Source organism: Hyperoodon ampullatus (assembly GCF_949752795.1).
Source record: "Hyperoodon ampullatus genome assembly, chromosome: 3".
Classification (NCBI taxonomy): Eukaryota; Metazoa; Chordata; class Mammalia; order Artiodactyla; family Ziphiidae; genus Hyperoodon; species Hyperoodon ampullatus.
The window spans coordinates 176528045-176761849 of NC_136916.1; the positions used below are offsets into that span (position 1 = coordinate 176528045).

At 46.2% G+C, this 233805-nt stretch overlaps 1 protein-coding gene across 7 annotated transcripts; it reads left to right on the top strand.

Annotated features, from left to right (window-relative positions):
- Window positions 1–76809: 76809 nt before the first annotated feature.
- On the top strand, window positions 76810–208447 carry PPP2R5C (protein phosphatase 2 regulatory subunit B'gamma; the record flags this gene model as incomplete). Of its 7 annotated transcripts, XM_079701348.1 has the most annotated exons (16): window positions 76810–76945; window positions 77895–77960; window positions 91865–92027; window positions 158039–158238; window positions 178428–178538; window positions 179487–179579; window positions 179668–179798; window positions 184298–184357; window positions 186145–186253; window positions 187652–187705; window positions 192833–193003; window positions 194402–194529; window positions 195239–195340; window positions 197618–197690; window positions 202726–202842; window positions 208316–208447. In XM_079701348.1, the coding sequence occupies exons 1-16, from the start codon at window positions 76919–76921 to the stop codon at window positions 208445–208447; spliced, it is 1737 nt and encodes a 578-aa protein (XP_079557474.1). In that variant the 5' UTR covers window positions 76810–76918. The 7 variants fall into 7 exon arrangements, with proteins under 7 accessions (XP_079557474.1, XP_079557475.1, XP_079557478.1 ...); XM_079701349.1 differs by lacking the exon at window positions 202726–202842; XM_079701350.1 differs by lacking the exons at window positions 76810–76945; window positions 77895–77960; window positions 91865–92027 and adding an exon at window positions 116347–116872.
- Window positions 208448–233805: the final 25358 nt, after the last annotated feature.

Consider the following 233805-nt stretch of genomic DNA (forward strand, 5'->3'; position numbering starts at 1 on the left):
CAAACTGGTACCATCCCTTGGCTACTCACAAAAGATGAAACAAATCATCTCTGGAGGAAATTATCCCCAATTCAGATGGAAGACTCCTCTAGAAGAAGACCAAGCAATGAGTTCATAATCAAAGGTCACCAAGCATGTGAGGAGGCACGTGGGTGAGAATAGAAGGAAAAGCAAGCAGCACATTCAGACTCACAAAAATACTGGTGTTGGCATATCAGCATATAGAAAAATATGTGCAAAATGTTTAAAGGAATTAGGACATCATCACAACTAATCAAGAATAATTGGGGAAATGTCAACATGAAGGATCAAGGAAAGACTACAAGCGATGACACCTCAGTTACAGTGAACACACCAAGCATCCAGATCTTGGTTTCTAAATACCGTTTCCCTCCAAAGGGAACCTCCTTCAAGCAATAACTGATCTGTGGTCTGGCGTAGAGAATGATAAGATGAGGCTGGAATATCTGTGCTAACATCAAGGAAATGTTCAAAGATTATTAGATTCTTGCCAAAAGACACAGAAGCCAGCTTGACACGACACTAAGTTAACATTTTTAGTAAATAAAAGTTTATGTATCCATTTTGACATTCAAACAGAGAGAGAGGGGGAAAAGGGAGGAAGCTACTTACAGAATGGCAGGCAATTCAGCTAGAAGAAGTAATACGTTTAGGAAATCACAACTCTGAAACCACCAATAACTGATTAATAACTGATTCATTAATTGAATTCATGGTAGTAATAACTGATTCAGGTGAGAGTCATCAGTGAGTAACAAAACCACTAGGTGAAAGGTTGTTGAGTGAAGCAAACCTTATCATTGCCCTCAGACATTACATTTCGCCATGCTCCAGGTGACCTCCAAGTGCCATTTCTGCATCTCCACCCCAGGGCTTTCTGCCCACAGACGGAACAGGCCAGAAGCTCTGGTGCATTGAATTAGGCAGAATTCCCCAAAGAAAGAGAACCAATCAGCAACAGAGATAGAGATACAGAAATAGATACAAATACAAATATAAAAGGAGATTCATTACAGGAACTGGATCACAAAATTATGGAGCCTGAGAAGTACCACAACTTGCTGTCTGCAAGCTATAGACCCAGGAATTACTTGGACTATAATGCAGTCTAAGGCCAAAGACCCAAGAACCAGAAGAGCCTATGGTGTAAATGCCAGTTCGAGGACAGGAAAAGATGAGATGTGATGACCCAGCGCAAGCAGTGAGTCACGACAAAAGGGGCAAATTCCTCCTTCCTCTGTGTTTTATTCTATTCAGATCTCAGCAGATTGGATGATGCCCACCCACAATGGGGAGTGTGTTCTGCTTTACTGAGTCCCCAGTTCAAATGCTAATCTAATCCAGAGACACCTTCACAGGTGTACCTGGAAATGTTTAATCTGGGCACCCCATGGCCAGTCAAGCTGACACTAAAATCAACCATCCAATGTATTAACAACTTTTGAAGAGTCCACAGCCAATGACTGATGGAGGGTGATGCACAATACGTCAGCCCCCTTGGTCCCCTCAAGGGAGGCATTCTAAGGCGGTTTCTACCACTTCCCAGGGCTCCCCAGCAGTGCGGGGCTCGAGCTGCCGTTGTGGCGGCTGACTTAACAAGGCAGCTGTTATTGGCTGTATCCCTTCCAGGTGTCACTTCTCCACTCCCTTCCCAAATACATTTCTTACTTCCAAGTCCTCATCTCAGGGTCAACTTCGGATGGAACACACCCTGACATAGTTGGTATCAGCAGTCATCCTAGGAAGCACATCTTCAGGGAGGGTTCTGGAATTGGACCACTAGCCACAGGGATGCTGGTGTGAGTGGGGTCGTCACCACCATGGCACGTGACAGCATCATAATCACTAAGGCTCTCACCTGCGATGAGCTAGGGGGAGAGACAGGTAAAAGGGGAGGTACTGACGTGTGGAATATATCTAGCACCAGGGAGATATAGTGGAAATGGTGATTTTTCAAGAGCAATGGAGTCGTTTGGTCGATGTTAAGTGCCTTTGATGTGTTGCAAGGCAGGGGAGGGGGGAATGACAGGTCTAAGTCAGCTTACCACTAACTCAGGGCATGATGTGGAAGGCAGAAGGCCTCATGACAGCATCTAGAGTGACTGTCATCCCCTGCAGCTGGAAGGTAGGACCTGATGGTGAGGGTGGTGGAATTACAGAGAAGCCTGATAGCACAACCTGGACAAATCTCCTTATGCTACATTCAGGGCTCCCGGAAATCTGGGATATGGATAGCCGAGTGGGTGCTGCAAGTGTCAAGAACTGGATCCTCCCCCAGAGCCTCTGGAGGGAGTGTGGCCCTGCAGACACCTTGATTTAGCTCAGTGATACTGATCTCATATCTCTGTTCTCCAGAACTGTGATAGAATATATTTCTATTGTTTTAAGCTATCATGTTTGTGGTACTTTGTTATAGCAGCCACCAAAATTGGCCTTATGATGAATCATATAAAAACCTGCAACACACTTCTAAGAATTGAAAACATTCATAGTACCTTCTCTAGTCAGAGAAGAATTAAGCAAACCTTTTTGGGGAAAGGGGGAGGTTGTCATTTGTTATTGTATGTAACAAAAAGTTAACTTTAAAAAAATCTTCAACCAGAAAATTGAAGGGAATTCAGAAATATATTTCTTGGGCCTCCCTGGTGGCGCAGTGGTTGAGAGTCCGCCTGCCGATGCAGGGGACACGGGTTTGTGCCCTGGTCCGGGAAGATCCCACATGCCGCGGAGCGGCTAGGCCCGTGAGCCATGGCCGCTGAGCCTGCGCGTCCGGAGCCTGTGCTCTGCAACGGGAGAGGCCACAACAGTGAGAGGCCCGCATACCACACACACACACACACACACAAAAAAAAAGATGGATGACCTGAATGTAATCACGAGGAAACAGACAAACCCACAATGCGGGACATTCTACAAAATGACTGGTTTTAGTTTGTGAAACTATAAAGGTCATGAAATTAAGGGGGCACTGAAGAATTGCTGAAGACTGAAGGAGACCAAAAAGACATGGAAACAAAGTGCAACGTGTGATTTTGGATTGGATCTTTCTGTTCTATTAGTAAAAATGTCCAAACTTGAGTGGGGTGTAAGGATTAGATGGCAATGATGTATCCATGATAATTTCCTGATTTTAATTGTTGCATTGTAGTTATGTAGGAGAATGTCCTGAGTTTGTAGAGAATATGCACTGCAGTACTAGGGGTGATTGAGCATTATGAAAGCAACTGACTCTCAAATAGTGCAGAAAACATTTAGAATGTTCATATTGCACTATCAACCCAGCACTAAACAAATGTCTGTCTACTGAAGGGTGAATAAATCAGCTATGCTCTAATCACACAAGGTGATAACTATGCAGCCACGAGAAAGAAGGAAATGCAACCACACACACAGTATGGATGAATCTCAAACCAGTGAAATTGAGAGAAGAAGTCAGACATAGACGAATAAATAGAAATGGTTCTATTTAAGTAAAGCTCAAACAGACAAAACTAATCTGTAGGGTTCAACGTCTATAGAGAGGACACCCTTGGGGCTGTGGGAGGTATTAATAGCAGAAGATGCGTAGGAAGGCCCTGGAGGGTTTGGTAATGTTATCTTTTTTGATCCATGTGTTGTTCATTTGGTGATAATTGATCAAGCTGTACACTTATGTACAGCTTTATGTATACAAGACTTCAACAAAAACTTTTTTAAGGGGGGTGACCTATATAATCTCTGAGTACTTCTGTTTAATGTGTAATGACTTCAAGAGAGGTGGCCTAATGTGATGGTTAAGGGCACACACTGGAGACATAGCCTCTTAGTTTGAAACCTCATTTCTGCCAATGTCTAGCCATTTGACCAGGAAAGATGTCATGCATGTCTCACTTTTTTCTGCATGTCTCACTTTTTTCATCCTGTGGGCTTTTTTAAACCACTTCAAACATTGTTTCAAAGATTAGGTTAGGTATCCTGAATGATACCTGGCACAGGTTTACTTATTTGCTAAAATTTAGTTATTTCTATGACAAGTTTTGCATATTCTCAATAGGAAGGAAAGTGCCATTCTTCCTGACTGCTCAGCAGCTGATCCAGAAAGGCAATACTCATGAGTTACCAGGCCATTTATTCATTCACAAATATATTTTGATCATCTATTGTTTATCAGACACTGAACTGGGACTGAGAGGTCAACAACTGAACAAGTCAAGCATCGTAAAAATTTTAACATTTCCATTCATCTTTTAAAAACAATTTTAATATACTTCTAAAGAGCTTGTGGTTCCAAGAAATGATAGTGGAAATCTTAAAAATTAATATTGAACTGTAACAAAATGCTATATATCAAGACTTGTGCAAGACAAAAAAAGCAGTACTTAGAAATTTAAAAGCTTAAATGCATATATTAGTAACAAAGAAAGACTGTCCATTAACGAGCTAAGTGTTCACTTTAAGAAGATGAAAAGAAACTACAGAAAAAATCTAAATAAAATAAGGGAAAACAATAAACATAAGAGATTAAATTTAAAAAGAGGGAAAAAGCCAAATTGGTTCTTTGAACAGGTTAATAAATAAGACAAATCTATGATGAAAACAATATGAAATAGAAAATGCACAAATTTTAAAAAGTTTAAAATGTAAAAAGGGCCAGCCAAACTAAGTAAAAATGAAAAGTAGCATACCAAAATGAGTGGGATATAGTTAATGCCATGCTTAAAAGGAAATTTATAGCATTACATTTTTTATTTTTAAAAAAAGCTTTCAAATCAATCATCTAAATCTCTGCCTTAAGAAATAAAAAAAATAAAAGCAAAACTAAAGTCAAAGCAAACAGAAGGCAGGAAATAATAAATATAAGAGCAGAAACCAATTAAGATGAAAACAGAAAAAAAAAAGGAAAAATATCAACGAAACCAAAAGCTGATTCTTTGAAAAGATTAATAAAGTTGATATACCACTAGTCAGACTAACAAAGAATATAGAATATAAAAGATACAAATTACCAGTATCAGAAATGAAAGAGGGGAAATTGCTATGCTCCCCACAGACATGATAAGAATAAAAAGGGAATATAAAAACAACTCTCTGCAAATGAATTCAACAATTTAGGTAAAATAGACCAATTCCTTGAAATGATGCAATCTACCAAAACTCACTCAATGAGAAATGGATAACCGGAACAATCTTATAGATATTAAAGAAGTTGGATTTGCAGTTTAAAATGTTCCAGCAAGGAAAATATCAGGCCCCATGGTTTCACTGGCAAATTCTACTAAATATTTATGGAAGAAATAGCAAGGGTTCTACACAATCTCTTCCATAAATTAGAAAAGGAAGGAACACTTCCACACTCATTTTATGAGGTGAGCCAGTATAAAAAAAGAAAAAGAAAAACAGAGAAGGATGGTACAAGAAAGGAAAACTATAGGGCTTCCTTGGTGGCATGGTGATTAAGAATCCGCCTGCCACTACAGGGGACACGGGTTCAAGCCCCGGTCCAGGAAGGTCCCACATGCCACAGAGCAGCTAAGCCCATGCACCACAACTACTGAGCCTGCATGCCACAACTACTGAAGCCCACAAACCTAGAGCCCATGCTCCTCAACAAGAGAGGCCACCGCAATGAGAAGACCACATACTGCAATGAAGAGTAGCCCCTGCTTGCCACAACTAGAGAAAGCCTGCATGCAGCAACGAAGACCCAATGCAGCCCAAAATAAATTAATTAAATAAATAATTTTTTTTAAAAAGGAAAACAATAAACCAATAGCCCTCATGAATACAGATACAAAAATCTGTAATGAAATATTGGCAAATAGATTACAGCAATATACATTTTTAAAAATCACAACCAAGTCAGTTTTATCCAGAAGTATAAAGCTGGTTCACTATATGAAAATCAATCCACATAACCCACCATATTAATAGACTAAAGAAGAAAAATAACTTGACAAATTTCTATGACTGAAATCATTCAGAGTATGTCCTCCAACCACAATGGATTTAAATTAAAAATAAATTATGTAAAGAGAATTAGAAAATATCCAACTATAAGTTAAACAATACATTTTAAAATAAGTTAATACATTTTAAAATAATCCTTGAGTCAAAGAAGATATCAAAATAGATATTAGAAAATGTATTTGAACTACCTTATAATAAAGATAGTACATCTCCAAATTTGGGGAATACAGTTAAAGCAATACTTAGAAATAAATTTATAGCTTCGTTGCATAAATTACAATTTTTAATTGGCTCAGAAGTAATTATTAAGTTTTAATCTCAAGAAAGCTGGAGAGAAAAACAAATAAACTGAAGGAAAGTAGAAAATATGAGCAGAAATCAATGCAATAGAAAATTCACATACAATCAATAAAACCAAAGTTGATTCTTTAGGGAAAAAATGAATAAAATTTTAAATCCTATCAAGAGTGATAAAAAAGAGGGAAAAAGTCGGGCTTCCCTGGTGGCGCAGTGGTTGAGAGTCCGCCTGCCGATGCAGGGGACACAGGTTCGTGCCCTGGTCCGGGAAGATCCCACATGCCGCAGAGCGGCTGGGCCCGTGAGCTGTGGCCGCTGAGCCTGTGCGTCCGGAGCCTGTGCTCTGCAACGGGAGAGGCCACAACAGTGAAAGGCCCTCGTATTGCAAAAAAAAAAGAGGGAAAAAGTCAAATTGTCAATATCAATAAATAAAAGGGGACAGCTACAGACCCTACAAATGTCAAAAACAAAATGAATATCATGAAGAAGGTACCAATAAATTTGACAATTTTGATTAAATATACAAATTCTTCAAACAATTCACCTTATCAAACTGACAGAAAAGGAAAATTAATAATCTCAATAGTCCAAAAAAGAAATTGAATCCATCTAAACTTCTAACAAAGAAGATCCAGAACCATGTGGCTTCACTTATGAATTCTTCCAAATGTTTAAGGAAAAACTGACACTAATATTACCCAATTTATCCCTAGGAATAGAAAAGGAGGAAACATCTCCCAGCTCTTCAGGAGGCCAGCATAATTTTTATAAAGATGTTACAGGAATTTTTTAAGATATATAGATCAGTTATTTTCATGAACAGAGATGTAAAAAATTTAAGTAAGATTTTAACAAATCAAACTCAGCGATAAATTTTAAAGGGTAATAAATAGCAATCAACCAGTAAGGGGTAATCTATAACAACCAATCAGTGTTTATTCCAAGAGTACAAAAATGTCTCAACATTGGGAAAATAAAAAGAGTAATTCATCACTTATGATAGTTAATTTCATGTATCAATTTGACTGGTGTACAAGGTGCCCAGATATTTGGTGAAACATTTTTGTGGGTTTGCCTGTGAGGGTGTTTCTGGTGAGATTAACATTTGAATCAGTAGACTGAGTAAAGCAGGTTGCCCTCCCTAATGTGGGTGGTCCTCATCCAATCAGCTGAAGAACAAAAAGACTAAGAGAAAATTCCTCCCACCTGTTTCAGCTGTGACATTGGTCATTTCCAGCCTTTAGACTCTGACTGAAACATGAGCCTTTCTTGGGTCTTAAGGCTGCAGACTTTCAGACTGGAACTCATCACTGGCCTTCCTGGTCCTCCAGCCTTCAGACTCAGACTAGAACTAGACGTCATCTCTCCTGGTCCCCAGATTGCAGATGGCAGATCTTGGGACTTCTCAGCCTCCATCATCACGAGAGTCAATTCCTTATAATAAATCTCTTTCTGTATATACATCTTATTGCTTCTGTTTCTCTGGAGAACCTTGACTAATACACCACGTTAACAGAAAAAAAAAAAAAGAGAGAGAGAGAGAGAGAGAAAATTCTATGATAACCTCAACAGATGCAGAAAAAGTACCTAACAAATCTAATGATAAAAACTCTTAGCACACTAAGAATGGAATGAAACTTTCATAACCAGATTTTCTAAAAATCTATAAAAACCATCACACAAGTTGGTAAAACATTGAAAGCTCCCCCTAAATCAAGGACATGGTGAGGCTGTCTACTGCCACCACTTCTATTCAAATTGTACTAAAGGTCCTACTCATTCAGTAAGTCATTCAGTAATTGAAAAGGAAAATATAAAAGTCATTATCTGTGGAGAACATAACTGTGTATTAGAAAACCCAAATGAACCTACAGACAACTGATTTTAAGTATTAAGTAAATCTAGTACAAGGTCAATATCAAAAATCAATTGTAGGGACTTCCCTGGTGGCGCAGTGGTTAAGAATCTGCCTGCCAATGCAGGGGACATGGGTTCGATCCCTGGCCCAGGAAGATCCCACATGCCATGGAGCAACTAAGCCTGTGCGCCACAACTACTGAGCCTGCACTCTAGAGCCCGTGCTCCACAACTAGAGAAGCCACCATAATGAGAAGCCCGTGCACCACAACGAAGAGTAGCCCCTGCTCGCCGCAACTAGAGAAAGCCTGCGCGCAGCAACGAAGATGCAGCCCCCCCCAAAAAAAATCAATTGTATTTCTACCAGCAACAAACAGAACATGCGATGTTAGAAATGATATCATTTTTTTAAAATTTTAAACATAAAACTCCTAAGAATAAATATAGCAAAATGTATTCAAGATTTCTACAATGAAAGCAACAAAGCATTATCAAGAGAAATTGAAAACCTAAATAAATAGAAGAATAAAATTGTTAATCATTAAAGATCAACACGTTCATCTTTTGGAAGTCTCAATTTTTTAATGTCAATTCTCATCAAAATAACCTAAAAGTTTAATACAATCACATCAAAATCCCAGAAGAAACCATTATTGGTGGAAAACGATAAGCTAGTTCTGAAATGTATATATGAAAATGCAAAGAGCCAAGAACAATCCAAGTGATATTGAAGAAGGAAGAGGAGGGCAAGAAGGAGAAAGTGGAGGTAATTAGGACACATGATGCTGGTACAAGGATAGAAAAATAAACCAACAAAGAAGAGTTTAGAAGCTGATTCACAACAAGGTGACCTAGAAGGGCAATGGCACGGTGACACCAGATGGTTCTTAGCAAGGTGACCTAGAAGGGCAGTGGCACAATGACACCAGATGGTTCTTACCAAGGTGACCTAGAAGGGCTGTGGCACGGTGATGCCGGATGGTTCTTAGCAAGGTGACCTAGAAGGGCAGTGGCACAGTGACACCAGATGGTTCTTACCAAGGTGACCTAGAAGGGCAGTGGCACGGTGAAACTGGATGGTTCTTGTCAACAAATGGTGCTGGGTTAACTGGATATTTATCGGGGGAAAATAATTATCTTTACCCCCAACTCCATCCATGCCCAGCAATCAAGCCCAGATGGATCACAGATTTAAATGTTAAAAGTAAAATAATAAAGTTTCTTTTTGTTTTTGTTTTTAATTTAATTGGTTCCTACATTTGTGTCTGTGATTTTCTTCTTTCTGTTTTCTTTGGCTTTATTTTGCTTTTCTTTATCTAGTTTCTTAATGTAGAAGCTTAGATTATTTATTTGAGACCTGACTTTGCTTTTAATACAGGACTTTAAGGCTATACATGCTTAGACGGAAATTTACAGTGGTAAAATGTCACAATGTCTACACATTACTTTCAAATTGTTGGGGGGTGGGGGGAAGCGTGTATATACAAAAAGAGCCAAGAGAGCAGAAATGCAGCAACGTGGAAAAGGTGAATTATGAAGATTATGATGGATATCTAAGCATTCCATTTTTCTGTGGATTTGGAATTTTTTGTCCAGTTCCCAAACATAACCATGTGGCAAGCACACCTGTGCCCTGGGGCCGTGTGGTGTGTGCTCATTCATTCACTCAGGGAGCATCCAGAGCGTCCCGACCCGGGCTGGGCAGAGCAGAGGGGGCGATGTGCCAAACCGGACCAACTCGGAACTGGGAGCGCAGAGGGGCCTCCGACTCCGTCCCCGGTGGAGAGGTGGCTCGTGGCCTCTCGCCTGCAGCTTCAGATGGTTCGTCCGTTAGATCGACCCCATAGGCAAAACATGCCCTCCCAGGGACTGTAGGACCACCTGCAGCCCCAGAAAGCCAGGGAGCAGCCGGGTCCTCATCCCACAGGGCCACCATCGTTCTCACGTCTCCTTTGGAGGTACTGGCCCTGCCCCAGCCCTCGGTCACCCTCCTGTCCCCAGTCTCCCAAGCACCACCGAGCGGGCTCGTCGGAAGCAGCACGGGCGCTGCCGCCCATCCGGTCTGGGATCGGGAAGGCAACAGGAACGGGGCGTCGAGAGAGGGCCCAGCTCCTCATGCTGAGTCAGTGCACTAGGGCAAGGCCTGGCTTCCTGTCCTGTCACCTCCTCTTCCTACGCCCATCCCCCAGCGGGGCTCATCCCTGAGCAGGGCCAGACGGTGCTGAGGCCAGGATTTCTGCTCCTAACCGCCTACAGGAGGAACTGAAGGCTGTCCGAGGTTGAGACAGAAGGTTCCCAGCAAATAGGGTGAGGCAGGAGGGGGCAGTGGGACTAAAAGGTCAGGCCAGGGGCCAGAGGGCAGAGGACAAGAGGGAGTGGCCCCCAACCTCCCCTCCACCCCTGGTACCATAGCCCCCAGGGCCCTGTACTTGCTGCTGCACCACTTTACACGCCCCCCAGACGGCCCTCGCCCTCCCCAGGACTCAGGTCAGCATCTCCAGGCCTCCTCCCCTCCTCCCTCCAACTCATCCCCCGCCCCCGACCTCTGCCCTTCTCACCACCATCACACCTCTAGTCTGAAATCCAAAAGGTTCTGAGAATTAAGAACTGGTTCCTATGTTTGACACCAAAACTCATTTTTCTATAAGGCCGGACCTGGTGTGAATCTGTTCATAGATGTCACTGGTCCCATTTTGTGCAAAGAGTCGCACATTTGCGCTGACACTGGTACTGCCCGGACCTTACTGAGGGCGTCATTACACTGTCCAGACAGGCTCTCTGGGGCCTCAGAATAAACCTGACTGATTGAAAGGAGGGCCCCTTTACATGAGGAACAATCTCATTTCATCCTCCCGGCCCTCTAGGTAGGTGCTACTTTATCCCCATTTCACAGAGGAGGAGACTGAGGCACAGAGTGACTGAGTCACTTGCCCAAGCTCACGGGGCTAGTGTGCAGCCAGGCTGTGACCAGTCTGCCCCATAACCCCCCAGTCCTTTCACTCTCTTTTGTTCTCTGGTGTCGGTGCCACAGGAAGGGTCATGGTCACATTTACCCTACACCTGCTATGGGTGGCCCACTGTTTACACATGTTACACTTTAGGACCAAAAACCCACCCACCCTGTCACATTTGGTCCCTCTCTCCTTCCAGGCCCTCCAGCCCCTTTCCCAGGACACTTATCATGGGCACCACCAGAATACTTCTTAAAAGTAGTAGTGGGTGCTGAGGGTGGTGTAGTCTATTTCCCTTCTGTCTGGTCTGGTTCAAGTTAGACACACACCTACCACCTAACCCAACCATCCCATGTCTAGGCACTTACCAAGAGAAACAACAGTACACGTCCAAAGACTTGGACACATGTGCAAAGCAGCCTTATTCTAATAGCCTAAAGCTGGAAACAGCTCCCAACTGTCCCCCAAAGGGTGGATGAATAAACAAACTGTGATGTGCCTTTGATGTGTATTTGGCAGGGTTCTCCAGAGAAGCAGAACCAATAGGAGATGATAGATAGATGATAGATAATAGGAATTCGCTCACACAATTACAGAGGTGGAAAAGTCCCACAATCTTCTGTATGTAAGTTGGAGGCCAAGAAAGCTAGAATAATTCAATCCGAGTTTGAAGTCCTAAGGACCAGGGGAGCTGATGGTGTAAATCCCAGTTCAAGGGCAGGAGATGAGATGAGAAGTCCCAGCTCATCAGTGAGGCAGAAGAGGTGGGGGTGATTTCCTCCTTCCTCCACCTTTTTTTTTTTTTTTTTTTTTGCGGTACGCGGGCCTCTCACTGTTGTGGCCTCTCCCATTGCGGAGCACAGGCTCCGGATGCGCAGGCTCAGCGGCCATGGCTCACGGGCCCAGCCGCTCCGCGGCATATGGGATCCTCCCAGACCGGGGCACGAACCCGTATCCCCTGCATCGGCAGGCGGACTCTCAACCACTGCACCACCAGGGAGGCCCCCTCCACCTTTTCTTGTATTCAGGTCCTCAGTGGCTTGGATGATGCCTCTCCCTTATTGGGGAAACTGACCTACTTTACTGAGTCCATCTACTCAAATACTAATCTCATCCAGAAACATCCTCACAGACATATGCAGAAATAATGTGTAATCTGGGCACCCATGGTCAGTTAAATGAACCGATAAAATGAATCATCACATCACATGATGGAATACTACTCAGCAATAAAAAAGAAACAAAGGGAAACATAAAACAGATGAATCCCAAAATCAGTATACAGAGTGGAAGAAGCCAGACAAAAATGAGTACACAGTCTAGGAACCGTGACTATAGAATGAAATGCATCTATGTGACAGAAAGCAGATCAGTGGTTGCCTGAGAAATTCAAAAATATCTTGAGACAAATGAAAACACAACCTACTAAAAGTTATGAGATGCAGCAAAAGCAGTCCTAAGAGGAAAGTTTATGGTGATAAATGTCTACATTTACAAGAAGTATCTGTTTGCAGTTGACACAATCTTATATGTAGAAAATCCTAAAGACTCCACAAAAAGAAAAAATACTATTAGAACTAATCTATGAATTCAGTAAAGTTGCAGAATACAAAATCGACAAGGAAAAATCTGTTGTGTCTCTATACACTAACAGTGAACTATCCAAAAAGGAAATTAAGTAAAGAATCCCATTCAGAATAGCATCAAAAAGAAGAAAATATTTAGGAATAAACTTAACCAAGGAGGTGAAAGACTTGTACACTGAAAATTACAAGACATTGATGAAAAACATTAAAGAGGACACAAAAAATAGGAAAGACATCTCATGTTCATGGATTAGAAGATTTAGTATTGTTAAAACATCCATATTACCCAAAGCTATCTACAGACTCAAAGCAATCCCTATCAAAATCCCAATGACATTTTTTACTGAAATAGAAAAAACAATTCTAAAATTTATATGGAACCACAAAAGTCCCTGAATAGCCAAAGCAATGTTCAGGAGAAAACAAAGCTGAAGGCATGACACATCCTGATTTCAAAATATACTACAAAGCTACAGTAATTAAAACAAGATGGTACTGACATAAAACCAGACATAGAGACCAATAGATCAGAATAGAGAGTCCAGAAAAAAATTGACACGTATACAGTCAACTGATCTTCAATAAGGGTGCCAAGGATAAACAATGGGGAAAGAATAGTCTCTTCAACAAATGGTATTGGGAATATTGGATATCCACATGCAAAAGAATGATATTGTGACCCTTATCTTACACCATACACAAAAATCAACTCAAAGTAAAGATTTAAATGTAAGACCTGAAACTGTAAAACTCCTAGAAGGAAACATAGGGGGAAAGCTTCATGACATTGGTCTGGCAATGATCTCGTGGATATGACACCAAAACCACAAGAAACAAAAGCAAAAATAGGACTACATCAAACTAAAAAGCAAAAAGCTTCTGAACAGAAATGGAAACTATCAACAGAGTGAAAAGGCAAACTACAGAATAGGAGAAAATATTTGCAAACTATGTATCTGATAAGGGGTTAATATTCAAAATATATAAGGAACTCCTACAACTCAATAGCAAAGAAACAAATAACCCGATTAAAGAATGGGTAAAAGACTTGAATAGACATTTCTCAAAAGAAGACATACAAATGGGCAACAGGTACATGAAAAGATGCTCGACATCACTAATCATCAGAGAAATGCAAGTCAAAACCACAATGAGATATCACTTCAGACCCATTCGAAAGGCTATTATCAAATTTTTAAAAAAGATAAGTGTTGGTAAGGGGAGAAATTCCAAGCCTTGTACACCATTGGGAATGTAAAATGGTGTAGCTGCTATGGAAAACAAAACTAAAAAAATTAAAAACAGAACTACTATATTATTAAGCAATCTCATTTCTGGGCATATATCTAAAGGAACTGAAATCGTTATCTCAGAGATATCTGCATTTCCAAGTTCATTTGCAGCATTATTCGCAATAGCCAAGATATGGAAACAATCTAAATGACCATTGACAGATGAATGGATAAAGAAAATGTGTTACTAAGGTAGACTTCATGTTAAGTGAAATTTTTTTTTAAAAAGACCCCTCCCCTCCCGCCAGCCGCATGGTGGACCACGGACTGAGAGCACAAGATGGAGTCGGTGAGGTTAGCGACAGGGAAGGTTTTGGGGGTCATAACCAGAGAACTGGAGGGCCCAGGAGCTCCACCTAGTGTCACCCCATCCACCTCTGCCTCCATCCTGGCTCAGCCCCAGTCCCTCCCCTCTGGGAACAGCATCGTTTCTTCAGCCCATCTTCCCCTGTCCAAACCCACCATCCACACCCTCATCAGCCAGCAGAGTTGGCTCCATGTTTGAAAATGTCATGGGACTTCCCTGGTGGCACAGTGGTTAGGAATCCGCCTGCCAATGCAGGGGACACGGATTCGAGCCTTGGTCCGGGAAGATCCCACATGCCACGGAGCAACTACGCCCGTTTGCCACAACTACTGAGCCCACGTGCCACAACTACTGAAGCCCACGCACCTAGGTCCCGCATTCAACAACAAGAGAAGCCACCACAATGAGAAGCCCACGCACCGCAATGAAGAGTAGCTCCCGCTCGCAGCAACTAGAGAAAGCCCGCGTGCAGCAACAAAGACCCAATGCAGCCAAAAATTTTAAAAATTTTAAAAATTAAAAAAAAAAATGTCATGGATCCAGCTCTCTGGCTAACTAGTCTTCCCAATGGCCTGGAAAATAAAGTCTCAAATCACAGGGAGGGTGGACCTCGTGGTGAATAAGGAAAGAGCTACTGGCAGCCGTGTGGCATCTATGGGGCAGTGGGGGAGACTGCCTGCCATGAGAGCCAGAAGGAGAGAAAGAAACCAGGACGCGGACATGCACTTGAATGCTGAATCAAGCCTCACCTGAAGGCAGTGCCTGAACCAGTGGAGTCCTTTTATTGTTTGAGTCCGTTTGAGGTGATTTTCTATCACAACAGAGAGTTCCAACAGATATAACCCCTGCTAAAATACAAACTCCAAGAGGGCAGGACTGTGTCAGTCTTGGTGGTCCTGTAACTCTGGCGCCTAAAACATAGTAGTTGCTAAATAAAAGTTGGTGGCATGGGAAGGTGCCCGGGAGGGAGGAGGGGTGAGGGAGGCCCACGGTGCTGGGCAATGTGTGAGGAACGAGCCTGCCCACGTCCTGACACACCCCAAGGCCTGGCCCATCTCTGGCCACCCTGGAAACACTGCCCAGTGTCCTGATGCTGGCTTGATAACAGGGACATCCAGACATGTTGTCACAGTGGGAGCTTGTTAGGATTCATTTTTAAATTTTATTTTTCCCCAAGCAAGATACACTAGGCTCCTGCTACTCAGAATGGGAAGTACAGACTCTCAGGCCCCTGCCAGAGCGCTTGAATCAGAACTGGCATTTTACCACAACGCCCGGGGCCAGTGGATCCCCGCGTACCTCAGGGTTTGGGGAACCCAGCCACACTGTACAGTTTTGGTTCTCCTTGGCCTGGGGAGTGGGGTGGCAGTTGGGTACCACCTGATCCTGCCCAGGGGCTCTGTGCCCCCATGGGCCCAGGTGTGTGTGGTGGGGCTCGGGGGCAGGTCTCAGGCTCCTTCCCTGACCTCCTGCCCACCTAGCCCCTGGCCCCTGGGCTGTGGGGATCCCCATAAGGATCCCACACGTCAGGCTGAGACATCGGGAAGCCCGTCCCTGAACGGCCTCCCAGGGTGGGGACCCAGCGGCTGGGGGCCAGCTGTGGGCGAGAGCTGTGACCAGCCTGGCCCTGCCTGTGCCCTTCCCCCCTCCACTGCCCCTGCCCAGTTCAGTCCCCCCGAGCCCTGCCTCCCCAGCTCTGAATCCATCAGTGGCTCCCATCGTCCTGGGAGAAGGCCTGGCCGCTCAGCCTGGCAGTCTGCAGCGGGCCGGCCTAGCCCCTGCCCTCGGCCACGGGGCACCCCACCTCCTCTTGGCTGTTCTCTAGGAAGTGGCTGACGGGACTCCTCGGGTCAGTGACCTCACACTGCTTCCCAGCAGCGTGGAGACTTTGGGGCCCACCTGCCACCTACATACAACACAGCACAGCCGGGTGCCTGCTCCAGGTTCAGGGGCACCGTCGGTGGAGTCACCTGTGTGGCAGCCCCATTAGGAAACCACACACACACACACACACACACCACCACAGCCTGCAATTTCTCCCCTTAGACCAGCGGTCCCCAGCCTTTTGGGGGAAGACAATTTTTCCACAGACGCGGCAGTGTGGGTGATGATTCAGGCGGTAACGCAACGATGGGGAGCGAGAGGGAGCAGCAGAGGAAGCTTCTCTCTCGCCCGGCGACCACCTCCTGCTCTGCGACCCGGCTCCTAAGGGGCCGAGGACCAGTACCGGTCCGCGGCCTGATGGTTGGGGACCCCTGCCTTAGACAGTCCTTCCTTTGTGTTAAATTCTCAGCCCCTTTAAAACGCAGCTCTCCTTGGGGGTGGTCACACATTCAGGCTGCCATTTGCAAAGTTGGGGGCAGGAAACAAAGCAGAACACGCCCCCCAGTGGGACTTAGGGAGGTCAGGGCCTCGCTGGGGAGGGTTTCCAGGTGGTCGCTGGTCCCCGGGGAGGAGAAGGCTGGTGGGATTTGGGGCCACGGTCAGGTTTCTAGGCTCTGGAATTTGGGCCCCAAGGGTGGCTTGGGGTTGGGGAAGGTGGACCCCAGTAAGATGGTCCCAGACGCCCCCCCGAGGGAAAGCCAAAAGCATGTGTTGCCCCTGCCCTTACCATGGGTGCCCAGAAGAAAGGCAGTTGGGATCTTGCCCTGGGACTCAAAACAAGCTCTGGACAAGCAGGCAGATGCCTGAGGGGCCCCAGCTGCCCCGGGGGACAGCCACCATCCCAGGGAGCCACCTCTCTCAGCATCGTGGCCGCCAGCCAGCTGGGCAGAAGGGGGCATGTCAACCACTGAGGAATGGGCGCCAGTGAGGGGAGACCTCCAGCCCGCTCGTGGGGTCACAGCCCCGCCCCAGGACTGACTGTCATCCTTGGCCGCTCTCTCTCTGCTCCCCGTCAGTCCTCCAGCCCAGACCCTCCATGCTCTTCTCTGCCCCACCCCAATCCCAGGGTTTTCTCTCTCCTTCCAGACCATTGAAGTGGCCCTTGCCTGACCTCCCTGGGACCCTACAATTCAGCCGAGACCTCCCCTGCTCCAGGGTAGGACCCCTGTCCCACGGGCAGGATCTGGAGGTCAGGAATGGAATCCTGGCCCCCATCAGCCTAGGGGTGTCCTCGTAGGACCAGAGGGACCCTATGGGCCTGGGATCCATGTGGAAGATGTGGCTGCAGCAGACTGGGAGGGATCGCGAGGGAGGGGGGAGGGGCAGGACAGACTAGAGGGGGGGATATCTGGGTACCTGGGGAGAGTGTGAGTCTGGGACCGGTAAGGACCCCACGCACTCAGCAAATGTTCACTGACAACTCCTGGGTGCCAGGCCCTGGGCTGGGTGCTGGGGACACAGGGGTGGAGAGTGCCATCAACGGGGAGGGACAGACCAGAACACAGACTTTCCTTGAGGTCAGAAGGCCCAGAGGAGGGCTGCCCTGTAGGAAGATCAAGGAGGTCGTCCTGGAGGAGGTGGCACCTGGTCAGACCTCGCAGGATGGGAGTGATATAGCCATTACTGTTATTGCTATTGCTGTTGTTTGCCAGGCACCAGGCAAAGGGCTTCCTCTGTGTTGCTGTAACTGGTCCTCCTGATGACACTTAGTGGGTCACTGCCCCGTTTTGCCAAGGAGGACAGTTTGGCCTGTGCAGGACCACAGATCATGGACGTGGGTGATGGACCAGGTCGCCCACCGCTCCAGGGCCCAAAGTGGGTGGGGCTTCAAGAATGATCTGCCCACCTGGCCCCCCTGGGAGCAGTAAGAGGGTATGTGGTCTGTAGAGTTTAAAAACAGTAACCAAACCAACTACAAGTCCTTCCAGAGTCTAAACCTCAGACGTAAATACCCAGCCCCCAGGCCACGCTGGATACAAAAGGTCAGAGCAGAAACACTGTCTCCACCCTCAGTGACCTTCCTGGCGGTGACAGCACAGATTCTCCATTCCATCTCCTCACAAACTTCCCTTGCAAAACACAGGCGCTGAGTCTTCCAAGATCATGAAACAGTTTAAGTGCAGCCCTCGGGGGTGGGGCTGGTCACAAAACAGAAGCCGGAGCCCAGTGGAGGCGCACGCCCGGGTGGACCTGACCTCTCTGGTCCAAGAGCCTCAGCACAGAATCGAGGGACGGTGCCGTCTGTAGGTCCTGAGGCCCCAGGGTCCTCGTGAGACCCGAGGAAGCACCTGTGACGGACGGCACGCGGACAAGAACGGGGAAACGTTGGCTGTTACCACGTGACAGCCACAGGGAATGTGGCACAAGGGTTCAGGCCTCATCGCCAGCCTGGTGGACACGGACAGGATGGTGGAAGGGAGTGGGACCCTGGCACCCACCCTCTGGGGCCCCAACCGAGGGCTCCCGCGCCTGTGCCTGGCACTCCAACCCCCACGGAAGACCCAGTGCAGGGCAGAGACCCAGGCCATCACCGTCCAGAGAGACACATGGATCAGGGCTCTGGCAGCCCCAGGCCCCCCAAGCACCAGCCATCTTCCCTCCAGAAACTAAGACCCACGTCCCCCGCTGTCTCCCCAGCACCCAGCGCAGGGTCTGGCACACAGTAGGACTGTTGCCCAGGACAGGGACGGGGGGTAGGGAACCCACAGGGGTAGCAACAGCTGGGTTTGGAAAAATCTGGAACAAGGGCCATCCCGGAGACCTGAGGCTGGATCTCTCTCTCTCTCTCTCTCTCTCTCTCTCACACACACACACACACACACGGGGTGGGGGGTGGGGGCGAACGGTCTCTAAGGCTCCTTCACCACCTGCAGTCCCAGCCCAGCTGCTACAGGGACCTGCTTTGGTTTTTTCTGGTTTTTTTTTTTTTTTTTTTTTTTTTTTTGCGGTACGCGGGCCTCTCACCATTGTGGCCTCTCCCGTTGTGGAGCACAGGCTCCGGACGTGCAGGCTCAGCAGCCGTGGCCCACGGGCCCAGCCACTCCGCGGGATGTGGGATCTTCCTGGACCGGGGCACGAACCTACATCCCCTGAATCGGCAGGCGGACTTTCAACCACTGCGCCACCAGGGAAGCCCGGGACCTGCTTTGTTAATCAGCCCTGTGAGGACCTCACCAAGGCATCAGGCACAGGAGTTAGTTCTCCAGAGTCCAGGACAGGGTGGGAGAAAAGAGGCCTGTCCAATCAAATCCCTGAGGAGGCTGCCTCTTGCAGGGTCCAAGGGGTCGAAATGGATGAAGGAAGGCCAATGACCAGCAGCTGCTGGTGGGTCCATAGGCCGCAAGTGAAAAATTACCCACCTGTGCATAATCTAGGGTGTAATGATAGACTTTGACCACCAGAGGGCGGGCAATGATCATCTTTGCTTTTAGTATCGCAAAAATTACCACGTACTTATACAGCAGCAGAAGAGAAAAGAAAGGTTTACACTTACTGATCATTCAGCACGTGCAAGGCACTATGCAAGTGCGTTTCTTTATTAACTCAGTCTTCACAACCACCCTATGAAGTATTGTAGCCATTTTACGGATGACACATCCAAGACTCAGAGAGATTGAGTAACCTGCCAGAGGTCACACAGCAGTGACTCACAGAGGTGAGATCAAACCCAGGCCTTGCTTCCAGCGTCTGCACTCTGCACCCACTATACTGTTTCCCATTTGCCCTGTATGATTTCTCATGCATTCAAGTTCACGGTCTAGCAAATTCTCGCCTTAAGATGTCAAATTTTAACTTGAAATGTTAGGGGCAACACAAAGGAAGGTCCACTGTGCCACAGGGCACACAGAACCCTCCCCGCTCCCTCTTCCACAGCAGTCTTGCAGGTTCCTGATTGCAGGAAGGAGAGTTGTGGAGATCGAGGAACAGAGGCGGTGTGAGTCAGACAGAGGGCAGCAGGAACAAACACAGAAAGTCCATTTGGGGACCAACATGTGGTTCCAAGGAGCTGGCCTGGGGCATGGCAAGAGCTGAAGAAGGTCAATCTGTGGCCGGCAAGGGGCCGCAGGGGGAAGCTATGGAGAATTTGAGGTTTTCCCTGCAGCTGTGGAGTGCTTGTCCTGGCTCTTGACAAGAGCTGACTATTGCATTTTCAGGAATTTCTAAGACCGATTGTTACACACACATTGTTAAAAAGTAAATTGTGTAACTTACAACTAAATTGTATTAAAAACAAATATTCAAAACCTCACCTTGTCACTTCTATCTGTTTATCGGTAGAGTGCAGACAGCGTACAACAATTTACTACTGTGAGTCTTTTCCCCAAGCCAGTTGAATAACTTCAGATCAGTGGTTTGAAATTGGCCACGGTGAGTGTATTTACACCAGTGAAATTGGCCAGCGTTACAAATCAGGGCTTTTTACCCAGAGAGTCAGTTGTTACACATTTACACACAGTGAACCCCTGCCTGTAGCAAAGGGCACAGCGTGGTAAGAGCTGCACTTTGCAGAGATCTTGAGGTCAGGAGAACAAGAGACAACGTGCAAACAGGGAGCGCAGCAACAAAAGGATGCGCAGCTCCGCGAGTGGGACCCGGACATATTTGAAGTTCCCAAGTACTTTCTGAGACTCACTGGCTGACGTCCAGACATGGGAGATTAAGCCACCCCAAATCGGGTCCTCTGGCTGGGCTCCAAGGAGATAGTTCAGACAACTGGTTGGAGTTTTGTTGCTGTTTTAAATTTTATTTATGTATTTATTTTTGGCTGCATTGGGTCTTCGTTGCTGCGCGTGGGCTTTTCTCTAGTTGTGACGAGCGGCGGCTTCTCTTGTTGCAGATCACGGGCTCTAGGCGCGCCGGCTTCAGTAGTTGTGGCTCGCGGGCTCAGTACTTGTGGTGCACGGGCTTAGGTGCTCCACGGCATGTGGGATCTTCCCAGACCAGGGGTCGAACCCATGTACCCTGCATTGGCAGGCAGATTCTTAACTACTGCGCCACCAGGGAAGCCCCTGGTTGGAGCTTTAAACCCCCCAGCGGGGAGGGGAAGGTACCGCCCCACCTGCTCCGTGGTCCATCTGCTGCTTCAAATGCGGCCTGGGGAGGGCGCTGTAGGCGCTGCAGGCAGCAGCGCGTTCGTCTGGGGAGAGAGCTCTGAGGGCCGTGACCGCTTCCTTCCCCTGCCCAGATGTGGGCAGCTGTTCTGGTCAGCAGTTACAGGCGGAAGCCAAGGTCTCCGTTGCGCAAGGATACTTGCCAGGTGCCCACACTCGGACTGGGTGAGACCTGGACGGAGTCCCCACCCCCCTGGTCCAGGACAGCCCGGAGGGGAGCTGGAGCAAGGGTGGGGTCACTCCACTCCTCCCCACCCCCACCCCTGTCCCGCATCTCGTGGGGAGGCTGGGCGCTGGGCCTCTAGCTCCACTTCTGCCTCTTGGCTGTGGTGTGACGCCTCTCTCCGCCTCAGTTTCCTACTCTGTAAAATGGGAAGAGTGTCGTTTTTAAGGGGTTTTTTTTTCTTGCCAGAAGACGTTACCAGGATATTTGAGATGCGTCGGGTGGCATTTGGTGGTGTCTGGCTGGGGGACCCCGTTATGCTTGGGTCCTGCTCCCTCAATCACCCTTGCCCTTCCTGGGAAGACACCCTTGGGAACAGTGGACAAACAGGACACAGAGAGCCCTTGGTCAGTGTCCAGCAGGGCCTCTGGGACAGCTGAGCTGGGGAGCACCACTGGCCTGAAATCTGCAGATGGCCATTGCGTGGAGCTGAGGGAATGACCGGTACACTCCGGTGTGTTTCTGGTGTGCAGGCAGGCAGTGAGTCCCCTTGTCCACTGCCCCGTGGAGACTGGCAGCAGCCAGAGAGGGCAGCCACCAGGGCTGGACGTGACCCTCTTAAGGGAAGAGCAGAGATGTGGACAGGGCAGCAACGCCCCAACATTTGCCCTTTTTAAAACATAGACTTTATTTTCTACCTCAGTTTTAGGTTCACAGCAAAATTGAACAGAAGGTACAGAGATTTCCCGTATGCCCCCCACCCCCTCCCCACTCGGCCTCCCCCATTATCAACATCCCCCCCCAGAGTGGCATGTTTGTTACAGTTAACGAACCTAGACCCATACATCATAATCACCCCCAATCTGTAGTTTACATCAGGGCTCACTCTTGGTGTTGTACATTCTATTGGTTTGGAAAGTTTATAATGATATGTACCCACCATTATAATATCATCCGGAGAATCTTCACTGCCCTAAAGATCCTCCGTGCCCCACCTGTGCACCCCTCTCTCCCCACCCCAACCCATGGCAACCACAGATATTTTTACTTTTTCTATAGTTTTTTCTTTTCCAGAATGTCCTATAGTTGGAATCATACAGGAGGCAGCCTTTTCCGATTGGCTTCTTTCACTTAATAAGATAAATTCAAGTTCCTCCGTGTCTTTTCGTGGCTTCATCGATCATTTCTTTTTAGTGCTGAATAATATTCCATTGTCTGGATGGACCACAGTTTATTTGTCCATTCACCTCCTGAAGGTGAACGGACAGACTTGGCTGCTTCCAAGTTTTGGCAATTGTGAATAAAGCTATTGTAAATATCCGTGTGCAGGCTTTTGTGTGGACGTGAGCTTTCAACTCCTTTGGGTAAAAACCAAGGAGCACAACTGCTGCATCATATGATGAGAGTTTGTTTCATTTTGTAAGAAACCACCAAACTCTTCCAAAGCGGCTGCACCATTTTGCAGTCCCGCCAGCAGCGAGCAAGAGTTCCTGTTGCCCAGCACCCTCACCAGCGCTGGGTGTGGTCAGTGTTCTGGATTTTGGCCATTCTACGAGGTGTGTGGTGGTATCTTATTATGTAAATTTGTATTTTCCTGATAACATATGATATAAAGCAACTTTTCATAAGCTTATTTGCCATCTGTATATCTTCTTTGACAAGGTGTCTGTTAAGATCTTTGGCCCATTTTTATTTATTTTTAATATTTATTTAATTTATTTATTTAGTTAGTTAGTTAGTTGCACTGGATCTTAGCTGCGGCTGGCGGGCTCCTTAGTTGTGGCATGCAAACTCTTAGCTGCGGCATGCATGTGGGATCTAGTTCCCTGACCAGGGATTGAACCTGGGCCCCCTGCATTGAGACCGTGGGGTCTTAACCACTGCGCCACCAGGGAAGTCCCTGGCCCATTTTTAATTGGGTTGTTTGTTTTCTTATTTCGAGTTTTAAGAGTTCTTTGTATATTTTGGATAATAGTCCTTTACCATGTATATCTTTTGTAAATCTTTCTACCAGGTCTGTGACTTGTATTTTCATTCTCTTGAAAATGTCTTTTTTTTTTTAAGTATATTTGCTTTGCAATATTGTACTAGTTTCAGGTGTATAGAATTGTGATTCAGTATTTTTACAGATTATATTCCATTAAAAGTTATTACAGAACAATGACTATAATTCCCTGTATTATACAATATATCCTTGTTGCTTATCTATTTTATACATAGTAGTTTGTATCTCTTAATCCCATACCCTTAATTTGCCCTTTCTGCCTTTCCTCTACCCACTAGTAACCACTAGTTTATCTACTATATCTGTGGGTAGGTTTCTGTTTTGCATATACTTCATTTGTATTATTTTTTTGATTCCACATATAAGCAATACCGTACAGTATTTGCCTCTCCATCTGACTTATTTTACTAAGTGTAATACTTTCTAGGTCCATCCACGTTGCTGCAAATGGCAGAATTTCATTCTTTTTTATGGATGAGTAATATTCCATTGTGTGTGTGTGTGTGTGTGTGTCTGTGTGTGTGTATACATATACACATATGACACCTTTATCCATTCGTCTGTTTATAGGCACTTGGGTAGCTTCCAAATCTAGCTATTGTAAATAATGCTGCTATGAACATTCGGGTGCATGTATATTTCTTGATGATGTCTTTTTTAATTTTAATGAAGTCCAACTTATCAATTATTTCTTTTATGGATCAACCCTTCGTGTTATATCTAAAAAGTCATCACCAAACTCAAGTTCATCTAGATTTTCTCATGTGTTATCTTCTAGGATTTTTATAGTTTTGCATTCTACATTTAGGTTCATGATCGATTTTGAGTTAATTTTTGTGAGGAATGTAAGGTCTGTGTCTAGATTCATTTTTTAGCATGTGAATGTCCAGTAGTTCCAGCACCATTTGTCAAAAAGACTATCTTTGCCCCATTGTATTGCCTTTGCTCCTCTGTCAAAGATCAGCTGACTATATTTATATGGGTCTGTTTCTGGGCTCTCTATTCTGTTCTTTGATCTAATTATCTATTCTTTCATTAATACTGCACTGTCTTGATTACTGTAGCTTTATAGAAAGTCTCGAAGTTGGGTAGTGTCAGTCCTCTAACTTATTCTTCTTTTTCAATATTGTGTTGAGTATTCTGGGTTTTGTTTTTTTGTTTGTTTGTTTTTGCCTCTCCATATAAACTTTAAAATTTGTTTTTTAATATCCACAAGATAGCCTGCTGGGATTTTGATTGGGCTTTCACTGAATCCATAAATCAAGTTGGGAAGAATTGACATCTTGCAATATTGAGCCTTCCTATCCATGAACATGGGATATCTCCCCATTTATTTACTTCTTTGATTTCTTTTATCAGAGTTTTGTAGTTTTCCTCATATAGGTCTTGTACATATTTTGTTAATTATAAACCTAAGTATTTCATTTTGGTAGGGTGCTAATGTAAACAGTATTGTGTTTTAAATTTCAAACTTGTTCATTGCTGGTGTATAGGAAAGTGAGTGACTTTTGTATATTAACCTTGTATCCTACAACCTTGTTATAATCATTTATTCCATTTTTGGTCAGTTCTTTCATATATTCTACATAGATAGTCATGTCATCTGCAAAGACATTTTTATTTCTTTCGTCCCAATCTGTATACCCTTCACTTCCTCTTCTTGTCTTATTGCAGCATTAGCTAGGATTTCCAGTACGAATTGAAAAGGAGTGGTGAGAAGAGACATTCTTACTTGTTCCTTATATTAGTGGGAAAGCTTCACGTTTCTCACTATGAAGTATTATATTGGCTCTAGGTTTTTGTAGGTATTCTTTATCAAGTGGAGGAAGTTATCCTCTCTTCCTAGTTACTGAGAGTTTTTATCATGAATGTGTGTTGGATTTTGTCCAATGATTTTTCTGCAAACATTGAAATGGTCATGTGATTTTTCTTCTTAAACCTGTTGATGTGATGGGTTATATTAATTGATTTTCAAATGTTGAACCAGGCTTCCATACCTGTGATAAATCCCACTTGGTTGTGGTCTATAATTCTTTTTGTACATTGTTGGATTCAATTTGCTAATATTTTGTTAAGAATTTTTGCATCTATGTTTATGAGAAATATTGGTCTGTAATTTTCTTTTCTTGTAATGTCTTTGTCTGGTTTGGGTATTAGGGTAATGCTATCCTCATGGAATGGGACAGGAAGTATTCCCTCTGCTTCTAACTTCTGAAAGAGTTGTAGAGAATTGGTGTAATTTTTTCCTTAATATTTGGTAGGAGTCACCAGTGAACCCATCTGAGTTTGGTGTTTTCTGTTTTGGAAGGTTATTAATTATTGATTCAATTACTTTAATAGATATAGTCTTAATCAGAATGTCTATTTTTCTTGTGTGAGTTTTGGCAGACTGTGTCTTTCAAGAAATGTGTCTATTTCATCTAGGTTATCAAATTCATGGTTCATAGTATTCCTTTGTTATCTTCTTAATGTCCATGGGATCTGCAGTGATGTCTCCTCATTCCTTTCTGATATTAGTAACTTGTATCCTCTCTCTTTTTTTCTTAGTTAGCCTGAGTAGAGACTGAGCAATTCCATTGATCTTTTCAATGAACCAGCTTTTGATTTCATTGATTTTCTCTTTTGATTTCCTGTTTTCAATTTCACTGATTTCTGCTCTAATTTTTATTATTTGTTTTCTTCTGCTTACTTTGGATTTAATTTGCTTCTCTTTTTCTAGTTTACTAAGGTGGAAGTTTAGATGACTGATTTTAGAGCTTTCTTATTTTCTAATATATGCATTCAATGCTATATATTTCCCTCCAAGCACTGCTTTCGCTGCATCCTACACATTTTGATAAGTTGTGCTTTCATTTTCATTTAGTTCAAAATATTTTTAATTTACCTTGAGATTCTTTCATTGACCCATGTGTTATTTAGAATTGTGTTGTTTAATCTCCAAGTATTTTGGGATTTTACAGCTATCTTTCTGTTATTTATTTCTAATTCAAAATTCCACTGTGGTCCAAGATCAGACCTTGTATGATTTCTATTATTTTACATTTGTTAAGATGCATTTTATGGCCCAGAATGTGGTCTTTTTTGGTGAATATTCCATGTGAGCTTGAGAAGAATGTGTATTTTTCTGTTGTTGAATGAAGCAGTCTATAGGTGTTCATTATATCCAATCAATTGATTGTGGTTGAATTCAACTATGTCCTTATTGATTTTCTGCCTGCTGCATCTGTCCATTTCTGACGGAAGGGTGTTGAAGTCTCCAACTATAATAGTGTATTCATCTATTTCTCCTTGTAGTCCTATCAGGTTTACCTCACATATTTTGACACTCTGTTGTTAGGCACATACACATTAAGGATTGTTATGTCTTCTTGGAGAATTGATTCCTTTATTGTTATATAATGCCCCTCTTTATCCCTGATAAGTTTCCTTGCTCTGAAGTTTACTCTATCTGAAATTAATATACCTACTCCTGCTTTCTTCTGATTATTTTTACCATGGGATATCTTTCTCCATCCATTTACTTTTAATCCCTATGTGTTTTTATATTTAAAGTGGATTTCTTGTAGACAACACATAGTTGGGTTTTGTTTCTGAAGCCACTCTGACAATCTCTGTCTTTTAATTGTTTCATTTAGACCATTGACATTCAAAGTGATTACAGGTGTGGTTGGGCTGACATCTACCACGTTTGTTACTATTTTCTATTTGTGCCCCTATTCTTTGTTCCTATTTTTGCCTTTCTGCTCTTTTCTGTCTTTTTGTTGTTGTTGTTTATTTGAGCATTTTATGTGATTCTATTTTCTCTCCTCACTTAGTGTATCAGTTGTACTCTTTTAAAACTATTTTCTGTGGTTGTCCTAACATATGCAATATACATTTACAACTAATCCAAGTCCACTTTCAAATAACACTGTACCATTTCACAGGTAGTGCAAGTACCTCTAATAACAAAATCATCGTAATTCCTCCTTCCCATCCCGTGTACCATTACTGTCATTAATTTTTTTAATACATAAGTACACATTATGTATCAAGTAAGATGAATTAAGAATTAGGTTGATTAAGAAAAATAAAAGGTTTTTATATTACCTTCACTATTCCTTCTCCTATGCTCTTCCTTTCTTTATGTAGATCCAAGTTTCTGACCTATATTATTGTCCTTCTCTCTAAAGAACTTCTTTTTACATTTCTTGCAAGGCAGGCCTACTGGCAACAAATTCCCTCAGTTTTGCTTGTCTGAGAAAGCCCTTCCTTCTCCTTCACTTTAGAAGGATAATTTTGGGGAGCCCCTGGTAGCCTAGTGGTTAGGATTCCAGGTTTTCCCTGCCATGGCTGGGGTTCAATCCCTGGTTGGGGAACTAAGATCCCACATGCTGCACCATGTGGCCAAAAAAAAAGGAAAAAAAGAACTCCACCTTCTTATCCATACTTCCCCCCATATTTACCCAAATTCCTTGGTATACTTCTGTAATCAATGAGATGAGCCCACTCCAAAGCCTCTGAAATGGATCAAAATAAGGCAACCATTATCTTACCTCTAAGCCACACCAGAAATCAGTATCCAATCTTAATGCCCCCATTCTATTTCCCATTTGAATGATGCTTAGCCCTGGGGCCAGGCAAGCTGCTGGGAGAGTCAAAGGACAGCCCAACCCATATGGTTCCAGCGCCAAAATTATGCAAGATGAACCCCTGTGAAGCCCCTCCCATTAGTCAGCTACCATAAAGAAGCTGAAAAACAAAAATATCCCACAGAAATTAAAGTCTCAATGGAATGAGAGCACCCCATCCCCAGCCCCACAATCCGGGAGACTCAACTGTCAGGCTCCAAGTGTGGTGAAGCCAGTGGGGGGCTGGGGTGGGTTATCCTTCACTAATCAGGTGGGTCCCCAGCATCACTTCCACAGGAGGAATTAATCCAGCCTCAAGAGTCACACACTCCCCACAGGTCCCCAAAGTGGCCAGGATGATAAGGACAGACCCCCATACCCCAGATCAGCCCCCCAAAAGACAGTCTCCTCTCTGCCCACCTCCCCCCACCCCCAGAGCAGGGGAGGGACTGGGAGCACTTGGGTGGAAACAGGGAGCCAGGAGGAGGGAATTCCTGGGCTCCTCGGCACCAAGATGCTGGTTGTTCTTAGTTTACAGCTTAAGCTTAAACTCAGAAAAAATCTCCCACCAGGATGCAAACTGTGGGACTCTCTCTGCTTCACAGATTGTCAGAGGAGCCTCCTTCATATGGCTGTTTCTCCCAGAAAGCAGAATTCGATACATTCCTCACCACGATGGGGTGGTACCTCATGCCCAGGTTTACCTCAAGTCCTCCGGCTGGGGGTGTCTGCTGCTTTTGTGCCCCAGTGTCCATCCTCCCAGCAGTTGGACCCCACTTTCCCTGGAGGAACGCCCCTCTCAGCCATGTCAGCTGTGAGGCCACCCCCAGAGTACAAGATGGTGATGATGCAGGGATGACAATCCAGAACACTCTGTTGGCTTGGGAAGAGAAGGGGCACAGGACCCTGGGCTTCAGTTTGTAAGAGTCTGAGAATCCCACTGACCTCCTGGAGCTCCAGTCATGTTGCACCTGAAGCCAGATCTAGACTTTTCCTGCTTTTGTGAACTGATAGATTGATTCCCTTTTCAGTTAAGTAAGGCTGAGTCAGATTTTCTGCACATTATACAACTAATGAAGCCTTCTTCCGCTTAGAGTCCTGGGCGTTTAAGAATTCTTTGCTTTTATTTCCCCTTTGACACCCCCTACCCCACACGCAGTGTGCCACATACATATATGCACACAGCGGGAAAGTCTCCAAGGAAGGTTCTAGACCTCATGGTCCCTGAGCCAATACCCTGCTCTGACCCCACTCTGTCCTGGACCTGGAGCTGTTTGTTGCCATCTCCTCTTCTAGAATATTCCTTAGTGGATGAGGCTGTGCCCAGGCAGGGTTCTCCCAGCTCCCCAAGCTCATCCCAGTTGGGAAGCGACCCTCTGTGTACTGGTCAGGCCCCACAGCCTGGCGGGTCCCGTGCTCCTGAACTTCCCTTGAATCTCCCAGGGGCAGCTGAAGCCTCCTCCCTCCAGCCCCCTCTTCTTCCTGCAGCCCTGGGCTTCCCTGATGTTCCTCGCCCTCTGTCCCCAGGCCCCTGGGGTTCACAGCTCACCAGGTCTCCTTCTGTGCTTGCAGGGTGGACAGATGAGGTCTCAGCCCTCTGTTCCCCATCCCTGCTTTGTCTGCAGGACCAACTCCTGTTTTTAAACTTAGACCAGGTCCCCCAAGGTTGATGTCCTACTCCCAGGGACAACCACCTTCTGAGGCCTGTCCCCCTCTTACTTAGCTTCTCCCCCCCATTCTACACCACCACCCCCCGCCTCTTGGTGCACCTGATCCAGAGCCCATGGGTTCCACTCAAACATAGGCCTTTTTAACTCCCTTCTTATCTCCTGAGATGGTCCTCAGGCTCAGCTCAACACGAAGATGAAGGGTCAGAGCTGTCCTTTCCCTTTACCTGGTCATTAAACACACACCACCACTGGTGAGAGTGAGTGCAGAGGGGCAAAGGCAGAGGCCAGGCCCCCAGAGATGTTGCTGCAGGGGCGGCGAGTCGTGGTCAGATTCTGGATCTATTTTGAAGGTGGGTCCAGTGGGTTTCCTGGTGGCTTCCACAAGGGATGTGTAAATAGAGAGGGGTGACTCGGGGTTTGGGCCTGAGCATGTGGAAGGGTGGGGCTGCCATCCAACACCCTTCACTGTCACAGAGGTGGAGGCAGAAGACAGAGCTGAGCCTGGGGCTGAGAAGTTTGCCGCCTCATCAGCTACCCTGAGCAGCAGCTGGGGGTGGGCGGGAGGTGCAAATCCCCGCGGTGTCGGCATGTGGATGAGACCTCCAAGGGGTGAGCATAGATAAAGACAGGAAGAGAGGATGGGGAGAAGAAGCTGAAAGTGCGTGCTGGGGACACAGCTCGATCCCTGGCTGGAGAAGTGCACCAAAGAGAAGGAAGGACTTGACTGGGGGAGGCCAATCTCGTGCCATCTACACTTGGATTCCGAAAGCCCCAAATCTTGGGTGCCGCAGACCACAGTCCTGGCGGAGAAAGGGGTGTGGGAATAAAAATACAAGCGTTCCCACTCACCAAACAGCCCGCACCTGCGTTCTGCCTTTATTCGAATGGGTTCTCCCTGACCCCATGATCTGACATGGGCCCCCACTGACAGTCTTTGCTCGACCACCTGAGGCTGCAGCAGAGGGCTGAGTGGGAGGGAAACGAAGATGTGCCCCAGTTCCCACAGGCGAAGTGGCCCGGCCACCTAGGGCCTGCCAATAGCCCAGACGGAGCTGACACGTGGGAAAGGCCAGGCCAGCTCTCGGGGACCTGCCTCCCTTCCACCTGTCAGCACAGGATCCAGCGGGTGGAGAGGACTTGGGGCCTTTTATACAATGACTGGACTGCTGACCACGCCCACCGCGAACTGCGGCGCCCCCAGCCGCCCACCTCCACCAGTGCGATCCGAATTTGTGCCCCCGTGGGATGCACTGGGTAGGCCGTAGGCTCAGAGCTCCCGCACCCCCTGCTCCAACCCCAACCCAAACAGCTCAGGCAGGACCCACACACAAGAGACAGAAGCAGAGCTGCTCTGGCTGAGAGGGTCGGGGGCTCAGAGCCCACCTGCTTAACCTTTACCTCGCCGGGACCAACAGGGGGGCACGCCCGCGAGAACACCGGGAGACCGCTCAGTCCTTCAAACCACGCTGAGAGGCCAGTGTCATCCCTGTGCAGAAGAGGAGACCGAGGTTGAGAGAGGACACCGGGCTCGGGAGTGGCAGCCCTGCCAGACGCCCACGCGGGGCCGGCTCTTCCCGGGGTTTCCTGCGTGCCCCTCCCCAGGCACAGGCGGTCGGTCCGGGAGGCTTATGCCTGGTTTCCTCTAATTATTTGTCATTTTAAGTTCTAGTTTGTTTAATTTTACATTCTGTTTTATTTCATGTTATGTCTTGTATTGCATTATATTATTTTGAGCACCAAGAACCTGGAGTCACGAACCTGGAGTCACATCCTGGGCCTACCTGTGGTCACTGCCCAGGTTGAGACACCAGGAGTGGGGCTGGGATAATGGGTCATCCAGTCACTGGATGGAACTATCATCAGAACCCGTCCCTGGGCCCCCAGGATGGGTGTAAAATAAAACAAATTTTTTTTTTTTTTTTGCGGTACACGGGCCTCTCACTGTTGTGACCTCTCCCGTTGCGGAGCACAGGCTCCAGACGTGCAGGCTCAGCGGCCATGGCTCACAGGCCCAGCCGCTCTGCGGCACATGGGATCTTCCCGGACCGGGGCACGAACCCGTGTCCCCTGCATCGGCAGGCAGACTCTCAACCACCGCGCCACCAGGGAAGCCCCAAAACAAATTTTTAAAATGTGTATGCAGCCAACCAAAAAGATGCCAGTGACTCAAAGGAAGTCGGACTCTCACATCCCCCAGGAAGCTGCGTTGGAGGCCAGTCGGCCTGGTGCTCCGGATGTCCACTGGCAAAAGGCGGAAACGCAGACTCCCACCGAAATGCCCCACCGGCTCTTGCTGATGTCTTCATGACCTGCCTCAAAGGGATGCCCAGAGGCCCTGACCTCCCCAGCCTCCCTTTTCCAGATTGATAGGCCTGGACTCCCTCAGACCATGTTCCGCAGGACTGCCCGTCCATCCTCTGGCTTCACTGGGAAGACGTAGTGGCCTGGTCCCTGCCTGCCCTGGGAGCCCAGGCTGATCATCTGGTGGGCAGGCAGCCACCCGCCCTGGTCTGTCTGTGATGCAGGGGGAGGGGGAAAGGTCTTTGATTGCAATGCTCCTCCCCATGAGGCTGACCTGGCCAGGCCATGGAGAGTTTTAACACCCCTCCTCCATCCCAGGTTTCACAAGCCCCTCCCCTTCGTGAAATGACATCCCTCGTTTCTCTTGCTGCCGCCATCCCCCTGCATATGCCCTTTTGAGCATTTCCTGCACTGCTGCATCCCCCTGCCTTCGGGAGCTCACTTGACATTTCCAGAAGGAAGAAAGGAAGGGAGGAAGGGGGGAGGAATGAATGGATGAAGCAGAATGAAAGCCACTCTGAGCGTGGTGTCCAGGGTCAGACGGGAGGCACTGCTCGATTTGGTGAGGGGTGACAGCTGGGGGGTTGCACAGGGGAGCAGAAGCGGGGGCTTAGAAGAGACTCAGCGAGTGTTTGCCAGAAGCTTCCATCATGTCTGGGGTGGCCCTTCCTAGAGGGGCAAATGAGCGGGGAGAGGTGCAGGGCTGGGGAGAGGGAACAGCTATCCTCAGCACAGCCTCACCATAGTCTCGCGCCCCGTTTCCTTCGGGCTTCTTTGAACAAGTCCCTGAGAAGATGCTGGGGACCCCCGGGGGCCACTTGTGGGGAGGAGAAGGTTCTGGTTTCGGGTTGGCTGCCTGCCGCCTCCTGGGTAATCTTAGGAAGCCTCTTCCTCTCCCTGATGGTCCAGAACTGCACTGTCCTCGTGCGGCTCCCGAGCCAGTCTGAGCTGAGCTGAGCTGCAAGTGCAAAACACACCCTGGAAAGTAAAGACAGCAGGAAAAAAACAATGCAGAATATCTCGTTAGTAAGTTTTATACTGATCGCATGTTGAAATGATGCTTTGGATGTGTTAGTTAAATCAAATATATATTAAAGTTAGGGTTACCTGTTTCTTTTTACATTTTCAATGTGGCTACTAGAACATTTTAAGTTACATATGTGGCTCTCATTCTGTTTCTACTGAAGGCGCTGCTCTGGAGAATTCTAAGGCCTTTTGGTGTGAGTGCTATGATAACCTCCCATATACACACACAGTAAGGAGGATTTTGACCTTGTTTGCTGGTTGATTGATGACTTAAGTAAGTGTGATATTAAGGTGGGGAGGTCCAGGCAGCCTGGGGAAGCAGGGGCTTCGGGAGGATGTTGCTTAGACAGGATGGGGCTGGGCTACTTGCCTTTCTTCCAGATCTTCCAGTTTCCCTGGGAACTCCAGTGAGGGCTGGAGCAGAGAGAAGGGTTCTGTTCTGGAGAGTTTGCCACCCCCAATAACGCCCACTCTTCTCCTGGGGGGTCAAATGATTTAACCTTCCGGAGGAGGTTCCCAAGAGGGTCACTTCCTTCCTCAAGTTCTAGAGCTGAGATGCTGCCAGCAACTCCAGGACTTGCACCCTGTCTGACCCACGGCCTGGCCGGTGCCAGCTTCACAGGGGCTGGAGGTCACCTCCTGTCAGCCCTGGATTCATCCATCCCAAAGGAGGCTGGTGGCTCAGCTTGACAGATGCACGTCCCCAGGTCACAGTGACCCAAGGGTGGTTGCAGGCAGTGAAGCTCCCCCTGGGAAAAAGCCCAGTGCAGGGGTCAGGGGATCTGGGCTCGTGGAGGACTGGCTAGAGAGAGGACCCCGGCTCTTCCTCGGGTCAGCACAGTCCCCTCTAACCAGGTCACCGGGGCTCCACGCCTCCGCATAGGTGCTGGCTACAGCGTGTGTTCCCACGCAAATTTACTTCCAGGTTGTGGTCCTCTCCACCTTTTGAGCTCTGGAATACAGGCTGGGTGGGACAGGGTGGTAACCCCCTTGCCTCCCTCCACATTCCCTCCCCCACAGGTCCCCCCTGCTGGACCCGTCCCTCCATTCCTCCCACGCCCAAGCCGTCCTCTTTGTTCCCAAGATGCTGTTTCAGCTCAGCTCACGCTGAGCTGTTTGTCCCTCCACCTTCCAGAGCCTCCATCTGCCCCATGCCTCCCAGCCCTCCCACCATCCCTCCTTCCCAAATCCCCTGTGAGCGCTCCAGCCGCCCACCACCACCAGGCAGCCTCCCCAAGATGAGAAGCTACCCAAGACCCAGCCCAGTGGCCACTCCCGGGGAGCCTCCCTCAGCTTCCAGAATGCCCGCCTCCCCCGCCAACCCCTTGGCTGGCCTACAGGGAGTCTCTGTGCCAATTAGGAAAAGGCGCCCCTGGATGGTTGCAAGGGAGGGAGTGTGACCTCCAGCAGCAGTTCCCACACTATCTGCAATCTGGTCTTCACTGGCCCGACTTCCCTTTCCAACCGTGAGCTCTGCCAGGACAGTGACGGGTCTGCTGTGCTCACCACTGGGTCCCCAGGTGATCGATCAGTGCTGCTTCTGTGATGGAAGCACCCGGGCGTGACGCCGCAGAAGCGGGGATGTGTAGGCGCCTGTGTGTGGACCAGCCTGGGAGGGGCTGGTGTGTGGCCGGGGTGAGGAGAGAAGCAGGGAAAGAAGGGGGCCCTTGGCAATGGGGGGATAGGTGGACAGCCACCTTGAGGTCCTGAGATGAGGTCCAGAGAGCACTGTTTGGACTGCGCAGAGCTGGGACCAGTGGCCAGCCATTTAGATACAGATAAGTTAAAGACCGTGTTAGTTTCCTAGGGCTGCCGTGACAAGTACCAGAAACTGAGGGCTATTATGGACTGAACCATGTCCCCTGAAATTCACGTGGTAAGCCCTTACCCCAGGAGCTCAGAAGGCGACTGTATTTGGCGACACAGCCTTTAAAGAGGTGATTAAGGTAAAATGAGGCCACATGGGTGGGCCCTCATCCCTGTGCCTGGTGCCCTTATAAAATGAGGAGATTTGACCCACGAAGGTAAAATGGGTCAAAGAGACACCGGGGATGCTTGAGCATGGAGTGGAGACGATGTAAAGACAGAGAGAGGAGAAGGCGGCCGTCCACAAGCCAAGGAGAGAGCCCTCGGGAGAACCCAACCCTGCCAACACCGTGATCTGGGACTTCTAGCCTCCAGAACTGTGAGAAATAAACACGAGTTGTTTTAAAACCCCCAGGCGATGGCATTTTGTTATGGGAGCCCGAGCAAACTAACACAGGGGCTTAGAATAGTTAGTACTGTCCCACGGTTCCGGAGTTTGGAACTCGGAAATCAAGGTGTCAGCATGGCCATGGTCCAGGCCTCTCTCCCAGCTTCTGGTGGTTCTTTGGCTTCCGGCAGCCAGACTCCCATCTTCCCATGGTGTGTGTCTGTGTTCAGATCTCCTCTTCTTATAAAGACCTCAGTCATGTTGGATCAGGGCCCACCCTAATGTCCTCAACGTAGTCACATCTGCAAAGGCCCTATTTCCAAATAAGCTCACATTCTGAGGTCCCAGGGGTTAAGACTTCAGCACATGAATTTGTGGGGAGACACAATTCAATCTATTGTGGACTGAACTGGGTCCCCCCAAATTCATATGTTGAATCCCTAACCCCCAATGTGACTATATTTGCAGTTAGGCCTTTAGGGAAGTAATTAAGGATAAATGAAGCCAAAGGGTGGGGCCCTAATCCTGTAGGGCTGGAGTCCTTATAAGGAAAGGAAGAGACACCAGAGATTCCTCTCTCCCTCTCTCTCTCCACGCACACACTGAAAAAGGGTACGACGTGAGGACACAGCAAGAAGGCAATGTCTGCAAGCTCGGAAGAGCAGTCTCACCAGAAACCAGCCCTGGAGGCACTTTGACTTTGGACTTCCAGCCCCCAGAACTGTGAGAAAATAAAATGCTGTTGTTTAAGCCGCCCAGCCTGTGGGGTTTTGTTTTGTTTTATGGCAGACCGAGCAGACTACAACACAGCCCATAACAAAGCCTTATCTGTTAAATCATTTTGTTACAAGTGACAGGGACTCAAACTAAACCACTTTATTTTTTTAATATTTATTTTTTATTTAGTTAGTTAGCTAGTTTATTTATAATTACTTTTTTTTTTTTTTTTTTTTTGGCTGCATCAGGTCTTAGCTGCAGCATGCGGGATCTTCGTTGAGGCATGCGAGATCTGTTGTTGCAGCACGTGGGCTTCTCTCTAGTTGTGGCGTACGGGTTTTCTCTCTCTAGTTGTGGCGAGGGCTCCAGAGTGTGTGGTCTCTGTAGTTGTGGCATGTGGGCTCTCTCGTTGAGGCGCATGGGCTCAGTAGTTGTGGCGCACGGGCTTAGTTGCCCCACAGCATGTGAGATCTTAGTTCCCCAACCAGGGATCAAACCCGCGTCCACCGCATTGGAAGGTGGATGCTTTACCACCGGACCACCGGTCAGAAAGAAACCACTTTAAACCACTTTAAACAAAAAGAAAATGTCTTAGGTCGATAACTGAACAGACCAAGACCCGGGTACCACAGGACCCAGGAGTTGTCCGGCTCTTTCTTTCTGTCCCTCTTTCTGCATCTGCCTCTCCTGGCTCCTCTCTCCTCGACGTGGCTCTGTCCTGGGGTAACTTCTCACCAGCATGGGGGCTGCGGCCCCGCCAGGTGAGCTCAGCGTCCCCTTCAGCAACTTCCGTGGAAAGGGAGCACCTCCGGCAGGAGGTCACGGTGCAGAGGGACTCAGATGCCAAGGCCACGCTTGGGGTGGGGAGTGGGCAGCTAAAAAAAGAGAACCCAGAATGAACACAAAGGCACCCAGGAGCCGACTGAAAGAGCTCCCGATGGCCGAAGTTGGAACAAATTGAGCAAGAAAATAAATAACCTAGCGTTGGATTATAACCTGAAATAGAACATAAAGATCCATGAGTCCATATGGATACAAATAAATGAGTGAATAAATAAATGTGGGGAAAGAGACAAATCTCCCATGCAGAAGAATTCCAAATAATTTAAGTAGCTGCTCCACCCTCAAGGAGGCGGGGCACAGCGCCCCACTCCTCAAGTGTCAAGTGTCAGCTGCACAGTGACTTCCTTCCAAAGACCACGGTGGGGGAAGGGGGAAGGTACTTTGTTATTTTTTTTGTCAGGAGAAACCTGACAAACGTTATCTCAGCCGGTTTATCAAGGTCCACGTCAACCAGGATGTTGATAGCATGTACCCTCGATACGACGGGATGGAAGTGAAACTTTACCTCCGTGGTCGTCCTTCCCCAGTCCCATAACCCTTGTGTCATCATGAGAAAAACGTCTTACAGTTGACAGATATCTTACAAAATAGCCAGTCATCCTCAAATGTCAAGGTCATAAAAACAAGGAAAGTCTAAGAAACTGTCACAGTCAAGAGGAACCTAGGTAGCCATGACAACTGAATGGAATGGAATGTCCCGGGAGGGACCCTGGAATGGGAAAAGGACATTAGGGAAAAACTAAGGGGATGTGAATAAAGTATGGAATTTGGTTAGTAACTATGTCAATATAAGCTCAATAATTGTGACAAGTGTACCATGCTGATATAAGATGTCAAGAATAAGAGACACCATGTGCAGTTTACAAGAACTCTCTGGACGATCTTTTTAACAATCCTGTAGCTGTGAAACTATCCTCAAATAAAAGGTTTATTTAAAAGTTTAAATAAGATGGGGACCAGTCGGGTTCTGTGATGATTAATTTTCTGTGTCACCCTGACTGGCCAGGAGGTGTCCTGGTTAAACATTCTTTCCGGTGTGTCTGGGAGGGTGTTTCTGGATGAGATTACCACCAGAATCAGTGGACTCAGTCAAGCAGAGTTCCCTCCGCAATGAGGGCTAGGCATCATCCAATCCGCAAAAATGACCCCTAAGAGTTTCCACATGTGCCCTGAAGGAGACGGTCATCTTCCGGAGCTGCAGGGCTGGAACTGCTGAAAATCAAACAGCAGTTCATCCTATGGTTGGCTGAATTACAAAGCAAATTGAACTCCCAGCCTCACAGGGCATCTCCTTCCTGTTAAAGCAAGGGCGTTATCACTTTGCTGTACACTTGAAACTAACACAACATTGTTAATCAACTATACTCCAATATAAAATTTAAAAGTTTAAAAAAAAAACAGAAAAACCACGAAGGCTTGTTAATATTAACTGTAGAGCTTGATTTACATAATTGTCTTAGACGACAATTGAAAATCATTCTATAATAATGTTAATATATTTGGATATTGCACAGTATTTATTTAAATAAAGATACATTCTTAAAAGCTTTCAAAAAAATAAAGTGAGGGCATTGACTGGGGGAGCATGAGGACGTGTGGAGAGACCCTGATGAACTAGGAACACTGAACCCCCAAATTCTTCCGAGTCTTCTCTACCAGTGGCAGGGTCTGCCCACCTTGTAGGGGTATTGGCCTCTCCAGGCTAGAGGTAGCGGACTTTTCACCTCCATCTGAGGGGATGAAGCCTACATGCCTAGGAAACTACCAGCTGCCTGATTCCCCTCAGGACCCACCCCATCACCCCTCTTTGCTTCTAGACCTATAACTAGACTCTAGTCCCAGCAGGGCCCTAAAGATGGGGTACAAAGCGTGACTCATGAGGGAGTGCACTGCGTTCCAAGAGAACTACGTGAGTTTCCTAATTTATAGACAGAAACCAGGAGCACGTGTGGGAATCGATACTAAGGGTGTGGGGTACGGGGGAAGGAATATAAAGTTGTTCAGGCTGAATTTTTTGACGTGGACTCACTACGCAGATATTCCACATTTATGTAGCAGCTTGGAATGTTAGAAAGGGCTCTAATGGCTCCAACACGGACCAAAAGGTAGCCCAAACCTGAAGGAATTAAACTATTCTTTGCTTGAATGTACAGAAAGGGGTTCAAAGGCCTAGGTAGACTGGGAGGTTAGAGTGGCTTTATCATTTAAGATATACTCACCCACAGTGGGAGGGTCAGAAGACAGCTTTCACCGAGACTGTGAAGAATCAGTGGGTGACAGGAGCCCCACCATCCTTGCAGGGCTCTGTGATTGTCCCTCTCTGTAGACCAGACCTCCCTGGGAACTGGGGTCACTAAGTTGGGAAATCTAAATGCAATGGGGAGTATTGGACCCCAGGTTGCCAGGGGCCAACGGTGGCACTCACTAGCCACTGGCAAGGGGGGCATGGGGACCGCAGTGGACGCAGAGTCAAAGCCACGGTGAGAATGGTGTGACTTGCGAGACCTATAGGCTGGCGCAGAGATGATGGTGTTCCTAGAAGGGAAACAGTCAGGAAGCCCTCGGTTCTTACTTGGTCTCTATCAGCAGAACATTTCTGGGTCAGTACTTCCCTGGTGGTCCAGTGGTTAAGACTCAGCGGTCCCAATGCAGGGGGCACGGGTTCGATCCCTGGTCAGGGAAATAGATCCCACAGGCATGCTGCAACTAAAGATCCCGTGTGCCGCAACAAAGATCCTGTGTGCTGCAACTAAGACCCTGGGCAGCCAATGAATGAATGAATGAATGAATGAATAAATAAAACATTTCCAGGTCAAGTGAACACATGTCTGACCACAATCATAAAAGCAGAGTCATGGCCCCTAAATGGATTCCCAGACTTGAGGCAGTTTACAGACCCAGGACCCCCTGAATGGAGGGGAGGCCAGATCCCCGTGAGGAAGGACCCTGTGCACTACTGAAATGTAGCACGTTAGGCTTTCTCCCAGCCTTCCCCCAGGTAAATACACACTGGCAGAAGGGAATAATCAGACCTTTTGAGGACTACTGGGCACTGGCTCTGGACTGATTCCAGGAGACCCCAAATGTCACACTCCCATCAGACTAGGGGCTTGCAGAGATCCGGTGGTCAGTGGACCTTTAGCTCAAGTCTGTCTCACAGCAGGTCTCCAAGCCCATCCTGTGGTTAACTTCCAAGTCCATGCATAATTGGAAAAGACACACTGAGCAGCAGGCAGAATCCCCACGTAGGTTCCCTGGCCTGTGGAGTGTGGGCTATGAGGGTGGGAAAGGCCAAGCGGAAGACACTAGAACCATGTCTACCCAGGAAAACAGTGAACCCAAACCACCACGCATCCCTGGAGGGACCCGGAGATTGATGCCATCATCAAAGGTTTGAAAGATGCTAGGTGGTGATTCCCACCACACCCCATCCAGCTCATCTATTTGGCCTGTGCGAAGACAGATGGATCTATTTTATATATATATAAATTTATTTCTCTTGGCTACATTGGGTCTTCGTTGCTGCGCACAGGCTTTCTATAGTTGCAGCGAACATGGGCTCCTCTTCGTTGCAGTGCACAGGCTTCTCATTACGGTGGTTTCTCGTGTTGTGGAGCACGGGCCCTAGGCGCAGGCTTCAGTAGTTGTGGCACATGGGCTCAGCAGTTGTGGCGCATGGGCTTAGTTGCTCCGTGGCATGTGGGATCTTCCCGGACCAGGGCTCAAACCCGTGTCCCCTGCATTGGCAGCCAGATTCTTAACCACTGCACCACCAGGGAAGTCCCAAGACAGATGGATCTTGAGAACAACAGTGAATTGTCATTGGCTTAACCAGGTAGTGACTCAATCGCAGCTGCTGCACCAGATGTGGTTTCATTGCTTGAGCAAATTAACACATCCCCGGGCACCTGGTATGCAGCTGTTGACCTGGCAAATGCCTTTTCCTCCATTCCTGTCCCTGAGGTCTAGCAGAAGCCAGATGCTCTCAGCTGGCGAGGGCATGCACACCTGCACTGCCTGACCTCAGGGGTGGATCAGATCTCCCACCTAGGTCATAATTTAGTTCACAGGGACATTGCCTGCTTTTCCTTCCACAGGACATCACACTGGTCCATTATATTGCTGACATTATGCTGATTGGACCTGGTGAGCAAGAAGTAGCAATTTCTCTAGACTTATTGGTAAGATATGTGCATGTCAGAGGGTGGGAAGTAATTCCAAATAAAACTCGGGGACTTCTACCTCAGTGAAATCTCTAGGGGTCCAATGGGATGGGACATGCTGAGATATCCCTTCTAAGGTGAAGGACCAATTGTTGCATCCAACCCCTCCTGCAACCAAGAAAGAGGCACAATGCCTAGTGGGCCACTTTGGATTTTGAAGGCAACATAGCCCTCATCTGGATGTGCTGCTCTGGCTGATTCACCTAGTGACCCGGACTCTAGTTCTGAGTGGGACCCAGGACAAAAGAAGGCTCTGCAGCAGGTCCAGGCTGCCATCTGGGCTGCTCTGCCATTGGGCCACATGATCCAGCAGACACAGGTGTACCTCAAGTGCCAAAAGGTGATGCTGTTTGGTGCCTTTAGCAGGCCCTATAGGTGAATTGCTGTGCAGGCCTTTCGGATTTTGGAGCAAGGTCCTGCCATCCTCCACAGATAACTACTCTCCTTTTGAGAGACAGCTCTTGGCCTGCTGTTGGGTCCTAGTGGATACTGAATGCTTGACCATGGGTCACCAAGTTACCATGTCTTTTGAGCAGCCCATCATGAACTGGGTGACCCACCAAGCCATAAAGCTGGGCATGCATAGCAACACACCATCATCAAAAGGAAAGGATGTATAGGTGATCGGGTCTGAGCAGGCCCCCAAGACACAAGTAAGTTACATGAAGAAGTGGCCCGAATACCCACGGTCCCCACTCCTGCTACACTGCCTTCTATTCCCAGCCCCCACCTGTGGCCTCATGGGGAGTTCTCTACCACCAGTTGACAGAGGGAGAGGAGAATCCAGCCTGGTTTACAGATGGGTCTGCACGAGATGCAGGCACCACCAGAAAGTGGGCAGCTGCAGCCCTGCAGCCCCTCTCTGGGATGCCCCTGAAGGACCGGGCAAAGGGAACTCCTTTCAGTGGGCAGAACTTCCGGCAGAGCACATGGTCGTGCACTTTGCTTGGAAGGAGAGATGTCCGGGTGTGTGATTATACACCAATTCATGGGCTCCGGCCAGTGGCTTGGCTGATGGTCAGAGACTTGGAAGGAATATGATTGGAAAATCGGTGACCAATTCGGGGAGGAGGTATAAGTGTAGTCCTCTTTGAATGGGCAAAAAGCATGAAAATATTTGTGCCTCCTGTGAATCTCACCAAAGGATGACTTCAGCAAAGGAGAATTTTAATAATCAAATGATTCGATTTTTTTTTTTTTTTTTTTTTTTTTGTGGTACGGCGGCCTCTCACCGCTGCAGCCTCTCCCGCCGCGGAGCACAGGCTCCAGACGTGCAGGCCCAGCAGCCATGGCTCACGGGCCCAGCCGCTCCGCGGCATATGGGATCTTCCCGGACCGGGGCACGAACCCGTATCCCCTGCATCGGCAGGCGGACTCTCAACCACTGCGCCACCAGGGAAGCCCCAAGTGATTAGATTTTAATAATCAAATGGTGGTCTCTTTCCCCAGCCACCCTGTCACCACCCAACAGGCTCATGAACAGAGTGACCATGGTGGCAGGAATGGAGGCTCTGTGTGGGCCCAGCAACATGGAGTTCACTCACCACAGCCAATCGGGCTACAGTCTGGCAGAGTGCCCAGTCCGCCAGCAACAGAGACCAACACTGATCCCCTGATGTGGCAGCATTCCCTGGGGCGATCAGCCAGCGACTACCTGTGGCAGGTTGACTACGTTGACTCACTTTCACTGTGGAAGGGGCAGTGTTTTGTTCTTACTTGAATAGACGCTTACTCTGGATATGGATTTGCCTTCTTTGCATGCAATGGTTCTGCCAAAACTACCATCGATGGACTCACAGAAAGCCTCTACACAGCATTGCTTCTGATCAAGGAACTCACTTCACAGCAAAGAAGTGCAGCAGTGGGCCCAAGCTTATAGGATTCACTGCTCTTACCATGTTCCCCGCCATCCTAAAACAGCTGGCTTGATAATGGAGTGGGATGGCCCTTTAAAGACTTAATCACAGTGCAGTTAGGTAGCAGTATTTTACAGGGCTGGAGCAAGGTCTTCCAGAAGGCTGTACATGCTCTGGATCAGCATCTAATATAGAGCTCTCTCTCCGGTAGCCAGGATTCACAAGTCCAGGAATGAAGGTGTGGAAATGGGGATGGCACCTCCCAATATACCCCTAGTGACCCACTAGCAAAAGTTTGCTTCCTGATCCCACAACTTTGTGATCTGCTGGCCTAAAGGTCTTACTTCCAGAGGGAGGAGTGTTTCCACCAGGAGGCACAATAATGATGCCACTGAACTGGAAGCTAAGACTGTCGCCCAGCCTTTTTGGGCCCCTCCTGCCTCTGAACCAACAGGCAAAGAAGGGAGTTATGGTGCTGGCTGGGGGATTCATCTTGACCTCAAGGGGAAATTGGACTCCCACTCCACAATGGATGTGGGCAAGGGTATGTCTGGAACACAGGAGATCCCTTGGGTCTCTGTGATTAGTGTTCACGGAAAACTGCAACAACCCCATCCAGGCAGGACTACCAGTGGCCCAGACCCTTCAGGAATGAAGGTTTGGGTCACCCCACCATATAAAGAACCATGACCAGCTAAGGGTCTTACTGAAGGCAAAGAGAATACAGAACGGGTAACGGAAGTAGGTCATTATAAATACCAGCTGTGATCATGTGACCAGTTACAAAAACAAGGACTGTTATTGTCATGAGTATTTTCTCCTTATTTTGCTATGAATATGTGTGTGGGTTTTCTTTCCTCTCTTATTCCCTTATCATATATTATAAGATGTATTGACTTCGTATCACAGTAGTGAAGTATTGTTCATTTTACATCATAGTATGTAAGTTACAGGATATCAAGGAGAAGAGTAAACATCACTCAAGGACTTTGCCTCCTCTTCTGGGGAAGGAGTTGGTTTTTCTGTTGTATACAGGATAGTTATATTGTGTTAGGCAGAATTATGACCTTGTTATTATTTATTTGGAGATAAAGTATGGTTTTAGGAGGTCGGTATGGTGCCAGGTTGACAAAGAATGAACTTGTGATGGCTAATTCTGTGTCAACTTGACTGGCCCAGATTAAACATTATTTCCAATGGTGTCTGTGAGGGTGTTTCTGGATGAAATTAGTATTTGAATCCGTGGACTTGGTGAAGAAATTTGCCCTCTATAATGTGGATGGGCATCATCCAGTCCATTGAGGGCCTGAATAGAACAAAAGGTGGATGAAGGAGGTATTTCTCCCTTTTTTTTCCCCTGGCTCACTGTTGAGCTGGGACATCCCTTGCCATCTCCTTCTGCCCTCAGACTGGGATTTACACTGTCAGCTCCCTGGTTCTCAGGTGTTTAAACTCAGACTGAATTGCACCACTAGCTCTACAGCAGATCGTGGGATTTCCCAGCCTCCAAAACTGGGTGAGCCAAGTCCTCATAATAAATCCCCTTTTATGTACATAAATATCCTATTGGTACCATTTCTCTGGGGAATGCTAATACAGTTTCTTAAAGAAACGCTGGGCACCCAGGAACTATGTATCTACACACAATCTTAAACCTCACATCAAAATACACTTTGGATTCTGGATGGGTATAAGATTTTAAATGAAACCATAAAGTGCAGCTAATAGGAAATGGTGGTAAATATTTATATAATCTTAAAATAAAGAAGCTTTTCCTGAATATCACTTCAAAGGCAAAACCCATAAAAGATAGCTTTTACTACATAAAATGTGATCTCTGTGTGGCCAAGAAGAAAAAAATAATATAGATACTAATAAAAAAGCACATAATTATCTCTTATACATTGTATTCCAGGCACTGTTATAAGGATGTTATTAACTCATTCAATCCCTAAAAAAAAACTTAAAGAGTATTAATATTGGGCTTCCCTGGTGGCGCAGTGGTTGAGAGTCCACCTGCTGATGCAGGGGACACGGGTTCGTGCCCAGGTCTGGGAAGATTCCACATGCCGCAGAGCATGGGCCCATGAGCCATGGCCGCTGGGCCTGTGCGTCTGGAGCCTGTGCTCCACAATGGGAGAGGCCACAACAGTGAGAGGCCTGCGTACCGCAAAAAAAAAAAAAAAAGAGTATTAATATCATCTCCAATTATAGATGAAAAAACAAAGGCTCTGGTATGTAAAGGAAGGTACCAAAGTTACACAGTTAGGAAGTGGTAGGTCACTGTGACCAAGTCTGTGCTCTTAACCACAAAAGAGGCACACACCACAGACTGGGAATGCTGAGAACATTATGTGAAACACACACAGAAAGCAAAGATGAGTATCTTTATGGCGGTAACACACGTAGGCACTCTCACCCCTAAAAAAGAGACAAACACCTTCATAGAAAAACAGGCAAATGAAGTCATTCAAAAAGGCAATCCACAAAGGAAGTAATTCAGCCAATGCCTTTTTAAAAAGATTCAACCCCCCAGTGATCAAAGTGGCAAATTCATACGAGGCACCTTTCCACCCTATCAAACTGGCTCTTTTGGATTCGTCTCTATGGGGTGAGCATGGCCAGGAGGGTTCTTTGGAAAGCAGAATGTGAGACGGGATGTGTATTAGGGACTGGGCTTGGGATCGATACCTGTGGATGGGAGGGGAGGGAAGCACAGGGCACAGGGAGAGGGAAATTGCAAAGCAGACCCGGTGGCGGCTCCCACAGGGTATGCGTGAGCTGGCATGGTCCCTGGAGAGTCGTCCTGAGGTGGGTGGAGTTGGCTGACATTATAACCCCATGCTGATGTGTCATTGCATAAGGCTGCCCCAAGAAGGGTCAGGACTTTGGGCAAGGTGGCTCTACAGCTGAGCATCCCTGAAGGACTGAGCTGAAGGCATTCCCAGCAGCTGGGGTGAAGGTCCTTCCAGGAAGAGGGATCTGGGTGACTCATCACAAAGATACAGTAAAGCGCATATTAAAAGTCAGTTAGGGCTTCCCTGGTGGCGCAGTGGTTGACAGTCCGCCTGCCGATGCAGGGGACGCGGGTTCATGCCCCGGTCCGGGAGGATCCCACATGCCGCGCAGCGGCTGGGCCCGTGAGCCATGGCCGCTGAGCCTGCACGTCCGGAGCCTGTGCTCTGCAACGGGAGAGGCCACAACGGTGAGAGGCCCGCGTACCGCAAAAAAAAAAAAAAAAAAAAAAAAAAAAAAAAAAAAAACCTTATGGGAGCATCTCTCCTGTGCAAGTTCTCCCCATCTTCGTGGTCTGTGTCCAGACAGACCAGCTCTCGGTCGTGTCCTCCTCGTTCCTCACGTTTACTTTCAGATTATCATCCCTCCCCCCTTCCCCAAACACTCCAGGTCCTGTCTGTGGTTATCTGCAAATCCCTGGCCCCTCTTACTTGTCCGAGAGATTTTCACTCATGGTTCATTTTCACCCACTCTAAGCCTCTCCTGTCCTAATTCTTGGCGATCTGAAATCCACAGAGATGATGTCTCCCTTGCTTGACCTCCGCTCCTCTGACGATCTCATCTCCCACTCCTCCTTGGCCACTCCCGCCCATGGTCATTCTCTCTGTCCAAGGCAGTGGCTGCAGCCGCTTGAAACACTGCTGGTCCAAAATGAGATGTGCTGTCAGTGTGACATACACACCAGATACACATCCAGATACAAAGATTTCAAAGACTTAGTACAGAAAAAAATGAAAAATATCTCACTAATAATTTTTTTAACATCTTTATTGGAGTATAATTACTTTACAATGGTGTGTTAGTTTCTGCTTTATAACAAAGTGAATCAGCTACACATATACATATATCCCCATGTCTCCTCCCTCTTGCGTCTCCCTCCCACCCTCTTTATCCCACCCCTCTAGGTGGTCACAAAGCACCGAGCTGATCTCCCTGTGCTAGATGGCTGCTTCCCACTAGCTATTTTACATTTGGTAGTGTATATATGTCCATGCCACTCTCTCATTTCATCACAGCTTACCCTTCCCCCTCCCTGTGTCCTCAAGTCCATTCTCTATGTCTGCGTATTTATTCCTGTCCTGCCCCTAGGTTTTTCAGAACCTTTTTTTTTTTTAGATTCCATATATATGTGTTAGCATATGGTATTTGGTTTTCTCTTTCTGACTGACTTCACGCTGTATGACAGTCTCTACTTCACACTATATGACCTCATTACAAATAACTCAATCTCTTTTTATGGCTGAGTAATATTCCATTGTATATATGTGCCACATCTTCTTTGTCCATTCATCTATCGATGGACACTTAGGTTGCTTCCGTGTCCTGGCTATTGTAAATAGAGCTGCAATGAACATTTTGGTACATGACTCTTTTTGAATTATGGTTTTCTCAGGGTATATGCCCAGTAGTGGGATTGCTGGGTCGTATGGTAGTTCTCTTTTTAGTTTTTTAAGGAACCTCCATATTGTTCTCCATAGTGGCTGTATCAATTCACATTCCCACCAAGAGTGCAAGAGGGTTCCCTTTTCTCCACACCCTCTCCAGCATTTATTGTTTGTAGATTTTTTGATGATGGCCATTCTGACTGGTGTGAGGTGATACCTCATTGTAGCTTTGATTTTCATTTCTCTAATGATTAGTGATGTTGAGCATCCTTTCATGTGTTTGTTGGCCACCTGTATATCTTCTTTGGAGAAATGTCTACTTAGGTTTTCTGCCCATTTTTGGGTTGGGTTGTTTGTTTTTTTGGACATTGAGCTGCATGAGCTGCTTGAATATTTTGGAGATTAATCCTTTGTCAGTTGCTTCATTTGCAAATATTTTCTCCTATTCTGAGGGTTGTCTTTTTGTCTTGTTTATGTTTTCCTTTGCTGTGCAAAAGCTTTTAAGTTTCATTAGGTCCCATTTGTTTATTTTTGTTTTTATTTTCTCACTAGTAATTTTTTGAAGCCTCAATTAGTCTCAGATTTTAAAATTTTTTTCCACCTTTATTGCAGTATAACTGACAAATAAGAATTAAATATATATATACATACAGTGTACAATGTGATGTTTTGATATATGTACACATTGTGAAATTGTTACTAAAATCAAACTAATTAACACACCACCACTTCACATAAATTTGGGGGGTTTGGGTGTGTGTGTGTGTTTGTGTGTGTGTTTGTGTGATGAGAACATTTAAAATCTACTCTCTTGGCAAATTTCAGGTACACAATATAGTATTATTAACTAAATCAGACTTATTCATCACGTATAACCGAAACTTTGTACCCTTCAACCAACATCCCCCCATTTACCCCATTCCACAGCCCCTGATAACCACCATTTACTCTCTGCTTCTATGAGTTTGACTTTTTTAGATTCCACATATAAGTGATATATTGCAGTATTTGCCTTTCTATGCCTGGCTTATTTCACTTAGCATAATGTATTCCAGGTACATCCATGTTATCACAAGTGACAGGATTTCCTTCTTCATATGGCTGAATTTTATATACATACATATATATATATATATATATATAAACATATGTATATATATATATGTATATCACATTTTCTCTATCCACTTATCCTTTGATGGACACTTACGTTGATTCCACATCTTGGCTATTGTGAATAATGCTGCAATGAACATGGAAATACAGATATCTCTTTGAGATACTGATTTCATTAAATTTAAATATATACCCAGAAGTGAGATTGCTGGATCACATGATAGCTCTATTCTTAATTTTTTGAGGAACCTTCATACCATTTTCTACAGTGGCCATACCAATTTATGTTCCCACCAACAACGCATGCCAACAACTTTCATATCCACCGAGCTCTACAACTCATTAATTGTTCTCCCCACTTGTTAACTTCCCCTCCTCCACCTCATACCCTCACTCCCCTTCTTCCCCAGCTGGGACTCAATGGGCCATCACTGCAGCTCCTGTCTCATGCAGATCTTCAGATCCCTTGCCTCCCTCTCACTTCACTGTATTTGCCTGGGAAAACCTTGAACTTGGTTAAATATGACACCATGGCAGCACCTGTTAAGTTGAACGAGGATGAAGGAAAACTTGCAAACATTGTGACTGGTCTCACTCAAGTACGCCCTCAGAGCAGATTGGCAATCCTACTACATGCCCACTCTGTTCCCCCCAAAACCCCAACACCTCCTTCCCCATTTCAAGACTGCACTCAGCTGATGAACTTAATTCCTATTTCAGTGAGAAAGGGAAGCCATCCAAGGAGAACATCTGGCCAGCTGCCTGTCCTACCATACCCTGGCTGTGCCCTAAGCCCAACCCCCCACTTATGTACCAGCTCCCCACACTTCAGCAACTTTCCACCAGCCCTCATTCCCCTCTCTATTGGATAACTCCCATTATTTCCCATTAAAACAAAACAAAAACACAAAAAAACTCTTGATTTCTGATTCCACTTCCCTCCTCTTTTCAGTAAGACTCTTTGAAAGTATCCATTTTTACTATTTCCAATTCCTTTTCTCCCATTTTCTCTTGAATCCATTTCAATCAGGATTTTATCTCTTACCACCGCAGAGAAACCCTCCAGTGGTGCCTCTATTTCACTTGGGATAAAAGCTAAGGTCCCTACAATGGCCCACAAGACCTACATGATCCCTACGTGAGCTGGTCTCCTATTATCGTGGCCCCTCAGCAGCCACCATTCCATGGAGCAGACAGGCCAACTGTTTTGCAGTCCAAACCAGGGAGAACCTGGAGAATAGGTGTAGACCAGAGGACCCCTTCTTCCTGGCTACCAAGAGGACCCAGAAATCCTACAGCCCTCCCCCCAAACACCAGCTACGATCCCAAGTAGAGGAGTCAAGATTGGTCAAGCACTTCAGCCTAAGAATGATGAATTTCTCAAAGAATTGTTTAAATTATTGTTAGACTAATGTTATTAGAATGGGCTCCTGTTTTCCCCGCTTCTTATTACCCAGCAGGTGGTACCTCTCAAGAAAGCTCAGATTAAATAAGTAGGAAAATAAAGAAGCTCTGTTTTCTTTGCACATCTGATGTATTGTGAGTGGTCTTGTGACCCTGCTACATACACACATATGCACAGAAAAAAGATGACAGAATACAGAACAAAACATTAACAGTGGTTATGGATGAATGATGACATTAGGAGGGATTTTTATTTTCTTCTTCATATTTTTCTTATTTTCTGATTTATTTTTCAATGAGTGTGAACTCATTTTATAACTGGAAGAGTATTTTCAACTTTAAAAGAAGGTGGAAACTTTCACTCCCAAACAAGATTGAGAAATAGAAATGGGATTTACCCTCCTGCTTGAAACAACCAAAATAAACTGGACCAAGTATAAGAAATAAGAGTTCTAAACTCACTGGATTTCAGGCAACAAAACACAATAATCCTTGAGAATGTGAAAACAAATGAAGTGAACCCCACAATTACCCTAGCTTATTTCCTCCAGAGGGTTCCCAGGCCATGGCACAGAAAGGGGTACCCAGGTGGAACTTGGCATTCTCCTTGACTTGAGAAAACAGAGTTGAGAGTCCAGGGAGACTAAGATGGCTAGAATTCTCAGGACAGAGTATGAGAGAAGAGAGAGCTGCATAGAGACGGGAGCCAGAGATCTGCAGAGAGTCTCCCTCAAGCATTCAGCAGGGAATTTTATCAGGACTTGCCTCTGAGAAAACAACCCAAGGCTGGGGGAAAAGCCATCTGAAAGGATTAGTGGTGACAGTGCCAGGCACTCACATAGGGCTAGGAAAATTGTCTGTTCCAACCAGCCAGACTGGAAACTTACAATTCATGGGGCATTGGGTAAAGTACTCAGGAAGGTCTTTCCCTGCTTGGGAAATAATTAGTCCTAAAATAAAAGCTACCATGGACCCCCTTAACATATCATAAAAGCAAGCCCAGAAAGGATCAAACTGTGTCTAAGCAACTTAACTGTATTCCAAAAGAAAGCTCAACAATATTTGTAGCAATACACAATATCTAGCACCCAACAAGATAAAATGGACAATATCTGGCATCCAATCAAAAATTTCCAGACATGCAAAAAAGCCAGAAACCATAAAGAGGAGAATATTGAATTAATCAAAATCAACTCAGAACTGAGAAAGATGTTAGAATTAGCAGACAATTAAAACAGTTATTAAAACTGTATTCCATATGTTATATAGAGACATGAAAGACATTAAAAAGACTCAATCAACTTTTTAGAGATGAAAACTATAATGCATGAAATGAAAAGAACATTGGGTGAAATTAACAGCAGATCGACATTAAAAAAGAAAGATTAATTCGTTCAAAGACATAACAATAGAAACTATCCAAAATAAAACACAGAGAAAAAAGAAAAAAAAATTTTAATGAAAAGAGCATCAGTGACCTATGGGACAACTTCTAGTGACCTAACATACATATAATTAAAGTCCCCAAAAGAGGAGTTCAGAAAAATATTTAAATGGCCCCAAATCTTCCAAATTTCATGATAACTATAACCCACAAATCCAGAAATCTCAACAAATCAAGTCCAAAGAACATGATGAAAACTCTGTCAAGACACATCATAATCAAATTACTGGTCAAGACCAGTAATAAGGAGGAAATCTTAAAAGCAACCAGAGGAAAACAAATACATCATGTACAGAGGAACAAAAGTAAGAATGGCAGCAGACGTCTGGCCAGAAATAATTCATGCAAGAAGACAGTAGAGCAACATCTTTAAAGAACTGAAAGAAAGAACTGCCAATCTAGAAGTCTACACCCAGAAAAAATAGATTTTTAATGAAAGAAAGATAATTTCAGACATACACACAAGCTTAAAGAATTTACTAGCAGATGTGCACTATAGGACATGTTAAAGGATGTCATTTATGCAGAAGGAAAATGATATCAGGTAAAAATATGGATCTACGGAAATGAATGAAGAGCACAAATGTTAACTACATGGGTTCATAGTTAAATTTTTTGTATTATTTAAATTTAAAAAAATATAATGTATTATCTAAACAAAATCAAAATGATGTGTTGTAGGATTTTATAACATATGTACAAATAAAATGTATGACAATGTAAAGGCCATGAGGGGAGATATAGTGATATATTATTATAAGTTTCTTAGAATATACATGAATATACATGATATAACACCACATGAAGGTAAATGGTGATAAGTTAAATATGTACACTGTAAGCCGAAAACAGCCACTAAAATAACAAAACAAAGGCTTGTAGCCAAAAAGTCAACAAAGGAATTAAAATGGAATTATAAAACCAGAAACCAACCCTAATGGCACCTTGATCTTGAGTATCCAGCTTCCAGAACTGTGAGAAAATAAATTTCTGTTTTTAAGCCACCCAATCTGTGGTATCTTGTTATTGCAGCCTGAGTAGATTAGTATACCCTTAAAACAGTACTTCGGGGGAAATGTAAAACATTCAATGCCTAGACTGGAAAAGAAGAACAATTTTAAATTGATGACTTCAGCATCCACTTTAATAACCAAAGAAAGAAGAGCAAATTTAACTTAAAAGAAAGGAAACAATATGGTTAAAATGGAAATCATTGAAATAGAAAATAGAAAAAACCATAAATAAAATCGAAGACACCAAAAGCTGTTCTTTGGGAAGATCAATAAAATGAATAAACCTCTCACCAGACTGATCAGGAAAACGAAAGAAAGAAGACACAAATTACCAAAATCAGGAATGAGAGAGGCGATATCACCAAAGACAAATATTAAAAGGATAAAAAGGGAACGTTATAAACAACTTATACCCATAAATTAGACAATTGAGACTAAATGCACAAATTTCTTGATTGACACAAACTATCAAAGTTGTTTAGGATAGGATTCATTTAATTTAGAATTAACTAGAAATCCCTTTATTTGAATGATGTCTATTGAAAAACTTCGATAATATAAATGCAAATATTTCTTTCTCATAAAGGAATATTTTTTGTTGTTGTTGGATGACTTGGATCAGTCCCTCAATATTTATTTAATACCGTCTACTTAGACACCGGATGGTTCCAAGAAATAAAAGATTAAACATCCTGAAAAGAAAAAGTTGTCTCAAAAAGAAATAGATAACCTGAATAGATTTATCTATTATCTATCTATTATCTCTTCATTACCTTCATCTATTAAAGAAATACATTTATAGTGGCAAACCTTCCCTCGGGGAAAACTCCAGGCCCAGATGTCTTCACTGGTGAATTCTACCAAACATTTAAGAAAGGAATAATATTCATTCTACCAATTCTTCCAGAAAATTGAAAAAGAATATTTCCCAACTTATATGAGACCAGTATTATCTAGATACTTAAACTAAGATTTTTTTTTAAAAAAAGGAAGAAAAGAAGAAAGGAAAGGAGGGAAGAAGGAAGAAGAGGACAGACCATTACTTCTCACGCACGTGAACACAGAAATTCAAACAAAAGTGTAGCAAATGGAACCAACGACATACAAACAAGATGCTGAAAGTTGGATGAATCTCAAAATCATGATGCTGAGTGAAAGAAAGCAGACGTAAAATATGTACACACTGCATGATTCCATTTATATACAATTCTAGGACATGCTATGTAATACATAGTAACAGAAAGCAGATCAGTGGTTGCCTGGGGGTGTGGGCACCAGGGAAGCAGGAGGGAGGGCTCCGAACAGACACAGAAAACTCTGGGGGTACCGGGTCTGTCTTATCTGGATTACGGTGAAGATTTCACAGGTGGGTGTCTATGTCAAAACTTATTGAATTGTACACTTTAATTATGTGCAGTTAATGTAGTCGATTAAACCTCAATAAAGCTGTTGTAAACATAAGATGAAGAATCCCACACATGAGAAGTGGCTCTTCTCTTGTCCAAAACCTGCTTCCTGACTATCTGCTCTTGAACGATGAAGCACTGGACAGGCTGATGCTAAGACACCTGCACCGTGCCTCCCGTCCCCCTCCCACCCCGGGGATGCCTGCCTTCTGAAAAGTTCAGAGTTTCCAGGGGGATGGGGGATGGGGCCGGGGAGCACCCGGGGCCCAGCTGCAATTTGGTTTAAAAAGCCAGAGTTGGGCTTCCCTGGTGGTGCAGTGGTTGAGAGTCCGCCTGCCAATGCAGGGGTCACGGGTTCATGCCCCGGTCCGGGAAGATCCCACATGCCGCGGAGCAGCTGGGCCCGTGAGCCATGGCCGCTGAGCCTCGTGTCCAGAGCCTCTGCTCCGCAACGGGAGAGGCCACAACAGTGAGAGGCCCGCGTACCGCAAAAAAAAAAAAAGCCAGAGTTACTTATTTCTAAGATGCCCCAAGTAGGAGGCTGCCCGTGTATGGGGACACACCCTTTTCTCCTACTCCCTGTGCCTTTTCATTCCGGAGCTCCTGATGGCTTTGCACTTCCTCCCAGACAGTGCTTTTGGTGTCTGTGCAAAAGAGCCCAAGCCTGGTCCTCGATGCTCTGAGCAATGGTTCACATCAGGGGTTCTCACACTTTGGTACACGTCTGCCTTGAAGGTGGGGTGGCGGGGGCAGCTGTTGAATAAAAAGCTCCAGAGCAGACTCAGGAATTTCTGTTTTAACAAGACCCCCCAAAAGATTCTAACACCCACAACTGTTTGCCAACCCCTTGCATAGGGCCTGGGTGACCAAAACAGTGATCACAGTGCTCTCCCTGCGTGCAGTGTGGAAATAGGCTCCACTTCGCTGAATCCTCCCCCAGGGGTGGCACAGTGGAGGAGCCAGAGAAGGGCAATGTCCAACAGGAAAAGAAAGAACTGCTTTCACGGAGGCACTTCAGGCGGGAATCACGGACCAGAGGTGTGGACAGGGGAAGCGTGGGAGGAAGATGGGCTTCCCAGCGCCCGTGGTGCCCAGCGGGGACCAGACAGCCATGACCAGACCAGATGGAGCCTGTTTCTACTTTCAGAAGGAAGAGAAGGCCCCCTGTCAATAACAGAACCTGCCAATAACGTTTTCCCTGCCTTTCTCACTTAAATGCTTTCAAGGGGTAGGAGGAGGGAACTCGAGGCGGGAAGGAATACCCTTTGCCCGCCTGTGAAAGCAAAAGACAGCAGCCTGGGAGGGATATCAGGGGAGTAGGATGGAGCCGTCCCCAAGAGGTAGCGACCTGCCAGAGGATCCCCATGATGGGGCAGGTGCCCTGGAGATACTGCGATGCTGTCAGCAGCCGGCCACCCTGCAGCAGGCACGCTGAGAGCAGAGGCCAGCTCGCTCTGCCCGTCCTGCAGACGCAACTCCTTGGAAAGTGCCGCATCCCTAGTTTAGACTTGGCCTACTGTTCCCCATCATACAGGAAGACTGGCGTGTCACAGAAATACCTTGGACTTTGCATTGGACAGGAGTTCAAATTCCAGTGTTATCATTTACAGGCTCAAAGGTCCATTTAAGGGGAAGCTAAACAGTTTACCTTTGGGGTCCCTGGCTCCCAAGGCCCTGGACCTCACTTTGTATTCTAAAATGTATTCTTGGGCTTCCCTGGTGGCGCAGTGGTTGAGAGTCCGCCTGCCAATGCAGGGGACACGGGTTCGTGCCCCAGTCCGGGAGGATCCCACATGCCATGGAGCGGCTGGGCCTGTGAGCCACGGCCGCTGAGCCTGTGCATCCTGAGCCTGTGCTCTGCAGCGGGAGAGGCCACAACGGTGAGAGGCCTGCATATGGCAAAAAAAAAAAAAGTTTTAGGACTCATAAAACTGGACCCACCCCTGAGAGGTGCCCGGGTCTAGAGCATGGGGATAATCATTACCATCTTGCAGTGTTGTCCTAGGGATTTAATGAGGTTGTGAGCAACGGCTGTGCACCCAGAAGGCACTGGAGCGCTGGTGCCTGGTGTCATTACGGAGCGCATTGCATCACCCCTGACCACAAGGACCTGAGTCATTTGGATTTCTCTCTAAAACTCAGGGCTCTGGAGAGAAAATCATGTTGCCAGTACACCTTAGCAGCTTTTTGAAGCACAGCATTTCAATATTTAGACACTGCAGTTTTCTGATTGGTGTTGGGATCAAAGTAATAAAAACTCAGTCTGCAAAGGGAGAAGGATAGAAATCAGCAGATTTATTATTTCACAGATTGTTCCTCTCAGGTAAACACAACTAATAATATCTGCTTAACTAATTAATGAACACTGCATTGTCTTTGGGGCCTCAGGCTCCGCGGATGTTCTGCATGTCTACAGCACCCCGCCCTGACCCATCCCAGAGCGCTTCGTTAATAATTAAGTGGGCAGATGTAATTATGCCTCTAATAGGCATATTTGTGTGCATGTTTGTGTGCATGTTCAAGCATGTCATGTGCAAACAACAGGGTGAAATCAATTGTGTTCATTCGGTCAGTTGCCTCCCGTAAGCACCGTTTGTATCTCTTCCAGTTACTTATTGCTGCGTAATGAATCACCCCCAGAACTTAGTGGCTTAAGACAACTATAAGCATTTTCAATGAGTATTGTATCATCATCTCCCCCAGTTCTGGTGGCTGACTGGGCTCAGCTAGTGTTCTTGCTGGTAAGTTGCAGTTGGCATCTTGGGGTAGAACCATCTGATGGCTTCCTCATTCACACAGCTGGACTTGGTGCTGCCTGTCAGCTGGGATCTCAGCTGAGGGTGCTGCCAGGACACCCACACACAGCCTCCACATGTGCACTGGGCTTCCTTCTAGCATGGCAGCTGGGTGCTAAGTATAATACAATGTCCTGAGAGAAAGTCTTTTATGACCTAGCCTCGGTGGTCACCCAGCATTACCCCCACCATAGTCACAGACCTACCCAGTTTCAAGGGAATGGAACATAAGTCCCATCTCTGGGTGGGAGGAATGTCACCGTCACATTGTGAAAAAGGGAAACCTTGTTGGGACCACGCTGGAATGTGCAATCTGCCGCACAAGCCTTCCAAGTACAAACAGTAAATCATTACATTTTTCTTCAATTTAGACTCTAGGGAGGCCTGCTAGATGATTCTTTGTGAATCTGGTTGTCATTGCTGTCTATATAAGGAACTTACAACTACAACTAATGAGCATGCATTTCTTTGAATGATAATAATGTATAATTCTGACTTTGCACTGTTCAAATTTATCTTCTTCCCACGTTTCCCAGGGAGAGCAGTTTTGCCATATCTCAGGGCAGGTTCACCACCATCCCCACCCCCCGGCCCTGGGTAGCTGTTGCTGCTCCTGAGGCTTGTAGATCTGTTCCGCATAAGGCTTTTCTCCAATCATACAGGTTAATGCTAGCTGGGGCACATCTCTCTGGAAGCATGGGAAACAGACCACAATTGGGATTCAGCTACAGCAGCCTTGGGCCTTTGCCTATTTGAAAGTCAAATCAGCAGAAGTGTGGGGAATTCCCTGGTGGTCCATTGGTTAGGACTCAGTGCTTTCACTGTCATGGGCCCGGGTTCGATCCTTGGTTGGGGAACTAAGATCCTGCAAGCCACGTGGTGAGGCCAAAAAAAAAAAGTAGGAGGGCCTACAGGTGCTCTGTGGCCCCGAGGCCGTTCTGCTTGGGCTGCAGCAGACGTGGACAAGGAAGGCTGTCTGAGCAGCAGTGGGGAGGAGGCCTCTCCCAAGAGGCCTGGATGCTTCTCTGCACGCTGGGCACCCCCGGCTGGCTGAGCTGAGGCTGCCCTTCCTGGAGGGATGGCTCACAGTTCAGGCCCCCCAGCACTCTCATCACACAGGAAAAGTCCTTTCTGTGCCCCACTTATCACCTCCAGAAAACCTCTCTCAGCAGCCCGGGTCTGTGACTTTGAACTCCTTGAGCCCTGCAGCACTTGGGATTCAGGGAGTGACCCATTCTCTCATAAGCCACACCACCTCCACCTGTGGCCTCCTAGTCAGTCCCTCCCACCTTCTCTCCCCTTATTGTAACAGCCCCGTTCCTCCTGCCCAACCCTCCACGGTCACACATTTTAGAACCTGAGCTTGAGGATTTCGTCCCCGAGCCAGGTCACCCCAACAATCTCGATTTCAGCGTGAGCTTGTCCCAAAGCAAGGCAGGGAATTCCATGTGGACCCCACGGCTGGGCCTCCTCTCCGTGAGGTCATGCTCCCTCCGAGCCCAGCCTTCTCTCTGCTCTGCATTTCCACAGCCCTGACTGTCCCTCTACCTAGTCTGCTTGGAGGGGGCCTTGGGGGACAGTGGGGAAAGCGTGGGGTCCTGAAGCGAAAGGCTCTGATGTGGGCTTGTCCTTGTCATGTGACCTGGGCAAGCTGTTAACTCTCTCTGCGCCCCCCAACCCCACCCCTGCTCATGGGGTAGCTGCTCCTGCTGTTAGAGGTTGAACTGTTTCCCCCCAAGAAAGCCATGTTGGAGTCCTAAGACCCAGGACCTGAGAGCGTGACCTATTTGGAGATCGGGTCTTTGCCGAGGTCCTCAAGTTAAAGTGAGGTGGTCGGGGTGGCCCCTAATTCCACATGACGGGTGTCCTCATAAAAAGGAGAAATTGGGACACACACACACACGCACACACACACGCAGGGAACACAACATACAGACACAGGGAGAAGACAACCATCTACGGGCCAAGGGGAGAGGCCTGGCTTCCTTCCCTCGTAGCCCTCAGAGGAAGCAACCCTGCTGACATCTTTGTTTTTTTTTTTTTAAAGATTTTTTTGATGTGGACCATTTTTAAAGTCTTTACTGAATTTGTTACAATATTGCTTCTGTTTTACGTTTCGGTTGTTTGGCCGCTCCCCCGCCAGCGAATCGAACCCACACACCCTGCATTGGAAGGCGAAGCCTTAACCACTGGACCACCAGGGAAGTCCCTGCTGCTGACATCTTAAGACATCTTTCAGACTTGTAGCCTCCAGACCTGTGAGGCAATAACTCTGTTGCTTCAGCCTCCTGGTGTGTGGTCCTAGGACGGACACGAACACACCTGCCTGGTTGACTTCCCAAAGCGAGGTAACACGTGGAGGTCCTGTGTAAAGTGTCACTGACTCATTGAAGCCATGAGCAATCATTGAGTAACTATGGTGTGCCGGGGGCCATGACTGAGTGCCAGGGGTCTGCGTGACCAACTCTTATCAAGTCTTCGTTTGCTTCTTTACATGAGCAGCCCCCTTTTGAGTGGAATCAGTCTCAGACTCTTACAGTCCTCACAGCTCCTAGTTAACCATTAAGCACATAGTAGGCACCTCATAAATGCCTATCGAATTGATTCAGCTATGGATGTGTAATAGTTGCAAATTATTTTTTTTTAATTTTTTTTTAAAGAAGATGTTGGGGGTAGGAGTTTATTAATTTATTTATTTATTTTTGCTGTGTTGGGACTTCATTTCTGTGCGAGGACTTTCTCTAGTTGTGGCAAGCGGGGGCCGCTCTTCATCGCGGTGTACAGGCCTCTCACTATCACGGCCTCTCTTGTTGCGGAGCACAGGCTCCAGATGCGCAGGCTCGGTAGTTGTGGCCCACAGGCCTAGCTGCTCCGCAGCATGTGGGATCCTCCCAGACCAGGGCTTGAACCTGTGTCCCCTGCATTAGCAGGCAGACTCCCAACCACTGCGCCACCAGGGAAGCCCTGCAAATTATTTAATGTACAAGTCTGTGCATGGGCATGCGGAATAGTTTATCATCTTCAGCGACATCCAGAACAACTAAACATAGTTTAGGTCCAAACTAGCCTCGTTGATCTCTCACCACGACAGGCCTGTCTTGTTCTGTGGGGCGTGGCATCTGAGCCCGAAGTGGCAGCATCTCCTTTGCTTTCATGGCCTTATCCCACCTTGCATGGGTACAGATCATGTCTTTGGAGGATGTTTTGAAACAAGGTTACATTTTCTGGGCATAGCCGACTGTAGGTAAAAGGCATTTCATGAGACGCATCGCACAGAATTTTAATTCTAATAACCCTGTAGGTCATTTAAAACTGGCCGAAGGAAGGAAGGAAGGGAACGGGAAAGGCGAGCAACATATTTGGGGTGAAAGCAGCCTCTGCAGCGTGTGGACATCAAGTGATGCTGGGCAGAAGGGATTTCCGCACGACTAGAAGAATGCCAAGCGCATAAATCAGGATGCCGTCTTTTCCCTGCAAAGAGTGAATAATTATAGATGCCAAGTGTCTCAGGGAAAATCTGCTGGGCATACGGCCCCTTTTGCCTTCACGCCACTTTTCTTTGCTCCTCCAGGGTCCAAAGAAACCAGCATGAATTAACAGCTGGCCACAGCATCCTGACCCGTGAGAAATAAATGAGGACATGTTTTCAAGTTGAATCCAAAACGCATTTACTGATTGCCTAAAATGTGCCAGGTCCCGTGGGAATACGGGAAGGGTTCTTCACAAAAGGAGTGTACAGTCTTGCCTGACAGTCCAGTTCCATGATGGTTTATTGAGTGATTATTGTATACCAGGCACTGTGCTCAGCTGGGGGGGGGGTGGGTGGAGACATCAAGATAGATGTGCCATGATTCCTGCCCCTAAGGAGACTATAGATTTATGGGGGAGAGCAATTCATAAAGAGTCACTATTTTCTCTTTCATTCTCATAGCAATCGATAAAGGAGGCACAATTACTACGTCCATTTTACAGATGCGGCAACTGTGGCATAGAGTTCAGTGTCTTCCCTGCAATGGGGGTTGGAAGTGGAGAAGGAGGAGTGTGGACCTAGCCTTGCTCTCTGCACCAGGCTAAATGGTAATCCCAGCAGAAGAGATACGAGAGATCCTAGGTGAGAGATGAGCGGGTTAGACAGGTAAGCAGCCACCAAGAATGCACGAGAGGGGACTTCCCTGGTGGTCCAGTGGTTAAGACTTTGCCTTCCAATGCAGGGGGTGCGGGTTCGATCCCTGGTCAGGGAGCTAAGATCCCACATGCCTCATGGCCAAAAAACCAAAACATAAAACGGAAGCAATATTGTAACAAATTCAAGAAGGACTTTAAAAATGGTCCACATCAAAAAATCTTTAAAAAAGAAGAGGACAAAGAGGATGTTTCTCTAGGGGCACTGAGACGGCGTCCTTGGAACCCAGAGGAGGGAGTGACTCCAGCAGGGAGACTGGGAGAGGCACCAGGGCTGGGGTGGACTTTGAGCTGAGTCTGCAAATCGAGGAGAATTTTACTGGGGGAGGAGTTGGGGAAGCGCAGAGCAGGCGCAGGCCAGAGCAGAGGCAGGACCGTGTGGAGAAGGGGTGCCAGGAAGGCACGAGGGAGGCAGAGGAAGCAGAGGCAGGGGCATAGCTCAGAGGGCCCTGCTGGCGTGCTGAGCAGTCAGATCTGTCTTGCTGGTGCCGTGGAAACTCTGCAAGGAGGAACGTGACCTGATCCAGCCCGTGTTTGAGGAAGGTCACCAACGGTGGGCAAAATTGATCCAGTCAGAAATAGTTGGACATCTGGGGGCCATTTAAAAGGCTACTGATGCTCCAACACCTTCTTATGGGGAGTAGGTGACTAAACCAGGACACTGACCCAGGGAGGCTGGGGCTAGGCCCCCGGGGCCAGAGAGATGGCAGATGCCCACCCAAGGCAGCCAGTGGTGGAAAGATCCAGAGGAAGGGTCCAAGGCAAGGCTAACAGGGACCGAGAGTGAGTCAAGGAATCCACATCTAACAGTCCAAAGGCAAAAAGGGGAGACCCTGGGCAGAACCAGAAGACAGGCAGAGCTGGGAGGCCACCCTGGACAAGAGTCCCACATGAGGGTGGAAGGCCTCTGCCTTGTGTTTACTTGTCCTCGGCAACAGTGGTGCGGCCAGGAGTCCAGGAGAGAGAGAGAATAGGGACTCAAACGAGGGAGGGGTGTGAAGAGGGTGGCAGTGACTCGGACACCAGGAAGGGAGATTAAACAGAAGGACCAATTTCCTGGGTAGGAACACCCACAGAGCTATGCATAGGAGCAAGTTAAGGTACCAAGAAACTCAGTTATAAAACTGCAGGTCTGGGGCTTCCCTGGTGGCGCAGTGGTTGAGAGTCCGCCTGCCGATGCAGGGGACGTGGGTTCGTGCCCCGGTCCGGGAAGATCCCACGTGCCACGGAGCAGCTGGGCCTGTGAGCCATGGATGCTGAGCCTGTGCGTTCGGAGCCTGTGCTCCGCAACGGGAGAGACCACAACGGTGAGAGGCCCGCGTACCGCAAAAAAAAAAAACCTGCAGGTTTCATTGCTCCCATTTGTGTCAATGAAAAAAAAAAATACATACATATATATATATATAAAATATATGCATATGCATAGAAAAAATGGAAAGATATACACAAAGCATGAACGACTGCCTTTAGAAGATGGGATTATGTTTTAACTCTTCTTTCTCTTATTTACCGGTATCTGCTAAAATCTGTGCAACAAATATTTTACTTTTGGAGTGAGTTAGATTTTCAAAAAATGGAGAAAAGGCAGACACCTGTAACCAGGCCTACCCCACCCTGTCAAAGCTGAGTCAAACAGCAATCTGTGAAACACAGTGTTATCATGCTGGTCGGTGTCGTCTCAGTAGCAGAACAGCCCCAAAATAATGAGAACATGAGATTATCCAGATCAGTACAAGCTGCAATTAATGATGGAGGAAATAGCCCAAGTCAAATTTACATCCAGCCAGGACCACTGTGAAAGCTGCCAACTAGCATTCTGGCTTCCTTTGCCCACCCCCACCCACGCCTCTATCCACCCTCATCCATCGGCTGGAACAATCCTTTCAGGGTCTAAGTCAGATTGCATTGCCAATGTCTACTTATGCCTTAGGGCCTTTGCACCAGGTGGTCCTTAGGCTGCAAAGCTCTATCCCAGTATCTTACGTGGCTGACTGCCTCATCGGGTCTAAGCTCAAATTTTACCTTCTCAGAGAAGCCTTCCGTGATCATTGCAGCGAATGTAGCCACCACCCACCCCTAACCGGGCACTTGATGGAGTCTAACCTAGCTAGCACTGTCCATAGAACTTTCTGGGATGATGGGAATGCTCTGTATCTATGCTGTCCAATGTGGTAGTCACTAGAGATATGTGGCTACTGCACACTTGAAATATGGCTAGTGTGGCTAAATAGTTGAATTTTAAATTTTATTTCATTTTATTTTAAATATAAATGTCCATGTGGCTAGTGGCTACTGTATTGGACCACATAGGCTATAGCATTGCTCACTTTGTTTTGGTTTTGGTTTTTTTCATACCCTATCGATATCCGAAATGACCTCACTCATCTGTTTGCCTACGTATTCATTGTATGTCTTCCCCCATTAGGATGTAGGTTCTATAAGGGAAGGGGTTTATCCTCTTCACTGCTATAATCCCAACTCCAAATACACAGAGTAGGAGTGCAATAAATGATGAAGGAATAATAGGAGAAAAGGTGGACTTTGAAGTTTATTATCTTTACTTTGAGTGTTCGGTTAGACCTTGTATTGTACAGCTATTGCCAAATGTGCTGCATAAGAAAAACATCTCAAAATTCAGTGACATCTTTTCATCTCATAGATCTATGGGTTACCTGAGGGTTACAGGACGGTCAGCTGATCCCTGCTGGGCTTGGTGGAGATCACTCCCACATCTGTGGCTGCTTGGGGTGGATAATGCAGGTGGAGTTTGCAGGGATGGCCCTGCTCCAAGGACCATGCACCTCCAGGAACCAGAAGCTGGCCTGGGCCCATTCTTCCCATGGCAATGGCAGAAACACAGAGGCTAAGGGGAGCATTCAGCCTGGCTGAGGATTAGGCTTGGAACTGAAACACTCCTGCCTCATCCTACCGGCCGATGCAAATCCATGGTTGAACCCAAAGTCACAAGGCAGGGAAGCATGCTCCACCCACAATGGGAGGGCCCTGCAAAAGTCACATGGTAAAGGGTTTGGATACAGGGAGGAGTGAAGAATTCGGACCATCAATGCAATCTACCTGTATTATTTTTGTAGCAGTTTGGGCTGCTGTAACAGAATCCCATAGATTGGGTGGCTTAAGCAACAAATGCTTATTTCTCACGGTTTGGAAGCTGGGAAGTAAGTTCAAGATCAAGGCCCCAGGAGATCTGGTGTCTGGTGAGAGCCTGCTTCCTGGTTTATCGAGCCCTCAGAGACAGGAAGAGACAGAGAGAGAGGAAGCAAGCTTTCTTGCATCTCTTATAAGGGCACCAAGCCCATCATGAGGGCTCCACTCTCAGGACCTAATTACCTCTCAACGACCCCATTTCCAGACACTGTTATGCTGGGAATTAGAGCCTCAGCATATGAATTTGAGGGGGATACAAATATTCAGTCATAGCACTACCATTAGGGCTTTTGGCTGCCAGGACAGAAACTCAGTCAGACTAGCCTGAAGAATAGTCCGTGGCAAGCTACACAGAGGACAGACTCACACGGAAAGCCAAGGACAGAGTCTCTGATGGGGCCTGGCCTCTGAGAACCGGGGCTAGAGGACAGGTGTAGTTCCAGGGTGGCTCTGACCTCTGCAATTCTGACGGCTTCCAGCGTGCCTAGGGTTTTCCACTCCCCTTAGCAGCTGGCTTCCTTGGCCTCTAATCTCTGTATCTTTCCTCTTCCTCTGTCCCTCGTAAGTTGGGCTTAAATGTGGCCAAAACAGCCTCCCCAGCTTCCTGATGCTTCAGCCTCAGTCCCTTTGACTTTTTGCTGCATTCTCTCTGAATTTCTTAGATCAGATGGTCCAGCAAACCTTCTCACATCAAAATACACCTCAAATTGTCGCCCGGACCACAGATTGGCCCCCCTTATCTAAGTCCCCTACATCTGGGTCGATTCGCTGTGGCTACGGGATGATGTGGCACCAAACGTGCCTGAGAACAAGGCAGCCCCACGAAGGGCCCAGCACTCACGGGTCAGCAACACAGAGGCTTTGCTGGTGCCTTCACGAGGAGAGAAGCAACTGGGGTTCAAAAGGCCAAGAAAACGGTGGAGTGTTGGCCAATGGGTATCTGCTGTTCTTCCATTTGTCCTGAATCTTCTCCTTTGGGGAACCCTCCTTCCCTAATTCCATGTAACTCAGGGGACTACGGGCTGCCTGTCCAACACAGTTCCCATTCCCTTCTCCCGCAGCTCTCTAGAGAGTCTGCACCCCAAATAGGAGCACCCCAGTGGAGGAGCCAGAGCTGCGTCCGGCAGAGAGTGATGCTCTGGGTGCTGCATCCGGCACCCAAGAGACTGCCCAGGGCTCCTGCTGTGGGGACCCAGGCCACCCTCGTTTCGTGTTTGTGTCCCCCAGGACCCTGCCAATAAACCTCCATATTTCGCTCAAGTTAGCGTGGAGTGTTTCCTGTTGGTTGAAACCAAGGAATCCTGAGCAATATTGTGAGCGTGCTTGGGACAGAGCTCATCAGGAATGAAAGAGGCAAAGCACACAGAGGGTTTTAAATGGTCTTATTTCTATCTTGGTGTGAATGGTTAGAAAGTCTTCTCATAGATGAGGTTTGCATTAGGGTTATTTAAGTAGGAAAGAAAGGCACAGAGGGAGATTAGGTTCACCCAAAGAAAACTTCCTCTTGCTTCCTCAGTTTGACTCAGACCAGCATCTGGAGTCAGCATTTAAAAGCTGAGGGTACTGGGACTTCCCTGGTGGTCCAGTAGTTAAGACTCTGCACTCCCAATGCAGGGGGCAGGGGTTCTATCCCTGGTCGGGGAACTAAAATGTCGCACAGCGTGGCCAAAAATAAAATAAAATAAAGTAGTATCCTATTAAAAACAAAAAAGTTGATGGTACTGCTGTCTTCCAATGTGTTACTCCAAGAAAGACACGAGAATGCACAACCTCAAGCAAATCAGGCAACAAAAATGAGGAATGTACTATTTTTTAAAGGGAAGGGAGAGTTGTACTCTTTAAAAATGTCAATATCAAAAAAAAAAGAAAGAAAGAAAGAAAGGGCTGTAGAAATATTCTAGATTGAATATTCCAGATTGAAGAAGGCTAAAGAGACATGACAATTTTTTTATTGTTTGTTTTGTTTTAATTTATTTTATTTATTTATTTATTTTTGGCTGCGTTGGGTCTTCATTGCCGCGTGCAGGCTTTCTCTAGTTGCGGCAAGCAGGGGCTACTCTTCATTGTGGTGCGCGGGCTTCTCATTGTGGTAGCTTCTCTTGTTGTGGAGCATGGGCTCTAGGCACGTGGGCTTCAGTAGTTGTGGCTCACAGGCTCAGTAGTTGTGGCTCGCGGGCTTAGCTGCTCCGCAGCATGTGGGATCTTCCCGGATCAGGGCTCGAACCCATGTCCCCTGCATTGGCAGGTGGATTCTTAACCACTGCGCCACCAGGGAAGCCCCGAGACATGACAATTTAATGCAATACCTGACCTTAGGTTGGATCCTATAGTGGAGGGGGAAAAATGCTCTAGAAGGTATAATTAGGTCAACCAACAAAACTGGAATAAGGGAAGTAGATTACAATACTGTATCAATGTAAATTTATGCATTGTGCTTATGTAAGAGAATATCCTTATTTTTAGGAAATATAAACTCTAGTATTAGGGAGAAAGACTGTAATCTAAGCAACTTACTCTCAAATGGCTCAGACAAAAATTATGTCTGTAGATAGGTAGATAGATGATAGATAGATAGAACAAATGGGGTGAAATACTAGCAATAAGTAAATCTGAGTATAGGGCATATGGATGTTCGTTATACCATTTTAATTTTTGCAACTTTTTATAATTTAGAAAATATTTAAAGGAAAAAGCTGATGAAATGGTTATAGAATGGCTTTGATGGATTAAAATATAGCTTGCTTTTAATATTTGTATCTTGCTTCCAATGGAAGACACTGATTCACACACACACACACACACACACACACACACTGCCGTTGGTTAAACGGCAGCTGATCGTATGGTATGGTCGCGTGAGCACCTCCTCACCCCATGCCAGGCATGTTCATATATCATTTAAGCTCCACAACAGTCTGGAGGAATGGCTATGATCGTTTCCATTTTGCGTGTACATAGGAGGCCCAACTTCAGTATAAGCCACTGTCATGCCATGGTTCAGATGTGCTGCCACGGACTCATGCCCATGGCCTAAGGAAAGTAACAGTCAGAAACTTTTCTTCCCTAAAACCTTTATGAGATCCCAGGAGCCCCAGGCAGAGAGGCAGCCCTGCTCTGAAACTGGGAAGCAGAGCGATGAACAGAGAGGGTCTGAGTCCTCACCACCCCAGGCAGGATGAGGGCTCCGAGACCCCACAGGCATCTGACACCTGGTGTGTATATGCTGGCTCGGAGTGCAGGTGCCTCCCAGGAAGCCTCTCAGGACTCAGAGGGCTCCAAGGGTAGGGGTGGGAGAGGACCAGTGGGTACCGGGTGGTACAGAGAGGGCAGGAACGACCACCTCCTCCACCACCACAGCAGCTCCCACCATGCAGCAGACACAGGACCGCAGCATGACTCGTGGAGCCCGGTGCAAAATGAACATGTAGGGCCCCTTGTCCAAAAATATTAATAATTTCAAGAAGATAATGTCTGAGCATCAAACAAAGCCTGCGGCCTTCTACACTTGGGCCCAGCCCAACCACACAGGTCGCAGGCCTGTGAAGCCCTGACCAGACCCTGTCTTGGAACTTTATTTTACAAAGCCCTTTGGGGGGTGGGGCATCTTTATCTCCACTCAGTTGATAAGGAAGCTGAGCCCCGAGGTGATTAAGTGAACAAGACATAGCTGGTGTGGCTCAGTAAAGAGTGAATGGAAAATGAGTGAACTCGCTCAAGATACACAAACAGCAAGTGGCAGAACTGGGATTCATGCAGGACCCTCTGCATGGATTCTCCATCCTGCCCAGGAATTCACAGCTGTAGACACCTCCACCTAGGAGCTAACCATGTGAGGGAACCATCTGTCATGACTCCTAATTGTAATTAATTTACTGTGAGTTAGAACTCATACTTTTATAAGCCTGCAGCACCTTCTATTAGGAGAAATGGTGGCAAATCCTCTTTAGCTTCTGGGTGTGGATTTGGTATCTGGAAAGGCCAAAAGTCATTCTATGTCAAATGTGGTGAAGTTGAGACTAATGTCTGGGTTTGCTTTTTTTTTTTTTTTTTTCCCCCTCTTTAAGAAGAAAACAAACTATGGCAAAACAAAAAAAAAAAGTAAAGTCTCTAGAGTTCATTATTCCAAAAAAGATGTTTTAAAAATCTTCTGAGAAAAGTACATGGCTATAAAAGGTACATACTCCTCCAAAGTGAAGGACTATTCTTCTGAAGGGGAAATTTTTTGGATGTAAAAATTACAGCATTCTTTCTAAAAGGCAGTCGCACTGAATCGGTAACCAAAACCTCTCAACAAAGAAAAGCCTAGGGCCAGATGGCTTCACTGGTAAATTCCAACAAACACTTAAAGAAGAATTAACACCAGTTCTCCTCAAACTCTTCCAAAACATTGAAGAGAACGGAACACTTCCAAACTCATTGTATGAAATCAGCATGATACCAAACTAGACAAATACATTATAATGAAAGAAAGAAATAGACCATTATCTCTGATGAATATTGATGCAACAATCCTCAACCAACTACCAGCAAAAGGAATTCAATAGTACATTAAAAAGACTATATACACCACAACCAACTGGGATTTATTCCTGGAATACAAAGATGGCTCAACATGTGAAAATCAATTGACGTAATACACCACTTAAGAGAATATTGGGGAAAAAACACATGATGATCTCAACTGACAAAGAAAAAGCATTTGACAAAATTTAACACCCCATCATGATAAAAATACTCAACAAGCTAAGAATAGAAGGAAACTACCTCACAATAATAATGGCTATGTATAAAAAGCCAACAGCTGACATTATACTCAATGGTGAAAAACTGAAAGGTTTTCCTCTAAGATCAGGAACAAGACAAGAATGTCTACTATCACCACTTCTATTCAACATAGTACTTGAAGTCCTAGCCAGAGCAAGTAAGTAAGAAAAAAAGGCATCAAAATTGGAAAGGAAGAAGTAAATAACCTTTGTTTGTAGACAACATGATCTTATATGTAGAAAACCCTAACAATTCCCTTAAAAAAAAACTGTTAGAACTAATCAAGGAATTCAGCAGTTGCAGGATACAAAAATCAATAGACTAACAATGAACAATCCAAAAAGGAAATTATGAAAACAATTCCATTTACAATAGCATCAAAAAGAATTAAAATACTTTAGAATAAACTTAATCAAGGAGGTAAAAGACTTATACAGTAGAAACTACAAAACATTGTTGAAAGAAATAAAAGAAGACACAAATATACTGAAAGACATCCTGTGTTCATGAATTGAAATGCATAATAGTGTGAAGATGTCAAAACTACCCAAAGCAATCTGCAGACTTAATGCAATCCCTATCAAAATCCCAAAGGCATATTTTGAAGAAATACAAAAATCCACCTTAAAATTCATATGGAATCTCAAGAAATCCTGAGCAATCCAAAGCAATCTTGAAAAAGGAGAACAAAGTTGGAGGTCTCACATGTCCTAATTTCAAAACATAGTACAAAGCTACAGTAATCAAAACATTATGGTACTGGCATAAAGACAGACATATTGAACAATGGAATAGAATAGAAAACCCAGAAATAACCCCTCACATATATGGTCAAATGATTTTCAATGAGAGTGCCAAGACCATTCATGGGGGAAGGACAATCTCTTCAAGAAATGGCTGTGGGAAAACTGGATATCCACGTGCAAAAGAATGCAGTTGGACACTTACCTTACACTATATACAAAAATTAACTCAAAATGGATCAAAGATCTAAACATAAGAGAGCTAAAACTATAAAGCTCTCAGAATGAAACATACGAGAAAAGCTTCATGACACTGGATTTGTCAATAATCCCTTGAACATGACACTAAAAGCACAGGCAACAACAAAACAAAAAATGGATAAATTGGATTACATCAAAATTTAAAATTTCTGTGCATCAAACGACACAACAGAGTGAAAAGGCAACCTATAGAATGGGAAAAATATTTTCAAATCATATCCATAAGGGGTTCATATCCAGAATATATAAGGAACTCCTACAACTCAAAAACAAGAAAACAAACAACCTGATTGAAAAATGCCCTTGACTAGATATTTTTCCAAAGAGGGCATACAAATAGCCAATAAGCATATGAAAAGGTGCTGAGCATCACTAATAATTAGGGAAATTCAAATCAAAACCACAGTGAGATATCACCTCACACCATTTAGGTTGCCTACTATCAAAAAGGAAAAAAACAAGTGCTGGTGAAGATGTGGAAAAATTGGAGCCCTTGTGCACTGTTGATGGGAATATAAGATGGTGCAGCCTCTATGGTACAAGTATGGCAGTTCCTCAAAAAATTAAAAGTAGAATTACTGTATGATCCAGCGAGTCCACTTCTGGGTATATACCCAAAAGAATTGAAAGCAGGGGGACTTCCCTGGTGGTGCAGTAGTTGAGAGTCCGCCTGCTGATGCAGGGGACACGGGTTCATGCCCCGGTCCGGGAGGATCCCACATGCCGTGGAGTGGCTGGGCCCATAAGCCATGGCCGCTGAGCCTGCGCGTCCGGAGCCTGTGCTCCGCAACGGGAGAGGCCACAACAGTGAGAGGCCCGCGTACCAAAAAAAAAAAAAAAAAAAAAGTTGTAAAGAATTGAAAGCAGGGTCTCAAAGAAATATTTACACACCCATGTTCATAAGAGCCTTATTCACAATAGCCAAGATGTGGAAGCAACCCAAGTGCCCATCAAGGGATAAATGAATAAACAAAATGTGGTATATCCATACAATGAACTATTATTCAGTTTTAAAAAGGAAGGAAGTTCTGGCACATACTACACCATGGATGAACCTTGAGGATGTTATGCATAAAATAAGCCAGTCACGAAAGGACAACTACTGTGTGATTACACTTATATGAGGTAACCACAGTAGCCAAATTCATAGAAACAGAAAGTAGAACGGTGCTTGCCAGGGACTGGGGGGAGGGAAAAATGGGAAGTTGTTTCAGTTTTGCAAGGTGAAAAATCTCTGGATGTGAGTACTGAATGGTAATTTTAAAACGGTTAACACAGTAAATTTTATGTTATGTGTATTTTACAATTAAAAAAATTGTTTTGAAAGTCAGTCTCACTACCTCTCAGTTAAAACTTCGATCACGGTTCATTCAGAAAGGCAGTCTTTTCAGGTCTCCCAAGACGGAGTCATTGCCTGTGAGGGAATTATCACGGTTTGTGCAGAAAGACAGGCTTTCAGGTCTCCCAGGATAGAGTCATTACCTAGAAGGGAATTTTGCTCACTAGGCAAGGTGTTGCTCTCATCTCTCTAAGGCACAGTTGAGGTTTTCTCTTTCTCTATGTAAAGGGTAGAAAGATGGCAACAACGTGTGTGTGTGCGTGTGTGTATAAGTACATTCAGCAAGCTGTAGAGTTCTGTTCAGATGGAGAATTTCTTCTTAAATGAAGTCTGTAGACACAGTTTCAGCCCATTATCTCCTATGGTGCTCACAGTTACCATGGAGGGACAGGGCAGTTTGCATCATATCCATCATACGTGGGTGTAGACCATGGTTTCTCCATCTTGGCACTGTTGACGTTTGGGGCAGGAGGATTCTTTTTTGTGGGGCTGCTCTGCTCACTGTAGGATGTTTAGCAGCATCCCTGACTTCTAACCACTAGATGCCAGTAGCACCCACCCCACACCCAGTTGTGACAACCAAAAGTGTCTACAGACATTGACAGATGTCCCCTGGGGGGCAGAATCACCCCCTTTTGAGAACCATTGGTTTAGAGGGTCTGAGCTAAGATCACATGGAGTCTACACATAAACCTGAGTCTTCTGATTCCAAGTCTCCCATTCCTCTGCAATACAAGGTTATTGTCTACTTAAGGCCCCTCCAGAGCGCCAGCCCCCCAGGCACACACACACACCCTTCTTTGCCCTGCTGCATGCCCTGGAATGGGACATCCAAGGAACACATCACTGGTTCCCTGGCCCTCTCCCGGCCTCCCTCCCTGCACATAGGGCTCTGACAGTGACTCCGGCAGGCTCTGGGGGCACCACGGCCTCCCTCTGCCCAGGCAGGCATAGGAATGGGGGCGGCTCCCAAGCCATCACCCCAGCCGTGCTTTGCTCGCTCTCAGTCCTTTGCTTGGCCCCTGCCTGCCTCAATACATAGATCCTTCATTCATTTACTTCTAGTTAGACCTTCTTGCCAGGGCCATCTCTTTCCTTCCTGTTAAAGCCAGTAACCCCAAACTTAGGACAAGAGCTCAAATTCAGTACTGAGCACGCTGCAGCTACTCACCAACGCCTTGCCTTCCTGCAAGCTTTCTGTGCCCGTCACCCCTCCTCTCTCTGAAACCTCCTAATCCTGGGTCTCTAATGCTCTTACAGTGTTCTCTCTCCACCCCCGGTTATTTCTGTCCTGTCTTATCTCCTCCACCGGACTTAGGGACTTAGGAGGAAAAAAGAAAGGGATTGTATTTACATGAAAATGAAATATTTTGTGTTGTTTGCCCATTTTTCTTCGATACTAGTTATGAAATTTATTAAAATATTTTTAGAACTTTTTATGACTTTCATAGATTGTTTTAGAGCAATCTACAGAACTTTAAGTTTTCAGAATCTTCATAAATATCTCACCTTTTGGCTTCCATGGGGAAAGTACTCCAGGCATGCCCCGCAGAATTGGGTGGTATTTATTCCCAGCTGGTGGGACCAACTGGCCCATGGCTCTTATCAAAGCTCTTCAGGGGCTAAGTAAGAGGCTTTTCTTAGTCTAACAGAATATTCTGGGTGCCCTTGGGCCTTAAGTTGGTGACTTTGGGGGGGTTTCCTTGGATCCTCAGAACTGAATAGCACCTCATATCAAATCATTGTCCCCTTGGTGGCAACTAAACGGAGTGCTTGTTACATGCCAGGCTCTGTGGTCAGCACTCCACACAGATATTTCATTTGAGAGTAATCTGACTGAAATTGATTCCCCACCGCTCAATCCCAAATCTGCAGGCAAATTTGTAGTGCATGAATAAATAGATCCAAATTCAACAAGAAATGAGTGTTTAATGACAATTCTCTGGAAATGAAGTGAGGAAACGGTAAGGGAGTAAATGAGTTGAACTCTTAGGGTGGGGAAGGCCTGAAGGGTAGCCTTGAGTTTACTGTCCAGTCCAGGCCATGGGCAGCCCTTGCCAGGAGAGGGGAGGAGCGTGGGCTGGGAGCCTAGAGGACAGAGTGGAGGGCCTGTAAGCATACCCCAGGCTGAGGGGGAGACAACACGCAAAGAGAGGCAGTGGGAGGTTGTACAACAGTCTGAGACTATGAGCCAAACCACAGAAGCAGGGGAATCAGTCTCTTCAACAAACACCAGACCCTGGGAATCACAGAATGCCTGTGACGTGATCACTCCCCCAGGAAGCTCAGCCGAAAACCCAAGTATGCTAGACCGCCTCAATGCCCAGAGAGCCCAGAGGGGCAAGGACATGAGAAACTCAGGCTGATGTCCAGAGAGCCGACAGAGGGAGCTCTGGGTCAGGGAGGCCAAAGCAGCAGCATGGCAGGCAGGACCAAGGCGGAACCAGCCTCAGAGGAGATGGTGAGGGTGAGGCCCCTGCGTCACAGACGTCTTTGAAGGTGAGAGAGTGGGAAGAACTCCTGAGGGTGGACGCACAAAGGGGCACCACGGCCGATTCCAGGTCGGAGCCATCTTCTCTCTGCCCTGCTTTCCTGCACCAGCCTACCCCCCAGAGTGAGGCAGCAGGACTCTGCGGTCCTATGGCTGATGTCTGCAATGCAGCCAAAGACCTAAGTCCTCTGGGACCTCTCTGAGCCTGAGAGAGACCTCAGGGGCACAAATGAAGCAATCCACTGTACAGAGAAGCCGGATGTGGAAAAAGCATTTCTAGGTTACCAGGGGCCATCTCAGAAAAGTGTTCCAGAAGGGCCGGGGGTGTCTGAAGAAAAGGGGTTCTGTGTAGTATGGGCAGTGTCTTTATGAACGTGGAAGGTGGGGCATCTCAGACGAGGTAACCCTCAGGCACACGTGCACACACTCACAACACACATGCACAAATGTTGAGTAGGAACGTATGCACAGCATCTCTATGTCCCTTTGACAGCCTATTTTGAATCCCTTCTTTTGAGGGCAGGAGCTACATCTACCTTTAGCGTTCCTGTAAATGCCACAGCAGCCAGGACACTGCACGGTACCCAGGGTCCCCTGTGAACATTCTATAACTAACTGTTGGCTAACACTGGCTATGGGATGGCCCTCTCTAATGTGGACAAACAAAAACCATTTCAGTGGCCATTAAGGAACACATGTGCCAGGTGATGGTGTTCATTCCAATTTCTCTGGTAGCTATGGTGTCAAGGTCATTGGGTGGTAACTAGGCAGCTTTTCTGGTATCTTGCCCTGTACTTTCCCTCGAACTCAAACCGACCTGATAAATACATACCCTGACATGCACGGACACTCTGAGTGTCAGATCTGCATCTCCATTTGCCAACTAAGACACCCCTACTGGCATGTTGCAGATGCAACTCAAGCTCAACATGTCCCCAAACTGAAATCACATTCCCTCAAAAGCCTGCTTTCCATTCGTGGCCCTTCCTCATCACGACGTTGCCCAAACTACAAACTCGAGCAGCCGCCTTTTATCTTCGATTCTGGCTCTCCCACCTGAGCAAGTCGGCCTCCAGTGTACTTCTGATCCTTCCTCCTGTTATTGCCATAGAGATGCCTCGCTGGCAGGCATCTGGACCACAATTAGATCCTGGTTGTTCACCTACCCCAACATTCCTGCCACAGTGTCTTCTAAAGCACAATGAGCAAGTCACTCCCCAGCTTAGCATCCTTCAGTGACCCCGAACTACAGTCAAAAAAAAAAGTCCAATTCCTCGCCAAGGAGTACTAGTCTTAATCGGAAGTCTTCGTTCCTTCACTCTCAACTCCGGCCGTAACAGAATACTCCTGTGTTCTTTCACGCCTACGAGCCAGACCACTCTCACTCCAGACCTTGTAGACTTGTCACGTCGCACGTCACATCTTGTGACTGCTGACTTTCTTGTTTCCACCCCAAGGATGTGGAGTGCTTGAGGACAAGGGTCGTGCCTTGCTCGCCACAGAATCCCTTGCACTGGGCTTTGCACATAGTGGGCATCCAACAAATGTTTGTTGAGTGAATGGATACTGGTGGCATAAACTTGTCTCGGGGAAGCCCCCTGAGCCCCCTTAGAGCTCCATGGTCATAAACTAATAGTTTCAGAATTATCCTTTTTGATACAGACTTATACTGGGTTTATTAAATTGTCAGCATATATTTTATTTTAAAAACGAAATGTTGGGCTTCCCTGGTGGCACAGTGGTTGAGAGTCTGCCTGTCGATGCAGGGGACACGGGTTCGTGCCCCGGTCCGGGAAGATCCCACATGCCGCGGAGCGGCTGAGCCCGTGAGCCATGGCCGCTGAGCCTGCGCGTCCAGAGCCTGTGCTCCGCAACGGGAGAGGCCACAGCAGTGAGAGGCTCGCGTACCACAAAATTAAATAAATAAATAAATAAATAAATATACGAAATGTTATTAACTAGAGGCATTGCTCTACTCACCCCGCCCCCCACTTTTTTTCACTATTTGTTTTAGAGAAACTATTAACCCACTTAAAAGACTAATCAAAAACCGTTTCTTCTGCACAAACAGCTGTTTGAGCCTGTGCAGTTTACCTGAGGATATTCTAAAAGCACACATTCAGACACCTGCAGGCACAACTTACTTTCAGGACCTCTCACGACACTACTCACTTTAGATTTTTTTTTCCTTCTTTTAGCTTTCCCATGGCAGAGCCACACAGAATAATCGAACTGCTTTGCCTGGCGCCTTTCAAGAGTGAAAACTGGGGCCTAAGAGAACACAGTGGTTTCTAAGTGCCCCGTTAAGACTCAGCACCTAATCGTCACGGGTGAGACACCAATGCTTCCCGCATGTGAAATCCGCTCACTCTTGGGAGTCTTAACACCTAATGTATTTCTGCACTAGACAGACTGCGGAAGTAGTGTATCCAAAAGTTAGCCTTCTTTCCGTGAAAACTCATCTCCCCAGAGCTATGAGCGAGGCGAAAGAAATCACGTGACTCCTGGTCATGATGCAGAGGTTTCCTCACATGGTTTATGATCAAACCAAATTAAAGACGAAAATAAAATCCCATTGGCTAAGCTGGAGCCTGATCTGCGGGGCGGGGCCAACAAGGCGGAGGCGGGCCTCGGAGGGCGGGCCGGACATCGGGGGCGGGGCAGACGGAGGAGGAGGCGGGGCAGCCTCAGTAGGTGGGGTCTAGCGGGAACCCGTGAAACCGCCGCTCGGGTGGCTGACTGGCCTCTTCAGCCGCTACCGGGCACTTTCGAGCTCGGCGAGCGCCGCGGCGGTGAGAGGACGAGGCCAGAGGTCGCCGTTTGCGCCCCGCCGGCTGCAGAAGTTGTAGCCATCCGTTTCAAACGTGCCTGTTTCACGCCTCACTTGCCCCCTGCTCTCTCCGTCCCGAACCTCCACAGCGGTCCCCGGTCTGTCGCCTCAGTTTGCAGCTCCAGGTTCCCTCCCCTAACTCGGCTCGGCGCACTCGGCGGCCGCCGCCGCCCCCACCGCCCCCACCTGAGACCGCCTCCAGCCGGAGCGCGGCGGGGGAGATCGAGGCCGTGCAGGGGCGGGGATACAGGAGAGCGTTAGGGCACGTGAGGGCGCCTCGGCCAATGGCGGGGCGTCTGGAGGGCGGCGGGGCGGGGCCGGCGCGGGGGCGGTGCAGGCGGTGCAGGGGCGGGACCGCGGGCTAGGGGCGGGGAGGGGCAGAGGGCTTGGGGGGCCAAGGGGGAGGGGGAGAGGAGGGCCGGGCCGGGGGAGGGGCGAAGAGCCGCCGCCGCCGCCGCCGCCGCCGCCGCCGCCGCCGCCGCCGCCGCCGCCGCCGCCGCCGCCGCCGCCGCCGCCGCCGCCGCCGCCGCCGCCGCCGCCGCCGCCGCCGCCGCCAGCCTGGGAAAGGAGAACCGTGAGCAAGCGAACGACTCAGTCCCCGGGCGGCGGCGGCGGCGGCAGCCGGTGGGGCGCGACGGCCGGGGTGGGGGAGCTGCTGCTGCGGGGGGCAGGTGGCGGGAGCGGCGGCGGTGGTCCGCACCAGCCATGCCGAATAAAAACAAGAAGGAGAAAGTGAGTCGGGTCCCGGGCCGCTGGACGGGCCGGGCGGGGAGGGCAAGGGACCGCGCGGAGGGCGGCGGGGAACTGCCCGGGAGCGGGGCCCGGCGGGGCTCAGGGGTCCTGCGAAAGCGGGGGCGCCCTCTGCCCGCTCCCGGGGTGGGGGCGGGGGGCGGCGGGGGACGGCGGGTCGCGCCGGGGCCACGGAGCCCAGGCCGGGACGGGGATCCTGATGGCCCTGGTGGCGGCCGAGGTGGGGGGCGGCGTGGGTGCCCGCCCCGGGGCAGCGCGCGCGGTGGGCGTGAGGGCGCAGGTGGGGCCTCGCAGGTGGTTGACCCAGCCTCGCAGACGCTTGGGCAGGGACTCCAGGGGTGAGGGTGCAGGCGCCTATCAGGGACCCCCGGCCGGGGAGATGGGCAGCGAACGGACCCCGCTTAAGGCTTAGGAAGAATCGTCTGCCTTCCGGAGGGACGCTCTGGGGCTCTGAAATACTATTATTATCCTGGGTGGCGGCGGTGGCGATGCATGAGTGTGCTGCGTTTGCATTGGGGGGGGGGGTGTATGTTTTTGCTTCAGGTGGAGCTCTGTAGCGTTTCAGAATCACCCCAGAAATCCTCGCTCCCAGGGTTTAGGGTGGGAAGGAAAAAAAAGGATGTGGTGTGGATCTTTCAAGATGCTGAGAGCGCTGTATAAATGTGGGTTTACCTGTTTCTGCTTAAAGTTGTCAGTGCCAGGTAATGCAGACGAAGAAAACAAGGAGAATCTGAATTTGGGTGGGTGGGTGTCTCATCACAATATTGTATCTCTAAACCATATGATGTAGAATTTCTTGATAGTATTGATTAAAACTATCAAAAGTCATTGTTAAATTGTATAACTATTTGTAAAACTGCGTTTTGGTTTATCTGATGTTTAGCAGTCTAAAAATTGAGAAGCCTAATTGATTCTGCTTTACGTTTCCCAGGAATCACCAAAAGCAGGGAAAAGTGGAAAAAGTTCAAAAGAAGGACAAGACATAATAGAATCAGAGGTAACTATTCTTAAATATTCACTTTCCATTTTTTCATGAACACCTTTTAACTTAGGGTAGAAAAAATGAGGGTGAGAAAACCTAGGGTCTTCTAAAATGTTTCCCTGTATGAGATTTTTTTCTAGTGTCTTTCATAATCCTCCATTTTAGTTATTTGGGTTTGTATGATTTGCCTTTGGGGAAATATGAATGCTTTAATGACAGTTGTGCGTATCTGTGCTGCTAGTATTTTTAAGTTCATCCCCCACCCCCCAATCTCAAATCTAGCAGCCCTCCTGTGGAGACTGGTTTCAGGGGCTCTCTCACACTGGAGTTGTTCAAGTTCCTATTAGTTTTCCCATCCTCCCTCTTCCTTTACAAGGGGCCGGGTCTCTCAGCAGCTCAACTTCTTTCTCCTGTCACCCTTGCTTTCCTGGATGCAGTCTCTGCTGCTCGTGCCCTGTGCTTTTCTCTGTTGATGTCTGATCCCCTTAGCCTCTTTCCCCAACAATGTTGGTATATTTTGGTTTATTTGGTTTTGCTATTTTTGTGCAATCTTCTATCATCTTTCACATTTTTTTTCTTTGTCTGTAGTGGCCAATTCTGACCACTTTTGCTTCTTGCCTTTGGGCTCACTGAGGAAACAGCTGGGATGCTCCATGGGGATTGTGTCTACCTGGTGGGATTGTGCTTTGATAGCATTTGCAGAGCCAGCACTTGGCTTTGCCTTTTCTTCCTTGTGACTAGTTGTTGAACTGGAGCACCTTGGGCTACGGGTCCAGGAGCTGCATGGACCCAGGCAGAGCTAATAGGCCCTCTTGAATCACTGGTAGCAGAGAAGCTGCTTAATTTGGTGTCATAGTTCTCCAGAGCTGGATTGTTGAAGTCCTTAGTCTTATCACAGATGACAGTAATTTACAAGTGTCAGACCCTTTCCTATAAGCCAAATTAGAATAGCGTTCAATTCTGTCTGGCAAATAAGTTAACGGACCGTTATCTGCAGTAGCCTTTTTTTCTTTTTTTTTTTTTAAGCCCCAGGTTATCTTTTCCTTATCATTTGGTACATTCTAAGCCTCCCTCCTCTTCAGGAGGTGGTTTATTCCAGCAAATCTGTTGCCCTCCCCAAAGCAAAAAACAGAAATCCGAAAGATTCCTTAAATATCAGTATTTTTGTGCCAGTCTTTCCCTGCCCTTTCTTTATAGCAGGCAGTCAAGTTTTACTGTGGCATTCTTGCATTTGACTTGATTACTTCCTTGTCATTCTTTTGACTAAATTGATTTAAATGAAATTTAATTGCTGTGCAAGGGTGTATGCCTTTTCTTTTCCCTTTTTTGGTTTATTGATCTTGCATTAAAACTGCTTAGATTTCCTAGTGCTCCCCCAAACCTTTCTTGCTCACATACCTGTCTCTCACTGTTCGTGTCACACACACAAAAATCAGTGTGTATGTTTCATTTATTCCTGTTTTAGTGGAAAGAACCTGGCTGTAAGGATGGGAAAATGTTAGGTTTGAATCTGAAGAAAACCTCTCAGTAACTCAAAGATACCAAAGCCAATGATAAGTAAAATGTGTGTTTAAGGTGGATTGGGTTCTTAGATGGTCAGTTGCTTAAGATTCTTGAGGTGTGGCCTGCAGTGTCTTGAGTGTGATGCCCCACTTGTCTTTTTGTATTTTTTCTAGTGCTACTGTCTAAGAGCTGGAGCTACAGAGCTTGAAATTACCACTGAAAAATACTGAAATGTTGGGCCCTTCACTACTTCCTCCTAAGGATCCCAGAGGCAACATGGCATATTAACATGACAGTTGGCAGATCACTGTGTATATTTTTCAGGCGCACAAATTGAGGCACTTCCGTTCCTCTGAACTTGGAGTTGACCATTGCTTTTCCATTGTCTCTCTCACCTCAGTGTTCCTCTCTGTTCTTCATTTCTAGTCCCACCCCCTTACCAAGTGTGATGGACTCACGCAGGTGAATTAGACCATTACACACACTCTCTTCCTCTCCTGTCTGCTGATACAACTCTGAACTCGAATATTTTAACCTGAACCGTTCACATAGGTCTGCAGTTCCTACGCTGCTTTTCAGACCTTTCTGATGTCACGTCACCTTCACAGTCAGCGTTGATTCAGGTTACCCTGTGGACACCCCTCTGTTAGGACAGTTAGAACATCCAGGGCTGGCCAGCCAGAGAGGTGCAGAGCAGGTGCTCGTCCGGGGCAGAGAAGTAATCCCAACAGAGAAAACGTTAAAGAACCTGGCCTGCCGTTGACTTAAATAATACACCACTTCAAGTGTGGGGAAGGTCCTTATACAGAAGTCCTGGCCGGTGGTCATCTGGCCTCAAGGAAAACAAAGGAGCAGGTGGCTAACATTGCAGACCACTTTGTGGTTAGAACAGGGGGACATTTGATGGCGTGGGTTTTTAGCAAGAATTCCTGCAGTAAAGGATAGAGTGCTTCAGCCAGGGGTTTAGTAAATAAAATGCTGATGGCCATAAATGATGGCACCTAACTTCTGTGGCCCTATTTCCTCATCCCTAAAACGACTTGGTGAGTTTCAGGTTTGGCCATTTTTAAGTATATGGGATAGATTAGGTGTGACCTCTCTTGAAAGTTTTCCCTGCAAGGTATCTGGCAGGATATGTCTTCCCATGTAACAGAATGCCATTAAAAGTCGTAACTGCTGCTGCGCAACTTTTGTCTTTTGGTAGAAACTCCTATTCCTTGAACGATGTGTATTGGAACATCTTTCTTTGCTTTTTTCTCTTTCACATAGAATGTTTAATGTTTGATTTGCTTATCTATACGTGTCCTGGGAATCTGTTTCCGCCCAGTACATCTTGCTGGTTTATTTCATAGCACACTTTTAAGGAGTGAGGATGCAGATGGGCTCACAGGTAACTTGACCTTGGAAAACTGTGGAGATTGACAGAGGGAACTCATCTATGAGCAGCTGTTCTCAGTGCAACATTCAAATCTGTAGAAACATAGCTAGGCTCATTGGATGAACATTTAGAATCCTAGTAAATTGCTCAGAGATTCCTAAAGTCCATTTTAGAGGATCAGACCATGCAACCGTGGTTTTTGATACCGTTATTTTAATTTGTGTACTGTGTCCAAAGTTACGTCTTAAAAAGTGTTCGTGCTTTTTGTAAAGTGATTCGTTGTAAGCACATTAAAGGTCGTTGGAGTGTTGTTCTCCAGTTGTGTATCTTACTTATCCTGCTTCAGCTTAGTTTTGTTTGAAAGTCTCTACAGCAACTCTTACATAATATCTGTTGCTGAAAGGAAAGCTGAACAATCCTCCCTCCAACTTGTTAGCTTATCTTGACCCCTTCCACCTTTAGTAATCACTTTTCTTTCTCTTGATGACCTATCCGTTTACATTCCCCTGCCCCTTACCCCCAGGGTTCCGGAGACGGAGCCAGGTTAGCTGGGGTCTCATCGGTGCCGGTGGTGGAGTTGTGTCTTAGAAATTTAAACTGAAATTTTAGAAATATTTAGTAATTCATCTAGTAATAACAGTAACACACGTTACATGTCAGTGGGAGTAACGTTATTATGAAAGACACCTTTCCATGAAACGTTTTTGTCTCCAGTCACGTGACTCTGTAGCAGGCGTTTTAAGCCGAGTGAGTAGGAGGAGGACGAGGAAGTGGCTGTGTTGCTTGTGGGTTTTCTGGGGAGGCGGCCGTGACTGTCCCCTCCTGAGAAGAGAGTCCCCGACTCCTGTCCCCAGACACCAAAAGCTTCTGTCTGGAGGCTGAATTCTGTGCTCAGGCTCTCGCTGGGGGCCTCCCGGGCCACTTTTCCCATCGTTCTCTTCCCGACTTTTTCCAGTACAGCCCTAAACTGGACTCCGGTGAAACGCAGAGAGGACTCAAAGGAATAGTACTCTAAAAACTTTTGTGATGGGACTTCCCTGGCGGTCCAGTGGTTCACTCTGCGCTTCCACTGCGGGGGGTACAGGTTCGATCCCTGGTCGGGGAACTAATATCCCACATGCCACGCAGCCAAAAAAACAAAAAAACTTTTTTGAAATTCTTACGTAATTATTTTATAGGAAATGGGAGTTCCCGGCTTTTAATTGCCATTCTTCCAGTCAGTCCGCATCATCTTTGCTTAGAGCCGCGGTGTTCAGGAAGGGTGGCTCTGCGGAGAGGGCAGTCAGCTGCTGACTGGGAGGACTTGGGGTCCGGAGGTGCCGTGAGCTCGCTGTCCTCAGGGGAGTGAGGCTTCCCTGAGCCGCCCCCTCTTTGGCGCCCACTCCTGCCCTGCGCTACAAGCTGGACGCTTGGTAGGCCCTGAGTGTCTCCCACGGGTGACACCGCTGCCCTGGAGCGGCAGCCCACCCTCGGCACCATGGCCAGGTGTTCCCTGTGGGGCTGCCCTGTGGTCCTGTGCATGTTCCCCAGCATCCTTGGTCAGCCCCAGTAGATGCCAGTAGCTCCCCGTCCCCTCCAGTGGTGACAACCAGAAGTGCCTCTCGACGTTGCCCAGTGTCTCCTGGAGGGCAAAATGGCCCCATGGTGCAACCACTGCTCTAGAAAGGTCCCTCCACAGAGCATGTACATTTGCTTGCGACTCACGCCTGGCACGTGTTCGTGAGAAGAGAAGTGCTGCTCAAACAAAAGGGACATCAAAATTCATGAGGGTCCCAAAGAGCTCTCTCATCTAGGTGGGCTGTAGCTTTCAGGTGTTTTTCATATCAGAAACTAAAATTGAAAATTTTAAAATATGCATTAATTCATCTAATAACAACACCCATTACACGTTAACATAAATAGAGTCTTTTTATGAGAAAACTATAAAAGTTCACTGAAAAAATGGCATTGCTCTATATTTTTGCAAATCTCTTTAATGTCTGGCTTAATAAAAGATAGCTGGCCTCTCAAGTCTGCGCCTGCATTCGGTCTGTTTTGATACCACATGTCTGGTAGCCTGCGAAAAATCAACATAACGATGGTTATAAAGGCAAAGCGTGTCTTAGTGTTATCATAAAAAGAGTAGATCCCAGAAGGGGCCTAAGGGACCCCACTTTGAGAACTGTTGAAGAATACTTTTTCCCATCCTCTTTCTTGCTTATCTGAATCCTTTCATCTTTTTAGCTCCAACTCAAGTTCATTTTTTCTAAAATTTAAAGGAAGGTTTTTCTCACCATCTTGGAGAGTATTTTTTCCATATTTTCAGTTTGAATAGCAATTATTTGCTGCACCAATTATTTATTATGTATAGTGCCTTGGACAACTTTTATTTACCTGTGATTTGCCTCCCTAACTAGACAGAGACCTTGAGGACAGCACTTTAACTTGATTCGTCTTTGCACTAATATGCCGTACATATTAGGGCCTGGTGTCAAGAGGTGTTTGTTGGTGCTTTTGAAAGTGCTCAGGAAGAAGGAGAGCTTCAAATCACTCAGCTTGCTGGTTTTTTTCTGATACTGTAAATCTGAAAAAAAAAAAAGTCTCTCGTTAAGAGGCTTATTGCTTTGTCACCTCTTTGATCCTCTAAGGGAATTTTAATGCAGAATTTTCATTCAGTGTAATTTGTTTCAAATAAATAGCATTATACCAAAGCAGAAGATTATAGTATTAGGTCTTTTCCTAATGTTTCTAATATTTTTTGTAAAATTTTAAGAAGAGTACAGTTGACCCTTGGATAACATGGGGGTTGGGGTGCCAACCGTTTGCACAGTCAAAAATCCCAGTATAACTTACAGTTGGTCCTTCATATCCATGATTCCTCCGTATCTGTGGTTCTACATCCAGGGATTCAACTAACCTCGGACCATGTAGTACTCTACTACGTATTTACTGAAAAAAAGCCATATCTCAGTGGACCCGTGCAGTTCAAACCTATGCTGGTTAAGGGTCAACTGTATTTTATTTTTGTTTTTCATTTGCTTTTACGTACCACCAGAGGTCAGTGGTAAAAAGCATAGTGTCATGAGACCTTATTCTAATTAAAGCATTTCAAAATAGGGTTTCCATGTAAATACAAGGTTTCCATATGATCTTTGGTACTTTATCTTTTTTTAAAATATTTATTTATTATTTGGCTGCATCGGGTCTTAGTTGTGGCCTGCGGGCTCTCTAGTTGTGGCCCGTGGGTCCAGAGTGCACGGGCTTAGTTGCTCCGCGGCATGAGGGATGTCAGTTTCCCAACCAGGGATCAAACCTGCATCTCCTGCATTGGAAGGTGGATTCTTAATGACTGGACCACCAGGGAAGTCCCTGTCTTTCTTATTTTAATTTTATTTTGGGAGTATTTCTCAGCAGAACATAATACATGTTTATAAGTTGTGTGTGTATGTACACACACAGAAATATGTGTGTGTGTGTGTGTGTGTGTATACACACATACATAGAGAGAGAGGGAGAGAGAGAGAGAGAGAGGTTCGTTTTGAGCATCTCTCCTGTGCAAGCACTGGTAAGATAAAGAGTGTGCTATTGTCCTTACTCGTGAAGCAATGTTTTCTGTTACTTGTGACGTGTCACATCTGTTGAGCTTGGACATTCAGGAGACTTGGGAGTAACTTGGCCCCCCCAGTCAGTCACACTTGCAGCTGCTGAATAGATGCGACAAGATGGAGCACATTCTTGTAAAGAGCCACCTGGAGCTTTGAGTGAGGAAATCAGATGTTTGAAAGCATCTGAGCAAACACAGGATCGCCATTAAATTGTGGAGTTCCTGAGTGCGTGTTGGATGTGGCGTGTGTGTAGCAGGTAAAGCTGGCAGGTAAGATCAGTCAGCATCCCTGTCCCTCTTAAATAAAAGCTCCGTTACGTGATGTGTAATTCTAGAAAGAGTCCTTCCAGCGACTAATGTGAAATCATGTAAAGTGTTCCGGTTCGTGGAAGCAGCTCTGAGCGAATGCAAGCCTTGAGCCCTGCCCCACAGTGGTGGCGAGGTTTCCCCCTGTGTGTGGGGAGCTGGGAGAGTCAGTCTGCACCTGCATGTCATGGGGACATTTTCCTAAGTCACAGGGAAAATTCCTCTGACAGATCGCAGCTCGAGAAAGTCTTCAGTGTTTCCTTGAATGTTGGGCACCTGCCCAGGTCAGGGAGTGATGCCATCTGGTTTGGCCCAGCATTTTCGTAACAGCCTTGCGTCTTGCTGTCAGTCTGTCGTGTGGAGCGGAGACTCCCTGGGCCCTGCTTCTCCCTCAGGTTTGAGAGCAGCCGATGCTGGGAAGGGCTGCTTCCCAAACGCCGGCGACAGTGTCATCTTCTTCTTCTCCACCTGGGGGAGTGAGAGAACCGGCCTAGAAATTTAACTCTCCAAGGAGGGGAGGAAGAAAAGCTTTGTTAGTTGGAAGACTTTGCGTTTTCCTTTATCATAAGTGTTTTTTAAAGATGAACTTGAGCATGGCTCTAAAGGGGCGTTAGCTCCGACCTAAAGCTGGTTTTGCGCAGTGGGTACCTGGTGGCTCTGAGGTGCTGGACCTGCGCCATTGAAGAGGTTAGTTAGCCTTTAGCCACACGCGGCTGTCTAAGTTAATGAAAAAATACATTAGATTGAGAAATTCAGTTCCTTGGTCACGCTAGCCACATTTCAAGTGCCCAGTGGCCACACGTGGCCAATGGCTCCCCTGCTGGACAGCAGATAGGGAGCATTTCCCACTTCGCAGAAAGTTCTACTGGACAGAGCTGCCTTAGACCCTAGCAGTAGCTTCCAAAATAACTCTAATGTGAGCGCACTGAACTGAACTTTGTTAGCTATCACTCTTCTTAATATGAAATATCAAATTTAAGATTAAATTTAAGAGAAAAGAAGACATATAAATTGGCAAAAGAGAAGGAAATGGGCAAAATAGGGTAAAGAGGCAGGTGAGAAGGGGCTTTGGTGGTGAGGTGGGAAGGAGGCCCTGCTTACCACTTGGTCCAGGACCCGCCTACGTTCTAAAGACCCACACCGGAAACACAGAGGAGGCCACGCCAGTCCCCACAGGAGTGGACCCAGAGAGGCCCCAGGGAGACAGCCACCTTGTCTGTCTGCTTCTCGTCTTTCTTTTTCGACATCTATCTTTACGAAATAGTGCGAAGTCTGTACTTTCCCGTTTCACTTGATCCACTCTGGGCCCTGCATCACAGAGCAAACCTCTCTGGACTGTTCTGGTTTGCTCCAGATCGCACCGGACGCGGTACGGTGTGGTCAGAGGGAGAGGATGGGCTCCGTAGTGGGAGGGAACCTTCCCTCTCCCAGAGTCATCTTCCTCCCTTCATCTGGCCTTTCTCCTCCCTCCCTCCCTTCCTTCCTTTCTTTCCTCCCTCCCTCCCTCCCTGACTTCATTCCCTCCTTCCTTCCTTCCTTCATTCCTTTTTTTTTTTTGACACATTGCCTTATTTTATTCAAAAACCAGTCTGCTCATACATGGTCCAAGAACACCGAAATAATAAAGCAAATATAATCACATGTGAAAGATTGGTCTTCAAACATCATAGCCAATGATGCCACGCTTGCCTGCGATCTCGCCGGCATGAAACCATGTCCACACCTCAGTGGCCACCAAACCATTCAGCAGAGCTTCCTTAACTGTGAGCTGTTTGAAGCTACCGGTTTGAGCACCACTGACAATTTTTTTCAAGCTCTGAATAGCTGTAGGGATCTCAGCAGGGGTTGGAGGGACCAGCTCAACCTTGGCATAGTGCCAAAGTATGGCCAATCAAGGCTTCAAGTAAGTCACAGCAATGTCGACCAGCGCTGAGGCCTTTTCCGCGAGGTTACGGACAAACTGGGCTGTGGTTCTAGGACAGAAAGTCCGTCGCCCCGACTGGCCGGCTGAATGGTCATTCTCTTTCACGTTGCAGGCTTCCCTTCAGTAGATTCACTCACTCATAGTCATCCAGCAGGTAGGTTCTGAGGTCCTACTATGTGCGAGCGCCATCGCAGGTGCTGGGGATTCAGCACGGGACACAGCAGGGCCCCTGCCCTCAAGCAGTTGGTGTGCTGTGTGCACTCGTGTTTCCAATTTCTCCACATCCTCCCTAACACTTGTTTTCCTTTTTTTCTTAAATTATAGCCACCCTAGTGGGTGTGAAGTGTTATGTCATCGTTTGCCTAACGGCTAAAGGTCTTGAGCATCTTTTCATGTGCTTATTAGCCATTTGTATATCTTCAGAGAAACGTCTGTTCAAGTTCTTTGCCAGGTTTTTTTTCCCCCGGATGCACTGGGTCTTTGGTGCTGCACGCGGGCTTTCTCTAGTTGTGGCAAGCGGGGGCTACACTTCGTTGCGGTGCACGGGCTTCTCATTGTGGTGGCTTCTCTTGTTGTGGAGCATGGGCTCTAGAGCGCAGGCTCAGTAGTTGTGGCGCACGGGCTTAGTTGCTCCACGGCATGTGGGATCTTCCCGGACCAGGGCTCGAACCCGTGTCCCCTGCATTGGCAGGCGGATTCTTAACTACTGCGCCACCAGGGAAGCCCCCTTTGCTAGTTTTTTAAATGGGTGTTTGTCTTTCTGTTGTTGGAGTTCTTAATGCAGGCATACCTTGTTTTACTGCGCTTCACTTTGTTGTACTTTGCAGATACTGTTTTTTTTTTTAATAAACTGAAGGTTTGTGACAACCCTGTGCTGTCAGATGATGGTTGGCATTTTTTAGCAATAAGGTATTTTTTAATTAAGGTATGTACATTTTTTTAGACGTAATGCTATTGCACACTTAATAGACTACAGTATAGTGTAAACATAACTTTTATATGCCCTAGGAAACCAAACACTTCCTTTATTGTGATGTTTGCTTTATTGCAGTGGTCTGGAGCAGGACCTGGAATTTCTCCAGTATCTCTGATATTGCCTGTATATTCTGGGTACTAGACCCTTATTACAAAACTTGCAGATATTTTCTCCCATTCCATGGATTGTCTTTTCACTTTCTTAATAAAAAGTGTCTTTTGTGTCTTTTTGATGCACAAAAGTTTTAAATTTTTATTAAGTCCAATTTATGATTTTTCTTTTGTTGCTTGTGCTTCTGGTGTTATATCTAAGAAACCACTGTCAAATCCAAGGTCATGAAGATTTACCTCTGTATTCTCTTAAGAGTTTTATGGTTTTAGCTCTTATATTTAGGTCGTGGATATGACTGGTCATTGATCCGTTTTGAGTTAATTTTTGTTTATGTGTGAGGTAGGGATTCCCCCCCCATTTCATTCTTTTGCACGTGGTTATCCAGCTGTCCCAGCGTCATTGGTTGAGGAGACTGTTCTTTTCCCATTGAGTGGTCTTGGCTCTTAATTCTGTTCCATTGATCTATCTGCATGTCTGTCCTCATGCCAGTACCACACTGCTTTGATGGAAAGGCATGCCGCTACGGGGTTTCAGCTACCTGGTTAGTGTGATACAGACAAAGCAGCCGTGGAGGGGGCGGGAGATGCGTGAGTTCCGACTCCTCGCCTCGTTCGTGTGGAATCGCCACCCGGCTGCCGCAGCCGCAGCCCCTTCACAATTGGGCTTATTTCTACCCGTTTCCCCTGCCACATTGGTGACTTGTCCCACCATCCGCCATCTGCGGGAGCCCGGGTTCCCAGAGACACCTCCCCATCCACGCGCCTCCGCTTCCGCGTCTTGACCTCCTGTCTAGACAACCAGAAAAGCCTTCTTGTGGGCCCTTCGGCTTCCACACCTGAGCCTGAAAGCCTTTTAAAAAGGGAAAGCTTTTTGTGTCATCGCCCCGCCCGAACGCTCTCCATGGCTTCCAGCTCTTTCAGATAGAGTGCGGCTCCTTAGCCTGGGCGCCTGGGGCCGCGCCGGCCTCAGCCTCGCCTCGCCTGAACGCGGGCTCTCAGTGCCGCGCGCGTCCACGTACGCACACGCACGCACACGCACATGCGCACGTGCGCGCGCGCGCACCCACACGTAGAGCTCCTCCCTTGCGGGTCTTCGCGCGTCCTCAGAGCAGCCCTCCGACCGTGAGGTGTGTCAGCGTGCTGTCGGGGCCCAGGCAGCGCCGTGTCCCTCAGGGAACCGGCCCGCATGGTGTCACAGCCGGACAGCCCCGCCCCCACCCCAGGTAAGGGTCCCTGTGTGGGGGCGTCCCCTCGGGGTGGGCAGAGGGACGGAGTTACAGCTGAGGGGGCCAGGAGCGACGCCTGGGCGGCGGGGAGGGCCTCGCCAGGACCAGAGTGTGGAGAGCGGGCCGCCAGGCCCAGCCCGAGCAGGGAGGTGGTGACGTTGGTTGCGGGAGTTTGGAGACAGCCCTTAAGCTGGAGGGGGTGATGGAGCCAGGTTTTCTTTGCTAGACGCTTACTCTGCCCGTCCCGTCCCGTCCCGAGGAGAGCGCTCTGGAGGGAGGCCAGAGGGAGAGGCGGCAGGTGTTTGGGTAACTGTGTGTTGTTGTCCCGGGCGTTGGAAGCCTTACCTCAGCGTGTGCCCTGTGGTGGCTGTCGATACCCCTGGACTCGGTCTGCTCTGTGTATTGGCCAGATCCCCCAGTCCTAGTGCAAAAAGCTTTGTTCGGTAAGACGCACAGTCGGGCTTCCCTGGTGGCGCAGTGGTTGAGAGTCCGCCTGCCGATGCAGGGGACACGGGTTTGGGCCCCGGTCCGGGAAGATCCCACATGCCGCGGAGCGGCTGGGCCCGTGAGCCATGGCCGCTGAGTCTGTGCGTCCGGAGCCTGTGCTCCACAACCGGATGAGGCCACAACAGTGAGAGGCCCGCGTACCACAAAAAAAGAAAAAAAAAAGACGCACAGTCCATTCTCCTGTCTGGGTAGGAGCAGCGGTGGAGCTGTTTTTGCTCATGTTTGTACCCAGCTGTTTGTCACGGTCATTATGTGTATAGCCCTGGATTCGGCATTACAGGAGAATAAAAAGGAAACAGACTTTAATGTGCAGGACGTGTGTGTATGTAACAACGTTGGAAACGAGTATGTCTCCTAGGAGGGGCTGTTTGAGACTGTGGAGTAACCGCTAGGGCTTTCTGGGGGCGTCTAGAGAAAGCTGTGCAGGATGGTTTTTAACGTGGGGAATTCCGTGGAGAAGGAGAGTTATGGACGGTGTTTGTAAGGAAGAAAGGCCCGTGCTTTCATGATTAGGTGGAAAGAAGGACAGACATCGTGGTCAGAGCCCGAGAAAGCGCATTTCGAGGAAGGGACTGTTGGCTGCAGGAGAAAAGGGAGCCAGGCCCTGGCTCGCGGTTCGGAGTCCTGTCTGTGCGGGTCAGTAATGGCACTTTGGAAAACTCTTTCCAGATATTCTTAAGCACCTTATTAAAAAACAAAGCAGCTCTCACTTCTTAGTAAAAATCCCTTTCAAGGATGAGAGCCTATAGTTGGGGGCTCAAGTCAGTGTGTCTCTTTGGCGCTGTGTCATCGGAAGGGGCTTGGCAGGTTCGTGTTTCTAGGCCGAGTTTGATGGGCTTTTTAAAAGAGCCTGTGTGCACATACAGAGTCCATCCTTGGGCAGACAGGAGGGTGTGGGAGGAGGGAGTGTGTTGCACAAAGTATCTTGACAGCGGACACTCACCTTGGTGGCTGTCAGCCGTCACTCCTGGGGCCGAGCACAGCCAAGCTCCACAGGGCTCCTGGGCAGGCTCGACCCGTGAGCCTGCACGGATGACAGGGGCCCCCCTGGCTCTGCTGCATGTGCCCTCACACTCATCCACCGCCTCTGCTTGAGTGTTGGCAATGTTCCTCACCTTGCGTGTCAACTGCATGTCGTGGGACAGCCTAGTTGTCACGGAGCAGTCTGGAGATGAGCGCACTGAATCTGGAGCCTGGAGACGAATGCAAGGAAAGAGGCTAGAAACAAGAGCATTTCCTATTGCTCAAGAGGAAAGCGCCTTTCTGTAGCTTTTACTGGTTTTTGAGGGCTGAATGTGAGCAAACAGGGAAAGCTGTCATTTATAAGGTATTCAACTATACTAGTTGTTTGTTGGTGCTGTACAAATGACCACAAACTTAATGGCTTAAAAGAACACAAGCTCATTATCTTACAGTTCTGGAGGTCAGAGGTCTGAAATGGGCTGAAATTAAGGTGTCAGCCTGGCCAGTCCTTTCTGGAGGCTCTAGAGGAGAATCGTTTCCTAGCCTTTTCCAACTTCTAGAGGCCACCTGCACTCCTCAGGGCCCCTTCCTCTGTCATCAAAGCCAGCAGCATAGCATCTTCCATCCTCTGACCTCTGCTTTGTTGCCTCCTTGCCTTCTCTTGTCTCGCAAAGACCTGTGTGAATACGTGGGGCCCTTCCTGATAACCCAGGATCATCTGCCATCCCAGGATCCTTAACCTCATCACACCTGCCAAGTCCCTTTTGCCAAGTGAGGAAACATATTCATAGGATCCAGGAATTAGGATGTGAACATCTTTGGAGGGTCACTATCATCAACCTATAAGTAAGAAGTTTGAAAGAAGATACGGGAAATTAGGTATATCTGTGAAGTCTCTTGAAATGTAGCATTGGTAGGGTGGGATGTAGCCTCAGACTCCAGCAACTATAAAGGGTTAAGTTGTTTACAGTAGCGTGAAGGAGACTATCCCAGAGCAAAACTTGCATTTAAAAAATTTTTTATTTTATTTATTTATTTATTTATTTATTTATTTATGGCTGCGTTGGGTCTTCGTTGCTGCACGCCAGCTTTCTTTAGTTGCGGCGAGCGGGGGCTGCTCTTCGTTGCGGTGCTTGGGCTTCTCATTGCGGTGGCTCCTCTTGTTGCGGAGCACAGGCTCTAGGCACGCGGGCTTTCAGTGGTTGTGGCATGTGGGCTCCGTAGTTGTGGCTCTTGGGCTTTGTTGCTCTGCGACATATGGGATCCTCCCGGACCAGGGCTCAAATCCGTGTACCTTGCATTGGCAGGCGGATTCTTAACCACTGTGCCACCAGGGAAGTCCAAAACTTGCATTTTTATGTGTATTTTTTGCCTATGCTAATTGTGCTATAAAATACAACCATTTGACGTAATCATTTGTTCTTGTTTTCATTTTGGAAACAGATTCCCAGCAGGAAAAACAACCTTGTTGCTGCCCCGTCTGCAGTATCTAGTAAAATAAAAGTGCCAGCCCCTCAGCCCGTAGTGAAGAAAGACAAACGGCAAAATTCTTCCAGGTGTAGCGCCAGCAATAATAGAGAACTTCAAAAACTACCATCTTTAAAAGGTAATTTTTATTATTCATCTTTCAAAAGTTAAAAGTTTCCCCATTTAGGGGGAAAGAGTAACCTTTTGATAGTTTGCTAGTTTCTTGTACCTTTGCTGTGTTTAAATTCTGTAGGGTTATTTTTTCTTCTTTATTCAGTTTTTTTAGATTGAATGTCACTAACTTAACCAACTAATATTTCAAATTCCAGAGCTATTTAAGATAGAAATGTAATCATGGGTACATTACAGGTACAAAACACTTCAAAAAAACACACACGCAGAGCAAAGACTTTAAATCATTTCCTGTTAATTGTAATTAAGCTAGCCAATTTTCTTTTAAGTAATTCTCCTCTTTCATTTGTCTTAGAACTCCAGAAATTCAGAAAGGAGTCACTACAAGTAGAGTAATTGTAAAAGCTGTGGTAGAAGCTCTTCATTATTCTGGTGTTGGGGAAGTGAGGGCTCTAACGATAGTCCTCTATGGACTTTCTCCTTGTGAGTCATTGGGGGAGTACCTCTACCCAGGGTTTCCTACTTGAGACTAGTCAGGGGACAGTGCTCTTTGCTTCAAACTTCCCCCCAAACCGCACAGCCACCTCTTTCCGTCTGAGGGTGTTCAACCCCTAAAAGTGCTCCTCTAGGAGATCTTGAAGTACATAAAACCTTATTGGGGAAATAGGGTAAGGACCCCAAAATCAAATGTGAACCTCTGAACACTTTTTTTTTTTTTTTTTTTTGGTGGTACGCGGGCCTCTCACTGTTGTGGCCTCTCCCGTTGCGGAGCACAGGCTCCGGACGCGCAGGCTCAGTGGCCATGGCTCACGGGCCCAGCCGCTCTGCGGCATGTGGGATCTTCCCGGACCGGGGCAAGAACCCGTGTCCCCTGCATCGGCAGGCGGACTCTCAACCACTGTACCACCAGGGAAGCCCTGAACACTTCTATGTTTACTAAAATATAAGACTAGTGTAATGAAACATCAGACAATTTTCATACCTTAAATTCATAGCAGTGGGTCTTCTACAGTTAATTTTCATCACGTATGAACTTGGAGCAGGAAGCTTGTCATCTCTACAGGTGTATTCCAGCGCCTTCCGCACTGCAGGGCAGAGAGCCAGAGCTCAGTGCGGGTGTCCGGGATTGCTGGACGGGGAGGGGTAGATGGAGAGAGGGAGGGGTGGAGGGCTGGAGTAGTGGAGAGAGGGAGGGACTTGTGGATTCACGGATGCATTTCTGGCCCCTCACTTGCTAGGAATCCAGGCTCTCCTCTTGCTGCATTTTGCAGAGCTTGTATCTGGCTTATATTTGGTTTAGCTTTGTAGTAGATGACATGCATGCTAGGTCATTTTTGAGGAGTCTCCCCCTCCCAGATAGTCCATACCTTTCTGATGCTATTCATTCATTCATCAGATATTGTGTGGAACACCTGGAAACCGGCCCTGCTCTAGGTTCGGGGGGACCACATCAAACAAAACCAAGAGCCTGCTCTGCCGGGGCCGGCACCCTCCCCCACCGGCCTGCTCTCACTCCTCCCCAGTGCCCCGAGGAGGCCCAGCCGGAACACTCAAATGTCTGGGGTGGAAAAGGCTTCCCGTAGCTATTGCTGAGCCTTCAGGGTCCAGGCCCTGTCCCTAGTGCCCATCAGGGATGTGCTTTGCCAGGCAGAGCCTGTACTTACACTGTGCCCGGAAGGAGCACACCCACATATCCAGAATTTCACACTGGTCAAGGCGTGCCCCTCACCGGCCTTGTTTGGTGCATGTTTCTTGGCTGTTCCAAAATACTAGCGCCTCTTTATGCATGTTAAAGTAATTTTGTCTGGTTCAGAAAAAAAAAGGAATTGATTGGAATCGCATTAACTGGGGGAAGATTCATGTTTTTATGATACTCTTTTTCCATCTAGGAACCTGGTGCATCACCTCCATTTTTCGGGTCTTGTTTTCTGACTTTTTATAAGGTTTTATGATTTTCTTGGGATTCTTTACCTTTGCAGTAAATTTATTCCTAAGTGCTTTATAGTTTTTGTCACTCTTGTGATGGGGTTATATTTTTTTCATTTCTACTTCTAGTTAGTTCTTACCAATCTAATGAAATGCTGTTGGTTTTTTCAATATTTTCTTATTCTGTCACCTTATCAAATTTTCTCACTGATCTTAGTAATTTTTTACTAGCATCTGCATATATAGTCCTGTCATTTCTAACTAGATACTTTTATCTCTCTTCCAATATTTGTACCAACACACACTGGTGGTTTTAATTTTATTATGCCGTTAGGTAGGACCAGTAACACAGAGATAACAGAGGTGAGAGCAGGTCTCCCTGTTACCTCCCATTTTGGTGAAAGGCTTCAGCATTTCCTCATTTCATGTGAAAATGGCCCTTGGTTTCTGGTACATCACCTTCACCCAGCCTGCTACTGCTCCATGGTTCACATTTGCATGGCTCTTACCAGTACCACCCTGGCTGGTTGGTCTTGTGCTAGCACTGCTGCTGAATTTTATCAGCCATATGATTTTTCTCCTTAAGATGTTAATTTAATAATTGCTTTGATAGATTTTCTGGGTTTGAGCTATCCTTGCATTACTGAGATAAACCTCAGTGTTGTCACAGTATATTATAACTTTTCTACGTGCTGGTTTCAGTTTATTAATTTTCGTTAATCTCTGCTTTCATATCTACTGTGTGAAGCTGGGCCGTAGTTCTCTTCCTTTTCTGTACTACTGTATTTTGTCAGATCTAAAATGTGTTGATACTGGCACTTTGTGATCTTTCCTGAGGATAGTCTGTACATTTTTATGCCACTCTCTCATGCTGCCATCTGATGACAGGGATTGTAAAATGCACCCGATTTTAGCAAAAACCAAATGTGGAATAACAGATACGTCTTACAGTACATGACATAGGGTGAAAAGGTTGCTTTAGAACTCAGCTGGGCCTAGTGCTTTGCTCAGTGATAAACCTGCAGATTCCTTCCACGTTAGGTCAGTTTAGAGTAGAGTAGGTCTCGTATTGAGTGGTACATTGTGTTCTTTAATGAACCTTTTAATTTCTTTTACCTCTGGTGGTGATGTCTCCTTATGAGTTCATTTATTCTTTTGATTATTTTGTTTTCAATCTATTTCACTTCCACTTTTATCTGAATTACTTACCCTGTTTTGTTTTATTTTATTGTTTTCCTCATTTATTAAGTTAAATACAGAGTTCACTTAAAGCCATGTATTCCTCTGAGTATAACTTCAGCTCTATCCATAGATTTTCTTTTTTTTTTCAAATCATAGCCTTTTTTAAAGAGTTTTATTGAGACATAATTTACATACTGTAAAATTCACTAACTGTAATTGGAAATTTTGATTATTTCATTAAATATGTAGAGTTGTGCAGCCATTACCACAATACAGTTTTAGAGTATTTCCATCACCCATCAAAAAAATTACCTTATGCCCATTTGCCATCAATCCCCACTCCTATCCCCAGCTCCAGGCAACCAATGATCTGTTTTCTGCCTCTAAATTTGCCTTTTCTGGACATTGCACATAAATGAAATCGGCAATATGTAGTCTTTTACATTTGACTCTTAATATAATGTTTTTGAGGTTCATCTACTTGGAGTAGTTTGTTTCTTTTTAATGCTGAATAATATTCTCTATTATATGAATATCCCACATTTTATTTATCCATTCAGCAATTAATGGATACTTGAGTTGTTTTTTTAGCTATTACGTATAACGCTGCTTTGAACATTTGAATACAAGTCTTTGCTTTTTTTGTTTGTTTTTTTGTTTTTTTAAAATGTTGAGCCTTCTTTTAATTTATTAATTTTTATTTTTGGCTGTGTTGGGTCTTCGTTTCTGCGCAAGGGCTTTCTCTAGTTGTGGCAAGCGGGGGCCAGTCTTCATCGCGGTGTACGGGCCTCACACTGTCATGGCCTCTCTCGTTGCGGAGCACAGGCTCCAGACGCGCAGGCTCAGTAGGTGTGGCTCACGGGCCCAGCCGCTCCGCGGCATGTGGGATCCTCCCAGACCAGGGCTCGAACCCGTGTCCCCTGCACTAGCAGGCAGACTCTCAACCACTGCGCCACCAGGGAAGCCCCAAGTCTTTGTTTGAACATATATTTTCATCTTTCTTGGGTAGATACCTAGGAGTGGAACTGCTGGCTTGTGTGGTAAGTTTATGTTTAGCTTTTTAAAAAAACTGCTGAAGTGTCTTCCAGACCATTTTAAGTTCCCACCAGCAATGTATGGGGTTCCGATGTATCCACATTCTTGCTAACACTTGTTATCGTCTTTTTGATTATAGTCTTTCTTATGGGTGTGTACTGGTATCTATCTCCTTATGGTTTTAATTTGCATTTCCCTACTGGCTACAGATATTAAGCATCTTTTCATGTGCCTGTTAGCCATTTGTATATGTTGTGGGGGTTTTTTTGGCCGTGCTGCGTGGCGTGCAGGATCCAAGTTCCCCAACCAGAGATCGAACCTGTGCCCCCTGCGGTGGAAGCGTGGAGTCTTAACCACTGGACCACCAGGGAAGTCCCTGTATATCTTTTTTGATGAAATGTCTGTCAGATCTTTTGCCTGTTTTTAAATTGCTTATCTTCTTATTGCTGAATTACGCCAATTCTTTATGTAATCTGGATATGAGTCCTTTATCCGGTATATTATTTACAAATATTTTCTCCCAGTTTCTCTTGACTTTTTACACTCTTTAATAGTGTCTTTGAAGCCCCCAAATTTTGAATTTTGATGAGGTCCAATTTATCACATTTTTCTTTTATAGATCTTGCTTTTGATGTTGTATCCAAGAACTCTTTGCCTAACTAAAGGTCACAAAGTTTTTTTTCCTGTGTTTTCTTCTAGAAGTTTTCTAGTTTTAGTTCTTATATTTAGGTCTGTTATCCATTTCAAGTTAATTTTTTATGTAATGTGAGGTCGAAGTCTAAATTCATCTTTTTGCACATGGATATCCAGTTGTCCCAGCACCATTTGTTGCAGAAGTTGTTTCCTTGGTATCCTTATCAAAAACCAATTGACCATAAATGTAAACTTTAATTTCTGGACTCTCAGTTTTATCACATCAATCTATATGCCTGTTTTATGCCAGTACCGTGCTATCTCATTGTGGTATCTCACTGTTGTTTTTTTTTGTTTTTTTGTTTTGTTTTGTTTTGTTTTCCGGTACGTGGGCCTCTCACTGTTGTGGCCTCTCCCGTTGTGGAGCACAGGCTCCGGACACGCAGGCCCAGCGGCCATGGCTCACGGGCCTAGCTTTCTGTGGCATGTGGGATCTTCCCGGACCGGGGCCCAAACCTGTGTCCCCTGCATCGGCAGGCGCACTCTCAACCACTGCGCCACCAGGGAAGCCCCTCACTGTTGTTTTAATTTGCACTTCTGTTATGAGGTCAGGTGCTTTTACAAATGTTTATTGGCCCTTTTCCATTGGACTTCCATTTTCTTAATTTTTTTTAAAGAGTCTTTATTCTGGATATGAACTCTCTGTTGGTTATATATGTGTTGCAAATACTTCATTCCACTATAGTTTGGCTTTCATTTTAGCCATTCTGGTGAGCTGGTTTCAAAGTTAACTGATGATGAATGAAGTTAAGCATCTCTTTGTAGGTTTATCGTCTGCTCAGATATATTATTTTGTGAAGTTCTGGTTTAAGTCTTTGGGCCCTTCTTTCTACTAGGTTGTAAGATTTTTTAAAAAATAGATTTGTAGGAGTTCAGATATAGGTCCTTTGTAGATATGGGAATTGCACATTTTCTTCTACTCTTTTATCTTGAATTTTCACTCTCAAAGGCGTTAGCACTTTGAGAGTACTTTGATCTGTTTAATATATCTTTGCTTTCCACAGAGTAGTGAAGATGTTATCTTACGTCTTTTTTCCTAAAACTTTCTTTGACCTTTCGCACTGGACTGTACAGTCTAGGTAGAGTTAAGTTTTGTGTCTGCTGTGATGCTAGAGGTCACAATTCCTTTCCCGTGTGGCTCTCCGTCTGGCACAGCACCCTTGTCGAAAAGGTCACCCTTCACTCATTGTGGTGTTATCTTTGTTGTAAATAAAGTACCATCACTGTGCGGACCCGTTTCTGGGCTCTGTTTTGTTCCCCTGGCTGCCTGAGCTGTCTCGGGAGAACATTAACACACCCTAGGAGGTCTTGGTGTCTGGTAGTGTAAGTCCTTCAGCTTTTTCTTCAGAATTGCCTTGGCTCTTTTCATTTCTGTATAGGTTTTAGAATCAGTCATTTGTCCAAGAAATCCTGCCTTTTAGTGGGGAATGATATTTCAAGACCACAGTCTGGGTGCTAGGATTCTCTTTGCTATTGGAATGGTCACTGTTTACAGGACTTTTTAGTAGACCAAATTAGAAAATAGGTTTTTTCAGGATATAGCACATCAGGAGTTCATACTGATATTTTCCATTCAAATGCAGGTTTGTAGGCATTTATTTAACTTGTCTTATACCTCCTTTTTGTCACACTGAGATTTTTGGTTCTCAAGGACATCAGTGATAATAAATAGAACTTAAATACCAGATAATTATGCATTTACTTTATCCCACATTATACACAGTGTATTTTCAGAAAAATAATACCAACATTGTGACCAGTATGACGACTGAAAGGTTAAAATTTTTGCATCTTTTCATTTCCTTCCCCCTCCCCCTTTTTTATAGTTTAACTCTGTTTTCATTCTCAGAGCACATAGTCGTGACAAACTGTATTCTCTCCCTCCCATCCCTGTTTACACTCGTTCTCCACGGGAATATACAGCTGACGCTCACCTCCAGTCTCTGTGCTGATACTCCTCATTATTTTGGTGTGAAGCTTCCTCTCTAGGAGACTTTTATTTCAGACTTCAAAGAATGTCTGGATAGAAGGTCCTCAGTTCATGTTTTCTTTTCATGAGTATCTTAAGCATGTTCCTCCACTTCCTTCTGTAATAAAGCATTGCTGTCAGACTCTGATGTCAGTTTAATTTTCTTTATCTTACAAGTTACTTGGTCTGTTTGCTTTGATGCCTGAACAGGTTTTTTTCTTCTTTAAAGTCCAGTAATTTCAGAATATATCATTCTGGGTTGACTTTCCCACATACATGCTATGTTCTTTAAATATGTAGTACCAAATCTCTTTTTCTTGGATTATTATTTTGAGGATTTGTTCTGTTCCCTTGCTTTCGTTTACTCCTGTGGAGACTCCTATTGTATAAATATTGAATCTTCTTTGCCTGTGTTTATGTTTGTTGTCTCCCTCTGGGTTTTTATCATTCCTTTTTTATTTAATTTTTTTCTCTTTTTTATGTACTATTCCCTGTAAGGCATTTTATGTTGTGTTTATTTGCTCTTGTATTCTTTTCAGTTAATCTTCATTTCCGAAATTATTTTTTCTTTGTTTTTAATTCTTTACAGAGTTATTACCTATTTCTGAGTTTTTCTATTAATATTCATGTAGTCCTTTGACATTACGCTATTCCTTTAATGTCTTTTGTCTCACCTTGAAATATTAGGCTGTAGTTTTTAATGTCTTTGTGGGATGTCTCCCTGTCATGCTCTTACTGCTGCGTAGGTGTCGTTGAGTTCCTTTTCGCTTCTTCCTTATAAGAACTCCATGTAGGACTTGGCTTTGATCCCTCCTGAGGCTCGTGTGTGTGTGAAATTAGAGAAGAAGAGCTTGGGCTCTAGAGCTCTCGCTTCGGTTATTTTTGTGAAACTTCCTAAAATGTGCTGGCTTACCTCCTGAGTGCCCTGATTTGGTTCTCTTCCCCTGCTAGTATTTGGACCTTCTTTTTCCATTTCCTCTCCTGCCCCTCTGCTGTTCAGTCTGGATTCTCTTCCCAGAAGTTTCTCACCAGTGTGACCTAGTTCTGGAAGGAAGCTACAGCTGCTGAATTTTGAGGGTTCCCAGGGCCCCTTCAGTCTTGGCTGCGGACTCCTTGCCCTCATCCATTGTGGGGTACAGACCCCTTCTGCTTTCAGCCGCTGTTCTCAGGTGGGTTCACCCGGCTCACTGGTTGTCTCAAGAGTTCTCAGCTCCAGAGGACACCCGTTGTTCCTCTCTGCCTTCTTGCCCCAGACACTGATAGCACACGAGCCTGGGCTGCTGGTGGGCTCTCCTATATGCTCACGTGTCTGTGGGGATACATTTTCACCTAATTTTGTTGTAGATGTTGGCTATGGGTATTTGATTTTGCCTGCTTGGTTGCACTGTATGATTTTATGCAAGAATTTGGGGTGGTTAAAAAAAACTCTGCCACAATTTTTTCAAAATATCTAAAACTTGGAAGCAACCAGGATGTCCTTCAGTAGGTGAATGGATAAACCGTGATACATCCGAAATATGGCATATTATTCAGCAATAAAAAGAAATGAGCTATCAGGCCATGGAAAGACCTTAAATGCATATTACTAAATGAAAAAAGCCAATCTGAAAAGGCTGCATCCTGTATGATCCTAACTATATGACATTCTGGAAAAGGCAGTGGAGACAATAAAAAGATCAGTGGTTGCCAGTGGTTGGGAGAATGCGGGGATGACTAGACAGAGCACAGGAGATTTTTAGGACAGTGGAACTCTCCATACGTTACCGTCATGGTGAATACATGGCATTTTACATTTGTCAAAACCCATAGAATGTACAAAGTGAACCGTAATGTAAACTGTGGTCTTTAATTAACAGTAACGTATCAATATGGGCTCATCAGTTGTAAGAGATGTGCCACATTATTGCAAGATGTTAATAATAGGAGGAACTAGGGGAGGGTGGAGAGGGGTATGGGAACTCTGTACTTTACATTCAGCTTTTCTGTAAACCCAATAATTAAAGTCTATTAATTTAAAAAATGGCTGCCAGAGGCAGGAGGTGGGGAGGTAGGCGAAATGGCCGAAGGAAGTCAAATGGTACAAACTTGCAGTTAAAATAAGTAAGTCATGGGGACATAATGCACAGCATGGTGACTATAGTTAATAATACTGTATTGAATATTTGAAAGCCGCTAAGAGAGTAGATCTTCAAAGTTCCCATCACAAGAAAAAAAAATTTTGTAACTGTGTATGGTGACGGATATTAACTATTAACTATAGACTTACTGTGGTGATCATTTTGCAGTACATACAAATATCAGCTCATTATGTTGTACACCTGAAACTTATATAATGTTTTATGTCAATCGTACCTCAGAAAAGGAAGGCTGCTGCTGCCACCTCTTCGGACCCCTCCATCACTGAGTATCTGAATTCCAACCTTTCTAAGTCCTCCATAACAGTATCACTGTTTTATTCTGTTGATGACCATTTAGATTTATCTGTGTATTTATCATTTTATTCTTCAGTCCTTTTTGCATCTCAGACTTTCCATCAGAGGTCAAAACCTTGTTTGAATACATCATTTAGAATTTTCTTTAATAAGAGTCTGCTGGTGGCAAACTGTTTATCTGGAAAATGTCTTCATTTGCCCTCTTGAAAGATGATCACTGAATATCTAATTGTAGATTTTTGTGTTCCTTTAGTACATTGAAGATAAGTATTTCATTGCCTTTTGACTTCCATTAGTATTGAGAAGCCAAATTCATTCTTATTCTTTTTTTTTTAATTTATTTTAGTTATTTATTTTTGGCTGTGTTGGGTCTTCATTGCTGCGCGCGGGCTTTCCTCTAGTTGCGGCGAGCTGGGGCTACTCTCCGTTGGGTGCGCGGGCTTCTCATTGAGGTGGCTTCTCTTGTTGCAGAGCACGGGCTCTAGGCGCGTGGGCTTCAATAGTTGTGGCGCACGGACTCAGTAGTTGTGGCTCACAGGCTCTAGAGCGCAGGCTCGGTAGTTGTGGCGCACGGGCTTAGTTGCTCCGTGGCATGTGGGATCTTCCCAGAACAGGGCTCGAACCCGTGTCCCCTGCCCTGGCAGGCGGATTCTTAATCACTGTGCCACCAGGGAAGTCCCCAGATTCATTCTTTTTGAAAGTGCTGTTTGCGATTTCTGGCCACTTTTCTGATTTTGACTATGACATTGATTTTTTTTCAGTGATTCCACTGCCAGGGGTCCAAGTATAGATTTCTTTTTTTTTTTTTTTTTTTGCGGTACGCGGGCCTCTCACTGTTGTGGCCTCTCCCGTTGCGGAGCACAGACTCCGGACGCGCAGGCTCAGCGGCCATGGCTCACGGGCCCAGTCGCTCCGCGGCATGCGGGATCTTCCCGGACCGGGGCACGAACCCGTGTCCCCTGCCTCGGCAGGCGGACTCTCAACCACTGCGCCACCAGGGAAGCCCTAGATTTCTTTTTTATCAGTCTTTTTTGCCATTCACTTTGAATCTGTGGATTGTTATATTTCCTCAGTTGTAGAAAGTTCTCAGCCGTTATTTCTTCAGTTATCTCTGTATTAGTTTCCTTTATTTTCCCCCTTTGGCTCTAATCAGATGTGTATTGGAATCTTTCATTTACTATCTTTCTTTAAGGTTGTATTTTTCAACCTTTTTGTGACTAACCCTGCTATATTCTTTTTTTTTTTACATCTTTTTTTTTTAATGGGGTTTTTCCTTTTTTTTTTCTCTTGGTTGCATTGGGTCTTTGTTGCTGCACGTGGGCTTTCTCTAGTTGCGGCGAGCAGGGGCTACTCTTTGTTGCGGTACGTGGGTTTCTCATTGTGGTGGCTTCTCGTTACGGAGCATGGGCTCTAGGTGCGCGGGCTTCAGTAGTTGTGGCACGTGGGCTCAGTAGTTATGGCTTGTGGCCTCTAGAGCACAGGTTCAGCAGTTGTGGCACACAGGCTTAGTTGCTCCGTGGCATGTGGGATCTTCCCAGAGCAGGGCTCGAACTCGTGTCCCCTTCATTGGCAGGTGGTTCTTAAACACTGCACCAACAGGGAGGTCCCCCTTTTTTTTTTACATCTTCATTGGAGTATAATCACTTTACAATGTTGTGTTAGTTTCTGCTGTACAACAAAGTGATTCAGCTATACATATACATATATCCCCATACCTCCTCCCTCTTGAACCTCCCTCCTACCCTCCCTATCCAATCCCTCTAGGTCATCACAAAGCATTGAGCTGATCTCCCTGTGCTATGCAGCAGCTTCCCACTAGCTATCCATTTTACATTTGGTAGTGTCAGTGCTATTCTCTCACTTCTTCCCAGCTTCCCCTTCCCCCCACCTCACGTCCTCAAGTCCGTTCTCTACATCTGTGTCTTTATTCCTGCCCTGCCACTAGGTTCAGCACTGCTGTTGTTTTAGATTCCATATATATGTGCTAGCATACGGTATTTGTTTTTCTCTTTCTGACTTACTTCACTCTGTATGACAGACTCTAGGTCCATCCATCTCACTGTATGTGCTGTATTCTTTTTTTTTTTTTTTGCGGTACGTGGGCCTCTCACTGTTGGGGCCTCTCCCGTTGTGGAGCACAGGCTCCGGACGTGCAGGCTTAGCGGCCATGGCTCACGGGCCCAGCCACTCCGCAGCATGTGGGATCTTCCCGGACCGGGGCACAGACCCGTGTCCCCTGCATCGGCAGGTGGACTCTCAACCACTGCGCCACCAGGGAAGCCCGTTGTGCTGTATTCTTGATCAGAGTTTCACGTTATCCATGGTGAAGGACCAGTTTTCTTTTTAATTTTCAACCCACCATCGACTAGTACTTTCATAAAATAGAGTAAAAATAAGTTACTAGAAAAATGAAATATAAAATACAGCCACAAAGTTTTAAATTTCAGATATTCTTTTTTCATTTATGGAAGTTCTATTTTTAATCTGCTTTGTGACTTTTTAAAAATATTTTCCTATTGCCTTGCAGAAACCATCAAATTTGTCATTTCTTTTAGTCAGCACAGCTGCTTTATAGTCCGTGAGATATTACCAACATCTGAAGTCCTTGTCACATTTTGCTCACGATGTCTTATTTCCTGTGTACCTGACTATTTTTTAGTGTATGCTGGTCACTGTACTCAAATATTTGAAATAAATTGAAACCTAGGATAAAAGTATCTTCTTCAGCAGGGATTTGTTTTTGCTTCTGCCAGACACCTGGTGTCACTACTAGTCTGAGAGTGCCATAAACCGCAGCACTAGTTTATGACTTGTTAAATTAGCCAAGATGATTGTCCTGTAAAGTATCCCCTTATTCCCTATAGTTCCTGAAAATGGAAACCTTTTTTGGATAGAATATATCAGGGGTGATGCTGTGTAACTCAGGAGATAGTTTCTTTATTGTGAGAGATGCATACTATCTGATGACTAGCAAAAGTGATGCTAGATTTTACCACTGTATTACAGTAGGTTGGTGACCAATTGATCTCTCCATTGTACAGTATTTCCCTTTGCAATTCAAAAGTACTAGTGATAATCTACAAGGTATATTTTGGCACCCTGCCAGTGTCTGTTCCCCATCAACCATATGCTAATGCTTTAGACACCACTTGATAATCCTTGCCTGAGTCAATAGTTTCTCTAGAGATTTCAACGTTTAATCTGGCATTCTTCTAAAAGCAGAGCTATTTCTTGCTAAATAGAGCTATTTGGTTATCTTGACATACAGCTCCTACTGGAAAGTGAGGGTAAGCTTAATTCTTTGCCTTTCAGTTACAAGTTTCCCTCAAATGGTGAAAACTAAATGTTTTTTTGGCTTTCTCTTTTTTGAATGTCATTATGTGTTTCATTGATGTCAGTGTGTTTTAATCTACTAAAATCATACTTTCTCCTCTTTTTTTAAGATTTTATTTATTTATTTATTTATTTATGTTTGGCTGCGTTGGGCCTTCGTTGCTGCGCATGGGCTTTCCCTAGTTGTGGCGAGCGGGGGCTGCTCTTCGTTGTGGCTCACGGGCTTCTCATTGCGGTGGCTTCTCTTGTTGCGGAGCATGTGCTCTAGGCACATGGGCTTCAGTAGTTGTGGCACGCAGGCTCAGTAGTTGTGGCTCGCGGACTGTAGAGTGCAGGCTCAGTAGTTGTGGCACACGGGCTTAGTTGCTCTGTAGCATGTGGGATCTTCCTGGACCAGGGCTTGAACCCATGTCCCCTGCATCGGCAGGCGGGTTCTTAACCACTGCGCCACCACGGAAGCCCCCATACTCTTTTTTTATGTGCAGATGCATAATTTTAACCATTGTGTGATATTTGGACTAGCTGCTATCATGGCCTCATTTATTTTTGTTTCCTTGATTTCTGACACAGTAAGATGTCCCCCCAGGCTTGTTTGTACCTTCCCTGCCCCAGACTTGGAATCAGCCATTTTTCAACGAACCCTGATTGCTTTCAGTGGGGAATGATATTAGAGACCAAAATCAGGGTACTAGTGGGTGCTCATTGCTACTGGACTGCTGTTGCTTTTAGGTGCTCTCAGTGGAGGGAGCTAGAACATAAACATGTATTCTAGAAAATATATATATATGTTTAGTTGTGCATTCATAACATGGTAGTGTTTTCACTTGTTTCTTGAATTTTCATAGTTTTATCTCTTACACTGAAAATCTTTATTTCTAATTTCATTGACGTAATTATTGCTGTATCATATTAAAATGATTGACAACAATAATGATATTATTACAAACAGTAGGAACTTTGAATTGGCTCATTTCATTGCAAAAAAAAAGCTGTTGGTATATATTTGTTGTGATTCCATTAAATTTTTAAAATGTCCAGAGAGGACTGGCATCTTCAGGATGTTCAAATCCCCTTTCTGAGAGCGTAGTGTGCAGTTGTTCGAGGCCACTTTCATTTCCTTTAGGGGGGTTTTTAAGTTTCCCTCATGTGGGTTTTGCACATTTCTTAGCAAGTGTGTGCCCAGATATTCCATTATTGGTGCTATTATTGTAAATGGGATCTCCTCTTCCATTATGTCTTCTAAATAATTGTTAATTGTTTATTTGGAGGTTGTTGATTTCTGCATCTTGCTTTCACCTCCTGCTTCCTTCATGAATTATCTTATTGTTTGCACTAGTTTTTCAGCTTATTTTTTTGGATGTTTTCAGGTATCTAATGAGATCTGCATGAAAAAGCAATCTCACTTCTTTGTTTCTGAATCTTATATCTTTAGTGTCTTTCTCCTGAGTTGACTGAAAATTCCAGTAAGATGTTACGTGTGGTGGTGTGAGCAGGCATATTTGTCTTGTTCCTGACTTTAATGGAAATAGGAGCATGATTTAAACACCGTTTATTATTCCCGTGGTTTTCAGCTGCTGTAAACCATACTTTAATGTAAATCTTTTGTTGTTCACACTTTTGAACCTTTCCTTAAGCTGGAATCAAGGAAGGGAAGTACTGATCAAAGGCCACGCATTTTCAAGAACCCTTTAGAGGTGCTGTCCAGAGAGGTTGCACCATGAATACTTCTGCTCAGAGCGCAGGAGGTGCCTGTCTGTCCCATTGCACCTTTCTAGTACTAAGGCCATTTAAATGCTTAAGTCATTCGCTAAGTGGAAAATAATGTTTCCTGTTTTTATTTTTTTAACGTTGAGGCTGAATGTAGTCTTCAGGCCCTGTTCGTTCAAAGATTTCTCTGAGTTAGTCCTTTCTTTTAATACTTTCGGTCTGGAAGGTAGAAGTGTTAAATGAAGAGACCGATTTTTTTAGGTGACTAATGAATCAAGGACTTTGTTTCTTGAGGCCATTCTCCTTGTTTTAGGAAAGAAAGGCCTAGGGAGAAGTCAAAGTTATAATGAAACAACTAGGGCCTAACGTTAACTGGAGACCCTGGGGCAGAAATTTAGAATTGCTAAGTGTTAGGCCATTTGGGAAAGAAGTTACATTACTGTTGGGAGAACTTACCTGAATTTTTAAAAATTGGCTTTTGAATGGCAGTTAAACATTTATATGTCTTGCCCTCCTTTTGTGAAAATACAATACTTCAACCCCATTCAAAGCAGTTTATTTTCTGATACAATTGAAAGTCTCACCATACAAGTCATCATTTTTTACTGCTTAAAAATGAATTAGTATCTCTTTAGAGGAACTTTACGTCTTGCCCATTAGTTGAAGAATAAAAATGCAATGTGAGAAGTTACCATAGTGCCTGCTCTAATTCTCGTGGGTTCAGAAACTCAGCTTTCATCAGTCTTGTTTCTGGCACGTGTTTGATTCTGTGTCTTCTCTTGACTGCCCACAATCATGGAAGGAACCTTTCAGCTTGGTGAGGCAGGTGCCAGTTCACAGCAAATATTTACTGAGCACCTGGGTTGTCTGGAGCGTGGGGAGGTAGTCAGGACAGTGACAGTGACCAGAGGTGGCCCTTGCTCTTAGGGAGGCCGCAGACCCAGACCCTTGTTCTGGCGGTAGCTGGGGAGCGGAGGTGCCATGGATGCTGCTCTTGTGAACAGCTGAGAGCTGGTCTCATGTCAGCCTGAGCGCAGCCTCGAGCCGCAGGCTGGCCCTAGGGCGCCCTCCTGTCCACCCTTGTCAGGCCACAGACGTGGCTTTTACTCCAGGGCTGGTCTCAGGCCTCTGCCTGTCATACCCTGCAAGCCCCTTCTGGGAAGAACCCGGGGAGTTGGTTTCAACTGGCAGCTGTACTCTTACATTTAATGTCTAGCTCAGGCCTTCCCCAGACCTCACCTGGATTTCTCCCGGCACCTGGCGTCACACACAGACGCACACACCTTGCTTGCGTGCCCTTGCCTACCGCACAGGCCCTCCAGGCCTGGGTTTCTCCCACGCCCTGCTGGCTCTGCCTCCTCCAGTGTTTCCTGAGCCACCCTGGCTGGCTCAAGCCTGCCTGATCTTTTGTCCTAAATTGTGGTAAAATATACATAGCGTAACAGTTACCACTTTAACCATTCGCAAGTGTACAATTCAGTGGCATTCACTAGATTCACATTCAGTGTGCCCATCCCCACTGTCTATTCATCGTTCCCGACAAAAGCTCTGTGCCTGTTAATACCTCCCTCTTCCCCTCCCCCAGCCCCTGGCACCTACCATTCATTCTACTTCCTGTCTCTGTGATTTTGACTCCTCTAGGGACCTCCTATGAGTGGAATCATACAGAATTTTCTTCCTAATTTTTAAGGCTGCATAACATTCCATCATGTGGATGGAGCACCATGTATCTGTTCATCATGATGGACACTGGGGTTGCAGAACACACCACACGCTGCCCTGTCTAAAGTGTCACTGAGGGCAGAGGCTGTTTTGGTGCCCAGTCTAGCATCTGCCATGGATCCCCGAGACACAGGTTTGCTGAAGGAATGAAAAGCCCTCTGGGCCCGTCTGCCTGTCCTTCCCACGTCCTTCCATTTTCTCAGAACTGTTGTGGGGCTGGAACCCCCCCCAGGCTCACGGCTCCCTGCGCCTCAGGTTCTTCTTTGTGAAGTGAGGTCTGTTGCTAATAGTCAACACGACAGCACTTTGGGGTGTCACGTGTGCTCTGCGTACTTTGTGTGGATTTCCTACCTTCTCGGAACAAGGAAGGGGGTGAGGACTTGCTTTGGCTGTAAAGGTTTTCCAGCCTAACTGTAGCAAGAACAAAAATAAGCGAAGGTCTCCCAGCAGCGCATTCGGGGCAGATTTTACACCGTCTACTCCGCTCGCCTCCGCTGGCCTTTCCTGGGATAAGCTTGTCCACCCTTTTAAACCACTCGCAGGACTCGCTCAGATCAACAGGGCAGCAGGCGCCTGTCCCTTTGACCTTGCTGTTGGCAAGTAAAAGTGCCCTGGCAACCTTTGAACACAGCTGAATGCTAGGTATCTTTGATCTGCCTAAGGAAGAAGTCTATTTTAAACTGTAAGCGAAGCCAAATTTTTTAGGTTAGATATCCTACCCAACAAAATGTACATCACCCATGCCCGTGTAGTTTCCGGTTAAGTGTCTGCTCTGCCAGCAGTGTTAGTGCCTTGCAGTTATGACACCACAACTCTCTGGGCTCGAGACACAACCTTCTCTTGTTTATTTGTTTGTTTGTTTGTTTGCTGTACGCGGGGCTCCCACTGCTGTGGCCTCTCCCGCCGCGGAGCACAGGCTCCGGATGCGCAGGCTCAGCGGCCATGGCTCACGGGCCCAGCCGCTCCGCGGCATGTGGGATCTTCCCGGACCGGGGCACGAACCCGTGTCCCCTGCATCGTCAGGCGGACCCTCAACCACTGCGCCATCAGGGAAGCCCCCAAGACACAACCTTCTTTTAGTGAAAGAAACTGTATACCTTCTTCACTAAAATATGAGCATACTTAACTTGCCCGTAAAATTGCCTGGGGAGATGAAAATTAAAACCTTCAGCTGAATTTAGAAATGAAAATGTGAAAGTTTTATTCAGAAATGCTACCTACAAATGGCAGTTTGTTTTTAAATAAAAACCCAAATAAAGTGACAGAGGACGCAGAGAATAAAGAATAACTCCTATTCAACCTTCATCTTTGTGCAGTACAGAGATGCTTGTGTTTGCATCCTTGACGGGTGGGCGCACTGAGAGCTGTGGTCTGTCTGCCCACTTTCGGTTCTGGAAGGAGCTCTGCACTGAGCCCAGAAAGGCGCCTTTCCTCCGAGTTAGCTCAAGCCCTGCAGAGCGGCAGGAAGGTTGTCATGGGAGAGTCCAGAAGCGTGGCTGGAGGGTGCCATGGGGGGCATGAGGTCTGGGCACAGACACCAGTGGAGGGTGTGGTGGGAGCCTGGATGGGGGCTCTGCATGCAGGGGGTGGGATGTGTCGTGCTGCAGGTGGTTAGATGGCGTACCCCTCTTGGTTACGCGCTACGGGGACGAGGTATAAAGAGTGGTGAGGGAGTTTTGCAGGATCAGAATTGGGTGTTACTGCTTGATTCGGCCTTTCATTCAGTCAGTTTGATGGAACGCCTGCTGTGTGCCAGGCACTGTCCTGAGGCTGACGGGGAAGAGACCTGTGGCCCAGAGAGGGGAGAGGAAGACTTCCCAGAGGGGTTAGTCCAGGCAGAGACCCCGTCAGTGGCTCTGCGGCACCCTCACACTACAGCCCCAGGGTCGAGACCCTGCTCTTCAAGTGCTACAGTGTCCACTGCTTCCAGCACCTTCCCTGTAATGGCTGGAGCGACGTGCGGTGGGACCCTCCTTCAGTGGCAGCTGCACCCTCCTGAGCTCCCCACTCCCTCGGTGACATTTGTGCCTTCTAAAAGCCATGGCGGTGGGGTGATCACAGACAGACCCTTTACAGGTGAGGAGAGAAGAACCAGCCTGGACTTACTGAGGGCGGGCGGCCTCTCCCTGAGTAGGCAGTGAAGACTTATGCCCAAGCCAGTGATGGGGCTGCACGTGAGCCTCTTCCGGTGTGTTTGCTGAGTCCTTGTTTCCTCCGTGAGGAAAGTACTCTGGCGGCTAATTGAACCTCGAGAGCTTAGATGAGCCTATTGATTCAGTGCAAACTTGCAGTAAAAATTTAAGGAGTCCGTAATGGATTCTTCAAGACGGGAGTCAACATCCTGTAATTTGTTGGTTCAGTTTGTCATGCCTAGTTTAGGCTAATTTTTGTTTGTGTGTTTTTACATACTTGATCTCATTTATGCATCACCATAAATCTTTTGCATCATATTTCCTGGGTTCCCATCACAGCCCTTTCTCTGTTCTTAGCCTGTGCCTGAGAGGCAGCATTCACTAAGGGATTCTCTCTGCTGTAACTTAATCTACATGTCTTTTTTTTAATTGTTACTTTTAATTTTCATCAAAGTATTGTGTGCTTATTTTAGCAATACTGAACAATATAGAGAAGTTTCAGAAAGAAGAACTACCCATAACCACAACACTCCACGGTGACTACTGTTGATATTTTGAGAGTGTTCCTTTTTATAATCATACTATTTCGGAAAAATTATACACTGCCCTTCTCACGTATATTTTTACTTTACAAATTCATAAATATTTTTGATGGATGTATAATATTTCACTGTGTGGGATAATCCCTTTGACATTAAGGTTGTTTCTGGTATTTTAGAATCATAAATAAAAATGTGATGCTCTCAAAAAGAATAAAATACTTAGAATTAACATAGGAGGTGAAAGACTTGTATGCTGAAAACTACAAAACATTGCTGAAAGACATTAAAGAAGACACCAGTAAATGGAAAGCCAATGTGTGTTCACGTATTCGAAGACTTAATATCGTTAAAACATCAGTACTGCCCAAAGAGATCTTCAGATTCAATACAATCTCTGTCAAAATCCTCCAGAGATAGAAAAATTCATCCTACAACTCACGTGGAATCTCCGGGGACCCTGTATAACCAAAGCAATCTTGGAAAAGAAGAACAAAATCCTTACATTTCCTGATTTCAAAACTTACTGCAAAGCTGCAGTAATCGAATCAGTGTGGTACTGGCGTAAAAACAAACACATACACCAATAGAGTAGAAGAGAGCCAAGAAATAAACCGTCACAGGTATGGTCAAATGGTTTTCAACAAGGGTGCCACCCACTCTGGGAAAAGGACAGTCTGTTCAACAAATGGCGCTGGAAAATATGGATATCCACATGCAAAAGAATGAACTTGGACCCTTACTTTACACCAAACACAAAAATTAACTCAAAGTGGATCAAAGACCTTATAGGAAAACATAGAGGAAAAGCTTCATGATGATAGATTTATCAATGATTTTTTAGCTATGACACCAAAGCACAGGCACAAAAAGCAAAAGCATATAAATTCGACCACATCAAAATTTAAAACTTCTGTGCAGCGAAGGACACAATCAACAAAGTGAAAAGGCAACCCACAAAATGGGAAGAACTATTCGGAGATCATCTATCTGATAAGGGATTAACATCCAGAATTTATAAAGGACTCCTACAGCTAAACAAGAAAACAAGACGTTTAAAACAATGTGCAAAGGGGGACTTCCCTGCTATCGCAGTGTTTAAGAATCCGTCTGCCAATGCAGGGGACACGGGTTTGAGCCCTGGCCCGGGAAGATCCCACATGCTGCGGAGCAACTAAGCCCCTGTGCCACAACTACTGAGCCTGCGCTGTAGAGCCTGCAAGCCACAACTACTGAGCCTGCGTGCCTGGAGCCTGTGCTCCGCAACAAGAGAAGCCACCACAATGAGAAGCCGGCACACCTCAACGAAGAGTAGCCCCTGCTCGCCGCAACTAGAGAAAGCCCGCAGGCAGCAACGAAGACCCAACGCAGCCAAAAATTAATTAATTAATTAATTAAAAATAATAATAATCCGCCTGCCAGTGCAGGGGACACGGATTTGATCCCTGGTCCGGGAAGACCCCACATGCCACAGAGCAACTAAGCCCATGAGCCACAACTCCTGAGCCCGCATGCTGCAACTGCTGAAGCCCACGCGCCTAGAGCCCGTGCTCTGCAACAAGAGAAGCCACCGCAGTGAGAAGCCCGTGCACCGCAATGAAGAGTAGCCCCTGCTCACTGCAACTAGAGAAAGACCGCGTGCAGCAATGAAGACCCAATGCAGCCAAAAAAAAAAAAAGTGCAAGGACTTGACATTTCTCCAAAGAAGATATACAAATGGACAGTAAGCACATGAAAACACGATTAACATCACTAATCATTAGGAAAATGCAAATCAAAACCTCAGTGAGATACCACTTAACACCCACTAGGATGGCTACTATCAAAAAACAGAAAATAGCAAGTGTTGGTGAGGATATGGAGAAATTGGAACCCTTGTGCACTGCTGGTGGGAATGTAAAATGATGCTACCACTATGGAAAACAGCATGGCAGTTCCCCAAAAAACTAAAAATAGAATTACCGTACTTTGCACTTTTGGGAATACCCAAAAGAATTGGAAGCAGAGACTTAAATAGATATTTATATATTCATATTACAGCAGCATTATTCACAATAGCCAAAAGGCAGAAATGGCCCAAGTGTCTATCAAGTGATGGATAGAACAAAATGTGGTGTACCCCTATAATAGAATATTATCCAGTCTTAAAAAAGGAAGAAATTCTGACACATGCTACTACATGGCTGAACCTTAAGGACACTTACGCTGAGTGAAGTAATTCAGTCACAGAAGGACAAAAACTGCATGATTCCATTTGTATCAGGTACCCAGAGTAGTCACATTCATAGAGACAGAAAGTAGAATGGTGGTGGCCAGGGGCTGAGAGGAAGAGGATGGGGAGGAAGTGTGTAATGGGGACAGACTGCTTGTTTGGCAAGATGAAACGAGTTCTGAGGATGGATGGTGGTCATGGTAGCACAACAATGTGAATGTACTTATGCCACTTAGAGCTGTACACTTAAAAATGATTAAGATGGTAAATTTTATATTATGTATACTTTAGCACAGTTTTTTTTGTTTTTTTAAATTAATTTATTTATTTTTGTCTGCGTTTGGGTCTTCATTGCTGCGCATGGGCTTTCTCTACTCGCAGTGAGTGGGGGCTGCTCTTCCTTGCGGTGCGCAGGCTTCTCATTGTGGTGGCTTCTCTTGTTGTGGAGCAGGGGCTCTAGGCACACGGGCTCAGTAGTTGTGGCTCGTGGGCTCTAGAGCACAGTCTCAGTAGTTGTGGCACACGGGCTTAGTTGCTCCGCGGCATGTGGGATCTTCCCAGACCAGGGCTCGAACCCGTGTCCCCTGCGTTGGCAGGCGGATTCTTAACCACTGCGCCACCAGGGAAGTCCCAGCACAGTTTTTTAAATAAATATTTTTTAAAATGTGATGCTCACTCATGGCTACTAAATTTTTGGAATGGACCCCAAAAAGTTAAATTACATAAACAAAGGATCTTTACATATTGCCAAATTATTTTCCAAAAGGATCAGAACAATTTATAGATTTGTTGGCAAGGTTACAACATGCCTTTACCAGTATTAATTATAATTTTTAAAATTATTGCTGATTTGATAGGTGAAGAAATACTTTTTTCATACAATTATTGAGCAGTTATAGTTCTTTTGTAAACTGATCATTTGAACACTGAGGTCTCAGTGTTTTTCTAATTAATCACAGTATATTATTAATCTCTTGTAATTATAGCATTTATACTTCCTTTTGATTTTTGGAGGGAACATACAGAAATTTGTAAATTTTTTAATGTGAGGAATATCCCCTCAGGGTTTTCCAGTGTTTTTTAATCGTCCTTTTCTGGCTTGAGAATTGATATACTCATTTCCCTTTTCTTCTCAAAGCTGTGGGGGATTTGTGGGGGGTATGATTTGACTTTTTAAAAATTTAACTGTGTTTGTTTTTTTATTTAACCCATCTCAGATTTTATTTTGGTAAGACTTAAATTGACTTCTGCCCACATATAGCCAACCAGTTGTCTGAATAATCCTCCCCTTTCCGTGGATTTGAGCTTCCTTACTTATCCGAATATTACATTTGTACAACTACACTCACTGTTTTGGGAGCTGTTGCTGTCTGTTCCAAGACCTGTCTCTTAAGCCCACATCACACTGTCCTTAGTTCATAAGCTTTATAGTTGGTAGGACCAGCCTTTCTCATAAGAAGTGTTCTCATTCTTCATGCTTTTAATTTTTCCAAGTGAACTTGAGCATTATTTTGTCAGATACCCAGAAAAATAAGGAGACTCCTCTGAATTTTGAATGGAATTGCTTTAAAACTATAAATCAATTTGGGGAAGTATTGACATCAGCTTATTTATAGTATGTATGCTTCCAGTCCCGAAACACACCTTATCTTTATTTGTTCAAGTCTTTTATTTTTTCCTCCATATTATTTATCTGCTTGTTTGCTTATTTATATTTTAGAGTATGTTTCATCGGTGATTTCCAGATCACAGACTTTGAGTCCTTTAAAGAACTACTTTATATGCATAAGGCTTCAAAACAGCATGGGGGAAAATCACTAATAAAGTTGAGATCCTTTGATCTGAGATCATTAGGAAAAATACATCAACAAGTGTCTTCACTTTTTCTTTGACTTTAACCTGTATATTTTATACAAAGCGTCTAGGAGTCTTTCCCTGTTATTTCTGCATTCCACTCAACAGCACAATCTTAGGACAGGCACATTTCCCCATCGCATCTCATATGAAGTATTAAACTGTTTGAGAACAGGTCCCTCTCTTTTTAAAGTAAGATCTACAGTAAACATCTGCTTCCTGACCCCTCACAAAGCCCCCTGCAAGCCTCGATCCTTAATGCCGAGTTCATCTGGCACCACTTCCTGGGTGAGGAGGTGATAGTTCTGGGAGAGCCATCCTTGCGCATCTGATGCACCCAGAGGGTCAGCAGCCAGAACCTCAGTTCACAGTACCTGACTCGGAACACAGGCTGTTCAGACAGCAGAGGAGCCAGGCAGGTGGGAGGCCCATCACATGACACCCACTCCCCATTGCTTGTTATAATTTAATTCATGGCCACCTTTGGAATCCAGCAGCATCCTTCAGCTCTGCGGAGGGGGGCAGGGGTAGGATTTGGTTTGCTTTCATTTATTTTCTTAATGGCTACTGATACACATAGTAAAATCTACCTTCTTACTAGTGTAGGGGAACTTAATAAGCACCCCCGAATGATTGTAGCAGTTCATTTGCTCATTGAAATGTGTTGAGTGCCAGCCCACAGATGTAACTGCTAACCCCAGTCCATTTCAGGTGTTTCTTACTGTTGTGAATTATGTTTAGAAACCAAAGGGCTTTTTGGTTCTTGTTCACAAGCTGGGAAAGGGGTGGGGGGGGAGGGGCGTTGTGTGAGAATTTATGAAAAGAGAAGACATGGTTTGGACAAACTCAGTTGTGTGTGTGTGTGAAGGAGTGAGGCATTTTTTTCAGTTCTGCCTGGCAAAGAGGTTTTTCTCATAGCTTATTCATTTTCATTTGGAGCTAGTAATAGCACTTCTTTTGGTAGGGAATCATCTCTCCAGCACACACGTACACCCCCTCCCCAGGCCAGGATACTCCAATTCAGAAATGATGTCCTTCTTCAGCTTTTTACATTAACCTTTTTTGAAGATAGGAAACTAAGATCTGAATAATAGCTTTTAATATTAGCGCCATTTTTTTTAAAAAGTGAAATATCTTTTTTTAATTAAAAATATAAAAAATTAAATAAAAGTGGTATGTTGACATCTTTAAGATACAAAAATAAACACTTGCATTCTATTTTATGACTTTAACTTTCACAGCCAGGTGGTATAAATAACTTTAACTTACAGCACTTTCTAGCTATTAAATTTAAAGAAGCTTTCATTTTTCATATAATTTTTTAACTGAATTTTTCCAATAAAAAAATTAGATCCCGAGAAAACCAATGTTTGAAGATTATTAATTCATAACTTGGTAGTAGGAAAGGTTGAACAAGAGTCCAAACTGATGAATTGGGATTGTGTAATATTTGAATAGCCAATTTGCTTTAAAAAAAAAAAAAAACTAGGTTGCCAAAAATGATAGATATTTAAAGTAATTAGAATAGAAAATAGGAGGTGGCCAGGTGGGTATAAGGTACCAGTGAATTGGGGGTACCAGTTAGAGAAATGCTAAAATTTAAAGTTCATGTAGACACACATGCACACTTGTGGGTTTTTTTTTTTTTTTTTTTTTTTTGGTAGCTCTCTCAGAATCATGTGTTTATAGTCTGGCCAGGGTTGTGGCCTCAGTCCTGCCCCTTAAGAAATGGGATCTTTGCCTAAAAGTTATTGAGAAATGAAGACTGCAGAAAGCCAAAAAATGTCCAGGCTTTTCATGCACACTGACAGCCAAACAGAATGCTCTTTCCATTTGCAGTTTTTTTAGTGTCATTTTAAGTTGCAGCTTCCGGCCAATCAGCGAGCCCCGTGCCTGCTGACATCACGAACCAGCCAGTTCCCTCCAGCTGCAGAGAGCTTCAGTTTGTCTTTTTTTTTTAAACTAAAATGGAGGCTGGTTTCTTGCCTTAAGGAGTACATTGCCTTTCCCGCTGAAGTCTAGATGTTGACATGTAATAAAGCGGGCAGCAGGATGGTGGTGGATGCGGCCAACTCCAATGGGCCTTTCCAGCCTGTGGCCCTTCTCCATATTCGAGGTAAGTTATTGTGTGTTTCACTGAAACGGAACCTTCTGTGGTTAGTTAATAAATGGCTATTGTGCTTCAGATAAGAAAAGCAGGAAGTCCTTTCTAGCAGAATTCACCCCGTTTTGCGGCAGACCTAACCAGAGGAGGCTGGGTGTGTCACTGCAATTTGGCATTTTACGAACTACTCACAGAATTTGAGTCTTGAGAGAGGCCTTGCATGCATAGTTCAAAGCTGGTTTTTCTGCTTTCTGCTCGCTCTCCCATCCCCCTTTCAGAGCCGTGCTGATGTCAAAGGATGTGAAGTCACTGCCCGGGGAAGGCATTGGGCGGGGGTAGGAAGGAGAGGCGGGCGGCACGCCTGGCCAAGTTGTCCGTGCGCAGAGTTTCTGTTGCATCTGTGTTGCTTAACACTCCGAAGGTTTCACCAGGACACACCTCTGAATTAACGATGAATTGCAGTCAGAAAATATGCAGAAATGATTAGAAAAGAACTTCCTTTAAAAGGATTGTTTTCGTTCTTGCCCTGGAGCCGAAAAGAGAAATAGACTCGTGCTTTGAAATACTGGAATCCATCGTGGGTCATAATTTCTGAGCTGTTAGCGTTTTTATTGAATAGTAGGAGATACTTTGCACTTAAATAGGCTTTGTATTGACATTTGCCTTTAAATATTTAAATGGCAACAAGTTTTCGATGAGTGTATAGATCACTTTTAATAATTACAGTTTGCCACTTGTAGTTTATACCAAATTGGGGTTCAGAATTTAGCTTAAAAACACAATTAGCATAGTAATTAATAATTATATTAAAATACAGGTATCAGGATAATCATATACTTTTCCTTAGCATTTAAAAGTATTATACAAATTTTTTGTTCATAATTGGGTGAAATAGAAAATGAATGTTAAGCTTCATCATATCACTTTAAAATTTATACAGTATCACAGCTCTGTCCCTAACAGAACAGTTCTAACTGTCAGAATCTCCTTTAAGGACCCATGTCAAGGAAGCGTGGGGGCAGGATCTCTAGGTGACTAATAGTCTGTATGACTAAAATGCCAGACAAGATTTTTCAGATCCTAGGGTGTACGCAGATAAAGGAGATAAAACCACATGAATACCCAGTCTGTTGGAATAAAATGGGTGTTGCTTTTCTCTCCAAACCCTCTTGAAAGAAGCTGGTGGAAATTAATGTCCACAGTGACCAACCTGTAGGTCACATTGTTTTGTAGTGCACCCAGGAAAGAGCAAATGTTGACCACAGATAGCACTCAGGTATTTTAGTTGCAGGAGCCAAATGGGCAAAAACAAAATGTAATTGTGTTTCGATTTAAGTTCTTAAACGGTGACTGACTAGCAAAAAGAAAATTTTATAGCATATAAAATGTGTATTTTGATACTTTTAAGGTATCTTCTTATAAATAACAGATTGTTTTAGTTTGAGTTTTCTCATTTCATTAAACACTTAATGTACTAGTCATTTTTTGAACTATGACTTTATTCTGAAATGGAATCGTTGGATTTTATATCTTATACCACATTGTTGTTGTTGTTTTTAATTCCAAGACTTTACTGTGACCAGTTTGAATTTTTTTGCTGTTGGTTGAGTGGTTGGTTGCTGTCTAATTGTGAAGGGAAAAAGTAGTGAAGTGTATTAACCTAAAAGAGACTTGAGATTTTAAGAAGGGGTAACCTTTAGGGCCTAAAACTAAATTCTGGGTCAAACAGTGAACTAGCTAAAACTTGAACGCTTGATTTACTCATAAGGACTTTTTAGAGCAAGCATGTTAATGTGTGGTTTAGCAAATTTTATTTTGTTTATATTGGCTTTTAGAGTCTTGATCAATTTAATATCCACTTAGCATCTCCTCTGTGTGTCCAGTGCTGAGGGTCCCCGCCCCAGAGGAATGGATGGTTTAGTGGGAGACCCACACAGGGACCCTGATACAGGAGGGGCACAGGAAGAGCTGACTCTGGGCAGGTGCTTGGAGAGAGAGCAGGGGCTGATGTAATCATGATGCTGGGAAGGGGAGGGGGCCACACTGAGGCTTACCACCGACTCAGGGTGCATTTAGAGAAGAAGGATCTTCCACACAGAGGTAAAATAACCAGCCCAAGGTCACTCAACCTATAAGTGGTAGGGCCAGAATCCAAACCAAGGCAGTTAAACAAACCAAGGCAGTTGTTTTGTTTTGTTTGGAATCTTTTTAAAAAAAGAAAAAAGAAAAAAAAAATTTTTATTTTAAAAATAGAAATTTTGGCTGTTTGTAGAACCTTTTGCCACTGGATTATAATAGCGGGTTTTTTCCCAGTGTCTTAGCAACATCCGTCTGTTTCAGTGGCCTCTGGCATATGACAGTTTTTGTGCCTAGGGTTCATTTCTTCATTCATTTTACAAATATTTGTCAAGTCGCTACCACCACGTGCCAAGCAGGTTCCTAATTCGGAATATGAAGCAAGCACTGTGGCCCAGCTTTCAGAGTTTACAGTCCCCTGGATGTGGGGCAGTCAAGTAAACAAATCAGTCAATACGATCACTAAACTGATTAGTAGTCCCAATTGGTTTGATATTTATCTCCTATTACATAGTCTAGAGTTTGCAGTTAATATAGTGAATTAGCATATCCTAAAAACTCAAAGTGTGACAGGAACATATTGCTGAAAAGTCTAAACTTTTCTGTTTGTAGAAGGAGAAGGCGTCACCTGGAGGAACTTGATGGCTGTAAATTTAGCTTGATGACTTAAATCCTGTACTTCCAGGGCTGTCCGAGAGAACTGTCTGCGATGGTGGGAATGTTCTCTGTGCTGTCCACTACAGTGGCCCCTGGTCACATGTGACTGTTGAGCCCTTAAAATGTGGCTACTGCACCTGAGAAACTGAATTTTTCATTTTATTTCATTTTAGTTATTTTAAATTTAAATAGACATGTGTCTAGTGGCTGCTGTATTGGACAGCACAGTTCTAGACTGGGATCAAGAGACTTTTTCAGAAAAGGCTGGAAAGTAAATATTTTTGGCTGAGAAAGCAGCCATAGATGGGCATGACTGTGTTCCAGTAAAGCTTCATTTACAAAAACAGGTGGCTGACCAGACTTGGCCCGTGGGACATAGTTTGCCCACCCCTGTTCTAGACTATTCCTTGAATTTTAATTGCCTGTTAAGTATAGTAAAATATATTTCACTTCCAGAGCCAGGTTTAAGGCAAGAATAGCCAAGCCAAAAAAGATGTTAATGGGCAGAGAGGAAGAGTGCGACCTCCATCCTATGCCAGCTGGCTTTTATTCTGGCCTCAAGACAGTTGTTAACTGCTCCGATCTTGTAGTCAGTTGGTGAGTCCTGTCTCTGAAAGACTGAGGAGTAACCTCGGCCTGGTGGGGAGCTGGAGAGCAAATTATTCCCTGTGTAAACCCATTTTTCCTGGGGAATGGAAGTCTGATCATAGAAGAGTTTGTTTTCTCACAAGTATTCCTGAGTCGCCAATTCAATGAAAGTCTTTACCTTTCCAAAAAAATTTAGAAAAGAACGAGCAGGGGGCAGTGTAGGGTGTCAAACCCTAAGGCTTCCTTTCCCGCTGCAGCCTGTCTGATGACTTAGCCAGCGCTGCTAAGCCCACCTGTGCACATGCACGTAGGTTCCCAGGTGTGGGACACTCCTGCGTGATTAAAGTCAGTGAATGTTGTGAGGATGGATGCCTAGCACTGTCCTCATTCCCAGAACTTAGGAAGGAAAAATGTCATTGACGACCCAAAACAAAGACCCCTCAAGAGATCAAACCGGTGATTCTTTCTCTCCGAATAGTGTACCAGCCCAACTCAAGGTGTTTACTTCGCTAACATCTGTGTGTTGTGTAGCTGTCGCTCTCTATGAGGTGGCTTTTTAGAAGTACACCTTTAAAGCTACCTGGAGTGAGCCTGTGTGAAGTTGTTCTCTCTTGTTGCTCCTGCCAGTGAGGAAGGAAACCAGTGTAACAAATAACTCTCTGGGGGGTGCATGTCTGTGTTAAAGCCTGCACACCTTTTGTTAATTAGTCTTCCCTGAACTGATCATGACTCCTGCCTTGCAGCAAAAGCTAAACTCCTAGAACTTTTTCATTGAAAGATGTTAATTGTGTGAAAGAATGAGACAAAAGTAAAGAAGCAAGGTTAGTAGTCAAGAAAAGGGTGTGTGTTTTTGAATCTAGGAAAGGACCGTGTCTTCGAAGGCACAGAGGTTTGGGGTATACCCTCCTCTACTTCCATACATCAGGTAGCACTGCAAGGCGGCTCTCCTCCGATCCGACGGTGACCTGCCGGATGTGACGCGCTTTTGTGCACACCGCCTGACTTGTTCCTCCCAGCATTCCTGCCCGGGAGGTTGGCTGGACGCGTCCTAGTAGTCACTCCTCCCCAAGGTTACCAGCCTGTAAGGCCAAGTCCAGGGCCCGGGCCCCTGCCCCTGTGTCAGCTACATGTCCCCAAGCCGCTGCTGGTGGCCGTCCCAGAAGGAAAGGCAGCCACGTATGTCATCTTCTGGTATTATCTTTTTGGCCTTTTTTGGAGCCCCAGCTAAAGCTGGGCTGCAGTCTTTGGGGAGGCTCTGGATTTCCAGGTGATAAGATGGGACAAAGCACCTTCTGTCGGCCCAGCTCCTGGCCACGCGGAGCATCCCAGACCAGAGGCCGGAGCAGGCAAGACCTCTTTCTCCCACATCTGCTTCCAGACAAGGCCCACCTCACCTCCTCTTCCCTGTCAGATGGGAAAAGTACCACCAGGGATGCGGAGAACTCCAAAACTGGGGTAGTTTCTCTCACTAATGTACTCAAGGGAAAGTCTTTCTTATTAATCTTGGAAAGACATGGCTAAAGTGCACAAGGACAAACTACTACAGCAAGAAAAATTTGTTTTTGTTTTAGGCCCTTGAATTATTCATAAATCAAAAACCCCTCTAGTTAAAAAGAAAAACTAGAGAGAGGTAACAGTCAAATATAGTGAGTGAATCTGTATCAGATCTGTGTTCTAAAAACAAAACAAAGTAAAATCAAGCCTGCAGAAGACATTGGTCGAGTAAAGAGCGATGTGGGACGCTATGGAATTACTATTAGTTTTAAAGGGATTGTGATTTGTAGGCACTGTCCTCATTCTTAGGAATTGCAGACGGAGGTACTTAGGGGTGAACTATCATGATCTCTGCAACTTACTTCAAATAACAGAGAAAAATAAATGTAAAGCAAATATGCTAATATGCGAACAATTGGTGAATCTGGGGAAGTGGGTATACAGGTGTACACGTTGAATACAAGTATTCAGCTTCTGCGTAGGTTTAAACTTTTTCGTAATGTTTGAGAGAAATGTCTTTAAAATGTTCTGCTTTAGAAAAAATGTGCAAAGGACATGTAATTACTTAGAAATTGTTTCCTAAATAGTGAGCAGTAGTCTTTTATATTCAAGTTTTGGCTTTTCCTGTGTTTTTCTTTTTACTGCATTGCTGACAAATTAGTGGCCATCAGTGAAATAATCAGGCGGGGGCTTGGTCATCCCAGGTGGGGTGAGGTTGAGACCCTGTAGCCCAGTGCATTATTGGTGGCCTCCTGCAGCCAGCACGGTCCCCTCGTTGCTGACTTGTAGTGGCTGCACAGACAGCTGTACCATCTTACCGAATGGTGTTTTGGGGATGTACACCTTTTTTTGATGTTTATTGGCATTTTTATTGGACTTTTAAAACATAACAGTTTACGGCACGCTCTTAGGTAAAAGCAAGGTTCCCTCTGAACTTGAGAGGCAGGGTGCTTAGTGGTTAAGCGTGGGGGGTCTGAAGCCACAGGGCTGGGGTCGGATCCCTGCTCCCACCCCACCACTGGTTAGCCGAGCTGTCTTGGGCAAGCTAACTCACTTCTCTGCTTGGAAATGGGAATGAAATGGGGATAAAAGGACCTACCTCTCTGTATTTTTATGAGGGTTAGTTAAATGAGTGAGTACGTATAAAACGCTTAAAATGGTGCCGGCGTGTTGTCAGACGATGGGACGTGTTAGTGGTTGCTGTGGTTGTCGTCTCTTTTCTAGGTCATTGTGGTAATTCAGAGCCCAGCATCTTAACCACAACTTATTTTATTTTTCCGCTGCTGTATTACCTGTATTTGTGCATCTTGAAGCTCATCTGTCTCTGTCTCTGTCTGCTCTCTCCCTCTCCCATTTACCAAGCCTCTCTTCTTGCAATTTGCTCGTCATTTCACCACCTGGAAGAAATCAGTATCATTGATGATCCTGGAGTGTGCACTGTGTTCTGCTTGTAGACTGTGTGTAAAATTACCTAGTAAGGTGATCCAGAGTCTCTCTAGTCAGAGTGTACTTACTGATCCCCTTTCAGACTTTTCACTCTCAGGGATCTAGTCTGTTAATAAGAAATCAGCATTTAATACATTCCTCTCCTCACCCCATTTTTAACTCTTTTGAAGAAAAGTGTTTTCGCATAAGATTCATGAGGAATTCTACTTTTAGAAGTTAGAGGTTTTATCTGTGATTACTCCCACATAGGGTGACTTCACTTGTCATTTCCCCTTAGTTGTATTTAAATGCAGATGTTGCTTTCTGATGCTTTAGCAGTTGGACTTCCAGAAGTTTACTGTCAAATTGTCAAACCCCATTACATTAAACTCCTGAATTCCTTTTCTGTGTTGGGGTTTTTAAATTAAGGTAGAATTTGGTGGGACTTCCCCGGTGGTCCAGCGGTTAAGACTGCGCTTCCAATGCAGGGGGTGCCGGTTCGGTCCCTGGTCAGGGAACTAAGCTCCCACATGCTGCACGGTGTGGCCAAAAAAAAAGATAGTATTTGAACTAAGTGGGATCCAAACTATAACCTTATACCTTATTGTTTCAAGTTTTAATATTGTGATATTTTTAATAGAGCTTGAGCTGTTATACCTGTTTGATTAGGTTTTTCAGTCTCTGCTTTGTCGTTGATGTGTGTGAACTTCTTGTATTACATTTGGATTTTTATCTGCTGGCTGTGTTATTCACCAACAATGTGTTCTAATTATGGTATTTTTATTTATAAAGTTGTGAAAATAGTAATGTTTCACTCTAGGGAGCAAGCCTAGTTTTCCTAAATTGCTGGTCCTTTATTCTTGGTAGGCTTCGAGGAGGAAGAAATGGGGCGGGGGTTGTCTGTGTATGTTTGCATTTGTAGATCATTTTGGTACATATACAACTAGAAGTTTTTTTCACCTTCAGGTAGTAGGCCAGGCTTCTCTAGGGGTGGTATATGATAACCTTGTTTTCACAACTCTGAAGCTGTGACGGTATCCTCAGCGCTTCCATAGGGCAGTGTTTATAGGTGCGGTCATTGGGCCCCTGGAGTCCCTGAGATACTTTCAAGGGATCTGCAAGGTCAAAACTGTCTTCCCAAGAACGCGAAGGCCTTTTTTGCCTCTTTCACCGTGTGGCCGTTCGCCCTGATGGTGCAAAGGCAGTGGTGGGTAGAACAGCTCCTTGCTTGGAGTGCGCAGTGGTGTCCAGCTAGAAACCAGCGTGTGCTCCACCACGCCACACCAGTCGGACCTAAGACTATCCTTGATGAAGCATGAAATGTTAGGGTTAGTAAATCTCAGCCCCTGCAAACACACCTTTTAATAACATTTTGTGGAGGACATGCATAGTTCACACAGAGCCCTCGGGCACACTGCAGTATGGTGACGGTCTCTAGGAACATTGCACAGTCGTGTGAGTTGCAGGCTGAGCCACTTTTTTCAGGAACATCATTTTTATTCAATACTTGAAAGAACAAAAGACAGACAGCTTGGGTTAGTAAGACCTGAATATTTCACGTTTGCTTTCTCAAAAAGGAATGAAGGAAGCCTGTCAATTCGGGGGAAACAGCAGTGACACTATTTGTTGCCCATGATAAAATTCAAACTTGCAAGCAAAAATTTGAATTTTGGAAAACTTGTATCCGCCAGCGTGAGCTTGACAGCTCCCGGTGCTGACGACTCCTGGTGATATTAACAAACAGGGCTTCTTGATGTGAACGATGGAAGATCTGCATGACTGCATGCCAGCACATTCAGCGATGCTGCAGACATGCATGGGCAGGAGAGACATTGAAAGTGCAGGACACATCTCAGGGTTTGATGTCACTGAAACATCATCCATCAATATGCCTCCAGATTCCACGGTGCAACTGATCTTTAAGAAACTACCACTTGTTGAATGTTAGCATAGAATCAAAGAAGAATATCCACCATTTTTTTTATAAAGCCATTGAAATACCTCCCTTTTTCAACTAAATATGTCTGTGAAGGCTGGGCTTCTTTTCATATACTTCAACCAAAATACCATATCAAACAGATTGAATACAGAAGCAGAAATGCAGGTCTACCTGTCTTTTAAGTCAGACTTTAAAGAAATAGGCAGAAATATAAAACAGTGTCATTCTTCCTGCTGTTTTTTAAATGAAGTTATCCTCAAAATGATATTTATGTTAGCACGAAATGAGCCTATTCCTCTTATCTTAAATGAATTAATAAGTAAATGTTTTAAACATTCTCTAATCTGGTCAGTATCAGTAGGTAGAACCCACGTGACCTACGCTCTTTAGGGTCCTCCAGACTTTTTTAGAAGACATGATCCTGACACCAAAAAAACTGAAGACCCTTGGCCTAGGAAAGCTCTCTCGCATGAGCTAGATGTGACCCTGACCCTGTTTTTTACCAAGCCTCTGTATTTTTTCTCTTCCTACCTCAAAAAAAAAGCTTCCCAGATTAACTAGTCAGCTAGTAATGTAAACAGGTCTCTCAGGCCGCAGTGGGAGGTGATAACTCCACCCAGCGCGTGGGCAGTGGAGTCACCCCAGGACCCAGGGCCTCGGGGCCTCTCTTTTGGCCTTAGTCAGCTTCCATTTATCTTTTTAATCTTTTTAAAAAATCCATATGTGAATATAGCCACTTTGAAATTTTTTTTTAATTACGAATAAAACGAAAATTCTCCCTAGCTTTATCCCCAGAATCAGTCTCCTATCTTTCCTGGCATCTCAGAGCAAATTGTTTGGAGTTTGCTGTATATCATTCCACATCTCTGTCTGCGTGTGCGTATGTTCACATTAAATAATGTAAATGTGGATTTATTTATTCACTGAAAGTATACAGTATTTTTTTTCCTTTTTTTTTTTTTTGACACGCAGTGTTCCCGGACCAGGGATTGAACCCAGGCCCTCGGCAGTGAAAACGCAGAGTCCTAACCACTGGACCGCCAGGGAATTCCCTGGTTTTTTATTTCTTAAGAAAAAAAGTTGACATGATAGCAGTTTTAGAAAACTAAACCTCTTACAAGGTCTTAGCATCTTGACAGCTTTCTAAAATAATTGGTGATGTTCAGAGCTAGTGTTACATTATATATTATCCTGAATTGTACTATGTATACATACATTACATAAACTCTAAGTGTGGTCTTCTGCGTCTTTCTGCTCATTTGCTTTAAACTCTCTTGGTGGACATCTGGGAGGAGGCAGTAGCTAGTGGAGCACCTGCCCCGTGCCTGGGCCATCCCAGGGACCATCACAGACACTTAATACCCACAGCCGAGTGGGAAAGAAGCTCTGTGCTCGTTCTACAGACATCAAAAATGAATGTCCACGAGCAGCCCTGACCAGATAGTGAGTGACAAGGCCTGAAGAAACCTTGCACTGTTTGACTAGAACTTGGACCACTTCTGCCACACCAAGCTGCAGGAAATGTGGACAGTTCTGTGCTTGAGGCCTGGTCCCGGGGAGACGTCTTACTTGAGAGAACATGGATGACCCTCCTTGCCTGCTTTTTAGAATATTTTACTAGATGTTGAAAACATTGGGATTTTGTCAATTTAGTGACCCCCCCTCCCCTTCCTAAATTAGATCTAATCATACCAGAATCGAGCTATCGGACTCAAGGCTAAGGCCTAACAGTGTCACCGGGCCACTGGTGTCCTTGACTGTCTCCATACCTTCCTGAGTTGCGAATGCATTATATTTTTAAATGCATTTGATTAAATTACTTATTTTCAAGGGAATTGAAAGAAAGGATTCAAATTCCAGCCTACTGTCCCTGAGGACAAAAGTACAGAATAAGAATGAGCAGATTCCTTCTTTTCTCTTATCCTTAGTTAAGAGAAATGCTATGCTGGTAGAAAACTTGAGTGACTGTCCAATGAGTGAGGGTTTTTTTTAAGACTTTAATAAATTCAGAAACTTTTTTCTTTGCAATAAAGTCACAAATGACATTATATTGAAGAGGTGTTATTAATCTTAAACAAAGGTTAACTTAAGTTTACACTTTAAGCCAAAGTTAAACTTGTGATGTCCTGAAAGTTTTTGCTTATCTTCTTCCTCTCTGCCTACTTCTTCCCCTTAAGCACTCCTTTGTTATTTTGTCTCATTTATTCTCCAGAGGAGGCCATCAGATATTTAAACTGACCTTTTCTAAGGCATGTAAACTTTCTTGGGTTGACTTTTCTTATTCAAATAGTACAGTATCAGTGCATATGAATTCTGGATTTTTCACTTCTAAGTGTTGTGCATCAGTTCAATGTAAACTTTCAAAGTTTTAATCTTGAATTTTTGCATTTAATTTGGTATGAGTTGCAGTTATCAGTATCCAATTAAATAAACGTAGACTGCCCTATCTACGTAGATGGGAAAATATCTTTTGGGGGGTATGCGTGTGCATATGCACGCACATGTGTTTCTGTAAAACCAAATACCAACTTATAAAAAACAGTTCAGTCTCCAGTCTTGTTGTTTAGTATATAGGCTTAATCATTTGCTTATTTGAGCCTTTCCTCTATTTTAAAAAAGGAGGAGAGCCTTTAAGTGAAACGTAAGCTAAACTTGGAGCCCCTAAAATAATTTTTAAAACTGTACATCATGTTAAAACTATAAAGGGGGAGTTTAAGAAGCATATTTGGTAAAGTGTTCTTCGTCAGGAAACAGGGACTTATCAGCCAGTTAGTAGCCTTGACTGTGACATCCACAGTAACCAAAACACGCTGCCCAGGTAAATACTTATATCAGTTAGGAGTGTGCAGAAATGAGGCAGAGCAGCCCAAGAGCTAATGCCGCTCAGGCGTCTGCCATCCCTGTGTGCTTCCTTGCTTGCATACTGTCTGGTACACCAAGCATTACCATAATGCATCTCTTCCAGGGTTTTTCAAAATTGTGTGGCCTTAAGAGAAGTTGTTTAGGAAACCCAGTTTACTCGGAGCAATTTGGTCTTCCCCGTCTGCAGCATGGCCGATTCCCAAAGGAGGACGGAGACTCTTGTTTGTCATCAGCACCCAGGAACCTTTTTCATCTTCAGAGCTCCGTGCAAGTGTTCATTAACCATCCTATTTCCTATGAGACAGCAAACAGGTATTATTAGTCCTATTTTTACGGCTGTGGGAGCCAAAGCAGAGAGGTTTCCGGACTTGCCTGAGGTCAGAAGGAAGAGCTCTTGGGTTTTGTGACTCACGACTCTGGGCTCACAGCTCTCTGGATGCGCACAGGGCTGCTCTCACGGGCTCCTTTATCACAGAGATCTAGCTATGCAGTACTTTCTGCTCTCAGTTTTTCACAGCGGTGTAGAGTGCAGTGCAGCTGAAACCAGGTTAGTTGATCTTATGGTGTCATCTAGAAAAACAGGAGATGCAGATTCTGGGTCATGAAGGTAAGGCTGTACCTTGGGGCTTTGTGGGTATGGATGAAATTAAGTCAGTGGGGCCTTAAAGTGCACCCACTTGCCCCTTAGCATAGCCTGGAAACTCCCGTTGAAGAAGCATGGACTCTGGGACTACTTTCCACTTCGTTTAAGGACCTTGTACATCCTGAAAGATTTACATTGAAGCTGCATTTTCAGCATAGCTAATGAGAGTATATCAGTGCTGAACATAAACTTAGTACTGGTAAAGATTCCTCATGAGTAATTCTTTGAATTTAGAACAAAGTGAGATACATTGTTCTATTGGTAGTAATAGAATTTGGAGCTTTTGGGCTGTAAGGAGGAGAGACATTCTTTATCTGAAAACTGGCTGTTTTAGTTTAGGCATTTGTCCGAGAGGAGACAGTAGTAAAGACAGCTACTTCTTGATGATGTATACAATTGAGGGGATGTTTACATGGTAGTTTTTAAAAAGGCTGTGGACTCATGTTCCTGATTTTCATAAAGCCCTGCGATACTCTGTGCGTGTGCTCTTGTTGACTTCAGTGTTGGTAGCGTAGCTGCGCTGCCTCCTTTGTTGTGCCACATAAGGTTAAACGTAAGACCAGAATTTTTAGTTAACTAAGTTTGCTTCAAAAGGAAGGAAAACTTTATGGAATGTACCTAACAGAAAGGAGAACAATTTAGTTTTGACCTTTTGCCTTAGGGCCACCTAAAGCTTTGTCTCATTCCCTTGACAAATATTTGTAAATCACCACCTTGGTGGTTGGCACTGTGCTGGGCGCTGAAGGTGATGTTTGGGCACCTTCAGACTGGCAGCAAGGAGGAGGGAGCGGGCCTGGGGGCGGGGGCAGGCCTCCCAAGGGAAGTAATACTTGATAAGCTCCCTGGTGGTCCCCGGTGCTGGCAGGGACCGGGACCCGGGGTGACTGGTTCAGTGCACTGGGGGGGTGTTGGGAATGGGGTGTGGCAGTGCGGTGAGAGGAATGCTGGGAAAGGGTTTATGGTCAAGTAAGTAGCATCTCTTTGTGGACTGATGAGTGGAGCGCGCGTCAGCGAGCGGTGGGTGAGGAGGCCACTGCAGAGCGTGCCGCCCCCGCTGGTCCTCGCGCAGGGAGGGAGGGCCGGGCTGCTTCTGTTAGGGCTCCACGGTGAACCTCAAAGACAGGCGAGAACCTAAAAGTGATACCTTTGTTGGGGGGACGCCAGGGTTTTCACCGTGCGTGTGTGTGTGCGCGCGCGCGTGTGTTTGAACCCCGTAAACATAATACCTATTCAAAAACGTAAAAGGGAGGCAGAGCGTTAAAAGTGGAGGGCGTATGTGATTACTGGTCTTCACAGTCAGAATTGGAGGGTACTGTCTTCCTGGGTTTCTGTGCTGTGCTCTTAGTTAACTGGCTAGAACACAGTATGGAAAGGCCACGATCACGGATTTGGATTTGAGACGTGACCAGAGGTTAACTTTGCCAGCCTTGCCCAGCCTGTTTACGTGCACACCCTCACTCGTGAGGGCAGCAGAGCACGGAATGCAGGAGGATCGGGCAGCTCAGTCACCCTCCACTCCCCAACCAGGGCCTCACTCAGACCATCTGGTTCTGGTTGAACTGACCTTTCATTGTTGTGTTTCATTTTGTTGAATGAACCAGTTTTGCGTATTGTCGCTCTGCGGTCAGCCCTCTTTCTTTCTTGTGTGTGAATGGTAAGGCTGCCAAAGCCAGATAGACCCGAATTTCAGCGTCGTCTTCAGCAGAGTGTGTTTTCAGAAATTTCCAGGGCAGGAGGGGGAATTTAAGAAGGAAGCTGGGGAAGGTGAGGCCGAATGCCTTTGGGTTTCCTGGTGGCACAAGGGGAGGCCTCTGCAGAAGGTTGAGGGGCAGCGGTGACCTGGGAAGTGTGAAGGGTGAGAGGGAGTTGACCGGACTGGTGAAGTGTGCTGCGGCCTGCAGGGCGCAGTCAAAGGTGGCAGTCGTGATCATGATCCCTTAGTATAGATATGCTTTGCAAACACTTTTTCTGAGTCTGTGGGTTGTCTTTTCACTTTCTTGATGGTATTGTTTGCAGCAGAGGAGTTTTTAATTTGGATGAAGTTCAGTTTATCTGATTTGTCTTTTGTTGCTTGTGTTTTTTGGTCTCTTATTTAAGAAATCATTGCCTAATCCAAAGATTTGCTATGTTTTCTCCTAAGAGTTTTATCATCTTATCTTAGCTCTTACATTTGGTCTCTGACCTATTTTGAGTTAGTTTTTGTATATGCTGTTAGGTAAGGGTCCACCTTCATTCTTTTGCATGTGGCTATTCAGTTTTCCCAGCACCATTTGTTGAAAAGACTGTTCTTTCCCCATTGAATGGACTTGGCGTGCTTGTTGAAAATCAATGGACCGTAAATGTGAGGGTTTACTTCTGGACTCTATTCTGTTCCATTGGTCTGTATGTCTGTACCACAGTCTTGATTACTGTAGCTTCATTGGAAGTTTTAAAATCAGGAAGTGGGAGTCCTCCAGCTTTGTTCTTCTTTTTCAAAATTGTTTTGTATTCAGTGTTCCTTGCATTTCCATGTAAATTTTAGCACAGTTTGTCAGCACTCCTGGCCTCTCTCAGTAGCCTTGTCTGGGATAGAATCAGTTAGATCAGGACAGTGCAGTCCATACTCTGCCTGGCAGTTCCTCTGACTGAGGGAGAACCTGCTCTTGTTGGAAGGCCGGGGCCATGGGCCTGATATGGTCTAGTAAGAACCCCCAAAATGTTTAAGTTTCTGAAGTCTTGGGTTTTGTCACAGAAAGCTATTTGAATTTTGTATTCTGTTTCATAATTAATACCGTTTAATTTAAAGATGTTTAACATGATTTAATTGCTTTGTAAAACTGATACTCTAGGAAGGGTATCGTGTCTACCCTGTGATAAACATGCACCGCCCCCCTCGTACATGCCCAGACCGCATGCCCCAGTTTAAAAGGCCGTGTTGGGGGAAACCCGCCCATTAGAGCTTTTGTGTTTGTAAAGGTTGTTTCTTTGACCGTCTGCTGTCTAACCTCTCCAGACCCAGACCCCAGGCTGGCATCCGTCCACCTGGGTGAAGTGGAATTACCTGATTGTTAGTGTGTTGGTGTCTCTTGCAAAGCTGCCATCCTTTTCTATTGATTCTTGAGGTAGATTTAGATCTGGTCAGTCTTGGCCATCAAAAAGATTCCTACAGGATGAAACCCGTTTCATTCCCTAAGTTATCATTTTTTGGAAGATCAAGTTCTTGGCCAGGAGTGCACTACTTAGTTTATCTAGGTTCAGATGTGCCGAAGGTGACAGCCCAGGATCAGTCATTTCCAAATGCCTGTGCTGCTCTGTGGCAAGGCTTTTACCTGTCCAGGCAGAAATAAAGATGCTATAGTGTGTGTCTTTCATAAAGCTAAGTTTATTCAACTTACAGGTCTATCTATTCTAGGATTGTCCTTTTTGGTATTAAAATATCTTTTATGATTTGTTTAAATGTTCCTATTTGTCAGTTAGGGTGGTAAGCCAATGTCAGTCTTTTAAGATTCCTTGTGAAATTTTACTGGTCAGTGAAATCCAAACTCCAGAACATCATTTTAAGCCACAAATCCCAGATTCATACCTTGTTTACATTTGGAATTACCACATAATAATTCAGACAATTTATGTAACTTAAAAGTCCATTTTTTATTTCCCTTATATGAAATGTCCAGAATAGGCAAATCCATAGAGACGGAAAGCAGATTAATGGTTGCCAGGGGCTGGGGGAAGAGAGCCTGGGGGGTGACCACTTAAAGGGTGAGCATGTTCTTCTAGGGTGATGAAAAAGTCTTGAAACTAGAGAAAGGGGTTAATTGCACAACACTGTGAATGCACTAAATGCCACTGAACTATGCACTTTAAAATTGTTAATTGTAGGTTATGTGAATTTCTCCTCAATTTTTTTTAAAGCCATTTTATTCAATGTTGTAATTATATATGAGCCAGAAGGTGGGAGCGGGGGGTGTATCAGGTTATATGAATCCGGGTGAGCACAGGATATATGCTTACACACACAGGTATATATTATTAATTTGTATCTCTAAGCATAATCATTAGAAGCTAACTAGGTAGACAGACTTTCTGCTTTGGGACAGCAGAAAGGTTTGTTTTGATACTCCACTGAAACTCAAAGATATTCTTTATTCTCACCTCACAAACAATATACATTCTCCAGCGTTTTACAGCCTTTCACCCTGGAAAGGTGAAGTTTTGAAATCACCTTCAGGAGAAATTGGAATAAAGTTTCTCTTGATGCTGTGTCTGGTGGCTCTGTCTTAGTGTTTACTGGGACGCCAGCCACCAGGCTGGAGGCAGTTGGCAGTCTTCTGTCCTGTAACCCTTGAAAGGGGACCGTGATTTGTCCTCCCCTGCCCCCAAAAGAGAATGGATGGAAGGGAAAGACCCTACATGATTTTTTTTTTTTTTTTTTTTTTTTTTTTTTTTTTTTTGCTATACGCGGGCCTCTCACTGTTGTGGCCTCTCCCGCCGCGGAGCACAGGCTCCGGACACGCAGGCCCAGCGGCCACGGCTCACGGGCCCAGCCGCTCCGCAGCATGTGGGATCTTCCCAGACCGGGGCACGAACCCGTGTTCCCTGCATTGGCAGGCGGACTCTCAACCACTGCGCCACCAGGGAAGCCCCCTACATGATTTTTAAGTGAGAAGAGCCCTTATTATAAATTCTGAGTACAGCGTAGTAGTCGTTGTTGTTTTTTAGACTTTCTCTCCTTGATCCTTCCAGAAGGAAACGCACAGGAGGGAAACTCTGGGTTAGGGCCCCACCTGGACTAGGGGTTCTGGGGCAATCTGACACTCACCACTGTTCAGGTTCCTTAGTTTCCTGAAGTAATTGAGCTTGTCACCTTACCTTCATTTAAAATACTAATTGTGCTTTCCTTTTAACAGTTTCAAGATCTCATAATAAATAGTCCATGAAGGTGGATTTTTTTTAAGGAAGGCGATTTTCCACCTAACTTTGTGTTTGTAAATGTGTTGAGTTTTGTCAGTGTTTAAATGGTTTTCCATGCATCAACCCTGATCGCAGAGGGACAGTCCCAAGCACGCTGGTCACATGGAGGAGGAATTCACACATGGCTCCCCCACCGTCACCCCCAGCCCCCCACCCCGTCACCCTTTAATGTTGCCTTCCAGTTGTGTTTCCCCACGAGCTGCTAGCCGCTCAGCCCCACTTTGTTGCTCGGCGGTTGTCGTCGGTGTTGTTTTCTGCTTTGCAGCATTGAAATTGTGATTGAAACTGAACACTGACGTAGCGTCCATAGTGACACAAAAGAGAAGTTTCGAAGCCGTTGCTATTTTGTCCTCTGCTGCCACAGCTGATCGCTCAGCGTTCTTGCCTCTTAAGAACTAGAACTGAAATTAGGGCGTGCGTGGTGTTATCTAAACCTCAGGTTCTGTGAGTATCATTTTGTAAAGAGAGTACCATTTTTGTAAAGAAAACATCTGCTTTGTTCAGTCCTATCGTCAAGGCAGAGATCTTAATTAGATAGCGTCCCGACTCAATGGAGACCTGAAGTGTGATCCCTAAAAATGCCAGCTGCTCTCCCACTCATTCTCCGGGGCTCAACAGGGTGTTGTCCATAGGAGAGAGAAAATTTCTAAATCCATTCATTCAGGTTCCTGTCATCAATTCATATTTCACCACCCCTGTAACATTTTACATCAGTGAAATCTTCAGTTATCACAAGAGGAATTGCACAGGATTCATGAGCTGTACATTGCTTTCTGGAAATGAGAGCAGGGTTTCACTTAAACTGACAAAGGGCGATCCACCTCAGAACTGTAAACACATTCTCAGTTGTGACTTTGAAGGTTCTGACCTGATTTGGTCCTGCTTTGAGGCTGACGACAGCTGAGGGTTAGCCCAGATCAGCGTAAACCAGAGCAGCCAAAAAGTCACCGGAGCTAGGGCTTCTGACAGGACGCCCCTGAAGGGAATGCTGCACGGGCTCTGTGTTGTGCGAAGCGTATGTCTGATGAAATGGATCACTTCTAGCAAAAGGTATTTAGTTGAAGTTTAACATAAGTCTATTATTCTATTAAAAGAGACACATGATTTCTGTCAAGTTAAGCCAAATTATAGCTCTTCTATCAGATACTTGAGTTTAAAGGTGTAAATGGGTAATTCAAGTCCATAAAGCAAGGAACACAAAGATAAGCAAGAGGCTCTGCCCTCAGGGAGTTTGTGGTCTGAGAATAATTAGAAGTAAACATCTACTGGGGAAGGGCAAACGAAAGCGGCCCTGGAGCTACATGGGGCTGCAGGAGGAGAGGATGATGAGGTGCCAAGGGGGCATCTGCCAGCCGGCTGGGCTTTCAGCGGCCGGGGTGGGCTGGGGGTGTGAGGGCGACCTGGCAGAGCAAAGCGTGGGAAGGTGAAGAAATGCAGGAGTGCAGGTGCAGGGGTCAGGGTTGGACATATAGCTATCCTGGGGCCTTTTTGTAAATGTGTTCGCCCAGCACACGTTTCTGAGCACTTTTGTGTCATACCTGTCATACCAGGTGAGGAATATAAAGGTAAACAATCCAGGTGCATACAACTGCAAAGCCCTGTGATAGGGCGGTAGTGGCAGCTCTCCAGGGTATGAGCAGCCCGCAGGAAGGGCACCTTGCTCAGCTTTGGTTGTGTTTGTCTTGTTTGTTTTATCACAAATGAAATATGAGCCTTCTTGTTGGTGTCTATGATAGGTTAATGTATAAGATGTGCTTGCATGTTTATATAAGACATTTTATTGTTTAAATTTTGGCTACTTCCAGAAAAGAATTTGATAAGGCCTAAAACATTAGAACATGTGCAACAGTATATTAAAGAAAAAAAGTTACTAGAAGCCAGTTTGGAGGGCCAGTTCAACCTTTGAATGGAGCTGTTTAACAGTTTCAGAAGAAAATTTATGCTACCGATGGCCCCATGGGCATAGCATCTTTTTAAGCTTCCTTCTAGTTTGTGATGCTAAAAGCAATGCAAAAGGCACAAAGAAAGGTGCTTACCTTCCTGTTTGACATGCCCACCTTACTGTAGTCAATTCCTTAAATAAATAGAAGAATTCATCTGTTACTTACACTGGTTAAAGTTGGGTTTAATTTGTCTGAAGACATTCTTGTTTTAGCAGCAATATTATGATGTAGATTTGAAGGCAAAACCTAAAAGAACTAATTGATTGCCTGGGCTAGATGGAGAGATTCTAACACTGGGTTCCTACATAGTCTTTTATTTATAGAACCAAAGACTGGCAGGGGGTCAGCAGAGGCTGAGAGGAATTGATCCCTCAGTAAGAGAAACAGAACGTACGATAGGGCTTGAATGATCTTGCTTCTCATTCAGGACCGTAGAGGGTGACTCCAAGGCATGCATTTTGCTGGGTAGTAAGAGTCAACATAGAAAACTGTGAACCAGCTGAAAGAGGATTTCTGTTTTGTCCTTTATACGGTGGGTAGCCCAGGACGCCTCCAAGTATGGTCTGTATGCACTGCTGGTGGCACAAGAAATGATTTTGAGTGAACATTATTTTAAAAGTTATACATTGATGAATATAAAAATATGTAATTAGCATGTCAGATCCACAATTTCTTGGATTATTGTTGCTTAGGACAGGGCTTAGAAAAAAGTGTGTGTCCATTTAAATAAAAACACCAAGTAAACGATAGCACAACTGTGCACACGTGTGGCAGATATTGAGAAGGTGCTTGTGAATGCCTGAAGCACAGAAACCCTGGGATGGGCCCACTGAGTTCATTCCAAGAAGACTGTTCCAAAGAGCCCCCAGTCTCCTGTTTGGTTCCAAACACAGCAGCCCCAGTGGAGCTGGACTTGGAGACTGAAGGGTCTGGGTTCCGGCAGCCCTCGGGGAAGGGCGCGGCAGCACAGCTCACAGCTGTCTGTCCACTTGCGGCCGCGCTCTGGCCTTCCTGCTCTCCTCCTCCACCTCCTAGCCTCGCTGTCACTGCCTCTTTGTGCCCTCATTTACCGGGTAATTTCTCTGCGTCTCTCTAAGCCTTTGCTCAGTGGTATAGCTCAAGTGAGTTACTTAACCTGCTGAGTAACTTTCCTCATTTGCAAATTGGGAATAGTAACATTTCTTGGTCGTGGAATAGTGGTGGGTACTCAATGAGAAGAGGGTGTGAGCGCCTGGCACAGAGTCTGGAACGTACTAAAATCCGTCGTGTTAGCAGCCGCGGTGAGTAGTTCTGCCGGGTTCTTCCCTTGTCTCCAAATTCATATCCCAACTAGTGAAAGCTGATTATTGGTACTTCACTTTTCAGGGGAAGAGCTTTGACTTGGCCAAAACATTTCCCTGTGATCAAGTTGTTTACTCTCGGCCCAGGCTGCCTGGGAGTGGGGTCTGGGTGTTAGAGAAACCTGCAGCCTGGGTCTGCCCCTGCGGCCGACAGTGGGCCTGTGCTGGGGTCTTCATTAGCCGGAGAGGCACTCAGCCCTGCTGGCGCCAAGGAGTCTTGGCTAGCTTGGTTTGACTGGAGCAGATGTCTTAAGAAGGTTACTGCAGGTCAGCGAGGAGATTCCTGGACTCTCGAAGTTTGGCACAAGTGGTTACAGGATCAGAAAGCTGCCTAAAACGACTAGTTTAATTGTGTGGTGTGATAATCCTTCAGAAGCTACCACCATGGGTAACTCATCTGAAATTCTGCATTCATTCCTGGCTCTGATCATCTAGCCCAAGGGACCCCTCCCTTACGTTCATTTGGTTTATTTTGAGAGGACAAAATGATGTGATGTGTGATGTGATGTGATGGAGTGAGAGGACCTGAGTTTGAGTTCCATCTCTCCTAGCTAACCATTGGGGCGGGGCGATTGACTCTTCCAAAACAGATTTCTCATCGAATTGTCATAGGGATCAGGCAGCAAGATGTTTATAAATACACTGTTGGAAACATCAAAGTACTATAAATATGTTTTTGTTTTAAATTTTCTCTCTAATGTGGCTCAGAGTGCTTTGGTTTTGACTTCCCATCTGCATCGAATCCAAAGTTTAAAATGGTCTGTTCCTCTGACTGACCAAATATGGTCCAATCAGGACGGTTGTGTCACATGCCAAGGGTCACCTTGTCCATCTGGCCAGGGTGCAGCGGCTGACATAGCCCCCAGAAGCCTGTCTGTGGGACGGGAAAGCCCTTGTCTCCGTCCAGCCTTCCTCGTCTCTGTGCTCAGGCCGTGGAGGTTGTGTGTGAGGTTAGAAACGGTGACAGCGATACTGAGGCCAGTTTCAGGAGGAAGTGGTCTTTCCAATCTGGGCCCAAAATAGTCTTCTCAAAAAAGGAGAGGAAGAAAGATCATGACATTAAGTTAAATGTCACTTGATTAGGCATCTAAGTGCGGCTGTTGACGTCCCACAGGCCACCAGTAATTAGTCTGAGAAAGTATTTCCCTCTCAAGTTAAGGTGGTGGTTCTAGTAGAAATTCTTTTCCCAGACTCACTGTCTTGTAGGTGAAACTTCAGAGCCCCATTGCCCGTCCTGGCATCCAGGTCTCTTAAAACTGTGAGGTCATATAATGCATGCTTAATGCCCAAGCTGCTGTCAAGTTGCTTAGGGGCATTTATACAAAGGATTTATGCATTAAGATACCAATTTGGTCTTATCGGGAATCTGGTTGGAGATTAGAGCAGTGAATCTTTATTATATGCTGGGAAAAATCAGAAATTAACCCTCTAATTGTCTACCACTACCCTCTCCTCTCCCAAAAAGCCATGAGAAAAAGTCCTCAAATTTTGGAAATTCACTTTCTTAAATACAGCTCACTTGTGAGCACATGATAAGAAAGCCTCAGAGGAAGATTAGAAAGTCTGGCAGGATTTTCTATTTTGCTTCCCTTTCTTGCCAGATTCCTGGAGAAGGATTTTACTTTTAGGAGTGTATTCAAAGCACATTCACAGTAAGGGGAAAATGCAACCTCTGTCTTTAGGGCTTGGGGTCTCTGATTGCACCCTGATTGATGGCCCCAGCACTGTTGCTTATGATGCGGCGAGCACAGCCCCTTGGCCGGGGCCATCTGAGGAAGACTGGCAGGTGCTGTGACAGCGATGTTCTGTGGCCACGAGTGGGAGGAAGGGGTGGGGTGGGGTGCCTCAGGGGCGGGCTCTGGCGGAGAGCTTGTGGGCGAATTACACCAAGGAACCCCTGAGGGAGTGACTTCCAGCTTGGGGCACGATTTGCAGTTGGCTGAGTATTCAGGAGAATTCGGTAGAAGGAGAAGTGGATGATCTGGATATGTAGTTGGTGGTAATGTTATTAGGTCAGACTTGGAGTTAAGGCAGAATCCCAGAATCCCAGACATTTGATGACTTGTTTAAAGGGTTCCTTTGTACATCCCACCCTCTCGTCTAGGATATGGGCTAATGGCGAACTTGGCCTATGTCAAAGTTATTTATATTAGGCACCACTGATTTTAATTCACAGGTTTTTTTTGAGGAGTTTTTAAGGTCTTAGAAATAATATTTTGTTAAGGTTTGCAGAGACTGGGGGACAGACGCAGTCCTTATCTTGACCAGGAACATCAAGGCCTTGATTCTTCCTGTAAGGAGCAGGCAGCATGTAGGGACCAGCCTGGGATATTTGAAAGGGCTGCTGGCCACCTGGATGGTACCAGTATGGACAGAACTGGCCCCTCACGGGCATGCTCCTTGTTCCCACAGGCCTTCGAGAGGCTCTGAAGCCACACTGCCTGGGCTCAGACACCAGCCCTGTCGCTCCTGAGCTTTGTCACCTTAACCTCTGTGTGGATCTGTTTCCTCATTTGTGTAACAGGATTCGTGGGCTTAGAGGAGTTACAATAATACCTAGCACATAGTAAGTACTCAACAATGGTATAAGCTATTAGTATTCCTTAAAAGAGTTAAAAGTGAAGATAGTATGGAAAATTAGCAAGATAAAATACAGTAGGAAATTAGATTTTCAAAATTGTTTAAGGAAAATTTTCAGTCCCCAAGCAAAAATAAATAGGATTAGACTCCCAGCAAAAAGCATCTGAAATGCTCCACGCAGTTGAGGCCAGGAAGCTGGACAGGATTTCAGCTGAGCTGTGGGCGGAGAGCTGGGGATGGAAGTCCCCTGACCTGCCCGCGGAGAGAGAGAGTGGCAGCCAGGCCTGACTGCGGCCACAGGCAAAGCCTTCCCTTCTGGGCTGCCGACCTGCCAGCTTGAGACCAGAATCGCAGCTTCTAGGATCATGCACACGCTTACAGCTGGTTTTATCGTTACTGTAAACATGTCATTCTGTTATTTTGGAAAGTTATATTTCAAGGATTATATGTCAAGGGTCTGAAGATAGTTCTTTTCCAAAATACTATTTAAACTGAATAAATTTATTTAAATATAATATTCCAATGTTAAATGTCTGGCTGGGGTATTGCATACATTTTTCTAGACGAGCAAAATTTAAGGATTATTTCCATAATTTTTAAAGTTACATTTACCCTCATATGTATACTACTGTATATAACAAATTGAACAAACATGGTTCTTCTAACTTCTTTAAATCCTACAGTGAGATGGGTCGTATATAAAAGGGTATTAAAAAGAAATAGGATGTAAAGATATGTTAGGCAGATGCAAAAAACCCCAAGTCATAATGTTAATAGTGGGCATATGCGATTTACCCAGGTGATTCTGTGTCCAGAGCTAGAAGGACTGCAAGACAAAACTGATAAGACCGGGGTTGTGGGAGCGGGGGTGGAATGTGCCCGGACGGCCCTACCCGCCCCAGATCAGGTGGTGACTACAGGTTTTCATGGTGAACCAGGGAGACTTCAGAAAACAAGTGCTCACAAGGTTTGTACATTTAACAAATAATAGTTCGCAGAGAAAACCTCTGCAGGGACTTCCCTGGTCGTCCAGTGGGTAAGACTCCGTGCCCCCAATGCAAGGGGCCCGGGTTCAGTCCCTGGTCAGGGAACTAGATCCTGCATGCCTCAACCTAACCTAAGACCCGGCGCAGCCTACATAAATAAATATATAAATATTTAAAACAAAACAACAAAAAAAAACCTCTGCAATTTTCAACAAGTTGAAATAAGTAGAAACCATATTCTCTCATCATAATGCAATAAAAATGGGGATAAATGCAAAGGTAGAAACCAGGCCTCAGGGCAGAGAGGGCATTCGTTGCTGCTGGCGTGGCCCTGTCTGGATCTCACTGGCTGCTCCTTAGCGGCCGCATTTAAGCCCCGAGTTGTCTCCATGGACAGGCCTCCCCCGCCTCATCTGACCCATCACTAGGGTTTCTTCTTTCCTAAACTCGTTTTGTTCGTGGGGTGTTGAGATTTTGGTTTTACTTGCTTGTCTCCCTCACTTGAGTGAAACCCATGAAAGCAGGCCCTTCGCTGCCTTTTGAAAGCTTCACCCTCAAATGAACAAGTTGGTAATGGTGACAGCCGCGCTACAAGGACTGTTATGAGCGCATCCCGTCTATTGTCCGTCGTCGGCACTGTCATCATCCTCGCTGTACTCTTGGGGGGCGAAGCACAGGCTCGACACACTGCCCAGGAATGAAGGACCGGGTTGGCCAGGCCGGCTGTCTCGGGCCTGGGCTCCCTACCGGAACCACGATGCCTCCAGTGAGTGACTGAATGAAACAAGGTGACGGCTTACGGAGTCGACGTGTGACATGATTATTAAATAAGGGTGAGAGGAAATCACTTAAACGCTTAGAAAGAAAAGGACCAAGATAAATTAAAGAATTACTGTCTTCTGTAAAGACAGAAGCAGAAACGAATCAGGAAACTGGGGGAAAAGGAATGAAACCCAAGAGCTGGTTTTGGAAGGAGGGCCACAGCGGCGAAAGGAGAAAGGAGAGAGGAGAGAGGCTTCTAGCCAGCCTGGTGGGAAGGAGAGAATCGTGGTGTTAACAGGCCAAGGAAAACAAATGGGAACATCTCAGTAAACGTGAAGACAGCATTCTGTAAAATTCAACTTTCGTTCCCGATTTGTGGTTTTGTTTGCTTTTATTTTAACTTTTTGAAATAATTTCAAATGTACAAGTTGAAGAATGGCACAAAGAATTTTCTTTATCAAGTTTCACTCATTTGTCAACATTTTGCCACATTTGCTCTGCCGTTTCTCTCGCGTGTATATATTTATATTCAGTGACCTGTGGGGGAGGGAGGTGTCTCACCAGCCCCTCCCCTCTTTCTGGGCCCTGGGTCCGGTTTTGCCTTGCTCCCCCAGGAGGCAACCTCTGGTGCAGGGCTCATCTCTTTGGTTTCTATTATCTTTTCTTGTTGATCCTATAAATCCTCACTATTTTGTGAGCTCGTTGATGCCTTTATATTTTTTATATATACATGTTTTTAAAATTTCATTTATTTTTGGCTGCGTTGGGTCTTCGTTGCTGTGCGCGGGCTTTCTCTAGGTGGGGCGAGCAGGGGCTACTCTTCCTTGTGGTGCGCGGGCTTCTCACTGCGGTGGCTTCTCTTGTTGTGGAGCACGGGCTCTAGGTGCGTGGGCTTCAGTAGTTGTGGCACGCGGGCTCAGTAGTTGTGGCTCACGGGCTTAGTAGTTGTGGCTCACGGGCCCTAGAGCACAGGCTCAGTAGTTGTGGCACACGGACTTAGTTGCTCCATGGCATGTGGGATCTTCCCGGACCAGGGCTTGAACACGTGTCCCCTGCATTGGCAGGCGGATTCTTAACCACCGGGCAAGTCCCCCATTGATGCTTTTAAACGGCTTTTTAAGATTATTTTCTCAAGCTTTTCTTGCTGCCACAGTGGGAGGTTGGCTGTTACTACTCTGCCATTTCCAGAAGCAAAGGAGAGACCTGTAGTTTTGTCATCAGGGGGCAAAGGGGTTTGTGGGGGACGGCTGTTAAGCACCTTTCCACCGGCCCCCACATTCTTGGCCCAGCTGCACCCCTGCTCCGTGGTGCCTGTGGCCATCCTTCCTGGAGCCTTTGGGGCCTCACCAGCATACCCCAGGTCTCTTCTCTGCCGTCCCACAGCCACACCACTGTCCTGCCATCCCTCGTTCCTGGGGTGTCCAGCCAGCTGCCCTCCTCCACCTGCTCTCCAGCCCAGCAGTCCTGTTGCCTTGAAGTTTTAAGGCTTTCACAAAATTCACTGAACTTTTTTTTTTTTTTGAGGTACGCAGGCCTCTCACTGTTGTGGCCTCTCCCGTTGCGGAGCACAGGCTCCAGACGCGCAGGCCCGTGGCCATGGCTCACGGGCCCAGCCGCTCCGCGGCATGTGGGATCTTCCCAGACCGGGGCACGAACCCGTGTCTCCTGCATCGGCAGGCGTCCTCTCAACCACTGCGCCACCAGGGAAGCCCTTCACTAAACTTTTAGTGAGGTTTTAGAAGGAAGTAGAACTAGATAAATGTGTTCCGTCATTAATCATAAAGCATTTTTGGTCACATTTAAAAAAAAAATACCATGAGAAGATTTATTCTTATTAGAAGGTTCGATTTGTTAAATTATAACACACGTGGACAGTGAAATTCCAAACAATTAAAGATATGTTGGTCTATTGATTGATCTACAGGACATTCTTGACAGAGGGTTGAGCAAGGTGAAAACAGGAGCGAATGCAGCATGGTCTTCAGTAGCTCAGTCATTCATGTCAGCACATCTGTGTGCGTGGAGACCACCCCCCGCCCCGGCAGGTGTGCATCAGAATGCCAACAGTGCTGCTCGCTGAGCTTTCCTTTCTTATGTTGTTTGGATTTTATTTATCCTACGGTGAGCGTGTGTTATTTTTCTGAAACCAGAATTCTTCCGAAATGTGTAATGCATGTTGACCAATGGTCGGCTGTATGCAGAAGGGTTTCACGTGTAAGTTCAGGCCCTTGGTTTCTTATATGTTCCTCCCTATGGTGCCCGCTTATAAGTGACCCATTCTGGAGACCTGTTGTATTTTCATCTTTCCGCCCTCTGGGAACTGCTGCCAGCACCCTGGTCTTTGAGAGAAGCACTCTCCCATAGTCTTATAGAGCCAGAAAGAACCTTATTTTTCAGATGCAGAAACTGCGGCCCAGAAATGTCAAGCAACTGGTCACAAACAGGGCACTGCAGTGTCTCCTGCCACCCTAGTCTGCTTGCTGCTTTCCAGTTTAACTTGTCTTCTTATGCGTGTAAGCTTCAAGTAGCACCCCTGCCCCCCAAAAAACCCCAGCTCCACCATAATCCTTTATAAACCTTTCAAATTTTAAGGATATTTTCCCACTCAAATCCAGTTACACCACAAATTGATAGTCTAAAACGTCCATGAACTCATCAGGGAGATTGGCTCCTCCATGACCCAGCAGGCACACGGGTCATAATTGGATTTGGGGTCCATTCAGCCCCTCTCGGCCAACAGTTAAGTAGCTGCCCTTGCGCCAACACTGTTCTGAGAACCAGAGCAGCGGAGCACGGCCGCGGTGCCCTGTTCGCCAGAACATCCATGTAATCGCGTTACGCACAACCAGACACCGTCAGCCTGAGAGTCGTCCTTTGTTAGGTGCAGATCTGGTTGCTGAGTGCAGTGCATTAGTGGCCTGCTTGGAAATGCCTGGAGAGGATGAAAAACGTTGCTTCCGTAACAGACATTTTTTAAGGGTAGGAGCATGAACGAGATTGAGTGATAGAAGCTAACAAGTCACTGCATCTGATTAACAGAAAACAGAAACAAGCACCATTTATTGAGGACGTACTCCATCTCGGGCATCTGGGTAGTTACCCCCATTTCCCAGTTGAGGAAACCAAGGCCCGAAGGGATTGAGTATTCTGCCCAAGGTCACTAAGGTAGTTACAGGTGGAGCTGGAATTCCAACCCAACGTATTCTCACTTTCCACCCCAGTTCTTAATGCCTTTGTTCTACTGCTGCCTGGTGTCTCGGGGCTTAATAAATATCTGCTAAGTGGAGGGTTCAAAGTTAGAAACTAAGGGGGCAGCTGCGCCTAGTGATGACCTCAAGGTACCCCGAGCAGCAGTTGTCTTAATTTAACTATAAAACTTGGACCATAAAGCACTAGTCTTTGGAAGTACCTTGTTTTCCCAAATGGCACCAGCTCAGATCACCAAATTCGACTGTGGCTCCAACATTGGAGGAGGGATGGCTTGTCCAGAGGCCACATCCTGCCCCAGGTCAGGCGAGTGCCCTCGGTGTCCAGACAGGCGCTTCACTGGGGGTACATTATGGTGTGCTCCTTTCTAATAAAATCCTTTGGTTTAAAATACAGAAAGCAGTCAAGAATAGAGGTTTCTCAGGGTCAAGAGAGGGAAGGGCCTGTCGGGGGGACCGGGCAAGGCCGACAGGCAGACAGACAGCAGGTGCCCAGGCGGGCAAAGGACCGGAAGCTGGCATCCTGTCTGAAAGGAGGGGCACCTCATCCTCCCCATCCGGCCGTGCCTGTCCTGCCCCGAGACACGGAGGTCGCAGCTGCCTGTTCGAGCCCCTCGTGTGGCCCCTGGCACCGCCTGCAGCTCTGCCCCTCGCCGTCCCCACAGGCAGGTCGGGCTCCTCTTCCCAGGTTCAGGAGCATCTCGTGCGGTAGCCAAGCAGAGCCCTCCTTAGGCCAACAGGTTCTCCCCCTCGCCAAACCCTGCATGTCAAGAAAATAGGAACCAAGTAGCAGCAGCATCTCGATTTGCCATGTAGTTTGGAATCAACTATGTAGAAAAGGACCAGCTAAATGTCTTTCAACACATACCAGCACACAAGAGTGTTTCTTGTTTTAACTAATAATAAAAACGTCACATATTTAGGTGGCATGTTTTTCTCCAAGGGCAAATGAACCTTTCGGTCAACCCCTTGGATAATGCACTAAACGTATTAGGCTTTAATCTGAGAAGAACGCCCTGCGCAGGGGTGTCGAATCACTGCTCACGAGCACCTGTGCTTTTGTCCTTGTCCCGTCGTTAGTTTTCGTGGCACATTCATCGAGCGCCTGTTGTGTGCTGAGCGTACCGCGGAGGTGGAGGATGCTGTGCCCCATCTTTATCTCCATGGTCCTCCCCAAATGAGGCCAAGTTCAGTGTCAGACATCAGAAAACCCCTGGGGAGGGCTTCCGCTCTATGTCCCTGGAGGGGCATGGGCCACCCCCGCCTTCAGAGTGCACTGAGCCTTGGAGATGGGGCGGGGGCAGGGGTATCGTTCAACGTCACTGGCCGGTAACCTTACCATGACGGGCCTCTGAGCAGGGATTAGTTGATGGGCGGGTGAGCGCAAGACTAGAACCCAGCACAGGTAAGCATCAGCACTAATTAATTAATACTAGACCTGGAGGGATGGGGTGGTGGGCATGTGAGGAGATGAGGAGGCTGGCAGCTCCTGCGAGGGGGACGGGGGCGTCCAGCACCGACCTTTATCTGCTTCACCTCCCCAGAGGGTGGGCACACAACACACACGCACACGGCCCCTGATTTCGTGGTTCCCGGCGTCCTGGTGCCTGTATCACTTTAGAGCCCTGATTCCCGGGCTCGTTCTCCACAGGACCTGGCACACGGGCCTTCAAGGCTTATTGCTGCAGCCCTCGGCCAGACGTACGTGAAGAGCCCAGAATCCATCCTAAGAGAACTCGTATCCAGAAAGAACCGTTCATATCTATTTGAGACACAGAGAAAGGAAGTAGAGAACATAAATAAAAACTGAAAAGACTCTGTGTGTTTTTTCAGGATATCCTCCTCACAACTCCACACTCTTCTATCTGCTGGTAAACATATTAAACGTTCTGCAGCCTTCCTTTGGCCATCTCTTATTTGTGAAATGTAGTGAAAGCAGTTTTCCTGGAATGATGCCTGCCCTTGCACTTCAGGCAAGAGCTTCTCCACTGCCAGAGCTGCCGGTCGGCAGGCGCAGTGGGGGGTGTGACGCTTCATCAGAAATGCCGGCCTAGGTGAAGGATGAGGCAATACAGCCAGAGGTGCTGGACGTTTACTGATTTGTACTAGTGGTGAGGGTCTGTCTAATTTGTTCCCGACAGGCATTCTAGAACTAGGTTCTTAGGCAGGAAATAGAGCCTTTGTCAACGCTGTTGGGGCTGTATCTCTGTGCTCCTAGGAATTCGAGCTGTCTTAATCTTTAACTGTCAGAGAGCCAAGGCTTTAATTCAGCTGACATCTGTGGAGTTCTCCTGTGCATCGCCTGTGCCAGGAGGGGGGGACACAGTCCTGAATGTCCATGTGTGTCCGCTAGAGGTCTTACAGCTTAAGGAACCTGAGGCTTAGAATCCTGTTGTGACTTCACCATGTTCTTTATGGTGGAGTCTAGGCTAGAAATCAGTATGTTTCTTCCATGTGACTTCCTTCACTGAGAAGTTCACTTGCCGTAATTAAGAGCTTCCCTGAGGAAACCAGTCTCTCCTGGCCTTTATCTCGCCTCAGTCTGACCCGCTGCTTCCGGCTCTCCTCACCCCCACACGCCTCCCCCACGCCGTCCCCCCGGTGAAACTGCCAGTTCTCAGGTGCAGAGAATGGGAGCGAACTACACCTTGGCTTCAGACGCCGCTTTCTGAAATGAAACTATCTGCCTTATAGATTTACGCTGTAGTTTCACAGTGTAAAAAGGGATGTTGGGCTGGGGGTCAGTGGTGGAAAGTCGCGAGGAAAGTGAATATTACTGCTTTCTCTGTGTGCATATAAAGGCAGGCTGAAGAATGGCAGGAAAACCAGGAAGGAGGGAAGGTCTCAAAGGCTGGAGGGAGGAGTGCCCAGGTTTGTGGGGAAACCAGTCAGCGGCTGTGGGATTTACACGAGATCGGCTTGTCCTGGGTAGACTTCCACCCCAGACTCGGCCCGGGGGTAGTAGGTCTTTTCCTGTGGGAGGGAGGATGTAAGCTTTGTGAACGAGTGCAACAAAGCTGATAAACTACAGAATTGGGATTTGCAAAGGGAACGTTCATAATGGATTTCGAGCTATGGTTCCATTTGTTATGGTCACCAACAAAACTTGTTTAAAGTGAAAGTGGCGATGTAGAAGCTGCTGGGCAGTCCTGCGTCGCCAGATTTACATCCAGATTAATAGAGCAGGCGATGCTTCCGCTTTGCCCACGCATTGGAATGCCACCCATAAGGACTGGAGAAGGGCGGCTCCAGCGCAAGCGAGGGCAGGAGGGAGGGAGGGCTTGCTGCTCCTAGTTATTTCTCTCCGAACAGCAGGTAGATACTGCTCGACACTCTTGGCCAGACGAACGCTCTGGCCCCTTTGCATTACCAGCTGGTTACTAGCTCCTCGCGTTAGGTAGTACAGAGCATGACGCGGGGAGCACGTGGGCTGTATTTGAATGGAATAACATCCATCGAGAAACCTGACCAGAGGCTCAGTACATGTGGTGAAGTCCCATCAGATCTAAGACACCGTTGATTGTAGGTCAGACCTTGTTTTAAGAACCACCAAGAAAGAAAGAGAAAACAGCAAGGGAAAGAGGAACTTGATCTGTGGGAGGTTAACGTACAAAGTGTAAACATTACAGTGGTTGAACTGTGATAACTTGGCGTTGTGACATTGAGAAAGATTTATTGTAATTTTGAACATCATCAACCAAGTTAGGAACTGTTTGAGAAGATTAACTCAATTTTGAAATTATGTAGGCGCCAAGGATCAGGGTAGAATTAGTTTCATCACATCAGCTACATGAAGGGAGTGTTTCATTCAGTATGTTTATCATGCTTTCAAGTTGTAGAAGTTTGGATTTATGGAGTAAGAGATAATTGTTACCAGAAATGATCCCTGCTAGGCCGGCACCCTGAGGAACCATGCTTGGTGTCATGACTGCCTCATGAGAAGGCTGAGAAATTGGTTCCCAGACTGTTGCCTTCTCCTTTGAAGTAGATCTTCCTACTTCTGTCATCCTCATTTCAGTCCCCCGTGTCACCTCTGAAGAGATCTTTTTCCCAGGTCACGTTGTGTCACTCATCTGCTTAAAAACCCTCTGTGATCAAAGCTATCTACTCACAGTACTTCTCAGATTGTTCTATCAAAATGCAAACCTCTGAGAGTCCAGAGTGCTGAAATGCCTGTCACAAGCATCCAAGTTTCTTGGAAGAACTTGATTTTGTCCTAAGTTTATATGGACTTTGCATTCTACTCTGATACATGTGTCCTTATTTTAATATAAATAGGGTTTAAGTTATGGTACTGCTCAGTTAAATTACCTGAATTTCCTTCTTTCAGATCACCTTTTTTATTTTGAGCAAATATTTGAGGTCCCACTGTGTGCTTGGCCAGTTCTAGATACTGAGGACAAAGTAATGAACAAGACAGAGTTTCTCCTCGATGAAAAATGTTTGGCTGAAGATCCAGTGTGATTAATTTAGGGTTTGTAAAATGTAATGTGTTATTCTCATTTAAGCCTCTGTCTTTCTGAGGAAAATTGGTTTTCCAGGAGAATTTGCCCTGTAACTTCAAGGCCCTCCGATTTGAGAAGTGGGCACCTGTAGATAAAAGTCTTTCCAACTGAGCGTGGCCCCGGTCCCTCCACAGTGAGCCTCAGCCTCCCTGAACTGATGTGGCTCCTGCACTCCCTCCAAGGCCAAGCTCAAGTGCACCCCAGGAAACCCTTTCCTGCACCTGCACCCTGCCCCCCACCCCCAGGCCCCATCACACCTCACACGTCAGTACACTTCTCATATGTTTTAGTTGTTATTTTCTTTTAGATCAGGTATCATGTTTAAATTGATCTCTGTGTTGTCATGCCTGGTACAGTGCCTGGCCTGTGTATGTTGGATAAATTTTTAAATTAATTCCTTACGATACAGGCTCCATGTGTTCAAGGCTGGTGCCTACTCTGCTCTGCTTCATACCAGATGCTTTAGATCTGATAAGTCCCACCACAATTTTTATATTATACGTCTGGAGTCATAATTGCTGATCTTCTCTCTGAGAGAAAGAGAGGAAGAGGGAGAAACTTTATGTAATTAGAAAAATTAGAGATCACTTAGATTTCATCTGGATTGGGAAATTTTTTCAATTAAAAAAAAAAAGATACCCAGAGCTTAAATTCTTCCACACAAATACTGCCTAGAGGGACGTTAGGAAGTGTGCTGGGATCGTGTGTGTCCGTGTCCCAAGGAGATCGAGGTTAGTTTGGAGGTTGTCGGTGTCTGTTCCCCTAAAGCTGTCATGGAGGAGACGCCACGTATACCTGTGCCTGGAGTGTGTGTGCTGGTAGGCTCTGGGAGACCCAGGCGCCGGCTGCCATGCTTGCCTTTTGGGAGGAGAGTCGGAGGCAGAGGATGGCTGTGGAGGAAGGAGGCTCACGTCTCACTGTGTGTTCTTAAGTGTTCTTGAGGGGCTTTTGCCGTAGGCACGGATCCTGGGGCCTTTTTAATTTGTAATGTAACTCACAGCGCGTATGTAACAACTAAAAAGTGTAATGAATAACTACAAAGCGAATATTCCTGTAACCAGCACCCCTACCAGGCACCCCTGCAGCTCCCGGAAGGTCCTGTGTTCCCAGCTCACGGGCACATCTGTCTGCCTCTGTCCTTGATGACGCCGGCCCCGCAGCCCTGCCCAGCAGTGTGAGACCTCCAGCCGAACACAGCTCCTCCCAACACTTGGTTTCCTCAGACTTTTTGCCACTCTTTTGGGTGTCTTGTGATATCTCATTGTAGGTTTTTCTGTTTGTTTGTTTGTTTGTTTTTGGCTGTGTTGGGTCTTCATTGCTGCGCGCAGGCTTTCTCTAGTTGCAGCGAGTGGGGGCTACTCTTTGTTGCGGTGTGTGGGCTTTTTTTTTTTTTTTTTTTACGGTGCGTGGGCCTCTCACCGCTGTGGCCTCTCCCGTTGCGGAGCACAGGCTCCGGACGCGCAGGCTCAGCGGCCATGGCTCACGGGCCCAGCCGCTCCGCGGCATGTGGGATCCTCCCAGACCGGGGCACGAACCCGTGTCCCCTGCATCGGCAGGCAGACTCTCAACCACCGCGCCACCAGGGAAGTCCCTCTCATTGTGGTTTTAATTTGCATTCCTCTAGCCGTTAATGAGTGACAGCCTTTCACGAGTGCTTAGGCTTTGGGGTATATTCATGAAGTGCTTAGTTAAGACGTTTGCCTACTTTTCTGTTGGTACTCTGAATATTTCTTACTGATGTATTGGAAATACTTACATACTCTGGACGTTAATTCATTGGCTATATGTATTAAATAGTTCACCCGCTCTGTAACATGTCTGTTCATTCTTTGTGGTGTCTCGATGAGGAAAATGTTTGGTTTTGTATAGTGCAATATATCCATCTTGTAATGATTACAGTTCTTAGGTCTTAAGAAGCCTCTACTTCCTTCTCTCCATGAGATATTCTTTTGTAGTATTTTCTAAAAGCATTAGAGTTTTGTCTTTCAGATTGAAGTCCTAACCCTCCAGGAACTTATTTTTTATTTTTGCATATAATGTGGTCCAGTTTCTTCTTCCTTTCTTTCTCCTTTCTTCCTTCCTTTCTGTCCCAGCGCCATATTTCAAAGACTGATCTTTCGTCACTTTTCTGTAATCCAGTCTGTCCTAAATCAGTTATCCACGTCTGTACAGGCCTGTTCTGGGCTCTGTTCTCTGTGGCAGTACAGGGCTGGGCCATTGTCATTCATGAAGCTTCCCCAGTGAGTCTAGATTTCTGGAACAGCAAGTCCCCCACCCTGCCGTTCTTCTCCAAGGGTCTTGGTTGGTGTTGACCCTTTGATTTTCCACATAATACCTTTTAGAAGTCACTTACCACTTCACGGAAGTCTCTTTTAGATGTGGATTGGGGTGGCACTGAGCCTACAGGTCAGCTCCTTAATCTGGGAAGCGTTATCTAGAGAGTCTGGGCGTAAGCATCGAACTGGGTGGGGAGCTATGTGTGGGGAGCTAGCAAGGGCTTCCCTCTGAGAGGGAGCCGCTCTCGCCACTTCCTTGCAGGGCCTTGCTCAGGCAGGGAAGAGAACAGTGTGGGCATTTCCAGGTGAGAGGGTGGCACACATAGAAAACCGAAGGGAGTTGCCGATACTCCAGTAGAATTAGTAAGAGTCGAGGTAGCTAGATACAAAAGTAATACCCCAAATCTGTTCTTTTCTAGATCACAGCAGCAGTTAGAAAATTCTTCAGTCTTTTTAAAGGTACAATTTACAGTAGCGTCAGAACTTAATAAATACCTAAGAATAAATCTAAAAAATGATTTATTTTTTAGATTTACGTTTTTAGGAGAAAATTGTAAAATTTTATTGAAAGACACTTAAGGAAAAAAGTAATTGGAGAAATAGTCCATGTTCGTGGATTGAAAGATTCAGTATTGCAGAGACTTCTGTTCTTCCCATATTGATAGGGGAAACTTGAAGGGCCGTGAATAGTCAAGACATGAAGCAGAGCAAGGGGAAGGAACTTAGTCTCACAGGTAGTAAGGCCCGTTGTAAGGCTCTGAAAGTCCGTGGTGTTGGTGCCCAGAGAAGCGATGGTGCAGCAGAAGGGCTCTCGTGTCCGCAGACACTTGATCCAGGACAGAGGAGACGCAGGAGGCCGTGGGGAAATGGTCATTTCAAAAATGGGGCATGAATTTTACTTTCAAAAACAAAGTAACACCGCCGAACTGTTCTCAGTGGGGGAAACTTGCCATCTGCTAAGTGTTCTCGTATGCAAAATAGAACTAAGTGGGTTAGTGCATATTAATGACGAATCCCAAATTTACTCCAAATTGTTAGTAATTGGATTCAACTTTATTCCTGCTCACTTTGTACTAAGAATAAATACATTGGAAAGACAAGAGGACCCCATAGCTGAAGGTTTGGCTCTTTCCTTTTGGAGAGTTTGCACGCTGGTTTCAGTTTTGTGTGGTGTCTCTTGTCTGCGGTCTCAGGACAGGCACATATTCGTAGACTCGTGGCCCCATACTGTCAGGAAGGTGACACGAGTGCTGGGAGGGCAGGGGGTGGGGAGCGGTGGATGCACGGGGGTCTCTGAAAGTCAGTCTGCCTTAGCTGCTTAGCAGAAGAGTACATGAGTGAGCGCGAAGTGGTTCCCACCCTTACGGGCGTGCCTCTGAAGGCATCTCTCCAAGTTATGTTCTCTGGGCCTGTGGTTTGTGCAGCTCTGGCTTTTTGTCTCATTGGGGTTGTGTTTATTTGAGAAAAGCCATCATCTCCGTGCTAGAAAGGCCTGTCTTTCTGTGACTGTCCTACTGAAAGTTGGTCCTTTTTGGATCTTGGAATGTTTCTCCTCACCACCAAGACGTGTCATGTGGAAGTGGGCTTGACTTTTTTTTTTTTTTTCATAGTTTTTCTACTCACAAATAGAGTTCACATGATGCCTCTTCACATACAGTGACAGTTTAGTGATGCAGCCTTATCATGTCCCATCCTACAATTTGGTGGTTAAAATTTATTGTCATGTCCATCGGTCCCTTCGTAATTGAGGTGCCCAAATGCTCAAAACACTGTGGAGTCAGCTGTGACATGCTCAGTCATTTAGGATTCACTTGGGAAGGCCTGCCCACTGCCCAGCAGTGGCCTCCAGACCCTTGGTCACACTTACCTGGCAGTAGAGTAGTCTCAAGCACATACCTCCAGTCCTCAATTCCTATATTAAATATCAGTACATCTTACTTTGTTATTCTTTGCAGAAGAAAATATAAGTAGAAGTTCTACTGTCATCACCTTGGGTAGCCCCCAGGGCTCACCTCCACTCACTGAGGTCAGGGGTCATTGGAAGGTGTCCACTCCTTATAGCTTGCTCTGGCGTGCCACTGATGTGAGAACACTGCCCTCCTCCACCGTGGGACCAGGAACACTCACAAAGCCAGAAATGGGGGCCGCCACCCCACTCTAGGTAACTTCGTTAAACATCCCTTTGCATCACTTATTAATTACAGGCTTCCCTTTAGTAAGTATGTTTTTAGAAGAAGGATCCGTTCTCATCTTCAGGTGCCGTGGGTGGAGTCTTTTCTCTGCTCCTAGCCCCCTGCAGGTTCTGCATGAGTATGTCCATATGGTTTGCTCCTGGTATCATCAAGGATTTACCTTGGAATAATTGGGAAGTATCCCAAGTTCACATTAACAGATCAGTGAAAATAGTTCGGGGAAGGGGGGAGGGGCGAAAAGATTTATACAAACATAAGGTACTTGTGATATTATTTGTGTAGAAGAGTGTTACAGCTCTTAACGTGAAAAATAGTAATAAAAGGGTATATTAAGTAACATTAACAGTGTTCTCCAGCCAAAACTGTGATCGCCTCTTTCGTGTTCCTCTTTCTCTTAGATCAGAGGACTCAATATGGTGTTGGGCCTCTGGGTGGTGTCCTGGGCAGCTGTCCTCTTCACACCCCTTTCTAGTTACAGAGCCCTGTCACGGGGGTCCTGACAGTGCCCACAGGCTACAGAACTTTGTCTCATATGGTGCTATTTAGTTGGTATTCTCTTTCGGGCTTAAGACTGCTCATTAATATGTCCTGAAACAAGAATGTTGGTGTTATTAGTCCGTATACAGTTTAAAATTAAAGTAAGCCAGTGTCACTCATGGGCAGAATTCAAAATCCATTCTTTTTTTAAATTCTGCTTCATAGGAGTAATTGTAAGAAGTGGGTCAAATCCAGGGTCCTGTTTTATTACCTAAGAGTCAGGCACTCTTGAATACCAAACACTGAAGTGTAATATACCAGCAGTGTCCGTCCCAGTTAGTTTTTATCATTTGGTCCACATTACATGATAGTCAGAACAGGTACAGGTTGTATTCTGTCGTACCTTTTTTCTTCTTTCAAGATTAGCAGTGCTAACTTAATATTTTTTAAGGAGCTTATTTTTTAATTACAAAAATAACTCATACTGTTAAAGAATCAGAATACATAAAGGTAAAAAAGCCTATTCTTCTACCACCTCCACTCATTTTTATCCCCCAGTGGTACAGTCCTGTTAACACAGCAGAAAGTAAAGATTTTTAAAATATGGTGACCAATTAGAAGCTAAATTAACTTGCATTCAAAAACCATATGGAAATATTTGATAGGGGCTACTTATGCAACATTTTTACAACTATATTCAATTTGATTGGTATAATATACTTTTTTTTAAACAGTGCAGTTATAAATGTAGCCAAATGAGGTTTTAAAATATAAAAGAGTTCATGAGATTATGCTCACAAACTTTTTTTTATAAACTATAAACGAAAATAGTACAGTAATACCTTAGCTGTCTGGAACCCTGGGAGAATTGACAATTTCCAGAAAGTTGAGATTTCCTTGCTTTTTAGAAGAATTTTAGATAGAAATTTTATGAAAAAAGTAAAATATTTTACTCTGCTCTTCCTTCTTATCATAATAGGTTTGTTTTAGTGTTTTGGTGACAGCTGAGTCATCATCAGGTGGCTCTTAGGGGTAAATGTGGCTTCTCAGTTCTCTGCGCCACCAAGAACATGAGAAAGCCAGAAGGTTCCAGGTATACAAGGTGTGGCTACAAAATGCACTCATTTAAGATGATCCTGGCAAAGTGGAGGGTGAGCAGAGGTGTAGAATTGAGTGAGGACTGAAGCCAAGCACGGAGCTTTTCATTGAAAAGGGCTGGATATTTGCATGTACAGAGACCCAAACATTATAGTGACTATTACTCATTTAAGTGATTCCAGTCACCTGGACTCAGAATGTTTATGGATCACAGTTCGGTCCCCATGGTCCCCTGAGTACCCTTCAGGCAGCATGTCCTCACCCCTTGGACCGGCTGTGCACTGCTGACCTCTGCGTGCAGTGTGGGAACTAGGGGAGCTCCCCAGGAAATGGGCCATTCCGGTGGCTGTGCTGAGTGCCTGCTGTTTGCAGGGCTCCACACTGGGCGTTAGTGGGTACCGAGAACCAGGAAACAATCACCTGGGACCTGCCCTCAGAAAGCAGCTAGATGGGGAAGAAGTGCCCAGCAAGGTAGCCGCCTGTTCAAGGCAGTAGGAGCTTAAAGACAACCCAGAAGTACGTCCTCTCTGACCAGGCAGTGAGGGAGGCCTGAGCAAGAACCCCAAACAGGAGGGGGCGGTTAGGGCAGGAAAGGAAAGCAGGGTGGCCGGGGCGGGCTCTGAGGCAGAGAGAGGCGGGTGGAAGCAGGAGCGCCAGGCCCCGCCCCCAGGCGCCCACTGGGGTGCCGCTGGTGTGGGGAAGGGCGCTCAGCAGCTTTGGTCCCAGGACCGACCCCTTCACGCTCCTAAAAACTATGTAGGACCCAGAGAGCTTTTGTTTATGTGGATTTAGCTACCGATACTAACCACACTAGAAATTAAACCAGAAAAAATGTGTGTTTATTAATTCATTAAAAATAATAAACCTTATTACATGTTAACAGAAATATCACACTTTTATGAAAATAGCCATATTTCCTAAAACAAAGACAAGTTTAGTGAGAGGGTGGCATCATTTTCTCTTTTTGCAAATCTTTTTAATGTCTGGCTTAATAGGAGAGAGCTGGATTCTCCTGTGTGCCTCTGCGTTCAGTCTGTTGCCACATGTTTTGGTTGAAACAATGTAGGAAGACACTGATTGGGAAAAGGAGGAGTATTTTAATAGGCTTTTCAGATAGTTGTGGACATTTTCTTTGATACTACACCAAAACTTAACAAACGAGAAGTTTCTTGAACGAATCTGCAATGTGGAATCTGAAGCCATGTTAATAAACTGTCTGTACACTTTATTACATTAAAACCCGGTGGACTGGGACTTCCCTGGTGGCGCAGTGGTTAAGAATCCGCCTGCCAGTGCAGGGGACACAGGTTCGAGCCCTGGTCTGGGAAGATGCCACATGCCATGGAGCAGCTAAGCCCGTGCACCACAACTGCTGAGCCCACATGTCATAACTACTGAAGCCCACGCACCTGGAGCCGGTGCTCCACAACAAGAGAAGCCACCGCAGTGAGAAGCCCGTGCACCGCAACGAAGGGTAGCCCCCGCTCACTGCAACTAGATAAAGCCCACGCGCAGCAACAAAGACCCAAAACACAGCCATAAATTAATTAATTCATTCATTTTATTTATTTATTTATTTATTTATTTTTTTTTGCGGTACGCGGGCCTCTCACTGTTGTGGCCTCTCCCATTGCGGAGCACGGGCTCCGGATGCACAGGCTCAGCGGCCATGGCTCACGGACCCAGCCGCTCCACGGCATGTGGGATCTTCCCGGACTGGGGCATGAACCCATGTCCCCTGCATCGGCAGGCGGACTCTCAACCACTGCGCCACCAGGGAAGCCCTAATTCATTCATTTTAAAAAACAAAAACAAAAAACAGTGGACTCTCTTGCCCTTTGAATGGCTCTTTTGCCCTTGACTGATACTGTAACACCATTTATTGATCACGTGGAAAATACTGGTTCACTGAGTCATGCAGATCTTCGGAGCCATTTTGCAGATCTTGGACACATTTCAGTCAATGTGTCCATAAATCCTATTCGTTAATATCACCACTGATTGATTTTCACCGAAAAAAGCTGTCAAGCTCACACTGGCAGATTGGAGTTTTCCAAACCTCCCAGAATTCTGGAAAGTCACACAGAGCTCCATCACTTTCCAGCCCTGCACTGACCCTCTATGCCTGTATCTCGTCTCTGTTATGTCATTGTAAAGATTACATTTTGAAAAAAACAAAAAAAAAAAGATTACATTTTGTAAATATGTATAAAGCTTTTAGTATGGCACCTGGCCCTGGTAAGCACTCCCTCCCTCAGTAATATTATCATTTGCGCCCTTTCTACATTGTTGACATCATGTGTAATGTGCATTGACCGTAGCCCACATTGAGGGAGGAGATGTGCTTTGTGTGGGGCACCAGGGTGGAGACCCTCACAGCATGTGTGTGACAGCTCGTTTGGGCAAGCTGCACACTGATGCCGCTTGCTGTTTGCCAGCTGGCCGGTGCCCTTCCCCTGTAAGTTTAGAGCAACAGCAGACCTGAGGGAGCATCCTTCCCGTGACCTTTTCTTACCTCACCTGTACCTACTGTGTGCAGCTGTCACGCAGTGTGGGTGTCTGTGCCCCTCACCCCGCACCGGGGCTGTGGTTTTTGCCTCTTGTTCCACTGCCCAACACAGTGCCAGCATGTGATCCTTGGTGCTAGGTTATGTTTGTTGAATGAATGCATTTAGAAGGAATTTATTTTGAACAGTACTCTGGACGTGGCTTCAGAGAAAGTATAGAAACTTTATCATATGAAGCACATGATCTGAGCAGTGACTAGCTGTTTTTTTTTTCTTTCATTTTCTTTAAGGAATGTTTAACCTCTATTCACCCCTACCCCATCTCTTGTTTTTTTCCTTTTTTTTTTTTTTTTTTTTGCGGTACGCGGGCCTCTCACTGTTGTGGCCTCTCCTGTTGCGGAGCACAGTCTCCAGACGTGCAGGCTTAGCGGCCATGGCTCATGGGCCCAGCCGCTCTGCGGCATGTGGGATCCTCCCAGACCAAGGCACGAACCCGTGTCCCCTGCATCGGCAGGCAGACTCTCAACCACTGCGCCACCAGGGAAGCCCCATCTCTTGTTTCTTGAATCTCTATTAATTCGAAATAAAAATAGTAGAAAGCTTAAAAGTATTTCACAATAATTCTGGGTTAAGCATTTTTGCAGTCAATATACTTTGCTTTCTCCTTTTCAGATGTTCCTCCTGCTGATCAAGAGAAGCTTTTTATCCAGAAGTTACGTCAGTGTTGTGTCCTCTTTGACTTTGTTTCCGATCCACTAAGTGACCTAAAGTGGAAGGAAGTAAAACGAGCTGCTTTAAGTGAAATGGTAGAATATATCACCCATAATCGGAATGTGATCACAGAGCCTATTTACCCAGAAGTAGTCCATATGGTAAGTGATTACGGTTTAACCAGCGTGTCCCAAACCTGAGTTACAAACAGGACTCTGATATTCTTAGACTGTGCTAAGACATTTGAGCCTAACATGACACTTGCCACGAAAAAATCCTCCTGTTCAAAAATTTGTACTTGTACCTTGAAGAATGAAAATCTTTGTAATATGGCCTGGATTACAGTGAGGGACCTTCTAAGGAGGAAAGCGCTCTACATGTGTTAACTCATTTAATCCTCACAGCTACCCTGTGGGGTAGAAATGTTAGAACTTTCATTTGTACTTACTGTCTTACCCTCTTTAAATTTTTTTTAAGATATATAACATTAATATAATAGTGCCCATACATAATTTAGAAGGAAGCATGTTGTCCATACATGTACAGGAAAATTCTAATGATGGGGAGGAGTTAAGACAGTGGTGGGACCAAGCTGGTGTCAAGACAGTCCACCCTGATGGGCTGAGATGCACCCAGCTCTTGTCATCCTGCAGTTAGTTCATCGTTGGTTTCATTCAGCCCCAAAATCTCAGTCTCCTGTTTCCAGGTCCTTTGCAGGTCCCATCGTGACCTCAGTCACTACCACCTGGAAACATTTCATGTGATACCATTACTAAAACTCTTAGGTTTGACACTGAACTCCAGTTTTCTCTTGAGTTTTTTTGAATTGTTGGTGTTTTGTCTGCTTTTGAAATAGTACCCCCCAGTTACTAGGGAATCCTCGTGGCTTAACATAAAATTTTAAATGCTGATTTCCATTGAACTCCTTAAGTTTCTCATTTTTTCCCCAAAGCTATATATTTCAAAATTGACTAGACTCGTTGACCTAAAATATGTTTCTTTCTTACGTTAGTATGTTTGCTTTGGAAAAAGAAAGTCGTGTTCTTTTTGCATTCACAATCTGTTGTATCCAAAGTTGAGATCAACCTGATTAATTTATTATTGTTAACTCTTACAGTTCAGAATTTACCAGCATGTAGTCAGCCTAGGACTGTGAGAGCCGTTTGGGTTCCTCCACCAGACTCCCACCAGAAGAACCGTCACAAGCATATACTGAGCAGTAAATCCTCAAAAACCTCACCCATTCAAACTAAGGAAAATTGCGGAATGTCTTTTTTTTCCTCTCGGTTTCAACTCTCAATTACTCTGGAAGGCCTCCCAAACCCCAGAATCACAAAGAAAAATCTCTAATATTTTCTCCTAACACTTTCATAATTCTGTTGTTCATAGTACATTTTGTAATCCTCCTGGAACTTTTTTTTTTAATGGCTCAGGGTAGGGATATAACTTTGTCTTATAAAATGATTGAAAAATCATTAGTCCCTACATTGTGTGTTGAACATTCCATTTTCTCCGTCAATTTTATTTATTTTTTTATTTTTTTTATTTTTTGCGGTATGCGGGCCTCTCACTGTTGTGGCCTCTCCCGTTGCGGAGCACAGGCTCCGGACGCGCAGGCTCAGCGGCCATGGCTCACGGGCCCAGCCGCTCCGCGGCATATGGGATCCTCCCGGACCGGGGCACGAACCCGTATCCCCTGCATCGGCAGGCAGACTCTAAACCACTGCGCCACCAGGGAGGCCCTCTCCGTCGCTTTTAAATGCTGCTTTATTATATATTAAATTCATTCTCTTTTTGAATTACGTGTACTAATATGTCATCTATTAAATTTATAAACACGTAAGTTTATATTAAATGACACGTATGGAAGGTTTTTCAGTTTCGACGGAGCCTCGGCTGCCAGCAGTCCCTGAGTCCCACTCTTAACCCAGGAGGGAGGAGTCTGCGGAGCCCAGTGAGGCGAGGCTTGGTGGGTTGGGGTCAGAGGCCTGCCCTTGCACCACGTCGGGCCTGCCTGCTTGAAACAGTCTCTCCCTTGCGTTTCACAGAGGCGGTGCGCATTACCAGAACCACGTAGGAGACCGGAAGCCCTTGAGACTTTTTTTAGATTAAATAATCATTACTTCTTGTCTCCCTGTTAAAACTACGTCCTAATAGCCAGGTTCTCCTCCTGCCGTCTTAGCTTTGTTCCCCACCCGGAAATTCAAGCCATCTTCAGAGTATTGGGCACTTTATTTTGCCCCTAAAGCACATAGCAGACACTTCCTGAGCATCCACTGAGCACTTTTTCAGGTGAGGAAGTAGAGTGGTGACCAAGGCTTCTGCCCTCCCAAGGCTCTGACCAGTAATGTGTCATTTTAGGTTAAGGTAAGGCAGTGAAGGAAGGTGAAACAGGGGATGTAGGTAGAGTTACAGGACTGCCCACGAGGCGGGAAGAAGGTGCAGAGAGAAATCTGGTACAAGATGAGTTACACTGTCCCATGAAGATATGTGCACAGGAGGTGCTTTTCCGCGTCACTGAGAGAACAGGGGACAGACAGTTCATTCTGTCCTCTGACTGGAGCGAGGCGAGGGCAGGAGAGAGCACGGCCGTTCCCTTACCTCGAGTGAATGAGCGGTGCGGAGCAGAGAGGATTTGTGTTTTGTTTGCTGTTGTTGTTTTGTTTTATATAAAGACAGAGGGCATTGATGGCAGATACATAATGAAGGAGAAGGTGTGTGGTGGGGATGGTACTTGGCAGTGGTTTCTGACCCTCTCAGAAGTAGCGAGTGGGTGCAGATTTCAAGCAGCCAACAAAAGGCCTCCACCCCAAGCAGTGCCTGGACCCAGCAGGGCAGGTAGAAAAAATGTGGGCCCCTTTGTAGTTCCCTTTGGACGCCCCTGGTGTGCTTACCACTGAAGTGGCACTCGGCCGACTTGCTTGAAGGATTGCCTGGTGTGTGTGTCTGTGTGTGTGTATGTATTTTTGTTTTGTCATAGTTGTTTTTTGTTTCGTTTTGTTTTGGTTTTTTCAGCCGCGTCATGTGGCATGCAGAATCTTAGCTCCCCATCCAGGGACCGAACCCGTGCCCCCTGCAGTGGAAACGTGGAGTCTTAACCACTCGACCACTAGGGAAGTCCCTGTCGTAGTATTTTTAAAGACATTAATGCCCACTTCCCGTGAAGAATCCAAAGCTCTATAGATGTTATACTTCTTATGCTTGCTTCTTTTAAATATGTTGCCTATTAGACTAGGCTGCTGTATGTTTTTTAACAGAGTTGTTGAGAGGTAATTCACATATACAGTCCACCCCTTTAAAATGTACAAGTCAGTTGTTTTTAGTGTATTCACAGGACTGTGCAGGCATCATCACATCTAATTTTGTAACATTTTCATCCCCCTGAAAGAAATCCCATACCCATTAACCGTTACTGCCATTCCTCCCTCACTCCCCACTCCCCACCCCCCACCCCATGAGTAATGCCCTTACTCATCTACTTTATGTCTCTATAGATTTGCCTAACCTGGATCTTTCTTAGAAATGGCATTATACACTATGTGGCCTTCGTGGCCTTCTTTCATTTAGTGTAATGTTTTCAAGTTTCATCCATGTTGTAGCGTGTGTCAGAACTTCTTTTTATTGCTAAATAATATTCCAGGGACTTCCCTGGTGGCACAGTGGTTAAGAATCCGCCTGCCAATGCAGGGGACATGGGTTCAATCCCTGGTCCGGGAAGATCCCACATGCCGCAGAGCAACTAAGCCCGTGCGCCACAATTACTGAGCCTGCGCCCTAGAGCCCATGAGCCACAACTACTGAGCCCGTGTGCCACAACTACTGGAGCCCGCGCGCCTAGACCCCATGCTCCACAACAAGAGAAGCCACTGCAACAAGAAGCCTGCGCACCACAACGAAGAGTAGCCCCTGCTCGCCGCAACTAGAGAAAGCCTGCGCGCTGCAACAAAGACCCAACACAGCCATAAATAAATAAATAAATTTTAAAAATAATAAATAATGTTCCATTATATGAATATATACCACGTTTTATTTATCTATTCATCCATGGATGGACGTTTGGGTTATTTCTGCTACTTAGCAGTTATGAATAATGCTACTGTGGCCATTCACGTACAAGCTTTTTGTGCATATATGTTTTCATTTCTCTTGAGTGTTTACCTAGGAGTGGAATTGCTGGTGACGTGTTAACACTATGTGTTTAGCGTTTTGGAGAGCTGCCAGACTGTTTTCGAAAGTGGCTGCACCGTTTATTCCCACCAGCAGGGATAAGGGTTCCAGTTTCTCCGCATTTTCAATACTTGTTACTATCTGTCTTTTTGATGGTAGCCATCCTAATAGGTGTGAGGTAGGATCTCACTGTTTTGTTTTGTTTTTAACATCTTTATTGGCGCATAATTGCTTTACAATGGTGTTTTAGTTTCTGCTTTATAACAAAGTGAATCAGTTATACATATACATATGTTCCCATATCTCCTCCCTCTTGCGTCTCCCTCCCACCCTCCCCATCTCACCCCTCTAGGTGGTCACAAAGCACCGAGCTGATCTCCCTGTGCTATGCGGCTGCTTCCCACTAGCTATCTATTTTACGTTTGGTAGTGTACATATGTCCATGCCTCTCTCTCACCTTGTTACAGCTTACCCTTCCCCCTCCCCATATCCTCAAGTCCATTCTCTAGTAGGTCTGTGTCTTTATTCCCGTCTTACCCCTAGGTTCTTCATGACATTTTTTTTCCTTAAATTCCATATATATGTGTTAGCATACGGTATTTGTCTCACTGTGGTTTTGATTTACGTTTCCCTCTTGACTAATGATGTTCAGCACCTTTTCATGTGTGCTGTGTATTTTGATACATCATAGACTGTAGTCCTAGAAATTAACGGAACCTTATAGATCCTCTAGCCTGACTTTTATTTTCCAGACTTCAAACACTTAGGTTCAGGGAGATGAGGATGAACAGGAGAATTACTCAGGAAGGAAAACTCCTGGCATCTAAATTCTCAGGCCTAAATTACATAAACTCCATTATCTCTTAATTTCACTCATTTTTAAAATATAGTCAACCATCTGTTTTTGTTTTTTTTCAATTGACTAATCTGTTTTTCAGGCATTGGCATTTTTCTCATAGTGAAAACACTGACAGCAAAACCAAGCTAATAGTGTAGCCACTTTTTTCACAGAACACCATTTTTACTTGGAGAATGACTGACAAACAGGTTATTCAGACTTGGATATTTAGGGAGCATTTTCTCACAAAATAAAATTAGAATGTCACTTTAAGGAAAAGAATTGACAGTGTTTGTTGCCAAAGATAAAATTTGAGCTTTCAGGCAAAATTTTGAATTTTGGAAGATTTGTATCCACCAGTGCAAGCTTCAGCTTCCGGGTGCCGCAAGCTCTCCTGCTGAGATTGGTGTCGTTATGAATGAATTAGATCTTTAATACACACGACAAAAGGAATGAGGCATGGTGATGCCTGCACAGTCCTGTGGATATACTAAAAACAACTGAATTGTACACTTTAAAGGGGTGGATTGTGTTATATATGAATTATCTCTCAATAACTCTGTTTTTGAAAAGCATAGCAGTCCAGTCCGATAGGCAATATATTTAAAATATATGGATACACATAATTCAGTGAGGCCAGTATTTTCTAAATGACCAAAACTGATGATACAAAATCATTCATCGGCCAGAGAGCCGTTCAAAGTGCAAGACACACCAGTGGATTTTCGTGTATTAGAGACCCCCTCATTGATAAGATTTACGATTCCACAGAGTAGCTAACCTTTAGTAAACTACCACTTATCAAGTTTTGGTGTAGTATCAGAGAAGTCCACAATTATCTAAAAGGGCTATTAAATACCCCTCCCTTTTCCAACTACATATCTGCTGGAGACAGATTTTTCTTCCTGTATTTCAACCAAATTAACATTCTGAACATAGAAGCAGATGTAAGAATCCAGCTGTTTTTTATTAAACCAGACAGTAAAGAGATTTGCAAAAATGTAAAACAGTGCCACTCTTCTCACTGAATTTGTTTTGGGAAATTCTTTTATTTAATATGGGTTTTATGAAATAGCTAATGTTATGAAAAATTTATTTTTTATAAATTTATACTGACAATGGGTTTGCTATTTTTTAATGAATGAATATTTTTTAAATTTCTCTGCTTTAATTTCTACTGCAGTCAATATCCATAGATATAACTTTCATAAACAAAAATTCTTTGGGATCCTCAATAATTTTTAGGAGTTTAAAGGGGTCCTGAGACCAAAAAGTGTGAGAACCACTCTTCTCAAAGAGTGCTGCTCCAAGGCCGCAGCACCAGCGCCACCTGGGAGCAGGTCAGAAACGGCGTTTCCTGGGTCACAGCGCTTTGTTTACACGTATTCTCCAGGTCATTCTGAATGGCGTCCCTGCCTTGCCCCCTGAGGTTAAGCCCTCACATACTACCTGTGACAACTCTTAACTACCCCTGGGCTGTCAGTTCCCAGAGAGAAAGGTTTGGGATGTCAGAGGCTCAGTAATGCTCACTCGACAGAGTCTCCTGCCTGGACGAGGGCACTAAGACTAGTCATAGTCACAGATGAAACCACCTGCAGGTCAGAAAAGGAATCGGTTAGATCAATGGTTGAATGAAGTGCATGGCTCAAAAGTGCTTCACGTCAAGGTGGACCTCTCTAGAATTACCCACATCTTTGGTGCTGGATTACTCTGTAGAAGTCAGTGAATAAGATGTGGGGTGTGGGGCTTCCCTGGTGGCGCAGTGGTTAAGAATCCGCCTGACAATGCAGGGCACACGGGTTCGAGCCCTGGTCCAGGAAGATCCCACATGCTGCGGAGCAACTAAGCCCGTGCGCCACAACTACTGAGCCTGCGCTCTAGAGCCCGCGAGCCACAGCTACTGGAGCCCATGTGCCACAACTACTGAAGCCTGCGCGCCTAGAGCCTGTGCTCCACAACAAGAGAAACCACCGCAATGAGAAGCCCGCGCACCGCAACAGAGTAGCCCCTGCTCGCCGCAACTAGAGAAAGCCCGCATGCAGCAATGAAGACCCAATGCAGCCAAAAATTAATTAATTTATCAATTTAAAAAAAAAAAGACTGCCCTTACGCAGTCTACCCTTACCTGTCCGGGAGACTGTGTTCTAGAGGAATAGAGAGCAAACTGTTAATAGTAGCTGCCTTTGGATAGTGTGATGATGTGGATTTAACCCTTTTATGAGTAAATTTTTATAATTTCAAAAAATTTTCAGAATGATCGTGTATCACATTTGCCATTATCAAAAATCAATAAATGCGTTTTTCTTTAAAAAACCGTGTCGTGTATAGTGTAATAGCAGTACTGTCCTTATCAGGACTCATGTTGGGTTTCCAGGGAAAATGAGTTCATCACAGTATTTTAATCCGTACTGCTTGTAAATGACTAGATAGTACCTTACAAGTTTTCTTTCATGCTTAGGGTTCAAATCAACATTTTCTGTTAAGGTCAGAGGAGTTTTTCTTGGGTCCTTGTGGGAGGTTTCATGCCCAGATCCCCAGGATGATTGTCTTGTGTTTGATTTAAGGATTGATGTTGGACAGTCTCCTACTGTTTTTATATCTGATATTTACAGTGTGTTCTGGAAAGTATTCCTTGTTGTAAGGGTGAAGATAGTTTGGAAATGAGAGAGGAAAGGATGTTTTGAATTAAAGGAGTAGTGTATTAACCAGTGAAGCTTCAAATAGTCTACAGATTTCTTTCAGGTAATGATTTAAGTCACGCATTCCTCTTTTAGTTGTTTTTGTTTTGCCAAAGTCACAGTAACATGGGGTAAAGAAGCACTGCCATCATCGATGAGCTAAGGGGAGATTAAGGCATAAAGAGCTTTTTGAAATCCAGCGAATGATTTTTCTACTTCAAATACCCAGTGAGCCATTTCTTGGAGATTTGTTCTTATTTTGAGAGAATTACCCTTTGTTTTGTTTGATGTTTTTATTAAATGTGTGCTTATTTTAAATAAGTGAAATAAATACAAAAAGATAGAGAAAAAAAGTTAACCTTTTTCCATACTCCACCCCTCGCCAATTCTACCTAAACCCACCCCCACCTCCAACCGCAACCAACTTAACTTACATGTATTTTTTTTTCCAAAAGACTACTAAGTGATCTTCCCCGGTGGTCCAGTGGTTAAGACTCCACGCTCCCAATGCAGGGGGCACAGGTTCAATCTCTGGTTGGGGAACTAAGATCCCGTATGCTACATGGCGCTGCCTAAAAAAAAAAAAGGCTACTAAGAAACTTTGGGGGATGATGGGTATATTTATCATCTTGATTGTATAATGGTTTCACAGATGTATGTAAATGTTAAATGTATCGAACTGTACACTTTACATACAGTAAGGTTATACCTCACTAAAGCTGGGGTTTTTTAAGCTCCTAAATTGATAGGTATTTCTTTTGGTCTAGGGGCACAGTGAAGAAATTACTAAGACATTAAGGGCATTGTGAATCAAGAAGGTTTGAGAACTTAGAGCCTATTGAATATTTACTATCTTTCTGTAACGTTTTAAATTAATTTTAAATTTACATTCGGCAAGATTACGTTTTTAGTGAAGAGTTCTCTTGGGATTTGATAAATACGTGTAGTCATGTAACCACCACCGCCACAGTCAAGATATAAAACAGTTTTATTACCCTCCAGAAAAGTTCTTCATGCTACTCCTTTGAAGTCAGACCTTCCCCTTATCCATTATCTCTGGCTACCACTAATCCGTCCTCTAGCTCTGTCATTTTGCCTCTTCCAGAATGTCATATAAATGAACTCCGAGTATGTAGCCTTTTGAGTCTAGCTTCTTTAACTTAGCATAATCTGTTTGATATTCATCCATGTTGTTGATGTATTAGTGGTTTGTTCCTTTTTCTCAGTAGTATTTCATTATATAGAGGTATCGTGATCTGTCCACTTCCCAGTTGAGGAATATTTGGATTGTTTCCAGTTTTTAGCAATAACGCTGCTATAAATATTCATGTACAAGGTTTGGACATAGGTTTTTTTTTTCTTAACTTGGGTGAGCACATAGGCGTGGGACTGCTGGGTCGTATGATTAAGTATTCATTTAACTTTCTAAGAAACTGCCAAACTGTTTTCCAAAGTAGATGTGCCATTTTTTGCACTCCCGCCAGCCACGTACGATAGTTCTAGTTGCTCCAATCCTTGTCAACATTTGGTGTCTTCAGTCCTTTTATCTCATTTTGACTTTAACTTGCATTTCCTTGATGATTAATGATGCTGAGCATTTTTTCCTGTGTTCGTTTGTGTATCTTCCTTGGGGAAGTGTCTGTTCAGATCATTGGCCTGTTTTTTAATTGGGTTGTTTTCTTATTGAGTTTGAGACGTGTTTACATATTCTGGATACAAATGCTTTGACAGATAAGTGATTTGCAAACATTTCACCTTGTGCCTTGTCTTTTTATTTTAACAGTGTCTTTTACAGAGTTTTTTATTTAGATGAAGTCTAGTTTTTGATTTGTTTCCTTCATGGGTAGTGCTTTTGGTGTCATATATAAGAAGTCTTTGCCTAACCCAAACTCAAAAAAATTTTCTCCTCAAGATTTTCTAGTTTTACATTTAAATCTATGATCCATTTTGTCAGTTTCATTTCTGGGCCTATGGATGTCCAAGTATTTGTTGAAAACCATTTGTTGAAAAGACTAACCATACTCCATTGAATTGCCTTTCCACCTTAATCAAAAATTAATTCATATTCGTGAGTCTATTTCTGGATTCTATTCTGTTCCATTGATCTAGGGATCCTCTTGCTTGTGCCATACCGTCTTCATTATTGTCACTTTATAGTAAATGTTGAGATCAAGTAGTATGAATGTTCCAACCTTTTTATTCTTTTTCAAATTGTTTGGCTTTTCTAGTTATTTTATCTTTCCAAATAAATTTTAGAATCAGCTTGTTGTTATCTACGAAATATCCTTCAGGGGTTTTAATTGGAATTGTATTGAATATGTACATTTGGAGAGAATTGCTGTCTTAACAATATTGAACCTTTCAATCCGTGAACACAGTATATATCCCCATTTTGATCATCTTTGTTTATAGTTTTCAGCATGTAGATCCCCTATGTATTTTTTTAGACTTATAAATATTTTATTTTTGGGTGCTATTGTAATTGGGGTTTTTTATTTTCTATCTCTAATTGTTTCTTGCAGTTGTATAAGGTGCTTCATATTATTCAGTACATAAATATTAGTATTATTAGTTGAATTGACTCCTTTATAACTATAAAATGATCCTTTTATCATTGGTAATATTATTTTCTCCATAACCTACTTTGTATGATATTAATATAGCCACTCCAGCTCTCTCTTGACTAGTGTTAATGTGTATATTTTTCCTTCCTTTTATTTTTGACCAATTTGTATCTTTATATTTAAAGTGGGCTTATTGTAGACAACATATAGTTGAGTCTTGCTCCTTTATTCAATCAAACAATCTCTGCATTTTGGTTGAGGTACTCAAACCATTAACTTGGATTGTTAAGTACTGATGTTGTTGGGTTTAAATCTACCATCTTGCTGTATTTTTTCTCTGTTTATCCCATCTGTTTTTTGTTCCCTTTTCCTCTTTTTCTTTTTTCTTTTGGATCAATTGAATACTTTTATGATTACAGTTTCTCTCTTTTGTTGGCTTTTTAACTATCACTCTTTATTGTTCGATCTCAATTATTTAGCTTTTCTAGAATGCATCTTTAACTTGTCACAGTCAGCCTTCAAGTGACAATACACCATGTAAATATCAGTTTACAGCGGTGTACTTCTATTTCTTCTCCACGAGTCTTCCTGCTATTGTCATTTTACTTCTTCGTATGTTATAAACCCCACCATATATTATTTTTAGAAAACAGCTCTATTTTAAAGAGATTTAAATAATTTTTTTAACTCTTTTATACTTAACCAGATAGTTATCATTTTCAGTGTTCTTCATTCTGGTATCCATCTGATATCAGTTTCCTTCTGCTTGAAGGACTTTCTTTAATTTCTCTTGTAGCACAGATCTACCGGTGATTAATTCTTTTAGCATTTGTTCATCTGAAAAAGTCTTTCTTTTGCCTTTGATTTTTTTTAACAGATCTTTATTGGAGTATAATTACTTCACAGTACCATGTGAGTTTCTGTTCCACAACAGAGGGAATCAGCCAAATGCATACACATGTCCCCATATCCCCTCCCTCTTGAGCCTCCTTCCCATCCTCCCTATCCCACCCCTCTAGGTCATTGCAAAGCACGGAGCCAATCTCCCTTTGCTATGCGGCTACTTCCCACCAGCCAACTATTTTACATTCGGTAGTGTATATATGTCAGTGCTACTCTCACTTCATCCCAGCTTCCCCCTCCCACCCCATGTCCTCAAGTCCATTCTCTATGTCTACCTCTTTATTCCTGCCCTGCAACTAGGTTCATCAGTACCACTTTTTTTTTTTTTTAGTTTCCATATATATGCATTAGCACACAGTGTTTGTTTTTCTCTTTATGACTTAGTTCACTCTGTGTGACAGACTCTAGGTCCATCCACCTCACTACAAATAACTCAATTTCATTTCTTTTTATTCCTGAGTAATATTCCATTGTATATATGTGCTCATCTTTATCCATTCATCTGTCGATGGATTGCCTTTGACTTTGAAAGATATGCAGGCATACCTGATTTTATTATGCTTCACTTTATTGCACTTCGCACATATTGTGTTTTTCACAGATTGAAGGTTTGTGACAACCCTGCATCAAGCCAGTCTATTGGCACTGTTTTTCCAGAATCATTTGCTCATTTCCTGTCTCTGCGTCACATTTTGGTAATTCTCAAAATATTTCAGACCCTCCAACAGCAAAAAGATTGACTCTCTGAAGGCTCAGATAATGGTTAGCATTTTTTAGCAATAAAGTATTTTTTTAACTAGGGTATGCACTTTTTTTTTTTGGACATAATGCTACTTCACACTTAATAGACTACAGTATAGTTTAAATATAACTTTTATAAGCACTGGGAAATCAAAAACTTTGTGTGAGTAACTTTTTTCTGACATTCATTTTATTGCAGTGGTCTGGAGCTGAACCCACAATACCTCTGGTGGTTATAGAACAACAGGTCAAAGTTTTAATCCTTTAAAAATTTTGCTCCACTGTCTTCTCGCTTGCATTGTTTCTGATAAGAAATCTGCTGCCATTCCTATCTCTGTTCCTCTGGACATAATGTATCTTTTTCTCCTCTGGCTACTTTTTAAGATTTTTTCTGTTGTTCTTTTTAAGTAAGCAACTTGATTATGATGTGCCTTGGTGTAGTTTCCTTCTTTTTCTTGTCTTTGGAGTTCGTTTATAGTTTTTAGGAAATTTAGGAAAGTATTTGGCCCTTATCTCTTCAAATATTTTTTTCTGTCTCCCACACCTTATCCTTTAGAGGCTCCACTGAAATGTGTGTTAGGCCTCATAGAGTTGTTCCACAGCTGACTTATGCTCTTTTTTTCTAAAGTCTTTTTTTTCTTTGTGTGTTTCATTTGGTGATTCCCTTTGCTGTCTTCAAGTTCAGTAACCTCTTCTGCAATGTCTCAGCTTTTGTTAATTTCCCTCCGTAAATTTTTCATCTCACATTGTAGTCTTCATCTCATGTAGTTTATGTCTTTTCAATATCTTCATGTCTCCACCTAACTTTTTGAACACATAGAATACTATTTTTAGCCTTATCTGTTAATTCTACCACTGTGTCAATTCCAGGTCAGTTCAGTTGATTGGTTTTCCTTCTTGTTATAAATGATATTTTTCATGCTGCTTTGTGTGTCTGGTCAGTTTTTATTGGATGTCTGACCATGTGGATTTTGCCTTGATGAGTACTGCATACTTATATATTTCTATTAATATCTGGAGATTTGTTTGGGATGCAGTTACTTGCAAACAGTTTGATCCTTTTGGTTCTTGCTTTTAAGATGTGTTAGGAAGGACTATAGTCATAATCACCCTATGGCTAATTATCCCCCATGACTGAGACAAGACCCTTCTGATTATGAGCCCAGTCCTCTGTGAATTAATGGATTTTTCCAGTCTGGTTGATGGGAACAGGAACTGCTCTGGCCCTGGGTGAATACTGGGTCTCTCTGGTCTTTTCAGGTGGTTCTTTTTGCAGCCTCCAGTAGTTTTCTCACCCTGATGGGCCAATCAGTCCACTTCCTGAGTAGTTCAGGAGGACCTCTGCGATCTCTGGAGTTCTCTCTGTGCAGCTGTCTTCTCTCTGGGACTTTGCCTTGCAGATTCTAACCACCTGTGTCTGCTTCACCTGGGTTCTTCCTCCCTGTGCTGCAACCTGGAAATTCTATCAAAGGAGAAAGCGGGGCATTTGTTTCCCACCTCTCAGAAATCTCTCTCTGTCTTGCACTGTCTGAAATCCATGTCTTGCAAACCAGAATTCCGTGTGTTTTTCCTTGGGTTTTTTGGTTGTTTCAGGAAGTAGGGCAAATCCCATTCCTGTTACTCTGTCTTGTCCAGAAGTGTAAGTCTCTGCTTCATTTATAATAGATACTCAATCAGTACTTAATTCCATCCACACAAGTGATCCAACAACGATTCTAGAAAACATACTAACCGAAGGTTATTTGCATAATTTATAATTTTGTAACTGTATGCATCTAGTCAGTGGGGAGGGGGCACACAGCAAGAAAACGGTTGGGTCTACATATATGACTAGGAAGTAAGTACTTTAGCTCTGAAGCTTCCCTTTTCAGTTCATTTCTATCATGTAGAATGCAGAATGTATAGTTTTTTGTTTTGTTTTTTAATTTTTATTTTATTTTTTATATTTATTTATTTATTTGGCTGTGCCAGGTCTTAGTCGCAGCATGTGGTATCTTTTAGTTGCGGCATGCAGGATCTAATTTCCTGACCAGGGATCTAACCCAGGCTCCCTGCATTGGGAGCACAGAGTCTTAACCACTGGACCACCAGGGAAGAACAGTGATGGTAAAATCCAGTTGGTGGCTATATCGTTAGTCACTATAAAATTCAACTGTTTTGCATTGAGGTTTTTCATAACAAGATATCAGGGAATACATCATTCAGAAGCCTTATGTAAAACTCACCTTTGGACCAGAGTAAACAACTTAAGAAAAACTTCCAGCTCCAATGCTGTGTTTAAATAACACCAATTGAATTATAAGTATTACAGATGAGTGGCTATCTTTTATAGGTAAATTTTCTATTCTTAAACTCAAAAATAAAAGAATAAACTCCTATGCATAATTATAAATGACTAGCATATTTTCATTTGCAGAAGATGCTATTATACCCTTAGTTGTGAAATGGTCATAAAATTTAAAAGTCCACTGTTTGAAAACTTGAGGGTAAATTTTCTTTATTAAGAATTCTACAAAGATTTGTAGGTATTTATTTCTATATCTTTAACTTTGATTGAGAGCATATTTTAGTGATTGTAAAGATAGCAAGCTGTTCAAAGTAAGAGTTTAGCTTGTAGTTCTTTTCTTCGGGCATCTATTTGGAGGTAAAGCTGCATTCTTTGAAAGCAGCTCTTGCCTTAGAGAAAGTGGCGATGTGAATTCGTGGAGGAGGAGACCCAGCTTCACTCACCTCTCGTGCGAGTGCTTGCTCTGTGCCAGGCAGTGCCGTGGGCCTTGGGAGGTGGTGCCAGGAGGGAAGACATTAGGCCAAGAATTACCCGACCATCCGGTTATATTTGAGACAAAGATCACAAAGAAAAGGGGCAGGATGACAGAAGAGCTTGAAATCAGGGACCCAATTGGGCCTGGGGTCCGGGGAGGCTCCCCTGACAAAATTACACTGCAGCTGAGAGCTAAGGTTTAATCGGGAAGTTTTCAGGTTATTACTTGGTGTTGCAGTTAATAAGGTGACTGATAGCTGCTTTTCCCAAAGGATCCACTTGCTCTCAGCAGGTCTTTGAGGATCTACTAGTTGCCGGGCGCTACGGCAGGTGATGGAAGGTCAGCAGTGAGTGAATCGTCAAGCGAACATTCCCCAGGATGATACCTGAATTCTGCTGTGAAACCAGATTGAACTAATTCTACAAGTGAGGAAAGGGACAGTTCTTCCCTTTAAGATTGCTACTAGGATTTTAACCATCCACCTAAAAAACGAGTTAGAGTTACATGTAAGATTGCTTTTAAAGTATAAATTGCTTTGTGGAGAAGTTACATCTTTGTGATACAGTGTCATCTCACGCTGGAGAAGGGAAGGGTCCTCGTTCATTCGGGTGTCCTTCGGCGCCTTTCTTAGGATCTTCATGCTCTCATTGAAGCCTTGTAACTGGGTTGTGAGTCCCTAGGCCCTTGGTCATTTTTGTGGCCTAGTACCTGGGGTCCTCCTGTCAGTTGTGTTTCCTCGTTGCCTGTTGTTGGTGGAGAAGATGTTGCTGTTAGGTTTGGGTTTTGGGTTTTTGTATGGGTGGCCCAGCTGTGATGGTCTGACTGTTGTCTCCGTTGGTTTTTCCAGTTATATCATTTGCAACCAAATGACAGCTTTCTATTTAAAATATAATGTGGAGGGGCTTCCCTGGTGGCGCAGTGGTTGGGAGTCTGCCTGCCGATGCAGGGGACGCGGGTTTGCACCCCGGTCCAGGAGGATCCCACATGCCGTGGAGCGGCTGGGCCCGTGAGCCGTGGCCGCTGCGCCTGCGCGTCCGGAGCCTGTGCTCCGCAACGGGAGAGGCCACAGCGGTGAGAGGCCCGCGTACCGGAAAAAAAAATAATAATAATGTGGAAGGGCTCCCTACCTCCCCACCTCCGAAATGTGTCTCTTAGCAATATGACCCTCAGAACCTGGCATTCCTGTTACAGGATACAGAGCTGTAATTTGGCCTTTGGTGGACTCACCTTTATAAACCCTACCACATGAATAAAACAAAATCAATAGCATAGTAGAAAACCCTTGGGGCATCCCTGGTGGTGCAGTGGTTAAAAATCTGCCTGCCAGTGCAGGGGGCACAGGTTCGATCCCTGGTCCGGGAAGATCCCACATGCCGTGGAGCAGCTAAGCCCGTGCGCCACAACTACTGAACCTGCGCTCTAGAGCCCACGAGCCGCAACTACTGAACCCTCATGTTGCAACTACTGAAGCCTGCGCACCTAGAGCCCATGTTCTGCAACAAGAGGAGCCACCACAGTGAAAAGCCCACGCACTGCAATGAAGAGGAGACCCCGCTCGCCGCAACTAGAGAGAGCCCGCGCACAGCAACGAAGACCCAACGCAGCCCCACCCGCGCCCCCCCCAAAAAAATAAAGAGAAAACCTTTGTGGTTTTAAACAGAGAACTGAATAATCAACCTTTCTTTCCTTGTTGTCTCTGAAATTAGATTATCAGCGTTGCTTTTTAGAGCGTATCCCTTCCTGTCTTAAACCTTTATATGTTCCGCTGTACTGCAGTTGTGTCACAGCATGAATATTTTATTACTTCACCCACTGGTGATGAATATTACAGGTATAGAAAGGCTGCGTGTTATTGAATTGTGAGAATTTTGCATAAACGCTTCTTGAGCCATTTTGGTTTGCATTTATTCAATAAATTTAGCAACTGGGAGAAGAAATCTGCAGGATCATTTAAATACTGAAAGTAGAAATGTCAAGACAGCTGTAAAAGCAGGTGCTTCCTACTACCATGGTCAGTCCACGCCACACTCGGGGGCTGTGTTAGTCACATATGTGCACACCTGCACGCGTGGTGACGTGTCTGTTTCACACGTGCCCAGTGCAAAGAAAGGATTTCCCTCTTTCAACAGGTGAGGAAACCAAAGCTTGAGCAGGCTTCTCAGTCTCGGGTCCTGGTCTGAGTGAGAAGAGGGCCTGGTGAGGCTGTCCCCTGAGGCCATGCTGCCTCTCTGTGCAAGAGCTGATTCTAGCTCTGTGTCCAGGGATCACGGTGCACTCCGAATCAGTGTATCTCAGCCGAGAGGTTGTGATGGATCTGCGTGATCTGCATCAGATCTAAGACTTCTTCAGCTACTGCGGAAACAGATTCCCTCTGGTTTCCATGGCGTGATGCTGACAACGATCGCCTTCTGTGGCTCTCAGACTAAACTCCACCGCATGTAGACAGCATGCAGATGTCAACACCACGGCATTTAACTAACTTGACCCCTGAAGCTGCTGTGCTAAGAAATGTTGGCGGGTTAGAAACCCATGGCCAGCTCCAGGTGGCCTGCTTTTTGCCTTCTGCTCTTTAATCTACATATTAGTTTTTAGTATCTTTAGCCTTTTCTAGAGGTGAGCATTAAATCGATGTGGTAGGAAAAGAGGGTAGAAATTACAGTGTGAGGTTTTTGTTGTGTGAAAGATAGAACTTTTTATCCATTAGAGTTGGCCAGTAATAAAACTTCCTGGTTCAAGGATGGTCATCCTCCCAGGACATGAAAAGGGGACTTTTGCATTCCAAGCAAGTTGGTCTTTGGCCCCTTGCAGGCCCCTGACTCAGCACCTGGGATTCGGTGAATGTTTAGGTGTTGCAGACGGGCTGTAGCTGACTGAACACTGTGCAGTGGGACTTCAGCTTTAGGCTGGAATCATTAGCTTTACTACAGCAGGTTACTCAGGAATCTCCGCTGACTGGATCAGTCAGAGTCCTTCCAGAGACACAGAACCAGTCGGATGGAGACAGACGGAGAGAGACAGAAAGAGGGAGGGATGGATGGATGGATGGGTGGGTGGGTAGGTGGATTTTTGAGGAACTGTCTTATGCCTCGTGGAGTCAGACGGGGCAAATCTGAACTCCGTGAGGCAGGCTCAGACGCTGCCATCCACAGTGGAGTTACTTCTTCCTCAGGGAAACCAGTTTTGCTCTTAGAAGGCTTTTCACCTGATGGGTTGAGGCCCACCCACATTCTCCTTTACTTAAAGTCAGCTGATCTAGAAGTGACCACAATTACTAAACGCCATCACGGTGACACTCAGATTGCTGTCTGATTGAATAATGGGTACTCTGAGCCGTCACACGGGTACGTTTTATTTTTTTCAGCCATCGCCTTTAGTCACAATCTGTTATATCTCCCTTCCCTGCCCCTCTGGTTCCAGCTGTCGCACCTAGTTTATCGCTTCAGTCCCCGACTCAGAGCCTCATCTGTCCCCACCTTCCCCTTGGGGAGCCTGGCCGGTGAGGGACCTGAAGTGGGAGAGGAGGGGCCGAGGGCCGCAGTGCCTGTGCCTGATGTCCTGTGGCAGCCTGGCCTCTGCCCGGGTGGCAGCCCCTCCCAGGGGGCATCTGTGCTCTGGAGAGCGTTGGGCTTCCCGAAAGACCCTCCCTGAGGGGCAGCCATCCCCCCTTGTGCCCCAGCCTCCAGCCCCTGCCCGGGCGAGCTGACTGCTGCTCTCTCCCCCCTGACCCCCGCGACCCTCACGTGCAGCCTCTGGGGTGGCCCGTGTGTGTGCTCCCCTCTAGGTGCCCTGTGCCACGATATCACGGGCACTCGGGCAAGTCTCCCAGAGAGGCAGCGCGGCGGTGCCCACAGACACCTCTGCCCCCTGGGGACGCAGCCTGGATCCACGGTCCCCACCCTGGTCTCTGGGCGACTCTTGGGGCCCCCGATCACTGGCTTTGAGGGAGAGGATTGGGAAGCCCCCCCAGGAGTGCCACGCCCCACAGAGGCCTTGGGCTCCTTTCTGACCCTGTCCTCTCTGCACTCCACGGCCGGGGGTGACAGGGCTGGTTCTGCTGCCCCCATCCCCACCCCGCAGGCCCAGAGGAGACGGTGGCCGGGCTCCTAGTGTCCCCTTCTGTTCTGTGGGCTTTGGGATCGGGGGGCCTGGGGACCAGTGATGGAGGACGCGCCCCTTCTACCTGACAACACCTGTCCCAGCCTGTGTTCGCCGGTCACTATGGTTTGGGAGACCTCTTGCAGGGCCCTGTGCACACACCCCATTCACCGGTTCCAGACCTCCTCTTCTTTTTACTTACGTCAGAGGAGCATTACTCATATTTCTATTAAAAGATTTCTTTCATTCCCTGTTTCTGGCTTTTAGTTACTTGTTCCAGCCATTCTTTGTTGCTCCCGTTCCTGGACTGTCTGCGTCTGCTCCTCTCACACGGCGCAGACAGCAAACATTGGATGCTCGGAGCTTCTAGGGCCCAGGACTTGGGGAGTGTGTGTTTTACTTCATGGAAAATGGTGTTGCAGGAAGACAGGATAAAACAAAACAGGTGCCATGGAGTTTTAGCTTGGTCTTTACAAGACTGTTATCTGAACAGCCAGGTTTGCTCTGAACTCTCCGTAGAGACCCTCGCTGTTGTAGTGGAGTCGGATTCTGTCTTGTAGGTCGGGTGTTTTGATTCTGTGCTTCTGGGCTTGGAAGGACGGAGGGCTTTTTTTGATCACTAGAGTCGAGCTCTGTAACCGGCATATGGCGTGTTCAAAGATTCGGTGAGGTAACATATTTAAACTGACTCCGAAAGAAACATAGGTTATAAATTGGTGATGGTGAAAAACTATATCAGGAACCTGTCAATATATGTTGTGCTTTATTCATATTAACCATACAGGCAGGAAAATGTACCTGTGCTCCAAAGAATTGTGGATTTTATGTAGAAAACATCTGTTGTAAATAAAACACGCTGATTTTTATGAAATGGAGATTGCTTGGAGCCTGGGGTGGGAGAGGGTGGTGAGGGACAGTACAGGGTGGAGAGCAGAGAAAAGGGCCATGAGGCATGCAAGGGAATCATCCAGACTCCAGAGGAATCTCCTCTTTGTGTGTCCCGTCCAGTCCCTGGGCACACGGACCAGGCTGTCCCATGACATGCCGACTCCTGTCCTTGCTAACATTGCGGCCCTTTCTCTGGAAACGATCCTCTAGCCACCCACCTGGAAATTACTGTGTCTTGACTGTTGCCGCTCTCATCACTGTCACTGCAGAGGACTTCTTTGGCAGGGAAGCTGTGCACGACCTCCGGTGTGAAGCGGCCTCTGCCATTTTCTCAGCGTTTTCAGTTCTTTGATCTCTGCTGTTTCTTTCGTAATCTCACCCTTTTCTTACTAGCGCTTTGAACTTTCTCCTTGCTCTGCACTTACTGGATAGAACAAAGGCCTTAGGTGTCATCCCTGCCCATCAGCATCTGTTGGCACTGGTTATCTGAAAGGTCAGGCAGGAACCTTGGTGGCTGGCTATCTACGGCCGTGGGTCTAGCTGTGGCTCTGACCCAGGCTCTCAGGACCCACACCACTTCTGAATTTGGAGAATAAGGACGAGCCAGATAACCACTGGAAGCAGTTATCATTAGAATTCCTTAAGATTGTTTTAAATGTTCTCTGTAAATATGTTTAATGTCCTGGTTATAATTATAGGATATGTGGATTTTAGTTTGCAGTTAACATGTTTCGAACATTACCACCTTCCTCCAACCCTACGGGAGCAGAATTTGACCCAGAGGAAGACGAGCCAACGTTAGAAGCAGCCTGGCCTCACCTGCAGGTACTGGACTCTGGGGGTGCACCAGACCCAGAAGGGTGGGGGTCAGCATGGGGTCGGGGGGTTCTCCGAAGCAGGAGCCCTGGGCCTGGGCCTCTCCAGCTGGTCGCAGATGGGCCTCTGCACTTCGGTGTCATAGACCCTGCAAACCTGTACATGTGAGAGAAGTATTTTAGCAAAAGAGAGAACATTTAATGGCTTTTTGTTTGTTTGGACACTCGGCAGAAACTACAGAGATACAGAATTGTCAGTATATTTTCAGTGAAAGTGACCGTGGAATTGAGGTCGGAGGTCTTATGCAAACATTTCTCAGTTTGTGTGCCTGCTGTGCGCCCCGAGGCCCATCTGCTTGACTGATGCCTTTTTTCTAACACGTTTTTAAGGAGAAAGGTTGATTGGGCAGGGCGCATGCCCCCCGAGCTAGATCGGGAGGTCTGGGTCGGCTGAAGGAGGGGAGACGGGGAGGTGAAAAACCTGGGAAGGAGCTCAATGGGGAACAGATGTGTAACCATTCGTGAAGTGGGAGGAACGTCCCGGCCCCGGTTGACTGTGTCTGTGACCTGCTCACCTAACACTCCCAGCTTCCTGTCCACTTGACTTTCTGCCGGGACACTTGGAGGTGACAGGCTGCAAATCCCACCTGGAATTTGGTCACAGCCCGGCTTATGGCTGCTGTGCACTGTGGTCTCTGAGCATTGGTGACAACAGCCATTGAAATCATTTGTTTAAATGCCATTTAAGGATATAGTCTGCGGTTCTTAGCTAATTAATAAAACAATTACCATCATCAGTTATAATTAAGCCATGTGATTTGACATAAATCCTTTAGATATGTGCCCTTTTTTTAAGGCTGATATTTGCAGACAAAGATTCAACTCATGGTGTATTTTTAATCTCCATTTAATAAAATACCATGTTATTTGACTCACTGTGGTTTTTTTTTCCTCCTAGCTTGTTTATGAGTTTTTCTTAAGATTTTTAGAGTCTCCAGATTTCCAACCTAATATAGCGAAGAAATATATTGATCAGAAGTTTGTATTGCAGGTAAGGTACAAGCTAGCTGAAACTACAAACGCTCTAATCTACCGTTAGAGAGAATACCGCATCACTGAGTGTCTTTTTCTTCTTGAAGCTTTTAGAGCTCTTTGACAGTGAAGATCCTCGCGAGAGAGATTTTCTTAAAACTACCCTTCACCGAATCTATGGAAAATTCTTAGGCTTAAGAGCTTACATCAGAAAACAGATAAATAATATATTTTATAGGTAAGTCAGTGTGTGGGTGACATTTCCCTTTTGCATGCTGACGCTCCTGTTCACACTCGATGCCCCAGCTCATCGTTTCCTTTAGCAAAGCGGCTGAGGAGCAGGAGTGGCTGTTTCTGAGCAGCTGGCTTGTCGTGGGCAGGTGGGCCCCGTCTACACCTCCGCCTCTGCGCTGGGCAGGGCCCCCTTCCCTCTGTGCCTGCTTCCCTCCTTCCGCCCGCCCCCCAGCTCACACCCGGTGTTTGTTCCGGCTTTTACCGGCAGGCCCGGTCACCCTGAAGGTGGTTCCTTCTGGATGTGGATGAATCGCTCCATCCAGAGCCCGCGGTTTCCTCACACCTGTGTGGTGCTCGTTTCTCCCCGCTGAGTCTCAGTGAAAGAAGGAAGGAGTGAGGAGTGAAGTGGGGAATCTTCGGAGACTCCCGCCGTGCACTGCTGGAAGCAGTGGCTGAGGCAGCGCAGTGCTCAGCGGTCGCAGCCTCCCCAGGCCTGCAGGACCACAGAGGCCTGGCTCTGTTTTAGTGGGGAGGGCCCCGCCCCAGGGCTCCTGGAGGAATGTTCTGACAGTCCAGCTCGGTGTTCAGCCTGACCCCGTGACCCCTCACACGGCCTCCCTGTCGCCACTCCTCTGAGTCGCAGGGTCTTAACACCCCTCCATCCGCCGACTCCCATGCCGACACGCTCCTTGGACGCGCGGGTGTAGGTCCTGGGCGAGCCCTCGGGTGCCCCCCAGGCTCCGGGCTCCTTCCACACCAGGGCCTCGCAGCCTCGCTTGATCCTCCTGGAACGTGCTCACGTCCCCTTCCACCAGCCCTTCTCCTCACCCTCCCAGGCTTCCGGAGACATCCCTGCATCTGGGAGGCCCGCAGCTTGGCGGACGGTCCGGCCTCCTGGGAGGGCAGGCATCGAGCCAGCGCTTATCTCACAGCCCCAGCCCCAGCTTCCTGCCTGGCTCCTGGGGGCTCCAGGTGAACGTTGATGGATGAAACCGTTAGCATGGTTTCTTCTCTGTCCCTGGAACGCTCACTGCACGATCAGTCGACTCCATGAGTTTGTAGGGGACAGCTTACCCCACATGCCCCTCACTCCAGGATGCCGCAGGCAGTGATGAGTCCTGGCGGTGACGGGCGGCCAGTCCCTGCTGTCCCTCACCCTGCCCACCTGCGGTCGCAAGGTCCAGCGCCCTCTTTATCTTCACACGTGATGTGGCCTTTGGGTGTCGGAACCTCCAGCTTGCACGTAGCTTCCCTTCAAACTCCCTCCAAGCTCCCCACAGCCCGTTTATATGACAGAGCCCAGGCTGGACACACCGGCTTAGGTGGTGGCATCGTGTTTCCTAAATGTCATATTCCTATTTTGTACCTCTTGGTGTCGTGTTTCCTTTTTAACAAGACTGTTCCTTGGCCGACGTACTTATCTATCAAAATGTAGCATACACTATTTAACCAACAGCGGACAGGTAGGATTTCAGTTCCAGTCTTTTAGGCTAAAATGGAAGCTCTGCCTGAAGGTTTCTTCCCTGCTCACATAGGTTCTGTGCAGAATCACCAGTCAGTGCCTGCGTGAAGGAAGTAGAGAATGCCTCATCCCTTAAGGAACCTTGACTTAGTAACCGAACTCCCTAACAAGGCTGTTGTTCAGATGTTACAGAGTGCAGCCCAGCTGCACACAGCGCTGGAGTGTGTGGTGTCCTGGTTTTGTGTTCAGGAGTCTTTTCTGTAAACACCGTGCTCGATGCGTCCGATCAGGAGGAAGCAGGTCCTGTGGATCCCACAGCCGGCCGGGCTCTCCACGGTCAGCACCGCCCCCTCCTCATCCCATGTGAGAAAAACTGCAGATGATCTCGAGAGCGATATTCCACTCTTCTGCGTCCCCTGCGGTGTAGCTACGGCCGGTTAGACAGTATTTCAGGCGTGTTTGGTTGACCTTCCTGAAAGTGTTAGTGTGAGGCTCCTCCTTACTTCTGTGGGTTCTCACTCTAGTCGGCACCTTCACAGGTGAGTTCAGCGCAGCTCTGGGAGAGGGATCGTGCCCGCTTGGCAAACAGCGGAGCCTGAAGGTCGGGTCGTAGGTGGAACCCGGGCTTCAGTTCTCTCTGCTGTCGAACAAAAGCCCCCGTGGCTTGGGGGCTTAACTCAGCTGTTTGCCATTCCTCTCATTCTGTGACCTGCCCGAGCCTCTGCGAATGTGAACGGGCGACCCCGGGGCACAGTTCTGCAGTGGCTGCCAGTGCTCCTCAGGGCTTGGCCGGGGCCTGGTGCGGACCAGCCTCGTCCCTTTGTATCGATCAGAGCCTCTCAGGGAATTGAGGACAGCCCAGCTTCAAGGGGGAGTGACTTCCACCTCTGCGTGTGAGGCACAGAACACGTCCTCCAGGAGGGAGAGGAATAGATGGCGTCCGTTCTGGAGACTGTCCTTCACAGGCAGGTTCCAGCGCAGTTTTGGGAGAGTCCTAGTTCCTTTTTGCTGAAAGAGGGAGGAACACTGTAGCCTGCTCTGTGTGGGCCCTTAGGGCTTCCTTCCTGTTTTGCACCCCACTTTCTTGTTTCCCTCTGGAAAAGAAAGAAGGGGAACTACACTTACACTCTCTTTCCTGTACCTACTCCAAACCTACAAAATAGTCAGGAATGAAGAATTTACCGATGAGAATATAGCAATGTTGATCTAGGAAAACAAAGTGGCTTTTGGCTAAAGGCTGTCCTTATTTAAACGTTAGTACTGCTGGAGACAGATCACAAGTGGTGCCCAGGGGCTCAGCCACCTCCACATGCCAGAAGCCAGAGCCGAGCACCCAGGCTTCAGGAGCCTCGCCCACCTGCTGCCCGCACAGCCCTCCAGGTGTAAACAAGAGGGAGAGGGACTGAAGTTGGGTGGTCGCACTATTACTTTGTACATCTAAACTGTTTTAAGTATTTCAAATAAAACAGGTGATGTGAAGGGAGCCTCAGGTGGAGTTTCACCAACAAACTAAAGTGCCTCCCCGTGTAGACGCCCAGGGAGGCTGGGGCTCCCATGAGGCCGGCTTTCCATCTCAGGGCAGGGACAGTGGCGGGGCCGACGTGTCTGAGGCTGACACGGGTGCCCCACGCGCAGCGCAGCCTGTCCCCTGCTTCCCTTGATCTGACCAGCCGGGCTGCTGGGGTCCATCACGGGCCCTTTCCTGCCTCGGCTCCATGCTGTGGCCACATTTGTTTCCGTGTCACTGTGTTTTGCTGCTCAGTGGTTCTGACCCCGGTCCCTGTGGTCTCGACTCCGATCTGTCTAAGCTGGTGTCCGAGCCTCCGTGTGCCTGCCTTGCCCGCCTGTCGCCCACCTTTGTTCTAGCCAAACGGGCTCTCTCCGCGCTCCACGTCCCCCCTTTGAAAGATCTGTCAAAAACCTAGAGACGTTAGACCCGCTCCTCAGGAGTACGTCACACTTTGTGGGCGTTTGACCTGTTCTGGACCTTAAGGTCACTCTTCCGTTTGTTTCAAACAGGGACAATGAAAATTTTTAATCATCACAAACACTTATTTTTGGCCTAGAGCTGGCTCTAAACTAGTAGTTTTTGTCTGATAGGAACCTTTTTCAGACCCCAGACACCTCTCGCTTCAGGCAGAATTCTCTGTGTGTGTTGGTTTAGCCTGACTCCAGGTGAGCCAGGCTGTGGGGCAGGAGCAGGTTGTTTCTGAGGAATCCTTGGAGAGAGAAGATGCTTTCCTGTTTCCTGTCCCTGTTCCCTCTCCCTGGGCCCAGTTTATTCAGCAGTCGTGTTTCAAGCACCGGTCAGATGCCAGACTCAGCCCTAGCACCAGGGATGCAGTAACGATAAGTCCTCATCCCCATCCTCAGGCTGACACAGGGTGCAGGAGCTGCTGGGAGCCCCAGGGAGCATGCACGGGGGCCCCGAGGGAGTGGTTTCTTGGGGCAAGTGAGTCGGGCTACTCAGATGGAGGTTTCAGAAGACGGCACTTGAAGCAGCATAGGGAAAGTGTGAGGTGTCAGTGAGGACGTAGGGGAGACGACCCCAGTGGTGAGGAAGTAACTTGTACCCTTTGCAGAGACTGTGCTAAATATTGGAGGCTTTAAAATTGAGTAAGATGTCAACTTAGGTTGAAATGCAGCAAAAAATAAAATGGATTAAGGGATGGATAGAGAGATGTATGTGTGATAAAGCAAACAGCAAGTTGTTCGCTGTCAAATCTGGTGGTTGAAATACAGGTGCTCACTGTAAACATCTTTTCACTTTATGTTTGAAACTTTCAAAATGAAACATGAGGGAGAAATTTGAGCAAGCCCATGCTCTCTGCCCTCCAAGTGTCTGCATGTCCAGGCTTTGAGGAGTCTCTCTGGTAACACTTAGCAGTGCCCCCAGAACGGTTTTCACAAATAGATTTGCTTATTGTTGCCTGGCTACGTGGTTTTCTTCCTAAAAGCATTGTTTTCGTATTCAGAGGATTTTAGTCTTTTCCAGCCATTATTTCAGTGTCTAATTCTAAATGACAAATTGCTTTTTCTAGATTTATTTATGAAACAGAGCATCACAATGGCATAGCAGAATTACTGGAAATACTGGGAAGGTAAGTTGTCTCTTTGTTATTGGTAGCGAAAGGCCTTAGATGGAATTTATGCCAAAATGATCCAATTCATTGCATTCCACAGCCCCCTCCCCACGGCAAGGCAATTTAAACCGTTCTCTTGAAGGACGTAAAGAAGCCTCACTTAATGGCCGGGGCTGGTGAGCTCTTGGATCAGAACTAAATGACACTAAATGACAAACCTCTCCCATCCCTATGGTTGCATACGTAGATTCTGTTTCATGTACCTCAGGAGCATTACTATGGGAACACAATTTCAATTATTTCCTCAGGAGCAGTGTTAAAAATAGTTACATTAAGAAGGTTTATATTTGACACTTAGAAGAAGAATAGGTCGTTTATTGTATATTTGGGGTATCGAGTAAATGCTAATGTGTTGCTTTGATTTTATAAATTTTTCATATGTATACTTATAAAATAATTAACATTTCAAAATTTCATCGTCTTAATCCAGGTAGAGTTCTTGCTTGCTATCTTTTTTTTTTTTTTTTTAATCAATGACTATAGGTTTTCTGTCAGACCTCCTAACTCACTGATTCCCAAACAGAGTTCCTCAGGGTCCCACGGCTGAATAAGCTTGGAAGTGCTTTTTCCCCAGCACCTTACTTGGGGATTCAGTGTATGTTAGCAGCTAAAGGTTTTGAGGAGTCCTGCAGGGAAGAAACTGTACTCGTGGTTCATCTCATGATTCCCAGAACTATCTGAACACAGTAAGCTTTTCAAAGGAACACTGTTGTCATCTGGTAGATCTATGGTCCAGCCCTTCTGAAAACAACTCTCCTCGCTGTTTCAGATATAATGTAAAACAAATGACGGTCCTCGTGGAGAACTCTACACTGACACATTCCCGGGTTTCTCTCTCCCAGCAGAGTGTAGTGAGTGCTTGAGTGGGTGCCCTTACTAGCTGTCCAGCCTTACTTAACCACTCTCGCCTCCTGTTTCCTTATCTATAAAATGGAAAGATACTCATATTCACGTCTGAGGTTGTTGCAAGGCTGGGGTGAACTGAGTGAAGTGTCCAGAGAGCCTGCCACACCGTACGCAAGGGCCTCAGAGGTCCTCTCCTGTCCCCTCATTTGAACGCACACACCATCCTGGAGGCCACTTCAGGCTTACCCTGCCTGCAGCTCCCATGTGCCCCAGGCTCATGAAGGAGGGACCAATTTAGAAATCGCTTGAACTGCTTCTGCAGCTCGCAGGAACTTACCTCGTTATAAAGCCAAATAGATAAAATACTTGATGTCACAAACAAAAGCTTCAGCTTGGAGGTTAAGAGCAGGGGACCCCCTTTCCTTGCAGAAGGGAACAGCTTTCTTGTTGATTTTGAAACAACGCCAGTTTGCACACCCAGCCTCTGTTCTGCCAGCACGAGCATAGTGAGGCAGGATTTCTCTGGGGAAGTGTGAATTCCTAAAGATGGTGAAGGCCGGAGGAGGGTGCTGGCGTTCCACCTGAGCTACTACCCGGTCTTCATGGCCCTGCCTAAGGAAGGAGGTTTTGCCCCCAGAGACTCCTGCTCTTCTGGGTAGCTCCCTGTAAACTCAGAATTTTTAAATTATCCTGTAGTTACAAGATAAAAATGACTGTGCTTCCCTGAAGGTCTTTAATGATCTTTTAATTCCTGCTACTCTCCTCCCTCCTTTCTTCCGACACACATAGTTTGCTTGCTGGTTTTCCCGCTGAAAACAAAAACTGAAAGAAAAACAGATGATGTTTTTTAATCTGGAATTTGTAAATATTCAAACTTTGGATAAATTCTGTTTTCACAGTATAATTAATGGATTTGCCTTACCACTAAAAGAAGAGCACAAGATTTTCTTATTGAAGGTGTTATTACCTTTGCACAAAGTGAAGTCTCTGAGCGTCTACCATCCTCAGGTAAGGGCTCCTCCCGTGGTGTTGGTGGGCCCCAGGAAGGAGCTCGTCCATCTCTGCTTGGACATCAGTGAACTCAGGATATTGAGCCCCAGCCTCTAACTGGGAGTGTTTTGTCTCTTATATCAGTGTTGACTTGGGTGTCAGGGTTCTGGTGATGAGTAAAAGGATAAGGGAGTAAAGAGAGATTGTTTTTGAGAAAATCAGAAAAACCTCAGGAAAGGAGAATTTCAAAATTGGTTGTAAACTGAGAAGGGAGTGGCTCACGCGATGAAGGGGTCAAGGAGGACCTCTCAGGAAGGCTTCCCGTGGTGGGACTGAAACCTAGCACCTCAAAGACAATGCCGCTGTGTCCACGGCCAGTAAGATGGCTTAAGAAAAAGTTGTTGGGGGACTTCCTGGCAGTCCAGTGGTTAGGGCTCCATGCTTCCACTGCAGGGGGCACGGGTTCGATCCCTGGTCAGGGAGCTAAGATCCTGCATCCTGTGCAGCGTGGCCAAAAAATATATATATATTTCAAAAAAGAAAAGAGTTTTTTTTTTTAAACTGTGGGGTTTTTATAACTTTGTGATTATACTGAAAATCTGATCCATAAGTGGTTTCTAACTGGTTGGTCAGCTGCGTTTCCCCAGGAAGTCTACGTTTTCCTTCACTCTTACTAGTCTAAGTTCCGTACAGACAGAATGTAAGCTACACTGACTGCAGCGCAGAAGGTTCTAGGGAGACGCCTGGTCACTGTGGGTGCAGGGCGGGTGGGCCCAACATCTGGGTACAAGGACCAGGAACCTCCATTCTGCGGGACCTCCCTCGGGGAGTTTGCCTCATGGCATCAGAAAGGTGTATCCTTAGATGATTCTAATGACACTGGCTTCCTGGGAAATCTTTTACTTAGAGTTTTTTCCTCTGATTCCTATTAACTGGTATTATCTTTACATCCAGCCAGTTTGTTATCATGTTAGTTGTTCTGTATTAGAAATTAATAGTTTAGGAATTTAAGATGGAAACAGATTTTAATTTGCTTTTTCCCAGCAGTTAGATTACTTGTCCATTACAGTCTCCAAAAAGGGCACCAGAAAACTCCCACCAAACCTGGCCTTGCTTGTCGGTGTTGGTCTAAAAGACTGTTTCCTGGTTTATTTTAGCTTTCTGATGTTCCTTTTGCAGTTGATCTGTGTTGCACATTGATCCTGGGGTCCCTCACTCAGAGCTCCTCCCAGAGCCTCTGGCGGGGCCACTGGACGGAGCCTGTGTCCACCCAGGAGAAGGGCTGTGGGGGACAGTGCGGGCAGGGGACAGCGCTGATCACATCCGGCCCTGTCTCCCCACAGGAAGATGTCTAACGGTGATACAGCATTTCCATGTTAAAATGGAATATTAATACTTTCTCTCCTCTTACTGTAGCTGGCATACTGTGTAGTGCAGTTTTTAGAAAAGGACAGCACCCTCACTGAACCGGTAAGTACACCCCCTCTGGTCAGGGCCTTGTGATGTAGTGTGTGTGTCTTAAGTGTCAGTATCGCAGTCTGGCTGCTTCACCAAGACAGCTTCTTCATCTTAAGTTATAACACTAGTAAACACAAACTGATTTCATTCCTCTGTTACAAGTTTTCAAACTGTAGTGATTTTAACTACAAGTTCCCTTGTCGAAGTGATTGTTCATGTAAGAAGATGGCCGTCTTCTCCCTCATTGCATTTTACTCTGAACGGCATCCTGCTAGATCTCACGTGCGGTTTAATACTCCCACGTCGCTTGGTTTAACAGCATAGGTCACTGACTTCAGTCAGAGGAATTGTAGCGAGGATTCAACATGCTTGTACTAAAGAGATTTTACTGTCTTGAAAATTCTTTCCAAGTTATAGTGGCACTATTTTATGGTCATTGGATCATAAATGAACGTTCGATTGCTACTGGTCAGTGTTTAGATTTCTAAGTTTCTTGGCATTTTATCTTTATTAAAAATAAAAAGGCTATTGTAGCCAAGATTCACAAAGTCGGGTGTGTCATGTGCCAGTTGAAGCATTTGAATACACTTTTTTATCAGCTTTATTGAGACGTAATTCACATGCCATACAGCTTACCCACTTAAAATGTATGATTCATATGGTAGACCTAGGTTTTATATTTCTTGTGAACCCAATCAGGAACTAGAATATAGCCTAGAATATAGTCCTATACACATAACATATCCTTAGAAAATACTTAGTAGTAATTTGATAATTATTAGCATCATGATTTAAATTAGTAGATCTAGTACAGGAACAAATTTTGTTCTGTATGTGACCTGCTTTTCATATGATGGTATACAATTACTTTTGTTTACTTCTCACCAACCTTCTTGCACCTTGCAATTTGGAGTTTTAGTCCTCAGCATTAAAATGTTTTTGGTATTTCTTCCTGTTCCAGGACAAAAATCAGAAAAATCAAAGGTATTTGTTTAATAAATTGCTGTACTTAAAAAAAAATGTATGATTCAATGGTTTTTGATATATTAGGTTATTAATTTTTTTCAATTGTGGTAAAATATACTATATAACAAAATTTGCTGTTGTAAGTGTACAGTTCAGTGGCATTAATTACATTCACACTGTCGTGCACCTGTCACCACCGTTTCTAAAACTTTATCATTTGCCCCAAACAGAAACTCTGTCTTCGTTCAATAGTAACTCCCCACTTACCCTGCCCCCTGATAACCTCGAGTCTACTTTCTGTCTGTGAATTTGACGGCTCTAGATACCTTATGGAAGTGGAATCATACAGGATTTGTCCTTCTGTGACTGGCGTTATTTCACGCAGCGTAATTTGCTCAAGGTTCACCTATATTGTTGCGTGTGCCAGAAATTCATTCCTTGTTGTGGCTGAATAGTATTCCATTGTATGGCTAGACCACATTTTGTTTATTCACTCATCTGTCAATGGAAATTTGAGTTGTTTCCACATTTTGGCTGTTGTGAATAATACTGCTATGAACATGTGTGTGAAAATCCCTGCTTTCAGTCCCTTTGGGTATATACCCAGTAGTGGGATTGCTGAATCATGTGGTAATTCTGTGGTTAGCTTTTTGAGGAAATGCCATACCATTTTCCACAGCAGCTGCACCATTTTGCATTCCCATCAGCGGTGCACAAATCCACATCCTCGCCAACACTTGTTATTTTCCATTCTTTTTTATTATAACCATCCTAGTGAGTGTTTTTTGCTTTGCATTTCCCCAATGACTAGTGACCTTGGGCATCTTTACACATGTGTATTGGCCATTTGTGTTTCTTCTTTGGAGAAATATCTTTAAATTCATTGCCTTTTTTTTTTTTTTTTTTTTTTTTTTGCGGTACGCGGGTCTCTCACTGTTGTGGCCTCTCCCGTTGTGGAGCACAGGCTCCGGACGCACAGGCTCAGCGGCCATGGCTCACGGGCCCAGCCGCTCCGCGGCATGTGGGATCTTCCCAGATGGGGGCACGAACCCGTGTCCCCCGCATCAGCAGGCAGACTCTCAACCACTGCGCCACCAGGGAAGCCCGGTCCATCCATCTTAAATGGTAGATAGAAAACTCTGACTCGGCACGAGCACAAAGCTACCTCAAGCCCCCTACACCCAGTCCCCAATATTTCCACCCAGAACCACTTCATCTCTTAATCTCCTGCAGCAGAGATAACATAATTGCACTCTGGATTATAGAAAGCAGATGAATTTTCTGTACATTAAAAATGTTCAGACCCTCGCCTCAGTAAATTCCTTCCTTTGAAATTTCATGTATTATGACAATACAAAGCCCATTTTGTCTTACTTCATCATCGAAAGCATGTAGGTAATTAGATGAAGGTGTACACTCTCGTGAAGGTGCTGGGAAGGGCAGTCGGCCTGCGTGTGCGTCTCATGGTCCTTCACCAGTGGCTCCCCGAAGTCTGTGTGTGTCCAGGCTCAGGAATTGTTAAAGTCTGATCCGTTTAAAAGATGTTTGTTGCTCCTGTCTGTAATCTGTAACTAATATTTTTATTTGTAAACTTTGTACAGTGCCCAAAAGCTTTCTGGGCAGGTTGAGCACTTTTCCACCCACCTGTCTCTTGAGGCTGATTGAGTTTTACTCTGTGGCCTTTTTCCCTGGTGTTTCAGGACAGGAGAGGGGCTCCCTGGGACGCCAGGCTCGCCTGCCTTCCCTAGCCACCCCCTCCCCCCACCCCGGGAGCAGGCCGCCTGTTGGGTTTCCCCAGGAAAGCTCAATCCTGAAGTGTGCCCAGCAGCAAGCAGCCATTGTTGGCTCAGAGTAGCATTCCCCGAGCAGACCCCCACTCTGCAAAATGCAGGCACCCTCGGAAGCAGCTGAAACGTTGGGTATTGGTCATAGGTCATTCCAAATAGCGTGAAAAGTGAGCCCAGCATATACCTCTGATTCCAGAAATAATACCTTTTCCAGAGACATTGAACATCTAAATGGTGTCCTATAGTTCACAGCTTAATGTATTTCTCCTAATAAAATTCCATTTGCCAAATGACAAGGAATGGTGGGTTTGTGAGGTGATTTGCATCTGCTGTGTTCTTAAAAGTGATGCCAATACACAGAGTATAGTAGGTACCTAAACTTCTGTTAAATGGTTTTGAGCAAAAAGTAGGAAAATCATTAAATGATGCATTTTAAAAAATAATCTCTCTTTTTTTAAAATTAATTAATTTATTTACTTTTGGCTGCGTTGGGTCTTCGTTGCTGCTCGTGGGCTTTCTCTAGTCACGCTGAGTAGGGGCTACTCTTCGTTGCAGTGCGCAGGCTTCTCATGGTGGCGGCTTCTCTTGTTGCAGAGCACAGGCTTTAGGCGCGCGGACTTCAGTAGTTGCAGCACGCGGGCTCAGTAGTTGTGGCTTGCGGGCTCTAGAGCACAGGCTCAGTAGCTGTGGCACACAGGCTTAGTTGCTCCGCAGCATGATCTTCCTGGACCAGGGCTCGAATCTGTGTCCCCTGTGTTGGCAGGCAGATTCTTTTTTTTGGGGGGGGGGGGTTGGTTGGTTGGTTTTTTTGTTTGCGGTACGCGGGCCTCTCACTGTTGTGGCCTCTCCCGTTGCGGAGCACAGGCTCCGGACGCGCAGGCTCAGCGGCCATGGCTCACGGGCCCAGCTGCTCTGCGGCATGTGGGACCTTCCCGGACCGGGGCACGAACCCGTGTCCCCTGCATCGGCAGGTGGACTCTCAACCACTGCGCCACCAGGGAAGTCCAATAATCTCTCTTTAAAGACAGTTGTGTCATAAATTTTTGCGTCAGACTCTAAAACTAGGAGGAAAATTTAAAGTAAATTTTGGAATTTTATAAAGAGTAAAAATATAAAAGATTGTCCAGGAGCCTGAAGGTCAAAAGCATCAAAACAGAACTGTCCTAAATGAATGTTGTTGAAAAGCCCCTTGATTCTAACTGCGCTGAGGACTCACAGGCTGGCCTGTGAGCACAATTGGCATGATCTGCGGAGCCAGAAATGACTGGTGAATGGAAACCACCAGCCAATCTGAAAGCATAAGCATTTGCAGTGATTTTCACAGCAGTCCTGAGGCTGGGGGCCGGGATGATGGGTCCAGAAATCTCTGTGTTAAGGCTAAATAGCTGCTTTAAGTAACAAGTTGCAGTTGTACAGTTAGGTGTGCAAGTATGTATATGTGCTTTACATATACGATGTTTTGGATCTCTGTACTGTTTTAGGTAGCTAAACTCTTAGGGGTATTGTTGATCTGCATGCCAAATCTGATAGTTTTGGGTGAAGAACCTTTACTGGTAGGAAATTTGGGAACTGCAGGAACACGATAGCAGAAAGGTTGCCCAGCAGAAACTGCCTGTCTGATGGGCAGGGAACACAATGCCCAACACTCACCAACCGCCCGACTGGACGTGCCCCGCAGGGAGCGGCTTCACAGGCTGCTCTGGGCGGGGCCCCGGCCAAGGCCAGGCTGCCACCCCCTCGCTGCGGCCAGCAACTCCTCAGGCACTTGCGTGGGTCTAGTAATAAAGTCTTCTCAGCAGCCCCAGGGTGAGGGTCTTCGTGCCCCCAGTCTTTGATGAGGGCTCTGGGGCACCGAGTGGTGGGCACCAGCCCGTGGCCACACACAGAGGGCTTGCTAACATCAGTGCTTGACATCTCTCTTTCCGATGTGTTTTAGCACGACTGAAAACACTGTGTACACACACTGTGTATGTATATTTGTGTACAAATATATATGAACAGTCAATTAATTTGAGAGAGAAACCGATTGTGCCCCGGTGTATATGTCTCCACACTAAGATACATATACAAATTCACATGCTCTGTGTTTCTCCACTGGTCTTGTTCTCTCTGAATTCTCCTACCTGCCTTTTTTTTTTTTTTTTTTAAGGATCTGACTCTTACTGAGATGGTAGTTAATCAGAGTGGGTCACATAAATTAAAACTGTGATTCTAAACCATATAAAATTAGACCTACCTCTCTAATTATAAAAAACCCACATTCTGATTTACTGAATCACTGTTCCTTCTACAAGTAAAAAAGCACCACCTCATCTTGTGGCTTTGCAGAGGGGACACCTTACTGAAGAAACAGAGGGCATCACGCTGTGTGTCGTCTCTTCTGTAGGTGGTGATGGCACTTCTCAAGTACTGGCCAAAGACTCACAGCCCAAAAGAAGTCATGTTCCTAAATGAACTAGAAGAGATTCTGGATGTCATTGAACCATCAGAGTTTGTGAAGATCATGGAGCCTCTCTTCCGGCAGCTAGCCAAGTGTGTCTCCAGTCCCCACTTTCAGGTATGCGGCCCGGAGACGGTGGGCTCGTGTCACTTCCCTTTGGAGCTGGTAGGTCGCAGTGTGTAGCTGGTCATGTTTTGCTTCTCGGGTAATTTGAAGGTAATATTCAAGCTTTTGCTTCAGTGTATTTCAGAGTAAGATCCTGAGACTTCAGCTCTACAAAATACACTCTAGCACCTCCTCCCCCCTTGTCACTGAAAACGTGTTTCTCAATAAGAGTAATTAAAGACAGCTTCTCTGTAAACGACCTCTGGCTCTATGTTCACTGGGTTCCCAAACACACACAACCTTATTCTCCACAACTTGAGTGATCAATGCTTACGGAGAATATAAAACTGTTTAGCTTTGCGTTCCCTCCCTCCATAAGCTCTTCATTTCTGACATATGTGAGTTTGTGTCCCTTTACCCTTTAAAAAACAGTAATGGTTCTGATTTTTGTACCTTCCACATTCCTGTGTGAGAGGTGCCTCGGTCGTGCCACTTCCCACTTCTCCTGATGTCCTCCTCACACCTTCCGAGCCCCTTTCAAAGGTCATCATCCCCAGTGGCTTTTCCAGCCTGTCTGCCTCCTTTTAACATATCGGGGACCCCATCTTTTTGTATCGTTGAGACGGTATTTGTTGTGAACTCATCGTGAACAAGGTAGAAATCTAGGCACAAAAGGAGCAAAACCTCCCAGTCACCAGGGAGTCGGCAGCCCAGCGGGAGAGGGGAGATGTGTCAGCACAGCCCCAGGTGACATCCATGTCTGCGTTGCCGGCGGTTTTGGAACTGGCCGCCTTGGTGGCCTCCGCCCCTCCCGTGTTACCTTGCTGCCCTCCCTGCTGTCATCTCACATCCCCTCCCTCCAGTGCCTCTGCAGAGACAGGCCCCGCCACCACCCATTTTAAGCGGAAGCCACGTTTCCGCACACACGCCAGCACTCCCTACCTTCCCCTGCTGCTGTTCGCCACACGACTTAACACTTCGAGTAAGTCAGACAATTCGCCCACCGTTTGTTTACCCCCATGGAACGTAAGCTCCACGAAAGCAAGGATTTCTGCCTCACCTGGTTCACTGCAGAATCCTCAGTGCCAGACGGCACTGCCCGTGGTGTAGACGCATAATAGATGGGTGGTGGATGGCTGACGGACAGGTAAAACGAACTCGTTTGACTTGTCTCCTCGGCATCTAGCCCATGTCTAGCAGAAATGTTCATTGAACTCATGAAAAAATGAGTGACAGTGATCTTGACAGGAAATCATCTGCCTCTCTGTTGAAGGCTCTTCAGGGTTACAGTCTAGAGTATTTTAATTTGTAGAAATAATCTTCCAATCCAATATAATTCGTTTTCCTATTTACACGTGTAATGGAACGCTTTAATCATCACAAACAGCAGTCGTGCCCTCCGTCTTTCAGGTGGCAGAGCGAGCGCTGTATTACTGGAATAACGAGTACATCATGAGTCTCATCAGTGACAACGCAGCAAAGATTCTGCCCATCATGTTTCCATCCTTGTACCGCAACTCAAAGACCCACTGGAACAAGTAAGAGAGAGCTGGCTGCCGTCAGATCTGGCCATCTTTAAATTTTGCATATTTTGCTGATACTTCAATTACGATTGAATCCAAGTCTGACTATCAGTTAAAAAACAAGATGCTGACTTCTTTGTGGGCTGTAATCAAGCAGAAGTGTGGGCTGTATCTTGGCCTTCCATTCACGTCCTTATCCCCGTGCCGAGTCCACGTAGGGCCTATTGCCTCACTCCCCACCCACCATCTCATCCCCGGCGGGGTCGGGAGCAGCATCTTCCGGACCGCCTCTTACGTTCCCTCCGGAACAGTTAAAGATTGTCACAACCTCAGGGCTCAGTCCCTGCAGGGGCACAGTGGCCACCCCACATGCGGGGGCCCCAGAGCCCTGCTGGCACTCACCCTGGGGAGCCAGGGAGAAGAGCAGGTGACCTGAACACCACTGGGAACCTTGACATCTGCCCCTGCTTCTCTCCTTTGTTCTCTCACTTGCTGAGGATGAACAGACTGACTGACTCAGTGGTCATCTCCCGAGACCTTAGTAGTCAGTATGGATGCCATGTCACCCATGTCATCGTCTCTGCTGAACTGGTACTTGTGGAATGTGGGCCATTGAAATGGGCTGATAAGTTGGGAGAGGAAGTAGTCTGTGGTGGAGGAGGGGAGGGAGACAGATCAAAAAAGACGAAGCGTTCTGAGTTTCAACACGAAGCTTTCGTTACAGGACGATACATGGCTTGATATACAACGCGCTGAAACTCTTCATGGAGATGAACCAAAAACTATTTGATGACTGCACCCAGCAGTTTAAAGCAGAGAAACTGAAGTAAGTTGCTCCTTTCAAGAGTTATTCTGTCAAGGATTTTTTTTTCCTTAATCCTGAGCAAATCTCGCCCATTAGTTTGTCCTAGAAAGTTATTCTTCACTTTAAAGCAAAATCAGCCCTTTTGTACTTGAAAAGCAAATTAAAACTTTGTTATGATAACTTATTTTCAAAGAAAACATGTTTAAAGTTAGCTATTCTCTGGGAATTCCGTGGCGGTCCAGTGGTTAGGACTCAGCACTTTCACTGCGGTGGCCCCAGGTTCAATCCCTGGTCGGGAAACTAAGACCCTGCAAGCCGCACGGCGCAGCCAGAAAGAAGAAAAAAGTTAGCTGTTCTCTCCGTTACGCTACTAGTTTAATCATTGCAAAAAGTGCATGTATAGTCACGAATTTAACTTTCAGGGTCTTTGCTTTTCTCAGGGGATACTTAAAGGCAGTAATGTGTGGTAATTTTTCATGTTTATCAGGCAGGAATTTGAACTGTATCCTGTAAGGTTTATATGAAAGAGCAGGAATCTTCATCCAGCGTAACTTTTTTTTTTTTTTTTTTTGCGGTACACGGGCCTCTCACTGTTGTGGCCTCTCCCATTGCGCAGCACAGGCTCCGGACGCGCAGGCTCAGTGGCCATGGCTCACGGGCCCAGCTGCTCCGTGGCATGTGGGATCTTCCCTGACCGGGACACAAACCCGTGTTCCCTGCATCAGCAGGCGGACTCTCAACCGCTGCGCCACCAGGGAAGCCCCCCAGCGTAGCTTTATTGTTCTAATTTGTTGATCTCCATAAATTCGGGCATCCTCTGGAATCTAGTGCCAGAGTCCCTCACAAAATCAGGGCCCTCTTCTCATGCTGTGAGGACTTCGGAACCCACATCTGTCCGGGGACAGGCTAGATCAGGGGTCCCCAACACCGGTTAGGAACCAGGCCGCACAGCAGGAGGTGAGCGACAGGCGAGAGGAGCTTCCTCTACCGCTCCCCGTCGCTCCGCATCGCTCCCCACCGCTCCCCGTCGCTCCCCGTCGCTCCGCATCGCTCCCCGTTGCTCCCCACCGCTCCCCGTCGCTCCCAGTCACTCCCCGTCGCTCCCAGTCGCTCCCCACCGCTCCCAGTCGCTCCCCACCGCTCCCCACGGCTTGCATTCCCAGCTGAACCATCACCTCCCCCACCCCCAAGTCCGTGGGAAAATTTTCTTCCACGAATCTGGTCCCTGGTGCCAAAAAGGTTGGGGATCGCTGGGCTAGATGACTCTGTCCCTAGGCTGTGCTAGTTAACAGTATGATTCATTAATTATCAAAATCACATCTTCAGAGTCAGGTGTGGACTGCGAGCAGATCTGATTCTTTGTCGCTTGAAACCGAGGTAGATAAACTCTGAATGAATGTAATTCAAACTGCAGTGCATATCTAACGAAGTGCCATGTTCATTCCTTAGACAGTATGTGTTTACCTATGTGCAAGGCCCTGTTACGGGTTCTGGCAACACAGCAGTGAATAAGACAAACAAAAACCCCTGCCCTTATGGAGTTTACATTCTGGGTGGTGTGGAAAGAGAAAGACAGCAAAATACAAATGAGTAAGACATAGTGTGTGAGGGACAATGACAAATGAAGCAGGAAGGGGCACAGGGAGCCGGCTGTGAGCTCTTTAAACCTTCAGGCTGCCCGGCCCATTCCTGCCTCAGCTGAACGCAGTGTTCACGTGTGAAATATGTGACCATCGGGGCTTTTCTAACGGCACATCCTCTTTCATGGAACATCACATTTCTGAAACGGACCTTACAGATCATGTAGCACATTTACTGGATTAAAAAAAAAGAGTTGGTCCCATGATAAGTAATGTACTGAAGGTCATGCGCCTTGTTGGTGTGGATCTACAGGCTGTGCCTCTGTAAGGACCTGGTTCCTTCACGCTGAGGTGTGGTGTCACTTTTCATGGGTATGTAAACTTCTCACCAAAATCATGTAGGTCCTGTGACGAAGCAACAAAACAAGGGGAAGGAAGGAGACATAGATGTGCTTGTGCAAATGTTTCTAAGAGCTTAAATTCTTAGACATGTTAAATTTTTGGTGTATTTATATTTTTAACTCTTTTCCACTAAGCCCAGTTTCTTTTTTTTTCCCATTATGTACCTTGTGGTCACCACTGTGACATACGTTGAATAAGACCAGACAGTGACAAAGGGGAAATAGGTGTTGTGTTGCTGGCCATGTTCCCCCTTAACGTTTTTTCTCTTGAATTTGATTCGTTTCTCTAACACCAATGACATTTTACTATTTTTCAGAGAGAAGCTAAAAATGAAAGAACGAGAAGAAGCGTGGGTTAAAATAGAAAACCTAGCCAAAGCAAACCCCCAGGTACTAAAAAAGAGAGTAACATGAAAATGTCTAGGGTGTAACTCGAATGTTTTTATGAGATAGGAGTGTGGATTCATCGTGAGAGGGGAGGGAAATCAATTTCACTAACACTGTATATGAAAGTATCTGCAATAAAAATACTTTTCAACTTTTGTACAAGTACTTATTTTGCCCCACGAAGGTTTTTACCACAGAATTGACATTTTTTTTATTATTATGCTTTTTAAATAAGATATGAACCTTATGAATATACTGTGGTAAAAAGAAAGTCAGGATACAAGCTCTGTTTTGGGCCAAGATTGTAATTTGCTTTCTCAAATGTCATAGATGCTGTCGTTCAAACAATATTTTCCTTTCTTTTTAATATCAAATTAATTCTAAAGGAAAAGAAATTAGATTTGAAATAGATTAAGTATGAAGTCAATGTCCTCCTTCCTAAAATGAGGCTTCTGCAGGCTGAGCCTTTCTCGTTAAAAGTTGACCGACTTATGTCATCTTAGCTGCTAATCCTTTCTCCCATCCCAGCACGCCCTGGCAGGTGGGCGCCAATGACGTGTCTTCTGGAGCTGCCAGCACTGAAGCAGTGTCCCCCGATGCATTACCTCGGCCTGACCCCCGAGGGCTGGGGGTTGGAGCCGTGTCCCGGCAGACGTTCTTTCTGATGCTATGTGCCTGTCCGATTATCACTGAAAATCATTTGCCCCACTAAGAATTCTCAGGCTGTCCTCAGCTCCCCAGAAAAGATTTTACTTTCTGAGCAAAACTGCTCAGCTACCCCTAAAATCCTGAAAGGTTCAATACGGTGAACCAGATTACAAGCTATCTATTTATTTTCTTTGGTGAGAGGTACGCATAAATCATTATTATCTTAGTTGCTATGTGGGTTTTCAATCTCTCTGATGTTTAATAAAAACTGCTACATGAATACAGAGTTAAAAGTATGTACTTTACCTATATAACAGCATACTGACTTGTATTCCCTCTGATAAAACTATAATCAAGACACAAACCACAGGAAAATTGAATGACATCCTTAAATGTGTGTCCTTGATGCCACCTGAAACAAGTACCTGGCGTTTTTCTAACCATTTTTATTCCATGCTCTTACACAGAAATGCTATTATAGCATGTGAAACTGTGTAGTAGCTAATTTAGGTAGATAGCTATGGGTATGTACCTTTAAGAATAGAATTTATGTTGAACGTGAGGTTAAAATACTGACTGACGTTTGTTGTAAGACACAGTAAAAGCATACGTCTGGGGCAGTGTGGGTGGATGGACCCTGCCCGACGGGGCCCAGGCCGTCTTGCTGTGTCCAGACGGCCCCGTGCCGAAGGCAGACGGGTCCCAATCAGGGTCATCAAGGACCCCGTCACACACACCCTTGAGATCAACACTCTTGAAAAACATGTAAACTATATACAGATCAGAGGGTCTGATTTTATTTATTTTCCCTGGAAAATAAGAATGATCTCGTAGAAAATCGCATAAAGCCTAACATTACAAACGAAGAGCTGGCTGTGATTGTATTAGCAAAGGTGGCCTGGTTTCACTGCTGTGCTGTAACAGATGTTCCTTCTAAAATATATGTTGTCCTCCTTTCTCTTTTTCTGAACTTTTCCTAAATGTTCTTACATCACATTTTTATTCCTTTGGCTGCTCTGTTTTAAAATGTCTCGGGCAACAGCCTGAGCGCGGTGGGCTTTGCCTGTGCTCACCCCTGCGTTGTGCTGTGGCGCTCTGACCTGAGCGCCATCCTGCTCGCGTCTGCGTGTGAGAACCGTCTGTGACCACACCCCAGCAGGTCCTGTCTGCATGCTCCAGTCCACCGAGCAGTGTCTGAAATGGAAAGTACTTCGTGGGCTAATATCTCCAAGCTGGAAATGAGGGCCTTGGTACCCGCTGTTCACTCTCTCTCGAGTCCTTTCTAAATTCTAGTCGTTGCTTGCCATTTACAACAGCAGCAAAAAGTAAATAGTGTTGTGGGTAATACAGCTTGCGTGCCACTTCCGTAACGAAAACATATAGGTGGGTTTTTGAAGCCCGATTCCCCATCTCAAATCTGCCGTTTTGAGAAATGATTTAATAGCTTCCTTATTTTAGGTGGGTTCCCAATCCCTCACTCTGTTCACTGGCGTGTACCTAGAAGTCTTCCTGATGCTGACCCTTGTGTTTTCACAGGCTAAGTCTTTCATCTGCTTGGAGATGTGAAAGCAGGTCCCCATCTAGGCCGGTTGGGATTTGGAAAGCTGTGGTCCTTCAGGATTTGGGTTGTGTTTGTTTTAGCAGTTGTGGCGGTTTCAGCTGGGGTTTTTTAATGTCAGATGCGATTTAATTTTTTTTAAGTCATGAAATAGTGACGATTTCTAACATAAATGTGCTTTTCCTAGTCCACCAAAAGAGGCCATATAACAGTTTTACTCCTGTCTCCCTTTTGTGGGGATCATGTGAAATGAAGACAAGGCACTTCTGTGAACTTTAAGTGTGGCTCTGGCTCAGTGTTTCTGCCCCTTTGCAATGACAAGACCATGCCATAGGAGGCCCAGGGCACAGAGTCTGGTTGCCTGCCTTTCCTTTGGGAGATGAGCCTCTCTGGGAAAATGTGCCTTCCTTATTTCACCTGTCGAGAACTTCAGCCTCGGGAAGGTTTTTATTCCTAGTGAGAATCCTCTGCCCCCGAGCCTGCTAGTGACATCGATTTCCCATAGGCATTTTGTAGCATCCTTGTGCATACTTCCCTTGCCCTGAGCCCCAGCAGGGCCTCGGAGCCCGCACTGCTCTAGGCACGGCCGCTGGCAGGGTCCGTGTAGAGCGCTGGTGTCCTCTTGGCGTGGCCGAAGCTGAAATGTTGGTTAAGAACCGTCCCCGCACCACCCCCCGAGCACTGCAGTGTCTCTGCTCCGTCTGCCCTGCCCAGCTGAGCCCCGGGGGGCAAGGCGCCATGCAGACCCCAGCTCCCTGTGCCCAGCAGGTCACCACCTTTCTGGGCAGATGGGTGCCAGCTGCGTGTCCCAAATGGTAGCGCTTTCCCAGGATACAAAAATGAGAATGAGACATGGCCCCAGGTGTCAAGGAGGGGAGCCAGATGGAAGCATAGAGAACCCAATCGCGACAGTCGATGATAGCACGCGCTGGGGGTTGTGCTGGCGATGCTGGCAAGAGGCCTGGCCACGCCTTTAGAGAGACACATAAAGGAAGGCTGGAGGGTAGGGTGGCCACGGCGAGGTGTCCCCATGGCACCGGGACCTTAGCCCCCAAGAGTGCTGGGCCCCCTGGAGGTGGAGCCAGCCTCTTAGAGGCTCACCTAAGAGGCTTAACCAGCCGGGGTTTCAAGGCAGGGGGAGGGGCGACTGGGAAACCGAGCTGCTCGTAGACGGAGCGTCACTCATGGGGGAGGGTGGGTGTGGTCTGTGTCAGGGACAGAGCTGGAGAGGGGGCAGGACCCGTGAATTTTATGCCCAAAACAGTGTGCAGGTGTCACAGTGTCATCCAGAGCCAGTGGCCTCGGCAGGCTTGTGCTCAGGAAGCTCTTCTGGACGCTCGGGGGCTCCTGGGGAAACGTGTGGAGATGCCGCTGCTGGACGGGGCTGACGGGGGTGGCAGGCACAGGGCGCCGCGGGGGCCTGGGTGCCCATCGGGTGGAGGAAACGGAGCCAAGGGTGTCGCGTTTACCAGGGTGGTGGAGAGGCTGGGCCAGGCAGCCACGGGGGCCGGTGGGGGTGTGGGGGGTCGCGGGCAAGGGTCAGTGAGACCCTCGGGGCGTGAGGAGGGGCACAGACTGTCTTCTCAGCAGTGACAGAGGAGCTGGGGGCAGCCGGCGCCACAGGCAGGGAGGGGCAGCTTCAGGGACGACTGTGGCCCCCGCGTGGCCACAGAGCGGTCACCCACGGCCTGGTGCCCGGCGTCCCGTCAGAGAGGCGAGGCCCAGAGCCGCGGGGGTGAGCCGAGGGGTCGGGGGGAGGAGGGGCTGCTGAGAGCTGAGCGGCCCTCCTGGTCGCCCGCCTGGCGGGAGGGAGGTGGTGAGCCAGGCGGGGCATAGGGGTGGGTGCCGGGTCCCCAGCCCAGGCAGAGGGGCTCGCTGTGGCCAGGAGGGCATGAGCTGGGCACAGGGCCTGGGGGAAGGGGTGCGAGGCTGCGGCTCGGAACCCCAGCTCCCCCTTCACTGGCCTGAGGCCCCGCGGTTAGCGTAGGTACCTCAGCGTTCCCGTCAGCCAAGTGGGATCATAGCAGACACTTTACAGGCTGTGCTTGGAATAGCGCCCAGCTTGCGGCAGACGCACAGAGAGTGGCCGCCAAATGCTGAGGACAGTCAGGGCTTTCCGTGTGCCTTAGCCCACCCATGCCGTCACAGCCACCTCCGAAGTGATCTCACCCCCACGTCCCACTCACGGAAACAAAGTCAGAAACCCGTCCTGCTCACAGCAGAGCCTGACTTGGCCCAGAACCCAAAGAGAGTGGAGTCCTGGGATGCCCCGTGGGGAACAGCAGCGGCAGCCAAGGGGACCCCACTGACACATGGGCGTACCAGGCCTCCCTCCCACAGGACCGGCCCTGAGGTTGCAGAGTGAGGTGCCAGCTGTGGGACCCATTGGGGTTGTGTCGTCTGGGAGGAGAGCAGAGAGGCTGTGAGTAAAAGGGTGTGATCAGCGATGGGGTTCAGGCGAGTCTGGAAAATGCCAAGAAGATGAGGACCAGGAGCGAGGGCGCAGATAGAGGAGGGCAAGGCTGTGTGCAGAGGTTGGGGGCTGGAGGCGGAGGTTTCCACGGGAAGCGTTCCCGTGACCAGATCCAGGCTCACAGGGAGTCAGTGGGCCGGAGGCTCCAGGGCAGGATGTTGCCCAGCAAGGGGCTGGGACAGTCTGGAATGAGGCGACGCCGGGGCCCAGGCGCTGCAGGTGTAGGCCGCGCAGGGAGCACTTCCCTGCACGCGGGCTCCCTTCAGGAGGGGCTGCGGTGGGTGGCTTGGGCCAGGAGCCCTGGAGCCGAGCCCTGAGCGCTGACCTGACCGAGAGTGACTCCGCGCTTTGCATTGCAGTACGCAGTGTGTAGTCAAGCGAGCACCATGAGCCTTCCGGTGGCAGTGGAGACAGATGGGCCTTTATTTGAAGATATCCAGATGCTGAGAAAGACAGTGAACAAAGAGGCTCGCCAGGTAAAAGTGCACAGAGCTAAGCTGGGTGCGCTCCTTAGAGACTTGCTTAAGACGTGCCTGTGATTTTAGTGATGTGATAGACAGCAGTGCCTCCAGTGTAAGCTAAAGTGAAAAATTACATGGTGGTAATCTTACAGGAAACATTTCATCCATATATCTTAGATCAAACTAGTAGAAACAGTTTTTTGGTTTTTTTGTTTTTTGCGGTACGCGGGCCTCTCACTGTTGCGGCCTCTCCCGTTGCGGAGCACAGGCTCCGGACTCGCAGCCTCAGCGGCCATGGCTCACGGGCCCAGCCGCTCTGCATCATGTGGGATCTTCCCGGACCGGAGCACGAACCTGTGTCCCCTGCATCAGCAGGCGGACTCTCAACCACTGTGCCCCCAGGGAAGCCCTAGAAACAGTTTTTAAGGATTAATTAAGTGCCTGAAATGTGTTTCTTCATTTACCTTAACAGTAATAATCCCAATTCTTAACTGCAGTCAAATGTTAACGAGAGCAAAGACTCAGAGGTTTGCGGTGATGTCTTCCCTCTCTGCTCCCTCTGCCCCCCTTGCGACTTCTCCTGTGGCCCAGAGGCGCCCCTCTTACTTCTCCACAGTTACTGCGGCCCCCGGGCCCCAGGACATCAGGCAGAGCCCTCATCCTGTCAACAGCAGGGTCACGCTGCCTCGCAGGCCTGTGCCAGGGTCAGGGCTTTGTCAGGACCCTCATGCAATACCCACACTCAAGTGGTTTTGTTTCCACTTTGTGGAGATGCATATTTAGATCACCACCGATCCAAAGAAAGGCCCCTGTCACTAAATGGGGAACCTTTACGATTTAGGCTTTAGAGAGGGTAGTGGGTGGAGTCCCCACGTATAAGGAGCCTTGCAGTTGCTGTAGGTCTCTCATTGTACCTCCTGTTCTCAACCCTTGCAGTTGATAAAGTGCTAACTGGATTTGGGGATATGGCCCTTTCTGACTCTGAAACTTTAATCCCCTTTGAGCTAAGAATTCCTAAAGACATCCAGCACTACAATTCTGAAAAGTAACAAGTTAGGCTAAAATTATACTGCATACCGAATGCAGATGGTTTCTAAATCATGGTGTCATTCTGAGCTCAAACAGAGAGGGTTTTTTTTTAACCTACTTGTTTTTAACTCAAGTAAATTGTATTCCCCACCTGATCAGACAGGATCAGGCATTACCAAGAGCACAGGCTCTAGACCATGCAGACTGCACTGCCCAACACGGCAGCCCTGAGGCACACGTGACATGTGGCCGTCTGCACTGAGCTGTGCCGCAGCCCAAAACACACACGGGAACTCCCAGGCTTAGTGTGAGGAAAGGACCTAGAAACATCTCCTTCATAATTTTCTGTTACTGATAACATGTTGAAATGATAGTATTTTGGATATACTGGGCTAAATTTTAAAAATATTATTAAAATAAATTTCATCAGTTGCTTTTCACTTTTTCAATGTGGCTACTAGAAAATCTGGAATTACATATGTGGCTGGCATCGTTTTCCGACCAGGCAGTGCCGGGCCAGATGCCTTTTTCTTGGTGCTTCCAGAGTAAAGCACCTGCACTGGCCCATCCCTGCCTCTTCCTGCCCGGCTAGTTCTTGGCCTTAGGTTAAGATAAAAGCAGGTGGACACAAACACTAAACATACAGTGCAAGAACATCAGTAACTCATTTTTTTACTTAATCCAGTTGGATTCCATAATTTCCTCACAATATTCTTAGCAATGAACAGATTGAATAAAAAACATGAAAATCCTTATCTTTTTCTCTCTCTCTGGGGTGTTAATTTTCCTACTTCTTAATTTTTTTTTAAACTTGGAAAGGAATTTGAGGCCACCTCTTTGATTACCATTTTGATTTTTTGGCTTCAGGTGGGCTAAAAGACGTGAACACTGGCCTCGTTACTGCAGGCAGTCAGAGGAAATCAAAATCAGGGTCCCTCCTACCAGCAAGCCTGCCCGTGGGTTTGTGACCACATGTTAGTCTTTAGGTCACTCAGGCCATACAGCATAGAAAAGGAAACTGATGTCTTACAAGCCGGTCTTTACACGTTAAATATTTTTAGGGTTGGAGGATTTTTCTTTTTGGTAGGTACATCCTTTGACTTGATAATTAAAGCTAGGAAAAGAATAAACTATGCCCAAAATGTAATGAACGTATTACATAATTACATAATCTATGGACCTATGGTTTCTGATTTAGGGCCTGCTCTGTAGGAGATGAAGAACGCAAATTAAAATAGCATTCTCATCTTGAGTAAGACTGCCTTTGAAAGTCACCTCTAGTATCTCCGTGGTGGCCGATCTTCCAGTGGCCCTTGGAGGAGGGCGTGTCTCCTTCCCTGCAGGAGTTATGAAGGAAGCAGCCTCTGTAGTCATCTACTCATTAGTTCTGAGACAGCATGTGTAGACAGGACATTGCTTGGAGAACTCTTTTAGTTTGCTGGTTTGTTTTCATGACTTTTGAAATTAGACTGTATGACTGAGTTGTCTGTGTAATTGACATTCTTACAAAAATTATCCCCCTACCCATAACCTTTAGATTTCTACAGATCACATTCCTGGGACTCCATGCTGTTAAGACGTCAGTTCTCCCCCAAAATTAACACAATCCAGTCAGAATCCCAACAGGCACTTTTCTTTTTTTTAAAGACATTGACCAGTTAATTCTGAAATTCATATGGAAATGCAAAGGACCTAGAATAGCGGAAATAACTCTGAAAAAAGAATAAAGTTGGAAGAGTAACATGACCCAATTTCAAGACTTACTGTAGATTTCTATGGATCAATTGAATTTCCCCCAAATATCAAAATAATCCCGCATTTCTTTGAAATGATTCGAATGTGGGCTCAGGATGCATGTGAGGTAAATGACAGTGTTGCCGGTTCTCTGGGAGAGGAGACCCTAATGCTAATGGAATGTACTTGGTTGGAATTTTGTGGAGGAATTCAATTATATATTTACCTGTCGGAGCCATGATTTGGGTTTCTTTTGAGAAAATTGTGTAACCCTACGTAGAACCTCCAAAATAAACTAGTAAAGTTCATGTGAATGACATTTATATCAGAGACATTTAAAATGTTTTACAATTCTCATTTTTAACGGTCGGGAGGAAAGCAGTGTCAACCATGCAGTTAAGGAAGGTGTAGAAAGACGGAAGGTGGGAAGTGAAGGTATTCCTTACTCAGTACGTAGAAGTGTATTTAAGGCTTTTATATTTAGGAAAAGCACTGACAATGTTACGTGTGTGAAGTATTTTCCCTTTTTTCCCTGTCATTCCAGCTTGTGATGGTGAAGACAAAGAAATCTGGTCCCTCAAGAGATTTTTGATGAGTTCTGTCCTAAATTCAGTAGTAAAATGTGCACTCTTCTGTATGACCCACCTGATGTTGTTTTCCCATTTACTGTATAGATTTAGCCTTTCAGCGCTGCCATTTTGCCGCAGACAGAGGCCGTTTCTCTCTGGCTTGCGCCTCCGTAGGGGCGTCTGGGGCAGCGTGTCCGTCTGTCTTGTCTGCCCACCGTCAACAGCATGCTCAGCCCACACATCCCTCCACCAGTGTCACTCGTCTAGGGGGACCGTCTGCATGATGTCCCACTCTCCTGCCTCCCCTTTTTCTGATATTTTTCCCGCCTTGTTGCTTGTGAAATTGCTCTCTGCTTTACACACTGGTTTTAAATGGCTATGCAGAAAGGCTCAGATGGGTCCATCACATTCTCTGTCCTTCCAGAAGCTTCCGGGGTCATGTTTGCCTTCTCAATTTGCATTTATTGGTTCCAGGCATTTTCTATCAAAATGTTTCTTCTCTTTGGAATGCCCGTTGCAGCATTTATTAAATATTTCAAGTGTCTGAAAGGCTTGATTTTGTTTTGCTTCGCTTTGCTTTGTTTTACAGCTCCACCTGGAATGGACATAAAATTCAGGGTAGAATTTCCCTCTGAGTTTTGCATGGGTCGAAGGCAAACATGCTCCACAGATGAGACCACTCTTACAAGGACTGTGACCGTGACAGGCAGCCCCTCGGGGACGGAGGGGCCTCCAAAGTCTCCTGACACGCGGGGTTGTCCTGAAGGCATCTTACACTAGTTCCCAGGAGAAAAAAATCAGAATTCCTGTCTTTGCCATAAATGAACGTTAATATTCAAATAACAGTTCTAGAGATAATCCTAAAATGATGTCACGGAAAATTCCTTACAAACCTTGATATTATTGAGGTTGTCAGAGATAAATTTGCAAAGAACCCTAAGAAATATTAGCTCTGCAAAAGTGTGCACTTTTCATATATGGCATCTGCAAGGCCTTGGCTATTTCATTAACGCAAAGAGAATTACACTTTGCATGTTGTACCACCAATGTTGGCAAGCTGGGTGCTGTGAGGAGTGATTAGGGATACGTTCTTTCTGTTGTCAAGTGATTGACTTAATACAGGTTTCTTCTGGTAGGTGTTTGACCACCACCACAAACGAAACTTCTTCTCTTTAAATATAATCTCCCCTTTGCTGGAGACACTAAACAGAAAGGAAGACATGGTTCTGGTTAAAGTTCCTCATGCGCTGGCAGCCTCCTGGTACATACGTTGTGTCTAGGTGATTTAGGTGGCTCGTTTTGTTTCAAAGATACTGCTATTGATGCAATGGCCCTACTCCAAAGCCAAAGAACTTGTTTAACTGTTACGCGTGGAAATGGACACTTTCGGTGTATAAACGTCCCATGTCAGGCCCCCCCGCTTTCTTTGCAGACACAGATCTCTAAATCCCATGCAAAAAGGGATTCATGTAGGGTTTTTTTGTTTTGGGGTGTTTGTTTTCATTTTGTTTTGTTGAGTAAAACCAAAATGTCCTAACTTTAGGAAAAAATGGAATGGAGATGGGAGTCTTATATCTTACCCTTATTAGGAAATTTTATACAAATAATTAAATACAGTTTTTCTGAATTCTAGAGGGTTTTTCCCCCTACATGACCCATTTAATACCTCTCATTTTAAGTATCTTTTTTCAAATTTGATAGAAGTTTTAGACCTGTTATTTATTGGCTTCGAGTCCAGTTTAAATGTTATTCGTTCGTTCTTTTTATTTACCTCCAAGGGAAATTTCAACTTCCTGAAATGCTTCTGGAAGGGACATAGCCATAAAATGACTTCGGTAACATTTTATGAAATAGGAAGATCTTACCAATTGTGGAATTTACTAAAACTGGTGAATTTGCAAAATAGCGGTACTCGACGCTCTGTACAAAACTACGCCTTTTAGAAGACCACAATGCCAGTATTATGCACACCGTCCTTGGGTTACTTTTAATAAATGAGGCATTCTTGGTTAATGAGGGAGATAAGAGACATCCTGCCCTTTGTGTACTCCAAATCCCCAGGGAGGCGCTGAGTGTGGGCACCGCTGGCTCAGTGCAGAGCGAGCACACTTCCGGGTCGCTGGGTCTGTAGCCAACGCCGTGCGTTTTTATTCCAGGCACAGAAGGACCTGAAGAAGGACCGGCCCCTGGTGCGCCGCAAGTCCGAGCTGCCCCAGGACCTGCACACCAAGAGCGCCCTGGAGGCCCACGGCCGTGCTGAGGAGCTGGTCCCCCAGGACGGGCGCTAGCCCCGACGCCGTGTGGGCACCAGTCCTGCTCCGATCTGTAGAAAATACACGCTGTGTGCCATACAAATCAGTTACACTCAAGTCAAAGCTTTCTCCAACCCCGTTCTGTAGGCAATAACATCCTTCCGCCTCAGCTCGAGACTAGGAGTTCAAACAATGGTGACCACCCAGGGCCACATGCCACCCATGGTGTCCCCTGCACGGTCCCAAGTAAGCCGATTTTCCAAAATCAGAGCTAAGGAAAGCACCCTAGTCATCATCTTCATGTTCTCCCCAAATGGAATTTGCGATCATTTAAGATAGGTGGTCCAATGATAATATCAATGTTTTTCAAATCAAAGGAGCACTTTAAAAAAGTATTACCTATTTTTTAAGACTTTACAACCCTTAAGATTGTTTCCACGTGATTGTTAACGCCAGCAGTTTCTTTCTGGGGTTTTTTGGTTGGTTTTTGTTTTTTAATCTCATTGAAGTGGTTCTTTGCTGTCATCGTTCCAACACAGCTCAACTGGGAAAGTGACACGACAGTCCCCGGCCGCTGTCTTTTCCTAAGGTACTGCTTTACTTTGACCAATACCGTGCGTACCACGTCCTGCTGCTTCTGTGTATCGCTAAAGCCATATTTCCAAGTCTGCGGTCCAGGACCAGGATCTGGGAGTGAGCTCGTAGGAGAAATTTGTTTTAAAAAGAGCTTTCTCTTGACTGGAATTGGAATTTTAAAGTGTGTGTTCGTGTTTTACTCTTTGCAGAATGATTTCTCTCTACTTACACGTTGTTGCCCTTGAACAAGGCTCTTCAATTAATAAAATTATATTCTCTGAGAATTCCACATTTTGTAGAAAATTAGGACGAGATCATTTTGAGTGAGGCCAGCTCTCGGCCTGATGCAGGCCACCGCTGCCTTTGGGCAAAAGTAGCAGAAACAGCGCCGTGGGCAGGCACCCCCTTCCCCACAGTGTGGCCCTGAGGGCTTTGTGGAGGCGGCAGCAGCGATGGCTTCCAAGGAGTCTCTTTCTGTTGAAAAGAGCGCACGTAATAGATGCCTCATAAGGAAAATACAGCGTCTTGAGTTTTCATCGGTCTTCAATGCTGCTAAATATTTCAGACTTCCTTGCATGTATTAAGCTTTTTGTTTTTGATGGAACAGCACGAGGAGAAAAATCTTTAAACTTAATGCTTTGTTCTTTATTTCTCTCCGGGTGGCCAGTATTTTGACTTACTTATCCTGCTTGAAAGCTATTTGAGATGCGTACTGCTGCTCTAAACCAGTGATTCTAGTTTCTTCTGTCTCTGGCATAAGATTCTATAACTTGATGTTAAATGTCTTGATGCATCAAAGGTGAAACGTGGCTTCTTTCAGAATCTGTTTTTTAGTTGAGGTCTTGGGAATCCACTCAGACGTTGTGAGAAGCAGATGTGGTTCCCTGTGCAGCTGTGGTACCTGCTGCCCGTTGGTTTCACTTAAATCCTTTGATGATGTTTATTTCCTTGTTTCCTGTAGGAAAATCATTTGGAGGGAGGGGATTTCTTGTGTTCAAAGCAAGTACTAAATTAGGAGGCTGCCCCAGCTGAAAGGGGAGAAGCCCGCTTTGTGAGGAGGAACATTTCCTGAGAAACTTGACAAGTATCCATCCACTTTACCATGATGAAATTTATCATTTAAAAAAAGTTTAGATGCCTTCTCCTTTTGAGGGAAAAAGGGTGCTTTTTATTGTATAAAGCAGTGTCTTATGTATTTTGATAAACCATTGTTTGAACTTCCGTCTTTAGCTGATAGATTCTCAGATACACTTGATTTGGATGTTCTCAGTTATGTTTGCGACAGAGGTTTCTGGGAAGCCTCTCCTCTTGCCCTAGGGAAAAAGCAAAATATCAGTGTTTGGGTGATGTGGAAAGCTCAACGTATAAGAACATCTTTTTGTCTAGGTTTTACTTCTGCTCTTTATTGAAGACAAACATTCACCAAAAAGGGAGAAAAAAAAAAGTTTTGAGAGAAACTAATTTTCTTTGACAAGAGTATTATTTAATATTTTGGCCTATGAAAGTTTTCCTAGTTAGTACTCAGATTCCCTGTGCTAATTGTTCAACTGACATATTATTACATAGATACACTGTTTATTCTGTACCAAATTGATTTCAGAAGTACTACATTGAAAATAAACTGGTGACTGTTTTTCTTCATAAAGTTCTGCATTTGGCATCTTCACTCTTTCTGAAATGTATCTGTACATCAGAAATGTCACTATTCCGAGTGTCTTTTTAGTGCAGCTTTAGTATGGCTTCCTTTTAATATTGTACATACATTGTACCTTTGTTTTATGGTAATGAGTAATAAAAATGTAGACTTCATATTTTGTACAAAATGTCCTATGTACAGAATAAAAAAAGTTCATAGAAACAGCAAAAATAGGTAAGTGGCACAATTATTTTTCTTCAGAAAATATCTGTAACTTTATGCTTTAGTGAAATGTTAAGTACCTACATATTTTTTAACATTTTGTAATTCAAAACTTTTTGTTTTGACAAATTGTTTATGAAGAGAAACTTCATACACTTGCCATTTAATATGCTCTTTTATCTAATTTAAAAAAAAACTCTAAAAATGGTGTATTATATGGACTAAATAAAGAACATGTGAATTTTACTGCTCATCATGACGCTAAATTTAGCCATGGTGTTGGGCAAGCCGGTTCTGATCTCTGTCCGGCGACAGTTAGGGGCAGGGCAGCCCCACCAGGGATACCGGCTGGAGTCCCTCGCTCAACACTGGCTGGGCGCCCACCCTGCCGTCCATCACAGCCATGTCTTTGCTGAGCCTTCTGTAAGGTCATTTTTCTACCTTTCTAATGGGAAAAAGTAGAGATGACCTTTTAACGACCACCTCTTGTTTTGTGAGTAGGCAAATGTGAATCAGAACACAGTTTATAGAAATGGAATTATTTGAGCCCTAACCATGATGTTTAAAATTATTCTCGAAGACACACTGAAGTCTTGAGAACAGAGTCGTGTGGCTAAGAATATGAGTTTGGGATCCTAGCTGATCCACCCCCTTCTTACTGGGGGCCTCGCTGTCCTCACCGGTGCTGTTACCCAAAGGTCGCTGGGGGCAGGCCCAGGATCAAGTTGCTCCGTCCCATCCCTGCAATGACCTCGGCCTCCCAGCAGGTGGGCTGTGACCCCAGCCCCTCAGTTCCTTTATCTGCCAAACGGTCCCTGTGACTCCCCTCACCCCAGGACAGAAGTGCAGGAGTCGCCCTTGGAGCTGGGGTGTCTAGGAAGGGGAGGTGTCTAGGTAACCAGTCGTCTCGGTTATGCGTCTGGCAAAGTAAGGACCCAGGCAAAGTCTCCAGGGTGGGAATCTCTGGCAAAAGAGACTTCCTGACTTCACTTACTATTCATAACACGATGAACAGGCCCACTGCCCAAACCAAGAAGCAATCCAGTAACCGTAACTTACATCTACGTCCCTCACGAGCTTTCTTCTCCAGCCTAGAGACTGGCATGACTTCATCCCATAGCAAGTTGCTTCTTGGGTGAGGAGACCCAGGTCCCTGGAGGCTCAGTGAGCGTAAAAGCCACGTCTCCCAATTCCTGGCCCCTTGCTCATGCCGACATGATTTGAGACCCCAGATCTTCTCCACCTAAGGTGATGCTGGGACCGTGTCGGATCTCTGAAGGCTGTGCACGGGCTCCTGCCGCCAGTCTGCACACACCAGTGCTGGGCACGATAAAGGGCTCCCCCGTACTCAAGACGAAAGGGCAACGAGCCGGTTCCCTTCCATTAAAGCACTATCTATCCTTTAACTGACATGCTTTTCCTCCACTCTTGGCATTAAACCTTCAGGAAACGGCAAACACAGGACTTCTCTGCTGGCGCAGTGGTAAAGAATCCGCCTGCCAACACAGGACACGGGTTCAATCCCTGGTCCGGGAAGATCCCACATGCCGCAGAGCAACTAAGCCTGTGTGCCACAACTGCTGAAGCCCGCGCGCCTAGAGCTTGTGCTCCGCAACAAGAGAAGCCACCGCAATGAGAAGCCCGCGCACCGCAACGAAGAGCAGCCCCCGCTCGCTGCAACTAGAGAAAGTGCATGCGCAGTAACGAAGACCAACGCAGCCAAAAATAAGTAAAATTAATCTTAAAATTAAAAAAAATTTTAAATGGCAAACATAAATAGCAGTTTCTTAGTAATTCCCTACTTGAAAACAGTTGGCAATACCGTGTGCCACCCTCCACCCGCTGGAAAATATAATATGGCAACAGTGCAGATCAGCCTCCTGACCTGTGGAATCTGGAATTCTGAGAACCCCTGGTCTAGTTCAAAACCCTTGTTTTACAGAAAATGAAATAGACCCAGAGACAGGAAAGCCCGGAACTAGTGGACGTTGGCCCCCGGCCCATCGTACGTATTTAATGGGATCCCAGAGTTGTGTGCTTGTGGGCCATCCTTTATGTTGCCTGCCACTTGCATTCTTTCTAGGTTGTGAATTTTTTAAATATCTCTAGGAAAATGAAAGATTTACTTGAGATAGGCAACAAGCTTCATATGGAAGTGTTTTTACTTTAACAAGTAAAAATTGAGGTATTTCCTGAATAGAAAACAATGCCATATTAAAATCCAAGTTTCTCAGAACATTTGAGGAAAGCTTTTTGGAATCATCCGTGCATTGTACAGGATGTACCAGAAATGCTCAGTCATTTATAACCACACATTTTCTATTTTTAAAAAAAGGTACCCTTATTTTTCACCCGTTGCTCTTGCAAAATTTGAGTATAATAAATTAAAGTCAAACACAGGCCCCCTAGAGTGAAGACTTGACCCAGGTGAAGATAGTGGAGAGAATTCCAATCAACAGATGTCTGTGCATGTGTGGGCGCTGGGCCCTCAGGATGCCTGGGACGGTCTTGACACCCACACATAGAGGGGCCGGTGCTGGCAGGACGGGCCACACCTACCTGCCACCTCCCAGCCATGACCCTGCACTCGTCTTCATCCCAGGAATTGGTGCTGTCACCACTGCTGGTCAAACCCAGAACACAGCCTGGATTCTCCCTCCACTAGGGATTCTTAAATCCCAGAGACCGCGCCTCCCAGGTACACCTCTGTCCATCTCCCTTGCCCCAGCTTCCATCATCCCCTAGACAGTGTGACAGCTTTCTCTCCAGAGCATCTTAAACAGTGATCACGTCACCCTCTTGCTTAAAACACTTGAGTGCCTTCACATGGCACTTAAATAAAGCCTGAACTCCTCGCCATGGAGGTAAGAATCTCTGATCTGACTCCTGCTGACCTCTGCAACCCGTGTTCAATCTGTTCCATCAGTGGCCTCCATGTCTTACCCGATGACCTCTTTCCCACCGCAGGGCCTTTGCACAGGCTGTCATGCCCATCCCATCCCCCAAAGTGGCCTGGCTGACTTCTTTTTATCCCACCAGTCTAAACGGCGATGTTTTCTCTGAAAGAGTCCTTCTCTGACCACCCTATCGAGTTGCACACCCCCTTTCCTTCAGAGCCCTGATACAATTTGTAATTATATTTGTTTCTTAGTTAAGTGCCTCCACCATCAGACAGGGACCTCATCTGCTTTTTCATCGTGTGTCCGTAGTGCCCAGCTCTGCCCCGGGTGCAGACTTTGCTCACTTTGTCAGGCGAATGAAGGTGCAAAATGCTGGGATGCCCGCCGGGGAGGGGCTGGACCCCTGAAGGAGGCAGGCCGTGGGGAAGGGAGTCTCGCTCACTGCTCATCCCATGCCGGGGTTTATGGGATGTGCCAGACAGTAATGGTGGTGATGAGCTTCACAGACATCCTGCTTCTACGGAGAGATGCCCAACAAGTCAGGGTCACGACAGGCAGAGGGCAGGGGGCTGCAAAAGTACGTCTCATTGGGCTCCACTCAGTGAGGGTGGAGAATGTTCCAAGCAAAGGGATGTGTACAAAGACCCAGCGATGGGGGAGGCATGAAGTTTTGCTGGAGCTACACCGTCACCAGAGGAACCAGGGAAAGTGGCCGAGGAATGAGGCTGCAGACGTCGGTAAGGGCCAACTCGCCGCGGAATGTGGAGCCGGGGGTTGGGGGTGGGGGAGGACGTACGCCCCTCAAATTGAATGAGCTGGGGAGAGTGGAGGTCCCGTGCAGGAGAGCGAGGGCCGGCCGGGAGGAGCCAGAGCCGCCTCAGGGTGCGAAGTCTCTGCTACCGCTGGGACTCGGGGCGTCTGGCCGTGGGGACCAGGCGTGAAGCCCCTGCGTTCCCAACGCCCGCGTGTCAAGGAGTCGGGCCACGACTCCTTGGCAAGGGAAGGAAGGCTGGTGGCCGGAGGAGGCTGTGCAGGGTCCCCTTGCACAGAGGGTGGACGAGGTGTCCACGCGCTCTCCCACCACCCCAGCGCCAAGCTAGGGGGCAGCCCGGGGACGGAGACTCGGAGGGTGCGCGGCCTGCCCTGTTCTTAGCGGGAGCAAAGCTCATGCCTCACCCGGGTGGCGGGGATCCAAACACTGCTCTCGTCCTTCACCCACCCCTGCCCGCCCAGACCCTTGACCAGACGCAGGAGGCACACAGGAAAGAGAAGCAGCGAGGTGACCCCGAGCTCAGGTGGGTGGCGCTGAATGGTGATGCCATTCGACCTCACGCATTTGGTCCATTCCCCCCACACACCTCTTTGTTTTATTCTGAGCAGGATGGCGCTATCCTCCAGCACCTCCCAGTGTGCAGAAGAGCATGAACTGAAGACGTAACTAACTAGCCCAGCTGCCTGGGGCACGGAGGCAGGTGGGGTCGGGAAGGGTCTCCGGAGGGCTTGGCCATCGGGGGAGGCTGCCGACCTCGGAGAGAGAACTGCCGGGCGTGGTGGGAAGCAGGACGGAAGGTGAGGACGTGGAGAGGGGACGTCTCAGCATCTTGGTGGATACACTTTTGGGTTAGGAAGCCAGAAAACAGGACCTGCTGCAGGGGGGCTGCTCAAGCGTGTTTGTGCATCAAGGGGAATAAGCCCATCATGGCGTCTGTGAAGGCGAGAGGGGCCTGGAACCCAGAGCACCAGTGCAGGGGTTGGTCTTCAACAGGAACAAGGACAGATTATCCACTGTAACAGAAGGAAGGCAGGGAGGGAGGAATTCACGTAGATGCATAGATCTGGGGCGGGCAGAGGAGCGAGTTGCCCTCTGATCCCCTCAACGTTCAGTGGATTCTGAATGTCCAAATGAGGCTGTACTGAAAGTGAAACCGGTGGTGTGATTCTCTCTGGCCACATGGGAGGCCGAGGGTAGGGGGGCAGACGTTCCACCTCCCACCACCTGCTCGCCCCTCCTCCAGGAGGAGGTTTTGCGATTTACCATTAATTCTCCCTGAAACCGGCTCTTTCGAGGACGCTACAGGTGATGACCCAGAATTCACAAGAGGTAGCTGGCCTTTCTCTCACTATAAAGGAGGAAAAAGAATCTGTTTCCTCTGACGGTGCCTCCCTGGGGTTGCATCCCCCTAAGCTGTGAAAAGACATCAAACAGGTGATTACCCCGTAATGCCCCCCGAGGGGCAGCTAGGACAGATGCCAGAGGGCCCCATCCACTCATGGCAGCTTTCTAGCTCACCCTCCGAAGCTGGGCTCCGGGGAGGAAGGCGACTTGCAGCCTTCACACTGGGCTGCGATTCCAGCTCCATCCCCCTCCGTGCTCTCATCTCTGAAACGCAGATAATGATTCAGTCCTTGTAGGTGTTTGGGAGGTTAAAGAAATGCTCATTTAAAGTGGGCAGAGGAAGCTCAGCAGATGGCACCTGCTGTAATTGTTATGTGTCCTGGCCCCGTTTCACAATGAGAAAACAAGGGCTCCCGAGGGAAGGGGGGCTCATCCGCGGGAAAGTCAGCCACCCTGGTGGGAGGAGCTGGTCACCATGGACCCGAGAAGGAAATTCACACCACAGTGGGGAGGCTGGGAGGAAATAGCATTTATGTTTATTGTGATGGATATGCAAACTTGCACAACTCTTTGGAAGGGCAATTGGGTAATGTTTAAAATATAAAATATTAAAACTATTTTAAATGTCATGCCTTTGACACTGCAAATCTGCTTCTAGGAATTTAGCCACTGAAACTGTTCATGGTAGCCTTATTCTCCATAGTGAAAAGTGGTAGAAGCCAGAGAATGTATTAAATAAATACAGGTGCATCCTGAGAACTTAGAGCTCCTGGCACATAATGGCTCCATCCACACCCCGGCACTGAGATGACTAAACTCTAGCCTGGTTCTAGCAGCAGGAGGCTGTGTCCCTAGGATGACCCCAGCCCCCCATTAAAATGCCTGCCTGAGAAAGCCCAAGGCTGCCAGGAGAATTTCCCATTTGTTCCAGCCAACCCCTGACCACAGGCCCTGACCTGCCTTCCTCAGAGCATTTACTAAGGAGGGCTCACAATTATGAACCTTCCTCGGTCCCTCTGAGGTGTATGTGTACCTTCCACAGCTCAGGGGTGTCTTTCTCAACGACTTGAAAGCCACTCCCTTGAAATGGACTCATCAGGAAGGACAGGGCTTTTATGGAGGGTAGAATTCTGACGGGTAATTACCGGCTAGCAGACACAGCCAGCCCGGTCTCATCTACACTGACCCACCCTTGGTGATTTTTCGCTTGAGCGCCACTGCCCACACCCCTCCCTACTCCCTCATCCTCCCTTTAAAACACCAGTCACCTCTGAGGGCCTTCCCTGGTGGTCCAGTGGTTAGGATGCGGCGGTCTCACTGCCAGGGGCCCGGGTTAGATCCCTGGTCGGGGAACTAAGATCCTGTAAGCCACACAGCATGGCCAAAAAAAATAAATGCAATAAAAAAAATTTTTTAATAAAAATGGGCATAAATCAACTATACTCTATATAAACACCAGTCACCTCTGCACAAATCAGAACAGAACTCAGCTCTTTCCCCTGCTGTCTTTAATGACTGAATAATATCTATTTTCACCACTTTAACTAATGTCAGCTATATTTATCTTCGACCATCCATAGAATGGAATAGTATGTAAACTTTAAAGAAGGTTTTACGTGGGGACTTCCCTGGTGGTCCAGTGGTTAAGACTCTGTGCTCCCAATGCAGGGGGCCCAGGAACTAGATCCCGCATGCCACAACTAAAGATCCTGCACGGGCCAGTGAAGATCCCAAGTGCTGCAACTAAGACCCGGGGCAACCAAATAAATAAATAAATAATTTTAAAAAAAGAAGGTCCTATGTGGAGAAGCACTTAAGAGTAGTGCCTGGAACACATTAAATGTATTAACTATTATTATTATGGAGATAAACATTTTTTATCTGTTGGAAAGAATGCATTATGGGTGTATACATATATAAAAATGTATTGAGCCGCAGACTTAAGATTAGTATATTTTATGCTTTCAACTGTTCCATAAAAGTTTTTAAAAATGGAGACTGTGGGGCTTCCCTGGTGGCGCAGTGGTTAAGAATCCGCCTGCCAATGCAGGGGACACGGGTTCCAGCCCTGGTCCGGGAAGATCCCACATGCCACGGAGCAACTAAACCCGTGTGCCACAACTACTGAGCCTGCTCTCTAGAGCCCGTGAGCCACAACTACTGAAGCCCGTGCACCTAGAGCCCATGCTCCACAACAAGAGAAACCACCACAATGAGAAGCCAGCGCACTGCAACGAAAAGTAGCCCCCGCTTGCCACAACTAGAGAAAGCCTGTGCACAGCAACGAAGACCCCGCACAGCCAGAAATAAATTAAATAAAATAAATAAAATTTTTTTAAAAATGGAGACTGTGTTAAAACTATATGTTCTTACATGGAACGTTATTCAAAATATATGTTTAGATGAAACAAGTTCCAAAACAGTTTGCTTAACAGAATCATATTATATGCATACACATATATAATATCCCCAAACAGAATATATCATATACTATATATAATGTCAGTATGTGCAAAAAATAGATAAATACTTCAAGAGCTTATGTATTTCTGGAATATGTGCACTAATTTTACAAGTGTACATTTTACAAGTGTACATTCCTGTTCCAGGTTGCAACACTTGGAATCAGCCAGGTCCTGATGCGAGACACTCAGGCCGTTACGCTGACACGCAGTCTCCCTCCTCACCACCAGAGGGCCGCCAGGAGCACCCGCCGGATCGCACCACCGCCTCCCAGCATACGGGAGGCCTGCCTTGAGCCTCCTCGTTCTCAGGTATTTTTACATAATCGCTGGTCAGGTTGTACTGTAAACTGGACACTCTGTGCTTCTTGACGCGTTCTCCCGGCATCACACATTCTGAAAGCCTTTAAATGGAAAAAACAAACATTAACTCGGTTATGTTTCTCCAGCCTAACAGTCATGGGTTCTTCAAAGCTAGAACAGGAGAAAGAATGAAAGTAATTTTTTTTTTATTGAAGTGTAGTTGATTTACAATGTTGTGTTCATTTCTGCTGTACAGCAAAGTGATTCGGTTATACATATACATACCTTCTTTTTATATTCTTTTCCATTATGGTTTATCTCAGGATATTGAATACAGTTCCCTGTGCTATACAGTAGGACCTTGTGTTTCTCCATTCTGTATGTAATAGTTTGCATTTGCGAATCCCAAACTCCCAGTCCGTCCCTCCCCCACCCGGAAGTAATTCTTACTGAGCACCTACCACATGCTGGACTGTCCCCCTGCTGCACACAGCATCTTATCAAATTCTCACAACAATTAGGTTGGTGGCATTAATCCCCATTTTTCAGATGAGAACACCGAGATTCTGAGGGATTAAGTGATTTACCCAAGCTCACCAGCTAGTCACTGGTAGAATCCAAATCCCTGCAAGCCAGCAGGGTCCTAAGATTTTGCTTTACCCTCTGTAAAGCCCCCACTTGTCTCCAAATTTATGAGTGAAGAAAATAAATCCAGGGTGTGTTGGTGGGAGACCTCAATCAGAACTCAGGTGTCCAGATACCCAGCACGTGCCCTTGCTAATGTGCCCTCTGCCTTCAAGTTTGGTATGCGCCCGGCTGTGACCAGTGCAGAAACACGAAGGCCCGGCATCAAGGCTCTCTGACTTGCCATGTGGTTCAAAATTCAAAAAGAAAAACAGTAAAAAAAAAACACACACACAACTTTCTTTCCTCTCGTCCCTGCCCTCTCTGCCCCACACCATCCACTCACCCAGTTCCACTCCCCTGGAGGCAAACTTGCTTATTTCTCCAGAGATTATTTTATATGTATGCAAATCAATGTTGTAGTTGTTTTTTTCTGAGTTGCAGTTCCCTGGCCACGGTATCTCCGAAAACCCAGAGGCAGTGTCACCTACATTACTAACTATCCCCATATCACAAAGACAAAACCTGAGCCCTTGGGAGCTGGAGTGAACTGCCCAAGGTCGCACAGCAGGACAACTGAGGGTCTGAATCTAAGGATGGCTCTGACCTGGGCAGGCCCCTGGGTCCTGCTCTTCCCAGTGTCCCTTTTGTGTTTGTGTCACTCTCTCCCGCCTCCCTTCCTTCTCTCTCCCTGCTGTAATCACTTACAAACCCTCACCTCCCTGGAGTGTTGCTAAATTCGAATCGCAGGTGGGAGGACCTTAAAGGTGGAGTCCAGCCCTCACACTTTACAGATGGGCAGACTAAGGCCCAGGAAGGCTCCTGCACGTGTCGGATTTCTACATCCAGCCCTTGCTCAGCCGCTCTCTTTCCCGCCTCCGCCTGCCCAGCTCCCTCCTGCTCTTGCATCCCTCACATAAACAGCCAGCCAGCTCTTCATGTGAGAGCACCCCCGGTTTTGCATCTTCCAAAAACCCTCATCTCATCAGTCCACACCTTCCTAGCAACCCTCCAAGGGTCAAAACGCTGGCCCGACGCCTTCTCTCCTCTCCTCTCCTGTGACAGGCCGGAATCTTACCCGTGCCGTTCTCCCCTCACCCTAACTCGGTTATTAGCTATTTATCCTTCAGTCTCAGATCTTCCTGGTGACCAATCCAGAGGCGCTCACGGCTTTTCCCTCAGCTCCAACCTCCCTGTGTCTCCCGGAGACCATGAGCTCAGCGGGAACAGTGCCTGGGCCTGTCTTGTTCACCACTGTGTCTCCAGTGTCTGGCGCTGTGCTCCACCCACCCCTCCACTCGCTAGTTCATCGGCTCCATCATGGTTTGATGGAAGGATGAATGAATGAACGATCCGGCAGAGGGAGGAGCCTGATCCCACCGGGGAGGTGTGCAATCAAAAGCTGTGTGCGGTGATACCAAGTGTTCCTGTGAAGTAGACTGAGGAGTGTGCAGAGAGTAATTGGGAGAAATAAAGTTAGAATATTCTCTTCCCTCTAATAAGCATCTGAGGACATCTGTGCCAGGCCCCGTGCTGACAGACGGACCAAGTGGGGCCCTGTTAGTCCTGTGAGGGTTCTCAGCACCTAAGTCTGATGAAAGCCCCTCCGCCCCCACCAATCCCCAGGTGCTCCTACACAGCCTATTCTGCGTATACCTTGAAGCGGATCACAGCCTCCGGAACTCCAGTCAAGGACCACAGCTTAAGTATCCCTACTCTAGGTGGAACGAGAAAAATCAAATGAGTGCTTGGAGCGCGAGCCACGCCAAGACAGCAGTGAGGACGGAACCCAGCGCTTCGGAGACGGTTGCGGGGACAAGGCCTTAGGGCCAGGGAAGGAACGGCGATGGAAGGCCCTTGGACCCATTTTAAGAAACTTATCCTATTCTCCAGAAACAGGGAGCCGTGAAAACTTCCCGCGCACAGAAGGACCCTAATCTCCAGGCTGGCTCGGAGAGATGACGCAAGCAGCGCGCGAGGCCGTGCCAAACTACGACTGCCCCGCCCCCGCCGGTGCATTGTGGGGGGTTAAAGGCACCAACCGGATACCGGTCTCGCGACCGAGCGAGATTCACGCGGATGACAGAGATTGGGTGGGGAGGGAAGGCGAGGCTTCTACTCTCCGAACAAGAGTCCCGCCCCCCGGCCGGGATGGGCCAATCCCAAGGCCTCCCGCTCCTGGCCCTGGGGATTGGTCCGAGGGCTCACATGGTTAAGCGGGCCATGGGGCACTGGACCGAGCCGGCGACGGTGTCTTTGTACAGTGGTGAAGGGCCGGAGAGACCTAGTCTCAGAAGCTCGCGGGCTACCGGCCGGTCTCGGCCTCCGCACGCGGCAGTGGGCAAGTCGAGTTCGAACACTTGCTGAATAAAGAAGCCGCCTAAAAGGTGATCTGGCCCTCAGTTCCCTCGCCTGTGACATGGGTACAGTGTTGCCGGGAGAACAGGGTTGCCTCAGGTCTAGGTGAGGCGGGGTGCGTGGAATGCCTGCCAAGTAAGAAGCGGGGCGGAGGCCTGGCGGGACGCAGCGGCCCGGGGAAACGGGCACCCTGTTCATCTGCCCAGAAAGCTGGCCGTGGATCACGTGCTGAGGCGAGCAGCGCCCCCTGTCCTCGAATGACTTCAGGGACCAGTCGTAGACAGTGGGTATGTGGCGGGCCTGCACCCTCTAGGTGCGAACCACTTGACTTTGTTGTCTTAACTAGATCTTTCCAACAGCGGTGCGGGGTCAGGGTCGTAGATGGGGACACTTTGCTGAGGCCGCACAGCCTGGAGTGACGGACCCAGGGTTGGACCCAGGCATCAACCTGCTCAACCCGCAGACCTTCCAGCAGGTGGCTCCTGCACCCCGAGGGGGCTTGTGCAGCGCCTCCAGAAGGGACTCGGCCCTCGTCCATGAGACGCACCTGTCATTCGTGTCCCCTCTGCTTCCATCATCAGCCCCAGTGTCTGGAAAACCTTTACAGGCCTGTGGTGTTCTGGGAGCATAATTAGGATGCCGGAGCCACGGCCCAGAGTTGCGAGTTTCACCGTACAGGATGGGGCCTGCCCCTGAGCAGTCTAGGCATAGCCACGTCGGGATCCTTTTCCCCAGAACCAAAGGCACCCACCGCCCGTTAGGATGTCTGGCCCTCAAGAGGAGGGGCTGTTTGACACATGAGATCATCACAATGGACCCTGCCTCACTTTCTTTGTTATTAGACTATATTAAGAAAAAAAAAAGGGGACTTCCCTGGCAGTCCAGTGATTAAGACTCCAAGTTTCCACTGCAGGGGGCACGGGTTCGATCCCTGGTCGGGGAACGAAGATCCCGCATGCCCCACAACGTGGCGATCAATCAATCAGTTTTAGATTTACTGAAAAGAGTAGGGAGTGCCCTTATTACAGCCTCCCACATACACACATAGACGGGCACACACACCATTTCCTTTATTGTTAACATCTTGCATTAGTTGTACATTTGCTACAATTGATGAGATGATATTGATACATTATTATTAACTAGAGTCCATAGTTTATTCAGAGTTTCTTAGTTTTTCCCCAGTGTGTTTCTTCTGTGTCAGGATCCCATCAAGGATACTGTGTCACATGTAATTGTCCACCTCACTTTCTCATTCTGAAGGCGCAATATTGAGAGAGGAGGTTAAAGAAACACGTAATTGCTTAACTTGTTCTTGGCTTTAAGTCTGAGAAAATGCTAGGGAAGAGGCTGCTGCTGGGGGCTGCGTTTTGGTGTTGTGTCTGGAGGGTGCCAGCCAAGTGGGGCACCGGGTCCTGGGGGAGGGCGGGGCCCTGAGGAGGGGCTTCCCTCCAGAGCGACACTTCTCAGAGCGGCCCCTCGGGTTGGGGTGATGGGAAGTTATGTTTAGAGGATCGAAAATTTCTGTTTGGGGTGATGAAAACATTCTGGACATGGATAGTGGTGATGGTTACACGGATTTGCTTAATACCACTGATTGTACACTTTAAAATGCTTAAGTTTTGGGCTTCCCTGGTGGCGCAGTGGTTGGGAGTCCGCCTGCCGATACAGGGGACACGGGTTCGTGCCCCGGTCCGGGAAGATCCCACATGCCGCGGAGCAGCTGGGCCCATGAGCCATGGCCGCTGGGCCTGCGCGTCCAGAGCCTGTGCTCCACAGCGGGAGAGGCCACAGCAGTGAGAGGCCCGCGTACCGCAAAAAAATAAAAAATAAAAAATAAATAAAATGCTTAAGTTTTATGTATATTTTACCCCAGTTTTTTTAAAGCTGAAGAAATAAATATGCAATTTAAACAAGACATCTGTTCTTAGCTTTTCAGTAAAGAAAACCTATATGTATATATTTCAAAACTAAACAGAACTGTCCCTTGGAGGCCCTACATTCCTAGAATAAGGTTCCTCCACAGACCTGGGATGAGGGCTCAGTGCAGACCGGGCTCCAGCACCACCATCACTATTACTAATAACAGTAACATTAAAAAGAGCTGCCCGTGGGGCTTCCCTGGTTGCGCAGTGGTTGGGAGTCCGCCTGCTGATGCAAGGGACATGGGTTCGTGCCCCGGTCTGGGAGGATCCCACATGCCGCGGAGCGGCTGGGCCTGTGAGCCATGGCCGCTGAGCCTGCGCGTCCGGAGCCTGTGCTCCGCAACGGGAGAAGCCACAACAGTGAGAGGCCCGCGTACCGCAAAAAAAAAAAAAAAAAAGAGCTGCCCGTGAGTGGCCAGCTGTGCTGGCCACTTTGTCTCATGTATTCCTCTCATAGCTCCAGGTGCAGTTACACTCATTAGCCTCATTTAAAGAAGGGGAACTTGGCACAGAGAGGTTAAGAGACTCACCCAAGGTCACACAGCTGGTAGTGGCAGTGCCTGGATCCTACCAGAACCAGGACTTTCTCACCACCCACTGCCGTGCCAGCCAAGCATTCCAAGCCCCTCCAAAGCCAGCTTAGTAACAGGAGAAAGGTGTCCCTCAACAGGCCTGCAAGTGAGGCTGGTGGGTGACAGCGGAATCCTCTGTCTGGTCAAAGTGAGGACTAATTAACTCGGTGGGAAGCACTGGTTGCCTGCTTTTTCAAAAAGCTGCAGTGGTGGCCCTTGGTTATTAAACACATGGGTCTGTGTTCTACAGCAGTGTTCTCCAGGTATCACCTGTAAATCTCCAGCCCCACACTGGCTGGATTTTGATGTCGCACCAAAAGAGTTCCATAGCCAAGAAATTTAAGAAACTACACCTCCCCTGCCCCACAGAGATTCACAAGGCCTTCTAGAGGCTCTGAAAAGTCCTGTCCAGAAGAAACTCGTTAAGCTTTGTCTAACGTAGTGATTCCCAACCTTATTTGACCCCAGAGGCCCATTTTCAATGCACGACCAGCCCCCAGCCTCCAGGCTGCCGTGCACAGCTGCCCGGGCATTACTGGGAAACGTGCTGCTTCTAAGCAAGGGGTCTCTCGTCTTCACTTCGTGGATGAGGAGCAGATATGCCAGGAGGTTAAATGGCTTAACCACGGCCCCTCCTTTGCTCAACTTAGAAAGTAAATATGAAATTGTTTAGGTTACAGAAACAGCAGTTGTCAAACTTACAAGAAGGCTGACTGGCAGTGCAGGGGCATTCCGGCATCTACTGGGATCAAGGAAATAGTACATGTTTTCTGATGAAACCCTTTAGATCCTACCGCTTTCAGGGCAAAATGGGGGTTTGGTCTTGTCCATAAAATCGTGGAAGTGTCCCCCCTCTGCCCCCGTGGTGAAAAGGGATCATTGCACTGAGGTTCAGCAGAGTCCCAACCTAGCAGGACACTGTGCCCTGTGCTTTACACCTCGCCAGATAGGGAATTCCGCTGGAAATGTGGGAGCACCTCTGTCAAACGTTTCCATCCTTTGGAGCAAAGAAGGAGATTCTTTCTTCAAAGTGGACACTTGGATGCTTGACCCTGTGAGCAGAGTTTTGGACGGCTGTGCAGCTGCTCTAGGCCAGTGATCACTGTTCTACAGATGGAAAGTGGAGGTGGGCGCCAGGGGACACTTGGGAGAGAGAGGGAGCATCGGCAGCCCCCCTGTGCTTGGTGCCACAGTGGAGACTGGAAAAAAGACAGTCCACACACTCCTGGTGGTTAGAAGCCTCTAGACACAGGCAGTCTTTGAGTCTGAACTCCTCCTCTGCCTCCTGCTACCTGTGAGACCTTAAGCAAGTTACTTCTGACTTCGGCTCTATTACCCCGTCTTCAACCTGCGGTGATAATAAGCTACCTCGTCAACATTGTGGATGTCGGATAAAGCCGTTAGATCGGGCCAGCTCATGGCGGTAGCACGGCCGTGATTATCGCAAGCATGACTCTCCAGCCACGAACGTGTGTGCAGGAAGTTCCACTGGCTCCGTTTTCTATAACAGCCTAATTTCTGACCCTAGTTCCCATTCCACGATTCCACGGGCTGGCACATCACAGGAGTCAGTTCCAGAGTTCCGCCCCTTCCTAAGTCAGGACTCCCACAGGGACAGGGCCTGGGGAGGGGAGAGTGGGGACCTGCTGGCCACTCCTCATTTATCCACACCGGTACTGCAGGCTCCGGGTCCCATGCCACAGTGCTGTCTCCAGCCTCAAGGGCCACTTTGGCCAGCCTGCCTGGGGTCCTACCACCTGCGTGCACAACCTGCATTGCTCTCTGGGGGCTGGCGGGCAGCAGGCCTTGGACCTTGTCACCTGCCTTCCCACCACAGCCCAGGGAATCTTCCCATGGCCCAGGATCCCTCACCGCCCCCTGCTTCTCCAGGACACTCTGCCCACAAGGGAGACTCCAGTTCTTCCTTCCTTTTCCTTACATCCTTGCTTTCCTAAAGGCTAGGACTTCTGGGAAAAATCGAAGTCTGAAAGACCCACAGACACCTTCTGCTTTTAATCCAAGGGCAAGGGACCCAGGCCGGCTCCTGCTTGCAGGGGGAGAAGGCGCAGGAAGACGGAGGGAAAGTGGCAATGTAGGTGGTCCCTGCTTTGCACAGTTCCGATGTGCACGGATTTTAATTACTGTGGTCTAGTTAAATAACGCCAGTCCCCAACACGGTTCAAATATCAGTTACCTCGATGCATTAACGTGAGTAACTGCGTCAAGTACAAACCGTGCTGCAAGCTATTCAGTCTGCAAATCACCAGCAGGTGCGCCTCAGACCCACAACCCATCATGGTGCTGCTTTCAAAGTCGTTGGTCAGGGCTTCCCTGGTGGCGCAGTGGTTAAGAATCCGCCTGCCAATGCAGGGGCACGGGTTCGAGCCCTGGTCCAGGAAGATCCCACATGCCGCGGAGCAACTAAGCCCGTGCACCACAGCTACTGAGTCTGCGGTCTAGAGCCCGTGAGCCACAACTACTGAGCCCGCAAGCCACAACTACTGAAGCCTGCGAGCCTAGACCCCATGCTCCGCAACAGGAGAAGCCACTGCAATGAGAAGCCCACACACCACAATAAAGAGTAGGCCCCCACTTGCCTACTCTAGTTGCCTACTCGCAACTACAGAAAGCCTGCACACAACAACAAAGACCCAACATGGCCAAAAAATTTTAAAATAAATAAATAAGAATTTAAAAAAATAGTTGTTGGTCACCACACACCTGCTACTCAGTTCCTACACAGCCAGCAAAGTGTGTAGTTGTGTTGCCTTCTGTGATAAACCCACTTAATGTCTTACAAAAATGCATCATTGACAGAGGGAATTGGCCAAAAGGTGGAAGTGCAGGAAAGGTACCTAAAACACTAATAAAGCTGGCAGTGCAACTGGAGTGAAGGGTGCCGGTCCTAGAAGGAAAGGAGGGCAGGTGAGGGTCGGGGTGCAGGCTCTGCCGCTGCTCCAGGGCTGGGGGTGTGCGGCCGAGGGACCTGGGGAGGGACGAGAAGGAGGAAGATGCCGAGGAAGTGGTGCTGGCAAAAACCTTCACGGTAAAGGAACTCAGAGACGTTTCAAATCACTCAACCTGCAGAGGTCACGTTGGAGGCTGGTCCAGACCTAGAAAAGACGATGACGGTTCACCATGGCAGAGAAAAGGTGCTCATTCCATATCCTAAGTTATACAATGAGAAGAAGGCAAGCACTGTCCAAACTACTCCTGATCCATTTTTTTCTTAAAATTGTGGTTAAATACACATACTATAAAATCTACCACCCCGTCCACTTCCAAGTGTACAGTTCTGTGGTATTAAGTACACTCACACTGTTGTAAAAATTCAGAACACTTCATGAATTTGTGTCCCCCTTGTGCAGGATCGTGCTCACCTTCTCTATCCTTCCAATTTTTTTTAAATAAATTTATTTATTTTTGGCTGCATTGGGTCTTTGTTGCTGCGCACGGGCTTTCTCTAGTTGGGGCAAGTGGGGGCTACTCTTCGTTGCAGTGCGCAGGCTTCTCATTGTGGTGGCTTCTCTTGTTGCAGAACACGGGCTCTAGGTGCGTGGGCTTCAGTACTTGTGGCTCACAGGCTCTAGAGCGCAGGCTCAGTAGTTGTAGCACGTGGGCTCAGTAGTTGTAGCTCTTGGGCTCTATAGCGCAGGCTCAGTAGTTGTGGCTCATGGGCTTAGTTGCTCCGCGGCATGTGGGATCTTCCCAGACCAGGGCTCGAACCCGTGTCCCCTGCATTGGAAGGCGGATTCTTAACCACTGTGCCACCAGGGAAGTCCCTAAACAACTTATTTTAACTTAAACTGTCTAAAAGAAATATATATATATATTTTTTTAATATTTATTTATTTATTTTGTTGCACCGGATCTTGGTTTCAGCAGGCAGGCTACTTTGTTGAGGCTCCTTGGTTGTGGCATGCATGTGGGATCTAGTTCCCTGACCAGGGATCGAACCCAGGCCCCCTGCATTGGGAGTGTGGAGTCTTATCCACCATGCCACCAGGGAAGTTCCCCCAAAATACATATAAAAGAACATTCCTGTATTTGCCAATTTTGCTGGATACACAGCTTCTTTCAAACCATATTTAACCCATTATCTATTGCAGAGGCAGGAAAACTTAAAAAAAAAAAAACAACCTGTATTTCCCAGACTCTCTTGCAGCTAGGATTCTGTTGGAGATAAGGTTTTACCAATTAAACACACCCATGCAAGCCTTGGGAGGTAATTTTTCCAAAGAGATTAGCCCAATGGGTGGCAAGCAGGCTCTGGCAGGCATGTGTGTTGGCAGTAGCTGGACCCACGTCCCACTGCCTGGTCACCTGCTTCATGGTGTGGGTGACCAGACAGGAGCAAGCCCCTGACTTCTGGGTGACAGCTGTGGCAACAGGGACATAAAGCACAGGTCTGGGGCAGCCCTTGATGTCTCTGCCATTTTGTAAGCACTTAACTCCCTCTGTGAAATCCCTTTCTACTTGAAATACTTGGAGTGGTTTGTTTCCCACCGTGAACGCTGAATGAATCAACAAAGGCTTTCATGTAAAGCCCAGAGCCTTTTGCTTGGGGAAGAGTCCACCGATTCAAATGCCACACCATCTTTCATGCACAATCCATACACCAGTGATAGATTGTGTATAATTTCCAGTCTTGGTTTCTTTAAAGTGGAGTGAGGACTGAAAGGCACTATGTTAGCAGCTGACACACAGAGTCCTTCTAGATGTTTATGATTTCCCCCAATGTCTTCACCTGTCTGACTCGAATGTAATTCAACAATATTTTTAGGGACTTGCCTTTATCCAGTCTTCCCAGATAAGAATTCAACTTGGGGCTTCCCTGGTGGCGCAGTGATTGAGAGTTCACCTGCCGATGCAGGGGACGTGGCTTCATGCCCGAGTCTGGGAAGATCCCACATGCCGCGGAGCAGCTGGGCCCATGAGCCATGGCCGCTGAGCCTGCACGTCCAGAGCCTGTGCTCCGCAACAGGAGAGGCCACAACAGTGAGAGGCCCGCGTACCACAAAAAAAAAAAGAAAAGAAAAAAAAAGAATTCAAGGGATTCCCCAGTGGTCCATTGGTTAAGACGGCCTTCCAGTGCACGGGGCGCAGGTTTGATCCCTGCTTGGGGAACTAAGATCCCACATACCATGTGGTGTAGCCAAAAGAAAAGAAAAGAAAAGAAAAGAAACAGCAACTCCTTTTGCCCTCATATTTCACTGACTTACTGTAGCATTTCATTTCCCCTCCCTGTGAGTTTATACATCCTGGTCCATTGACATCACGCTTGGCTGTGTGACTTGCTTCAACCAATGAAATATGAGAGGATGTGACGTGTCATTTCTGAGCAGAAACTGAAGAGCCAGCATGTAGTTCTCTCCATAGCTCATTTCCTTCTGCCATAGAACAGGTGCTATGGCCTGAATGTTTGTGTCCCCTGCCCCCAAAATTCACATGCTAAAGCCCCAGTCCCCAATGTGATGGTATCTGGAGATGAGGCCTTTGGGAGGGAATTAGTTCATGAGGGTAAATTCCTCATGAATGGGATTAGTGCCCTTATAAAAAGAAACACTAGAGAGGTGATTTCTCTCTCTGCCATGCAAGGACCCAGCAAGAAGGGAGCCATCTGTAAACCAGGAAAAGAGTCTTTGCCAGAACTGGACCATGCTGCCCCTCCAAACCCAGGCTCCCAGCCTCCAGAACTGTGAGAAATAAATGTTTGTTGTTTAAGTACCCCCAGTCGATGGTATTCTGTTATAGCAGCCAGAACTGACCAAGCAACAGACAGTGCTCCAGATAGAAGCTGTTCCATCTGCCCGGGTCTCAGAATAAGAGCACATGCAGCAGAGTCACAGCCAACCCCAGATAGACATGTAGCTGGGGCAAGAAATGTTCTAGCCACTGAGGTTTGACTGTCATTTGTCCCTGCAGTATAACCCAGCCTCTCATGATTGATACAGTTACGCCTTACTTTTCGTGAGGTTGTGTGTTGGAGTTTGCTGTACTGGATTCTGTGACTGCAAGTGCAGAGATCACTTCAAAAACCTTCCCCCGGATTCTCTAAAAAAAAAACTAAAAATAGAGCTACTGTATGATCCAGCAGTCCCACTCCTGGGCATATATCCAGAGTAAACTATACTTTGAAAAGATACATGCACCCCTATGTTCATAGCAGCACTATTCACAATAGCCAAGACATGGAAGCAACCTAAATGTCCATCGACAGGTGAATGGATAAAGAAGATGTGGTACATGGAAGCAACCTAAATGTCCATCGACAGGTGAATGGATAAAGAAGATGTGGTACATGGAAGCAACCTAAATGTCCATCGACAGGTGAATGGATAAAGAAGATGTGGTACATATATACGATGGGATACTACTCAGCCATAAAAAAGAATGAAATAATGCCATTTGCAGCAACATGGATGCAACTAGAGATTATCATATTAAGTGAAGTAAGTCAGACAGGGAAAGATAAATATCATATGATATCACTTATATGTAGAATTTAAAAATTGACACGAATGAACTTATTTACAAAATGGAAACAGACTCACAGACATAGAAAACAAACTTACGGTTACCAGAGGGGAAAGGTGGGTAGCGGGAGGGATAAATTAGGAGTTTGGGATGAACACATACACACACTATATAAAAACCAGATAATCAACAAGGACCTACTGTATGGCACAGGGGACTCTACTCAGTACTCTGTAATAACCTATATGGGAAAAGACTCTGAAAAACAATGGATCTATGTATATGTATATGTATATATATAAGTGAATCACTTTGCTGTACACCTGAAACTAACACAACATTGTAAATCAACTATATGCCAATATAATATAAAAATTTTTTTAAACAAAAAACCCCCCAAAACCTCCACCTGGTCATAATGTTTCTTGCTGATACAAACAGATGGAACAGAAAGAGAGGGCACGGAGCAGAAACTCATGCTTGAGGGAGCACGCATCACCACTCAGGAAGTCCCAGGAAACCGACAAAGGAGCTAGCCTTGTGCTAGCCGTCCCTCAGCTCGCGGTCCAGCAGGTTCTTCATGAGGGGGCAGAAAGCGACATCTGACCACCTGCACCTGCAGTTGCTGCTGTAGGCGCCAGAGGTCCCAGAAGATGAAGCTCGCTCCGCCGGTCCCTCACAGTTAATGACTAGACGGTATCCCATGTCAATATCAAAGTGAATCACATAATGCTGCATGAGGGCACTGAAAGCAGCCTGTTGCAATGGCACTCATAAAAGATTTGCCAAAAGTTCATATCTTTGTGCCACTTCAGACACACAGGTCTTTGGCCCATTCTATTTTGCGGAGGACACAAGTGACAGACTTGCAGTGGGGTGATCTATCCCACAGCCACAGGAAGTCTCAGACAACTTCGTTTTCTGCAGAAGGAGACCTAGCTGCCTTCCGTCCCATAGTCTTAAAGCTTCCATGATGCAGGATTCGGTGTGCTGGTCAAATTATTAAGCTGTCTCTGGAGCAGTGGTGCATTCATTCCCTAGGGCTGCTGTAGTAAATTACCACATGCTGGGTGGTTAGAACAATAGAAATTTGCTCTCATGCAGTTCTGAAGGCTGGACACCCACAATCCAGGTGTTGGTAGGGCTGGCTCCTTCTGGAGACTCTGAGGGAAGATCTGCTCCAGGCCTCTCTACCAGCTCCTGGTCGTGGCTGGCAGCCCTTGGCTTGTGGACGCATAGCTCCAATCTCTGCCTCTGTCTTCACACAGTGTTTGTCCTGTGTGTGTCTGTGTGTCTGGGTCCAAATTTCCCTTCTCTTATAAGGACACCAGTCATTGGATTTAGGGCCCATATGCTAATCCAAAATGACCTCAACTTAATTATATCTGCAAAGACCCTATTTCCAAGTAAGGTCGCATTCACAGGTACCGGGGGTCAGGACTTCAGTGTTTCTTCTGGAGGACGTAATCCAACCTCTCAAATCCCCAGATAGCCCATCAAGTAACTCTTTTTTTTTTTTTTAATCTTTTTTTTTTTTTTTTTGGTGGTATGCGGGCCTCTCACTGTTGTGGCCTCTCCCGTTGCGGAGCACAGGCTCCGGACGCTCAGGCTCAGTGGCCATGGCTCACGGGCCTAGCCGCTCTGCGGCATGTGGGATCTTCCCGGACCGGGGCACAAACTCACGTCCCCTGCATCGGCAGGCGGACTCTCAACCACTGCGCCACCAGGGGAGCCCCCATCAAGTAACTGTTCATGAAGATGCATCGAGAACTTTATATTTGTGTCGCCTCTTCCCAAAGTCTTGAGGAAATGAAGGAATGCATTGTGGGTTTGGAAGGAGATGAGCTCCAAACACCTGGGATGACTTAGAGTGGGGGATCAACATGTGAGTGTGACGTGAGGGACATCATAGAAATAAGCTGTGACCGTGTCTTTACAAATCGGCTTTGATGTGTTTGTAGCTAACACCTGCTGAGTAATACTATTTTTGTTTTTGTTTTTTTTTTGGCTGCACCGTGTGGCATGAAGGATCTTAGTTCCCCGACCAGGGATCAAACCCGTGCCCCCTGCATTGGAAGCGCAGAGTCTTAACCGCTGGACTGCCAGAGAAGTCCTGCTTTTTTTTTTTTTTTTAACTTCTGTTCTTTTAGAATCACCCTGTAATTCACCTGAAGGGAACAGAATGATTCTGTTTATTTCCTCAGGCCTCAAAGGTTCCCTCCTCGCCCACGGTGAGCAAGACACAGTTCCAGCCACTGGCCCACTCTAAGATTCAGTGTTAACCAGAGCAAGCCCTGGACCTCATGGAATCACATTCTAGTTGGGGGCTCAGACCCTAAGCAAGAAGCACAAATATGTGTCATGCAGGGAAACATGCTCTGGAGGAAAATGAAGCAATAAATAAAGGGGTAAGCAGTGGTGGTGTTATTCTGAAGGCCCCTCTGAAGGGTCACGCTTGAGCAGAGGTCTGGTGCAGAGAAGGAGCAAGCTCTTTAGGACGCTGGAGGAAGAGCATTCTTTTTATTTTTTATTTATTTATTTATTTTTTTTATTTTATTTTATTTTTTTTGTGGTACGCGGGCCTCTGACTGTTGCAGCCTCTCCCGTTGCGGAGCACAGGCTCCGGACGCACAGGCTCAGCGGCCATGATGGCTCACAGGCCTAGCCGCTCCGCGGCATGTGGGATCTTCCCAGACCGGGGCACGAACCCGCATCCCCTGCATCGGCAGGCGGGCTCTCAACCACTGCGCCACCAGGGAAGCCCTATTTTTTATTTTTAAAAATTTTTTCTTGAGATATAGCTGATTTGCAGTGTTGTGTTAGTTTCAGGTGTACAGCAAAGTGGTTCATATTTTTTTCAGATTCTTTTCCATTGTAGGTTATTACAAGATATTGAATATGGTTTCTTGTGTTATACAGTAGGACCTTGTTGTTTACCTGTTTTATATAACGTAGCTTGTATCGGTTAATCCCAAACTCCTATCTTATCCCTCCCCCATCCCCCTTTCCCTACTGGTAACCATAAGTTTGTTCTCTATGTCTGTGAGTCTTTCTGTTAGGAAGAGCATTTCAGAAAGAGGGGAAGACCCTTAGGCTGGGACTGGCAGTGCAGGTGGAGAAGAGACGTCCGATTTGGGAGGCGTCCGGGGAGAGTGGCAGGGTTTGCTGCTGGGCCAGATGGAGATGTGAGGGGCTGGGAGTTTTTTCAGAGACACCAAGGAAC